The 288,358-nt window shown below is 48.5% G+C and overlaps 4 protein-coding genes and 2 long non-coding RNA genes across 8 annotated transcripts in view; 3 read left to right on the top strand and 3 right to left on the bottom strand.

Annotated features, from left to right (window-relative positions):
* Positions 1-464: 464 nt before the first annotated feature.
* Positions 465-67,302, top strand: LOC144140920 (uncharacterized). 3 transcript variants are annotated; one of them, XM_077672417.1, is made up of 11 exons: positions 465-1,158; positions 11,639-11,876; positions 15,655-15,717; positions 19,561-19,621; positions 27,882-28,002; positions 28,284-28,434; positions 29,751-29,807; positions 46,829-46,898; positions 52,761-53,003; positions 54,276-54,550; positions 60,180-67,302. In XM_077672417.1, exons 2-11 carry the CDS (start codon positions 11,667-11,669, stop codon positions 60,573-60,575), a joined length of 1,647 nt encoding a protein of 548 aa, XP_077528543.1. In that variant the 5' UTR covers positions 465-1,158; positions 11,639-11,666; the 3' UTR covers positions 60,576-67,302. The 3 variants fall into 3 exon arrangements, with proteins under 3 accessions (XP_077528543.1, XP_077528545.1, XP_077528544.1); XM_077672419.1 differs by having other exon boundaries at positions 52,788-53,003; XM_077672418.1 differs by lacking the exon at positions 465-1,158 and adding an exon at positions 1,194-1,443.
* Positions 67,303-75,993: 8,691 nt separating this feature from the next.
* On the bottom strand, positions 75,994-221,262 carry LOC144140921 (dnaJ homolog subfamily C member 13-like). Its single transcript, XM_077672421.1, has 42 exons — positions 220,494-221,262; positions 209,785-210,007; positions 208,686-208,727; positions 207,547-207,741; positions 204,606-204,748; positions 203,539-203,602; positions 203,388-203,483; positions 193,925-194,016; positions 188,190-188,368; positions 187,079-187,161; positions 181,760-181,917; positions 181,595-181,694; positions 180,749-180,856; positions 179,360-179,515; positions 174,088-174,144; positions 170,704-170,997; positions 166,449-166,688; positions 161,021-161,238; positions 152,540-152,699; positions 150,441-150,503; positions 143,308-143,514; positions 142,857-143,150; positions 137,334-137,674; positions 132,760-133,074; positions 130,700-130,778; positions 130,293-130,613; positions 128,846-129,217; positions 127,491-127,763; positions 126,402-126,518; positions 120,085-120,262; positions 117,198-117,289; positions 110,896-111,001; positions 103,380-103,454; positions 101,052-101,252; positions 97,437-97,518; positions 95,146-95,188; positions 89,472-89,633; positions 89,170-89,379; positions 87,326-87,460; positions 80,613-80,741; positions 78,688-78,787; positions 75,994-76,495 (listed from the first exon to the last, which is right to left on the bottom strand). Exons 1-42 carry the CDS (start codon positions 220,565-220,567, stop codon positions 76,410-76,412), a joined length of 6,663 nt encoding a protein of 2,220 aa, XP_077528547.1. The 5' UTR covers positions 220,568-221,262; the 3' UTR covers positions 75,994-76,409.
* Positions 221,263-227,906: 6,644 nt separating this feature from the next.
* On the bottom strand, positions 227,907-228,577 carry LOC144140927 (uncharacterized). The gene is made up of 3 exons (XR_013316390.1): positions 228,491-228,577; positions 228,193-228,414; positions 227,907-228,123 (listed from the first exon to the last, which is right to left on the bottom strand). It is a non-coding gene; the product is annotated as an uncharacterized LOC144140927 (long non-coding RNA).
* A 33,127-nt stretch (positions 228,578-261,704) lies between these two features.
* On the top strand, positions 261,705-263,789 carry LOC144140928 (uncharacterized). Its single transcript, XM_077672425.1, has one exon. The coding sequence runs from the start codon at positions 261,783-261,785 to the stop codon at positions 263,784-263,786; it is 2,004 nt and encodes a 667-aa protein (XP_077528551.1). The 5' UTR covers positions 261,705-261,782; the 3' UTR covers positions 263,787-263,789.
* Positions 263,790-276,864: 13,075 nt separating this feature from the next.
* Positions 276,865-277,952, top strand: LOC144140929 (uncharacterized). The gene is made up of 2 exons (XR_013316391.1): positions 276,865-276,908; positions 277,732-277,952. It is a non-coding gene; the product is annotated as an uncharacterized LOC144140929 (long non-coding RNA).
* Positions 277,953-287,145: 9,193 nt separating this feature from the next.
* The window catches only part of LOC144140922 (uncharacterized), a 1,537-nt gene continuing 324 nt past the window's right edge, over positions 287,146-288,358 (bottom strand). The window contains exon 1 of the mRNA XM_077672422.1: positions 287,146-288,358. This exon is cut by the window's right edge and continues 324 nt beyond it. Coding sequence (XP_077528548.1) covers positions 287,345-288,358 — 1,014 coding nt within the window. The 3' untranslated portion in view covers positions 287,146-287,344.

The following is a 288,358-nucleotide window of genomic DNA, read 5'->3' on the forward strand; positions in this document are numbered from 1 at the left end:
TCAGTATGTATATAACGAGGCAACCTTTCGAGTGAACCAAACCTGCGTTTCTGCATAATGCACCCTTTAAGATTCCCGCTGATCCATGTCGCTGCCCGTGCAAGCATCGAGCCGCCGAATGCGCCAGCATGAAGGGCGTTGGCACAGAGAACACCCTGCACTGGACCACACCTCATTCGCGCATTTACCATGTACTACGCCGTCACCGCAATCACAAGCCGAATGTGGCAGTACGTCGAGCTCTACGCCCCGATGCACACAGTCATCTTCACCTCACTGTATTCGCCATATCACAGCACGGCATTAGTTCGTGTGGTGATCTCTGGCACATTGTTGCATGTTATTGCTGATGGCAACGCGACTTGTAGGAGAGGAAGTGCAGAACGAGCGATGGCAAACTTCGTCCTCGATTCTTCAGGAGATGGATCGGTGTCGTCGTGGTCGCCGTTTCTCGTCGTCCGACGAGGGCTTGGCACGCCGGCTTCACCCGTGAGCTGGCTCAGGACAGCACGCAGCGTGAAGCCGAGCGTTAGCAGACCGACGCTGCACTTGGGTTAAGTAACCGGCCACAACAACGTAACACGCGGATAGCATCCAAGTTGAGAGCGGAAGAAACATAATAACTCAAAGAAACTTGGCACACGGCACTGCATTCGGGCTCGAGGCGTGCGGACAATTTTAAAAGTTATCCGCGCGAGGCGTGCGGACAGTTTTGAAAATTATCCGCGCGAGGCGTGCGGACAGTTTTAAAAATTATCCGCGCGAGGCGTGCGGACAGTTTTAAAAATAATCCGCGCGAGGCGTGCGGATAGGGACAGCCGGCGCGAGACCGGTCGCTCTCGTCGCGCGACGAAAGCGATGCGAAGCGACGGAAGCGACAGAAATTTCCGTCGCTTTCGTCGTTTATAAGTGTGGTGGATCTTTACATGTGCCTTCCTATGTGTGTAGGGCATTGCAAGTGCCACTTGCATGCCTGTGAGCGCAAAACGGTCCGACGGAGCCGTGGATTCGTCCGTTGATTGCCGACAGTGTCGGCAACAGACAACGCGGTGTAGCTTTTATCAGAGGATGGGGAATAGACGCGGTCTCTCGAACTGGCCACAGCAGAGGACGTGAGCTGACGGAAACAAGATAAGCAGAGGACTGCGCGGAACTGCGGTACGTCAACCGGGAAGTCGACAGTTTTTTTTTTCTCCCGCTCGTTCGCCTTGCGAAACCTGAGCCCCGAGCTGTTTTACTTCCCCGCGGTAAGAGCTGCGCGCGCTCTAATGTTTTTCCTCGCGCGCGTTCTGTTCCCACTTGGTTTTCAGGCTTCGACTGCAACCTTGCTTTAAACACAAATCGCGTGTTGTTAGTGAGCGGACTGTTTGATGTGTAGGATCTCTACGCAAGTCCAGTGTCGTCGATAAGAGTACGATTGCGCATACAGTACAGCGCAACAATGTGAGTGCCTTTTCTCTCTCAAAATTGTCCGTGACATTTCACACTAAGTGGTGCTCGGATTATCCGATGTGCCCAAAATGCTACCGTTATTCCGTAGTCGTTCTGTAGGTGACGGTTTTGGAGCTCGATTCTGCTAAATTCCGTCTGCAGCAGTCATAGCCGCGGAGGTATCTAGGTTCATGCTTAATTCTTTGCATGCTGTTTGAGCATACGACAGGAATAGGGTGGGGAGAGGAAGAAATGAGCGTTGTTGTGGATATTCAAAATAGAGGGAACTCGCAACGCTTTCATTTAAAACCTTAGCGCTGAGCCTATGTTCTGACAGACTTGTACTTCCAATGACTCCCCTCTTCCCAAAATGCTCGGCTGAATTTGGGCGAGGGGGAAACGTACTCTCGCACTCAGCGGTCGCGGCGCGCGGGCCGCCTTTCCCCCAGCCGATCACGGCAGGCCTTGCGCAGCTGCTACGCATTATTTTAATTAAATGTTGCTAATAAATGAGCCAGACTAGTAGCTCGTGAGTTACGCACTTTAAAGCACACATGATTTTTGGCAAGTTTGTTTTGCTGAGCTCTTTCTGTACACTTACTTTGGATTAGTGGCAGAAAATTCTACCTCCTTTCCAAACTAAAATGGGTCACTGAAACTTGCCTGTGCCGCAGATGGTATTAGTTTCATCTACACTGTTGTTGCGGTCACATTGCGGCATACCCAGCTCCAAGTGTTACGTGGGCTGGCCTTGGCGATTTTTACAGTGACTACTAGCTCCCTAGGTTGTCCTTTTCCCCAGCCAATCTGAGGGGGGCGGGGGGAGGGGGCTGCTGAAGGGGACTTCACCTTACTTCTTCCCCCATCCCCGTCTTCGGCAAAACAAAGTTGTTCACTCACTCACTCCAGCCAAGAGTTCAGTCTATTACCCAAATGTGATGTCTCTATGTCGGCAACATCAAACTAAGCAACGCAAAAGCAAACGCTTGACTGGTAGCCTAACGGCGGATGCTTAATAAGTCCTTATATGACGTTCTGCAGGAGCTGTGTTGTTTATTTTTTATGTCATACATTGCTTGCAAGGCTAAATTGTGTTGCAGAGCAGCTTGACATTTTAGAGAGGAAGTTTTGTTTATAGTTGGCAGCAGTGGTGGCTGAGGATGAGTTGTTGATATATCGCTAAGATTTAATACCAACTATGTAATATGCCAAATACTTACTAAGTTCACCCAAAACTACCTGTATTCAACCCTGCAGGGATATCAAGCCAGAAGTCTGTTACACTGACACACTTCTGCTTGTTGCCGATGGGCGCCGAGTGTATCACGGTTAGATCGTTTTAACAAATATCAGTTTTTGCAGCAAAGCCCGCTATACGCGATCCCGTACACACGCAAGCAAACAAAACAAATTGTGACGAAGTATTGCAAACATATGTTGGACACGGCATTGTTTCCCCACCACGGCCTAAATAGCCGCCAGTTTAAGCCAGAACGCGTAAACTGGTCCCTATGCAACAACTTTCCCATTTAAAGTATATTACGGAAAAGAATGTACAACGCGCTAGAATGAAAAATTCACCGAGCCGCCGCTGGCGCCCATGCGCCGCGGAACAAACGCCCACGCCAGCAAATCGGCCAGCTACCAGAGGGCGCTGCGCATGCAAGATGGCGGCACCCTCGTTGGTACGGTCTATAGGGGGAAGTGTGACAAGCGCCGTATTCGCGCCGTGGGAGAGGAGTGCGCGAACTGCCATGAAAATTTTTGCGCCACTAGGGGCGCTGCAGTGGACAGAGGTGCCGACACTCGCCTCTCTGAAAACTGTGTGCGCCATCGCAACGCGTGCTCTGGTTGCTTCGTTGTCATCCGTCAGCCACCTAGTCCGCCGAACGAGAGCGTTTATAGAGGATGTAGTCACACAATACCGTCTTCGAGATCAAGTACATGCTTTGTACCCGGCTGCAAAAGCAGCTGTAGGTAATGCGCAGATAAGCTGTCTGTGTTTAGAGCTCCAAAGAACGCTTCAAGAAAGGAGCAACGGGCCCGAAATATCAAACGGGCTGACAAAAAGTTAACGCGCGACTGTGTGGTTTGTGAACGTCATATTAATGAAAGATTCATCGAGAAGACGGATTGTCACGTAATCAATGGTGAAGTCGTAGAAACAATGCGGGATCGGCCGCAGTTGAGAGAGGATCCGCAGTGACACAGCCCCAAAAGTATTGCCCAACAAGACCAGATAGCATTCCAGTATTCAGACACACAAGACGACAGTGTACAACAGTATTCGAAACCAAGACAAGCCAGCTCAGAGGGAGGGATTGATTAATTGATTGGGGGGTTTAACGTGGCGACGCTACACAGGCGATGAGGCGCACCGGTAGTGGAGGGCTCCACTGGATTAATTTTGACCACCTGGGGATCTTTAATGTGTTCCAAAATCTCGAACACACGGGCGTTTTTGCTTTTCACCTCCATCAGAAACTCGGAGGGACCGACAGAAACATTTAAAACGGAGAAAATGCCAGTAAGTTGTCATGATTGTGAAGAAAAGTCAAAACAAATGTCCGACACTGGGTCTCATGGGTCTCAAAATGGTTGCGTGGCGTGTTTATGCCAAGGCACGCAATTGCACGTTTAAGGTTTAAGTGTGGCAAACTGCTCACGGTCAATTTTGAATTGAAAGGGATACACCTGCATGCATGCACGCACAATGATACTGAAGAAAATAAACCAAACGCAAAATAGCTGGACTCCCGTAACTATTGCATTGTATCATGCATTCGCGCAAATCTCCTTAAAAGAGCGAAGTGAAATGTTCGGGATTTGCTTCTCATAAAGCAGCCGCGAGGATCCCCTGAACATAAACCATCGCGCGGTTCTCATTCCTTTTTTTTTTTCTCTGACTGTGACTTCCATGAGTCGTGTGTCGCAAACCAAAAAGGAAAAATTCCACAGGCACATGCGTTGGCAAAATGTGCTCGGGGGAAGGGGGCAGCGCGTACATGTATACACAATGGGAAGCAATAATAACGAGGCATTAGATATCAGAGTAAAAAAAAACCACTCTTTTCAGACAAAGGAAGTCCCTTTTCCCCCCGGTAAACATGAAAATGAACTGACAGCTGCCCGTAGGCAGACGGGAGTTCAGTTTAGCAAACTCGCATTTCTAAGACATCTTAGAAAGCAAGGAGCTCGCGAAACGAAGAGGGAAAGCCAACGTAGAACACTTCTCGTACATTTTGTCTACTGTCCTGTTTCATGCCTCACCGGCAACATTACTGCATGCATTGCAGTGTAATACCAGGAAAAAGGATTCATAACTGCATGTCAGTGTATTGCGCAAACGAGTTTAGCAGTTCAAATAATCTGCCGCTCCACAGCACGCTACTGTAAAACTTGCACGGTTTGGCTTCGGTCAGTGACAAGGCGATGGCACTTCTGAGGGAGGCAGTGCCATCTGGAATGCCAGGTGTCTTTCATTACAGTTTTGTGCGCTCCTCCACTCCTGCCCGTCACACTTCCTCTTCTAGCCGCCATACCTATAGTATAGCGAACTAGAATAGGGACAGTGCTCAGAGGCCCGGCCGAAGTGAAGCCGCCGCTGTCGACAAGGGCGGCCGCTTGCGGTGGCGCCGCTGTCGTAACAGCGGTAGGAGCGCCACAAACGAGCTTGCGTGTACGTAGTTGCATAGGCTTGCAGGGAACCCCGCATGTATTACCGCAAACGGCTGGATCGGCTTATAATGCTGTGTGCTTTAATATCGTGTGTAAAAAGTGCGGATGTGCATTCGGTAGAAGAAGCGAATGCGGGGTAAAGAGTGCAGCGCTTGATCCGCAAGCGCAGTGCATGTCGCTCTCTTGCGTGCTTCTTGATGAATTCGTATGTAATTGCAAACCTAACCTCCACTCTTGCCGTTCTAAAAAATTGATTTTAGTATGTGTTCTCGATTTCGAACAATTGCAAAATGCTTTTTATAGATGCTTACCCGCCAGAAGGGAAGATAACCACCGGCTGTTGCGCGCTGCAGAATAATTTGGTCGTAGAAAGCGTTACAAAATCTTATTTCTTGTTTAGCTCATGTTCTACTAGCCTAACTAACCCAGCACGCAAAATTATTTGGCACGCGTTCCATCGTAATAGAATAAGTTTTATTTCCTTCTAGAAAAAAATTTTCTTCCTTCGTTCGTTGTTTTTGCGAGCGGCCAGGTGTTGCGGATAACTTGTAAGAGCACATACTCGTTAAGCATATGTGCGCTATCTTCTCGTACCGAAGAAAAATTCAGCAGATTACAAAAGCTCAAGCCCTTTCTGCCCAATGGAGCAGAGCTGAACATTTGTTTTGTGGAAGCCAGGCTGAGCATAAACGCAAAGCAACCGCCTTATTTGCTCAGTTAGAGCTCATCTTAAGGTGCTTGGCTCATTCCCGTCGGCCAGACTTGTCCATGTTAACTCCTTTGACAAAGATGTGAAGCCGTACGGCGATAAAAACTTCACAATCTTAATTGCATGAGAGCCACAATCAACTTCCTTGGACGGCCTGATGCGAATGAACATCACTATCTTCTCGTATACTTGTTCCACGTTAGAGTTCCACCTAGATGTTAAAACGTTGTGTCGTTTTCTTCGTCCAGAACACAAAAAAATCATTTGGCTTAAGGGATTCTGTTGTAGAAGACTGGGCCTCGGGTCACGCAGCGCAGCAAGTGAAAGTATCCGACTCTTGGAAAGGCTCACTTAGCGCAATCTCGTTTTCACTGCTACCACCTTCGGTACTTTCGAAACGTCCTTTACGCCTTGCAAGGGGGGAAGCTCTTGCTTCTTCCCCCGCTGATCGTTTCCTTTCTCAACGGCCTCTCCCGCGGTACTTTTTAGGTAAGATGGTCGGCACAGCATCTGGTGCTAAGCGTGGTGTTCCGTGAGGAATACAGGCTTCTTGTGCCTGCACGACATGGACGTAATCGCGGATGATGAAGCGCCGCTCGAAGTGTAAGCCCTCATTCACATAGCCGTCACCTTCTCCGTCACGGCACCATCACGTCAAAAAATCGTGATTGAGACGTGTCGGAGTAGCGTTCGTACTGGAGCTCTCCGTCAGAGTACAAGGTCGGCTGCCTGGTGATCAGTTTTGCCTAGAATTGAGCGTGCTTAATCTGAACAGTAAAGAAAATGGCTTAGATTTTTACGTGTGCTCACTTTTTGCTAAATTTAGCCGTAGAAATTTATTTTCTGATTGGCTGGTTTACCACTGGGTGTGGTCTTGTTGCGTTGATGGAACGGAAACATAGAGCTCGGTTTCCCGTCACCGTCACACCATTTTCGGCGAGAAATCGCCCGAGAAACTGTCGTCCATGACGGAAGACGGTGACGTGACGGGGTAAAAAACGGCTGTGTGAATGATGGCTTACGCGCACACAGCGCAGTTGTTGGCTAGCAGTTTATTTGCGCGATGGAGGTTCCTGTCCCACTGTTCTCTTTGAGAAGCCTCTTTTGGCACACGGCAAAGGGCCACCTTAGGGCCACATTTCTTGTTAATGTGGCCGGTATTGCAGCCCGGCGTGCAGCAGTGGTTCTGCCTACTACCGGGCTTATTTGTTCCCTTTGTGAAGGAGACTCACAGTTTAATAATACGCGCCGCACCCTACATTGGTGATTTTCCAGTTCAATGAACACAAAAAAACTAAACGCGCACCAGCAACGGATTCATAAGAGCAGACTGAACTCGCCACGACCACCAAACCCCCACGAAACTATCAAAAGTCGACGCCGCCGGCCTCAGCGCGCCTCTTTCGGGCGCTCCGCAGTGAGCACACTACCCCTATTCTAGTTCACTGTACTTATAGGAACCGTTGATCATGATGATGTTGATCGCTATTGGTACCCCTTTGTAACGGGGTAATGACATGTCATTTTACCAAAAAAAAAAAACAAAACTAATGTATCCAAGTTTTATACTCTTCGTTTAATATTAGCGCTGTTCTTAGGGCAGGCACAAAATACTTTTTTTTCTGTTACAGGTAGTAGCTGACCTAGGCAATATTCCCCTGCCTGCTTTTCGTCCACCAGCATTCTAATCTTCTTTCCGTCGCCTCGACAGCCTTAAAGTTAACTCTCTCTGCGTTACCCTTAAATCCTGGGGCTTCTTCTGGAAGCCGAATATTTCCCTATGTGGACTTGGATCGATACACTTGCATTCCAACACTATGTGCTGCATAGTTTCTGTTTCTTTACCGCAGACCACACATACCCCATCATTTTATGTATACTTCCCCAGAAAGCTCTTAGTTCGCAAGCAACCTGCTCAAGCCTCAAAAAGCAAAGCGCTGCGCTTGAAGTTATCGTAGAAATTTTTGTTTGTGATGTCCAATTTCTCTGCCCTGTACATCTCTAACGACGTTTAGCTTCCAGTTTTTCTCTCCATTCATTCGTTTCTATCTGCCTTGCTCCTTTTTTGGTTGCCTTGGCTGTCTTTGAATCTCCACTGTTCTTTCCGTATTTCATCATTAGCCTTCTAGTCTTCCTTAGCCACTGCGTGTGCATGCTTTTCATGTATAGGTACCGAAAAACTGTAGCTGTCCACCTATGTTGATCATTGGTCTCAGCCTGCTCTCAAAACGTATTTTACTCTGAGCGTCTCGAACTTCAAACGACGCCTAGCCCATATCTCCCTGCACTGCTTGTTAGTTGTTTTACCATGCGCCCGTAAGGCCAAATGGCCTACCATGCTCTAGTTCACTTCAAGGAATCCTAGAGCGTCTGATTTTTTAAGCACAGTACGGCATCCGCAAAAGTGAGGCCCAGAACCGTAACTCCTTTCCACATTCCTCTCAATGCTTCATATTTGTTATACCCTCACAGAGCTCTATGCCTTATTAAAGCAGCGTTTTGCTTTCCTGTATTCGTATGCTGCTCCTCATGAGTTCTTCAGTAGTGGTCTTCGTTTATCCACACTCCTAAATATTTATACTTATTGACTATGGGTAATTCGCCATGCTTGATTGACACAGCGTCAGTGCTAGTGTCATTGGAAAGCCAGCAGTCCTTACTTCTCAGTGCTAAAATTTAACCTGGGGTCTGTGGCTTCCTGGCCACGAATGTTTATGAGCTGTTGCATATCGCTCTGGTTATCAGCTGAAAGAACAATCTCAACTGCATATAACATTTCTGGAATATGCTGTTGTACCGCTCTGCCTTGCGAAATATGCAACAGGACAGGGGCGCCGTTCAGTGGGCATTTCCTGAACAACACGGCAGGATGTCGAGCAGAGAATGCTGCTGCAGTTTACCCAAAGACAGATTGATTGTGGGGCATGGGCGGAAAGTTTTTATTTCCCTGGTGGAGTGCTAAAGAAAATTAGATATAGAGACCATGATGCTAGCATCTAGAATACCGCACTGGTGAGGGGTGATATGTAGTTTAAAAATATGTGGTCAGTTAAAATGCCTGCATAGCCAGCAACTAATCTGGAGGGGAGAGTGATTAACGATTTGTAGCTATATCCAAGAAAGCAGTTACTGTGGACAATGCATGTGTGATTGTTGGCGTCTAAGATGACACATGGCAAACAACAACATCAGTTACTTGAGATGAAACGGTGCTGGGGAGTGCGAGGCCGTGTCTTTTAAAGTAATGGACAAGCGAGAAGCTCCGAGAGAACTAATATTACAGCGTTTTTTATTAAAAAATGCTCCATGCGTGGCCCTCCTTTTGCCAGCACTGGGACATTGAGCGAAAATAGCAGTATTTTTATGGCCGAAGTGTATGGTATTGTAGTTGCAGTGAATCCATTGCACAAGACAAAGTACAAGAATTCATCATCGTTACGCACTCTCTTAATATGGTTACGTTGTCCTAAAAACGTTATCTACACCTTATTATAGCTGTAATTTCTGTTTATAACGCACAATTAAAAATGATTGTTTTATGCTATGGGCTCATGGACTTAGTGACATTTTGGGCAGTGAAATCGCTGACCATAATGTGGCTAAGCCAGCCTTCTGTAGTAGCACAACTAGCGCAGGCATACCATGGGTACCTATGTCGACATGAAATCGCTGACATGAAGGGGACTCTGTAAATACTGGAAGCTAACACGAGACACACAAACAAGGAACAAACTGCACACGGTAAAACCGCAAACGATACGCAACAAAATATTTCCGCAGGTTGCGCTAGTTGTGCAAGGCTGGAGAAACAGCAGAGCTGGCCGCCCCTCTCCCTTCGTGGGAGACTCGGCTTTTGCACCTCACGTGGATTTCCCAACTTGCCGCTGAAAGTTCTCCGTGATTGGCAGACCCGTATCGTTTTGTCCGCAGCCTTGCACACCTCTCCCAAAGTGGACTGCGTTAGCACGCACTAGAACCCGCGGCAACCGGATTCCAGTGCTCGCCCTCTGTGCTCCCCAGTTCAGGCGCAAACGCACGGGAACTGGCGCGTAGAAGAGTACGTGAGAGAGCATGCCAGGTACGCTGGGCAGAGTGTACTCGAAGTTTGAGCTGGCGGGCCCCGGGCGCTCTTCACGAGGCACACGCTCACGTGCACTCGGTATTTTTTCTTGGTACTGTTACTGCGAGCTCGTCACGTTGTGCAAGCCCACGCGCAAGCCTGGACGTCACCGGAGACTCTTCACAAGGCAATACCACAATATTTTTTTGTGGTAACACTATAGGGTGGAGCTGTAAGCAAAACAGCTCTTCTGTTTGAAGACAACATATCCGTTGAGGTATCCATTTTCAGACTTAAAATAGGCCACACACTCTTGCTTTCTAAATGGCGCACATACATCAACATGTGATAGGTGCTGCGAACGACTGAACAACACTTTAGTGCAGTGTAATGCTTAGAACATGCAAGATGACGACACTTTTCTGTACTATCCAGGCATCAGATTCCGTTGAACCCCCCATTGTGTTCATGTGATGAACCAATGTTTTGAACTGAACGTGTTTTGTCATACCTTTAATTCAGAATTTCTAACACTTGTCTTGTACTGAACAAAACGTCCGACCCCCTTAGAAACGAGGCCACACTGAGGGCCCCCTTGTGTGAGCCAGACCCTCCCAGCTCTTGTTCGAGCAAGGGGTGTGTATTGGGGCTTCTGGGGCTCTTCACACCTTGACATTGTCTCTTTCATTCATCGTTATGATCAATGTAATGTTTAGAATTAAGGGCCCTTGGCAGCTGCAGAAGCAGCATTTTCATTACCGCAATACTCATTCCATGCCGAGTTTAGCCACAAAGAACACACGCAATGACCACACAACATGAATCTGGCGCTCCTTGGCCACAGACGCCCTTGTACATTAAACACCCACACACGGTTACTTGTTTCACAGATCTGGTTCATTTGCAGGCCATATTATGTTGCGGTGCTCTGGTATCTGAGATAATTGCGCAGTAATGTGATACTGTCATTGCGTGAATAATGATTTTGGGTACGTAAAAGCTTCGCAAAGTGGCAGCTTTTGGCACAAACAGCCTGGGGGGCATTCAGTAGCCTCCCTACTGGCAGGGTTCATGGCCTTTGAGAATAGAGCTCCATGGTCGAGCGCAACTTAAATCTAATGCATCAGATAACAGTGCCCCAGAAGGGCCTTCCCAGTGTGGAAGCAAGTTGGACCTTGTGGGGACAGTACTCACCCCTCCCTACGTGGGAGCTTGTGATGGGCGTCTGAAAAGCGCCGTATAAACCACAAGCTCCCTAGCTTGGAGGGGCATCGCGCCTTTCCCTTCTCTCGCCGTCTCGCAGCTGTGCCTGCTTCCAGGAACCTCCCTCCTTGCCCGATTGGTCAAAAGGGAGTTTGTACTGCCGATAGACTCTGTGGGGCTGCGGGAAGAGCCTCGGGGTCTTTCGTTTCTATAGGCTTGATGAGCTCGACCCCGTGGGCCGCCAGGACTTTCGCATCAGCCACCGTGCATATCGATCTAGTTCCCAGACCTAAACATGGCAAACTGACGTGGTGTTTGAGGTGTGCTGCATATCCCAGCCTCTCCACACATGTTGTTCTCTAACACAATTGCAGACAGAATCACCTCCTCTGCTTTGACTTTGTCTTGTGCTGTGTACGGTTGTCTTTGCTACCTGTTCAGGGTCCCATTTCATTTGGAGCACTCGTGCCTGTCCCTTGCAGCATGATCTCATTGTCAGAGCCACTATGCCCGAGTGGCTCTGTGTGAGTGTGAGTGTCCCCCGTTCCGTGACGCAGTGTGTGGCCCACCCTGTGTGAGGGAGGCATGCTGCGGGTGGCGGTGCTCACCCTGGCCCTGGTGGCCGGAGTCCCATTGCTTTCCCCGAGCATCGACTACACGGACGGGGGCCTGGAGGTGGACGTCGGGGATGCGCAACCCGGCTGGGACCTGCTGCTGGTGCGGGCCATTGAAGGGGAGGAGGAGGGCCTCCCCTGTGCGGGCCCCTCCACCCTGGTGAAGCACCAGGCCATCCAGGTGAGCGGGGAACACCGCCTGGAGCCGGAAATGCCCTCTTGAGCAGCTGCAGTAAGAGACACGGCCGCACACCCAAACTCGGCCACCTTTAACGCCCTGTCATACGTATTACACCATCAAACTGTGGATTGCTGACACGTCGAATAAGAGCGCTTGCCCATTTCGAAACCAAATTAAGCACCCAAACAACCACCTGCACAGTATGCAGCCCAATGTGAGCGACGGCTGCTGTTCCTGCAGGCCCCCAGGGTTAATGCCCGCATGGCAGGGCACCAATGTGAACCTACGCACCTAATTGCATTGGTTTATAGGCCTATTCTATAAACCAAAGCACCTACTGAGCAATACCCGAAAGCTATTGGTGTCAGTAAACCAATAAGCAATTGTTTTTGTCTATTGAAGTGTTTCAATATCTCAGCATGCATGCACGTTGAGATATTTAGGTGTTTTTTTTTTTTGTGTGTGACCGGTAAAAATGCCAAAAAACTAGGGGTGCACAAATAGCAATTTTTGCTTTTGAAGTGAATACAAAATTAAGTGAACAATGATTTTGTTCAAATAGGTGTAAATAAAAGCACATGTTGAACGACTTTCAATTGGAACACTGAAATTTGTAATTTTGTATGAAACATGCTTCAGTAACTGTTGCCTAAAGAAAAATGGCAGGCTTGCGTAAAAGATTTTTCGAACCTTTTACGTGGCATAAAAGAAGCGCAAAGAAGCTATCCTGCTGCTCTTAGGTTTGTCGATATATTGCATGAGGGCAGCTTCCGCCTCGTGTGGTGACTTCAACCACAAGCGCTTTATTGTACAGTGTAATTAGGGTAGTGTAACTATATTTGGACAAACTGCATGATTAGCCCAATATATTTTGTTATAAAAAAGACACGTAAATGAAATTTTCATGTGTCGTTATGTCAGCTATCAAAAAAGGAAGAACTCTATATGAGGCAACGTAAGGCATGAAAGATTAGCTTTGTTCATAAACCCTGCTCTGCTCTGCATGCCTTCATCGCGTGACGATATCATCCCTGCATTGCCCTTGCTCGCGGCTCCCTTTCCAAGTCCTAACAACACATTTAAACGTGCACTGCAAACCACCTTTGTGAGTGAGTGCCCCTCAAGACAGCTTCATCTCAGTGTCTGTCAGCATGAAGCAAGACAAGCTCACGTCACTGTTAAAAGAAGAGAAACATTACAGGCTTAAAAAAAATCTGTGCCCCTCCACTCAGCGAAGAAGGATGACCAGTGAAGATGGCCACAGTGCAACGAGTATGCGAAACAAAACACGATTGTTTGTAATTTGTCACTGAGCGTACTTCATAGTCAATTAGCTGAATGAAACTTGCAAGCACTAAGGTTCTATTCTAGCACACAAACATGGGGCTGTCGGTTTCCTTACTGTAAACGCCCGTGTATTGATGGCAGACGGGAATTCCGCAATATCTACACCTTCTCTGTGAACTTCGTAATTACGAAATGTAAATGAAATTTTGTGTAACTTTAGAGTCGTTTTAGCGGCTAATTGTCATATGATTTGTTTTGGGGTAATTCCGATTAATCAAGATGTACAGTCACGTTCTGTAACAGTATACTCTGTCTTAGGGCACCATGTGCCCTAAGACAGAGTATTGACAGAGTATTGACAGCAGACAGGACAGCCAACTTTTCTATGATCTAATTATCACAAATACAGTGGACTCCAGTTAAGACAAACTCGGTTAAGACGAACACTATGGTTAAGACGAACAACATTTTTGCTCTCTTGTAATGCCCACAATCAAAAACCTCCACTTAGAATGGATTGCTGATAATACCGAACTTATCTTTACGATCCCTCAGGGTTCGTCTTAACGGGAATCTACTGTAGGCTAAACACTCGACGTAATAGTAATTGAGTTTTGCTAGTAGCCAATTTTGGTATGCTTTTTTTCTTCAATGTACCTGCATTAGATTGGAGAGCTACCGAGCATTCAGCAGAAAGTTGGCTTTGCATGCCGCAAGATTCAGAATTCCTTGTCTACGCGACTCGGTCCACGGATGCAAAAATTTTCAGAAAGGAGTCATAGACAGCTTCGCTGGGAAAAAGGATTAATTAGTGCAGCATTTGATCAGAAAATGAGGTGTAAGTTGGCAGGGACTATGGCAATACGAGGCTGGATTTTCCTTTCTACAGAGTGATGCCAAGGAGAAAACAGACACTGCCGAAAAGCGCCTCTTTTTTGCCGTTAGCCGCACGTCACCACAGAAGTACGGGGAAGCCCCTCGTCAACAGCAAAGAGCACAGCAGCAAAGAACACTAGTGGATGTTTTTGAACTTCGAAGTACTTCGGCAATTTACTTGAAATTTTCAAGTATTGCTATTTCATTCGAAGCCAAATAAAATAGGAAAGTTTTGATTATTTGCACATCCCTGCTAATAAATAGTTCCACGGTTTCAGCGTAACCTAACTATGTGGGGAGAATCTGGATCAGGCAGTAAATTGGATGTTTTTACAAATTCCGCATTATCTACGGTCGCCTTGAATACATCGAATTTGTTTTTTTCTGACAAATGTTCTTGCAAATGCAAAAAAGAAAAAAACAAATTTAAGAATTTTGCTTTAAGGTGCCGCTAAAAAACTACAGTGTAGACCTTCTATAACGTAACCGCTTACATCACGGGTCCAGACATAACGCAGGTTTTTCTATCCACTGGTAGGCCTCGCATAGAACTGAATGCATAAGCGCACTGCTTACAATGAAATTGCCCGAAGCACAATACCGTTCATGGTGCAGCTTTTTGGCAGGTCCGCAGATAGAGCGGTGCAGCTGAGGCATTGTTTTAGGGTCCAAAGGAAGAAAGAGAAAAAATTCAGCCATCCGACGCAGCCCTCTAACTTAGACAGAGAAAATTAAAAAAAAAAAATAGGCACCCATCAGTTCGCGTGTTCCGTTTGCACATGCGTGATAACCACAACTGCCCTTCGTTTTGGCACACCTCTGAAGGTAGTGAGCCACAAACCCGACTTCTTCCTTGGGCAGAGTAAGCTGTTGCGATTACAATTTCATGCAGGTAGGCAGTTATCTACCCTTTTCCTTTTTGAACACCTGGAGATAGAGAACCAAGCCACGGTACGGGAGGTTCCCACTAACTGTACGTTGGCCTGAAGCAGCCGCCTTTGGCATCTCGACCGCAAGACGCGGATGAAAAAAAATATCCCGCTTGCATTCTTATCACGATGTCTCACCGGCGTAAGCTGGGCTGCTTCCCTCCCTGCGGCATCCGTTCTTCTGGTCGCTGAGAAACGCAGAGCTCTCAAAACATAAACACAAAGTTAAAGCCACACTCACAATTTGTTAGACCGTACAGCCGTAGTGTCTGACGCGGGAAAAAGAAAGACGAAATCAGGACTGTACCTGGGTTTTTAAGTGGCGTTCTTTTGAGTGACGATAAACAATGATTGAAAGGTAGCTTGTGATATATTTCGATTCGCGCATGTTTTGTTTATAGTGGGGCACCGCTAATAGTGCACATACGTTATAAGCGGTCTACACTGTGAAAGCATTTTTAACGAGCATTACATCTGTTCTTTACCAACATACTGATTTATGTCCTTAGCTGCTACATGGTAACAGGTACGAAGAAAGCACATGCTAACGTGATTTGCAACACATGCATTCTGTAGAAAGTGAAACCACTCGAGAAACGGAGCTTGTGAAGAAATATGCACGAGCTCCCCTTCTTCACCGTGTGGATGTGCGCAACACCGTGGCTCTCCTTCTCTCCATGTCGCAGGCTGGCCAGCAGAAGATCCTCTTCTCAGCCGATGGACTGGAACCTGGCCTCTACTGCGCAGTGGTGAGCTGGGCTGGCCTGGGGCTTACACGCACGGGTAGCTTCCGCGCCAGCAATTGTGTACCCTGTTTTCTGAGACCAGTGACGAAAGGCAGTTTTAACAACAATTGTTGCGGAGCTCGTCGGTGAGTGACTCAAAGACAAAACCTGCGAGGCTACACAGACGAGGACCAACAAAGGCCAGAAACGACACATAGAGGCGCCTTACCTGTCGTTTCTTGATTGCTTCTTTGTTCTTGTTTAGCGTCGCAGGTGTGTGTGTGTGTGTGTGTGTGTGTGTGTGTGTGTGTGTGTGTGTGTGTGTGTGTGTGTGTGTGTGTGTTTGTTTTAATGGGGTTAAAGTCAAGGCAGAAGTGCTGCTACATGTTGCACCAGTGCCGCTTCATACGACGGCTCATGCACTTGGCAAGGCCTATGGCTGGTGTCAGACCAGCGTCCTTCTCATTTTATTGCTCTTTTGTTCCACATTTGTTTTTCTACAGCAATGCAGCACCTACTCTCTGCTCTAGCAATTGCGCTGGCTCTCGTCCCCTCTCTTTTCTTTCCTGCCTCAGCCTGTTTCAGGCAGCTCACCACATCATCCCATTCTTTGTTTTTGTTTTTTACCCCGCCTTTTTCTTCAACACCACCCCGTACCGTCGTTTGTTTCCATTCCCCGTCCAGCCAGTTTGCTTCATTGCCAGCTCCCCGTTAGCTCCTCCCCCACATCTTTGTCCCTCGGCACATCTCGGGGAATCTCCCAACGGCACCTGCCTGCGTTTGTTGTATTCGGTGGCTCGTGATCGGTGAAAGGCACCCATGGATGTGATTTTTGATCTTTCCTAGCTGCGCGCGATGCTTGCAAACAAATGCCTCTGATACCTCGTGATAAGACTGAAATAACCATACAGGTCGAAAAAGACGCGGAGCAGCTGCCAGCTCTTGAATCTGCCATCTTATGGTTACTTGAAAAAAAAAACTTGAAGGGATATATTCACACAATGTTCACTGTGCATCACAATGGGCTGCCGTGAAGCTCAGGCTTTCTCGCAGTGCTATCAGCAGTGTCCCTGCACAATATGCTGTGTGATATAGAGTCTTTGTCAAAAATTTCTAGGCCAAGCTGAAAGTGTGCAGGCCGCAAAAAATTCAATGTTCAAGCTTACATTCTGAGCGACGCTGAAATGTTTTATGCTGGAAATCTAGAGAAAACACCTTTCTTTCTTAATGTCATAAAATAATTTTGTCATATTTAACCGTAAAGCTTTTTCTTGGAATTCTTTGTCGTTGGCTTGGGTTTGGGTGAGAAAATTTTGACAAAGGGTGTAGGTCACACGTTTTTATATGCCAAATAATTTGAGACGCTAAGTAACGGGGACTGGGAGAAACGCGTAGACACAGACAAGGCGCCTTGTTTGTGTCCACGTGTTTCTTCTGGTCCCCGTCGTTTAGTGCCTCAAATTATTCAGTACGTTCAACCAACCAGCCCTCGTCAGGCTTTTGTTTCTTATATGCCCTTTTGACCACGCGCTGTGGCTGCAGAGACGCAAAGTTAAGCAAGAACATTCGTAAAATATTCGAACTCGCAGTAATGTTTTTGTGTTTCGCAGTATCAGATTTGCAGCCCATGACACGCGGATATCAGAATGATTTCCCGCCCACCTTTGGTGTGCTTTCAGTTCGCACCTTTTTGGCCACCAAATCACTAAAAGGAAGTGGTTCTGAGGCCAAATGACGGCTTCTGTCAGGACTCCTTCGGGTCGGCATGGCAGGCATGCGCTTATCCGTAAGGGCAAAAGTCACAGATAGGCAGAGCTGAGCCATGCCGGTGGCTTCGGTGTTTGGGCCAATCGCCGAGTTGTCATTGCGTGATGCGCACATCTCTGCTGCACTTTTGCTTCTTCCTGAGTCTGTGTCCAGGCTGGCCCTTGCAAATATTGAGTCGGTGTTGCTTGCAGATTTTGCGCTCAAGTGAAATGCATGTCCAAAGTGTTTCAGAGATAACTAGTGATGGTATTCCTGAGTGGTTACTTCTAGCGCACGCTGTAGTGCTTCGCTGGGATCACGAAGGATGTGTTTATGCACAGGAGAAATGGAGGGTAGCGTCTCGCTTTTTTGGAGCGGAAAATATTGTTAGGTCGCAGCAGAAGTGATGAGGCGATTTGTGATTGATGGGAAGTGATCTTGTTACAAGCAGATGGGATGGACGTATTTACAGAATGCACATGGCGGCCATAAGACAGCATGCGCGGGGACACAGCCACTTCTTGGTCATCTTCATCGTCTTCTGTCTTGAACCATGGCAGCGTGGGACATTGTTCAGCTATGTCTCTCATGACAATGTTGTGCTTGTTGCAGCATTAGCACAACAAGACGTACCCTTGAAAAAGTCTGGAAAGATTCCGGTGCGTATGTTATCATGTCCACTGTGGGACGAAGGCCTCTCCCACTGACTTGCATCTTGTCCTGCCCTATGCTGTCCACTCCTTGCCACCAGACTTCCCCCATCTCGTCCCTTCATTGAGTTCACGATCTTTCCCTTTTTGTTGTCACGGCCCTTGGTAGCCACCCCATTATCCTGGTGGTTGCCAGTTTTCTGCATTGCATGAGCAGCCCAACCCCTTTCCTTTGCGTAATTTAAGATAGGCTGTCTTTGAATCGAGTTTGCTGCCTTATCTAAGGTGCTCGTTTTTTTGTCTCTAATTGTTGCTCCTATCAGTATTCCTATCAGAACAAGTAGAACCACCGGAAGAGGAGGTAGGACAGGAGCAGGCCCACACACACTGGTTGTGTCTGGGCCTTCCCCTCCTTTTCTGCATCATTTTCACTGGTTCCACTTTAAGTACATTGTGAACCAACTATCCCAGCAATTTATTCTCGTGAACATAAGTTTTCTTCCAAGGTTCTTAGTCCCCAAATGTCTGTGCCGTAAGTACCTGATATAAAATGAATAATTTATGGGATGAATGATTATATAAGTACACATCGATTATCTACACCAATAACCATCCTTTTCAGTGACAGATATAGCTTAACGCTCATTAGTTGAGAGTACTGTTCTCATTTTAATTTTTTTCTCAGAAGGAAGCGACAACACAATAAATGGGATGGGAAGATAAGTAGACATAAGTAGACAAACGCCTGTGCTTCTTCCAAAGTTATGTACGAAGCAGCCCAAGTTTGAACCCTTCTCAGGTTTTTCTCAAAGCTGGGATCGGCACTGACCAAAGGTAGTTACATTCGTCAAACTCTTCAAGCATTTCAGTATCTAGGCTAAAGGTGGTCCACGTGTGTCTATCATTACTTTCTTAGAAGTTAGAACCTAGAAGGCAGGTTTTATGTGGCAAGTTGCCAATGCCCTGCCCAATTACTTCGCAGCTTTTTCCAGAGATGGGTAGTTATGCTGACCACTGTAATGGAGGTTTCTTAGTGTTCGGGCTAAGCAATAGCTTTAATTTTGCGTACCCTGTCGGCGAGTGTTGACCCTGAAAAGAGTGAAAGAAAAAAAAACAACATCAGAGGACGTTGCCTGAAATCAACGAAGGAACAGTACAGGAAAGGTAGAAAGGTTAACCAGGGTACTGTCCAGTTGGCTATCCTGCACTTGGGGATGGGGTGGGATACAGGAATTACCTCACACTCTAAAAGGCTCGATTGCAGGGACAGAAATCACATGGCTGCATTTTTAGGACATCTTCTACCGTAGTGGGGTGTGGAACGCTGCTTCGACATCTTGCAAAGCCTTGCAGCGTTCGAGTTGACTGCACCAAGCCCTTAAATTTCGTGCCGAGAAGGGCTGGTAGACAGGTCAAGTTCCTATGGGCCGAGCACCTGAGTGGCCCTGAAACGTTCTCCCTCTGTGTGCAGGTGGTGTCGCCTGCAGGGAACCTGACGTCGCTGCGGCCAGCTGAAATCAAGGCTACACTAGGTGGGAACCCATTTGCACAGCCCTCGTGCGAGCAGGCGCTCACGGGTACGGGTTGGGGTGTGAAGATTTGAGGTCGATTCATTCCATGTGCCACGAAGATGGAAGGTTGGACATGAGCCTTCCATGTGTGAATTCCACTGCAGAAGCGCACAGGGTGGGGTGAGGGTCAAGTGTACGCAGTGGACAGGGCACACATTCCCAATCGTTAGAGGGGACGTGCCTTGTGTTAGCGTTTGAACGAGCCAGCAGCTCTGCCCACTACACCACAGCGCTTCTTCAACGCAAACAGGTTGTGGTGCCTCATCACAACGAGGAAACGCCATGCGACAGTTGCATCCACACTTGAAGACTATTTATTCTCACCTTCCAGAATAGCCCCACACGTGGCTACCCGAACAAATGAGATGGTGAAACGCTAGCACAAAGACGCAGTTGAAGCAGTCCTTTTCCTGTTGGTTCTGATCTGGGAAACAGGATGGCTGCCCAAATCATGGGAACGTGCGGGCATGAGTCCTGAGCTAAGGTGAGGAAGGGGCCAGTGCTTAGCTGGAAACTTCGGCCCAGTAGCCTGTGCAAGCTGCTTGCGTAACCTGGGACTTTTCTTTCTTTTCTGGAACTTTTCTTGAGTTTTCTGGGATGTTTCCGGGACTTTTCTTGAATGGGTCTTGCGTGGCCTTTTGCTGCATATCGAAGTTGCATGCACAGCCAAACAAACCACTGACAGAGCTGCGTGCCGGTGGCAGACTGGGCGTGCGTTGGCACCTTGCAGAGGTGGCTATCACCTATCAGGGTGCAGGGGCAAAGCTGTGGCATGCTGCCAACTCCCCCGCGCTTTCTCTCCTTCGATTCGCTGCTGTTTCTGAATATCACAATGGTTTTCGCGAGAGCTGATTCGAAGCGAAGGTCACAGTTCAGCACGGTGCGAGTGATCTTCGTGCCGACTGGAGGCCGTGAAACCGTGGCAGATGTCATCGAGGGCTTCTGCTGCCCTTCTCCTGATGCAGAGCAGTGTTCGTGCTTTCTCCCAATGAAAGAATTCCCATGGAAGGACAATTTTTTTTCACGTCTTTTTTTCGTCGTCTTTCGTTTTTTTTATTTCTGAGTGGAGTTTCCAAGGTAGGCGATGTGCGCCAAAAGCAAATGTGTGTGGCTTGAGAAAGGCCAGAGGCTGGGGAGCCCCGACAAAAGAAGGCAGTGGGATAGGCAGTGCAGGGATGGCCAGGAGTGGGGTGAATGCAGCTGGCAGCAGGCAGAGAGAGGAAGGTAGCGAGGAGAGCGACCTCTTGTGATGAATGGGTAAACATTGCACTTGCATCAGCGACTGTGTGCATTATCAGGGGCCTCCGGTGTCGACGTGGCCGCTCCAGAAAGTGCTAGCAACGACTTTGCCTCAAACACGGAGTTGTAAAGAGGATATTCTCCCTCTGAGTAAATTTATCTTAATTTCATATTGAAATGACGGGGGATTTGGTATGCTGAAGCGGAATACATATGCAGGGCTTGGTAGGTGCAAATCTTGTCACTTGGTTTGGCATTGCAGGTTACAACGGGGAAATTTACCGAATTTACTTGCGTAACGAACCCACTTTTTTTCCGCAAAATTCGGCATGAATTTGGGGGAGTGTTCATTGTGCGGGAAAAAATTGCAACAGATTTTTTAAAAGTTGAAATTCCACACAATAAAGTTGCTAAAATAAGCTTGTGAGAGCCTTACCATTTTCGCAAAAACACCTGGGAATTTCTTTTTTATTCCCAACATGCTAGTGGCCCCCTACTCGCCACGGAGCTGTCCTCCTGACAGCAGTCGCTTGCGGCTTCACATTCGTCGTCGGCCCACAGTGCACCGTCTTCCGTGCCGTCAAGGCACTCCAAAACTTCTTTTCTCACACCCGGAAACTTCCCTTTTTTGGGCCCACGAAACACACAGCGATCCTTGTTCACCGACCAAAAACCTTGTTTTCCCCCGTAGCGTACACGCAGTGGGTCAAGTGCCGTTCAGCTGCGCGGTTTCCATGCGCATCAACGCATGTTTCACCACCTTCAGTTTAAAACCGTCTGTGCAGCTCATGTATTGGACAATCGTACGGCGTGCACCAGGAGCACAAAAAAAGTTCGGAACACAGCTGAACAACAACACCACGGAGCGTCATGGCGAAGTCGTGGAACAGCGAGAGCAGGGGAGTGGAGTACGTTTAGTGCTTTGTTTGCACACCGCCAAAACCAGCTGGAACGGCAAAGAGCAGGGAAGGAGTGTGGAGTGTGCTTTGCACTTTCTTCGCACGCCGCAATGTTTTTATGGTGCAAGGTTTGTTTTGTGTTCAGCAGGTGGTGCACTGCAAGCGCGTAATTTTTAAATTGTCATTGTAAGGTTTAACGTGCCGACGCGACGCAGGCGATGAGCAGGCGATTTTGACCACCTGCGGATCTTGATCGTGCACCGAAATCTTGAACACACGGGCATTTTTGCTTTTCGCCTCCATCAGAAAAGCGGCTGCCGCGGCCGGGAATCGAACCCGCGACCTCATGCTCAGCAGCGCAACGCCTTAGCCAGTGAGCCACCGCGGCAAATTTTTAAATTGTGAGCTACAGCATTCCAGCTCACGTCTCCGGCTAGTGTTGAGATTTCTTTTTGTTGGAATGCGTTTTTAGCATTTCTGCGCGTACTGTGGTGTGATATCAAGTTACTGCGATCATCTACGGTATCAGAAACCATGCTGAGATAAAAACATACCCCCGCTGCATTTTTTATTCAAAGTGACAAAAAAGTAAATTCTCAAGAAGAAAAGTGAGGGGAGGATTCATTACACGAGTGGGTTCATTATGTGAGTAAATATGGTAATACCCGTGCCACACGTACACGAAAAATGACATTAAGTACTTTATGCCTTAAGTTTTAATGCCATTAATTCGCTGCTACATGCAAAAATATAATGCCATTAGCTCTAATGTCATTTTTGGTTTAAGGAGTTGCGCCCAACTCATTCGCCTTCTCGAACACTTTAAATCTACCTACTCAGACGCAATGAGCAATGAAACCAACAATACTCGCAGCACCAGAGTGTTGGCGCGGAAGCGTAGCTGAACTTCGAGATGAGACGATTTTTTGTGCCCTCTTGGCGGCGAAGTTCTGAAGACAAAGTTCACTAAAACAGCAGCAAAAGGCAGAACGTCATGTTACTTGTTGCTTAGAACATTTCGGATTTGGCTACCACTGGCAGGCGACAGCAGCTGCTGAAGCCACTTTTAGACACAGCTCACACCACTTGTTTTGAAACACACTCGTTTTCCTTCACAAAAACATTTTTAACCCTTCTAAAAAGGTTTTTTTCCGCTTTAAAGACTTCTAAAATATGAGTGCATTTCTCTTTTTGGTTATTATCACCATCATGCCTAACACATTTATGCCTGTGCATTTTGGCGTGTAGCACGGACCGCCCAAATAATGTAATCCGGTTTCTTCAGGCTTTAAGCACTTAAAGGCCAACTGCACTCAAATTTTTCTCGGTCCAAATTTGATCCATATAAGCAGTCTAAGGTCTTAAAATCACCTTGGCGAAATCGTAAGTCTCATAAGCAACCAGCACACTAGGTACCGTCATTCACAGTAGCTCCGTGCAGACGACGTTTGCACCTGGCGGAGGGTCGCCGAAACAAGTTCCGAGCGGCCTGTGACGGAGGTAGGGAAACCTGTCCCGTGGAGCTCGCGCTTTTCTGGCGACTTGCACGGTGCTCCGCCGGGCACAGGGACGCGTTTGCCCGAGGTTTCTCTGCTACACCACTGCGCTGTACCGCTGTCGCCATCACATTCTTCAAAATAACCGTACCGGTAGCAATATCCGCCTTTTTTTTTTTCAGTGAAATAAAAGATTATATAAGCCTACAAACTGTATGTGCGTTTGCAAACGTTCTGGAGCTAGCTTAACTCTTTTTACTTGGAAACAATAGTTCTAGTAAAAAAAAATAGCGCGACACGCATACTTGCCTTACATTTGTCATTCCTATTGCATCTAGCACAGAAAAAAAAGATCTTTTATAAATTCTTGACCACTTGCACTCCCGCGTCCAACGCCATTCCCATCCCTTGGACCTGTCCAAAGTTTTGCGGCCTAACTACAGTTGTTGCACACGCGGGTATAAACATTTGTGCGAATTTTGACTCGCTCTCTAGTGAACCAAAATAAGCCTTGCTCGTCGTAACAATTACACCCGCACAAATATCGGCCGTCGTCTTCGCGAAGTGCGAAAGCTAACAAAACTGCTCTTCTCGTAAACAATACACTTATTCCCAAATGAAGTATTTACTTTTGTGGAGCGCTGTTTTTTTATAATTCCCAAATGAAGTATTTAGTTTTGTAGAGTGCTGGATTTAGTTTACTTGAAAGTGACATGTTTTCAACAGCACATGTCTCTGGTGAAAGTAGAAAACAGCGGTAGATAGGTAATTTTTTTCGTGTTTTAGTGGAACATTTAGCTGTGGAAGCTGTCCTACAGTTTTAGATCCCTTTTATAATTCGATTCTCTGTGTGCGCACAGAGGAAAAATACTGGGCCGATATTCACAAAGCTGTTTTCACGTAATGTATAGTAAAAATGGTGATTGATCTCCGCCCGCCTCTGGTTTATTCCCTTCAAAGAAAGCGATGTGACAGCCGAGGCGCCAGCTAACCAAAGCTGCTTTTCGATTTTTTACGAGCAACTAGCTTTGTAAAACAGGGCCCGCCTTTTCACCCGCAATGCCAAGGATTGCCACAACGGCAGTTATTCCGATGTAAAAAGAACTGTCGTACGGCCTACTTCATTTCGATTGATAGCAACGTGATGTCGGAATGGCGCCTAACTCCATTATCCTGGGCAAACGCTAGTGGGAGTTCTTCTGTGAAAATAACATTGCGAAACGCGACGCTACCACGCGCATTTGAAGGCGGCTCTGAGTGGCCGCCGGTTCTAGCGCGGCCGCTTCCGTTTCATCACGTACGTGACGTCCGGCCGCCGGTAACGGCCGCCTTTTCTATTCAGTTTCGGTTGCGAAAACGCCAATGTTGCGAGCCGTTTGTGTCGCTCTCTTTCATGTTTGTAACGTAGTGTTTTGCATTTCGCACTGTTTTATGTGTACCATTAAGTTACATTAGTTTTACGTTGTCGAAAATTTGAGTGCAGTTGGCCTTTAAAGTCATTTAGTCATTTTTTGTGTACGTGGCCACCTGTGGTCCACCGACGGATGGGCTGTTCCGTTGTCCGACCCTGCTCCACCACAAGGGTCGCAGGGGGCGAAACCTGCGCGTCACGAGGAGCTCTGAAGGGACCATGAAGACAAAATGCGTACAACTGTGCTTAATTTGGAAGAACCGCCCTGGCCTTTGGTAATGCACAGTGCCAGCCACGAAAGGTGTTTAATTAGCCGATGAAACGAAAGAAATATTGAACAACTTTCAAAGTTTGCGCTACATTGACATATTACAGGCAGGAGTGATGGTATGGGGCAGCACTAAAAGCATGGTTATCAGTGGGTTTAGTGCCCGTTAGCCTTCAAACACAACACGATGGCCCAGTGACACGATGGCCCCACTGCAATAGTCCAGTCACGTATCATGGCAGTGGATTGGGTCAGCGGCCACTTAGAATTAAACACAAACAAGATTCTGCGACATTCTAGAGGAATGGCCAGAAAGTGGCTGGAGAGCTGGCTCTGCTTCATATGTTCTCTTTAATATCTCTGCTATTGACTCAAAGTTGGCAATAAAATTGCGTCATTGTTACGAGCCTGTCTTACCTTTATGGCCCCTTTAAGTGAGCTTAACATGGCACATCCTTTACTAGGGCATCTGCCGGCAGTGCAGTGTGCGCACTTCACAAAGGCTATAAAAGCTGCTGGGCTGCTTTGCAAAAGCAGATCCCATGTGGTGCACTTCGTGCACGCTTTTTCCCACTGCTTCAGGGGGCCACCGCAACAGTGCAGAGGAAAGTGGGCTCCTACCGGTGAATGGTATCGGCTTGCACGATATGCCACCTGCAACGGCAGAAGTTTTGCTTATTAATGCGAAAAATTACAAAAGCCTAGAAACAAGTCTCATCACCCCTAACACTTTCTCTGGCTACAATTTGTGACATCCAAAATTATGGATCGCAAGGCAGGATTGGTGGGGGCTCGTCTCAGTGTTTTCGTTTTAATTTTTTTACAGAAAAGAGTTGCAGGTACTTCCGCTGACTCCATGGTTTTTGCAAAAGCTGCGACCAACTGTTTTTGAACATAATTTAGTTTTCATTTTTGAACATTTAGTTTTCACTAATGATTTGTTTTCCATAACAGGCCGGGGTGCCATTGTCAATTTCATTTTTCTAGATTTTCAAAAAGCGTTCGATTCAGTTTCCCATCAACTTCTTTTGTTAGAACTTAGTGTTCTTAACATAGGAAGCAGTTTACAGTTTACTCAAGTGGATAGAGTGTTTTTTGTCTAACCGAATACAATATGTAAGTGCTAACAATTGTAACTCACCGTTGCAACACGTAACATCTGGAGTATCGCAGGGTTCTGTGTTAGGTCCCTTACTCTTCCTAATTTATATTAAGGACCTTCCTAACAGCATTTTTTCTACAATTAAACTTTTTGCTGATGATTGCGTGATTTATCGGGAAATAACTAACCCGGAAGATTCCGTCTCTCTCCAATGCGACATTAATACCGTATCTTCTTGGTGCAATAATTGGCTGATGCAACTTAACGTTAAGAAATGTAAAATAATGAGAGTTTCTTCTGGCGTCAAGCAGTACCTATTTCCGTACGAACTTAACAATGTACATTTATCTTCTGTCTCTTCTTATAAGTACCCTGGCGTCCACATTAGCACTAATCTGCAATGGCATGAACATATTAATTATGTTAGTACTAATAATGCTAATCGCATTCTTGGCTTCTTACGCCGTAACTTTGCTTTTGCTCCAGTGTCTTTAAAGCTCTTATTATATAAAACCCTTGTTAGATTAAAATTACAGTATGCATAATTGGTTTCGGACCCTCGTATGGTGGTGTTGTCTTCATCCTTGGAAGCCATTCAGAACCGGGCTGCTCGATTCATTGTCACAAACTACTCACGAACCGCTAGCATCGCGTCAATTAAATCTTCTCTTAAACTCAGTGAAATTGCTGCTAGAAGGAAAATTGCGCGCTTGTGCCTTTTTCATAAGATTTACTTTACTAACCCCATTCTAAAACAGGCTCTCATTTCTGCTCCATCCTACAACACCGCACATAACGATCACAGGTTCAAGGTAGGGGTTCCTACCTGTCGCGCAAACCCCTACTTTCACTCGTTCATACCCAAGACCTGCGACGGCTGGAACCACCTCCCCGCCTCCATCGCCAGCATTCCGGATCCTACATCATTCAAAACGGCTGTAACTAATATTGTATGAAATGTTAACCACTCCTCTCTGTAACGCCTTCGGGCTTTGAGAGTATTTTAATAAATAAAATAAACAAATAAGTAAATAATTGTGAGTACTTTCAGTGAAGGGCTTTGCATTGTCATACAGGTACCGTAAAGTTCCGAGAAAACGCCCTCCCCGAAACACTGCCCGCTCCCCTATACAGATGAAATATTCAATTTAGTGAAAGACGCCAAAAAGATCGACGGCTTTAGTGCCGATGAGTGCGCAAAATAAACGCGAATCATCTTTACATGTGTTCATGCGGTCACGTGCTTGTGCTTTCCGATTGGCCCGAAAGTTCGCCCATCCAATATTTTTCACTTGATATTTCTGTACTTTGGGTGGCTGTTCTTCTGGCACGTTATGGTACAACTGCAAGATTTGAGTAGAGGAATGTGAGACCTGTTACCCTGTGCTACTGCCAGTGCCTATTTTTATATCACAAGCAATCGCAAAGGTCTGAGGTTACTAAGTGCAATCGGGCCTGCAACCTCCCTGGCCGTCGACTGCCATGGTGGAGAATCACACCATCATTCCCTACTCGTTCCCCGACGCGGCAGCACTCTGTCGCGCTTGAAAAGAAATTTAAAGAAAAATTGGAGGGAAATGAGAAAAAAGCTGACGGCATTTGTTGTTCATTTCTAGACAAACGAGGCAATCGTTTGGCACCACAAAAGAGTCGGGACAACTTTGAAAGATGTGACGTTTTAGGTTAAAGCGCGAACTCACTGGGACTGTGGTGTTTCTTTAGTAACGAGGGCAGCCTTCACTGCATTTTTGGCAGAAAAAGAAGGTGTGGAAGGGTGTGGAAGGGTCTTGTTGGTTGTGTTCACAGACACGGGCCCCAACCTGGTGAAGGAACCCACTCGGGCGAAGCGGTCACTTGCGAAGCGGTCACTTGAGGAGCCGTGCCGCAATTGGTCTGCCATGGTCATCCCCAAAGGAGATTACTACCGGTGAGTTCTTGCCTTCGCGCCTGTTCACTGCCGCAGCTGTCACTGTGGGCGAGGTTTCAGCCATTGGCCGTGGAAGCTTGTTTCGTGGGGAAGCTTTAATTGGCAACCTTCATAGGCAGCGTGTGCCTGACATTGGGGCTCTTCGGTTAGACTCAGCGCGGGTAATCCTCCATAGGGATATAGTGTGTGGGAAAGGAGCGCCAGATTGCTTCTCGTATAGTGTGCGGTGAGTCCCAGGCTGTTGATGTGAGCTCCCTCCCCTGCCCTTGCCTGCTGTGCAGACGCGCCATTGAGGTCTACGTGGAGTTAGACGTTCACCCTCGCTGCGAGAAATTGCGAGTGACCCTGTTTCGTCTCCGCGATGAGGATGCGTCTAAAGGGGACTGTAAGAGCGTCACCAACGATGTGGACAACCAAACGCACCCACTGCGGGTGAGTACAAGAGCTTTTCACACGAGTTGCCTGGGGTGGAGACCAGCAATACTCCTCGGGATGGCTTCCTTCTGTGGATCTTAGTGCATACCTGTGAGGGGGGGGGGGGGGGGTTCGCGGTTGCGTTTTGTGCGCATTAATCGCGTGGTTTGAGAACTTCAGCCTGCGAGCAAGGATACGCTGTCTCTGTTTGGCCTGCAGATGGGTGCAGGGGACGTGTGGCCCTGTCGAATGTGTCGAAACTTTTCCTCTCAGTGGGCACGTAATTTCTGCATTTAAAGACAGCGAGGACGCGAGCTTCTTAGGTGGAGTGTTTGAAGCAGTGGGATCTCTGAGTAACAGTAGCCAGCTTTTCGCAGCGGCAATGTCTGGATGGTGGGAAAAAAAAGACATGATAAAAGTAGAGCAAAAAGGCTATCGAGTAACCGCTCCTGGAGTTGCCCCATTGAAGCGACAAGTCCTTGTACAGAGCCCTAGGGCAACTGATTCGACTGTGCCTACGTGCCTACACCCACCATCCCTTCAGGCCTCCGGCTCGCGCTTCTCTGCCGTGGTTTTTCTCCTGGCCGTCTTTGATCTGCCACCTACACTCGATCACGTTAGAGTTTTACAATTCTGGGTTTGAAAGGCGCAGCCAGGGTGGGGCGCGACCATCCTCTCAATGCCAGAACAGAGCTGCCCTCCATCTGTGCCAGGAGCTGAGTCTTGCGGCCTCTCACAGGTTCCAAGATCGCACGCTGTCATGCAGCCACTGGATACCTGCCGCTCTGGCAGATAAGGAGGCAAATGGGGAGCAGCTAGGCAAGGTGCAACAACCACGCCTTGCGCTTCTTGCACAGTGCTTTATCCCGTCTACGAGACGGGTGCGATTTTGGCGATGTGTGGGCAGCATTGCGTGGTGTGCGTGGGAAGCAATCTGCGACCTTCCTCTGTGTCATGTGCCCCCTTTGACGAGGCAGCGTGACGTGAGGGGGCACATGACAGGGAGGAAGGTCGCGGATTGCTTCCCAGCTGCTGTGCTCTGCTTTCTTGGCATGCTGGCCACGAACTTTCCACTGAAGGAAGTGTCGATACTGTGTGAACGGCTTGGCCAAACCGCGGTTCTACTGTGCTGGTTCTTTCCCTGCTTGTGGGGAGAGAAGCTTCCTCTGGGGTCCTGTGGCATCCACCCTTGGCTGTGGGGTTTGTTCACTTGGTGTGTCAGTCAGCTTGGTGGGGGCAGGAAGTTGTTGAGGGCCCGCGAAAGGGCTCTGGCCGCCAGCCGTGAAGCGGCCTTGAATGTGTGCACCACGATGACTGCTGTGCCTATGATGCAGGGGCACTCCCTGGATGTGCGCTTCGAGAACGTGTCTTCTGGAAACTACTGCGTCCATGTGAGTGCCTCCTGGTGGGAGACTCTTCTCTAAAGATACTTCCTAGTCAGCGCAGCCTAGTGACGCATGGCGCCATCTAGGGGCACGTTTGGTACAGTGGAACCTCGCTGATATGTGCCCTGCACTTACGATGACCCGCTTCTTAGAGCAGATCACCACGGTCCTGGCAAACTCCCCATAGTAACGATGCATTAAAAACCCCGATGGTATGGCACTGGGGTGCACACGGTCCACTTCATACGACGGGCCCTGGCGCGGAGAAACCGGCGTTTTTCCAATCTTTTACACTGCTTCGACCCCTCGTCTCGACCGTTTTTATTCTGAACCCCCGACGCTGCTTGATGTGCAGAGGTCCGCATACGGGCCGCACCACTTGCTGAAGGGGCGCCAGCAAGCAGATGGGCACTCGCGAGTGGGAGTCAACCTTAGACGGCCCCACACGGCAGCAGTGCGCCAACGCGCCAACCGCGAGAACCTGAAGTTCAGGTGGCTGGCGGACCGTTAATATGAAGCTCACGTCGAGCCGCCGCCGAACTTGAAAACACATACGACGCGACCTTACGGCTATGAACGAATACCCGCTTGCCTCGCCCGCTCAATCCGAGTTTCTTCCTTTCACGATACTCTCTCTCCCACCCTTTCCCCTCTGCATATCAGTGTCTTTCAAAGCAGCGTTGTCGCTCCACTGCTTTCTTTTCCGCTTTTTTTTTTATCGCTGCCTAGTATTATCGTTCGTTTCGTTTCATGGGCCACTGTGGAAAGGAGGGGGCACAAAATAGGTTTTTTTTTTTTTTTGACACGAAAGTGTTTTTTATGCCGGGGTCGACCAAGATCTAACTGACGTCATATCCGCCACGGAAATGACATCGCCAGAAAACTTGACGCAGCGGCGCCAGGATTCAATCCTCGAACTCTTCCGTCGCGACGGGAGGTACGAAACGCGATCCCGACTACGCTACGAGCAGACGCGTGAGTAGGGCGACAAACGCGCCTTATTTAGGAGAGGCGCCGAGGTGCCAACAGTTGGCGCCTCGATGACAGCGCCTACGTGTACGGGAGACACGCAGCGTAAGCTGCGTAGAAGCCGACTTGCTGGTGTCACGCTGGTGTCGTGACGTGACACGGTCCGCTGCAGTGTGTGTTCACCAAACGATTCGCTGATGACTCGTTTAGTTTCGTTGACACGGACGGTTTGCGAGCGCCTGTGGTTCCAGTCGGATTTACACAATGCTCCGACGCGTGCAATCCAGTGTCTAACGTTGATGCATCTGACGGTGCCATACCGATGCACAATAAGCATTGAACTGCTCCTGTGAATGCTCATTTAACTTTCGTGTTTTACCGGTTCCCATGGAAGAGGGAACAACCAAATTTTAACGAGACCAGATTTAAACAGCCAGAACAACCAGAACAGATTTAAACAACCAGATTTTTGCTAAAGGTTCGCAAGTCACTTGAGAACGCGCTAACTATAGTAGTAGTTTTAAGGGGGCAGACTGGTTTTAGAGCTATATTTCTTATTTACCAACCAATTGTAATGAAACTGCACTGCGTTATGGAGTTTTTTGTGCTGATTTCAAATCTCCTATTAGATTTTTTGTAAGCTGATTATATTTTGAGTTAATTAATGATTAATTGCCATTATTTTGGGACACAGTTACAAAATAACCACTCCATGCAGAATGGCAATTACCACGTGGCTAGGCAGACAAATGACTAAAGAATACAACATAGGAAGAACTTTTTTGATTTAGCTATTTTTGGTCGTTTTACAACACAGGGAACTTCGCTTCTCCCGCGCTCTGCCAGAAATGGCTCACAGGTGGTGCCAATTGAACACAATAATAGTTTTCCAAAGCCTCCATTTAAAAAATTTGTTTCCTATATTGTATTCTCCACATATTTCGATATCAGAAGCAAAAAAAATTTAAGTTGTACCTGCTCTGGGTGCCAAGATATCTGAGGATGAAATGCTAGCTTTGCATTGCAAGAAAAGTGCCGTTTCACCAACGAATTCTGCGCTAACTGAGCTGTAGAGTGCACTTTAAAATGCTAGTATAATATAATAACAACAAAATATGATGCCTTTTGATGAGGAAATTTACAGACTGTTAGAAAAATGGCCGTAGAGGCCCAAAATTCCATTTTTGAGAAAACGCTTTTTTTGACCGTTTTTCGGCCCCAAAGACCCAACTGCCCCCTTAATAAGTTCTTAGCCCACCTGTCGTGTGAGACCATCTACGAGGCCGGCATTTACCCGCACGCTTGTCATATGACATCCTGTTCATACAACACTTTCGCACTGTTCCTTCAAAGCCGTATTATCAGGGTTCCACTGTACTTTATCCACGTGCTTGTGGCACTCCATTAATTCGTTCAGAACAATTTGGTCTCATGACGTAGTGGTACCACTCCTGTGGTACCACTTAAATTCTAATGTTGGAACCGCGGTTTCTTTTCTTTTTTTTTTCATTTTTCAAACGTTTGTCATACTTGGAGATTATATTTTTATAACGCACATAATCTATTTACGACACCTGTATGCACTATAAATGGGATTTCAGGTAGTTTCATTACCTTTAGGTCAGTTTCAGCTACTGTTTTTTGTATGTTTTTTGTGGTTTTGCCTCTTTTAGGTCAGTTTCCGCTATTTTGGTGGAATTTTTTTTAGACACCATGGTTGTTTCCTGTTGGGTCTGTTCACTGTTCTTTTCAATTTTGGGGATGTTGCCTGCTTTAGGTTAGTTTCACTTCCCCATATAGGTCAGCAAAGGGCTGGCTGAGCTGGCTGCGGTGAGGATTTAGTACATCGTTCGTTCTTTGTCCCCGTCATTTTAGCTGTTGGAAGTGTGCAACCTTACCAACTAGTTCAACTTTCGTTACTGCAGTATAAAATGGACAGTGGCACACTGGCTGAGTTGCATAAAGTCTCCCCGCCTGCATTTTTGGCCCTTTTACCATGGTCGCACTGTATCCACCTCTGTACTACGAGGACTGGCAGTGCACTGTAGTTGCACTCCTAGGCCAGCCCCCCTCACAAAAGACAGACAGAGGTTGTGGTAACTGGCGCCACCTGGGAGCAGTACACGGAGGAACTTCCATGTACATCCACGAGATGCCGCGACGAGAGTGCCAATAAAGGTAGAGCGCGTGAGCTGTGGGTGAGAGTGGCTACGCCCCCGACAGCGGCTGTGTGTCCTAACTGCCGCGCGCTATGTTCGCGGGACCGGTCACCACAACTGCCGACGAGGAAAAATGAGTCAAGTGAACGACGACGCACGAGCAGCCATGCCGTTCATCGGGAAGATAGACGAGTTCAACGCGGACACCATGGATTGGACGGAATACCGGGAGCGGGTGGAGCTTTACATCACGGTGAACGACGTCCCCGACGGTAAGAAGACGGCTGTATTTCTGACCTGTTGCGGAGCCGCGACGTATTCTTTGCTACGAAGTTTACTGGCCCCGGGAAAACCTGCAGAGACGAACTTAGCGACAATTTTGGAAGCTCTCAACAACCACTTCTCGCCAAGGGTGTCGGAGGTGGTAGGAAGTTTCGAGTTCTTTTCAAGACACAGGCGGGAAGGGGAGGCGGTGGGGGACTACATAGCATCTTTAAAGCGACTGGCCGAGGACTGCAAGTTTGAGTCATTCCGGAACCGCATGCTACGAGACCAAATCATCAGTGGTATTAACGACGTCCCGATGCAAACGCGGTTATTAGAAACAGCTGATCTAAACTTAGAAACCGTGATAAGTACGGTGAGGGCCATCGAAGCTGCTCGTGAGGATTCCCGTACGCTGAGCGCTCAACCAACACCACAGTCCGTGCCAGCCCAATTGACAGTCGAAACGGCCACGGTGTCGGCAAACATCGTGCAAACGAGGCACCGTGAACGCGGGTGTTTCCGCTGCGGTGGTACCCATCAAGCACACCAGTGCCAACACGTGAACTCAGTCTGCTACAAATGCGGGCGGCAAGGGCATCTGGCAAGGGTGTGCAAGGCTGATCAAGGGCTAACAGATAAAAAGATTCGCCGCGCAGATTCGAGGCGCGTGAATACTGTGGATGAAGCGCGCGAGGCGGAAGACAAGGGGGAAGTGTATGACCTTTAACCACTACAGACGGCCGGACCGGCGCCGATGCGCATTGCAGTTATCGTTAACAGCGTGCCGTTAGAAATGGAACGAGATACGGGCGCCAGTGTGTCAACGATAAGTGAAAAGAAGTTCACGCAGCTGTTTCCTTCTGCCGTTTTGGAACCATCCGACGTGTAACTTCGGAGTTTTTGTGGAGACACACGACCAGTCGCTGGGAAGTACGCGGCAGCTGTGAAGCTCGGAGAAGAAGAGAGACAGCTGCCACTGTTTGTGGTAAAAGGACCTTGCCCCACAATGTTTGGTAGGAGCTGGATGAGAGAATTTCAATTAGGGATCAGCAAGCCGGAATCCATTTGTTCCGTGTCGTCTGCGGAAGAAGCGGTGGCTCGGTTCCAGGAGGTGTTTTCTGAAGGGTTAGGCACGTTCCGAGGGGTTAAGGCTCGCATCATGGTGCCACAGGACGCTACACCCAGATTCTTCAAACCCCGGCGGATGCCTTTTGCTCTGGAGGATAAGTTTGAGGAGTCGTTGCAGAGACTGGTCCGTCAAGGGGTGGTCCGACCAGTGAAGTCTGCCAAGTGGGCAGCGCCTGTTGTTCCGGTGCTGAAGCAAGACGGGCAGTTGCGCATATGTGGCGATTTCAAGATAACGGTCAATCCCGTAGCACTTGCGGAAACGTATCCCGGGCCGCACATCGATGACTTGTTCACAAAACTCCAAGGAGGAGTAAAGTTCACAAAGCTAGATTTGAAAGACGCCTACCAGCAGATCGAGCTAGATGAGGAATCCCAGGAGTTTGTCACCATCAATACCCCAAAAGGGTTGTTTCAATACACGAGACTGCCATTCGGGGTCACCTCAGCGCCTGCAATATTTCAACGAGAAATGGAAAACCTGCTGAGGGGACTTGATCATGTCGCAGTATACTTCGACGACATCTTAGTAACTGGCGACAGTGACAAAACACACTGGGAAAATGTCTGCAAGGTACTGGAACGCTTGGAAGAAGTGGGCCTAAAGCTGAAACTCTCGAAATGCAAATTTTTGTTACCCGAGGTCAGGTACTTGGGTCACATAATAAGTGCTTCCGGGCTACGTCCAAATCCCGCAAAGACTGAAGCGGTTGAGAAAGCTCCCAAACCACAGGATGTCAAAGAGCTGCAAAGCTATTTGGGTTTGGTGAATTTTTACAGAAAGTTCCTCCCGATTCTTTCAGATGTGCTACAGCCGTTGAACCGCTTGCTAACTGCTGGGACCAAGTGGCGCTGGACTGCAGTCGAACAGGGAGCATTCAGTCGTAGCAAAGAAATGCTCGCTTCCGCCCATGTCTTGGCCCACTACGACCCCTCCAGACCAACTGTGTTGGTCACTGATGCTTCCCCTCATGGCCTGGGGGTGGTTCTGGCACAACGAGAGGTTTCGGGAGAGGAGTGGCCGGTAGCCTTCGCGTCACGAAGCCTTACCGCCGCAGAAAAGAACTACAGTCAGCTGGATAAAGAGGCACTTGGACTCGTTTTTGGGGTCACAAAGTTTAGGCAGTATCTGTGGGGACGGGAATTCGAAGCGGTTGCCGACCACAAACCTTTTCTGGCTCTGTTAGGCGCTGGTAAATGAATTCCTGAAACTTGCTCGCCGAGGGTTCTTCGTTGGGCGTTGCTGCTGGCAGGGTACAACTACAGCCTGAGCTATCGGCCCGGTGGCCTGATAGCCCCTGCAGATGGGTTGAGTCGGTTGCCTTTGCCAACAACAGGATGTTCTGCAGGGGCCCCGGCAGAAGTGTTCATGCTGGAAGGCGTATATCCCCGTGTGCTGTCACCCAAAGTGGTTGCTGAAGCCACTGCAAGAGACCCGGTGCTTTCAAGGGTACTACAGGGTTTGTGGTCTGGTCAAGTTCAAGACGTGAGACCAGAGGGGGGGCCCTACGAGTCCCGGTTCAATGAGATGAGTGTGCATCAGAACTGTGTGCTGTGGGGCAACCGTGTTGTGGTACCCGCCTGCCTCCAAGGGGAAGTCCTCAAGTTACTGCACGAGAGCCACCCTGGGGTCTCCAAAATGAAGGCTGTCGCACGAAGCCATGTGTGGTGGCCATCGTTGGACAGCGACATCGTGGCCACAGTACAAGGGTGCGGTGCGTGCCAACAGCAACAGTGACCATCTAGACCAGTGCCCCTGATGCCATGGCCGTTCCCAGACAGGGCATGGTCAAGAATTCACGTGGACTATGCAGGACCGTACAGGAACTCTTACTTTTTTATTGCAATAGATGCTTTCTCCAAATGGATTGAGGTGTTCCCAGTTTCATCGCCATCAGCGGGAAGCACAATTGTATTCATGCGAGTCATGTTTGCGAATCACGGCCTGCCAGAAATGGTGGTATCGGATAATGGCCCCACGTTTGTGAGTGAAGCATACGAGATATTCCTGAAGAAGAACGGCGTGAAGAGGATGCTTGTGCCTCCCTATCATCCTGCCTCTAACGGTGCTGCAGAGAGAGCTGTGCAGACAATGAAAGTGAAGCTACAGAAAGTTGGCACAGGGGACCTACACGCACAAATTGCCCGAATACTGTTAACCTATCGGTCTACTCCCCACAAAGTTACCCGGTGTTGCCCGTTCGAACTTCTAATGGGACGGAAGCTCAGGACTGCGTTGGATCTTCTGCGGCCGGATCTGCAAACAACAGTCCTCCAGAAACAAATCGCTTAGAAGAGGGATTATGATCAACGAGCCAAGCCGAGGGCGCAAGCACAACCAGGAGACAGGGTATTCGCCAGGAATTTTCGTCCAGGTCCGAGCTGGATGCCTGCCACAGTCACCAGGCAACACAATTCCCAGACGGAGATGCAGTTGGATGATGGGCGACAATGGACCCGCCACCTGGATCACGTAAGGCAACCCCAGCCGATACCAGGCCGGCACAGCCTTTGTGGCTCTGGCACTGAAGGCACCGAGCTACAAGTACCGCCGCCGTCAACTCCAGGGAACACCGAGGACAGTGTCTATCCCAACGCGGTGCCAAGTTTGGCTGAACAAGTGCATCCCTCCGGTGCGTCCTTCCCATGGGAGGCCAGGGACATAAGTGCACCGCGCACAGAGTGCGCCTCGTCTCCTCCCACACCACGGCTTCGTCGGAGCACCAGGGAACGCCGTCCTGTGCTTCGGTATTCTCCGTGACTAACTGTTCCTGTGCGTGGGGGTTCTCCTTAAACCTAAACTTCTGTTAAAACTGTTAAGGGGGAAACTGTGGTAACTGGCGCCACCTGGGAGCAATACACGGAGGAACTTCCCTGTACATCCACGAGATGCCGCGCCGAGAGTGCCAGTAAAGGTAGAGCGCGTGACCTGTGGGTGAGAGTGCCTACGCCCCCGACAGCGGCTGTGTGTCCTGACTGCAGCGCGCTATGTTCGCGGGACCGGTCACCACAGAGGTGTGGAAACTTTTGCTCATGACTTTCTTTTTGTTTTTTTTTAGTGACGAAATTCTGCTTTTAAGGGGGGACACTGCTCTTAAAACAGCTTCCTTTAATTGTTAAGTAAATTCTGTGAAACTTGTCAGTCTTGCTGCTTTTTTCCCCCACTGATTTCAAATATGCCATTATTTTTTGAGTCAGTCAATTAGTTCAAGATAAGTAGAGGTAATTAGCCATTTTTGGAGGAACAATAGACAAGACAGTGTTGGTCATAAAACTGTAATCTTTAAATTTTCCAATACTATGTACCTTGGTGGGTGCAACAAGAGATTCGGTTTTTTGATGCACTGCTTGGAACTAATTTTACAGCTCATTTAAACTTTGGTGTTTGAAATGGGCACTCAGAATGGTTCCTCACCACTGGTGCCACCGAACTTTAATGAGCTGCAAAATTATTTCCAAGCGGTCTGGAGGCGAGCAATGGCGCGTTTTTGCTCGCGATTCGTGCACGGCGGCGTTGCGCTTGCGATTTGTTTCACGCCCGCGTCGACGAGTACGCATTCCTGGGCGAGTTGGTGTTGCATTGCAGACAAACTACAGAACGATTTCGCATGCGCGGTAGCTTCTCCCTTGCTCAAAAAATGACGCGCACCGCGTGCGACAGTGGTAGGAGCCTGACGACTTGCGCCGGGTGCCTCAGGGCAGCAGTTTCGAAGCGCTCGAAACAGCCGGCTGGCTCCACCGGAGATGTTTAGGCTTAGCACCCCGGCAGATATTTCATGGGCGCTTTCACTGGCGGCGCGGATGTTGTTTTATAACCGTTTTCGGCCACATGATTAGCTCACCTACCGCACGAGAAATTTCGTGTGGGCTTTGAGAGGCATTTTAAAGAGCAGTTAGAAGCGGTCGCTCGAGCGCCCTGCACCACATCGCGATCGAAGCCGCCACCATGTTGCCGCGGCCGTAGGGTTGCCACCTTTTCATGAAAAAAAAAAAAAAAAAGGCCCTTCGGGAAGAGGGGGGGGGGGGGGGCGGCATGGCATAAAGAATGTTTAATTTGTGGTGAAAAAAAGCCACCGTGTTTTTGACATGCAGTGCAATTTATTGTAGCATTTTCTTAGAGAGTAATGAACATAAAGTTTGTAGTGAAACTGATTGAGAGCTTGGTTATTGCTCTTCACTGGTTATTACTTGACTGAAAAGTAACCACAAAACTGACCGTGGCGGCAGCGTTTCGTTGTTTTGTTCCTCCCTTAGGTCCCCCTCCACCTGTGGCAGCGCGCTCGGCCGCGTATAATCTCCTGTCGCGTGTCTTTTGCGCAGCTTGTCGACACATATTTATCGTCTTAGTTGTTGAATTGACGCTTATAAAATGCCAAAACGGACATAATAACGGCACAAGGGCCAAAAAAACTGGCCGATGCCAGCCGGTTTTAAGTATGGACCGGCAACCGGCCCGCTGTGTAAAAAACCGGTCAGGCCGGTCCAAAACCAGGAAGGTGGCAACCCTATGCGGCTGGCCGCACCCCGCACAGCTTGCGGGTGGTTTCACGGCGGCGTCAGCGCGCCTGTGGAGTGCGCGGCGCGTTTTCGCGAGCAGAAAACAGCAGCCCGGCCGTTCCTGGAGAAAGAGCGACAAAGAGGTGAGAGAGGCCGTACGTTGCTGTCACTTGCTCGCTCGGCGGTCGGGCGCATCGCCGGCTCGTTCGTATCATCCGCCGAGCCGCGCAGGTCCGTTGGTAAGAGGCGAAATGTTTCCCATTGCAAACAATGCAATTTCGCTGGGACTATCAGAAATTTGTATCATCCTGAAATTCGTATCACCCAAAAACGTATCATCAAGATTCCACTGTATAGTAATTTTTTATTAAGGTCCCGCCAGGCCCGGAAGCTCAGTGACACCTGACAGCTATTCGAATTCGCTTCGAAAGTATTCGACCACAAGGACTATTCGCTTCGAATTCGCTTCGAACAAAAAAAATTTCTATTCTCACAAGCCTCGGAAATGCTAGGAGAAGTAAAAAAATATGACTACTTCGGACAGATGGTTAGTGCTGACCCCAACCATGAGAGAGAAATCCGGCGCCGAATAGGTATGGGTTGGTGTGCACTCAGCAAGCACTCCCAAATAATAGAAAGTAAGCTACCTCTGTCACTCAATAAAAGAAAAATCTACAACCGGTGCATACTGCCGGGTACGTACGGAGCTAAAACTTGCTTCCGTACTAAACAACTTGAAAGCAAAATTTGGTCGGCTCAAGGGGCCATGGAACGGATAATGTTAGGAGTAACATTTAGGGACAGGAAATGAGCTTTCTGGATCAGTGAACAAACTAGAGTGGAAGATATAATAGTGCAAGTGGAGAAAAAGAAATGGCCATGTAGTTAGACGAACAGACAACCAGTGGACAATTACGGTATCAGAGTGGATACCAAGACATGGGTCTAGAAGAAAGGGAAGGCCATTAATCCGATGGAGGCATGAAATGAGGGAATTCGGGAGTAAACTTTGCACTCGAGCGGCACAGTACAGGAACTGTTCGAAGTCAATGGGAGAGGCCTTCGCCCTGCCGTGGGCCTAGTAGGCTGTTGTGGTTGATGATGATGAAGGCACTGCTTGGCCTGAAGGAAAAGCTAAAATAGCTTTGAAAGGTGCGATCGTTCAGCTTGAAATAAAAACTCATTCAGTTAGGAAATCCGGTCGGCTTGTACAGTTTATCCTTGATAATTCAAACATGCTCGATTCACTCTGTGGCCCCATCTTCGCTATGTGTGTTCAGTGAGCTTTGTTGGATTGGAACAAATCTTCCCCCATAAGATCCGACAATATAATAGACACGGCATACCATCCTGTAAAAAAGTTATTAGGACAGCCATGTCAGAACCAGAAGGACTGTTGCCCTCCAAGTGAACAACTGGAAATGGTCTTTTGCCACAGCTGGAGTTGTTGCCTAGACAACAGTCAAAAGGCACTTTAAAGGGGCCACGAAGAAAAAACACAAGTTTGGTTCATTCGAAGGGTTGCTTCATAAGAATCATACTGACACCACTTTTAATGCACACTTCGCTCAAAAAAGCTGTATACAGTTGAACCTCGTTATAAGAGACATGGATGTAAGAGACAAATGGGTATAAGAGACACTATTCACCCACATGGTTGGCTGCCCTATCTTTCCCATTAAGTTGACCTCTTTTATAGCAGACATCGGATGTAGAAGACAGTTGGTTATAAGGGACAAGTCATCCTTGAACTGTAATCAATAATCTCACTTGTAACAGACATTTTAACTTCAGATGCAGTGCCACCAGTTACTAATTGCAGTTTCTTCCATTGTGGAAACACAGGTGGACGACAGATGCCTGCAGTCACTATTTATTATAACTTCAGCAAACACACAGTGGTTCAGTCAGCTATGAAATGACGATGAGAAGCCCTGCCAATGGAAATGCAACTTACAGAAGTGGAAGTGGTTGAAGCTTACTGCCATCCATTGGATGGAGCACGATCGCACATGCGGGCTCTCCTACTCGCGTAGCTCCCAATCAAGAAGCATCGCAGATGTTGAGTCCTGCAAGCGTAATGAATAGCCTGAGCACACAGCGGAAGAAGCTGTGCGCTCTGGCTATTCATCAGGCTCGTGAACTCAACATCTACGATTTATCTTCCCCAAACAAGGAAAGGAAAAAAAGCTTGTAGAATCGGTTGTAAAAAACAGTGTAAATACAGTCATGAAGCAAACAAAGATTCAGAACTGTTTCATAAATTCTGGGGGCCAGACATAAATTAGAATAAATCTTTTGCAACATGCTGTAGTGTTATTTTGAGCTTATTTTAGTCATACGGTGCCCACATTGAACTAGGGTCTGATTAGTAAGTGAAAACATGGTTCCCTGCTTATAAGAGACATCTCATATAAGAGACAGAAACTGCTCCCCGGTGCGTGTCTCTTATAAAGGGTTTCAACTGTAATCAGGAAAAAAGGGAATGGCCATGCGACCCACTAGCTCAATTCCGGCAACAGAACCTATGACGTCATATGTGCCCAGCTGTGCGATTGGCTGAGGCCGGCAAAAGCAAACACAAGTTAGGCAGGGCTTATAAGCTTGCCGAACGAGTATTTGCGACTTAATGTAATGCATGTTCATTTTGCAGCAGTTGGAATGGTGCGGTAAACATTGAAAGTTATGAAAATACACGTAAACATAGAGGTACCGATGCGAACTGCTGTGGGTACTGGGCACACTATGTTTGTTTTAGCTGCACAGCAGTCCATCGCTTTGGAGTTGTTTAACACGACACTGGCCGATTGTCTTTTAAGCGATGTTCTCTTACGTGAACCTGTTTGTCGAGCATACCCCATGTTTCACAAAACGATTACTTTCTACCGTAACAAAAACCAGCCAGGTGTAAATACGGTCAAAAACAAAGCAACTGCGGCCAATGGTTCGTGGCTGAGTATGGTAGCGCCATCTGGGAGGACTGACGGCAAGCAAGGCTGTAGAGCCGATTGACGCATTGGAGGTTATTACTTCATCATAGACGTCACGCAAACACACGATTTGGCGGGAGAATAAAAATTTTAACCTAAATCGATTAATGTCTCGGTGATTGCAACGTCGTTTTCTGTCGGACAGGCGCTGGGGGCACTATAACACACGAAATCTTTGGAATAAAACAAACTTGTATTTTGTCTGCATGGCCGCTTTAAGCCAATGGCAATGCCCATCCAAAGCTGAGTTGTTTTATCATTCACAGCGATGTTCTCTATAATGCCTACCAACTGGGAAAAACAAGAACCATAATTTGGAGTGTCTGGAAGACTCAGGGAATATGCGCTTCTATTGGTCATGCTTCCACAGTGTTGCACGCGATTATTAAGTTTTATTGAACAGTTTGAAAATCGTCCGTTTTGGTTTCCCACACCTCCAGCCTGGAGGGTGCGTATGACAGAACCACGATATGACTTCACCGTTTTGTGCGGACGTCAAAACACTGCGGAGGCCAGCGGGGGCGTTGTTCCAACCACGCCACCGCTGGAGCCGAGTGGCTGAGCTGCCAGAAGGCGTTTAGGCCTACCATTGCGGCAGAAATTTGTTGACCGCTTTCAATGAAAGTCTTGATGGCAACTTCTGTTGTGATTCTGGGCTACATTACCGCTCTTTTCCCACATGTGGAACTTTATTTCTGGCAAAAGTGCTTTTCTGCGCAGCAGTTATGCCTGTAGCTCTCGCACGTGCATCAAAGTTTGCGAACGCACCCACACCCAGCCGTCGCTCGCCGAGCTGCACGTGCGAAGTGACGTCACGAGTTCCTGATGGGTGTTGGAGGCACATGGCTGCATCACTTCTTTTCCCTACCACGGAGGGATGTCACGCTGACGTCCATTTGCTGTGTGCCGCTCCACATGCTGTTCCCGCGGCGCTATGAATGAGTTCGAGTTGAAGCATGTTCTATGTGTATCAGGCCACTCAGATTTCAGCCAGGGCATTCTGTTCAGTAAAATAAGCGAACTGTGTAATAACATTAACACCGAAAATTTCCGTCAGTGCCCCTTCAAAGAAAATTGGATGCCACGCACACTGGGTGTCGCGTGTGTGTCCTAGGGTATTCAGTTTGCTGTGGATTCGACTCACACCTACCGTGCGTTCTCCTTTCCAGTAAAGTTGAGCTTACTCACAATGGGAACTTGAGCTTGGTGGGCAGCATGCTTAAAGGGCCCCTGAGACGGGGTTTTTTGGGTGGTCGATGGTATTGGAGCGCGCAACGGCTATTTATTGAACTACTCTGTGACGTACCAGTCCGACCTTGATATAAGCAATTTTTTATGAGCGTTAAAACACCAGAAAGCTGCAAAAAACCCCTTTCATGTGTGGGTGCGTTGATACAGTGGCACGTATTTCTGTTACACCGGAGTGTAAAGCAATCCGCCTCTTTCATTGCGGTGTGCTGCCACCTAGCGTGCCTAGCAGAAGTTGAGGCGGTAGGGTTTGCCGGCATTTCCTCCGGCTGCGTTCTCGTTGTATGCACGGCAATCCCACATTACGGCGAGGAGCAGCCGAAGTTTTTCTTCTGTGTTGGTGTTATAACACCTTAAGATGACAGCCCCTGGTCATCACATAATACCATGCGGCTTCTTATCACTGAATGAGGGCTGGCAGAGAAATCTCGGACAGATCCGTGTGCCGTCCGAGTAGCAGAGCGAGCAGTACTTGGAGTCATCTGGCACGAAGTGCGATCGCCAGCTCAACAAAGGCCGGCAGTTCGCAAAATGCCTTTAAGCGCTGGACACATGTACGATTGGTACACGCGATTCGCATGCGACTGATCGTTACGACTGTCGCCACGACTAGTCGTAAGCGTGAATTTGAGACGGCCCGATGCGCACATGAGATGCGTCGTCAAAGTCGCTCCGCCCACTGTTTTTGCTCCATGGTCAACTACGATGATCGCTGAGCTGAATTTGTAGATTCTGCGCATTTGTTTGCACGAAATGGATAAAGCAAGCAATCGTGAAGCGTTTTCTGCCTTCGGAAACAGTCCGCGCACACGCTGGCCGCGCCTGCCAGCTCGGCACACTCAGCGGCTCGAACCGGCGCAGACCACGGTAGCAACTGCGCTTGTCACTGCTCTTCTGAATCAATCTGATCGCTAAAAAGAAGTTCCACATGCGAGAAAGTAGGTGTTAGTGTGGTGAAAAATTGTGCTAGGGATTGTTGTCAGGGCTTATTTTAAAAGCGGCGATCAGATATCTGCCGCGATGCAAGCCTACGCTGACCGGTCGCCGCGGCGCGCGGTGCGCCGAGCGGCCGAGAGATGGCGATACCTGCGCGAAAGCATCGAAACAGGCTACGCAGATGTCTTGGTCACCGATCGCTCAAACGGCACTTATAGCTTAAATAGAGTTCCACATGCGAGAAAGGGGATGATAGTGTAGTGAAAAGTTGTGTTGCGGATTGTCATTCGCAGTTGCACAGATAGCGGCGATCAAATATCCGCCAGGATGCTAAGCCTAAAGTTCCCATCACCCGAGCCGACGTGAGCGACGCAAGCCGCCGTAGCCGATCGCGTGCGGCCGACGGAAAGCGATAGAAGCCGACACCGTTCCCTTTTCGGCACTCCGAGTTACAGCGGAACGCAGCACAAGTTGTGGGCATTGTTCCACGCACAACGAGCACACACAAAAAATCAAACAATGTAAATACAACCACGACCCCTTCCCGCTTGTGCGGGAGCTGTGAGGAATGTCGTCTGCTGCCCCTACCGGACTGCTTAGGGACTTGGCTGCTAGGGTATTGCGCATGCGCAGTGGGGTTGTGAAAGAGGCGGATTACACACTGGGATCAAGGCACACCTGTTCTTTCTTGGTGAAAGGATACGGTGAGCGCCGGAGAAACGGCCCACACGGCGCGAGCGATCAGCGCTCCGTTTCTGGCACAAGAGTGTCATTGGTTTCATTTCTGTTTTCTTTGCGACTGTACCCGAAATGATTATTTGCACTCTCTTCGGTGATTCACTTTTTCTAGCGTACGAATGTTGTTTCTGTTATGAAATAAAGAGCATGCGCAGCCCACGGTAGTGGCAACTACAGCTCCTGCCAGGGAGTTTCATTTCGTTGCTTCCCGCCAAGTCACGATCGTAGGAGAATGTGGTTGGATGTGCTCGGCCTTCTGAGTGAACCGCATTGCCTAGTGTCTTCTGCGCACCTTTCTGTTTACCGTGTTACTTGAGACAAGAGCTTCCGTTTGCCGCTGAAAACGAAAGGACATGTTTGGGAACTTCATTTGCAGTTTCCACATTTCGAGATTGCGGCTGGCGTAATGCAAGTTGCGACATCTGTCGAATTGGTATCAAAGCAAACGACACAGAAGTTTGTTGCCCAGAACTGTTCGCTTACGCTTGTAATAGCTGGAATCGTGGACGCTTTAGATTACTCCACAATACAATAATATTCTTTTAAAATAGTTGTAGGCATTTCCGTAGAGCTTTATAAAAAAAAAGAAAGCATGATGTATCAACATCATGTAGCGGCATCAGCCGCTATCTAGCGGGAAAAATTACCACCAAATACTAATCCGTTAACCAGAACTCACGCCTTCGCTAAATATTTCGTCAGGAAATGAGTAAAATATGCTGTAATAATTGCGCAGTAACCTATATTACCTTGCCCAGGACAAGTTTTAAGGACAATTGTTAAGAGAACTTTGCAAGTTCATAAACGCATCTAAACCGTTTGAGGTGGGCAAGGCTCAGCACGAGTAGGGGCGGAAATTTTGCTCGCCTGTGTGAAAAAAGTTTTCATCTGTGGTGCTCCTGAGCGCCATTCAGCTTGAATAACGTATTAAGCATCAACTAAGATTGCTCTTATCGGTAGTACCGAGCATTAAGAGCCAAACGCAGTGCATTTGCTGTAATCAAGACGTGATGGTACACTTCGCTGGTGCAGGGAGCTATGTGTCAATGGTAAAGGGCAGCGACGGCGACGTGAAAACCATAACTCAAGGGCGCAACAAACAAGTAGTATGGGCGACAGCGAAAAGGGAAAAAGTTAATACACTGCCGCCAATGCCTCCTGTTGTCGCTCGCTTGTGGGCTGCTTTTGGCCAGCAAAAGGCGAGCGGCAGCGATGGCCCATTGCTGTCGGGCTGTCTCTCACCGCCCCCGGTGTCTTGTGTAAAAATATTTTCGCTCGTCCCTGCCACCCATGCTAACGGTTTGCTGTACCCATTGGGTTGCCTTTTTTGTGTCGCTCGTCACCGTCGCTGTGTGTGGTTACTTGTTTAAACCTATACGGGTAAGTTGCCGTTTATGGTAACTCTCGTGCATGCACAGTCAATTGACTCCCGACCTCCTCCTCAAGGTCTGTAAGGTCTGAAAAGCCAGCTTAAAAAAAAAAAAAAAAAAACTAACAAAAAAGCGTTGTCGTCTCATGTGCGACCCACTTGCTTAAGTAATAATGGTAACGATGGTGCTGTACACAAGTGCAGGTGAAACCACTGCCGTCAAAAATCGCGGACGTAGAAGCGAATTCAGGCGGGCAACCATGAAATGCAAGCTTCGCCTCGGACGAGGTCGGACTTCTACGCTATCGCAAGTCCTGCGTCATCAGAGTAATAACTATTTTTTGGACTTGCCTCAACAAGAAATAGTGAGCGGATGTCTGACACAAACAAACCCACTTTGATATCCATCTCAGGGGCCCTTTAAGGGCCAGCCAGAAGGGAAGGCCTGTGTATTCCTCAGTTGGCTGACTGGAGTGACGGGAGAGAGGGGGGGGGGGGGGGGGGGGGCACCCTTGGTGGGTGCAGATGTGAATTACGAGGGGCTGCCAGGGAGTGGTGCTGAGTCACGGAGACTGTGGATGGGGAGACCGGCAGGCAGTGTGGCTGCGTGTTGGTACCGGAGGGCAGTATGAGGTCCCCCTCCCCCTCCTCTTCGCCTCTGCTTCCCCAGGTGAGGCCCATGTGGTGCAACAACTCAGACAATGTGTCCCCCTCCATCCTGCTGCCCAGGTGAAACCTGTGTGCGAGAGGACCCGGGACTGCCGTAGAGTCTCCTCCAAAGTGCTGGAGCTGCCCCCAGGTGAGCGCACCTACCTTGGCCGGGCTTTGTGTGTGCAGGCAGGAGCTGCGGGCCACCCCACCACCTCTGGCACCCTGGTGTTTTGACGGCATTTCAGCGGCCGTCACGCACCTTGTCCTCACACTTGGCACGGGGTTTTCATCTCGCCGTATTTTCTCTTCCTCTGAGGAGAGCAGTGTGCCACTCTTGGGGACGTTTACGTGCCCTTGCTCTTTCCCCACAGGAGCCTGTGGCCTTGAGCACACTGGCATGCACTGGTGCTCACCAGGCAGAAAAACGCGCGACACCAGCCGTCCGAGGCGACTAATTGCATTGCAGTTTTTTTTTTCTTCTCTTTCCGCAAATACTGTTGCCTCTGCTGCGGCCGCCATTTCAGAAAAGATACGGAGCGGCTTTCCATTAGCTCCCATTGTTGTTCCCATGTGGTGTGTGACACACTTTCAGTGTTTCTTTCTAAACCTTTTTTGAGAACATGCCTCACTGCTGGTCATTGGAGACGCTCACAACAGGCAACAGACGAGCCAGTGTTGCGTGACTGCACATTTAGAGTAATAGAAGCGACAAAGGGGCATTTCTACCTGCGCAAATGCCAGAAGCAGTAACAGTATTCAAGCGTGCTTAATTAAACAAGCTTGCAAAAATTCTTACTACTACCGACTGCATTCTCTTCTTGGAGGCATTCTTCGTAAATTCGTTGTCTTTACAAAATGTAGGGGTGTGCGAATATTCGAAAAATTCGAATATTCGAAAAATTCGAATATTCCTCGAATATTAAATATGTGATATTCGTATTCGCTTTGAAAACTATGTATTCGAAACATTTCAAATACCGAAAGGATTCAAATAATTGGCTATTATCAAATATTTGGATCGATTAGTTTAATGGGGGGACGAACTTCGGAAAAAATGACCAAAACATCGTTTTTTTTTAAAGCAATATATTCGGTGTGCAAGTTTTCTATCCTGTGCGTTTGCAGAGTTTTTCCGCCGAAAACCATCGCGAAGGGGCATAAAACATACTTTTGCTAGCCACAGTTTTCAGAATGTCAGTTCAAAAGGACGAAACTACAGCAATTTTCGGAGCGCTGTATCTCTGCAACGGTGCCACCGGGCGCGACCATTTTGCTGCCATTGAATTGGCCAAGCGATCCTATTTCCAGTACCGGCCATCTCTTTTATCTTCTTTCATTCACAGATGCACCAACGACAGAAAAAGAAAGACGCACAAACAAAGTTGTCCAGTGCAATACAGGCAGCCAGCTAACTTACTTTGCATTGAAAGCTACCTCCCATCGTTTGGTTCGCAAACTGGGCTATGTACTCTTCACAGGGGAGCTGGAAATGTTTTGTGGAAAGAAAAAGGCTGCAAAAGGCACTCCAATTTCAAGTCAAGGCATCCTAGAAGCCCCGTGTTTAGAAGGACACGAAAGGCCACAACCCTAGCGAATTTTCATGAATGATATCTATGTTGCAACCTCGGAAGCTGTTTTCTCAAAACGTTTGTTTTTTTTGCCACGTACGTCGTTTGTTCCAGTGATTTCTTTGTGACCGCTAGGTGTATTTTGATTCCGTTCTTTGCGTTACATTCCTTGATGAACAGCTGCGGTCATGACACTTGGTTTTTCAGGTTTAATTTTCGTGAAATTTTTTATCAAAGTAGTTGTTCATGGTCTATATGCCTTTTGTACATTTGCCTCTACAAAACGAAGAACTAAAAAAATTGTGCTTTAATAAAAATCTGACTTTCACGACCTCGCTCATTCATGTGGCAATGCAGGGCACTTCGAACAAGTTTTCTATCATGTTTTATAGGCCGCTCAAGCTCGGTACAAGGTGAACGGAAAGAAAATTTTATAAATAAAAAGATGCAAAATATTACTTCGAAATTTGTGTGGTGCTATCACACAAGCATTCCCAGTTGCTGTTCCAATTATCAACAAAGTACACAAAGAAATAAAAAAGTTGATTTTGAGAGCCACGTACCCCCTTAGTTATTCGATATTCGATTCGATATTCGAAAAATATGATATTCACACACCCCTAGCAAAAAGTATTCTCTGACTGCCACTCAATGAGGTCATACCTTGCATGTACAAAAGGTAGCATTGATTTGAAGCCTCCAAGCAGCAGGGAGACTGGACTGCCCTTCTAATGCAAGATCCGTTGTGGGTTTTTCAAAAGGCAGGCACACACTCGATTGTTGCTGCCAGGAAAATTTGTTTCAAGGATCGCTCACTATGAGGGTGGTGTCGCCATCCTTGGCATTACATTTGAAGCTGCAATATTTACACTGTGGGCGCATGGCAGGATGTATTCTGGATAGAGCCAGAAGGCATCCTGTGGTTCCTGTCGTCGTCACCATCGTGCCTGAAAGTCCCACTGGGATGATTTGTTCCAAATTAGCAAAATTACCCCTCTATGTGCACAAATTAGCCTTCATTTAACCAACAAATGTGTGGAGCTAAGGGTTCCACCCGTAACATTGCTGCGAGGGTAGTGAATTGTCGACAGTTGTCAATGGCTTGAGTTCTGTAAGTAGGGTTTAACATTTATCATAGCAAAAACAGTTGGCTTGCAGAAACTTTCTCAGTGATTCCTCAGTTCTTGGAAATGTTTCCCACCAGGTGGCTCGTTTGTAGTTGAATTTGTAGTTACTTTGATTTTCTCAAAAATATCCTGGGAACTTCAATTTTTCTGTAATATGTTCTAGCACTTTCGTGTCTTTTATAGTGCTCCAAATGGTTTTCTTGTCTTTCGAAGCTCTTTTAAAAGTGAGGCTACTGTTCGTATGTACTGTCTTGCAAATTGCTCTTTGTACTACAGGTAAACTGGAAGTAACGAAAGTCTATGTAACGAATTCCGGGGTTTAATGAAGTTTTTTAATTCTGTGTAACGAAGGCGTTGCGACGGTTAACCTTGATGTAACGAACTTGCTATGCTGACAAACCTTTGTGTTCTGCACTTTTTCTGAAAAAAATGGCTGGAGAAATGCAGTAATTTAGCGAACTTCCTCCGCACCGCAAACTACCATGAGTGTCCAGTGTGAGTGCGGTGTTGGTTGAGTGCTAGGCCCGCGTCTCGGCGTGTAGTCGCGTGTCTCAACTTATATCTGTGGTGACGGTTCATGGGTGATGAGTTTTGTTGCCACAAAACGGAAAGTTGTGTCTTTTCAAGACAAGCTCGCAATTCTAAATCCCGTCGCCGCCCCGTACAGTATCTGAGCTAGCACCGTCTCAACAATTTTGAGCGCAAAAAAGAGCATCAAGTTCGGCAGAAGGCGCCCTTTCAGCAAAAGTTTTTTCCTGGAAACAGGTTGGGGCACCAAAAAGTGTCAAAAGTGATACTTAAGTCACGACCTTGCTTCTGTGCAGTGCCGTGTAGTGACTAAACTCGTGGGAAAGCAGTAGGCGCAAATCACGCACTTTTCTTACCGTGAAATAAATCCTTGAGCGGTGAGTTCACAATCACTGGTGTCTAGCGTTTTGGTTTCGCTTCTCCTTCATTTACGCGAGCCTTAACTCAAAACCTGCATGTAACGAAAACCTGCACGTAACGAAAAATTTAGAAATTTTCTCAACCCTGTTATATCCAGGTTTAACAGTATCAAACGATGAAATGCGTCCAGGAAGTCGGTGCATTATTACTGCCAACAAGCTTGGGGTGTAATGCTCACTTGACAGTGCGGGCAAAGATGACAATGTAGTGTTCCCTCGCGCTATCTCCTGTAAATTCAACTGGAAAGTCCTGTAAAGTCAACTCCAATGATGCTGAATGGCTCACATTTAATTGCTCTGTTTCTTGGTTGAGGGGATCGCTCACGGGCTTTGCGGCAAACCTCTTGCAGTTTAACCCCTCCCTTTTCTTATCACTTGACAATGTCCAGTAATTCCTTATCGTTCTCACAGCCGCACCAAACTGTCCTGAATGCTTGCATAGAAAAGCAGTTGGTGAGCGCTTTCAATGATACTGTTATGAATTCGTGGCCTGGAAAAAGTACGGTGGGGTTCCGCTCGCTGGTTGTGACATTGCAGTCTTGTGGCTGTCCTTCTGCTCCAGTCGGGTTACCCTCGTCTCTATTGGGCGGAAATTTGCGTATCACTGGATGGGTTGAATATTGAGGATGCGGCGACTCTCCGTGGATTTATATACAGTCTAATCCTGCTAGAACGAAGTCCGCTTCGACGAAATTTCCGCTTCAGCGAAATATTTCCAATTCCCCGTGAGCTCGCCATAGAAGTCAATGCAACAAAGTCTTCGCCACAACGAACCATGTGTCTGGCTTGCTTTCGCTCAAACGAAATTTTTGATGATTTGGGCTGGGTTTGAACAATTATTTTACAATAAAATAAGCATAGCGCCAGCTATCTGTAACTTTTTATACATTCACGGCGCTTAGTTTCACCGAAAACATGCGCGTTGCGCCCACACTGCGGTGGCCACCATACCCACACTGCCACCCAAAACAAAAACAAACTCATAGGTGGACGCCATTGTTTGATAGTGATAATGATGTGGCGGGCCTGCCTTTACATGAGGTGCAAGCCAGGTTCGCCAAGCTGGAGCTATAGCCAATCTGTATCCAGTTGAAATCGCACGAATGTGCTCTGCTGCTGGCGCAGCGCCGCCATGTATGTGTTGTGAGCAGCTGTCCTTGCAGTTTTCCTTCTACAATTCTTCAAAGTCACTAGCAAAAATAATGTTTTCATGTTTAGTCTTGAACCCGTGTCATCCTATCTTAGTCGCGAGTGGGTGGTCGCTTTAAATGCAAGCACGCGCGGCTTGCCTGCATAGGTCAGTTGCTGCCATGCCTAGTCAGAGGATAAGATAATGGCGCTGTTCCTGCCACAAGCGAGAGCAACCGCCTAGCAGCTATCTGCAAGTCATCAGCTCGGTGGAAGTGCCTTGTTGTACAGCAATGCGCTTTGCGCCTGCATTTCTTCACCTCTCCCCTCTTTGCGTGCTGGTAAAGAAACAGATAACCATTGCTATGTTTGTTATCTGAATAAACACGACGTTACTGCGCTTCACTCCTTTTTCTAAACATTGTATTATGCTGCCAATGATGTGGAAATATCCGGGGCTATTTTTCTTGCCCTTCGTGCTGTGTTGGGGAAGATTTCACCTCAACAAATTTTCAACTAAATTTTTTGCACGTCCCGTCAATTTCGTTGTAGCGGGATCCGGCTGTATACCGAATGCCTCCGCCTTTTCATTTGTGCACGTGTGTAGGGTTTTCCTTCAAGGTTATGGGAATTGTGGGCAGACAGCATTACCCAAGCTGTGATGTTGAGAGTCCTTGTCATGCTGTTGATCCGTGCAAGGTAAAAGAAAAAAAAAATGAAGGAAGCTCACACTAACGTGCAAGACTTGGAAGGTAGCGAAGCAGTACGCAACCTTCATTTCTAACCATTATGATGGTTTAAGTCCACAATCGCAACCGATTTGCTTCTCCTTTGCTGCCGCAATGCCCTTTGCATTGTTGCCATAAGTCTGAGCGCTCTTCATTGTTTTGGAAGTGATAATTATGAGATGTTACCTTGGAGGGGCGGACGCTATGACGTGTCGTTCTCGTTCCGAGAAAGTGTTGCCACGATTACATCGAACGCTGGAGTTTTTCTCGTTTTTGGGGGGAGGGGGTGTGGCAATCTTGGCCATCTCCCTAAGTGGGTATGCTGGGCTTGACAAGCATGTGCCAGGGATACTGGGCAGTCATCCATTTTCTTGGGTTTTTTAACTGCCGGGCAGTCGCCGCAAGGCCTGCTCTCGCGTGCCCACGCTCGGCATTTGCCAAGCAGCTTCCTGTTGAAAGGCGGGAACCTTGGAAGTTGGTCATGCTGCGTATCCTGGTCTGTTTGTCCTCAGTTTCAGCACGAATGCCCGTTGGTGCAGTGCCTGAAGTCCTGCAGCAGTCTGGCCGCCCCTCCGGAGGGGGAGCCCCCGAGGGCCAACTCCTGTGGCTGCTGCTGGTGCCCCTGCTGGTGGCCTTGGCCCTGCTGATGGTCGGGGCCGTCTGGTTGGCTCGGCGCCGGGCCCGGCTGGCTGCGAGCTCCAAGAAGGCCACCCTGCCGGTCCCCCCGGGCACCGTTCCACCCCGACAGCAACCAGGTCTGTGGGCTGCCTTGCTTGCACAGGGGGCAGACTTCGCCACAGGCAGGGGTGGTCAACTGCCCTCACGTAGAACACGAAGCGGGGTGCATTGCGCGTGGCTAACCTATGCCGGCAGTGAAAATGCGCGAAGGAAGACGGCATGCGAGCCATTAAGGCCCGCCATCGGTACAGTGGGATTGGCCACATGCACAGTTACAAGGGTGTGTAGTTGCAAGTGTTTTGTTCGTTTTATTCGTATGGAAATTCTGCTGGCGCTTTTTGAGCTTATGCTGGAATCATAATGCTGGAACAGAAAGAGAGAATTACAATTGTGTATAATTGGGAGAAAAGGCATGGGATGCGTTGAATACAAATGCACACATAATTTTTGAAGTATTTCGAAGTTCTAAAACACAAAGACAGTTGTTTCAGTGAACCTGAATGCATGAAATTGCCCAGTGTTGAAAATGACAAAATCCATCCTGAAAGACATGCAAAATATATTCTGTGAAATGAGTATGAACTAATTGGGCAGCGGGTGCTTACGATCATTTTGTTTGCTCTTATATTGCTCTTGTCCTGTGACCCACACTGTATTTTTCACAGGGCTTACCGGTGTTGCGCTCTTTCGCGCATCTTTGGTGTTACGCAAGAAAACCAACCCAAAGCAGCATGCCGTGCAGTGAAGCTTCAAAGCTTCTAAGCTTGCAAGTGACGTGGCGGAGCCGACTTTTATTGCCCTGTCCATTGACTCCAAATATTCTCAAAGTTTGAACACTTTGAATGGTAACACTGCACTGTGAATTGAATGGGGTAGCAAGTGGTACTTGCAAAGTATTCAAAGTTTTGAATATTCGCACACGACTGCCTTTGGGTTATGCTCTCAAGAAACGAGGCTGCTCTGCTCTTTGAGTACCTTGGCCATTTCCTTTTTAGGATGCCCAAGCCGTCGAGCAGGCAGCACAGCACCCTATGAATGTGCTGACTGACAATGCTTGTCACAGAGCCATTTTTAAGAATCCAGTTGCTGTTTGGATAGCTTGTTCTTGCCTAGGTCTCCGCTTTGGTACTTTTTCTAACGTGAATACGTTTTTCTGTGCATTTTTAAAGTGTCAATGGGGGTGCGAATGCCACAGCGTTTGCACTACCATCGACAGCTCTTGGCAGCTGTTATCACCAGGCTGTGAGAGAGAGGGCAAGTGGGGAGGTTTGAGTGGAAGGTTTGTCCCCCTCGGGGGTGTCCTCACCCCCGACCACTGCCCCCTTCTTCTCCCTCCCCGTTGCCCGCAGTGGAGGTGCGCGTGGTGTACTCGCGCGACAGCGAGGCCCACGTGGCAGCCGTGGGGCAGCTGTGTGCGCTGCTGCAGTCGGAGCTGGGCGTGCGGGTGGAGTACGACGAGGCGGCCACGGGCCCCGCCCACGTGACCCACGACTGGGCGCTGGCCATGGCGCACCTGCCCTGCCCCCGCTTCAACGAGGCCCCCCAGGGGGGACGAAGGGTCAAGTTGCTCGTGCTCGAGTCGGACGGCGCACTGCTCAAGCACCGGGCATACCGCCTGCACAAGGTGAGTCCCGCTCGAGGACTCCGCTGGGGGACGCGGAAACGGCAGTTCGAACCACGGAGCAAGAACAGGACAGGAGGGGAAACGTCGCTTCCTAGGGCGGCCAGATAACGGCACAAGCACTCGGCCTAGGTTAGCGAAGCTAGCGGTGTCTCTTGCGGGACAAAAACAACCTGCACGGCCACTATGATTGGCAGCCAACTGTGCATTCCCGGAGTGAATCGTGGCCGCTGTCCATCGGGCATCGCTGCCCCCTTTTTCCCCGTCGCAACTCGGAAAGCTTTGTAGTTTGTGTTTGTTTTCACTGTGGCATTATCCCGCACTCGCCGCAATGGGCCTTTTCACCTACTATATATGGTATTTTTGCTCGCTGGTTCAAACAGACCAAACACAGTGGAGCCCCAGCCATGCAACCTTCTCCCACTTACTCCTTACAAGTTTCTCAGCCTGCACGTTCTGTGAGACTGTCCACGTTACGCGCATCCTGGAGAACAATTAGCCAGACCATTGGCCCATTAGGGCTGTCGTGCTGTGTCTAAGGAAGTACTGCTGGGTCCTTGTCCAGGCATGCCCTGTTCTAACAAGGCATTCAAAGCAGTGCTGACATCTCTGCATATGGTGGCGTGGCAGTGATATTGTAGTTGACGCCCGTCTCGGACTATAACGCATGAACTTTATAAGTGCAGTTGAACCTCATCGTAAGAGGTGTGTATGTAAGAGACAATTGGGTGTAAGCGACAATATCCACCCACATGGTTGGCCGCCCTATCCTTCTCCTTACGTTGACCTCTTTTATAGCAGACATCCGATGTAGAAGATAGTTGGATATAAAGGACAAGCTATCCTTGAATTTTGATCAACAAACTCACTTGTAACAGAGATTTTCAGTTTCACCTCAGATGCGGTGCCACCGGTTGCAAACTGCAGTTTTGTTCATTGCGGAAACACAGGGGACGACAGACATGCACAGTTGCTATTTATTAAGTTTACTAAATGCACGGTGGTTCAGTCAGCTATAAAACAACGACGATGAGCCCCCTCAATGGAAATGCAATGTACGGAAGTGGTTAAAGCTTCCCGCCAAGTGTACAAGCACGACCGCAAATGTGGGCTTCTGTGCAAGCCAAGAATACCTGGAGCGCAAGGTGGGCTCTCCCGATCTCATGACTCCCAGTCAAGAAGCATCGCAGCTGTTGAGTCATGCAAGCGCGAAGAATGACCAGAGTGCACAGCAGAAGAAGCTTTGTGCTCAGGCTATTGTCCTCAGGCTATTCATCAAACTCGTGAACTTGACATCTGCAATTATTCTTCAGGCAGGCCTTCAACCACCCCAGTGTCCATTGGTTGAAGACCTGCTGTGGTGTTTGGAGGTAGGAAGATTAGCTCCTCTGAAGACAACTTGGGGCTGACATTGTGTGCACTCCAGTTTTCAACAAGCAGGATGACTTTTCTCCCCTGCCTCTCCATTTCCCCGTCGAATTCAATAGGCCACTCTTCAAAGCGCTTCCTTGTCATCCAAGCCTTTTTGTTGGGCCGATATCGCACTGGTATGTGCTGGTTCCTGAAGCACCTTGGCTTCTTGGGATTCCCAACCCCATAATACTTCGCCCTGTTTCTCCCATCCGTGTTCGCACACAGAAAGAAGCACTGTCACTTGGACCTTAGAATGCTTTCCACCGACACACGCGTCTCCTTTTAAAAGTGGTGGTAGAAAAGCGCAGTTTCTTCAGCATTGTAAATCTCCTTTTTCTCAAAGCACGTTATTACATCGGGTAGCGTCTCGTCCAGCCACTTCTCCTTGGCCGCAGTGCCAAGTGACGCAGCCTCACCCGTAACGGTTTTGAAAATAATGCCGTGGCACTCCTTGAAGCGCTGAATGCGCCCTCCTCCCAGCAAAAAGTCAGCGTTTCTGAGCAGAAAAGCAAATTTCCGTGCCCTTGCAGCCAACAGTGGCCCACTAATGGGCAGATTTTTCGAGGGTGCTGATAAAAACCACTGGTAAAGCGCTTCCTCAAAGTCATTGCAGAAGGGCTCCCTAGCCCATTTCCTCTCGTTGTTGTGGCCGCTGGTGCCAGCCTTTTTCATCACTGAGCCTCCACTCTTGGAGATCGTCGATATCGTAGACTGCAAGAGCTTGTACTTCTCGACCAGGCTCACCACTTTCATCCCTTGTCGAGCATCTTTCAAAATTTGTTTCTGCATTTCGAGCGATATAGCCTTGCGCTGCGTAGGCACCAGTGCGAATAACGAACTGACCTCGCCGACTTCGCCAACTTCGCCGCCTACGCAGCAGGAAGAACCAAAAAAGCCGGATTGGATTGGCTCAGACCAGATCGGCCCAGTATGCTGTGTTGATGATGATAGTGTCTAACAGGCGCAATGCAGGAATTCCTTCTTGCGAGGCTTTTTAAATGAGTTCATGCGCAATGATCCCGATCGTGTTTCCACCACTTGTTCGGTATCTCAGCTTTATTTTACAATTTTCTTGCCGAATTTGGCACAATCCACGTCCGAGGGAGCCAGGATTTGATGGTTATGAGCTGTATACAAACGAAAATCGCATCGTTATATGTGTTCTTTTTTTTTTACACGGCTTCTATGGTAAAATTGACAATCCCGGTAGAACTGATCATTGTTAGCAGTGTACTATCATTATATGCGGGACCGTTGTAAGTGGATTGCACTGTAGTTTTTACTGCAATGCAGTATATGCCTAAACCCCCCAGTTTTCATTCCGGTGAAGCCGATTTACTCAGCACTGCTCCGGGGCTTCTCCTCGCCCCTGCCGACCCCTCTTTCGCAGCGTTTATTCCTCTCACCACCACCGATGCCTCTTTCACAAGTTGTGCAATCAGCTGACAACGACGGTAGCGCCGTTATCAGGTGATTGCGGAGAATCAACGGAAGCACGCATGGGTGTATAAACAATCGAAAGCCGCCGCTGCCGAGTATGCAGCCGCTGCTGTTGCTGCCTCAGATTCCACATCGCCGAGCAACTCGAATCCCACCTGGTCGAAGAGCCACTTGGCCGTTTGAAATGCCTGCGGGAGCGCATAGTTTTTCTTCAGCTTGAAAGGCTTTCCGAGTGACATCTTCACCTATGTATATCACGCCTAACTACGCGCCCATCACCGGTTGATCCTTTATGTGTGCACAGGTTGGGAGATGAAGGAGGGCGGCGTGCGCGCACAGCTGGGATTCATGCCACTACCAGTGACATGCCCATTGTGCTGGTGGGAGATTTGAAAGAGGAAGTCCCATGGCTCAAAGCGCCCTGTCCACTGTCGTCTGTAATCGAGCGGTTTGGGTCTGGTTTGGTCTGTAGACAGACAGTAATATGCCTACAATGGCAGAGGGAAACAGAAAGCAACAGGTTTGTTTGCTAGAATTAAGCTTAAGGCCTTCGAGGTTTTAACTCTCTATGGACCGGACGCATGTTGTTTGCTTGTAGAAGGAAAAGAGGGAATTGAAGAAGGCTCGGCCTGAACAGAACCATGAACGGGCACGAGGACTACTCAAAACAGTTGCCGCCGCAGGTTCCAGCTCGTCGAGTAACTGCGAATCCCTCCCGGATGAAGAGCAGCTTGCCCGCTTGTAACGCCATGATCCAATATTACTTGTTCAGCGTAGAGATCTTTCAGAGCAACGTTTTCGACGGTGCCTTTCACTCCCAAGCACGTGTACATAACCGGTTGCGGGTTTATGCGTGTACGGGTTGGGAGTAGAAGGAGGAGTGGAGGCGTGCAGGCGCAGCTATAGGTTTCATGTCCTTTTTATGACATGTCTGGTGTGCTGGCAGGAAATTTAAATGTGGACGTCAGATGGTTCAATCTGACCTATCCGGTGTCCTCAGTGGTCCGGGCGCATTTGGCTGGTGTGTTACGCAAATGACCCAGGAGGGAAACAGACAGCTCCATGATTGTCCGCTAGAATAAAGCTCGGGTCATTCCAATTTTTATTCAGTTAATTAGTTAGGAAGTATGCTCAATCACAAATTACAAAGTTGCTTTGTTTCGTGCACACCGTGGGCTGCTTCACAGGTCATCCTTATTCACAGAGTGGAAGGGCACTAATTTTTTCTTGTTTGAGTAGTTTGGGATGATGAGGAGGCAGGAGGGTTTGTCCAAGGGTGCAGTTATGCTGGGTGATGACTTGGAGTGGGACCAGGGGTGGAGTGTCCAAAGTGTCCTCGGTAGCATGGGGAAAAAAGGGGGCAGAGTTGCTGACATGCATAGTTGTTGCTCTTCAGCAAGGATTGAGGTGGAGTTGAAACAAGGTTGTTGTTCCGAGTGGGGTGGTGATGGCTGCTGTGTTGTCGGCGGGTTGTCAGGGCCAGCTTACCTGTCAAGGAGCTGCGATAGACTTGAGGAGCTACGACAGGCTGACGACAGACCCCTATCATATTTGTCTGCGAGTCGGCAGGTATGGTAGAGGTGTAGCTACAGTGAGGAGAGGGTGTTGATGGAGGCACAGGTTGTGACCTTATCTTAATTAAGCAAGAAGGAGTAAGGGCTTCCATCTGTATGTGAGACCTTGGGGACTTTGCCATATGCTCGTTAGTGAGCTTGGCTACGAGCGAGACGTCGGCCTGGGTGGACTGCGGGATGCTTATTGTAAGGTGTTGGTCGTCAGGGGTGGCTTGAGCGGCTACAGTTTGAGGAATGGTGATGCAAAGATCTTTGGGAGGGGCAAGCCCTGTGGAGGGTTGGGCGAGTCAGGGACTCTGGCTGGAGAGATGTCCTTCTATCGGCTTGGTGACAGTGTCACCAAGTCTAATGCTCTGTGGATGTGAACAGGGGAAGTTAAGAGCTTGGTCGATTGCCTGAGAGCATCCAGATCCTCTTTAGGGAGTGTAAGATAGGGGGTGACACAGGTGATTTGTGGTATGAATGAACTGGGTGAACGAGTCAGATGAGGTCCTGTTCCTTCATTCTTTGGAGTTGGTTAGAGATGGACAGAAGAGCATGCGGAAATCTTGGCTGACTGATTTGGTTACTGGAGCGTGAGTCGAGGGTGATTTGGATAGTTTCATAAACGGAGGATCGAGGACTGGGAGCGATGATGACCCTTTGCTATACATAGGTCGCTTAACACTTTGCTGGGTGTATCGGCTTGTCAGCTCTTTTTTTATTCCCGCTTGCGAGATGGTTGATGGAGGGTGAACAATAAACAGGAGTCCTAATATCTTGTTGTGAGGCAGCAGTACCACTACTCCCCGTACCACTACCCCCACTAATCCTTCTGAGACCCATGCCCTACTGTCTTTGAACCACCAAGGTACTACAAGCGTTGACCCAACCATCATTTCTGCTGCCAAGGGAATTGGCCAGTGGAATTTGCAGGCTAGCGCTAAGGGTTAGTTGTGGAGGCTCTCGCATCTATTTAGTGCCATTATCCTTCCTGTTGTTGTTCATAGCCACGTTAATTTGCGTTTGTCTCCCATTTGTTATACGTAGCAGCAGGCACGTTCAGGCATTTGTGTCGAACCTCGATCGTACTTTGGCACGTGTAAAAGACCAAATTGTCCTGTGAAGTGTTATTGGCGAAGGACCCAGCAGGCGGCCGCCACACACTGCAGGGGCTGGAGAGAGGGGTGCAGTTTCAGTGTCACCCTTGCCCTCCCCCGGTGCAGGACGTGGGCGTGGCGAGCGAGAGCAGCGTGGACGAGCTGTACCACACGACGTATGCGGCGCTGCTGAGCCAGCAGGCGCAGGCCCTGGGCGACTACTGCCACCTGCTGGTGGCCCGGCTGCCCTACACGACGCTGCCCGACCGGCTGGACCTGGTTCCCGAGAAGCGCTTCCTGCTGCCTGACCACCTGCCCCACCTGCTCGAGGCCCTGCTGCACGACCCGGCCAAGGGCCCGGGCGGCCAGCAGCAGCAGCGCATTGCGGCCGCCCTGCGCTCCGAGGCCCGGGCCCGCCTCGACCGGGCCCTGGCCCTGGCTGGCAGCGCGCACCAGGGGGACGGGCAGGGGGGACTGGCACACCTGCGGGACGTGCTGCTGGGTTCGGAGGAGCAGGTGTGATGACCCCCGCTCTCACTACCGCAGGTAGAGTGAACTAGAACACGGAGTGGTCCAAACGAGCTACCAAAGATGAAGCAAGAACGGCGTAACAAAATAGGAATCCCCCGAAGTGTTGCGATCATCAGGCCGCCACTTGGTGGTCAGTTGCAACTTGAGCCTTTCAGGGTTCGCACAGGTTCTTGAAAACCTTGAAAACCCTTGAATTCAGAAGTGTCAATTTCAAGGCCTGGAAAGTCCTGGAATTTTTAAATGGTCCTTGAAAACCCTTGATTTTTCCTGAGAGAATCAATGGCCCTGTTTTGTCACAAGAATTTAAAGTGTTTGTCATGGATTTTAGGTGTTAACAAATGTGGAGAAACATTGTAACAATCAAGTTCCAGTGTATTGCGTGAAATTAGAAGTTTGGTGGATTTTCGTTATTACAAGGCAACATTGGGAGCAGGCACTTGTCAATCCAATCCATATCACGACACAATCCAGTGAAATCCAGCTTCTGTTCTCTATCTTGCACTCTAGTCTGTGGACGCTTGCTCATTGCATGTTTGCAGTGCCTCATACTATATTCTAGTTCACTATACTCATACGCTCCATCTACGTTTGCTTTTACGTGCAAATGGTGGACGTGTACATAGTTCATCCTGCCTTGAAGCAACACTTGTTCGATTTAATTTCAGCTGGTACTCTTGCTGACAAAGCAGGACATGCAGGCAACATTAACTAAGTTTAGAAATCAAACAGCCTCAGCAAAACACAAAGAAAAACCTCTAAATACCAGCCATGAAATAAAAAAATAAAGCTGGGGGAGCATATACGAACCCGTTAGCACCTATCTAAATGTGCACTAATGTGCTTATGTATTGTGCAATAAAAAACTTTTGCATTGTGTTGGAAAAGTTATAAATAATACCAGATAAAACATTAAATGGGGACCTTGAAAATGTGTTTTCTGGTCCTTGAAAGTCCTTGAAAACCCTTGAATTTTTGCTTTTGAAGCCTGTACGAACCCTGGCCTTTGCGTGGATAATTTAAAAACAAACTAACAAACAAATGAATAATTATAAAATTAGATAAAATATAAACATGGCCATATAATTATTTACGTAAACACACTTTATTATTACTACTGTGAATGTGAAGAGAAATTGTTTGTATTCTTGCGATGGCGGCCAGCAAAAACTCTCACGTCATCTGTTACATGAACTTCTGCGACGCGCAGCCGTTGCATGGAAGATAATGCACCCTAGGCTTGAAGACAGCGTATAACTTAAAAACCAGGTGTGAAGCGAGTATATAGTCCTCTGGGCTAAAATATGCACCGGTGGCGCACTAGTTCGCCAGATATACGCTTCTTCTCCTAATCTACCCTCGATTTTTAGTATTTGGTGGAAAGTGCTGCCGAGCTCAGACTAGCACCTCGTTGCATGAACACGCACTTATCAGTTGAAGATTCAGCAAATGTGACGTTGCATAAAACAAAAGCATGTATAAGCATAGGGTTTCATACAGTAATATTTGTATGAAATTTTATGTGTACAGGTAGGCGTAAATATTCATGACGTATTTGTTGCTAAGAAAATTTGCGGTGCTGTTTTTTCTAATGATCGCAAACTACAAATTCGCTTGTGATTGCCTGTTCTAAGGAAGCACGAATATTGATTTCACTGTCAGAGTATGACTATAGCATGTCGTAACGAACAGAAAATAAAGACTGAAGGTCAATAAAGCAACCCTTAAGCGTAGTTCTCTAAGGTTTCAGGGACATAAAAAGGAAAAACCAAAAAAAAGATATAACAGTGTGGCACTGGTGGGAATCGAACCTCGGCCTTTTGCGAGTGAAGCGAGTATTCTACCACTACGCCACATTTTGAAGTCTTACGATTGCAGTGCCACTAATGAATTTTACCAGTTTTTGGCTTCAGTTTTGATGTCTTAAAAGTATAGGCGTTTGGACCACTCTGCTCTAGTTCACTCTACCGCAGGGGAAGTGGCAAGCCACGCTCGCACTAGAGTGCACATTCCCAAGGGTCCCTGGACATAGTGAAAGTGTGGTAGCACGGACACAGACAAGGACAGACCAACACTCTCTTGGGCTGGAGATGCTAATGATGGCAGGGCACTTTCATCGGGAACGTGTGGAAAAAGGAAAAATTAGGGCCGGTCCTCCTCTCGAAGAAGTCGGTTAGAACACAGAATGCCCGGTTACGGTCAAAGCGTAGCATTTACCATTGCATACATTCTGGCACCGATAAAGGTGATGCTGACTTTGAAAGTTGGCGTTCCGGATCTGTGCCCTTTGTCCACCGTACTTACAGTGACTAACCTCTCACCATCGCGTTCAGAAGTCTACTGAACAATGTGATACGATTGTGGCTCCGTTAGTGCCGTGCATTGAATCCAGGGATTTGCTAATACTCATTTTGTTTATTAGAGGCGAACAAAAAAAACGCTTCTTGAATGCGAGTAACATACTTGCGAATAAAAGGAAACAGCATGCGGCCGCTTCTGTCAGCTGCCATGTTGTTTGTTTTGGTATCGCGCGGTAGTGGCCGCTGCCGGTTGCTTCGATGGTTGTCATCTCGTAGCGAATGTGTTCTCATAATTGGGAATAAATTTGCTTATACAAAAGCTTTTCTTTTTTAACATCTACTACCCGCACCACGAGCGCACGGCTCTTGGGGGAGCATCGATCATTGATGGAAGAGCCGCCCTATGGAGGGTATTGGTAGTCAATGGAAGAGCTTCTCTTTGTGGTACGATTTTCTAGGCAGCGCTTGCATTTTTTCCTTCTTTCTTTCTTTCTTTTTTTTGTTGTTGAGATAGATGCATTTTCTGGAAGGTCAACCTACCGTATTTACACGATTGTAGGTCGACTCGAATGTAGGTCGACCCCAAAAAATTGCATCTCTCTCAAAAAAAAAAAAAAAAAGCGAGCGCTGCCTAGAAAATTGTATCACAAAGAGAAGCGCTTCCGTCAATTCACACGGCGGCTCTACGCTCTACAATGATCGATGCTCCCACAAGAGCCGTGCGCTCGCGGTATGAGCGGTAGATGTTAAAAAAGAGCAGCTTTTCTCTAAGCACAGGGAATAACCATGCGCCGTGGGTTGAGCGGGAAGAACACATTCGCTGCGAGATGTCAACCATCAAAGCAATCGGCAGCGGCCACTGCCGCGCGATACCAAAACAAACAACATGGCGGCTGACGGAAGTGGCCGCGCGCGAAAGCAACCATCGCGTTCGGAAGTGTACTGAACAATGTGATATGATTTGGGCTACATTAGTACCGCACATTGAATCAAGGGATTCGCTAATACTCATTTTGCGTATTAGAAACGAATAAAACGCTTCTTGAGCGTTTTTGCACGCGATTCGTGCGCATCGGCGCTGCGCGGGCGACTTTTGCTTCTACTACTTTTAAGCGTTTTAAGTTCTACCTCGGTATGACGCGTGACGAGCGCGGCAGTGGGAAGAGCCTGACGACTTGCCCTAATGGGAAGGCGCGCTCTTTGTGGCGAAAGCGCTCGGGGCAACCGGCTGGCGCCGCCGGAGATGTTTAGGCTTACCGCAGTGGCGGATATATGATTGGCGCGTTCCCTAGCGGCGCGGATGATGCTTTATAGTGTCGTTTTTGACCACATTATCAGCTCCTTTGCTGCACAAATGTCTTCGTTTGTGAATTCAGTGATATCTTAAAGAGCGGTTAGAAGCGCGCTCGCTGGAGCTACGCGCACCTCTTCGCGGCTGGTGACCCCGCCGTGTTGCCGCCGCCGATCGCGTAGCACGCAGCATGCGGGTGGTATTCGCGGCAGCGACAGCGCGGCACATTTTTGCGAGCAGAAAACGCCACGTGCGGTTCACACTTTAGACCATAACCATAGGAACGAGGATGCAAAGCTGTCCCCACTTCATAGCACCCCGCTTCCGTTGCCGTTACTAGAGGTAGACGGTTTGATTTCAATTCTAAGTCGACCCCCCAACATTGGATTGTCAAATTTGAAAAAAAGGGTCGACCTAGAATCGTGTAAATACGGCACATTCGAGTCGACTAGCAATCGTGTAAATATGGTAGGGCCCATACAAAAACAATCACACAGACGCTTCGAAAGCGTTGCTAGGAGCGCAGGAGGAGGCAATCGACGCTTCTCCATTTTCCTGCTTTTCCTACAGCACTGCGTGCCACAGCTTTTACAGCCACTCATTATGATCCCTTTTCCTGTTTCATCGGATGAGAAGTGCTCTTACCACAAAAGTGAATAGCAGTGATTAAGAGGAACAAGCCAGAATAGGCGTCATGTGTTGACTCTGTGAGGAACACATCCTGAAAGAAGGGAAGGGGGGTTTCTGGCAGTTAGAAGCCAAGACATTGATGATCAATACGGGTCCATAACGAAAGTTTACTGCATTGCAAACAGATCAAAGACAAGGCCCCAAAGAGGACACAACGTGTTACACCTGACAAATCGTTCGCACAGATTGAGTCCTTACATTGAGTCCTTATTTTGCTTTGAGCATTCCACCTAGATGACCATCGCGAAAAACAATCACTGCACCAGGTTTAAAAATAAATGAACAAACTTGTCCCCTGATGCAAATATCTAGGCCCAACTGTACCATCTAATTTATTTTGGAATGCCTTGTAACCAGCATCGTATACATAGCATTTTTTAGGTTTCAGTTTAATATTGCAATAGACATTTTTACAGAGTACATAACTTTAGTAGGTCCCGTAGTCAAAGACTAAGGAGGTATCACCTAGAAACTGTGGTTCTTGAAACAATGCTTTGAACAGCGCACAAGGAAGGCAAAATGCACAGCACGCACACGCATCTGGTACCATATAAACAGGACCATACATCATCTATACATCATCCATCAAGAATAGGGACTCGTGACCTCTTATTCTGGTTAATGCGGTGTGTTGCTCACTGCACTTAGGCTCGAATGCCTGCTTTGCTGGGCACTCCAAAGAACAAACCGTTGACAGCTTGCGCCTGTGTTGTTTCCTTGTCTCCGTCTGCGTTTTGTACTGCTCTAAGCAGCGCAAGTATTCCAGTCTGAGTTTACTATTTATGAACTCGCCCTAAGGGATGTTTTGCTGAGTCATTTGCTGGAATATGCACGTGGCATCACCCCAGACTCACACGCAAAAAAGACACTGCATGCGTAGAGGGCATTCAAACAGAAGGGCTAAGGTGCATGTGTCATTTCCATCAGCGGGTCCAATCCGTGAACACCAGCCTCACGGGGAAAAAAAATTCATCTGAGAACATTAGAGCGGATCACAATAGGCTCAGTTTTTCTAGCTAAAAGCAGCAAAACTGCCAAAGGAGGGTAGGTTTGGTTTGATTGATTGAATGTAGGGTTTAACATGTTGACGTTATGTAGGCGATGAGGTGTGATGTAGGGGAGGGCTCCAGAATAATTTTGACCACCTGGGGATCTTTAACGGGCGCTGAAATTTCGTACACACGGGAGGAGAGGTTTGGAGCCCGCATTCGTATCACGTGGTCAGCGCTTCATTCTTGACTTATCTGTTCTGCAGTTGCTTCAAATTCCTGAACTGAAAGTGCCTTTTCTCTTGTCGGGTGATCTATAACAAGTTGTGTGCACCCTCATGTGCCTGCTGCCACTCCAGGTATCAGTTGACTGTCCCCCATCTTCTAGTCCCGATTGTTATGATTTTGGATGACAGAGTGCCATTCTAGAAACCGTGTGCCATGTCTAATATTGAGTGCTATTGACCTCGCTCTTCCTTCTTTCATACGTTAATCTTTTTATCTTTTCATCCACAGCTTTGTTTTCTCTCTCCTAATTTGCCCGTACAGTTGTAGGTGGTAAAAAACATTTTTTATTGAGCAGCCAAGGGAGCTGGAAAGGGACGTGGTCAGCCTCCTACCGTGAGCCTGCGCCGAATCCAGGGCTCGTTGCACCAGGGCGATTTGATGCTCCGGCGCCGAGCTGGTCAACGCAGACTCCCACTGCTCAAGGGAGGGGGAGTGAATGGGGTGGGGGTGGTGGGGACATGGATACACAAGGTGGTAGGTTGTGAGAGGGTGTCGCATTGTGGGCAGTTGTGGTGGAAAATGGACGGAGATATGTGGGAGAGGATAGTGTGGTTGTAGAAGGTTTCTGTTTGTAGACGCCGATATATGCGAGCTTGGTGGTTGGAGAGACTGTGGTGTGGAGGAGGGCATGTTCTTCTGATGTGTGTGCAGTGTAGGTACTGTTGTAAACAAACTATTTTTGTGTGTAAACAACTTTTTTTGTAAACAACGTATTTATGTAAACAATATGTAAACAACATATTTATGTAAACAACTATTGTAAACAACTATTTAGGGCATTTGATACTGCCATGATTTTTTACAGGTTTTTATTGTAATCTGTGCTAGCTGGCACAATTGTAGTTGTGCCTGCTGTTTCGTCTTTTTTTTTTTCTTTCTCTTTTATATCCAATCACAAGGGTCCAATCACAAAGTCGTAATTGTGTTGATGATTCTATGTGATCAAACTTACACTTGTTTTGTTTGTTCTGAATGCGATCTTGAGAGAGAATTGTATGCTTGCGCTTAGAATAGTACTCATTTAATGCTTTTTTTGTTGTTTTTGTTCCACGTGTGCGTGATGTTTTTGCGCGCAAATGTTATGAACCCTCCTGCCTTGGCAATCAACAGGCTGCTGGCAGCATCGAACAGATGGATGAATAAATGTTATTTTTCTTGCACAATGCGGGACTCTCCACTTTCTCGTTTAGCTGGTTGGGCCACTTGCGAGGCCAAGTTGTGACCCCGGATCCCAACTATGAGGCAGAGATGATTAGAAGGATAAGAGTGGGCTGAAATCCATTTGGCAGGCATTCTCAGATAATGAATGGCAGCCTACCACTGTCCCTGAAGAAGAAAGTGTACGACAGCTGCATCTCACCGGTACTAACCTATGGGGCAGAAACTTGGAGGCTCACTAAGAGGGTTCAACTTTTTATTTATTTATTTGTGTATTTATCTATTTCCTATACCCTCATCGCCCAAAAGGGCATTGGAGAGGGGCGTGGTACAGGTTACATTTTTAGCTGAGAACAGTGTTTAGCAAGTTTTGTTGCAGACATGAATTAAATGCAAAAAATATAGCGGCATTATTCAATACCATACAAGGACAGAAAAAAAAAAGGAACAACTTTTGATTACAAGCAATGCAACAATCGGGCACTTCAACCGTACAAAAACCTAAAAAGATGTTCACAATGACAGCAGTGCTAAGCAGGCAACTACCTGCTTGTACTTGGCAGCCTGTACTCCAAAGTGCGCGTGCAGCCGCTTTTTGAACTCTTCTAAATTGTTAGTATCAGCGACCGCTGCTGGAACGTGGTTCCACTCTGGAAGGTGGAAGGAGCAATGGAATGGAAGTGATAAGTGTAACATTAATTAAGGGACAAGAAGAGAGCGGAGTGTGTTAGGGAACAGACGCGTGCTAAGGACATGTTAGTTGAAATTAAGAAGAAGGAATGGACGTGTGCAGGGCATGTAATGCGAAGGCAAGATAACCGTTGCTCATTAAGGGTAACAGAGTGGATCCCTAGAGAAGGCAAGCGTGGCAGGGGGCGGCAGAAAGTTGGATGGGCAGATGAGATCAAGAAGTTTGCGGGGATAAATTGGTCGCAGTTAGCACAGGACCGGAATAATTGGAGACATATGGGAAAGGCCTTCGCCCTGCAGTGGGTGTAGATAGGCTGGTGATGAGGCCGAGGATTAGGGAGGAGGTCCTCTGCCAAAAGTGTCATGCCCTCAACGCGGGCCCCAGCGACTTCAACCACAGTTAGGAGGGGCCTGCCCAGGGCCCTCGAGCACTTCAGCTCTGCACCAGTGAAGACACATTGGAGGGAAGACACACGACAGCGTTGCAGCTACACACCACCAGAAGCGACCGTAAGTAACGCCTGCAACTGGGCACGCGTTCAGCATAAATACAGCAGAACCTCGTTGCAAGAGACACCCAGCCGAAAAAAACCATTGGCCGACCTACTGGAATTCCAATGGGTCGAACAATTGGTCGGCCTATTGGTCGGCCAATGATGTATTCGGCACCCATTGGCGTTCCCATTGGCCGGCCATTTGGGTGACCTTTTGGACAACCCATTGGAATGCCAGTAGGTTTTCCCGTTGGAGGCCCCATTGGACTTCCGATTGGCCGCCAACTTGTTGCACTTTTTGTTGCAGCCACTACATCTGAGTTGCCACTGCAGTGCGTTGATTTCCTGTATCACAAATAGAAGAACTCTTGGAATGGATGAATACCTTTACTGCTCTGTTCGTATACACGGCATGTAGACAGTTCGTCGTTTAAGCGATTTTTCACAGGCCATTGTCCATGCCGTGCTCCGCTTGCCGCAGGCTGGCTGGACCTTCACAAAGTGAGTGGCAAAAGCGAACAATAGGTTAAGTTTATAATAAACAGCAGTTTCACGCATTAAAACAACAAGACACTGAAATGTTGAGTGGCATACGTGAGCTCACCTCTTCAACAACGTCCCATGCATGGCGAACTGCGCTGCGCGGCGATGTCGTGAACCCATCAGTCGTAACATGAACAGCCCTGAAATATATTTAGGCAGACAAATTAATTCTTAATAATACCACTCAAGCTACGAGGAGTGAAAATGGCAAGGAAAACTGAACCAGCTAGGTTACTCAGATAAACAGGGACTCTCTTCCTTCGGTGCGAGGCTTTGCGGCGTTCAGTGTTAAGATGCGTCTTGATGCGTCTTGAAACACACTGCTATGGGTGTATGACATCATCATCGCCACTTCTCACACTCTTGCAGACCACCTTACATTTCCAATGCAATGTACAGTGAGAGGAGAGGGCCCAGGGATGCCAGGTTGGGCTATAATTAAGCCAGACTGGGCTACATTTTCTTGAGGTTGGCGGGAAAGTTTTTTTGATTGGCTATTTAGCTATTCTTGGGCTATTGGGAGAGCCGACTGTGAAAGCAGTTTTTAATGCATGTTCGAGCCTGCCAACTATAAAGCGTTTTCAGTGACTCCTTGAAAAAGTCTTCCCCTAGTGAGGACAAGAAGACCATTATTCCTCAGCTGCGCTGTTCATTTGTGATTGCATGTGTGAAAAGCACCTTCCATGGCGACCTCCACATCAATTACTGGACGATACCGGTCAATTTTCGGTGTTGAGAGATGCTTTGGGCACATCTGGCAGTTGATGTTTAGTTGCTCCAAGGTGCTCCAAAACTGGCACTTAGGTGCTCCAAATTGCTCCAAAATTAATAATTTGCCGATACAGAAATTGCTCCAAATCACCGTTCATCAGTGGCAGCACTGAGAGTCACAGGGGCAGCATGGCACAGAGCCGCCATGTACGCCCGATCGGCGAGAGCAACTGCAACTGCGCAACCAAGAACGGTTTCATTATCGGTGTCAACGCTGGTGGCAGATTGCAGACAGCACGGGAGATGGTTTCCCCCCATTTCAGTGTTTCATAATGCAGTACAGAGGGCGCTACACGCAAAGAGCTAAGTGGCAAAACTTGCTGGGCTTTTTATACCCTTTTTTCTTAGAAGTGCAGCATATACAGTGTACATCTGGGACCAACCATAAAAATGCGCTTGTTAATGTAGTATCACCTTTGTGAGCAATTGGCACCTTCTGGCGAGTGGACCAAACCCTTGGTGTTGCGATGCCGTGAGGTAGAATGGCTGCTTTCATTCTTCGTACTAACTTGCTAGCAGTGTAAAACAGTCTCGTTATGGTTGCAATGACCACGCACGTTCTGGTGGTGCCCAAGAAGGTTCTGGCAATGGCTCATCAATGATTACAATTGTTGCCACCAAGGAATCACCAGCAGATTCCCTGGAGGTTGCCATACAGCGGCCACACTGCTTCACAAAGGCCCCACAGTCTGTGAAACACTGGTGACTCGGTGAACGCTCCCACAATGTTGACGCGCAAATGTACGTTTCACCGCATGTCAATGGGCAGCCAATCTCGTGTCGCATGGAGGATCCCCAGAACTTTGTCAGACCTGAGTACTCTTAAAGCGTAAGTTATCCTCAACGTGCCCACGTCAGTGAAGTCCGGTCAGTTTTATTTGCATCACTGTGATGCAGGCAGGCTCGGGTGAAAAGCGGACAACTTTCTCTAGAGGAAGCCAGAGCACCCCAGTTGCCCACTCTCTGATCGGAGCGTCCCATCTCCAATCAGGCAGCCTTGATTGACCCCCAACCTTGCCTCGTGCGCAGGAAACGCTCGCAGTGGCAACGCTGACCCAAGCCTCAAAGGAAACACTGCACGCTTAAAGGGTCCATGAAGAGAAAATACAACTTGGTTTAACTTTAAAGAGTTAGGCTTTAGTACCTCACTCAGCTTCATTCCGTCCACGAAAGGTGTTTTTTAACCAATGAAAACGCAAGAAATACTTAAGGACTTTCAAATTTCGCGCCACAGTGACGTGTTATCGGCGCGAGTGATGTCATATGGGCCAGCACTGAAAACGTAATTTTCAGTGGGTTAGGTGCACGTTAGCATTCAAGTGATTCGATAAAACGGAACTAGCGGCCTGACTACAATCGTCCATTCATGTGTCCTGGCGATCGATTAGTTCGACCGCCGTCAATCGCCCAAACAAGATTCTGTGACGTCATAGAAAAGTTGCCGAAAACTGGCTATCGAGTCGCCACCGCTCCACACGTTTTCTTTAAGGGGGGACGCGGCTTTCAACTTCGGAAAAATGACCAAAACATCGTTTTTTTGAAACCCGCATATTCGGCTTCTATGTTTCCTATTCTGTGCGTCTGCAAAGTTTTTACGCTGAAAAGCGTCGCAAAGTGGCATAAAAAAATACTTTTGTCAGGCGCGGTGACAAACTATCAGCGCAAAAGGGCGAAAAAACGGCAATTTTCGGAGCGCTCTATCTCCGCAACGGTGCCACCGGGCGCGGCCATTTTGATATGGTTAGATCGGCCGAGCGATCGTTTTTCCGGTTCCGCTCGTCTCTTTTATCTTCGTTCATTCACAAACGCACAAACGGCAGAAAAGAAACGACGCACAAACGAAGCTAGAAATAAATGCTGAAGCGCTATTGGTCCTCCGGTCGGGGCGCAGAACGTCGACCCTCCTGATTGGATGTCGCGGGCGCAACGCAAGATGGCGGCCGCCTGAGCTGCGTAGCGAGCGGATTGAGTTCATTTTCGCCGCTTCGCTCGGCCGAGTTTCTGTTCAATCTGTGGTATTCAACACGGACGTTATTGCGATGGGAATGCCAGAGATAACGAGCCAGATTACGGGAAGTTGTGTGGCTCGAAAGGCGGAGGTCATCGAACGCTTCGTGGTGCGCGTGACTCTACCGTCGCCAGACCCCGGAGGGTGACGCGGTGTGCGCGCTTGCGATAGCGGTTCGTGAAGTGAACTTTTAGTCGGATTTGCGATGTTTACACGCTTAGTTAGTGCTGTGTTTTGACTGTGGGCTCGCTAGCCTTGAGAAAGAAACGGTCGACGCGTCAAACGCTGCGGCGCGCACGGCATAGCCGACGCGCATTGGAGCATCACATGACTGGGCAACCGGTTACGATTGAACGCCAGTAGTTGTAATTAATGCCTGCGACGTTAGTTTTAATCTTAAAAGCGACCTGACCAGCCATATCAGGTATAATCAAAGCTCGATATGTCGCGGTAAGCGTGCGCTGCGATGCGCGCGAGCCATATCGCCTTTCTTGCGCAATGTTTCCCGTGCACTTGTAATTTTCATGCAAACAGGTTTGAGTTAGTAATATAGGAATAAAATATGCTCTCTGCGTTAAAAATGTACGTTACTGTGGCAGCATTTAACAGTGATTTTTTTAGGGAAATTATTGATACCATTGCTCAGGGCATACTGGCTGTGCTGCGAGGAATATTGGATGCCTTGAATGTCAAAAGTGGTAAAAAAAAATATGCTCTTGCATTGAAGTTGGGAGTTATGCAGAATACTCTACCAAGCTTCAAAGTAGCTCATTTTCAACCTTGTGGTATGCAAACTTTTGGCAATGAACACCTGCACTATGAGTACTAAGTTGCTGTGCCAGGCAAGATAAAACATGAAAAAAAGCCAAAAATGTTCAAATTTAAGTTAAAAAAATGCTTAACTTGTTGCCATGGTGACAACACTGCAAAAGGAGGTTGTCCAGTGCGATACAGCCAACCAACTAACCTACTTTGCATTGAAAGCCCATTGAAACCCATCTCCCCTCCGTTTGGTTTGCAAAGGGGGGTATGTACTCTTCACGGAGGAGCTGAAAATGATGTTTTCTGGAAAGAGAAAGGCTGAAAAGGCACTCCAATTTCAAGGCAAGGCCTTCCAGAAGCCCCATGTTCAAAAGGACATGAAAGGCTACAACCGTGACGACTTTTGATATGTGAAACCTATGTTGCAACTTTGGAAGCCGTTTTCTCAAAACATTTTTTTTTGCCACCTGTGTCGCTTGTCCCAGGGATTTCTTCGTGACTGCTGGGTCTATTTTGATTCCGTTTCTTGCATTACATTCCTTGATGAACTGTTCAGGTCGTGACACTTTTAGTTTTCCAGATTTGTTTTTTGTGATTTTTTTATTCAAATAATCGTTCACAGTTGACATGCCTGTTGCACATTAACCTCTAAAAAAATGAAAACTAAAAAACATTGTGTTGTAAAAAAAAAATTCTAAAACTGTCACGACCTCGTCCATTCATTTGAGAATGCAAAGCACTTCGAACAAGTTTTCTATCGTGTGTTATAAGCCGCTCAAGCTCGGTACAAGCGGAACAGAAAGAAAATTTCATACATAAAAAAGTTATCAAAATATTAACTTCAAATTTTTATGGTGTTATCACAGAAGCATTTCCAGTTGCTGTGCCAATTTTCATCAAAATCCACAAAGAAATAAAAAAGTTGATTTTGAAAGCCACGTCCCCCCTTAATATTTCCGTTATTTTTTGGTAGTTTGCGATAAAATCGGTATCATTTTTATCAGGACAAAGCAGCCTTTCAATGAACCAAACTTGTATTTTGTCTTCATGGCTCCTTAAAGTCTAGGCCCCTCCTAGGAACTCTCCAAGACCTAGTTTGCAGGGAAACTCTGGGGTTCTTCCGTACACTGGCACACTGGCCATACAAGCACTGCTGCACGATGCCTTGAGATTCTGAAATGTGTTCTACGCAAGCCAACAAGGCTGCGTTAGTAGGGGAGGTGGACAACAAAGCACTCGGCTGGCTCAAGTCCTTGTGCGAACCTTCGGCTGGCTTCGCGCACCCAAGCTTCACATCAGGGTAGCACAGAGGCGGTGAGAAGCCCCTGCTCCTGATAAATGAGCACACGATGGAATCTGTCGCCCTAGGCTCAAAACTGATGCATTCCAAGCAAAAGTGTATACTTGGTGGAGCCCATTTCGTCTACCAGTACTATCACGTCCAGGAGAATGACCCATTTTGTCAGCGAACCATTGGCTGGTTCAGGAAAGGGTCAAGCAGCTGGAATTGCTGTCAGTGCCGGGTGCAACACAGCCCAGTATTGCCGCAGGCACATAAAGTTTGTAACTACACTTCTCTAAGTATGCAGACCCTTTCCTTAAAGGAGCCATGAAGAGAAAATACAACTTCGTGTAATTTGAAAGAACTAGGATTCAGTATCTCACTCAGCTCCATTACAGCCCCAAAAGATGTTTTTTTAAAGAAAAAAAGCAAGAAGTATTTAAAAACTTTCAAATTTTGTGCCACAGTGACGTGTTATGAGCAAGAGTGACGTCGTACGGGCCAACAATAAAATACAATTTTCAGCGCGTTAACTGCACGTTAGCATTCAAGTGATGCGGTCAAATGGAACTAGAGGCCCAATTACAGACGTCCAGTCATGTGTCGTCGCGACAGGTCAGTTAGGCGGCCGCCAATCACACAAGTTTCCGTGACGTCGTAGAAAAGTTGCGGGAAATTGGCTAGGGGGTCGCGACTGCTTCACACGTTTTCTTTAATATCTCCGTTATTTGTTCGAAGATTGCGAGGATATTGGTATCATTGTTATCGGGACTAAGCAGTCCTTCCAATAAACCCAATTTGTATTTTGTCTTCATGGCTCCTTTAAGGGGGGACATCAGTAAACTCTGTGAAACTTGTCAGCCTTGATGCTCTATTTCCCACTGATTGCAAATATGCCATATTTTTTTTATTTAGTCAATTAGTTACCAAGATAATTAGAGATAATTAGTCATTTTTGGAGGAACAATAGCCAAGCAGTGTTAGCCATGAAACTGTAATCTTAATATTTTCCAATACCACGAAACGTGGTGAGTGCAATGAGAGAATCGGTTTTTTGATGCACCGCTTGGAGGTAATTTTACAGCTCAATAAACTTTCTTCGTGTTTGAAATGGGCATTCGAAACGGTTCATTGCCACTGGTGCCACCAAGGTTGAATAGAAATTAGTTTCATGACTAACACTGTTTTGTCTATTGTTCCTCCAAAAATGACTAATCTAACTACTGCAGTAACTAATCGATTTACTAAAAAAATAATGGCATATTTGAAATCAGTGAAGAAAAAAGCAGCAAGACTGACAAGTTTCAAAGAGTTAAGTTAAAAATTAAATTGTTTTAAGATCAGTGTACCCCCTTCAGCGGAAACTCGCAGAAGTATTGGACAAGTTGACTGCAGAAGCTACCTGTTTTCACTTTCTGGCGGAATTGATTACCGATAACGCACCCTCTCTCACAGCCAAGATGTTTGTAAAAGAAACGTGAAAGTGATGCGAGAATTGTGCGATTTTTCCCAGAGTTTCCAAACTCCCTCACAATTCTTGTTTTCAGAGCTTTCCCACTTAGCAGACACCCCTGACTCCATAGAGTTTCATACTAATATATACTAGAGGGAAATCTGTCGCTGCAGTCACGGGCCACCGTGGGTGGCGCCATTGCAGCTAGCGACGTTCCTTGCCTCCTTGGCTTGGTTAGCCACATGGCTTCTTTTTCGTCTTGAAACCAAAATCAATAAAAAGAAGTAACATTGTTTTTTCGTTTATCTTCCATAAAAATTCTAAATAATCCCTGACAAATACATCTTCCTAGCGCTTTGATTTTATAATAACAGAACAAATTCTATTATTCTTCTGCAGTAATATTGTTGCATTTTTGCAGCCAGAGCCAACTTTTCAGCCTGTTCACGAGCCATGCCAAGGACAAGTGGAACGTACCTGCCGGGTCCATGACGAAACGCTCGCTGAAGTGCGGCTCCCCTAGACAGTGGCGCCAGATTTCCCTCTAGTATATATTAGTATGAAACTCTATGCCTGACCCACATGCGCTCTGGTCGATAGTGTTTCACAACACCAAAGTGTGGGTGTGTCCCTGACGCGAGCAGGCAGGCAGGTGCAAAGAAAAGAGCCGGCGTCTAGAAGAGGAATGTCTTTATTGTAAGCTGGTTGAACCACTCTGCGTCAGCACCGCAACTTCCAATAGCAAAACAGCATGCACGCACTACCCCCCCTTCTTCGCCCCCCTTCTGCTGTAAATCTATAACAACACTCTTTCGCGCATCGCTCATCAACACATATATTCACATAGTATGCAGCAGCGGCAGAAACGAATATCAACACATAGGGAAAGAATGGCTCGAACAACGAGGCCATCCCCAGCGGCGGCGGTGGTGGTGGTTAAGTGGTGACCGCGACATCTCTCCAGCAAGCGCAGGGTCCCGGGGCCGCAACACCACCACCACTCCGAGTGCAGGACGGGCCCCGCGACAGAGAGTCCATCCTGTTGTAGGGACGGGACGCTGCAGTTCCCGCAAGGCACATTTGGTTTGCTTCTTAGGCCACCCCAACCATCAGCTCTCGCCCAGCGGGGGTGGGGTTTGCGGCATGTGCTGGCTCGAGCCCTGGGTCAGGTAGCCGGCAACCGCTGTTCCCGCACCTGCAAACGAGACGCCGGCCGCAGTCAGCCACAGCCGCTTGCACGTAACCCACATTCTCTGAAACCCCGCAAGGTGGCCTTCTAAGCCCAACTATAGTTGGTAGCATAAGCAGGCCGTCACAGATTCCAGTGGTTGTGACTTCTGTTGGCTGCCCGACACCGCAAAGTGGGGACCACATCAGATCTACTGCGGGGATCCTATAGATCACCTTTGCCCCTTTCCGCAAGTGGGGCTCTCAGCGCGCATGAGGCCCGCGCAATTGTCTCGGGAACTTTGTCGTGCGGGTTGATGTGGGGGCACGAAAAACCGAATCTCCTGCCAGCCACGCCTGTCCTCACTCAGGTGTTTTGTGGGGAGAGGTGCTGCTCATCTTATATGTTGGTGCCATTTTGTTCCGTGGAGCTGTTAGCCCCGAGATCGGACGCCGGTGTTATAGGCCCCTTGGGCCTAACCTCGGCCTCGCGTATACCACCCCGGCACTTCTAGCCACCCATCACAAAGGCGCATGTCAGTATATGGTATTTACTTTGCCTCGTTCACGCAGTCACCATGTACTTGTACTACTCGGCTAACAATGCCTCTTGTCCATCTCACCCCTTTGGAGCCTGTCATTGTCCTGCCAGTGGGTTGAACCCATTGTAACGTTCGCACAACGCTCTTAACTCTTAGTGAATGTTGGGAGTGCTGTTGCCAACCACAGCTAAGCTAGCTGAGGTTCCAGCACCCACTGGCTGAAAATCCAGCAGGTGTAGTAGACCCCCGCATCTCCACAGTGTTTTACTTGCCAGAAAACGTTTCAGCCCTGGCTCTTCCCTTCTTGTTTCTTTAGCGACCTAATTTCAAGGCATCCTGTACTTCACCTTTCAAAAATTCTTATGCAACCGCCATTGGGCATCATTCCCATTATGACGGCATTTCAGGACAGCATTCACATTTGCGCAGTAAGTGATACAGTCTCTTTGTTATTAGGCATCGAGTACACAGAATAAAATCACACCGCCAACAGCTCTTGATGGCGTGATGCAGACACTTTTGATTTTGTTACGATTCAGCACTGCGCTACCATGCACGCGTGTAGCTTAGTGTAGTGAGGGGAAGCACCCCGTGCTTGGCGGCAAAGCCCACCTTCCTCGAACATGCTACGACAGGCCGGAGTGTGTTTGCTGCACGGCCGCCTCGTCGGTGGTGACTCAAGCCGCGGCAGCTGCAAAATACAAAATAAGCTGCTCTAGCGGAGACATGCAGAGACTTGAAACTACCAGTGGACGCCGCTCGCCGAGATCTCCCCTCACCCTCTTTCAGGTTCAACGTGTGCCACTACCGCCAGCTCTCCCGAACCTGGAGAGAGTTCTTGTGCGTCTTACTGTGTTCAATCCGTGGCGCAAAGGTGTTTGACCATTAGCATTTAGGTTTAGAAATCTGTGTTTCCGAGGAGCGCTTGGTTGAAAAATGTTGCCAGCGCTGTTGGCACTGTTAGCAAAAATACTGGAAAATAGTAACCTATTGCGAGTCGTAATTTTAGCCAAAAATTTTCACCTGCTAAAACTCCGCAGAACATTCCATGATAGCAAACAAAAACACTTCATATTGAAGCCTTTACTATATTTATTTTTCATATCTGCTTTTCTGAATAATGTAGCATCACACTGCAAACATAACATTATGAGGTCGTAATTTTTTCCTGCAAAAAGAGAAAAAGAAAGGCTGAGTCGTCTCGGCCCGAATTTTCTTCTAAGTATTAGGGCACATGTATTCGTTGGAACAGTGGAAGAAATACATGTAAGGAACATGTATTAGAGCAGTACAAGTTTGTATGGGAATGCTAGTACACTTTATAGACAAACAGCTCCATTTGTATTAGGCCAATGCATTCCCGTAGAAAAGTAATAAAAATAATAGCAGAGGCGATTGCCAAACTGATGCTTGAATACGTATTGCGCATTGTGCTGCAGTATGTCGAAGGGTTTCGTGTTAAACAGACCAGCTCCGGGTGAAAGCAAGTGGCCAAGGGCCCCTTCTAGGTTCAGATTCCCAGAGTTCACTGCACGCATTAAGATTGCTTACTGTTATGAAAGGTTCTTAATTTAGGGGCTCTAGTTCCAGGCTCGATAGGCAGTGATTCGGAGGAATGAGTCAGGAGCAAATGGCAGTTATTAACCGCGCTAGCCGAGAGAAATGGTGCAACACTCACTGGGCAGGTACCCTGCGGCGGACGGAGGTGCCATGAACAGGTCGTGCTTCTGGTCCTTGTAGTCCGACCACACGCTCGACTGGCCCAGCACGCTGCTCACCTGCGCATTGGGACGGAGGACACGTGGTACAACTGCACACAGCACTGCTCTTCACGCCTGCTTAGGCCTGCAGCGCTACCACTTCTCCAGAACATGGTTTCTCAAAGTGGGTTCCGCGGAACCTACGTGTTCCGCAGGCCCCTCCTTGGGGTTCCGCGAGCCATTGATAAATTTTCACTTGTTGCGCACTCGCCGAGTAAGTTAGATGGCGAACCCGAGATGCGATTAATCTAAGGAACCTCCATTACTCAGGCCCGAGTGTCAGTAAGCACATCTCAGTGCATAACACAAAAGCGCGAACTACGCAATAAATCCCGCCGGCAGCTTGTAGCCAGCCAGACTGTGAAAACGGGTCGCGTGGTTAAACTACTGCACTCGAATCTCGCCCCCATTGCATTTCTCCTGTTTGGAGATAGGTGTCGCTAGCGTACGCACTCGCAGAAAGTCGATATTCACATGCAATAAATTCGAAAGCAAACAAGCTTGCTTCCTTTTGAATTTATTGCACGTGAATGTAGCATGAATGGAATGAAAAATGGCAAGGGGGGGGGGGGAGGGGGGGGGTTCCTTGGCACTTCACGGAGCCTAGCAGGGTTCCCTGGGACCAACATGCCTGAGAACCCCTGCTCTAGAACGAAGCGTCAACAGTGCAAACTTGCTGTTTGCATGGCCTGGGCTGCAACGCTGCCTACAACCGGGTGAGGAAGCTGGAGGGGAGTGGAGTTGTGCCATTCGGGCTCCGGTAATTTGTACTTTAAAGTCGAGCCAGCAATCGGAGGTTGCTTTAGACCATTGTTCAGAAATCTCTGAAACGGAATCTCCACTTTCTATCCGCTTTATCCGCTATTTGTTACAGAGGGAGGTTTTCGTGATAAGAAATTATACGGGGGACGCTACTGTTGAAACATCCACAACAAGTGAAGAATACGACGACACTGGCAAAAGGAAGCAAACAAAGAACACTCACAGCAAGGTTAATACTTGAAAAGGGCATGAGCAAAACTTGCCTTTCACAAGGGAAAAAAAACATTGCACAAGAAAATATTTATACCGGGGAGACAAAAAACCAGCAAATGAAAGTGAGCGTGAAATATTCAGACTGCAAAAAAACATGCCAGAGTTGCACAAAAACAATGCAGAAAATTACACAGGACTTGTGACACATCTGAACGCGATGCCACGGGACACTGTTCACAAATGACTGTTTACGTCAACACGTAGCTACAGTGCACAAGAAGAGGGAGGTGCGTCATTCAGGGCCGATTAGGGGGGTCCTTTTTGAGATAAAATTTTCCACCCAGGAACTCCTGTTGTTAGCAGCGCCCCTAGTGGCCGCTGCTCTCCAGTTGGTTTCAGAAGCTTTGTTTGTTAAATTAATCCTTATTTGTTGCCATAAATAGCCTCATTTCTTTATTTCACAATGTCAAGTTTTATAAAAACTGCCAAATAACTGTTGAGTTTGATTTAAAAACTTATAAGTAGCGCTGGCTGCAACAGGAGTTCTCTGGGGGAATGCCTGCGCTCGATACACTTTTTTCATTGGTTTTCCCCCCCCCAGGACACACATCTACCCTCTAGTACACAGTAACGTAGCTGACTTCACAGCATAGTTCTCTCGAAACAGACTGACAACTTTCCAAAATAATTATCATGCATAGCTGCAACATCTTTGTGATTGGGCAGTGCTCACTCAGAGATGATTTTTACAAACAGCAAGTGTTTCTGGCATGTCATCCCTTTTATGTTTCCACATCTCTCCTTCAGAATTTCTTCCCCAGCATCTTTCAACAGGGCAAGTGCGCTGCGTTGAGGCTGTGTTCCCCACCTGTTCCCCGCTGGCGGTGTCGGCCGCCATGGCCTTGAGCACCTGGACGGCGTGGGCCTTGGTGGTGGCCGTGGTCGACGGCTGGCCCAGCAGGCTCAGCAGCCGCTCCACCAGGCCCCCTCGCACCGCCTGCACCGAGTGGGGGCGGCACAATCATCGCACCGGAAGCGGACCTCGCTCTGCAGCGGTCCTCCCGAAGAACAGGCACACAGACACTCACCGCCTCCTGCCCCCCTCCCTCTTGGGCCTTACCAGCTGGTGATGGCACATGAGAGGTCCAGCCCCCACACCCCCGTGCCTCCCTCCCATGCGTGTGCATCTATATTTTTTTCTCCACGAATGGGTAGTACAGGGGTGGAAGCGGGCTTAGGCCTTCTGGAGTAGTTTCAGACCGCAAGTTTTGAAGCAGTGCAGCCTGCCTGGAAGCAAATTTCCAGAGCCAAACTATTTCCAGTTCTTACTTCTGGTAAACAAGAGGTTTACTTAATTAAAGGGACACTGAATGCAACCAGCAACTTGGTTTCAAACGAAAGTCTGACCTTCCTATAACTGTTTTAGCGTTGATTCGGTGCCAAAAGGTGCCTTAATTGCTCAGAAATGGCTAATCACACACTGATCAAACGTGGCACAAACAGTGACTGCAGTCGTCGTTTGCGTCACAATAAACCGGAAGCAACCGAGTACAACGCTACCAACACACCGAGCAGTTCGGTCAATTTCGGTCAAATCAGTCGTGCCTTCCTGAACTCCTATGTGTTTTGCAGCTTCGGAACACTAAGCAAAACATTCCTTTATACGGGACCTGTGATCAGTATTGACGACTTGTTGAAAAAAAAAAAAACCTTATTGTCCTTTTGAGGACCCGCGAATGTTGCCATCGACTAGCAATAGCTTAATGTGGGCCAGTTGGTTCGACATGATCACAGGGTTTAAAGGCGCAAGAAAAAATGCGGACACTAGAAGAGAAAAAACAATTAAGACAAACGAAGTGCCTTCGCTTCGTTTGTCTTGGTTGTTTTTTCTCTTCTAGTGTCCGCGTTTTTTCTTGCGCCTTTAAACCCTGTGATCATGTTGCCATTGAACCAACTGCTCGCACGTAGCTCGCACGCTTGGGAGGTACAGTCGCCCAAGTATGGAGGAGTAGCGCCATTCAGCAACAGCCAGGAAAGACATTGCACACGCCAGATGGTGCAAATGGGTCTTTGGGCCCGAAAAACGCTAAAAAAATTGTTTTCTGGGAGATGGCATTTGCGGCATCCACGGCCATTTTTTCTATGAGTCCGCAAACTTCCTCATCAAAGGCACCATATTTTACCTACTGTAAACGGCATTTTAAAGTGCACTCTACAGCTCAGTTCGTGCAGAATTCGATGGTGAAACGGCATTTTTCTTGCAACGCCAAGCGAGCATTTCGTCCTCGGATATCTCGGCACCCAGAGCAGGTACACTTGTAATTTTTTTTTTGCTTTTGATACCTAAATGTGTGGAGAATACAATGTTGGAAACAAATTTTTCAAATGGTGTCTTCGGAAAATTATTATCGTGTTCAATCGACACTACCTGTGAGCCATTTCTGGCAGAGCGCGGTAGGAGTGAAGTTCAGAGTGTTGTAAAATGACCCAAAAAAGGTAAATCAAAAATGTTCTTCCGACCTTGTATTCTTTAGTCATTTGTCTGCTTGCAACAGGGTAATCACCACTCTGTATGGCGTGGTTATTTTGTAATTGTGACCCAAAATAAAAGCAATTAATCATTAATTATCTAAAAAATGATGAACTTGCAAAAAATCTAATTGCAGATTTGAAATCAGCACAAAGAACTCCATAATGCTGTGCAGTTTCATTAAAATTTGTTCGTAAAAAAATTACGCCCATCTTCCCGCGAGGGAACCCTGATGTGATGCGATGCATCGGGGGGGTTCAATTGGCGTTTCCATTGGTTTGATACTCTAAATCGCGTGAAACGTGTTGTGAACGTGTATGATGCATCCCATCACATGCGGGTGTTCTCATACGCGGGAAGATGGGCGTAATTTTACTTTTCATGCACATGCATACGCGACATGAGAGAGTTGCCATCAGCGTTTGGATTGACGCCGGTACTCGATTGTGTCAAACCACTCGCTGACGGGACTGTTGCTTCCATCGCACTACATCGGAAGAAGCAACGGAGTCGTCGTCGTCAAGCGAAGCACAAGCAAAGTCAAGCGCAGTCAAGCGAACGCACTTTACTGAACCGGCGCAGCGCGCTCACCGCTTTATATTCAGCACTTGAAGGAGAGGAGACGAACGGAGAAGAGTTGTGCATGCGCAGCGAGAGAAAATGCGAGAGAGAAGCGTCAGCGAAGCGCGCGCAGCTGTTATGATAACGAGACAGAGAGAGCGCGTTGCACACAGCTGTTGGCGAGAAGAACGGAGGAGAGTTTGCGCATGTGCAGTGAGCGTGCGGACAACGGCGAGACAACGACAATGGAGGGACATACCCTTGAGCAAGAGATGCGTCGCATCTAATAAAAAAAAAAATACCTGTAAGACCAGTCTGCCCCCTTAAGCATTTCTGGTGCAAGTACAGTGTAGACCATTTATAACGTAACCGCTTATAGTGCGGGACCGGATATAACGCGGGTTTTCGTGACCACCGGTTTGGCTCCCATAGAACTCAATGCATAAGCATACCGCTTAAGATGCGGTTGGCCGAAGCACCATACCGTTTATAGTGCGGTTTTTCGGCGGGTCTGCTCATCGATCGGCGCAGGGGGCATCGTTTTGGGGTAGCAAAAGAAAAAAAGAAATGATGAAATTGGCCATCTGACGCAGCGCGCACCCCTTGCTCTCTAACTTCGACACAGAAGCAAAAAATAGGCACCCTTTAGTTCGCGCGTACGTGATAACCACAGCTGTCCTTGCTTGATGCACCTCGGAAGATAGCGACCGGCTCCCCGTCCGCGCGTGGCAAGTTATTTCTATTAATCGTGAACCGCATGGCCCGTTTTCGCACATCGGCGTTGCGCGTGCGTTTTTTTCATGCTCGCGTCTACGATTCCGCGCTCGCGGTGGCTTCTTCGCGTGGCAGTGGGAGGAGCCTGACGACTTGCACCAATGGAAAGACGCGCACCTAATGGCGGGAGATTCGAAGCGCTCCGAGCCGGCTAGCCGCGCCAAAGGTGTTTAGGCTAAAGGCTAAAGTCCCTCGATCAGATGAAGGGACTTTAGTTTAGGCTTACCGCCGCGGTATTTTTTGATGGGCGCTTTCACAAGCAGCGTGGATGGCAGTCTATATTCCACTTTGCGGTCACATTAGCAGCTCTTTTTTTGCATGAGTATCTTCGCTTGCGCCTCGTGCGGCATTTCAGCGAGCGGTTAGAAGTGCTCGCTGGAGCTGCCTGCACCGCTTCACGGCCAGTGCCGACGCCATGTTGCAGCCTCTTACCGCGCCGCACACATTACGTCAGTTTACGCGCCGGCGTCGCCGCGCTTGCGGCGTGCGCTGCACGTTTTCGCGAGAAATCGCTCCATGCGGTTCACGCTTTAGAACGTTGTGCAGATAAGCCACCGCTCTTCCCGATCAAGCGAGCCGCGCGAAGATTTCCACCACCAGTACGTTGCGCTGATAAGCAGCCGCCTTCGGCATCGTGAACGCAAGGTGGGGTAAAAAAAAAAAATCCCGCTGGCCTTTCTTATCATGTCCTGCGGCATCTTCATAGACGCAAAAAACGCAGCCATGGTCTTTCAAAACACAAACACAACGGAAGTTAAAGCCGCACTCCCCGTTTGTAAGACCGCGCTTTTGCAATGTGTGAGACCCGGCAGCAGCGGCTGATGTTAAAAATAATACGAAATAAAGACCCTTCCTTCGTTTTTAGGCGCTGTGCGTTTGGGTGATAAAAAATTTAGGATGACTTGAGAGGTAGGTGGCGATTTGGTTGAATTCGCGCACGTTTTGGTTATAGTGCGGTACCGCTTATAGTGCGGATTTTTGCGGCTCCCGCGACATACGTTATAAGCGGTCTACACTGTAGTGTGTGTGTGTGTGGCATAGCCAGTGGCAGTAGCCCCCATCTTCACGTTTCCGCTATTTTCTACCTTATTTTCAAAGAAAGCTATGCGTGAGAGTGGTATATTTGTGTTCTTGGTGAGCTAATCTATACATCTAGAACAGCTTGCGTTTTGACTTCAGTGTCCCTTCATTTACTACTGAACCGACCCTACTTTTGATGCATTAAAAAATGCCCCCATCATTAAAACATCACAGCTGACAGAGCAACTAAGAGAAAAAATCCCAGGCCATCTATACTAATGTGAAACCTGGGAGGGGCGAACCATGCAGCGCATTATTGTATCCGCGGTGGGTTGGCGTTTTTGCCCATGGAGACGAAACCGTTGGGGGGTATAGGTACACAGCTTTGCTGTAAAAGTTTTTGAAGTACGAATCGTTCTAGCGCGAGGCATTGGAAAATGAGAGTACCGGTATTTTAGTACCGTGACTACATGGAACGACAACAACGACAGGAGACGCCAACAGACCGAGCCCCTGGAGGCTTCGCCCCTAAAACAAGAGACGAGCAATGTTTTGAATAGTTACATGTGACAAGATATAGGCACACGAAGAATATACGCATGTTATTACAACTGACATGAGCAACAATCGAGATAAGGCTGGAGATATCCGAAATGTTCCCTTCTGCACCTATCAAAAAATTTTCAGCAAAATCTACGCAAAAAAACGCATATTGCTTCTGCCAATAAATTTAGAGTCACTGACATGAGGAACTAAGAAAGAACTAGAGACAAGTGATGCATTGCATAGGTAAACCAGGCTACACTTCAGATAAATTAAATACAGACGACAATACAAAAAACAAAACAGAAACAAATGCAAAAAACAAAATGCAGCATTAGAAAAAAATAATTGGGAGGGGTGGGAACAAAAATCGTATGAACTGGGAACGTATCAACAGGGTTCTACTGTATTTACTGATTTCCTAGACAAAAACTGAAGTCTTCGATTTCTCACGTGTTTAAAACGTGGCCTGTAGGAAAATAAAAGACTGATTTAAAAGAATTAGCAACAAGCACGAAAAAGCTTTCCTGCAACTTTCAGCTTCGTTTATTTTACATGGGGCAACTTTCCACAACAAAAGCTATATAGTCTATTACATGGAATTGTGATGAACCAGTGCCGACCAAAACATTGAGCACCAAAATGTTTTCATTTATTTGTTTTCTTGCTTCAGTTTGAAGAAATCCATGAAGCTTTTCTGCTTTTTCTTAACCTCCATGTCGCTGAGCAGTCCTCTCTGGAGCGCACAAAACTTGCACTCATCTTCTTACTCATGGTGCCCCAGCTCACAGCATGCCGCAACACGTCAAGGGCATGCAGGGTTCCACTCCTTGCCTCATCCATGCGAAATATGTCTCGTGCTTCATACTCCGATAACAGCGCCGGCAGTGTGTTGGCCGTCGAACTGCTCACCACTGAGTCGTCCACCTTCTTTCCATCCTTGCACACAGTTTTTGTATAGACGACCTTTCCGTTTTTTGAAATAGTGAATCCACCTGCGGGAGGCCTGAAAGTTCTCAATTTCAAGCAAAAGGGTGACGTCGTCAGCTTTCTCCCGGTACACTTTTCCTTCGACGTTCACTCCAGCCACAGTCGCTTCCTTGAACCATGTCGGGAGGTTGTCTTCAAGCTTGACACGCTGGGCTGTCTTGGCCTGCTTGACCTTCATGCTGAAGGCTGCAATTTTGCGAAATGACGTTGCGTTGCCCAACAATGACGCACAATGTCGACGGCAGCAGGCCGAGCTCTTTTGCCAAGCCGCTGCACTTCCTTTTCGGTTTGCTGCTGACTTTATTCAGAATCTCCAGCTTCTTGAAGGAATCGGCTTTCGTTCTATGCAACATGGCTGGTAGGCTCGTTGATTTGGTTGGGAGAAGTCCGTTCATAGCAAAAACCTCGCACACGCATCTCAGCAACCGAACGTTCACCATGAGCAGACGGTGGCAACGGCGAGGAGCGGGTTGAAAGTCCCCACATTCCGAAGGCGCGGCCCCGGATCCAAGGCCAATGAGACGCCAGCACCTGAGTGATGTCGAGTCGCTAGTTGACTGCATGGTGAGCGCCTGCCTGCCCAAGGCCATCGAGGCGTTCTCCCCAGAGTGTTGTTGCCCACAGCCTGATAGCACAGCCGCGATTAGACTTGGCGTGCTGCAGATGACAAGGTATGGGAGCAAGGTGATTCTTGATTCCACTGCCACCCCGCAGCAGGCCCCCAGGTAGTGACGACAAGTGTTGCCACAGAAAAGCTTCCCAACTTTGCGACAAAACCAGCTGCGACCCGAATCCACGCGAAAAAAGATGCCGGCTTTTTTTGGCGTGGACTTGGTGCAGACCGTCGGTAGACTACCCCCAAGGAGGGGTGGGGCTTAAAACTGGTCACGTGGACTAGAAAGACAGGTTTTCTCCGCTGTCTGAATCAGCCTGAAGCACTGAAAGTGCGATACATCCGGTGCCCGACTAGCTCTAACTCGTTGCAAATAACGTGTTTTTCGTGCGTTTTAGCAGGGCACTCGATGTTGCCAGCGAGGCACAATTTCACGCATTTGAGTGTACCGAAACAACCGTCCGTCCATTGGACGTTGGCCGGCCCCCCCTCCCCAAAGCCTCCTCCCGTCCCTGAGCAGCAGGCAGGGGCAGGATGCAGGAAGACTGACCTGGTGCACGAGCCCTGGCACGGCGGCCTGGCAGAGTCCAAGCAGGGTCTGGCAGGCCAGCTGCGCCGACTCAGGGTGGCTCAGCGACAGGCCCAGGGCCTCCAGGCACGAGACGCCCAGCGCCTGGGCACACGCCTGCGACGACAGCATAGCCAGAGTGAGAGGGAGGTCAGAGCGAGGGTCAGAGGAGGAAAGGACGACTGCCACTCTAGACTGACCCACTGAGAACCGGAAGGAACACCCACGCCATTCTGCAAGACTGGCACCGGAAGGGTTAAAAACAAATCTTACAACATGTGTCCCCCCACAAGTTCACAAAAAAGTGCACATTTTGACAGCGCCAACAAGCAAAAGAAAGCCAAGAACAAAAGCGGAGCACTGTGGCTCCGCCTCTCAACAAAAGCGGAGCACTGTGTACATTCGCCTCTCTGCCCCAGCTTGATTGATTGATTGATTGTAGGGTTTAACGCGCCGACGCAACGCAGGCGATGAGGCGCGCCGTAGTGGAGGGCTCCGGATTAATTTTGACCGCCTGGGGATCTTTAACGTGCGCCGAAATCTCGTACACACGGGCGTTTTTGCTTTTCGCCTCCATCAGAAAAGCGGCCGCCGCGGCCGGGAATCGAACCCGCGACCTTGTGCTCAGCAGCGCAACACTCCGCCCCAGCTTGACCGGTCAAAGTGTGACGTTTCACCAAACCTTCCAGAACAGCACTCTCCACCATCGTTTCACCACTCACTCTCCCTTGCACAATACCGCCACAAAAATGATGAGCAGGGGACAACTGCCTGATGATGCGAGCCCAGCCAGTAGGCTACACAGCAGATGGTTCCCATGTTCGCCTCACTTTCGGTGCAATGCCCGATTGATCATAGCATATGCTCTTTTATGCAGTGCTTTTATGCATCTTTTTCCATGACCCTGTATGTATGCATTTGCTGTGACAGAAGCCTTGCGTGTATGCTAGTTTGGCCAGCTTCAGTCTTGGGGCCATGACCTTTGCCTGAGCGGTGCCATACCAAGATGGCGCCCCCTCCGAAATGCCTTAGAGACCAGCCAGAAGAGGATTCTGGGAAGGTGGCATTGCCGAGGCAAGGTCGAGAATAGGGCTAATTCTGCACAAGAGTTTAGAAGGGCGGACATTTGTGCTATTTGTTGTGTGGCTGGCTCGGCTGTTCCGGACATTGGCAGAGGCCCCGATCAAGAGTGAGAGGACGAAGGGAGCATGAGGGTCATTGAGGAAACATGCCGTGCCGCTTTGGGCACTGAAAGCACGTGAGCATGAATGTGTGACGAGCGGATGAGAGTATGCTACAAATGGAGAGAACAGGAAGGCTACAGTAGATCCTGCACCAAAAGGTGCCCATCACCTATGTGCCTTTTCCCGTTTCCCCATTGACAGCTTGTTGTTATGTAACCATGCTGTTCTTGTCAATCTGCACATCCGCGGGCACCGAGTTGCCATCGTGAATTTTGCTGCAGCGCTGATTACCCTATGATTTTGTTTACTTTGGCCCATTGTCTCGCTTGTTCTGCCCATGGCCTCTTCAGCCTAGGCTGGCAGCAGTACCCTTTGAACACACACACACACATACACAAGTAGGACATGTCAAGATGTGCGTGGTGCACTGCTGATAGATTTTAATGGCACGACGGCAGCTTGGCTGAAAAACACTGCGAATGACATTAAATGCAATGCTATCCAAAAATTGCATATGGCCATAGCAAAAAAATAAAAAAGGCTTAAGAGTGTGGAGTGCATAGGGTCGAAGAAGAATGTTTGGAAATGAGTTGGACTGGACACGACAGCCTGAGCGAAAGGCAGCCGGCGCAGACCACCCACCTGGCTGGTGCTGGCCTGGTGCAGCAGGCGTAGGCAGCCCGGCCGGCTGGGCTGGCGGGCCAGGGCGGAGCACAGCTGGGGCAGGTGGCCCAGCACGGGCAGCCGCTCCCGCAGCGAGGGCTGGCTCTGCAGCACCGCACAGGCCGCGCTGCACAGCAGCCCCAGGGGGCTCTCCCCGTCCTCTTCCTCCGCCGCCCTCTCCCCCTGCACCTGCACCACCAGGCGGTGACCGAACCCTCCAGTCAAGTCAAGGAAAGAGGAAAGGGAGGGAGGGAGGAGGAGAGAGGAGAGTCCCGCCCCACCTCCTTGGCCAGGAGGCTGCAGATGCGGTCGAGGCACTCGGTGAGGAAGTCCAGGGGCCGCCGCAGGGACCAGCCCGGGTTCTGCACAAACAGCCGCACGTACACCCCGGCCACCACCAGCTCCGAGGGGTCCTCCTCCACCAGGCTGAACTCGGCAGGCAGCTGAGGCAAAGGAGCAAAGGAGGGGGCATCAGGCATGCACAGAGACAACCTTCCTTCCTTCTTCCCGTAGCACGGTCAGCACAGGCACAATGAGTCCTGCCCCACGATTGTACCAGATACCAACAGAACTTGGGCCCCAATTTCATACAGCGACACATTACTCGGGGGTGGGGACTGATGATGAAGCATTTCTCAGCACGCCACAGCCCTCTTCTGTGTTCTCTATCCTGGCACACTGTATCATCACTCTCTCACCAACCATCCTTTTAATCCTGTCATTAACGACACATCAAAGTTCCACCTTTTTCTAAACAGGCCGTCTATTTTCTTACCTCTCTCTCTCTCTCAGAGTGAGGGAAGGAGGAGGCTTCTGAAATCAAGGTCCCCCTTTCAGACATGCACAAGACACCCATCCATAATTTCATCCCACCACGGTGTCTACGTCCTGTATCATGCCACCTGTCATTCATTCAAGTAGAAAAAAAAAAGGGTACCCAGGAGTGCGGTTCTGCAGCACTTCCTGTTTCTGCAGGACAAGCACAGCTGCGCCAAATTCTATAGCGATTCTCCGAAAACTGCTTTCACTGTCTCTTGTGCGGTGCATGGACCAAACTTTAGTGTCACTAAAACAATGAATTTTCACAACAGTATTCACACGGCAGAAGTACGCAACGCATTACTGGTTTCAAATCACATCATCCTAAGTTCATCGTGTACACAGATTCCCTGAACGTTGTGCAGGATCTTTCATCAAGAAAGCCTTCTAAAAACTACGTGATCAATCTTCTTTTAAAGGTTATAATGACTGCATATGCCTCAAATCTTGAAATAACTATATATGCTAGGTTCCAGGGCACTGTGGAACCGCTGGCAATGAGGCCGCCGATCAAATGGCTGCTGCAGCTGCTCTTGTGAATACAGTCGACGTAACAATGGTACCTTACACAGACCTCAAAACACACATCAGAACACAGCTTCGAATCACATGGAAACCACACTAGGGTCAACAAACAGACAACAAACTATATACACATAATAAAACCATACCTTGGACAATACACCACTGACTCACACAACAGACACACTCAAGGCGTCCTGGCTAGGCTACGGATAGGCCACACACATGTGACGCACTCCCATCTGCTCACTGGAACTTTAAGACCCCTGTGTAGAGGGTGTAGGAAGGGCCTATCTGTAGTCCCCCTACTAATCACATGCAAGGCACTAGACACAACACGACAGAAACATTTTCTGAAACTCAACAGACGACACACCCCACTGCACCCATCAATGTTTTCTGTCCATCGTGTTTTTAAGTTTTTAGCGGAGATAAAATTACTGCAGCTCTTCTCGCATCACGCAGGATCACCCTGGTCCTATACACCAGCCATTTTCATTGTCTTTTGTTACATCACTCACTAAATAGCTCATTCTTTGGTGCTCTTTCCCTTATTGGCCTTGCGCTATTAAACATCCACCACCATCATCATCAGAATATATCATCACTGTGTTACAGCCACGCATTTATGCTGTGTAACTAGGGTCATTGCTGCCATTTCTTCCCAGCCACTTTTATCTTTCCTACTTCACGAGGCTGCAGGTGAAAGGTTGCACAGGAACCCCAAGTATATTCCTACGAGATGAGCACAAAACCATTCCTTTCATCTAATTGGTACATGACCGACAAAGAAAATGTTGCGCAAGGGGAGACAGGACTGCGCTCGTCCTGCCTTTTTCTTGTCTCTGTCCTCGTTTTTCACACAGTTTTGTTTTTTTGCCAGTCCCGTGCCAACTAGCCAGCAACGAAGTCCTTTCACTTTTGCCTAAGTTTGCTGATGACTTTCCTGTCAATGCCGACTATAGACAACAAGCTGAACAGCAGACCCCTCACACATGCTTTCCTTCGCATTTTATTTTCTCTGATGTGCATGCTATGAGACACGTCACAGCCAATGGGAATCGAGCATGTGCAGAGTATTTATTCGGCTTTCATTTTTTCTGATGCACGCTCTAGAACAATGCACACCAAGTATTGTACGGCATTACACGTTTCCTGATGCCCACACTACTATGGAACATGTTACCGGCAATAGCCATTTAGCAGACCCTTGTTTTATCATGACCATCGAAAGCTCTCATTTCTGCGCCCCCCCTGTGTAATGCCCAAGACAGGGCCTTTAAGGGTAATTAAATGATGATGATTTGTAAACATTGTGTGATTGCTTGTGCAGACTAAGGTCTGGAGCCCATAGGCCATGTTTCAACGATTTTGGGTGTGTTTATGCAAATTTAATAGAAAAATTAATTCAGAAATAAAATTTCCCTTTCACCATCCTCCTGGCCAATTTGGTGGTGTCATTTCCAGTGACGCACACCGCATTTTTGGATAGGCTTTACTGCATCTACTGTGTGGCTCGCCAATGCAACCACTCAAGCTAGGACTTCACTTTTTATCAATATATTGATAATGCTTGTAAAACTTTGTACATTCTAAAATGGTTTTAAAATACTTTTCTTCTGAGGTACAAGCATATAAAAAAGAATATCCAAAGTTTGCCGGAAACGTGTCTTTGACAAATTTGATTTTTCATTCTAGCCCCTTTTTATTTTATTTTTTAAACTATGTATATGATTCAAACGCCCATATTTTAAGCTCCATTTTCGTGTGCCTTGTACATTTTTGAGAGCAACAGTTATGCATTAAAAAAAATTTACTGGAACTCACAAAAAAGGGCACTTTTCTCATGGTACGGAAAGCGCTGTAATTGGCTTCCAATCTTTGCAGTGAAAGCCACTGAGGAAGATGACTCCACTAAGGAAGATGACGAAGATAAAATAAGATTGAGAGTACGACTCCGGCCTCCTCCGAGAAGTTTGTGATGTGCTCTTTAACGACACCAAAAATGTAAGAAAAACGGGATAGAAGTGCCAGCATTAATTATTTCTAAGCAAACAAGGGATCAATGGTCAACTGCCGTTTGTTTTCTCTCTTTCTTTTCTTTCTTTTTTTTTTTGCTTTTTGCCTTTTCGTGTCTATGGAGTCTTTGTATAGAAATATTTCGATTTTTACGACTGTTTTTCTTTTTTTTTTTTTTGCTCCTGTGTCACTGCAATTGCTATGCTTCGTTGTTCATCTGCGCATGACAGTGTATATATTGTTCCCAGCCTACTCTTGAAGTCGAACAACTCTGTATAATGGAGACAACAAGGGAAACAGAACACTGTAACTGTCTACATTGCGAGTGCAGGCCCTCAGGCACCTTTCAAGTGGTCTTTACGGCCACTTCTTGCCTGGGGGACCCCCAACTTCTTGTTGGAAATATAAGTTGAATTGAATTTAATTGAACGAACAAATGCAGAAAGAGCTACAAAACATACTATAATTTTACAGTTAAAACGGAGTGTCCCTTTAAGGATCCAATGCCTTCATGGTCCTGCGAACACTTCATGGTCCTGCGAACATGGTCCTGCGAAAACTTTCCTTCCCGTTGCAAGACAACAGACCTCCCTTTCAGAATTTGTTGTTGCAAAGTCCCTTTAGAATGAAGCGAGTTCCTAGCTACCCATATCCTCAGCTGATACGATGCAACAGCTTGTTTCTCTTTTACAGTGAAGACCATTCATAACGTAACAGGATAGAGGGATAGAGGGGGGGGTTTCCTGGCCACCAGTAGGCCTCCCATAGAACTCAATGCATAAAAACGTGGTTGCCTGCTGCAGCGCACTACCGTTTATAGTGTGGTTTTTTGACGGGTCTGTTGATCGACTGGCGCAGCTGGGGCGGCGTTTTAGGGTCACGAGAAAGGAAAATAGAGAGAGAGAGAGAGAGAGAGAGAGAGAGAGAGAGAGAGAGAGAGAGAGAGAGAGAGAGAGAGAGAGAGAGAGAGAGAGAGAGAGAGAGAGAGAGAGAGAGAGAGAGAGAGAGAGAGAGAGAGAGAGAGAGAGAGAATCAGTCATCCCATGCAGTGTGTGCTCCCTGCTCTCCTCTAACTGACATAGGAGGAAAAAAAAAATTTCTCTCCTCTAACTTCGATGCAGGAGGGGAAAAAAAAGAATTGCTCTCCTCTAACTTTGACATAAGAGAGAAAAAAAAAAAAAAAAAGCACCATCTAGTTTGCGTGTTTTGTTTGCACGCGCATGATAACCGCAACTGTGCTTGCTCGATGCACTTCGGAAAATAGCGAGTTGTTTCTATTACAATGTTGTGCAGATAAGCAACCGCCCTTTTCCCTTTCGAGCGTCTGGAGATATTGAGCCGTGATGCCAAAGGTTTCCGATACCTGTATGTTGTGCTGACAAGCAACCGCCTTCGGCATGGCAAACGCGCGCTGGGGTTCCGAGAGAGAGAAAAAAAAAGTCCCGCTTGCGTTCTCATTGCATTGTCTTCCGGCATCTGTTCACAAGCGACATCACAAGTGACATCTGTTCACTTTTAAGGGAATACCAAGTGAAATGATTATGAGAGGAGCTCCAGTGGGCTCCATTCCCAGTGTCATCAAAAGTGCATGCCGGGGCTGCTGCATACACCAGTCCACCCTATGAAGCTGGGCAAGTACCGTATTTGCGCGATTCTAACGTGCACCCAATTGTAACGCGCGGCTAAGTTTGCACAGAAAAATTCGAAAAAAAAAATAATAACTGACATTGACTGTACTGCGCAGATGAAAAAGACATGCCAACACGTACCTGGAAGAAGGAGATTTTATTTGGCGTATGCAGCTGTGGAAGCCAAAAATAATTGTGCGTCATAAGATTTCTTATCCAGCTGCTGCTGGAAATAATGTTATAGAGACGAACATTGGATCTGCTTGCGATTTCAAGTGCCTTGATCTTGGTAATTCTAGGCGTGACGGGCTAATTCCAGCAGCACAAAGAAATGTCCGACTAACGTATGCAGCACGCCATTAAGGAATTAGTGAGCCGAAATTCACTCACAAGGTGTTGATGAATTTTTTTTATTAAATGCAGAGCATTTCAGTAACTCACGATGTCACCCGCGTTGACGTCCGTAGTCGTAGTCCGCACCCCTCCCCCTACACTATATAAAAAAAAATACTATCTGGCGCCTGATTTCAATCCCTCGACCCTGCGGGCGGAACGCAATGTACATGGTGCTCTACCCACTGCGCCACAAAGCCGACACAGAATGGGAGGCTACGAACGCGCCTTATATCCTTGACTCATTCAAACTACGTCAAGAAGCTGCTGATACAACGCATTCACTACCACCAACTCCCCAAACACTAAACGTTAACGCAATACACCCACCCCCCATGCGACGCATTTACTCGAGTCCCCCTTGTGGGGAGATGGGCCCAATTTCTGGATTGAGTTGGATTTGGGGTGACTTCACATCCATTCCGTATGGCAATGCTGTTGGCTGCTTTAAGCCTATTTCAATCTGAGCCCGATTGTAATGCGCACACAAATATTATGGCGACCTTTTAGCAAAAAGGGTGTGCGTTTGCATTAGAATCGTGAAAATACGGTAAGTATGGCGGATGGGGCTCACCTTGCAGTCAGCCTTGGGGTCTTGCTTCTGGAGGTTCCACTGCCTGCGGTGGGAGGAGCGCCACTGTTAAAACCTCCTCTGCAATAAATATGCCCAAAGGCATATAAAAACCACTTGGGGAAGCCCAAAGACCTTGAAGAACTAAGCCTGGTCTCAGACCCACATTAAGTACAGGCCTCCCGGTCACACTCCCCACTCTTGTCATCCGAAATGGGATCCCCCCCCCCTTGCATACTGATAATGCTCCAAATACTCAGCTGAGTGGCTACAGCTACGTAAGTGGCAACAGCAGTGATAGCCTCAAAGGAGTTCCATTTCACTGCGGTTTCCCGGTGGGGCACTACTCCGCTGCCTTCAGGGCACGAGCTGCTGGACATGTCTTGAGCAGGTACTTTGAAATCGACACATCTACAGCTCTGAAAACGCCAGCCCCTGGAAAGCTACAAACTAGGGGAGTGTAAATAGTAGAGATTTTTTTTTCATTTGGAAGCAAAACTGAAGCAAATAATGATTTTGTTGGAGTACAGTAGAACCTCGTTAACACGTTAAAAAAAAAAAAAGAAGAAGAAAAACGCGAGGGAGAAACGTACTATCCCGGAAAACGTACTATCCGGGAAGAACCGTACTATTTAGTGTTCACAATTGTGAGTGTAGTAACCAGGAAATTGTATGAACCGGGAACGTGTCAACGAGGTTATACTGCAGTTACAAATTGAAGTGAATGTTTTCAAATCAAAATGAATATTTAACGATTTCCACACTGAAACTGAAATTTACAATTGCTCAAGCTAAACTGTAAAAAAAAAAAAAAAAAAAAAAAAATTACCCACCCCTTCGTCTAACGACGACTATGGTTGAACAGAGAGCTTACTCGTGAGGGATTCATTGCTTGCCATCTCAGTATGGACTTTGAGACGCAGCAGCTGACTCACATGCAGCTAGGACTTGTGATCACAGCGGTTTTGACTTTGACCTTTTCCCATTCGATTTCGCCCGAAGAAAGCTTCACTTTCAACTATCTTCGTTGTTACATGGAAGGGTGCATAATCCTTCTGTCTAATTTTGCACGTCCATGCACCCCTCTTTAAATCCGAACTGCTTCAACGATGTCGGAATGGTGCAATGGATAGAAGCCGGCTTTATAACGCGGGGGAAGGTTTGGTTCCATGGGAACCGTTTTCCCTTTCGCTTCACCCATGATCATCACGCATCATCACAGAGAAAGCTGGCTTTCCTGCAGTGCACTCTGTGGTGCACACGGACGCCATCAGTGAGATATAGAAAGCTTCGCTTCAATGAAAGGCTCATTAATGAAAGGGTTTTAATGAAAGGGAGGGGGGGTGCATAGCATGTTCCAGCATCGGTGCTAAGTGTGCCGCACTACAGCCAAATCTCGTTACTACAAACCCCACATTAATGAATTTCTCAAATTTAGGAAGATTTTCAATATCCCCACCAGGTTGCCTATATTTTCAATGTAAAAATATTTCAGAACTACGAATTTCAGTATAGCGCATATTTCAGAATAATGTGTGTAATCTATTTTCTCCTTTATAGTACTAGATGAACATCAGTATTACAAATTCGGGGAAAGCAACAGCCCCGCAACCCTCGCGTGGAGCAGAAACCGCCGTTTGTGTGTGTGTGTTCCCCCAAGTGCAGTAGCTATCATCATGAAAACGTTGAGGGCAAATTGCTAGCGCCTAGCCAGATTTGCCCCTTTTCTCTCTCATTGCTTTGGCTGTCAGTCTGGTCGGTTATTGTTTGAACTATTCACGTGTGCGGGCAGATATTCTTTTGTTGTTGTGAGTGATCTTGCTGCGAAGTCTGTGCGATATTCAATGATGAATGCAGCTGGCGGTGCAGGCAAGAAGAAGCAAAAAGAATCATCACCCCATGCGAACGAAGACGTCTGCGGGTCCCAGAACACAGATGAAGGTGAGATGGTGTCAAAAATTGATGTTTTAGTGCACATAAACGGTCCCCACTGCCATCGCTTGGTGCAATGATGTACCTGATGAGGTGTTGCACAGAGTGGAATCTGTCGTATGTGCTGCACTCGCAAGAAGAAAACTGATTTCTTTGAATAAAGCTGCTTCGAAGGGAGTGCAACATTTTGATTAGGGAGTTTGCTTGTCTGCACATGCGTATACTGCCAAGGTACGGCATTCTCACTCCTAGGTATCAGCACTGGCTTATAACCACACGTTTTTCATTACAACGATATTTCAAAATAACGAACGATTTTGGGCTGTCCCGTGTGACAGGCTGCCCATATGCGGGGTACTCACTCGAGTGCCATACGACGCACGGCCTGGCACAATCGCTGCCGCGTCTCCTCCTTCCACACCAGCTCTGGGTTCTCCTGCTGGGCTGCAACGAGAGAGGGATGGTGAGGGGGATGGGGAGGGAGAAGAGAGCTTCCATCACCACATTCCACACCTGACAGGGTTCAAGCACAGTAAAACACAGCACGCACGCCTCTGCATAGGGACTGCTGTGCTGACATACACCAGCACCAGGTGCCGCCACTTACACTTATTGTTATCTGTGGATGTCAAGAGGTGGCGCCACACTTGTTACCTGAACATATATGAGCAGACATCCTTCAACAGAGAGTTCGGGTTCCCCTGGGTTTGTGACAGGTGCTGTGGTGTGCCCGTTCGGCTGCCTGGTACAGTCGGTATAAACATCCTGACTTCAAACTTGGTCACACACAGTGGGTTCACCAGGACGACGCGCCAATTACGCAATTTTATGTGCACAACTTGCATCATTTCCACACACCAAGCTTTTGAAGGGAGATAAAAAAGTTACTTGCACACTCTGCACACCCCATTATTAGCCTGCCAGCTGTAAGCCATGCTTGCGCAAGATGAGAATTGGAGGGTTGGTGGAGCCGGAAGGATATGTCGTAAGATCATCAGGCGACGACAGAGTTTGTTGTTAATGACCTGAGGCAATGAAGGATCCAGCCAGCTGCGGAGCTGGGAAAACCAAGCACTAGAGCTTCGTGCACTGCTCTTCAATAGCAGGTCAAAACAATAAGCAACAAAAAGGGCATGGGGGAAAGGGGGAGGGAGTCCGAGGGACAGCACAGGCAAGTGCTGGCAGCAAATTTTTACGAGGTAAGCAAGGAGAAAAAACAGACAAAAGAAAAACAGCGAGAGAAGATACTGAAGAGGCACCCAACTGGTGGAAGCAAAGGAAGCACAACTACTATGTGACAGAGGAAGCAAAGCTGCTGAGAATGTGAAAGAATGAGAATGAGAAAGCTGCTGGAGAATGAGGCTGCTGAGAGCACAGCAAAAGGCGGGGAAGTGAAACGTTGGAAGATGCAGCATCGCCGACAAGAAAAAAACGGATCCCTGGCTTCTCCTCCAACTACCATAGGTATTTATTTCCCTGAGAGCCATCGTACGAAGTGAACCCTGTGCACACTTTTATCATAGAATTGGGAGTTTAACCCTTCGGTGCCCAATGCTGTTCGGCAGCAAAAACAATATCAAAACAATAGTATTTTTTTTTTCCCTCGCACTTTGTGTTTTTTTTTTCGACATTTAACAACACTGTTGACAGACAAAGGTTCCCGGACCTTCAAAAATAAAAAAAATAAAACAGGGGGCTGCTTGTACTTCCATGTGTTTAAAAATAAAGACGTGTTTATGCATGTCAATCCGCATCAAGCCTGGGGGCTCAATGGGCTAGTGACAAGTAAGTGAAATTTTGCGTTTACATTGTTACTACAAATGACAGCAATACAAACTTCACGTTATCTTGTCTTCACTTGAACCATGCTGACCAAGGTAGCTTTCTCGTTCAATTGATATATGGGCAGCCAGTGTGCCCAGTGTACGTACTAAGGAGTGACATTTTTTTTCTTGCTTCATATTTGTGATGTTGGAAGTTGTTTTAGATCATAAAAATGTTTTCACAATCCTAAGCAAAAAAATTAAAGTTTTGGGCATCAAAGGGCTGAAAGGGGTGTGGGAATATGAATTGTTGCTTCCGAAAAAGACACGAAGTAAACAATGATTATGTTCGGATAGTTGCAAACCAAAGTGAATATTTAATGCTTTCCAATCGGAAAACTGAAACTCGCAGTTTCCCATGGCTGCCTCTCGCAACGGTCTCCTGCTGACTCGTGTACCACCAGTGTACACCAGCATTCGCAGTGCGCTGCTTCTTCCTCTCCCACTGGTCGAAGATGGTTGAAACAGGCAACACGAGGGCAGGATGCAGACGCCCCCTTTGCATGGAGAGAACGCACGGTGTTCAATGCACCAGTGGAGGGTTGAGGTCACCTCCTGGGGAACCTCGTGCTCACAACCTGAAACATGCTGTTGTTGCCTAGCGCTCCTCCACCAGCCTTCCCATCAAGGCCCCTACCGGCCACAACCACCCATCCAAAGTTGGCTGGAAAAATAGGGGGAAGTATCTGAGTAATGCAAGTCTGAGGGGGAAGCCACAGAGTGTGGATGCGGGTAACTTTACAAAGCGGGAGGATGCCCCCCTCTCTTATTGCCTGCGCTGTCAGTGGCCCATTCTACGGAGCAAGAGTATATACAGTAGAACCTCGTCGACACGTTTAAAAAACAAATGAGAGCGAGAAACATACCATCCGGGAAAACGTATGACCCACCACAGTACAAAAAAAAAATAAGGCAAGAGACAAACATGAGCATTTAATGGCTTTTTTCACCGCTACATGTGTGTCAACGTCTGCTGGCACATGCTGCAGCCCTTTCAGAGCAGGAGCTCCTTTTCTAAAGATTGCAGTCGTTTGTCCACACTGGGATGGTCCTTTGCACAAAAGTAACTCTGCACCGCCTCCAAGCCAACTACGGCCTGAGCATATGTGGCCGCTGGAAATGCCACCTCTTTTTTCTGCATCGTCGCCACCATCTTTCTCAGAGGCTTCGTCCAGCGGCGGCGCTGCTTCATGGCACAATTAGTTTGTTATAGAATACAAATTCAAATTTTGGCGCTCTCTGAGTGCTTCCAGACAGCTAACGACTTCATCAGTTTCACTTTCAAGTTTCTTTCCTCTTCAGTGGGGGTGGGGGTGGGGGTGGGGGTGGGGGGGATTTTTAAAGGTCTTTTACAGTCGGGCTCACTGGTTTCGGGTATGGCGCCGATGCCGCTTGCTGGTGCTCCACAGGAACGGCGAATTTTGATGGATTCCAATGAATCTGAGCTGTAATCTCTCAATGATGGCAGCAGCACAGACACGCAAGACGACTTCGATTCGACAGACTTCAGTACGGACAGCGAAAGTGCATCAAACAACCCCGGAACATCAGGAGGTGTCCGCCGGTAAGTTTCGTTTTCTCCTCAGGCTGTTCTATCACTGCAGCGTGTTGATGTAAACATATTTGGCCTTTTCTAAAGGTCACAACTCTTATCTGAAGCGTGTTGACTACGTTTGGGCGGGACCACTTGGCACCGGCTGCACAGTGGAGTCAACCTTGTTTCACCACATTGAGAAACTGCTTCGTGCGGTGGCATGATAGGCACTAGTGCTTATATTTTTGTATGCATGTAGATAACTTTTGTCCTTAATTACAGTGCTCATATTTGCAGTATTATTCTATAAGGGCCTTGTATTAAAAATTAATATTTCAATTTTTTTTGTTTACCTGTGCAAAGTGACATTGATATTTGTATTAGTTTTTTGTAACTTTTTTCTTTTGATAATTGTTTGATAATATTCAAAATAAACCTGTTTGAAATTAATACTTGTTGGAAAGCCCTGTCCTCTATCTATCATTTCATACCCTACACTCTAGCATCAATCATTTTCTGTGACCACGAAATTGTTAACCCAGGTTGAGTGCTTGTAACGTCGTCTGACCACACCTCAAGAAGCAAGCAAAACTCCTCCTCCCCCGAGAGCCACCACCCACCCTGGAAGAGGTGCAGGGCCTCCTTGGGGCCCTGGCGCATGGTGTCCAGGAAGACGGTGGGCAGGAAGCGCCCCACGGTGGCGCGCACCGCGGGGCCGTGCAGCTTGTCCGCCGCCATCTTGGCCAGCAGCTCCCCCGCCCGCTCGCGCAGGGTCTGTTCCGACCCGTTGCACCACTGGTCCAGCAGGTACACCACCGCTCCTGCATCAGCAAAAAGAGAGAAAGTTCCACTCAATGTGAAAGCTGTAGCAAGTGCAGAGCAGTGATTCGCCATAGTGGGCTGTGGCGCCGTTATCCTCTCACTGCTACCACCCAATGAAAGTCAAATTTCCGGCCTTCGCAAATTTCCTGCTGAAATTGTCAAATTCCTGCCTGAAAGTCAAATTTCCTGCCTGAAATTGCACCAGCGGGAGTTCCGTTCTTTTTGCGCTTGCTTTAATTTTGTACGCCGGAGCTGTTTTGCATCATTTCGAACACGTCATTTTTTTTCTTGCACGGCTGCAGCCTTTCCGTGTCATTTTGAACGCGCCATTTTTTTCTTGCGGGGCCGCTTTTTTCGCTTATAGTATTCGTAAAAACCAACCCAATGTGCGTTTCTAACTAAACGAACGCGTGGCTGCCTTTTATATACACAGATTTTGCCTTAAATGTACCTATAGTTTTCTTAGCGCTGAACAACAGGGAGATGTAGGTCAAGCGCCAGTGGTTCACGCGTTTAGAACGCTTATGACTATATAAACCGCTTGGCTTTCTAAAGAAGCCTCTGGGTTATGCCATGATGATAGCTGCTACAACGGAACGCCGTGTGGCTCTACTTGGGTTCAGCGAGTGAGCTGCGACGACAAGGCGAGCCCCTAAAGTGCTCTGCACTTAAAACAGAAACACCACCACAAGGGCACGCAGCCTCATCAACTCTTTGAGAAGGAGACAGCCCCGAAACTTTTGGCGATTTTATAGTATTTTCTATTGGGACCTATTAATCTAACACAGACGAAGCCATTAGTCTACAAGCACTAATAGGGAACAGAATAGCACCAAAAGCAGTGCACTGGTTTTTAACACAAACTAACACAAATGGAGCCACAAAGTGCTAGCATTTCCAGTGTTTTTATATTCTTAGGAAAATCAGAAGTCATAAAAAATCAAAAATAAGGAGTTTATAAACAATTTAGTATAATATTTGACATTTTAATTCAGTATAATATTATTAGGTTTTTGTGTGCTTTCAGCAGTTAAATTTCAGGCCAAAATTACAATGTGGATAAGGTCAGTATTCTTTCTATTTTGGCACCTAAAAACAGCGCTGCCCTCAAAGGCTGAAAAAAAAAAACAGAGGGTTGGTAGCATTGATAACGGTGGTGGAAACTTGCACCCATGCAGCTTTGGCTGAAAAAAAAAAAAAAAAAAGAAAGAAAGAAAAACTAAACATTTTCAGCGAGAGGCTGCCACGGAGCAGCAGTCCTCTATAGAAGGGTGTGCACTACATGCCACTAGGAACGTGCACTCACTGCTCTTTCTCCTTCACGAGAAAAAATGGAAGAGCATGGGCTTGCTGTCTTGAGCCTGCTATCTAAGAAGGGGCACCTGCTTCTTTTTCATTTTCACCGGCCCAACAAGCACTCGCAAGGCCATGCGAATCCCCTCAAAACGGGTGCACAAGACCTTCGGGCCTCGCAGATAAGACGCCTGCACCCACCACCCACCAAGAGGGTACACCTGTCTGCTGAGGAGTGCATACCGCCTTCGTTCTGCGTTAAGAGATAAACATCGACTGGATTTTTTTGTTACTTTTGTGTTGCCATGGGCCGGGCAATCGTTAAAGCTTTGCTTGCGCAAACCTGTGATTATGGTTGCCCCGATACTAGTCAATAATGATAAGAAACTGCTACACCTTTTTCGTCTGGTACTCGATTCTAACGCGTATGCGATTTTGTGACGTATCTTCCAGGAAAAAAAGTGCGCGTTAGAATCGGGTAAATATGGCCTGTTGAGTGCATGAGTACCTCATAACAAGGAGAAGCCACTCACATCGCATTCTGCACACAAATTAATGCAATGTTGAAGTAGCCTCAAAACGAGAGTGAAGCTTAAAATTGGCCATTTCTGCACTAGATGCCTGCCTATGGCTAGACGATGAGGGCTTGCCTCGAGCTTTTTTTTGACTGCAGCTGTTTTGTGGATTCACAATCCCGTTTAATCCTGCATTGTTTTTTTGCGAGATCACAATGTTTTGCAAATTGGTTTCGTAGAGAAGGGTCTCTCGGGGGAGGGGGGGAGAGAAGGGTACTGGCAGCAGTCCAGGAGGAGGAGGAGGAGGAGGAGGAATACCCTTGCTGACGGCCTCCCTGACCAGGCGGCTGTTCGAGGCCAGGGGGAGTAGCGTGTCCAGGACCACCAGGCGCTCTGCAAGAGGAGGCAAATGGCAGTACTCAGCCTGGGCCCATCCAGCACCACACGCACTCATGCGGGGATACCTTGTAGGCAAACGGCGACTCTGCTTGTGAATTCAAAGTGAACAGTGAACTTGTTCAAACCGTTTCAAATCAAACAGTACATTTTCAAAGGAAAGCCTCGTCAAATTCCTCAAGCTTCACCACACGGTATGCCGCCCTTTTGGGTTGGTTGTGCCGCACGATGCCGTCGGAGTTGTGCAAAAAAGCTACCATGGCTAAGCGTAGTGCAGAACAAAGGGCATCTCTCTGGTGTATGTTGGCTGAAGTAGAACGCAACTTAAGCAAGAAAATTCATGAGCTGCCAAGAAGTGCATATGGCGGCATGAGCAAACAATCAAGAGTTGCCAGGTGATGGCAATGCTTGCAGTAACGTACCGGCAATGCTAGCCATCAACATGCCCAGACTCTTTCCAAAGATTGGAGGGCGTAGTCACATACACTTTGTGCATCCACAGCATGCTCAAGAACCCACATTCCTTCATGGCAATTTTAACATTCTTATGGGACTTATGCTTCATGACCCATGGATTTAAGGGACCATGCAGACAAAGTACAAGTTTGTTTTATTTGTAAGATTTGGTGTTTCATAGTGCCCCCAGCGCTTGTACAGCAGCAAATGATGCTTTATTCACTGATAAATTATCAATTTATGTTAAAATTTTGATTCTCCCACCAACTGTGTGTTTCTTGAGGTCGTTTGCGATGATGTCACAAATCTGGGTTTTCAAGCGAACCTGAATGCGGCACTAGGCTTTCAGAGGACTACAAAGCCTCGTTTACCGTCAATCCTCCCAGATGGCGCCACCAGACCGTAACTGGGCTTTGTCTGTCTTTGTTTTGTTTTTGACTGTATTTGCACCCGGCTTGTTTTTGTTATGGTAGAAAGTACTCGTTTTGTGAAACATGGGGTATACTCGACAAACACGGTCGCGTAAGACGATGTCACTTACACCAATCGGCCGGTGTCGTGTCAGACAACCAGAAAGCGCCATACTGCTGTGCAGCTACAGTGTAGACCGCTTATAACGTATGTCGCGGGAGCCGCAAAAACCCACACTATAAGCGGTACTGCACTATAACCAAAACACGCGCGAATTCAACCACATCGCCACCTATCTCTCAAGTCAACCTATATTTATCATCACTCAAACGCACAGCACTTAAAAACAAAGGCACGGTCTATATTTCGTATTATTTTTAACATCAGCCGCTGCTGCAGGGCAAAAGCGCAGTCTCACAAACGGCGAGCGCGGCTTTAACTTCCGTTGTGTTTGTTTTGAAAGACCATGGCTGCGTTTTTAGAGTCTATAAACAGATGCCGCAAGACGTGATAAGAACGCCAGCGGGATTTTTTTTTTTTTTTATCCCACCTTGTGTTCACTATGCCGAAGGCAGCTGCTTATCAGCGCAACGTACTGGTGGTGGGAATCTTCGGCTTTGCGCGGCTCGAAAGTTCGGAAAGGGAAAGAGCAGTGGCTTATCTGCAACAACGTTCTAAAGCGTGAACCGAGTGGTAGATTTGGTATCGCGAAAACGTGCAGTGCACGCCAGCGCGGATACAACTGGCGTGGTGTGGGCGGCGCGGCTAGAGGCGGCAACATGGCGTCGGCACTGGCCGTGAAGCGGTGCAGGCAGTTCCAGTAAGTTCCAGCGACCGCTTCTAACCGCTCGCTGAAATGCCGCACGGGGCGCAAGCGAAGATGCTCATGCAAGAAAAGAGCTAATAATCTGGGCGAAAAGTGGAATATAAACTGCCATCCACGCTGCTTGTGAAAGCGCCCATCAAAAAATACCGCGGTGGTAAGCCTAAACATCTCTGGCGCGGCTCGCGCGTCTAGCCGGCTCGGAGCGCTTCGAATCTCCCTCCATTAGGTACGCGTCTCCCCATTGGTGCAAGTCGTCAGGCTCCTCCCACTCCCACGCGAAGAAGCCACCGCGAGCGCGGAATCGTCGATACGAGCACGAAAAAAAAAAAAAAAAAAATTCACGCACAACGCCGATGTGCACGATTCGTGCTCGAAAACGGCCCATGCGGTTCACGATTAATAAAATCAACTTGCCGTGCGCGGATGGGGAGTCTCGCTATCTCCCGAGATGCATCAAGCAAGGTCAGTTGTGGTTATCAGGTACGCACGAACTAAAGGGTGCCTTTTTTTTTTCTTTGGGTGTCTACGTTAGAGCAGGGCAAGGGGTGCATGCTGCATCAGGCCGGTCAATTTCATCGTTTCTTTTTTCTTTTGCTACCCTATAACGATGCCTCAGCTGCGCCGGTCGATCAGCAGACCCGCCGAAAAACCGCACTATAAACGGTATTGTGCTTCGGCCAACCGCATCTTAAGCAGTATGCTTATGCATTGAGTTCTATGGGAGGCAAACCGGTGGTCGCAAAAACCCGCGTTATATCCGGTCCCGCACTACAGCTGAACCTCGTTATAAGAGACACTGATGTAAGAGACAAATGGGTATAAGAGACACTATTCACCCACATGGTTGGCTGCCCTATCTTTCCCATTAAATCGACCTCTTTTATAACAGACATTGGATGTAGAAGATTGGTTATAAGGGACAAGTCATCCTTGAAGTTTAATCAATAATCTCGCTTGTAACAGACATTTTAACTTCAGATGCAGTGCCATCAGTCACAAATTGCAGTTGCTTCCATTGTGGAAACACAGGTGGACGACAGACAGGTGCAGTCGCTATTTATTATAACTTCAGCAAACACAAAGTGGTTCAGTCAGCTATGAAATGACAATGAGAAGCCCTGCCAATGGAAATGCAACTGACAGAAGTAGTTGAACCTTACTGCAATTCTTTGGATGGAGCGCGATCACACATGCGGGCTCTCCTACTCGTGTAGCTCCCAATCAAGAAGCACTGCAGACATTGAGTCCGGCAAGCGTAATGAATAGCCGGAGCACACAGCGGAAGAAGCTGTGCGCTCTGGCTATTCATCAGGCCTGTGAACTCAACATCTACGATTCATCTTCCACCAACAAGGAAAGGAAAAAAAGCTTGTAGAATCGGTTGTAAAAAACAGTGTAAATACAGTCATGAAGCAAACCAAGTTTCATAAATTCTGGGACCAAACAATAATTAGAATGAATCTTTCGAAACATGCTGTAGCGTTCTTTTGAGCTTATTTTAGTTATACGGTGCCCACATTGAACTAGGGTCTGATTAGTCAGTGAAAACATGGTACCCTGCTTATAAGAGACATCTCGTATAAGAGACAGAAACTGCTCCCCGGTACGTGTCTCTTATAAAGGGGTTCAACTGTATAAGCGGTTACGTTATAAATGGTCTACACTGTATAACAAGCCTGGTGTGCGCAGTACCAACAGCAGTGCGCATCGGTATTTCTATCTTTACATGTACTTTCGTAACTTCTGTTTACCCCACCATTCATACTTCTTTAAAATGAATGTATGCATTACATGTAAGAGAAAAGAGCTCTTGCTGCAAGATTATAACCCCTGCACAACTTGCGTTTGCTTTTGTCCGCCTCAGCCAATCGCAGAGCTGGCTGGTATGACATCATAGCTTGTGTTGTGGGAAATGAGCTAGCGGGTCACATGGCCATTCCCTTTTTCCTATTTATATAGCTTATTTAAGGGGGCACACGGGTCCTTGGGACCGAAAAAGTGCCAAAAAATGCACTTTTCATAAGCATCATTTTTGAAATGTTCAGGTCTTTTTCTCCCGGTTTGCGAAGTTTTTCCTCCGAAAAGTCGGTACTTGAGCAGTAACAGCAACTTATAAAAGCCCTACAAGGCCGATTCTTCGAGATTCCGACGCCAAAATAACTATTTTTCTATAATTCCTCACTGCTGTGCAACGAGCGGTATCGCAGCGATCTTGGTCTTGTTTGAAAGAGCGAACTTCGGTCTTCAATTTCCCGCCACTGCGGTTCCTGCCCGCTCAGTCGTAGAGTGGGAAACACGCGCCAAAAAAAGCAAAAATGCGCGTTCCTATTCGCCGGCGAGCGCACGTGACTAGACAGCGCGATGCGATTGGCCGAAGGCGGCGTCTGTCGTCTGCTCCATGCCGTTGTCGGCACAATCAGGCGCCATATTGCTCGGGCTCTGACTACGACGTTTGCGATGTGGAAGGCCGGAAGAAAATCCCGCACGAAGAACCCGTATGGCAAAAAGAGAAAGAAATCCAACCTCGAGAATCTCAGAGGCCGCTCCACACCAGCGAGGAGCGATGAAGGAGATAGCGACCGACCTTCCGTGGTTGGCGACGACGCGCTTGTCAACGTAGGCCTAGCGCCTCCGCCGACCGCTCATAACGCCTCTGGCAGTGGCCGCATCCGTCTCGATACAGCAATGTTGCACCCGTCACAAGTGGCAGAGGTGCGTCAAAACGCGGAAAACAAGCTGAACGAGCTTTCTTCAACTGGAGCTACACAACGGAAGTGCAGCCTGTTGGGCGACCCTGACAACGCCGCAGCCACGCCGCTGGACGAAACAAGGTTCGTGATCGTCAGTTTGACCCAGCTGAACGAACTAATGCGCGCAGTGAAATTCAAGTTGTGCTCCGGTGATGTGGAAATCGGCAAGGAGGACAGGGAGTACGGCCTCGCCGTAAAGCTAGTGCTCAAGTGCGCGAACTGCGGCGACGTGTCGACGGCGTGGAGCTCGCCACGCGTTGACGGCGAGAGCAAGGCGAAGCCGTTTGCCATCAATGTTTTGGGCGCGCGCGCCATGCAGTCGACTGGAAAGCAGCAAACGGCGTTCAACGACGTGTTTTCGTCGATGAACATTTCTTCGCGCGGCCTGCACAACAAAACGTGGCAGAGCTACGTGAAGACTAAACTGACGCCCGCAGCTGTTCGCGCATCGCGGAAGGTGACTCCAGATTGCGCACGATCAGTTCGGCAACTGTACGCTGAGCTCGACCTTGCAAACCCGAGCAACATCGCCGTGTCGTACGACGGCTCCTGGATGACGAGGGGACACTCGTCACACATCGGAGTCGGCACGGTCATCGAGTTATTCACGGGGCTCGTGCTCGATTATGTCATGCTCTCCAATTTTTGCGCCGGCTGCGAGCGGGCGCCCAAAGAGAGTGACCCTGCCTACGAAGAGTGGAAGGCAAAGCACCTCTGCCAGAGAAACACCACCAAAAAAGCTGGGGAAATGGAAGTGGAGGCTGCCCTCATTCTCTTTCAGAGGTCGTGGGAGCGTCATAAGCTCAGGTACACCACAGTGGTTTCAGATGGTGACTGCCGCACCTACCTCGCTTTTTTGAGGGATGCAGATGTTTATGGTTTCATTAAGATCCTCAAAGAGGAGTGCGTGAACCACATGCAGAAGAGAATGGGCACTCAACTGCGCAACCTCCCAAAGCAGAGGCCAGCTGGCTCAGAGAGCCTCAGTGGTAGGGGGCGGCTGACTGGCGACCTGATCAACAAGCTGACGTCCTACTATGGCTGGGCTATCAAGTCCCACAAAGGGGACGTGCCAGCCATGCACAAGGCTGTGATGGCCACGTACTATCACGTGACATCCAATGATGCAGTGTCGAACCACAGCCTCTGCCCCACTGGTCCTGACTAGTGGTGCTGCCAGAACGCTGCCAAGGCCAAAGGGGAGCCAGCCCCCAAGCACCGCTACAACCTGCCCCCCCACGTCTGCGAGGCCTTGCTTCCTGTGTATGAACGGATGGCGGACCACAAGCTGCTTGAGCGGTGCCAGCGCGGCAAGACGCAAAACAGCAATGAGAGTCTTCACTCAGTGATATGGTCGCTGGCTCCCAAGGAGCGCCACGCATCGCTTCACAGTGTGGAAGCTGCGGTCGCAGAGGCTGTGATGCGATTCAATGCCGGAAGCCAGTTGGCATCATCAAAGATCCTGCAGGAGCTCAACATGACCGTTGGCGCACTAAGCAGCCCACGCATGGCCGAAAAGGACCGCCGGCGAACCAAGGACTCTTCCCGCAGGCGGACATCCGCAGAAAATGTGCAGCGGACCCTCAAGAAGAGGCACCTGGGTGGTGCCAGCAGTCAAGATGACTATGCTGCAGGGGCCTACTAGTTGTTTCGTGCAAAAAAAGTACTCCACCTTCTATTGTTTGCATTAAACATAGCACCGCTACGTTTTTTGCCATTTTCTCAAAATGCATATTTTTGACGTATAGGAACTTCTCGAGAGGCATACCTCAGCACGTAGTGCAGCTAGAATGATAATTTTTCTTTTAGCAGGAAGCTGAATGTTTAAACCATGTGGTATGGGAAGCAGATTTTGCATTTTGTGTTTCAGTAATTGTTTAATTAGCATTATTTTTAATTGGTTAGCAGCAGTACTTCCAACCTAAAAGTCAGAATTGATGGAAACTTGTATGTGATTGTAAAACAAAAAAACTGCTTCCCATACAACCTTCTACACAACTTCTAGTATCTATTCATGCCTTGCTTGTAATTTTTTATTGATTAGTTTTTTTTCCATTGTTCTCAAGAACAATCAAGAAAGATTTCTAATTATCTCGAAAACTAAATGTGTTACATTAAAACTAATTGGATATTTGAAATCAGCTAAAAAATCTGAACAAGCCCATAAAGTTTCATGAAAATTGGTTGGAAAACAAAAAAAAAAAAAGTTTCAAAGACCAGTGTGCTTAAGTGAAGTGTGTGTTAAAAGTGGTGTCAGTATGATTCTGACGAAGCAATCGTTTGAACGAACCAAACATGTGTTTTGTCTTCATGGCCCGTTTGAAGATAAAGACACTGTAGCCCCAATACGAAAAGCTTTACAAACACGCACAAATATTCACAACGGAATAGCTTGCTTATTTTAGAGATACGCCACTTCTGTACTGAAATAAACAAATAAAACTTGCTTGCCAGAAAGCTAGTGCCATCTAGTTAATTAAAACCGGATAAACCAAAATGCGTTTCTTGTTTCTTTTGTGTCTCTGTAAAGAAGCCATTAATTTCTAAAGCAAGCAAACTAGGCTGTTAGGAACATGTCCATGCATTTGCAAAACTCTTCGTATTGATACACAGTGCTGTTTAAGTCCGTATCACAAGTGATCAGGCGACTCCCCCTCAATCTTACTTTTTGTACCATTTTCTCGCTCACTCAGATGCACCAAATCCTGACTTCCAAGTCATTGTTTTCTTTTTTTTGTAGCAGCCATGTTTTTGAACACCTACACACACTAAAGCAAGAAATCTGCAGCCCCAAATTTGGCATTGGTGCACAGCTCTACTTGAGGGCAGACACACGATGTCGCTAACGAACCACAGACACTGTCAGTGTTGATAACAGTATACAATCCGGGTGCACCTGTGGTGCTGTGGGGGCAAAAAAAGCTTTGGGGAAAGGAGAGAGAGGCTCGAGTGGGAGACGTTGGAAGCGGAGCACCGGCGGGGCAGCAGCACTCACGCTGGGCGCTCTTGAAGGTGACCAGTACGAGGAGCAGGTAGACGAGCACCTCCGAGTGGGCAATGTCGTTCACGCACTCCTGGCTCCCCGTCAGCGCCTGGATCACCTGCACGGCACCCGCGGACCCTCAGCAGGGCACAGACCAGAACTCGGATGCAGTGCATTGACACCTTTCACTGCTGCATTGTGTACCCTGCTTATAGCTTGACAGTTCCTCGGGTCTACTTCACACAACTCGGAGCACGGCCAGGGTGTCGGGAAAAACAGCATCGCTCCAAAGCACGGGGTGGGGGGGAAGTCAGAGAAACCTGACTGCGAGCGTCCCCTGTGCAGCTACATGACAAACCACATGGCATTTAAGGGGAAGACACTGCTCTTAAAAAAACTTCAACTCTGTGAAACTTGTCAGTCTCGCTGCTTTTCCCCCACTGATATCAAATATGGCCTTATTTTTTAGCTGGTCAATTAGTTCCCGAGATGATTAGAGGTAGTTAGCCATTTTTGGAGGAACAATAGACAAGACAGTGTTGGTCATAACACATTCAAGTCATTGCTTTTCCATTTTCCAACACTAGTACATTTTCCGACACTATGAACCCTGGGGAGTGCAATAAGACAATCTGTTTCTCGATGCATCGCTTGGAACTAATTTTACAGCTCATATTAAACACCAGTGGCAAGGAACCATTTTGAGTGCCCACTTCAAGCACTGAAGTTTAAAAAGCTGTAAAATTAGTTCCAAGCGGTGCATCAAGAAACCGCTTCTCTTATTGCATTCACCACTCTTCATAGTATTAGAAAATGTAAAGATTACAGTTTCATGACTAACACTGTTTTGTCTAATGTCCCTCCAAAAATGGCTAATTACCTCTAATTATCTCGGGAACTAATTGACCAACTAAAAAACTCCCACCTCCCCTCACGGGAACCCCTGTGTAGATGCGACGCATAGGCGGAGCGGCGAAGGGACCGCATTTTACAACGCGCATAACGTTGAGGGGACTGCGTAAGCCGGACCCAGTCGATGACGACGTTGGCGTACTTGTAAAGCGGCGTGGACTCTAGGTGTTTGAGCCAAGCGTGGATGTTGCTTCGCCGGAGAACGGCACACGGGTTATATGCGCAGCGTGCCCGAAGGAGAGGAAACCGCGGAAGAGAGAGTACTGCACATGCGCCAGCTTCAGCGCGTCTGCCGCGGCTATGACGCAACGTGCTGTGGCTATGACGCAACACAATCCAATACAATCCACTTTAATCCAATCCAATCCAATCCAATGCCCATGCCCCTCGCGAGAGAGTGTTCGCTATCGGAGAGGAGAGGGGGTGAGCGGCGGAGAGCGCAGCTGGCGCGACGAGGAGAATGGCGGAGGGGCGGACAACGCCGACGAAGCCGGAGGGACAAGGCGAGTGAATGAGATGCTCTGCATCTAAAAAATAATGCCATATTTGATATCAGTGGGGGAAAAGCAGTGAGACTGACAAGTTTCACAGAGTTTACTTACTATAATTACTCGCGTAATTTGCGCACTTTTTTTCGCGAATTTAGGGCCTCAAAAAGGGGGTGCGCAAATTACGCGGGTATACTGCGAAAAGTCCAAAATAACGTGTAAGCGGTCCTAACGCGGACTATACAAATAAGAGAAAATCGAGTATGATAGCAAAAGCGAACGATACTCGTTTATTTAAACGCGTACACAGTCAAAAGTACACAGAAAAGTAGTTGAAAGTACACAGTCAAAAGTACCTACAAAAGTCCAGTCTGGTTGTGGTCTAGTCAGAATCGCTCGTCGCGAAATCCGACTCCGAGTCGTCGTCACGGCCGCCATCACTGCCCTCCCAAAGCGCATCGTCCTCAGTTCCGTCGAGTGCATTCGACAGCCCCGTCTTTTTGAAGCTGTGCTCCACGATGCTGGGTGAGACCATGTCCCACGCTGCCACGATCCACTTGCAGACCGTCTCCAGTGGCGGTCGCTTTACCCTCCCAGTGGGAGTGAGCCCGTGCTCTCTGCTGGCCATCCACTCGACGTACATCTTGCGCACGTAGTCCTTGAAGGGTTTGTTGACCGACACATCCAAGGGCTGCAGGACAGATGTTAGGCCACCCGGAATAACGGCCAGGTGGGTCCGCATGTCACCCAACTTCTCCTTCACACTGTCCACAAGATGCCCTTTGAAGCTGTCGACCACCAACAGCGATGGCAGTCGCAGCAAAGCCCCCGGTCTCTTGCCCCAGACAGTGTCGATCCAGTCCTGCATCAGCTCCTCGTTCATCCACCCGTTTTCTTGAGCACGGATGTGAATGCGGGCCCCCAGCTTCATTTTGGGCAATGTCTTCCTCTTGAAGATGACGAAGGGCGGCAGTTTGCGGCCATCCGCTGTCACGGCAAGCATCACCAAGCAGCATTGTTTTTCGCAGCCAGTGGTCTTGATGGGCACAGACGAGACGCCTTTCTCACTCACTGTGGTGTTGGGCGGCATGTCGAACGTCAGTGGCGTTTCGTCAGCGTTCCCAATCTGGGACATGAAGTTCCCCGTTCGGCGTAATCCAATCACGAAGCGGTGAAACAACACAATTTTCTCCTCGTAGTCCTGCGGTAACCGCTGGCAAAGGGTCGTTCTCCGTCTGAGAGACAGTTGGTGGCGTCTCATGAAGCGCGTCACCCAGCCTCTGCTCGCCCTGAATGCCGCAGCAGGGATCCCTTTCTCGTGCGCAATCTTCCTTGCTTCAAACTGTAGCATCTCGCACGACATGGCAAGACAGGACGACCTCATCTGTCGAACATACTACAACAGCTCTTCTTCCATGGCAGGAAACTTTCCTTGCTTTGGTCCCCGAAACGCCCTCCTTCCAGGTTTGGTATTTTGGAGGGAACTCTTCTGCTTCTTCCAATACCACACGTAGCTCTCGTTCACGTTGTGAAGTGCTTTGCGGCGGCACGGTTCCCTTTTTTCTCAGCAAACTCAATGACACCGAGTTTGAATTTCGTTGTATAGTTATTGTAGCCCATCGCTACTGTAGCAAAAGGTGACTGACTGACGGCGACGGCAAAACGTGAACACAAAGGGAGGATTCCGTCGCAGTGCGCACGCATGAAAGGGGCAGAGGATTCTCTCGCAGCACGAACGCAGGAAAGAAGAGGCGGCAAGGCGACACCGCGGCAGGGCTGATACGCCCTCTCACACCTCCGATGTAGAAATTAGTGCTTCCGACTCCGCGTCTGCCTTTGTGTGTGTTGTGTGCGAGTTCTAACGGCGCAAAAGAAAGGAAAGGAGGAGGAAGGCACACACTCGAGCAGTTTCGACTCCCAGCGGAAGGACGAGAGGAAGGGTGTGCATGTGTCGGGAAGGGCAGAGCAGGGGAATGTAACCGGGTAGGGCGCATGGATGTTCCTCCTTGCCTGCGCTCCGTCACGGAGGGGCGGAGTGGAGGCGCACGCAGACACGGAGAAGGGAAGAAGTGAGAAAAGAATGAAGGGACTATTGGCGCACAGCATCGTGTATCACTACTCCCCCATGCGCCATGCCGCCGTCCAAAGCGTGCTTGTTTGTGCGCACGTGCCAATGGGTTCTCTTGGGCGAGACAGGGAGCGCAAAATATGTGAGTGAAATTTTTTTCTCTAAACTTGGAAAAAAACTTACGGGTGCGCAAATTATGCGAGTAAATACGGTAAACATTAAAAGAAATAGTTTTCAGAGCCATGTCCCCCCTTACCGGGGACACGGGGATTGGGTTGCGGAAATCGCCGAAAAAAAGAAAAAAAAATTCATTTTTGGAAACTGCCCGCCTTGGCTTTGAAAACTCTTATTCTATGCTGTATAAAAATATCGTGCCGAAAAACGACGTCGAAAGGCGCTAAAAAATGATTTATTCAATGGAGGAGGAAACAAAACCGATCGCTATGACCGAAAAACACCCATTTTTGTGGCGTCACATCCGATCAAGGGGCAAAAGCCCAATGGTCATTCTCTAGCAAGGACAGTAAGGACTATGCATCCGGTGCCTTTTAAAGGACATCAAGTGCTCCGTAAACTTTGAGAGCCATTTCTCAAAAGTGCATTGCAGGCATTCCCTGTTGCTCATGGAGAGGATACCACCACAACCACTAGACATATTTTGTTCATGTTTTTTTTTTTTTTTTTTGAATCCTTGAAGTGTTCCGCAGGGTGTCACATTTCCTGATTTTCAATATAGGGCCTTGTTATTTTTTTATTTAGTATTTATGCCAATGCTAGTTGTGTCCAATGGTTACAGGAGAAAATAACGCTATTAAAAAAAAAAAACAGTGTTTCACTCTTTCGTGACCGTGCCCATTCAGAATCGTTCATTGTGAATGATACCTTGGCAGCTCCTTTTCGTAGCGTTCCAGGCATTCCTGGAACAAGTAAAGCTATTTAGAGTCAGCTCAGAAAATGCCCGTTCAAAATCAGTTTTGTTTTTATTTTTGCAACAAAAACGTGAATAATGACACCCGTTTGAGTCACCTGGGTGTGGAAAAGGGGCGTGGTCACCGTGCGTCACTCCTACCACAGAAGAATGTGTGCCACTCGTAATTATTCTGCATCAGCGTTTGTTTTTTGTTATCAGGGCATGAATGATGAACCAGCAAACGATTTTCGACCGTCAGATTTGCACTCTGACAATAATAATCCCAGAAATCGGCTGAAAACGTCAAGCAGTGCCTGTTTGCAAAGCTACTTTATAATTTTAGGCAGTTTTATTGCCTTTGCGCACATTGTTCTAAGTTGTGTGGTAGTTCTACTTACCCCAGGACCACTCGCTAACAGTTTACTACAGTTTCGGTTTCGTTTCTTCATAGCAAAATTCATATTTAGCGCTACTACGCTGTTACCCAACTTCAAGGCTACCTGCCATGGCGCCTTGAGCGTCTGCGACTGATCCCCGAACAAAGCACGCTGCTCCTGATTTCCCCCCACCCTAACCCGATTTCTGCGATAAGAACTTCAGATGCAAGTCAAAAGATCACACCCAGTCACCAGATATCTGTTCCGACGAGGATAGCGCTTCAAATCGGCCTTACACTGCCAGCTGTTCGCCTTCCAGTTTCGTTTCCATACGAGGGTATCTCCGGGGGTCTAGTGTTGCTGCTTAGTTGAACTGTCTATTGGTCTATTCGGACGGAGTCTTCGATAAGTTTTTGTACCCTTTCATTTCAAAAGTGTCAGGTGGCGCTGCAATGGAGGAGGCTCGTTGTGCTGATCTTTTTTATCGCGCAACAGCTACTCGGCCAAAGTTTGCAGGGCACGATTCTAGCGCATTGCACCTCATTCCAGCAAGCTAGGCTACAATTGCGAGTCAGAATATGATAATAAAGCTGAACTTTATGTTTTGAGAGATAACTGACCGTGAACGTCAACAAGCATCAACCACAGAGTTCTGTTTTCAACTTCACGCATGTTTTTCCGCATCGCGTGCTTGTCCCAAATATTGTGCTTGCTGTAAATGCAAACCCAGTGATTGACAAGATGCTTTTACATTATGTGGGTGCCTCTGATAATGTCAAACTTCCAGATTTCTTCCAGGGAACCACCCAAAATTGCACATTTTAAAATGGAGGTTGGGCTTCACCGCATGGCATAGGCACCACGCATGCTAACATTTTTTCTAATATCTGACAAATGGTTCCGCGCAAGTCGTCATTTTTCTAAGGCGTGTTTTCGAAATGTTTCCCTACAAAATGTATACTGTAATTTTTTTCTACTATCGGTGGTTTGTTAAAACAACTCCATTCTTATCATTTTCTTCGACAACTTGACAAAAATTTCGATTTTGATATTTTTTTCTCAATTATGATGTATGAAAAAATTTTGAAAAACTGGTGTTACTAGAGCGAGGGCAAGAGTGAGGGCAAGAATAATCTGCATTTTGTGTACCAGTAATTAACGCCTAACCAATTCTTTTAGCAGAAAAAAAAAATGTTTTCTTAGACCCCTCAAAATCGGTCGATTTTCCTGCGGTCACGAAAGAGTTAAAAAGAATTCAAAGAATGTCATACCCTGTAGTGTTCTTTCAACTACAATTTAAAAGCCTTCAGAACTTCCTACCATGTTTCGTCACTTCACTAGGCTTTCCACGAGCACGCTACCTGCAAATCTCCGTAACACAAAAAACACTGAAGGTGTCATTATGAAACTTTTCATATAACCATTTGGAGTGCTTTCGAAGGTGCTTACCAAATTTCATTACACTGCGCCAAGAAATGAGAACTTTGTTCCGATCCCCACCTCCCCCCTTATCCGCCATGAAACGCGCACACACACACTCGGCAGCGGCAGCAGCTCACCTGCACTGTGACCGCCTGCAAGCCCCGGCAGCCGTCCAGGCTGAGCAGGCAGAACAGCAGCCGGAAGTGGCCCACGCACAGGCTCTCCAGGCCTGCATGCACACAGAAAAGGAGAGGGGAGAAGGGGAGGGGTGAGAGCGAGAGTGAGGAGTGGCTGCACAGAGCAGATGTGCAGCTTCCAGCTTGCTCCTTTGTTTTCCAATAGGCGGCTCAAACAAGGTGCCCCACGTTGGGCTCTGTGCCAGCCACTCCTGCTGGGGAAGACCCTAACCAGCGTGCTCACCTGGTTGCAGCACAGAGGGGGCGTCTGAGCTGCAACGATGGTCGCTTTCATTTTGAGGACGAGGGAGAGGAAACGCGGCACAACTTCGTCCACCCACTTTTCAAAAAACAACTTGCAGAAGTGTGCGGTTCAAACAGCCATTCTTACGACAGTGGCAGGAACTAACCAGTGCCATGGTGCTCTTGCATCAGGGTGGCTTTCGCCGAGGGTGGCAAAAAATCGAGCATTTTCTCGCCTCTTGCTTGCACCTCTCGTGCCCTGCCTGGTTTTGATATACAGACCATGCTCAATGCAGTGGATCTGGCAACAACGGACTTCCGGTTACAGCAGACCATTCCTGCTGGTTTGTTTGGTCCCCAGGCATTTTTAAGTGTATAGGTAGTTCTTCCAAATGTCCTAAATACAAAGCAAAAAGATTGCTACCAAAGTATTGCAAAGCCTGCAAGTACGCAAAGCAGCGCAGCAGCCTTCTCATCCAGCAGGTGCTTCGTCATCCTGTGATTAGCCACACCATGAATGTGTGTTGTCGGCTGGAAGTGAGGATACGCAGGGTGTCTAGCAAATTGCCCAATTCAATTTCCCTGACTTTTCCAGGTTTTCCATGACCATTTTAGTTGAAATTCCCTGACCAATACAACACGCGCCATTTTGTGGAAACGGTCCGTGAAGCATATAAAAAGCGTAGAGAAAACACATTCTATCATATGGAAAAACACATTTGTTGCAAGTGCCCTAATTCTCAAAATCCACTTTGATTAATTGCAGTTTGTTGTTTGAGGTTTGCTTGCCTTCAGTTACGGCTTTAGATAGTTTATTTCATCTTGCGGGATAGAAGCTTCAAGTTGCGCTTCAGCAAGCACCTTTTGCTTTTTTTCTTGATTGTCCTGGCTTGACATGCGACGTGAACAGCATGGTGCGTTGTGCGTGCGATTTTTTGACGCCCGCGTCGACGATTCGCGCGCGCGGCAGCTTCTGCCTCGCTCAGAAAATGACGCGCGTCGCGCGCGGCAGTGGGAGGAGCCTGACGACTTGCGCCAATGGGGAGCCGCGCGCCTCATGGCGGCAGTTTCGAAGCTCTCGAGGCAGCCGGCTGGCTCCGCCAGAGATGTTAAGGCTTACCACGCCGGCAGGTATTGCATGGGCCCTTTCAGTAGCGGCGCGGATGATGTTTTATTGTACCATTTTCTCCCACATTATAAGCTCTTTTACCTCACAAGCAACTCCGTGCGTGCCTTGTGCGGCATTATAGAGAGCGCTTAGAAGCGGTCGCTCGAACTCCCGTCACCACTTCGCGGTCGAAGCCACCGCCATGTTGCCGCCGCCGGCAGCACCCCGCGCAGCGTGCGGGCAGTTCCGCGCAGAGTTCCTCTATATAGCTGTATATATAAGCTATATATATAGCTATATATAAAGGAACTCTAGTTCCGCGGCAGCGTCAGCGCGCCTGTGACGGTCGCGGCGCGTTTTCGCGAGCAGAAAACACCCCATGCGGTTCACTGGGTTCGCGCTAAACCATGTTCCTTTTTGATTATGTAATTCTGGCTCCTGATGTCATAAGGAAGTTCTTTCAAGATTAGCTCCCAAAAAGCACTGCCTTTTAAAATTCGCTAAAAAAAAGCCCGTTTTGCGTGCGATTTGGGCACCACCTAGACGTCCCTCTGCCGCAAATGCACCCAGCAACCTAAGCCAGCTGCGTGAACCGCACGGCGAGTTTCTGCACGCGATTCGTGCGAGGTATTTTCACGGCCGCGTCGACGATTTCGTGCCTGCGGTGGCTCCTTTCCTGCACAAGCAAGTGCGTTTGTGCCTTGAGTAGCATTTTAAAGAGCGGTTAGAAGCGGCCGTTGGAGCTACCGAACGACTCCGCGGCCGGTGCTGCCGCCATGTTGCCAACGCCTACCGCTCGGCACGCACCGTGCGGGTGGTTTGCGCGGCGGCATCAGCGCGCCTCGGGCGTACGCGCCGCGTTTTCCCTTGCAGAAAAACCAAAAAGCATTTCATGCGGTTTACGATTTCGTCGCGCGCGAACGTGTTGTGTTCGGTAACTTCTTGGGGGCCTCCAACACTGGTTTTCCCTATTCTAAAACTGTGTGGGCTGGCCCCAAAGTGGTTTTCCCTGACTGGTACTACTTGATTCAAAAATTCCCTGACAATTTCCTGACTTTTACCGGTGGCTCAAAATTCCCTGACTTTTCCCGGTTTTCCCGGTCGCTAGACACCCTGATACGGGACCTCCCCGAAGGCTCTTGGACGAGCCGTCCTGCTGGCAGAAGCACCGCACAAAGCTGCTGATGACCTTTCCCTGCAGGCACAGGTGCACTGCGGGGAAGCCAGCCACTGCTACCGAAGGTAGGCGGCCAACTTTGTATGGTGCTTCACTGCGCACCATGTCCAGTTTGCTGCAGGGGATGCATTTTGCGCTTGTTTTTAGCGCGAGTTGCTCCACCTTGCAGAACAGCGTCTGTCACGTGTGAAGCCCAACGATCACGGTCCCAATGTAAAAGAATGCTGTGCGAGCCAGAGAATGAGTTGCCAGGCAACAGCTGGGAGCGTTGCCTGTGGGCCTAGAGACGCACGGGGGGGGGGGGGGGGGGGGCGGCGTACCGGGGTGGTTGCGCAGCACGTTGTGCAGGGCCTCCAGGGCCTGCTGGGTCTGGGCCACGCGGGGGGCGTTGTTGCTGTCGTCGCCCCCCTTGACGTCCTCCAGGGAGCGGGCCGAGTGCAGGTACTGCGCCTGGGAGCCCACAAAGTCCAGCAGGTCCAGCGCAAACTGCCGCGGGTTCTGCACACAGCGAGAAGAAACAGATGGGGTGAGGAGGAGAAACAACAATGCACAGTGCGCATCTTCTTTTCTCTCTGTTTACTGCTCAGGCAATGCAAACAGAAGGGCATGCAGGGTGCTGCAACAATACAAGAGCATCTCTAAACCTCCTTCCTCAGCAAGCCGCTATTCCTGCTGTCCTCAAGCTATTCACATCTCTCCAGCTGGGTTCGCTCAAATGGCCTTTCCAATCAGGTGACACTATGGCAACAAAAACGTGGCTGCCACCCGAACCGGCTGCTACTGCGTAGCATGTGTGCAGTTCAGGTACTCTGTGTGTTTTGCCGATGTTTTCTCCCTGGATTAGGTTCTGCAATCGGTTGGGTTTCCGTTTAGCCGTTCGATCTGTTGTAGTGAACAGTGATGCTATCACAGTGATACGCTTGAGAACAGGGGCCAGATTATGGGATGTTGCGTGGGTCCAAAGATGGACTTCATCAAAAACAACATACCGTATTTACTCACGTAATGAACCCACTTTTTTTCCAGAAAATTCGGCATGAATGTGCGAGTAATAATAACCAATGTCTGTGAAGTGAAATTTTTATTGCCAATAGTGAGGTGGCTAAACACAGCAATGCTACTCCAATTACGCTTGAGGTGAATGTGTGCCTCGAGGATTTTAAGGGGAGGGCTAATGCAATCTGCCCTCACCTCACTTTGAGCGACCTTTGCCGGGGGTTATACACTCGTTCACACAACACAGTCTGGGATTACAAATACTGCTTTCGTTCATACAATGTCATCTGGGATTACAAATATTTTCATCGTTAAAATGATAAGAAACATGGCAAGGCTGCAACATTTTCAATTTTACATTTTTAATGGCACTTTACATCGCCTATTTTGGCGGTGCTGTAAGAAAGCTTTTTTCTAGGGGTGTGCGAATATTCGAAACTTCGAATATTCGATTCGAATTTTTTGGTATTCGATTCGATTCGAATGACACTTTTATGGTTCGAAATATTCGAACCACCCAAAACTAAAAACAAAAAAAAAATTCAGAGCGTGTCTCAGCAGCAAAGTGGCGAAGCATATACACAGCGAACGGTACGTGCTTTCGCAGACTGTATCGGTGTTGTTGTTTTCTGCTCGCGAAAACGCTCTGCGCAAGTCCAACGCGCGCTGACACCGCCGGGAAACCACCCCCACGCTGCGCGCGGCGCGGCCGGCGGCGTCAACATGGCGTCGGCTCCAGCCGCGAAGTGGCGCGGGCGCTCGAGCGACCGTTTCTAATCGCTCTTTAAAATGCGGCTCAAGGGAGACATGAAGTTGCTTGTGCGGTAAAAGAGCTGATAATGCACGCGAAAACGGCACTATAAAACATCATCCGCGCCGCTAGAAAGCGCCCGTAAAATATTTGCCGGGGTGCTAAGCCTAACGATCTCCGGCGGAGCCAAGCCGGCTGTCTCGATCTCATCGCAAGTAGTCAGGCTCCTCCATTCTGCCGCGCGCGTCGTGCGTCATTTTCTGACCGAGGTAGGCGCTACCGCGGGCGCGAAATCGTCGATGCGGGCGTGAAAATACAGCACTCGCAGAGCCGAGGAGAGCGAATCGCGTGCAAAAACGCACCATGCGGTTCACGCTTGACAGTTGCGGCGTGTAGCGAGCTTGGGCACAGCGAGTGAGGAGACTAGCGCGAAGCTTTACGTGCTCCAGAAAGGACTGCTTTGCAACATGGGGGTTAAAAAAAGCAGAAAAAATCACGAATTTTTCACGTGAAAGTAAGGAAAGAAATAAACGAAAACTTTTTTCAGCGCTCAATTTTTTGTTCTGTGTTAGTTCATACGAATTTCGGATGATACGAATATTTTTCACGGTCCCGCGAGATTGGTATCATCGAGATTTTACTGTATCAGCGCGCGGCAATGTGCACGGGCTCGGGTATGCCAGCCACTAGTGTCTCAACTGAGCAGCTGTTTTCGGTATCTGGTGGAGTCGTGACGAGCAGGAGGTTGTCACTGCTCCGCGAACATGTCGAGCAGTTAACCTTTCTCCATGTTAACATTTAAGTGAGTGCAGACCTTAACCTGTTGAGTGCAATGGTATTGTGTAATTTCTAATTTTACTTTGTATGATTTGTTGTGCAATAAAGTTGCAGTTATTGTGTCTCTAGATGGTGAAAACTTTAATTTTACAAAAAACAATAAGTATTCGTATTCGAAAAATATTCGAAAAATATTCGATTCGATTCGAACTTTGTTTTTATTATTCGAATTCGCTTCGAACTTAAAAAATTGATATTCGCACACCCCTACTTTTTTCACCTCAAGTTGAACAGCATCGTACACTAATATTAATGTACTGTACTTGTATAGTACTTGTACTTGTACTTGTAAAATGGTACTTGTACCGTCTAAAGGCCTGCACATAAAAACCTCCAATGAGCCAGGAAGGCATCCCAGATGCACCAAAGCAAATGGCAGAGGTCTGTGAGGTTGTCCCCAAGCAAGGACAGCAAGGACTATGCTGGTAGTGCAGTTTGAATGTCTCTGCTAACTGACCTGTTCTGTCAACTGTGGAAAGGATAGCATGGCAACCACTGGGAAAATTTTGACCCCGTCTGTTTTATTTCAATCCTTGTAGAGTTCTGCCGGGTATGACATTCTTGCATTTTCCTTCTAGAGCCTTGTAATTTTTTGTGATATTTATGGCCAAGTCAGTTGTGTACTACTGGGTATGAGTGAAAATGTATGTAAACAAAAATGAAGGGTTTAAAAAAAAGGTGAAGCTGTCATACCATGCAGTTTCTTTTGACTACAAGTGAAAAGTATTCACAACTTCCCACAGACTTTAAAAACCACACTAGGCTTTTCATGAGCGGGCAACATGTAAATCTGTTAAAATAAATAACTGGAGGTATCACCATGAAATTTTAAATTTCCCCCTTTGGAGTGTTTTCCAGTGTGCCTACCAAATTTCATTACTCTAGGCCAAAAACGAAGAAATTGCCTTCAATCCCCATCTCGCCGCTTAACTCTTTCGCTACTGCGCCTATCAAAATCGATCAATTTGATCGATACTTTTGGGAGCGCCTTTTCATAGCGTTCCAGGCGTTTCTCGAACAAGTAAAGCTGTTCGGAGTTAGATCAGAAAATGGCCTTTCAAAATCAGTTTTGTTTTCATTTTTGCAACGGAAACGTGATTTTTGACACGCTTTTGAATCACCTGGGTGTGGAAAAGGGGCGTGGTCATCGCGCGTCACGGCTACCAACGAAGAATGCGTGCAACTCGTAATTAGTCTGCACCAGCGCTTGTTTTTTGCTATCAGGGCGTGAATGGGGAACTAGCAAACGATTTTCAATCGTCAGGTTTGTGGTCTGACAGCAATAATCCCAGAAATCGGCTGAAAATGTCAAGCAGTGCCTGGTTGCAAAGCTACTTTACGATTTTAGGCAGTTTTATTGCCTTTGCGCACGTTGTTCTAAGTACTGTGGTAGTTCTACTTACCCCAATACCATTCACAAGCAGTTTACAACAGTTTCGGTCTCGTTTCTGTATCGCGAAATTCATATTTAGCGCTACTACGCAGTTACCCAACTTCATCCGCGACTGATCCTCGAACAAAGCACGGCGCTCCTGATTTCTCCCCACCCTAACCCGCTTTCTGCGATAAGAACTTCAGATGCAAGTCAAAAGGTCACACCCAGTCGCCAGATATCTGTTCCGCCGAGGACAGCGCTTCAAACCGGCCTTACACTGCCAGCTGTTCGCCTTCCAGTTTCGTTTCCACGCGAGGGTATATCCGGATGTCGAATGTTGCTGCTTAGTTGAACTGTCTATTCGGACGGAGTCTCTGATAAGTTTTTGTACTGTTTCATTTGAAAAATGTTAGGTGGCGCTGCAATAGAGGAGGCTCGTTGTGCTGATCTTTTTCAGCGCGCAACTGCTACTCGGGCAAAGATCGCAGGGCCCGATTCTAGCTCATCGTACCTCATTTTTGCGAGCAAGGCTACAATTGCGAGTAAGAAGATGATAATAAAGCTCAGCTTTATGTTTTGAGAGATAACTGACGGTGAACGACAACAAGCGTCAGCCACGGCGTTCCGTTTTCAACTTCATGCATGTTTTTTTCCGCATCGCGTGCTTGTCCCAAATATTGTGGTCGCTGTAAATGCAAAGTCAGCCATTAACAAGATGTTTTTACGTTATGTGGGGGCAAATTGGTGCCTCTGATAATGACAAACCGCCAGATTTATTCCAGGAAACCACCCGAAATTGCACATTTTGAATTGGAGGTTGGGCTTCACCGCATGACACGAGCACCGTGCATGCTAACGTTTTTTTTTTATATCTGACAAACTGTTCCGCGCAAGTCGACATTTTTTCTAGGGCGTGTTTTTGAAATGTTTTCCTACAAAATGTATATTCTCATTTTTTTCTACTACCGGTGGTTTGATATAAACAACTCCTTTTTTATCATTTTTTTTCGACAACTTGACAAAAATTTTGGTTTTGATATATTTTTTACAACTATGATATATAAAAACCTTTAAAAAACTGGTATTATTGGAAATGCCGTTAAATAATCTGCATTTTGTGCTCCTGACATTAGTGCCTAACCAATTTTTGAGCAGGAAAAAAAATGTTTTCTTGGACCCCTAAAATTAGTCAATTTTCCGGCGGTAGCGAAAGAGTTAAAAGGAAGGTTTTGTCGCCACGAAATTTTCGCTTTAACGAAATTTCTTGTGCATTGCATCAGTTTTGTTACGCTGTGATTTGACTGTAAATGCAAAGTAGTCTCTTCTTTCACTAGTGCTCGAATTCTCACGGTTTGTTTCTGTAGAAGGGGAGCGCATTAGTAAAAGATTTCTACCCAAGAAAAACCTTCCCTTAAGGGAAAAAAAAAAGAAAGAAAGAAAAGAAAAATGAGAAATGCTGCTGCTGACACATGCTCCTGTGCAGTTCTTATTCTGAGTACATATATTTTCTGGAGCTGCACTGAGTGGTGTTAACCCTTTCAGCCCTGGTGGTGTCGATGGATGCCATCACATAAAAGTTCCTCTAGCACAGTGGTTCTCAGCCATGACTGCCCCGGGGACCCCTTCCGGTCTTCCGAAAGTGATGGGGGACCCTACGATGGAGCATACGTTGATCGGTGTGATAATGTCAAACAATTTGCGCTTGCAGCTCACGTCGCCCACAGACTTATCCAATGCCCGCCTTTTCTGCTTGACTTTAATCACTAAGCGGGCCATAATGTCAAACAACTTCCTCTTGAATTTAAATTCTTCTAAATACCTATACGCTGCCTTTTCTCGGTCTGTATTTTTTTCCTTCTCATAGCTAGTGAGTTGTGCAAAAATGAGATGTTCAAATATGTGCTACGTGGAGAAACTAAACGTACATGTAATGCGACGAAGCCACCTTTTTGAATTGCAAGCCGGTGCTGGCAAAATCGAGAAAAGAATAGCGGGGGGAAAGTTTCGAGGGAGGCTTCGCGGACCCCTCAAATGCTCTTACGGACCCCCTGAAGTCCGCGGACCCCCATTTGAGAATTACTGCTCTAGCACATAGAGAACGAAGCCAAAACTGCTACTTTTTTGGTGAATTGTTCTTCGTTGATGCCTATTGCGATAGATATCACTGTTAATTTTAGTGAAGCTCTGCGCTACCAAGAAGAAGAAGCTGCGGTGATGACGAAATTACGACATGGAGGCTGAAAAAAATGGCGGTCCGAGTTTTATTGCCAAGCTTGTAAATGTATAAATACGTGCATTAGCAAGCTGATTTTTGTTTGCAGGTTCATGTAGTCATAAAGTTTAGGAAAATATGCAAAAGTGATGTCTCTGCTTGACATAACATTTTTCATTGTAATTAATTGCCTCATTAATAAGTCTGTCATTTTTTGAACGTCCAGCTCTATTTCTTGTTTGGGGGCTTATGGGACCCTGAAATTTAGGAAAACACACAGAAAACGTTGTTTTGCTTTAAATAAAAGAATCAGGGCTGAAAGGGTTAAAATTCTGTTGCCATGCCCCAATGGAAAAAGCCAGTGGCGAAGAGTGCCCTGGCCCAACCAGAAGAAGAACACGAGGAGGAGGAGGAGGAGGAGGAGGAGGAGGAGGAGGAGGAGGAGGAGGAGGGGGAGGAGACGCACCTCGAGGGGAAAGCCAGGCTGCTCGTTGTAGACGCGCACGAAGATCTCGCCCACCACCAGCTCCTCCTTGTGGGCGCTGTACACAAAGCCGGCTCCGTACAATTCGTCACACTCGCCCTGCGCAAAGAAGAAGAGCAAGAGGCCCCCACGTGGCCATCAGGTACCGGGCTCTACTAAACGCACGCTCGGGTTATTCCAAAGCACTGTGGGATACTACTCGAGCAGATGGGAGTCTGGAGTGCCTAGGCCATGTTTTAAGCACTCGGGGTGTGTCAACATGAATGTGTGTAGTAGAAAAATCAATTTAAAAGTGCTGTTTTCACTTCTTCAATCTCCTTGATAATTTGGTCATGTTACCTGTGATGCACAAAGCATGTCTGAAATGGCCTGACTGCACCAACTGCGCACCTTACTGAATTAGTGAGAAGATCGGTTGGCCCATGAGTCATGTGAAATCAAAAGCCTAGTGAAAGTTAAGCCTGGAGAAGTTTTGCGTCCAGAAGAATGAGGATGTTTTGTTAGTCTGTGGAGTGTAGTAAGCTTAGTGAAGCCCGTGAAGTCAAAACAACCCTTCATAGTTGCAGAGCTGACTTATTACGCAGAAAAATGGTGCCTTTCAGAGCAAATGAAAAGAAAAGTCATGGAATGAAGCTCCTCTGTGCTAATAAAGGGGCGTCTATCCCTCGCTCCTTGTGCAGCTTATGGCCAAAACAGCGCAGAGAAGACGAAGACAGTGGCAGACGAGACAGGCGCTACTAACAGGTTGTTAGTAGCGCCTGTCTCGCCTGCCACCGTCCCAGTCTTCAGTATGTACCAACTAATCTGACAGCACGTTTTATTGAGCCAAAAGTGAACCGAGTGAGGAACCGAGCGAGCGAGGAACCGGGTGGCTCATGCCTGACAGCTCACTGGGCTGATGGCTGAGCACGAGGGGAAAAAGGGTTGGTCCCCACAAGAAGTGTCACTTCCCTTAAAACCAAGAACCAGCTGTGGAGAGCTTGCTTTCCCTGACCTGTGGCTGACCCCCATCGCTCCCCCCCATGGAAGGAAGGAAGGCGAGCCTTTCCGGCCAAGAGAGGGGGGCCTCACCGAGCGCACGACCGAGCGCTGCTGCTCGAGCAGGTAGTCCTTGAGCTGGGCGCGGGTGCCGTTGTCCCAGATGAGGTACGGGTTCTCCGTGTTGGCCGTCAGGATGCGCAGCAGCTCAGGCGCGGGCAGCACGCCCAGCTTGCGTGCCAGGTACGGCGTCAGCAGCGCCGACAGGGCCTTGCGCGCCCCGTCGTGCGGCGGGCACGCCCCGTCCAGGCCGGCCAGCCGCGCACACGCCTCCACGCTCTCCTCGGCCAGACGGTTGGCCACCTCCTGCACGCACGGAAAGGGCAGGGGGGACTGATGACTGACTGCGGGGGCCCATGGGCCAATCCCAGTATGCACCAACTGGCCTGGCTTTCTTGCAGTGGCTGTTGCAGCACGCCATGGAAAAGAACCCGTGCTCAGACATCCTCTGCCTTTACAATCTCACACACTCAAACCTTGATGTAACCATTAACGTGCAGAATTGCAAAATTGGACGTGTTGGTACTTGATTCAAAGACCGCAGGGAAAAAAAGGACAAGGACACTCAGAAGACAATAAGAACTGCTCCGAGTTGTTCTCATCTTGTATCTGCCCTTGTTTTCTTTCTTCTTTCCTTTTTTTTGTTCAATGCTATCTTTGAATAGACATAACCAAGAAATAAAAAACAATGCTTTATAGTGTGTTTGAAGGAAAGAGTGACCACATTGGTTTGGGTAATTTGTTAAAGCAGTTGTACTTGTTCTGGAAAAGGACCAAGACAAGTTAAATAACGAGTTTTTACTATACACAAAATGAAACTGCATACCCTAAACTCCCAACCAGCTAGGGCAATGTGCCTAAACACGCCGTGGGAAGCTTTGAAATTGTCCGGAAAGCTGCTTATGACTGAGCTTTTCAAATGGAGAGCCTGGGCCATTCTTGACATGTATTCACCCCTCTGAACAAGGCGGGGTCATCTGCAAGTTTCAAGTCATTCACATCACCTGCATGACAACACTGCCACGGATGCATGCTTTCCGAGGTTAAAACAATAGCACTTCATCCAAGCCACTGTAACTGTAACAGAACACTACATTCCTTGCACATTATCCACAGCTGGTTTGTGTGGGTGATGTGCATTACATTTATTTGTGCAGGAGAGGAATTCAGAGTTGTGTCCATTTCAAAAATGTCCATTGCGCGTCCACTTCAATCGTACGTAGTTGCACTTGCATGAAAACCAATGCCTTGCTTTTACGGCTTGCTCACTTTGAAGTGGACATGAAATGGACACAACTGAGAGTTCCGCTTCAGATGTCACTGGCAAGCCGGTGTGACCAACTATTACAGTCGAACGTGCCATTCGGGCCGAACAACAGGGTTCTTGCCTGCTGGTTGGTCTCGATGGAGGCCTCGACGCCGCCCTCGCGCAGCGTGTAGTCGTACTGGAAGGCCGTGAGCAGCAGGTGGAAGAGGGCGCCCGCCCCCAGCAGGGAGCCCTGCAGGGCCCCCTCGGCCGCCAGGGCGCCCACGCACCGCACCAGGGACAGCCCCAGCTCAGGCAGGTGGCCGTAGTACAGGCCCCGGCAGAGGTCCCGCGCCAGGCCGTCGATGGCGCACAGCGCCTGCCGGCATGCCGCCGAGCCCCCGGCCACGGCCAGGCAGCGGCCCGCGTGCGTCAGCACCTCCACCTCCAGGGAGCCCCGCTCCGAGCTGTGGCTCAGCATTTCCACGCTCCGAGAGATGCACCGCCCCAGCAACTGCGCGTCGTGCAAGTGCAATTGCAAATTTAGGTTTTCTTATTGAAGATCATTAGATATTTGCTTCGATTTGCAACTATTCGAACAAAATCATTATTCACTACACACTTGCTTTGAAAACCAAAAATCGCTATTCGCACACCCTTAAAAAATATGGTACGCACAAATTTTTCCTTGGAACCAAGTGCACATAATATCCCAAAATTAAACCTCCGTGCTCAGATACGCAAATGCGCCCAAGAAACTTCCTCCACAACCTGCAAAGCTGTATATGGCAGGATGCTGAGTTTCTCTTTCAGAGGCGACAATTTAGTCGGCACCAGTTCTACACTCCTCCTCGCCACTGCCGCCGCCTTTTTGACAAGTTTTGCACTCCTTGCCACCATCGATGCCTCTTCCACAATTTGCACAATCGGCTGGTAACGGCGATAGCAACTCTTATCAGCAGTTGCACTTTTAACTCTCCATGGGACGGATGCGTCATTCACTTAGAGGAAGAACAGCAGCAATTGAAGGAGTGTCAACATGCACAGAAGCGTGAATGGGCGCGAAAGCGATGAAACTCCGCTGCCATTGAACGTGCAGCCGCCGCCGTTGCCACCTCAAGTTCCAGCTCGTCGAGTAGCTGCGAATCCCTCCCGGACCAAGAGCAACTTGCCAGCTTAGAACACCAACATGACCCAATAACGATAGTATGTAAATCCTCTACAGCAAAACCCACCATATCTACAGCTTTGCAGAGTGTGTGTGTGTGTGTATATATATATATATACAGAGAGAGAGAGAGAGAGAGAGAGAGAGAGAGAACTTTTGTTGAGCCCATTTCAGGTGATGCGTGCAGGCGTCAGATGGGGTGGAACCCTATTTACAAGTCCCATACGAGTCTAATAGCTCCTGGCCCCTGGACGCGAGCTCTTGCTTCGTCGACAGGTCGGGGCTGGACATCAAGATCTCCCATCGCTCGTGCAGAGTGGAAAGGCTCTGAATTTTCGTTCCACAACTGCTGCCCGAGCACACATGTACGCAAGCACGGGGGACGAACAAACCCGCAGCTGCCGCCTCACGTCACACGCACCTGGAGGCCGCCCTCGCGGCGCAGCTCCTCGACATTGAGCGGGGAGCAGCGCAGCGTGTGCCAGGCGGTCTCGGTGGCCACGCCCAGCAGCGGGGTGGCCTTGCTGCGCAGCTGGGGGTCATCCAGCTCGGCCTCCATGAGGCGCAGCAGCAGGCCGTAGCCCGCGTACTTGTACGGCTCCAGGTCAGCCCCATGCCGGCTGAACAGGATGGCCTGCGTCTTGAGCAGCAGCTGCAGGTTCACCGGGTCCGGCCCGTCCAGGCAGCGCTGGCTCTTGTCCGACAGCAGCTCGTACGCCTTGTTCACCTTCTCAAACTGGTCCTGCGTGTTTAATCAATCAGGGGCAGGGGGCCAGCCACTGCATCAGCGTCTTCTGCCCACAGGAGGGGCAGCAGCAGCCGGCTCACCCTGCCCTCGGGGTTCTTGTCCGGGTGGTACTTCTGCGCCAGCCGGAAGTAGGCCCTCCGGATCACCGAGTCGTCCGACCTGCCCGAGGAAAGGTGAGCACCGGCCTCAACAACACACGGGACTCAACGGGGCTCAAAAGTTGTACTGTACCGACAGAACAGCGTGCCCAGCCCCAGATAGCGACAGGCGCTACTGCCAGGCACATTTTCCCTTCGATGGTGTCTAATCCGAAGCATCATGTGAACAAAGGCCTACCTATTCGTACAACAGTCTGGCTTGGAGCCAGGAAAGGAGGAGAGGGTCAAAAGCAACGGATTCGAATGCAGCCCCTCACCCACTTGGCACCGAGACAAGTCAGCAGATGCCTGTCCCTCATGGTCCTGACGGCAGGTGAGCGTGTGTTTCAATTGGTTGGTTCTGCTTATCGGTCTTTCAAAGTGGCGTCGCTCCGCTCAATTCTTTGACACCTTTTTTCCATCGCCATCTCGTACTATCGTTCGTTTCGCCTGGCCTTGGCAGTTTCACACTCGCCTTTCCCACCTTCAATTTGCTCGACCACATCGGCCTTATCTCTCCCGCGCAAGGCTGGCGGGCTATAAATAGCATGGGACTGCACGGGGGTCGCGTAGCGCGCAGTGCTTGGCTGGCGAGCTAGCTCGGATGCCATGGAGGGGGAGGGCGGGGGGGGGGGAGGCACAAAATAGTTTTAACTTGCAATTTCAGCAGAAGGTTCGCAAATCACGCGAAAACATGTTAACATGTTCTTCGCCCACCCGTCGCGTGAGAGAGTCTACTAGGCTGGCATTTACTCGCACACCGGTCACACGGCCCCCTGGTCATACACCGCTTTCGCGCGGTCCCTTAAAAGTCGTATCATCAGGGTTTAGCTGTTTTCTGGCATGTGTAACTTTGTTTGGCCCAGGAGTTCACGACTGACGCATGAGAGGCAAACTTGCCTGCGTAGCTTCACTGCTGCAGCTAACGCCCTAACTGGCCGGCTGGCCGTACCACGTGTTGTGCAGGTAATGTTTGCGACCGCAACAGTGTGCTAGTCACATGCTTGCTGCATCGCATGCACAAAGCGCTATTACACTCATTACGAACTGAGGACGTACAGAACGAATTCAGGGCGACAATGGAGTTTGTTACAGTAAGTGGGCTGGATTGTAATTACTGTAGAAACCACGTCCCCACCTTAAAAGGACCCTGCAACACTTTTCACAACATCTAAAACACTTTGAGGTTATGGTCAATCTGCATGTCCCCAAAGTAAGTATAGCCACGATCTACTACTGTTTAGATATTACCATTCTGCAGACATCTTAGGAACTCTGCGAAAGATCTCTTTCCGGTGTTTTGAAAGTTCGGACATTCTTGTGTGTGCGCGTGCTGTCACACAAGCAATGCCGCCGCTGTTCGCTGGCTTCCTTTCAGCTGCTGCAGTGAAAGGATTTGATAGGTGCTTTTTACTAAGCCGTTCCACTCAACGTGAAAGCTGTCGGAAGTGCAGCGCAGTGATTCCCCATAACGGGCTGTGGCACCGTTATCCGCTCACTGCTACCACCCAATGCAACTCAAATTTCCTGCCTTCGCAGCAGTCGCATGCCCACTGCCTGAAACTGCGCCAGCGGAGTTCTGTCTTTCTGTGCTTGCTTTTCCTCCCACACATGCCGGCGTTGCACTGCCACTTTTTTTTTTGCTTACTATCACAAAAACCAACCAACAAGCATTCCTAACTAAATGAACGCGGGCATTCCCGGTTAATTACGTATATCTTGCCTCAAATGTAGCTGCAGTTTTCTTTGCGCTAAACAACAGGGAGATGTATGACAAGTGCCAGCGGTTTACGAGTTTCAAACGCTTATGACTATGTAAACCGCTTGGCTATCGAGGCCTCTGGCTTACGCCGCTACGACGGAACGCCGTGTGGCTCTACTTGGGTCCAGCAAGCGAGCTACGACGACAAGACGAGCCCCTAAAGTGCTGCACTTAAAATCACAATGGGGAGACTGACATGGGTCGTGGCCTCCCCTCTTACTGTAGGCAGCGCGAGACTGACCTCTGCTCGGGGGTGACGCCCAGGGTGGCGCAGGCCTCCTCGAGGGTGAGGGGCGGCGGCTTGCGGTCCAGCTCCTGTCGCCAGCGCTCGAGCACGTCACGCAGCAGGGCCACGGGGTCGGCGATGGGCCAGTCCGGGAAGCGGGCTGTGTCGCACAGGTGCCGCAGGTAGTAGATGTTGCAGAAGAGCTCGTGCTGCAGCTGAGGGTAGCGCACCGCCGGGATCGGGCAGTACTCGTACTGGGCGCGCGTGTTCGACTTGAGCCGCGGCGTGAAGTCCCCGATGTGGCTCGCTATCTTGCCCATCATGAAGCGCCTGCGTGCAGTTTGAGCGCCCATTACTTCTCGGGGCATTGACAGGTTGAAGAAGAAAATCTTCAGACGAGACTATGTTTTTACGTAATACCCGAAACCCAAATAAATACACACGACAGACACGGATACACAGATGCAAGACTAAGAACAGGTAAGCACAGCTAAGCCTCGGTAAAAAAGGTCATTAGTCCAAACAAGCTGAAGAATGTCACAGTCCAAACATGCGCTCGGTGATGATGATGGTGCTCTTGGGGTGTTTTTGGGTCGTCGTCTTCTTTTTTCCCTTCACTTCACGCCAGGCATGCCTGCGGCACACCCCCTTCCCATACCTGTGTTGTGCCCATCTGACACGATGCAAGTTGCTTTACGCGCACAAATTATCAAGCCCACAGAACACTGTCTGCACCCACCGCAGCAGAAACGTTGAAACTAGGCTCTGAAAAAGGCCCCCCAGGGCGATTCCACGAGAGAACGAACATGCGTGTACACGACCATTTTTTGTTCATTCTGGTTTTTTTATTATATATGCGCGCAATATGGAAACCCCCGAAAATCAAGTTTGTTTTCTCCTGAGGTGCGTAGTTCGGGAGAAAAAAATGTTTGAATGTGCCCGGAGCGCAGCGGTGGTTTCGGCAACTGCAGATTTTTCCAAGTTTGCGTCTCTGTGTACGTCAAGGAGTACAAGGGGTGTGTATAAAATGTTTTGGGCCATAAACTAGACCAGAATGCTAATCTGTATAACGCAAAATCAGCATCCTGCAGCGAACAAAAAATTTAAAAAAAAATCGTGAAATCGGCCCAGACGATAATTTGTTAGTGTTTTTGACGCCGCCTATCTACATTTCTTCTTTTCTGAAAAACTTGTAAGTCGGCCATTTTATTGGTCATACGTATCTGAACGCAAAAACAAAAGATGGTGTTTGTAGAAAATTTAGAAGTACTAAGAAAAATTGAATAACTTCGGCTCTTTTTCAGAAATTGCGCAAATTCAAAACTCAATATAAAAAAAACCCCATACTTGATTTTCTTCAAAATTGCGAAAATAAGACTCCTTTACTTGGACAACAAAACTGTGGAAAAACATGTTGCATCATTTTGTTGAGAACAAAGTTATAAGGGGCCAAACTTCGTGCTCGCGCGACGCGTCTTGGCGCGCCGCGGTAAGTTGCGGCCGCTGTTGCCGGACGTTGCGCGGGTGTACACGGGCGGTAATTCATATTCCACTGCCACATGCCGGCACGGTCAATCTCTCTCCAGTATTCCCAGACGAAAAAAACTATTCTGGAAATTCTTCTGTTTTTTTTTTTTTTTTTGCCCGCCTCTGTTTCCCTAATTTGTTCTTTAACGAGCTAACTTTCTGGCCGATACCAGCTCGAAAGCGCTCCTTTGCGGCGCCAGTATTTTGCGGGATGCAAAACAAAAACAACAAAGGTTCCTCCGATGCGCAGGCAACCGAAACAGATGGCGCTCGGGCAGTTACAAGGGAGGGAATGGATTGACCTTCAGACCCTAATCAGTTCCCCACCACGACGGGCGCATTTCCGCTGGTGGTGCATGGTGCGCTGGCGTCAGTACAGGATATCCCACCTCATTCTTTGAGGTAAACATGAGAGAACGACCTTAAAAATAACTAACCAGGAAACAAACACCTGCACCACGGCTTACGAGGCCGTAGGAGGCTTTTCGGAGACGCCACGTGCACGCGAACCTATTTTACTGGAATGAGAATCAGGTGCGGTCGGGTACCTGGCTTCTTGACGTATTATTAAATTCCGGTCTGTTGTCATATTATTGCCGTATATTTATTGTTTAGTCACATATCACAAAGGCGAAGCGTACATTACAGTATTACTAACTATTTTGATACGCTTGCGTACGAAAATTGCAGTAAGGGGAGGCTAGTGCCCCGTCCTTTTCTGTCCTTCAACTCACTGGTTGATGGGCTCTCAACGGATGCTTCCCTTTGCTTTACTCTTGCCATATTTTTGTTTGCTTTTGACTCCTCCCCTTAAAAGTTTTTTTTTTTTTTTTTTTCACGGGTGGATGCTTTAGTTTGTGCCTAAGTGTTTGCACGTGGATTTGTGCGCGTGTTTGCTTGCTCGACTATCCGCACACTCTTATCCTGATAGATGTGGCAGGGGAAGCCTAGCGGATGTTCTGAAAAAAAAAAAATGTGTGACCCGTTCACCCACCCACAGTTCATTCCCGCCCAAGTCTTGCACTCACCCCAGCATGAAGTCTGCGTCTGCGTTTATTGTGCAAATGCCGACCTGTCTGCTTTGGCCCTGCAAATTGTTACAGGGGTTGACCGAAGAATGAGCAACTTAAAGGAGCTTTGTCTTTGCACCTCACCATCGACGCAGTGTTTCTTGGGCGCGTGCCGGCAATTCCCAATGTCCGACAACCTTACCATGTCCGCTTTGGGCGTTTCGGACGAAGAAGACGTCACATACGCTGTATGGGAAATTGGTTCTCTGATAAAAAAGAGTCTACCGCCAGCTGCATTCGTGAAGGAGCTAGGCAAATGGGTCACCAAGTGGATTTCCCATGACTCTATTAGGCGGACCCAGGCCATTGCCATAAACGAAGCGAAAAGATGCGAACGGCGATCAAGCATTGTACTGCACTTCGACTTCTCTGAAAATTTGACAGTTATTCTGCCAAATGAAGTCCAGTCGTACCACTGGCACAAAACACAGGTTTCACTGTTTACGTGCGTTGTAACTACAAGAAAATCAGTTCAGAGCTTCGCAGTAGTTAGCGATCACATGCAACACGATACCGCACATGCATGCTATGCGCTCGCTCCACAAGGTGCACGAATGCCTGGAAGAAAGTGCCCCTGTGTACAGCTACGTTGTTTACGTTAGTGACGGTGCAGCCAGCCATTTCAAGAAGAAATATCAGCTGTACGAACGTTCCAGAGCAAACTACACGTCTGCGAAGTGGCTGTGCTTGACTGTATGAGCGCCCGAGGAAGCTGTGGTGCAGATATTATAAATATTTTACTTGAGTTGTATTCCCACACGTATGCCTTTTGCTGTGTTCCTGACTGTAAATAATTAATCACGATAGTCTGACAGCCAATTTCCAAACTTGTGTCTTTTTGCTTGAATAAATATTCTTGAGAAAAAACTGAAATACCTTCAGTAATTTACTCATGCTGTGACCCAAGCGCCATAATAATAGAAAATTTCGACCACTCCTACCACTTCTACCCGATATAACCACCGGAAAAACTTTTCCTGTTGTTTCGAATCCTTCTTTCCTTTCCCTATAAGAAGAGTGGCGTTCGCAAAGGAGCGCTTTCGAGCTGGTATCGGCCAGAAAGTTAGCTCGTTAAAGAACAAATTAGGGAAACAGAGGCGGGCAAAAAAAAAAAAAAAAAAACAGAAGAATCTCCAGAATAGTTTTTTTCGTCTGGGAATACTGGAGAGAGATTGACCGTGCCGGCATGTGGCAGTGGAATATGAATTACCGCCCGTGTACACCCGCGCAACGTCCGGCAACAGCGGCCGCAACTTACCGCGGCGCGCCAAGACGCGTCGCGCGAGCACGAAGTTTGGCCCCTTATAACTTTGTTCTCAACAAAATGATGCAACATGTTTTTCCACAGTTTTGTTGTCCAAGTAAAGGAGTCTTATTTTCGCAATTTTGAAGAAAATCGAGTATGGGGTTTTTTTTATATTGAGTTTTGAATTTGCGCAATTTCTGAAAAAGAGCCGAAGTTATTCAATTTTTTTTAGTACTTCTAAATTTTCTCCAAACACCATCTTTTGTTTTTGCGTTCAGATACGTATGGCCAATAAAATGGCCGACTTACAAGTTTTTCAGAAAAGAAGAAATGTAGATAGGGGGCGTCAAAAACACTAACAAATTATCGTCTGGGCCGATTTCACGATTTTTTTTAAAATTTTCTGTTCGCTGCAGGACGCTGATTTTGATTTATACAGATTAGCATTCTGGTCTAGTTTATGGCCCAAAACATTTTATACACACCCCTTGTACTCCTTGACGTACACAGAGACGCAAACTTGGAAAAATCTGCAGTTGCCGAAACCACCGCTGCGCTCCGGGCACATTCAAACATTTTTTTCTCCCGAACTACGCACCTCAGGAGAAAACAAACTTGATTTTCGGGGGTTTCCATATTGCGCGCATATATAATAAAAAAACCAGAATGAAAAAAAAATGGTCGTGTACACGCATGTTCGTTCTCTCGTGGAATCGCCCCCCAGTCGTGCCCTCCTCCCTGCCTACCGCATGTCGGCGTTCCAGATGGCCTCGGGCGTGTCGAAGTCCCCGAGGAAGATCTCGGCGAACTTGGCCGGCCCGTGGTTCTCCAGGAAGCAGACCATGGCCTCGGGCAGCAGGGGCCCCAGGATGCTGCGCTGGGTGCCCTCGTCGTAGCGGTGCGCCTGGCAGCCGTGCGAGCGGAACAGCAGCTCCCCAATGGCCAGCAGGTTGGAGCCCGTGTAGAGCAGCACAAAGTAGAAGAAGCCCGTCGCGTACAGCCGCTGCACGGCGGGGTTCTCCTCCATCACCTGCAGCAGCAGCTGGCACGTCTGCTCCACCAGCTGCGGGTCAAAGGTCAGCAGCACCTGCAATCGGAAGGAGACCGCCCCCTTCAAAATGGCCGCCCCCGTGGGAGGACGCTTCCAGTGATACCTACTACCTGCTGCATTTCAGCTCCACATTTGCTCGTGCATGTACACTGCAAGAGTAAAACCGTGGTCCATGATTGCGTTTATGCTGTGTTTTTCGCGTCATACTGTACATGCTTGCAAAGTGCTTGCTTTGGAGTTGGAAGGCGCTGTCGTCTAGTCGTTGCCAGTGATTACAGTACATCAACTCAAGCACAAATCATTAGGGGTGCGCGAATAGTGAAATTTGATCTCGAATCGAATTCGAATCGAATAGTGTCGAATAGTGGACAAAAATATCGAATATCGAATACCAAAGCTTTTATTTGGAAGAAAAAGTAGGTTGGACACTAACAAACACATGCTCATGACCTTGAGCTCTAAATAGCAAATACACTAAAAGGAATTAAAGAAATCACAAACTGTCATGTTAAAGGTATTACAAATTGTCATGAAGAAACACAATCTGCTCCACGTGAGCTGGCTTCAGGCTCTCTCGGCGCGATGTCACAGTGTTACCCGCAGTAGAAAACATGCGTTCACTAGGCACCTCTGTAGCAGGGATAGGAAGGTACCGCAAGGCAATTTTGGCAATACCAGGGTAGAGTGCAGCGCCGTGCTCTCTCCAGTATAGCAAAGGGTCATTCTTCCTGGGGATCAGGGGCTCATTCAGGTACTTCTGGACCTCCTGACTGTGGGGTCTCGGGTTATTTCTTGGGCTTTTTTGCGACGCCAGCACTTTAACAGTTTCCCAGACTGTTTGCAGTAGGGGTGTGCGAATATTCGAAACTTCGAATATTCGATTCGAATTTTTTGGTATTCGATTCGATTCGAATGACACTTTTATGGTTCGAAATATTCGAACCACTCAAAACTAAAAAAAAATAAATAAATTCAGAGCGTGTCTCAGCAGCAAAGTGGCGAAGCGTATACACGGCAAACGGTGCGTGCTTTCGCAGACTGTATCGGTGTTGTTGCTTTCTGCTCGCGAAAACGCTGTGCGCACGCCAAACGCGCGCTGACACCGCCGGGAAACCACCCCCACGCTGCGCGCGGCGCGGACGGCGGCGTCAACATGGCGTCGGCTCCAGCCAACGTTGGCTCCAGCCGCGAAGTGGCGCGGGCGCTCGAGCGACCGTTTCTAACCGCTCTTTAAAATGCGGCTCAAGGGAGTCACGAAGTTGCTTGTGCGGTAAAGGAGCTGATAATGCATGCGCAAATGGTACTATAAAACATCATCCGCGCCCCTAGAAAGCGCCCGTAAAATATTTGCCGGGGTGCTAAACCTAACCATCTCCGGCGGAGCCAAGCCGGCTGTCTCGATCTCAACGCAAGTAGTCAGGCTCCTCCATTCTGCCGCGCGCGTCGTGCGTCATTTTGTGACCGAGGTAGGCGCTACCGCAGGCGCGAAATCGTCGATGCGGGCGTGAAAATACAGCGCTCGCAGAGCCGAGGCGAGCGAATCACGTGCAAAAACGCACCATGCAGTTCACGCTTGACTGTTGCGGCGTGTAGCGAGCTTGGGCACAGCGAGTGAGGAGACGAGCGCGGAGCTTTACGTGCTCCAGAAAGGACTACTTTGCGACATGGGGGTTAAAAAAAGCAGAAGAAATCACGAATTTCTTCACGCGAAAGTAAGAGAAGAAATAAACGAAAACTTTTTTCAGCTCTCAATTTTTTGGTCTGTGTTGGTTCATACGAATTTCGGATGATACGAATATTTTTCGCAGTCCCGCAAGATTAGTATCATCGAGATTTTACTGTATCAGCGCGCGGCAATGTGCACGGGCTCGGGCATGCCATCCACTAGTGTCTCAAGTGAGCGGCTACTTTCGGTATCTGGAGGAGTCGTGACGAGCAGGAGGTTGTCACTGCTCCCCGAATATGTGGAGCAGTTACCCTTTCTCCATGTTAACATTTAAGTGAGTACAGACCTTAACCTGTTGAGTGCAACGGTATTGTGTAATTTCTAATTTTACTTTGTATGATTTGTTGTGCAATAAAGTTGCAGTTTTTGTGAGTCTAGATGGTGAAAACTTTAATTTTACAAAAAATAATAAGTATTCGTATTCGAAAAATATTCGAGAAATATTCGATTCGATTCGAACTTTGTTTTTATTATTCGAATTCGCTTCGAAATTAAAAAATTGATATTCGCACACCCCTAGTTTGCAGGCTTTTTTTAGGACTGGTTGGTGCATTGGACAGTTCCTGCCTTTCGAACTGCTCTGAAGAAGAGTCCAACCGAGCACATCGGACACCAACTTCTGCTGCAAGCAGCTCGACAGCCCGTGTCTGGTCAAAAGACTTGGTGCAGAAAATAGACTTAAACTTCGGGTCACACAGCGTTGCGAGCATCAGTTCCTTTTGCTCCATAAAAAGACGGAACCGGGACTTCAAGCTCTTTAGCAAGTTTTTGCTAGACAGACCTGCTTCATTTTCAATGTCACAGTGCCCCTTTAGAATTTGCTCTGTTCCATGGAGAAAAGGAACAACAGTTGAAATGATACCATACTTCTGGCCACTCAAATCTGCAGTCGCGTCTACAATGGGCTGCAGGACCTGCACCAGGCTGCTGCAACATTCCATTCGCTTGGTGACAGGAAGCTCACACTGGTTTCAGATGTGGCCATTTCAAGGGACACGGCATCTTTCAAATCTACCAAACGGCTCAACATGGCATGTTCGCTGTTCCAACGTGTTTCTACATCTTGAATGAGACTTGCATCTGGCAGCTCAGTGCGCTTCTGGCAATCTTTCAGCCTCCGAGTTGCCTGAGCACTATGCTTGTAGTGCCCCACTATGGCTCGTGCCTTCTTGCACAGCAGAGACACGGCAGGCGTCTCTTCTTTGGCATGTCAAAGCGATGAAACTTTGATTGGCCCTGGAGGTCCACATGTCAGTGGTGAATGTGATCGACTCCACTGAGTTCGCCATGTCCGAAGCGATTTCAACCTTGAGTGAGTCAACAGTGCTTTGGTACAGGTCTTGGATTACTGTTCTTGAAAACGTAGTCCTGTGCGGGACCTTGTACTGGGGCTGCAGGTGATGCATCAAGTCTTGAAATCCTTCGTTCTCGACGAACTGGTACGGCTGCAGGTCCTTCGCGATCATGCGTGCGATGAACATGGTGGTCTGTTTTTTAGCACTCTCTGACAAGAGGCCTTGGTCATGCCTAGCAAGGTTTGTTGGTCTGCGCCTTTAGGCCGCTGGTTTGCCTTGGCTGAATCTTCAATCTCCAAGTAGTGATCGTGGTGTTTGCTCTTCAAGTGATTCAAGAGCGGGCTTGTCGTGCCTGCCAGCATCTTGAGCGTGGAGCCGCATTTCTAGCAGATGGCAGAGGACGGACTTGCCTTCTCGAAAAACTTCCAAATTACGCTTCTTTTTTCACCGTGGCTATTCATGCTGAATAGCACTGCACGCAGACGTTACACAGGAGAAGAATCATGGGCGTGCGACGACCATGGCGACGACCGTCAGATTGGCTATGGATAGGCATCGGGAAAGGGTCTAGGACGGGTGATGATAGTGTGTTACAGCAAGGCCAGAATCACAGAAATTTAACAAGACCATAATTATACACTATTTTGTGGCTGCACAGTTGTGTGATAAAATTAATTAACAAAAGAAAAACGATATTTTATGGCCGACTATCAGGGGGGAAGAGTCAGTGTCATCGCCATCACAAAATGGCGTCGCCGTAGTAATTTGTTTTGTCCTGAGTGGGACGCATCATATTTGTTTCCAGTGACGTGAAAACGGCAACCCACCTTATTATTACAAAAACCCGTATGTGAGGAACGTTTTCTGCACGCTAAAGACTGCTGTGTTGCTCCTTCTTTCTATGTATGCCAGTGACGCAAAAAAATCGAGGAACTATTCAATTACATGTTGGCAATGAAGTCTCTGCGGGCGAAACCTCTAAGACAACTTTCCTGGCCGAAAATGGGTCGCTGGCAATTGTTTGACCAAAAACTTTCGACGTTAGGGTCAGTAAGGGCCACACTAATCTAGCCGCAACTTTGGCAGCGTTCGGAATATTCGTCACGTCGAATTATTCGAAAGTCGAATCGAATTATTCGGGCAAGAAATATTCGATTCGAATTCGAAAATCGAATATTCGCACACCCCTACAAATCATTCTTTGACGCGTACTGGGCCAGCTCTAGATTTTTGAAGTACGGTCTCATAGTGGTTCAGGGACATATGCAAGCTGTTATTCCGCCACATACCACGAACTGCTACTAATGAGAGTTAAAAAGTATTTCTCAACTTCTGAATGTCATGACTCCCTAACATGTACAGTAGCTTCTCTTTTTGCACAAAAATCTAGCAAAAATCGGAACCTGTAACAAAATTTTTTATATGTATTCGATTCAATTCGATATTTGGCTTTTCTTTTTAATTTGATTAGATACAAACCCCACTACAATGAACGAAATTTTCACTCAGTGGAAGTGGGTTTGAACATTTATTCCACAATAAAATAAGCATAACACCCGTCATCTGTACATCTGTAGCTTGTTAAACCTTCAGGGCACTTAGTTTCACCAAAAACAAGCGTGGTGCACCCACACCACCATCAATTAACAAAAACAAACGCATGATGGACGCCATTTCTTGCTGGCAATAACAATGTGGCTGGCCGTCTTTACAGAAGGTGCAGGTCCAGTTCGCCAAGCCGGAGCTATAGCCAATCCGTATCCAGTTGAAATGGTGCGAATGTTTCGTGGTGGGCCTGGCTGGCGCTGTGCCGTCATGTATGCGTTGTGAGCACCAGTCATTGCTGTTTTCCTAATGCCATTCTTCAAACATACATACATACATACATATATACATACATTAATTGATTGATTGATTGATTGATTGATTGATTGATTGATTGATTGTAGGGTTTAATCTTCACAGGCACTTCACAGGCAATGAGGCGCGCCGTAGTGGAGGGCTCCGGATTAATTGTGACCACCTGGGGATCTTTAACAAATGCCGATATCTCATAAGCCCGGGTCTTTTTGCTTTTCGCCTCCATCAAAAAAGCTGCCGCCGCGGCCGGGAATCAAAACTGGGTCCGCTAGGGCAAGAACACTTGCAATGTTGCCACCCCCGATTTTCAGCGGTGCCCCGAGTGCCCGTGGCTCACCTGGACGATATGCACAAGGGAGGCATGCTGAGAGAGCAGGCGTTTGGCACGGGGGATGGGGCGCACGACGGCGCCGTCGGCGTCGCGGGACGGGTAGAAGGCGCACACGGCCGACAGGGCCGACAGCACGGTGGCCGCCAGCTGTCCGTCGTTGAGCAGGGCCTGTCCCGAGGCCAGCAGGCCCCAGCGCAGCTGGGCCACCCGGGCAAGGGGCAGCCAGCCGGCCATGCCCTGCGCCCAGCACAGGGTGCGCCCGCTCAGGCCGCCCTCCCCCGACGACCACAGCTCCTTCAGCTGCACAGGAGACAGGGAGGAGGGGGGAGGAGGAGGAGAAGGGGTTGAGGTTCAAGGCCCAATTTCCAAGAGCTTCAAGAACATCCCACGGCTTCAAGATACACTGCCCTTCAACCTGATTCAAAGCGGGGTGAAGCGTCGTGGCAGTCTGTCGTACCTGGTCGTAGCTGTAGGGCCCCTGGCGGTCCTTGTCCTCCCCGCCCACGTGCCACTCCTTCTCGAGGCCCAGCTTGGTGTCGGGGGAAGCCTCAATCACGTTCACCTGGGCGGGCACCAGGGCCCGGCTCACGTGCAGGTGGGCCAGGGTCACCAGCTCCACCAGGGTGGACAGGCCCCCGGCGTCCAGCAGCTCCTTCACGTTGCGCTGCACGACCACCACAGCTTGACTTCAACGCACACACACAGAATTCACATCAACAAATGGGTTGACTGCCTCCACAGGAGTGTCACCTCATGGACCCAAATCAGGTACAGCAGCAAACATGACACCGACCCCCGCACAAAACCTACGAACTCAAGTAGGCTATAGGTGGTATTCATTGAAAAGTTTAGCTGTCAATTTCGTCGCTTAGCAACACTGGAAACGGCCATGGACTTGGCCGAAACGCCACAGACATGGCGCAGCTTGTGCCACTGCGGCCGCACGCCGAAGATTATAACACCGGCGTGCGTCCTCTGCTCCGTTTCAACCCGATTCTCAATGGTGGTGTCAACAGAGTTGTTATTAATCGCACTCACATTGGAGTCGAGGCATTACTTTGCGTTCCGCGGGCTAGAGCTTGGAATGTCCAACCCATATCATGTGCTTAGCACGGACCAACACCATCATCCCGCAGAGCCCGACGTAACCAGCGAGGGCACACTCACACGGTTGCCTGCATGTGTGCCTCGCTATTGAATACAGGCTATACGCCTCGAGCTTCGCGATCGCTGCGCCGCCTGCCGCCGCTTCTCCACGGCGCTTACAGGAGCAGCACTGTGTGGCTGATTGGGGCTCATGCAGTGTTTTGGTTCTCTTTCGCTCTAGATTTTTGAAGTACGATCTCATAGTGGTTCAGGGACATATGCAAGCTGTTATTCCGCCACATACCACGAACTGCTACTAATGAGAGTTAAAAAGTGTATTCTCAACTTCTGAATATCATGACTCCCTAACATGTACAGTAGCTTCTCTTTTTGCACAAAAATCTAGCAAAAATCGGACCAGGGCATCCCGGACTAGCGGACGCCCCCCACCGGTGATGCTCTCACTATCCTGCACCATTAAGCTCCAAATTAAAGATGTTTATACTCTCTCTCTCTTTCGCTCCTTTTTGCCTTTCCGCGACCTAAACAACTTGTTATGGCATTGTCGGTAAGCAAATGGTACGTTCACGGCACTTCAAAAACAGCTGCGTCTTGGTAGAGTGCTGGAACGCCAACAAGAGCTATCCGGGGAGGTGGTTCTGCAGGCTTCTAGGCCACTCTTAGAGACGTCGGCGACAGCAACAGCTTATCATCGCAGTCACCTTCTAATACACCAGGCACATGTGAAATCTATTGTCGCGTCGTTTAGACCTCGTATTGGTCCAGTGCGAGGTTGGTTTTGTTTCGCAGCATGGACAAGGAATTCGGCTTTGTTTTGATATATATACGCCGTAGAAAAGTACGTTTCGGGGATGCGATTACCCCATCCCTGACAATAACTTGTACCTTTAATGGGAATATAAGCCACGCGAAAATGTTAAGTATATTCCATGGCTGTACTTCGTTAAATGTGTGCCCACTAATGCCTTATAGCAAGGCCCAAGTAAAGTTAATAAAACCACGGACAAATAAATGGTTTGCCAAGTCCGGAAGACACAGAATAGCTCCTACGGGAAAGGAGAAACCCAGAGGAGCTTCGGAAATGCTAATTGGTCTAAACATAAACAAGGTAGGACTTACCAGATCAACTAGATTCGCAAGAAATACAAGGACGCAGGTTCGATTCCCGGCCGCGGCGGCTGCTTTTCTGATGGAGGCGAAAAGCAAAAACTCCCGTGTGTTCGAGATTTCGGTGCACGTTAAAGGAGCCATGCAGACAGAATACAAGTTTGTTTTATTCGAAAGATTTCGCGTTTTATAGTGCCCCCAGCGCTTGTCCGACAGCAAATGACGCCGTATTCACTGAGAAATTGCTCAATTTAGGTTAAAATTTTGATTCTCCCGCCAAATCGTGGGTTTTCGTAATGTCAGCAATGACGTCAGAAGCGCGTCTATTCAAGCGAACTTCCACTGTGTCATTCGGGTTTGCGGCCTTGCTGTCCGTCAGCCCTCCCAGATGGCGCTGCTATAGTCATCCACGAACCGTTGTCCGCCGTTGCTTTGTTTTTGGGCGTATTTGCACCTGGCTTATTTCTGTTACTGTAAAAAGTGATTGTCTCATGAAACCTGGGGTATCCTCGACAAACATGTTCACGTACGACAACGCTGCTTACGCCAATCGGCCAGTGTCCTGTAAAACAATTTCAAAGCGGCGGAGTGCTGTGCACCTAAAACAAGCATAGTGCGCCCAGTACCAACAGCAGTGCGCATCGGTACTTCTATGCTTACGTGCGTGTTCGTAACTTTCATTGTTTACCGCACCATTCTTACTGCTGTAAAATGAATATGCGTTACACTTTTAAGCGCAAATAGTTTGTTTGGAAAGCCTTTAAGCCGTGCCTAATTTGCGTTTGCTTTTTCCATCCTAAGCCAATCGCACAGCTAAGCTCACGACATCATAGGTTCTGTTGCGGGAAATGAGCTAGTGGGTCGCATGGCCATTCCGTTTTTTTCTATTTATGTAGCTTATTTGAGCGAAGTGTGCGTTAACAGTGGTGTCAGTATGATTCTATCGAGGCAATCTTTCGAATGAACCAAACTTGTGTTTTGTCTTCATGGCTCCTTTAAAGATCCCCAGGTGGTCAAAATTAATCTGGAGCCCTCCACTACGGAACGCCTCATCGCCTGCGTTGCATCGGCGCGTTAAACCCCACAATCAATCAAATTTATTTCACAAGAAATGAGAGGTGGAGGAGGGAGAGGTGGACGCCTAATTATTGTTGTGTACAAATGCGGAGCGAAATCAAGGAATGAAAGTTTTAGTAATCACATACAAGCTGTGCGTTCACTCTCCTTTTGTTTATAAACTTCAACGAACAGCTGATCACTCAGCGGACGCATTTTTTTAGATATACGGGGTAGGCAGTTCACAAGCGAGAAAAGGTGTAGTTGGAAGAGTGTGGTGTCTCGTAAGGCCCTCTGATTTCCGTTTGTGCTAGATTCTGCAGGCTCCCTTAGCATATGACGATGTTTCGATGAAGCGTTTAGTCGCGGATGCGAATTACTCTGTAAGCCCGTCTCCGCTCTGCTCGTGGAGGAGATATGTAGCAGACGAATATTTGGAAGCGCTCACCTTGCGACAAGACGACCCAGCATAAAATCTTTTGTGGAGTGCTGATTCCCGAGTATAATTTTGCATTATCCATCGTACTTCTTTTGTAGAATGTTTGTAAAATTTATGCCACGTTGCCTTGCCCACGGTAGGGATGAATATCTGAGGCAAGCGTAACTGGCCGGCTGTGAGGCATGATTGCTCCTCCAGATTATGTAAGCGCACAAAACCGATTTACATAGTAGTGTATGGCCATAGCATGACCCCCTGAGGAAACGCTGTCCACGGAGACACTGTTAGTAAATTTCAGGACAGTGGAATTACAATCAGCTCCATTCATGTGCCGGTTTCGCGAAGTCGGCCTGTGACCCACACCTGGTACTTATGCAGACCACACTAATATCACGTCAGAAATGTTTACAAACTCGTAAATGCACCACATTTGCGAACAGAGTGACTGCTCCACATTAATTGTACAGCGCTCGAGGCGTATTGGGGTAGCCTGCAGTGATACTTGGAAAAACAAGTAGCAGTCTTCTCTTTAGCATGGAGTGGAGGCAGGGGGGGACAGTCTTGTCCTCGACCATCCTTGTGATGGTGAAATCGATCCCTCCGGATCATTTTTTTCAACATCGAGAGACCTTGTTTTGAAATTACAGCAACAGTTGCTTCGTTATGTCAAGAATAAATATACATGCTTTCCAATAGGCTATGGGCCCCTTATTCTTTGCAACTTCGCTTACCAGGGATTTCATCAAATTGAACTTTGTTACATTACGCTTTACTGCATACTTACAACAGTACAACTCTACAAAACAAAACGAATAGCAAACACTGCTACCAAACTATTCAATGTGTCAAATATTCACACACCTCTAGTGAGCACACTAATCTTAATTAAGCTACACGAAAAAAAGAGTTCTTCCACCACGGGGAGAGAGGAGAGAGAGAGAGAGAAAAGGAACTTCATCTAAGCCCATGCTGGTTGACTGAAGCAGGCGAGAGGGAGGAGGTCACCTGGCCTTCCCCGTTATATGACAGCCATGAGCCTGTGGGCCCTAGCGGCATCTTCCACCAGTTGAACGAATAGTTGCTGTGAGTTGGGGTGCGGGTTGAGCTAGGTGGCCTCCCATTGCTCTTGAGTACTGATGTTTAATGATCCATTACGTCAGTGAGGTTTCTGTGGGCATGCCAATATGATATGCTGCAGGGTAGTTTTCCCTGCACCTGTCTGAACACAAGAATGGGGGTTGGAGAAGGTGTGACAACCCTCATGCACACATCACTCGGCATTGCGCGACCCGCACAGATCAGAACCAAGTGCAATGTTGTCCACTATCTGAGAACACCAGCGTGTTGGGGTGGCACAATCACCAATTGATGCGAGAGATAATTGAAGCTTTCTACATAAGAACCATGAAACGTGGGCCAGCCACGCGTTGGTGGCATTTCATATCAAATGCATTAACTTAGGTGTTTTGTACATTGTTTGTTGAATGTGAACATTGTAATCTTGTGTTTATTGAACCGCAATCCTGTAAACATTGTAATCTTGTGTTCATCAAACTGCACTATAGAGGGGTTGACCTGGGCACGTGTTCATTCTGAGTACAGTTAAACCTCGATATAATGAAGTCGTACTTGCGGGCGGAAATTTCGTTAAATCGAGAATTTCGTAAAATCGAGGTTTCGATTTTACAGTTCATTTAACCAGCTATTCAGGTTTCAAAACCTTGCCCATCGCCCAGAAGCAACTACTATGTACTTACCCCTCCAGTTAAAGCGAAATTTGTACTAAACCTGGCCGCGAAAACCGTGTGAATTAAGAGTTTCAACACTTAGGCAATGGAATTCAGATAGCCGACGGTAGTTCATGTGTCGTCGTAAAACCGGTGCTTTTCCGCAACGCCTCATTAAATGTGATAGCAGACCGGGTTTCCATTTTTTATTTTTTTCATTTCGGTCAATACTAAACGCCGCTGTTAGTCAATTGAACCTGCGTCCATGCCCCGTGAACTTCACCCCAGCGAGCTGCTGGTTCGAAGTTACGCCTCTTATCATCCGTTCAGTGGTAGGCTTAGGCGCAGCGTTGAGGGGTGCGGCGGGCCAACAGCGGAAGGCTGCTATGAAACTTCCGAAAGACTTTTCATGTACAAAAACTCTGCAATATGGGCGCGTGAAGGAACCACTACACTAGAGATAGCCACGATTGTGAGTAGAGTGGAGTTGCGGAGTACACGCGGACCGGCTGTGTAGCAGCGCTTACGTGCTCCCGCTAAAGCGGAAAGCTTACATTAAATATCGTCTGGCCAAATTCGATTAAGCAATTACTTTTATGCCCACTAAGCCCTAAAGAAACCGATTTCTCTGCATCGCAGCTGTCTAATGAACACGGGTGAAACGAAGATGACCATGTTCAAAGACAGCAATTTATTGCCACCAGCACTCGATGTTTAAGCCGTAGTGAAGAAGTCCGTAAGCAGTGCTTAGCGTTTCTTGACCTCGTATGCTGACAGAGCTAACAGGGCTTGCTCTTAAACATTCGCGTGCACCTGCGTGCCTCCACAGAACGTCGATGGCATCCATCACTTCGGTGGCCGTCGGTCTAGCCTCAGGCTCTTGTTCGGAAGACTTTTCTTTCCCTTGGAGGGCTCACACTGCTTACAAGACTCAGCTAATGATGCACGAACAAAATATTAATGTGGTTATCAGCACGCACAACCTAGAGCAGCAGCACCGTGAGGAAGGACGCGTAGAAAAAAAGGTTGAAGTAGGCTTCCGGCAGTCTCAGCATAGAGGGCGCTGGCGTAGGCAACAATGGAGACGTTAAAATGGTGGCCGCACTATGCAACCGTCTATGACCGCTAGCGGTTTGAGCAGCTTCTTTCATCGCTTTTAATTGTTGCCAACAGCAGATTTCACTGCTTTTCTTTCATTTTAGCCATTTAAGAGTCAATGCGAGTACTGAATGTTTTCAATGTCGTCTCTGAGAGGCAAAACAAAACGTGCCTCGAGCGGAATTTCGTTCTTTCTTTCTTGCCGTGACTTCGTTAAATCGGAAGCGCCGCACGAAATTACTTCGTGAAATAAAGATAAAAATACATGCATTTAGCAAAATTTTGATAGAAAACTTTAAAAAATTCGTTATATCGAGAATTTCGTTAAATTGAGGTCCGTTATATCAAGGTTCAACTGTATATGTAATTGCGAGATATCGTCAGATGTTATTGCGAGATATGTACCTTTCATTTGATGATGTTTGTGTGCTCTGAACATTGTAGTACTTTTTGCGTTATTTCCCTGCAATGTAATTATCCGTTTTCTTCCTCTTGTTTTCCTCTGATTTTGCCATGTGTGTACTGAAGTTTTTAGTTCTTAACAATCTTTTCTGCCGAGTGTTGGCTGCTTGCACCTTCTGTAATTTTCATGAACCCCCCTTACTCAATGCCCCCGGGCCTGTAAGGTATTTTAAATAAATAAATTAATTAAAAATAAATAAATATATTTGTGTTTATGCGTAATAAAAACAGTTGAGACTTAGCGCTGCCATGTGTGTCTCCTCTGCTGTCGTCCTGTTCCAAGCAAGCACTGCTTAACGATGTTTCAACACTGAGGAAGTTGCTCAGCACAGACACTCTACAGGCCCCGATCATTGGAGTCAACATGCGATGCAAAAAACCTAGGAAGGGGGCACCCACAAGTCTTGCCCCCCTGCGTGGTGGTCAAAGATCTCAAGGGGGCCAACGTTTGTGGTTTCCCCCGCCCACACTCCCTAGGGCTCAAAAATGCTGGGCTTCGTTAGATACAACTGCTGCACGAGGTGTGTACGGGGGGGACCATGGTGCCCCCTGTACTACTGCTCTAACCACTACCGCAGACGGCTGGCCCCTCACCTTGTGTAGAATCAACTTGCTGAGGAAGAGCAGCAGGCGATCCCTCTCCATCCTGTCCGTGCACTGCATAGGCCGGGAGAAGGAGGAGGAAATCAATTGCACCGTTCCTGTTGTTTCTTTTTTACAAGCAAATAAACAGAGACGGCAAGAGAGAAAGCAGTTATTACAGACGGCATAACGAGCCTCGCCTCCTCTACCAAGCTCCCAGTTGGCCCAGCTTTCTCTTCAGGCAAGCAGCTCCCTACAGAATGCGAGTTGCCGAGAACGCGCTTTACGGAAATTTTGCACGGAGATTCGAGTCTTCCATGGCACCGAAGCCACTGGTATTATTACTGGCAAACTGACTGGCAAAAATTGTTACTGGTAAACCAACCAGCAAGAATGCTGCTTCTAGAGTAGAGATGGAAGTTTTCATAGAATTCTGAAGGGCGCAAAATAAACACAATTTTTTTTTTTTTTTCAGAAAAATAGGAAAAATTGAGAAAAGACCATTCCGCACAGATCTATAAAAAACTCAACATACTTCTTAATTAAGGTGAAAGCCTTAGATGTCTCATCAAACGCGAAAAGTGACCATAGTTGCTGGCGACTACACGAATGAAAACAAATCAAGGCCACTCTAAAAAGAAAATAGGCAAGCAAAATATACATTGGAACTTATTTGGGTTCGAATAGTATTTTTGCCCTGGACCTGAGGGCTGCAGTCAAGTGTGGCAGCTACAGCTTTAACCCGGTACCGTGCCAGGATCGAACAAGAATTATCCGGAAGCATGACTGGTGAACGTGACAGCACCATAAATACAATGAAGCAGTGAGGAAGTCTTCGTTAATCGCTGCCTTTCGCCTTCAAATCACTTTTAAAAGACTTGTAAGTGCCCAATTAATTTTTTTTAACCTTTTTAACCTTTCCCCCCACTAATTTCGAATGTGCCATTATTTTTTCACCTGATCAATTAGTTCCCAAGATAATTAGAGATAATTAGCTATTTTTGGAGGAACAATAGACAAAACAGTGTTGGTCATAATACTGTAATTTTTGTATTTTTCAACACTCTGAACCCTGGTGAGTGCACAAATCGAAGCAGTTTTTTTGGTGGCACCAGTGGCAAGGAACCATTTCAAATTCCCATTTAAAACACCAAGAGAGAGAAAAGACTTTATTGAATAGAAACGGTCCAGTGGCGCCGATGGCGTCGTCCGGGCCAGCCCTAGGGGCTTCAGGTCGGGCGTCCGGCGCTCAGCCCCAAGGGGCTCGCGCCGCCTACCCGCTGCCTTTCCAGGGCCTCCCGGACGCACTGGACGACTAATTTCTGGGTGTTGTAGTCTGACGAGGTGATGGCTCTTCGCACTGTTACTGGTAGCTGTCGGATGCTTGAGGGTGCGGGGTCTTGGGGTGCGCACTGTAGTATGTGGGCCAGCATGCTGCGAGTGGCGTGGCAGATGGTGCACTTGGATGTCTCGTAGATTGCGGGGGCTATGTGGCGGCCCAGTACTGGTGTGAGCACAGAGTCTGTATTTGGCGATAGAGGGTCCCCTCGCTTCGAGTGAGGTTGGGGTGTGGGGCCGGGAACCGTCTCCTGGCGTCTCGGTACCACCGTAGTATGGTGCCGTAGTCTTCTAGTGGTGTAGGTAGCGAGTAGGGCGCATCTTCATGTGATCTCCGTCCGGGATTCAAGGGCGTGGGGGGAGACCTCTCCTGGGGGGCCGCCCGACTGGTGAGTTCGAGGTTTAATGAGCTATAACATTAGTTCCAAGCGGTGCATCAAAAAAAAAAAAAAAAAAGAAAAGAACGATTCTCTTATTGCAAGCACCAGTATTGGAAAATACAAAGATTACAGTTTTATGACCAACACTGCCTTGTCTATTGTTCGTCCAAGAATGGCTAATTACCTCTAATTATCCTGGGGACTAATTGACCATCCTAAAAAATAATGGCATATTCGATATCAGTGGGAGAAAAGGGCAGCTTGACTAGCAGGTTTCCCAAAGTTTGCTTGAAAATCAAAAGAAATTGTCTTAAGACCTGCGTCTCCCCTTAACGGCCCCACAGTGTTGCTGCCACCAGCAGTGGGGCTCCCACTCCCGCTGCCTGTCCTTGCCTTGTCCAGCTTGAGCAGGATGTGGCGAGTGTCGTTGAAGGGCCCGATGTCATTGTAGTGGCGGCCGTACACCAGCGCCATGGCCTGCAGGCACTGGCACCGCCGCGCCGGGTCCGGGGCCAGCAGGAACGCGTGGTACAGGTCGCTGAAGAACTCGGACCTGCAAGAGGGGAGGGTTGGCAGCAGAACACGCCACCACTCATTATGGGGGGCACAGTCAGCACTTGAACGAGAGTTCTAAACAGGGCACGAGGAAGGCTGCGTCCCGTGACTGGGCACTGCAACTTGGCACACTGCCTGACAAAAAGGCAAAGTGCACAGAAACGCCAAACTTCATCTTGAAATGCCTAACAGCCACCTAAGATTTTGGACTACAGTGGAACAACAATACGACTTTCAAAGGACCATGGGAAGGCGTCGTATGATCAGGGTGCGGGTAAATGCCAGCCTCGTAGACAGTGTCACGCGACACGTGGGCTAAGAACTTACTTTAACTAGTACCGCTATATTTAGCGCACTCTCGTGTGATTTGCGAACCCCTAACTGAAACCTAACATTTCTAAAAATAAAGTGCATGTTCTGTGCCCCCCTCTCCTCCACAGTGCCTGCAGCTAGCCCACCAGCCATGCACTGTGTGCTACGCGATTCCCCGTGCCATCCAGCACTATTTATAGCCCACAAGCCCTGCACCTCGTGACATAGTCGAGCAAACGGAGAGAGGAAAAGGTGGGTGTGTGAAACTGCCAAGGCCAAGCAAAACAAACTATAGTACAAGGCGGCGATAGAAAAAAGGCGGCAACGAAAGGAGCAGAGCGCCAATGTGGCTTCGAAAGAGCCACACATACGACGCAACCCAATGGCCATGACTGAACGTCTACCGTATTTTCCGGTCTATAAGTCGCACCTTTGTATAAGTCGCACCCCCCTCAAAATGACAGTTTTTCCAACAAAAAAAACCGTATACAAGTCGCACCGTTGTATAAGACGCACCGGTATATAAGACGCACTTGTTAATTAGGTAAACTCATAGTGAATCAGATCGTTAGAAAGTGCGGCGAAAGTACATGGTTGTGGCGGCCGCTGCCTAGTAACGCATCCCCCTGTAAGCAGGGCTAGACAGGGGCATATAACATCCAAAGTCTGGACATAACTAACTTCTCAAAAATGGTTTATGGATACACACAGATGGCATGTACTTACGGACGGCATTTATGCAAAACCATCGAAATCTTTTTCCTCAGACTCGCTAACAAATAATTCAGTATCTTCAGTGGGAGTTCCACCGGTGCATCACTGTCGTCCTCCGACTCTCTGATGTCTTCTTCGCCAACATCGTTACCACTCGCGGACCGGATTACTCCGGCCTTTATCAACCCGGCTACAACTGTTTTTGTAGAAATGGAGTCCCAAGAGTCGGAGACCCATTTGGCCACCTCTCCAAACGTCGCGCATCTCTTGTATGCTGTCGTAAATCAGCGCAATAAAGGTGTCATGGCAGACGGAACTGACGCGACGGGAAGCGGCATGAAAATCAAAACTTATCTCCAAGCTGTCATTTTAAAAATTAGCAGCACGTTTACCTCCTTCAGAGTAACTGTCTGTAATAATTCATGAGCTGCATTTTGTTTTTGCAACCCAGTTTGATGTTACTTTGAATTTATTCTGAACTGTAGTTACTGCGCATGGCCTAAAGTGGCACGTGGTTGTCACAGGCCATTATCATTCTTTTTGACTAGGAAAAGCTGAAAATTCTTTGGTGCAATGTCCCGAAGCGACATATGGGCTATGAGAAATGTCGTACCGGTGGACTTGGGATTGCTTTACACCATAGAGCTGTGTCTCAACGTGCGCTGGCCACGCGCGGCCGCCGCGAATCAGATTTATTCCATACATAAGTCGCACCGGTGGATAAGACTCACCAACAAAAATTTCAGAGAAAAACCGCGACTTATACACCGGAATATACGGTACTTTGTTTGTCCGCTCAATTCGTTTTTTCCTTTCATGACGCTCTCTCTCCCTCTATCTCTGCTATCTGCATGGGGTGGAGCAGGTCCCCACAGCACCACAGTGCACATGCTGGTCGTGATTCTGGTGCGTGCAAGCTGTCTCAGCAGCCAGTTGAAAGGAATTGGGCACCGTAATTCTACACCAGCCCATGCAATCCCCGCGCCTTGAGTGCCCCATAATGCAAAGGTCCAAGCTGCAGTGGAATCTCCGTGATACTGATATGAATTCGGTTGGTACAAATTTTGTTGATACAAATTTTCAGAATTCCCCAACCAAAATGCATTGTACGTATATAGAATGTAGACCACTTATAACGTAAAATTTGCACTATAAGTAGCAGTGCAGCATAAACAAAAGATTCACAAATCCAACCACATCGCAACCTACCCTTCAGCAATTCCTTAATTATCATCGCTCAAACAAACACCACTTAAAAACAGAGAAACCGTTTTTATTTTGTGATTTCTTTCCCGCATTCGGACACTGCCACACACTTTTACTAACCACGAGCGTGAGGGAGCACGTTTTTGTTTCTTCGCGTCTAAAATGAATGCGGCAGGGGAATGATGGGGGAGGGGGTAAGAGGGTTTACTCCGGCGAGATAACATGATAAGAACACAAGCCAGATTTTTTTTTCTGTTTCACCCCACTTAGTGCTCACAACTCCGATTGTGTTTGCTTATCAGCACAACCTATAGGTGGCGAAAACCTGCCGTGTTGCTCGTGTCTCAGCCGGCTATCTTTGGATGTTGGCAAAGAGAAAGGGAGGGTTGCTAATGTGCGCAATGTTTTAATAGAAACAAGTTACCGTGTGCACGCAGGCTTGCTATCTTCTGAGGTGCACCAAACGCAAGGGGAGTTGTGGTTATCACGTGAGTGCTAACTGAATACGCAATCTAAAGGTTGCCTCTTTCTATTTTTTTTTCTTTTCCTCGACTAAGTTAGAGAGGAGGGAGCAGCGCTGCATGGGATGGCTGATTCCATCTCTTTTTTCTTTTTTGCGACCATAAAACGACGCCCCCGCTGCACCGGTCAATCAGCAGACCCCGCAAAAAAACGCAATATAAACGGTATTGTGCTTCAGACAACTGTATTTTAAGTGGTATGCTTATGCAAAGACTTCTATGGGAGACCTAGCAGTGGTCACACAAGCCTGCGTTATATCCGGTCCTGCACTGTAAGCGGTTACATTATAAATGGTTTACACTGTAATGTAAAAGAATTCGGATGATCCGCACACATTTATCACTTCGGAGCGGGAGATACGAACCCGCCAGCCGTGAGCAGCCGACCATGACGTGGACGGGAGGTGGAAGTTTTGGTGCGACCATGTGGTGTTGGTTGTGTGCGGGCACAAAAGCATTAGACCTCCCCCGCCAGCGGCATTCCTCCTCATGGGGCGTTTACAGTAGTGGAGGGAGGAGAGGCGCTGCTCTGAAGGAACACAATGTTTCACCCTCTCTACTCGGTTCTTTATCCGTCTCCTCTTCCCTCTTTTATCTCCCACTACATTCTCCTCCCGCTGCCCCTTTCATTTCCACTGCCTGCAGCTCGGGTGCGTCCAGCTTCCTTTTTGTATATACTTTTTGAATAAACCACGGCTGGCGCGGCAATCAGGCATTCCCTGTTTCTGACGGTGAGTACTTTCCCCATTTTGCCTTCTCTACATTCCTCGCTTCCCTCTATGCCCTGAGTTCTAGCTGTCCTGTCGTCGCCCTACTGTGTTGCCAACGCCGCTTGTGCGTCGATTACGTGTACAAGTTCTTGTGTGTGCATCGCATCTGTGACGGGAATGCGTTCTTTTGACGCCCGCAGTGACGATTTGGCCCGGAACTCCGGTGGCAGCCTCCTCCTCAGCTGCTGTGCATTGCTGTGGGAGGAGCCTTATGGCGAGCACCAATGGGGAGACACGTGCCTCATGGCAGCAAATTCAAAGCACTCGCAGCAGCTGGCTGGGCCACTTACACAGCGGATATTTGGTGTCGATGACATTTTATTGATTCATTGATTGAGGGGCTTAAGGGGGGACGTGGCTTTCAAAATCAACTTTTTTATTTCCGAGTGGATTTTGATGAAAATTGGCACAGCAACTGGAAATGCTTCTGTGATAACACCATAAAAATTTGAAGATAATATTTTGATAACTTTTTTATTTATTAAATTTTCTTTCTGTTCCGCTTGTACCGAGCTTGAGCGACTTATAAAACACGATAGAAAACTTGTTCGAAGTGCTTTGCATTCCCAAATGAATGGGCGAGGTCGTGACAGTTTTAGAATTTTTTTTTAAAAACAATATTTTTTAGTTTTCATTTTTTTAGAGGTTAATGTGCAACAGGCATGTCGACTGTGAACGACTATTTGAATAAAAAAGTCACAAAAAACAAATCTGGAAATCCAAAAGTGTCACGACCTGAACTGTTCATCAAGGAATATAATGCAAGAAACGGAATCAAAATAGACCCAGTGGTCACGAAGAAATCCCTGGTACAAACGACATAGGTGGCAAAAAAAACTGTTTCGAGAAAACGGCTTCCGAAGTTGCAACATACCGTATAATGCGGAATATAGGTCGAGGCGGAATATAGGTCGACCCCCTTACCTTGTAGACGAAAAATGCAAAAAAATAGTTAGGTACCAACCATTGTTTTATTGAGACAATAACTTGTTTCGTCTTAGATTACTCATTTAAAACTGTCTGAAGTATCGTCGGACGACTGCTTCTGCTTCGCTGTCGCCCACACAGCAGGTCGTCCTTGGTGCAGTCCAGGGAATCGCTTATGCAGCACTTCTTAAACACTCGCAAGACGATGTCATCGTGAAGCGAGCGCAAAGCATGGGACACTCGTGTGCAGACCGGAGCGACAGCCAGTCTGTGCAGGTGGTCAGCAAACATCTTGGGGTATCCATTCGTAGAGACATCGCACGACGCTAGCGGACAAAATTTGCCCCTTTGTACAGCAGCACAGGTGCAAAGAGCAGTGCCCATGAAACGAGGCCTTCCGAGCGTTGCATACCAAGAGCTGCCCCTTCAGCTAACGCCGCTAGCAACACTTCTTTTGGTGATTCCGAACTGGCGCAAGGCGGACACGTTATTGGCCTTGGAAAACCCCAACTTTTCTTTTAAATGCTGCCGTAAACTGGCACCAAGTGCCTAAACTCATTTTGAGCAATAAGAAAATTGCACGCACACATTCGCCGACAGCGAGAGAAGCAACAAAACAAAGATGGCGTCGCGTCCGATTGATGGTGGTGGCGATGGTGCCTTTGGGGTTTGGATGGGCTCGATGGGCTGCCCGGTCGCCAGATGACAACTGCCAATGACTGCAATATAGGTCGAGGGGTGACTTTTCGGCAATTTTTTCTGTAAAAAATCTCGACCTATATTCCGCATTATACGGTAGGTTTCACTTATCAAAAGTCGCCACGGTTGCAGCCTTTCATGTCCTTTTGAACATGGGGCTTCTGGAAGGCCTTGCCTTGAAATTGGAGTGCCTTTTACAGCCTTTCTCTTTCCAGAAAACATCATTTTCAGCTCCTCCGTGAAGAGTACATACCCCCTTTGCAAACCAAACGGAGGGGAAGATGGGTTTCAATGGGCTTTCAATGCAAGGTAGGTTAGCTGGTTGGCTGTATCGCAGTGGACAACCTCCTTTTGCAGTGTTGTCACCATGGCAACAAGTTAAGCATTTTTTTTTACATAAATTTGAACATTTTTGGCTTTTTTTTATGTTTTATCTTGCCTGGCACAGCAACTTAGTACTCATACGTGCAGGTGTTCATTGCCAAAAGTTTGCATACCACAATGATGAAAATGAGCTACTTTGAAGCTTGGTAGAGTATTCTCCATAACTCCCAACTTCAATGCAAGAGCATATTTTTTTACTACTTTTGACATTCAAGGCATCCAATATTTCTCGCAGCACAGCCAGTATGCCCTATATAAGCAATGGTATCAATCATTTCCCTAAAAAAATCACTGTTAAATTCTGCCACAGTAACGTACATTTTTAACGCAGAGAGCATATTTTTATTCCTATATTACTAACTCAAACCTGTTTGCATGAAAATTACAAGTGCACAGGAAAAAAAAAAACGTAGCGCAAGAAAGGCGATATGGCTCGCGCGCATCGCAGCGCACGCTTACCGCGACATATCGTACTTTGATTATCCCTGATATGGCTTGTCAGGTCGCTTTTAAGATTAAATCTAACGTCGCAGGCATTAATTACAACTACTGGCATTCAATCGTGACCGGTTGCCCAGTCATGTCATGCTCCAATGCGCGTCGGCTATGCCGTGCGCGCCGCAGCGTTTGACGCGTCGACCGTTTCTTTCTCAAGGCTAGCGAGCCCACAGTCAAAACACAGCAATAACTAAGCGTGTAAACATCGCAAATCCGACTAAAAGTTCACTTCACGAACCGCTATCGCAAGAGCGCACACCGCGTCACCCTCCAAGGTCTGGCGACGGTAGAGTCACGCGCACCACGAAGCGTTCGATGACCTCCACCTTTCGAGCCACACAACTTCCCGTAATCTGGCTCGTTATCTCTGGCATTCCCATCGCGATAACATGCGTGTTGAATACCACAGATTGAACAGAAACTCGGCCGAGCGAAGCGGCGAAAATGAACTCCATCCGCTCGCTACGCAGCTCAGGCGGCCGCCATCTTGCGTTGCGCCCGCGACATCCAGTCAGGAGGATCCTAGTTCGGCGCCCCGACCGGAGGACCAATAACGCTTCAGCATCTTTTTCTAGTTTCGTTTGTGCGTCGTTTCTTTTCTGCCGTTTGTGCGTTTGTGAATGAACGAAGATACAAGAGACGAGCGGAACCGGAAAGACGATCGCTCGGCCGATCTAACCATATCAAAATGGCCGCGCCCGGTGGCACCGTTGCGGAGATAGGGCGCTCCGAAAATTGCCGTTTTTTCGCCCTTTTGCGCTGATAAGTTTGTCACCGCGCCTGACAAAAATATTTTTTTATGCCACTTTGCGACGCTTTTCAGCGTAAAAACTTTGCAGGCGCACAGAATAGGAAACATAGAAGCCGAATATGTGGGTTTCAAAAAAACAATGTTTTGGTCATTTTTCCGAAGTTGAAAGCCGCGTCCCCCCTTAATGCTATTCGGTGCTTTTCTTTTTTGTGTCATCCGTTTAGTAACTTCTCATGCACTCTCCCCTTCAGATCGGTCAAAGCTTTGTTCGTTGTTACAACAGGAGGAAAGGTATGCGCACCAATGTGGCAATGGCATGCTCTTGCTGGTAGTGCGAACAGTAGGCGAAGGTCAGCAAACGAAAGGTCGACCTCTCGGAAGCCTGCAGGCGATATGAAACATCGTCTTTGCCCTTCCCTCTCTGCGACTGTGTAAGGGCAATGGGGCGGATTGATTGATGGTAGGTAGGGTTGAATGCACTGACGCTTCGCAGGCGATGAGGCGCGCCGTAGTGGAGGGCCCTGGATTAATTTTGAACCCCTGGGGATCTCTAACGTGCACCGAAATCTCGAACACACGGGGGGCGTTTTTGCTTTTCGCATGGATGACACTTTATAGTGCAGCTTTCGCCGAAATTATCCGATTCTTTCCTGCATAAGCAATTTAGTTCACGCCTTGAGCTGCGCTCTAACGAAAGGCCAGAGGCGGTCAAAGCCAACAGGGAAAAAGCCAACGCCTTGTTGCTGCCATTTATTACATGCACAGCGTGTGTCCAAGTGCAGGGAACTCGTTTTTTATAGTTTTCTGGTGATACGAATTTTTGGGTGATACGAATATTTTCGCCACTCCTTCAGATTCTCATCACCGAGACTCCACTGTAGTTGGTATTCCATGACCCGCCACTCTTAAGAGCAGAAATTTTCCGACAAAGGACGTGACAGATGGGCACAGACAAGGATGGTGCCTGTCCCCATCCGTCAAGTCCTTTGTCTGAAAATTTTCTGCGCTTAACCTTTTGATGCCCAAAACTTTATTATTTCGCTTTTTTTTATGTCCTAAAAGGACTTCCGACACCACAAATATGAAGTGAGAAAAATTTGGTTCATTAAGATGGACACTGCGACACACTGGGCACTGGCTGCCCATATATCACTTGAACACGAGAACTACCTCGACCAACATGATTTATGGTTCAAGTGAAGACAGTAACGGAAAGTTTGAATTGCTATCATTTGTATTAACAATGAAATTGCACAATTTCAGCTACCTGTCACTAGCCCATTGAGCCTCCCGGGCTCAATGCGAGTTGACACGTGGAAACCATATTTTTTTAGCACACGGAAGTATGTGCTGCCCTCTCTCCTTTTGTTTTTTAAGGACCGGTACCCTTTGTCTGTCAATAGATGGTGTTAAGTGTAAAAAAAAAAAGCAGAGTGTTTCAGTTGTTGCTCCTGAGCCACACTGGGCATCAAGGAGTTAACTGTGGTTGGTCAAGTGCCCCGTTCTGCGCGGCGTCCTCCACCCCCCGCTGACTCACGAGCGGCGGATGTAGGCAGCGGGCGTGTCCTCCTGGTCCTCCTCGAGCAGCAGGCGCAGGAAGTAGTCGCCCACGCGCACCTCCTCCTGCAGGCTCGGGTAGAAGACCTCGAACTCCCAGTGGTTCCACGCCACCGCCTGGGTGGCACCGCACACCGACCGGTCCTGGCTGAAGCTGCGCAGCTCCGCCTCCAGCGCGTCCCGCAGCTCCTCCCGCGTCTGCAACAGGGAGGGGGCAGGGCAAAGACTCGTCACTCGCCACTGAGGTTACCGTATTTACTAACGCACACCTTTTTTCCGGAAAAATAGGTCCCAAAATCACATGCGCGTTACAGTCGAGTACGACTCAAGACTGCGGTGCCGTATCGCCATAAACGTTTCAAGATGGCTGCATGACTACTGAACGCGTAGCTAGCGCTTCACAGTCAGCGCATGTTTGCCTTTGTTGTCTGCGTAGCCTTTTTTTGCGTTCCTCTGTTCTTTCCATTAAGAAATTTCCCACTGCGAAGACACGGCGGGTTCACCCCAATGCTGCATGTAAGAAGAAAGTAATCTTGTAAATATGGTAGTGCTGCTGCATGGCTGTAAATAAATAAACAAAAAACCCACTACCATCACTACCATTACCAAATGATGAAAGTAGATAAATACTCATACCCTTGTCTAACACTATGAAGTGCTGAATGTGAACATGTTCTGCAGAACTCTGTCTGCTTGGGTTAAACTTGAAGTGGCAAATAAACCAACCAAGGGCGATTATTGAAAGCCTGCTTTCAATAAACACCCTTGGTTGGTGTATTTGTATGATGTGTGAGTGATTTTGGATTGTATTGGATTGGATTGGATTGGTAAAACTTTTATTTGAGCCTGCAGTGAAATGCACGCTGGCATGCGCTTTGGCTCTCTTTGTGATGAGAAATTTGTAGTTACTATTACACTACGTGCACCCGGTGAATGGAAGAATACAAGTAGGACTTGGACCTCGGTCCCTTGGACAATAAAGCTTGTTTCTCTCTCTGTGTAGCCACTAGGACAATTCCGCTCACAGTTAAACATCAACTTTACAAAAACTGGTTTTAGGCACTTTGCAATTCAAACAGCAAATTCAGCTCCCCATCCCAGTTGCATACAGTACACTCGATGCTTTCTCAATTCTAGCAAGCTCCTGATTCACGATGATAACTTGTAGGTTCAGTGTCTTAAACTGAGGGTCAACTGCAATACAAACTTTAAATACAACGAAGTAATTCAGTTTGATGAAACAATGGCCAACAACAAAAAAACTAAACCTAGTTCCGCCCAGTGTGAAGTCTGCAGAAACAGGGGAGCCCTAGTGTCGGCTCGAACATTAATGGACGCTCGCCCAAGAAGGGCAGCGCCATTGGTGGGAGCGGGAGGGAGAGGAACTCCCCCCTGCAAGACCACTGCGCCCTCTATCGGTGGGCCTGGCAACCTGGTCCTACCCCTGTGTGACGCATGACCTTCAGCAGACGGACGAAAAGGCTCAACCCACAACTGCTCCACTGTTAATATAAAAAAAGACCCTTAGCACACTTCAGATAGCATAGAAAAAAGTAGAAGACATACCAACTTTGCTAAAAACGAATGTCCGATTTGTAACTGAAATGGCAGAGTGGGTAGACCTAATGATGGCCTGGTGCAGCTGTTCAAAGCACCAAAGAGGCAACAAATCCCACCAGTTATCTCTGCACTGATATGCCCTAAGTACCAACATGTTGCAGATAAGGTTCCTATGTATATTTTCTGCAACTGAAGCAGTGGTCTAGTGTTGCAAAAGGGTGCAGGCTGTTTGAATTTGTTGCTAGCAGGAAAGAAATTATTGATCAAAGGGGGTCAATGTGAAATGGGGTGGAATTTACAATCACACTGTGTTGATCGTATGCTTTATGCAGTTTAACTCTTTCGTGACCACGCCACAGGCCATCGTTCACGGGTGAACGATGATTTTCAAACCTCCTGCAAAAACTAAAAACGGCGCTATTCGGACAACTGACACCACCTGGCGTATTCATTGGCAACCCTTTTTTCAGTTTCGAAGCCGCTTGTTTACATTTTGTGTGGGTAGACAGCATCGCGAGTGAAATTTGAACCCAAGGTAGCGATGAGCTGGGCGAAAATGGCATCCTGTTTCACTGCGCGCTCCGCAAAGGCAGACAACAGTTTTAGCCACTTTGGACACTGCTGCTGGTGATTTTTTTTTTACCTTAGCAGCAGCGATGACTCCAGCAATGACGTGGATTCTTCAAATTTGAGTTCCGATGAAGGCTCTCCCATTCAATGGCCTCAGACTTAGGCAGGTGCTGCCACGGAAGGTTCGTTTTTGACTCCGCGCTGTATTTATAAACAAAACGTATTTAATATCTGACGACTGCAGTATTACTTTCATGTGAAGGGTCTGAACAATGTGTGGCGGGGATATTTTGCCAAATGCATACCGCTGTATCGTGTTTACACCTTCAAGATAGCCTGCCGCTCGTGCAAAATTGGCGCTGCAGAGCGATGCGCGCTGCTCCTCAAAAGCACTAATTCTTTTTTGTTTTTTACCGCTGCAGTGATAAGGATTTTGTGCGAGAACACAAACAAGTATGCTTAGATGCGTATTTTAGAGACCGAATTACTCTCGAGTGGCTTCGCGGAGTGGCACAACCGTCAGGACCGTTAGGTTGGCGGGCCCGCAAAAAACCAGGACTTGGTGTGCAGCGTTGATGTACATATTGAACCATAGCTTAGGAATGTAGAAACATTTCGTGTATCTTAGAATTCCTAAAATAATTTTCGGGCCCAGTAAAACCGCCTATTTGTGTTTTGTGTATACATTTCTTGATCATTTTTTTGTTTTGTTGACTAATAAACTGTTAATAATTACACCTTTCCCAAAACTGCTGTTATGTATTTGAAAGGGAAGTCTATAAGCTACAATTTCAAACATAGCAATGCTAAATGTGTTCAGTAGCTCAAGAGAAAAAAAAAAGTTTTCTAGAAACTCTCGAAATTGGCCATTTTGCCGCGGTCGCAAAAGAGTTGAAAGGGCCATGAAGGCAAAATACAAGTTTGATTCATTAAAAAGACTGCTTCGTCTCAATTTCAATGATGCCCATTTTTTGCCAAAAGTTTGTCACTACAGTCACACTCAACCTATCCGTGAAAGGTCGTCGTCGTAACAGTATCTCGTTATACAGTAGAATCTCGATGATACGATTCTTAGTGATACGAATTTCGGGATGATACGAATTTCTGAAAAGTCCCGGCAAAATTGCATTGTTTGCAATGGGAAAAATTTCGGCTGTTACGAACGGACCTGCGCGGCCCGGCGGATGATTCGAACGAGCTGGCGAGGCGCCCGACTGCCGAACAAGCAAGTGACGGCTCTCTCTCCCCATTTGTCACTCTTCTTTCTCCAGAAACGGCCAGGCTGTTGTTTTCTGCTCGCGAAAACGCGCCCCACACGCCCCATGCGCGCCGCGAAACCTCTCGCACGCTACGAGCGCCGTGGCCGGCGGCGGCAACATGGCGGTGACTTCGGCCTAGAAGTGGCACGGCCGCTTGAGTGACTGCTTCTAGCTGCTCTTTAAAATGCCGCTCAAGGCAGACACGAAGTTTCTTGTGCAGTAAAGGAGCTGATAACGTTGGCGAAAACGGTACTATAAAACACCATCCGCGCCCATAAAATATCTGCCGGAGTGCTAAGCCTAAACATCTCGGGCGGAGCCAGCGGGCTGTCTCGAGCGTTTCGCAAGTCGTCAGCGTCTTTTTGTGACTGAGGTAGGAGATACCGCGGGCCCGAAATCGTCAATGCGGCCTTGAAAATACAGCGCGCGCAAAGCCGAGGTGTGCGAATCGCGTGCAAAAACGCACCATGCGGTTCACGCTTGACTGTTGCGGCGTGTAGCAAGCTTGGACACCGGGAGTGAGGAGACAAGCGCGAAGCTAGGCGAAGCGTTACGTGCTCCAGAAAGGACTGCTTTGTGACGTGGGGGTTTAAAAAAAGCAGAAAAAATCATGGATTTGTTCACGCGAAAGTAAGAAAAGAAATAAACGAAAACTTTTTTCAGTGCCCAATTTTTTGGTCTGTGTTGGTTCATACGAATTTCGGATGATACGAATATTTTTCGCGGTCCCGCGAGATTCGTATCATCGAGATTCTACTGTATCTGGACATGCCTTTAAAAATAAGGAAAAAGTCAAATAATGAGGTGTGCTACCTTTTTATTGTGGGGATGAAGAGATGGCTGCTTGCTTTTGCACTGTAGTGTGCACGACAGTCTTTCGCAGGCTGTCCAAGTGGTCGGCATGCACCGCGGATAGTCCCTTCGCAAAAACAAGCTAGTCGAGAGCCGCAGTGTAGTCCAGCGCCTTGGCAGTGCTTATAGGCTGCAGGGCAGGAATGTCTACGTCGCAGTCGGATGAGGCCAACTCGTGACCAGCTGCAGCGCGCACTTGGCATATTACAGTAGCCGACCACTTTTTCGGACTCCCAAAATTCGGACTTGCTGGAAATTTCGGACTTTCCCAAGGAACCGCCAGTTGTCCCATAGGAGTATTGACTTACGGGTTTTTCGAAGTGCTTTTTTATTCGTACTATTTTTCATTCCCCTGCGGATCCGAAAAATCGGTCAGCTGCTGTATTGACGTCCGGAAACCAGATGTACAGGGCGCCTTGTACCTCCTTGTACGTCGCCTCAAGTAAAAACTTCCGTTTATTCTCAGCGCTGTTGAGGTTTGCCAATTCCATGATCTTCTTTCCACCTTTCACGACAGTTGATACTGTAGACGTCGACAGCCCCTACTTCTTGGAGACTTCGGCATTTCTCGCCCCTGAGCGTATCTCGCGAATGTTGTCCACCTTGGTGGTGACATCAGTGGCTTTTCGTTGCATGGCCTTTGTGTGCAGCCATTACGCTCTGCTGGTAGTTGCCGAGCCGAGTAATTCAACATTGAAGCATGAAAGAAGAGTGCAGACGCCCCAGAAAGAATACAAACATTGCACCACAGGCCAGCAGCACAACGTAGCCTCATGCAGCCTCACGAGCCTGCTGGAAAAGAGGTGTAGCAGTATGGTAGCGAGGCTACGAGCTCTGTGCTGGCTTGTGCCACCATGTGTGCATGATTCGGGCAGGCCTGTGAGCCAAAGCCGTTGCCAAATAACACGACTGGACGATTGTACTGCATCCTCTAGTTCTGTTTGACCGCACCACTTTGATGCTAACATGCAGATAACACACTGACAACTCTGTTTTAGTGCTGGTCCTATCCCTCCTACCCATATTACTTCTCACCAGTGCTGAATTTGACAGGGGGTTTTTTTTTTCATTTTGCTTGAATTTTTTAACGCCTTTCGAGGCCCGAATAGAGCTGAGAGAGTTGTACAAGGCTAGTTGCTTCAAATTCAACGAGGTCCCCCCCCTCACCCGGAAGTTCCAGATGAGGTCCGGCCGGGCGTGGTCCAGGTAGAAGTGGTGGTAGAAGCGTGCCCAGTTGGCCTCGGCCCGCACCCGCTGCCGCCGCTTGCGCAGCACCACGGGCCGCATGGGCTCCACGGGGGCCGACCGCTGCCGCCAGTGCTGCAGGAACCGCTCCACCCCGCGCACTGCCTTCAGCTGCTGCGCCCAGGCCGGCCCCTTGCCGGACTGCTGCTGCTGGTGCAGGTCCTGCAGGCGGGGGGGGATTGGTGCTTGATTCCTCTCTCCTCCTCCTCCTCCTCACACAGCTCAAGCAGGTGCTAGGTTACAAAGCTAGACTCCGTAGTTTTAAGCAATGCCATCCGCACAATACCTACTGATGACTGATTGTGGGGTCTAACGCACCGAAGCTACACCTGCGCTATAAGGCACACCGTATTCAAGGGCTCCGGATTGATTTCCACCACCTGGGGGGATCTTTAACGTGCAACAAAATCTCGTACACACGGGCGTTTTCGCTTCTTGCCTCCATCTGAAAAGCACACACCACGGAGGGGATCCAACCCGTGTCCTTGGGCTTGGCAGCACAACGTTTTAGCCACTGAGCCACCGCAGCGGGTCTTGGTACCTACATCTCCTCCCCAAGTTTCTTTGCACATTTTCTGCACACGCTTGGCTCATTTTGCCTAGCCTGAATGTCGTACAAGGAAGCAGGGGCCTTACGACGGAGCCAACATTTTTTTCCAATACTGCCCACTGCTTCCTCAATATGGGTACGACTCCGAGATCACTGTACAAGCAGTGCGCCACGGCATAGCAGTCTGCGTGTACAAACACGGCACAAATGACCCGAGTCCACCCCCGATCACAACAACCCGGCTTGAAATGTGGGAGCACACGAGTGAGGCACTGTGTCGGTGGGCAGTGCCTCCCTTCCATGGCTGCAACTGGTCAGTGTTGGGACCACATTTTATATGCAGGAGAACCTCGGTTCTGAGCAGCTGACGATGTGGGCACCTGAGAGCAGCGACTTTTTGCCTCCAAAGCAAATAAAACAAAAAGTTACACACGGCAGTGGGGCCCCTCACAGCTGGCCATTTATGTTCATGCGACACTAGATGCAACTGTCGAAGAACGTCGACAAATGTGAGGCAACATCTGCTACAACCAAAAAGGAGATCCAAAGTATCACCCGACACGAGTTCAAATAGGACACAACCCGATTCCAGAGGTCTCTACCCTTAAAATCCTGGGGATGCTTGTCCAAAATAATCGCACTAACACACTATTCCCCCGGAAATTAGAACAATATGTTATTCAAACTATAGGACTCATCAGATGAATCTCCAACCACCGCAGGGGTCTCAAGGAAGAGGAGAGGATCCGGCCAATCCAAGCTTTTATTATCAGCAGGATCACGCACTCCCTGCCCTACCTGAACCCGACTGCTACTGAATTAGATAAGGTCAATCGGCTCATCAGAAGGGCATACAAAACTGCCCTCCACCATCCCCTTAACATGCCCACTGCCAGATTTGAAGGTCTTGGTGTGCACAATACGGCAGAGGAGCTTACTGAAGCCCACCTTTCCAATCAGGTCGTCCGCTTGTCTAAAACTCCCACTGGAACCCGTACTCTCACGCTGCTAGGTATAGGTCACATTGACTGCCCTGAGGCCAAAATTCCCCTCCCTTCTGAAACCCATGCAATGCTTGTAATTAAGCCAATACCGTGCAACATGCATCCCATACACCACGCGAGCCCGCAAGGAACAGAGAGCATGTGCTCTCCAAAAACGACTCCCTGCTCGATCCGACGCGGTCTATGTGGATGCTGCAGAATACAGACACCGCGCCGCACTCGCCATTGCAGTTATATAGACGGCCCGGATAATTGCCCTCTTGACTCTCTAACCTTAAGTACTCCCCAGCCCGCCACGGTGGAAGAGGCGGCAATAGCTTTAGCCCTCTCCCAAAGGCCGACCCCCTCAATAATAATCTCCGATTCCAAAGCGGCCATTTAAAATTTTGCCAACGGCCATGCTTTGCCACAGGCATCCAAAATTCTCCAACGCCACCTTACCCGACTCCAGGGTAGAAATTGTCTGAACTCCGGCGCACATGGGCCTCGCTGGTAATGAGGTTGCCCACAATACGGCTCGAGGGCTCACAATCCAATCAAGGGCAAGCCTCAAACCCTATCACGGGGCTACATCTGCCAGAGATAGACTCCTTACGTACAAAGAAATAACCATTCATTACCGCCTCGACTGCCGTAGGTACCCCCCGGCTCATGTCAACCTTACCAATTCCGAAGAACACACGTGGCGTCTCCTTCAGACGAACACGTTCCCAAATCCTGCTACACTCCCCCGAATCCACCCTTCATTTATAACCTTCCCCAAAATGCCTTGCATGTGGCTCCCTCGCCACCCTTCCCCACATCTTCTGGGGGTGCCCTAAAGATCCCTTTCATTTCCTCTGATGAGCAGTGGGAGGAGGCGCTGGGGAGCTCAGACCTAGAGGTACAAACCTCCTTGGTCACCAGAGCTGCCGGTGTCGCCGCCCGGCACAAGCCAGCGGCCACAACCGCCCCCTGAGACACATAAAGCTCAATAAAAATGCGCCTAATCAACCACAGGGAAACTACTCTTCTCTACTTTTTCCTCGCCTTTCTAATCTTTACTTTTCTCTATTCTATCCTAGCCTCACTTCAAAACGTTGCTGCTATTATTCATACCTGTTGACGCCACGGCCGAGACTTCGGATGCGGAGGGCTCGAGGGCAAGTGGAGCGCCACCACATAATGCGAGTGCAGCTAATAATATATCTGTTGATGCCACAGCCGAGAATCCGATAGAAACGTGGCAGACGATGCACGCTGGTTTTTTTTTTTTTCAGCAAAATTCGGACACAAAGCACATGCGAGGAACAGCAGCCACGGTCATGGCAGTTTTCAGTGTTGCCAAGCGAAGAAATCACCCGCTAAACTTTTCAGTGAATACCACCTATACACCTCATACTTCGCCCCTCCTCAGGGTTCACGTTAGTGGAGATGGCTTGGGATAATTTCTTTCCCTAAGTTAGACCGTAAGCTTGCTGAGTTGGCCAGATCGATGCAGGTCTGCACAAGCGCATTTATCAACTCCAAAGTGGGTTGTACACCGTACCTGTCCTCACTGCACTGCTACCACCAATAAGCTTCATTATTACAAAAAAGAAGGTTGTGTCAAGGAGTGCACCTCCTTGAAGTTGCTGGCTCTACGAAAGTATCCTGAAAGCTCACCGATAAGGGACTTGCAATTCTGAACTCCATCAGCGATGGGTAGTGTGGTGAGATGTGCAAGGAGTATACAGTAACAAAGGAATCGCATTTGTAGTGGCCACTTCAAGGCTCCTGAGTAACTTTAGGGTCTGGCACAAGATACACTTGGGTGCAAATAGTGCCTCACCACCAAAGAAGTGAACATCGTCATACCAAACACTGCCGGAAGGTATTTCTTTGTGCAGAGTCAGGTGCACCTCATGCAGGCAGAAAGAAGGTGCTGATTGACACAAGGTCAGAATTTGATTGATTGTAGGGTTTAACGCGCCAACGCAACACAGGCTATGAGGCGCGCTGTAGCGGAGGGCTCCGGATTAATTTTGACCACCTGGGGATCTTTAACGTGCGCTGAACTCTCGTACACACGGGCGTTCTTCCTTTTTGCCTCCATCAGAGAAGCGGCCGCCGCGGCCGAGAATCAAACCCGCGACCTCGTGCTCAGCAGCGCAACGCCTTAGCCACTGAGCCACCGCGGCGGGTCACAAGGTCAAAATTTGTGACCGAGCCCCAACAGCTCCACTGCACTATACACTCTCTGCAGCCACTATGCTTTAGGGGTAGATTATGGCACATGCATGCATGTCGACTTTTGCGAGGAAGTTGGCTTCAGAGTGGTGGCTCGAGACAGTGGTCAGTGTGCGAGAGCGAGAGCAAGAGAGAGCGAGCGAGAGAGAGAGAGAGAGAGAGAGAGATAGAGAGAGAGAGAGAGAGAGAGAGAGGGGGTGCAGTATGACTGTTGTCAGATGATAATGATGATGGTCAGTTTCTCACTGGCGCAAGGCCATCAAAGGCAAGGAGAGCAAAAAAAAAAGAGCTACTAATAAACAAACGCGGTGTAGAACTAAATGAGGTGGTCAGAGTGACAGAGTGTTTGACATACAAGCGCTGGTGCACAGGGCCAGGTGAGAGAGTAAGACTTCTTAATAAAAGATCGACTGACGTTGGCGAGTCGCAGGTTGTCCCGGGGCTCGTGGAAGCCCGGCCCGTCCCCCTTGGGGCCAGGGGGCTCCTCGAGGCAGGCGAGCAGCCCCGGGGGCAGCATGCGCTTGAGGGCCCCCATGGCCGCCTCGTGGCCGGACACCCACAGGCCCACCAGGTGCCGGCACAGCTGCCGCAGGGCCACCAGCCGGGACTCCTGGCCGCCCCCGTACAGAGCCCCCAGCAGGTGCCGGGGCAGGGCCGCCTCCGCCAGCGCCAGCGACTGCATGCGCCCAGACGTCTCCGCATCCCCCTCCTGCGACGACGAGGGTGGAACAAGGGTTGAGGAAGGGGGCTGTGCCTTACCTTCCTCACCTCCTTCACATACTCCTCCTGCTGCCAACATCAGAAATCCCCCAGCGACATGACAACATGCAGTGCAAGCACGCTCTGATTAAGGGGGACACGGCTGTCAACACAGCTTCCTTTAATTGCAAAGTAAACTCTGTGAAACTTGTCAGTCTTGTTGCTTTTGTCCCACTGATTTCAAATATGCCATTATTTTTTGAGGCGGTCAATTAAGTCCTGGGTTCAATCCCTGGCCTGGGACTTTCCTAACCACTATTTTTTTTTTTTTTTGCTCCATCCGCTTCTTTCTTTCGTTCCTTTTTTTTATTTTGTTCTTTCATTTTCCCTCTCCCCCTTTCCTTCTTTCCATCTGTTGGGTTCTCCTCTCCGCTGCCCTCTCCAACTTGCGGCGCGATTTCACGCCCACAGTGCAATTAGCAACATGGCCGCCTGGCTGCTTTAGTTCCCAAAATATTTAGAGATAACTAGCCATTCTCGGAGGAACAATAGACAACAGTGTCATTCATAAAACTCTAGTCCTTATATTTCCGAATACAATGAACCCTGGTGAATGCAATAAGAGAATCGGTTTTTTGACGCGCCGCTTGGAACTAATTTCACAGGTCATTAAACTTGGTTGTTTTAAATGGGCACTCAAAGTGGTTCCTTCCTGGGCTCGCGCCTCCCTTCCCCGAGCTGACAGCCCCCAAGCAGAGCTTCCTGTTCCTGTTATGCCCACATATTCCGAAATTCTAAGCTACTACAAAGCAACCCGAATTAAATTCCCACATCCTCATCCCAAGTTGCAAAGACAGGATCAAACAGCACTCCGCTCAATCCAAACGAACACCTTCCCTCACCTCTCCCGTCTACACAAACTGTACCCAACCCAATACCCGAAGCTGTGCCCCAAGTGCAACCAAGTAGCCACCCTCTACCATACGGCAGCAGGGTGCCACAAAATTCACAAACACCCTCTAACAGAGGAGCAGTGGAATGAGGCACTGTCTAGCGCCGACTTCGACGAGCAGTGCCGAACGATCGCCAGAGCAGCCACCGGCGCCCTGGAGACTGGAGCCCTGGACTAGGGGCACCCACCCCGTCCAACTACCCAACAAACATAATAAAGTTATTGCTCTCTCTCTCTCTCTTGCCACCGGTGCCACCAAGGTTTAATGAGCTGTAAAATTAGTTCCAAGCAGCGTGTCAAAAAACCGATTCTCTTATTGCATTCACCAGTGTTCATCGTATTCGAAAATATAAAGATTACAGTTTTATGAACAACACGATTTGGCGGGACAATCAAAATTTTAACTTAAATTGATTAATTTCTCAGTGAACAAAGCATCGTTTGCTTTCAGACAAGTGCTGGGGACACTATAAAACACGAAATCTTTCGAACAAAACAAACTTGCATTTTGTCTGCATGGCCCTTTTGAGGAAACCAACTTGTAATTAAGTCTTCATGGCTCCTTTAACTTCCACCTCAGCTTTTTCTTGGCAAATGCTGCGCTCCCGCCCCTATTACTTGAGTTGCCCTGACAAACTTGCAGGAGGAGCTGCAGGTTAATCCCTTAGACCACCAAACCCGAGCTAAAAGGAGCTCCAATCAGCAAAGAAGGCAACGCACGAGAGAGCAAAAATTCATTGCCACTCCAGCTGTTCACCGGTGCCATCAGGCTCGAGAAACGCTCAATGGAACGCACTCCTAGCTAGCATCGTGTACTCCAACCATTTAATTCGCTACTTTCACAAGGATCTTACCGGGACTGTCCTAATGCATCGCAAAATCTAGGGCACCACACAATCGGAGAGTTAATCTTGAAGGCTTCAGTGCAGCTTAGGTATTAAAGGGACCCAGAAAAGCCTTCTGTAAAAGTTACAAAAGGCCTGTGTTGTCGCGCCGCACCAATATAGCGATGCAATGCCATTGGAATTATTGATCTACATTCAGTATTAGCTGTGCCAGAAGCAATTAAATGCACCTCTCCCCACTTGCCGATCGACTGCTCCTCCCTCTCTGCTTCCTTCAAAGCAGCTGGAAACACTGGGAATAGCCATGCGACATCGCGACGCTCGACTTCCGTTTTGCGCTAGCTACATTCCTGCGCCTATAGCACGCGTCAATCGCTGCGGACCCGCCTTTGCCGCCTTTGACTCGGGATCGCGCAGGAAGGAGGAAGAGCAGCCGGAAGCCAATGGCAGTGACGCCGCCTGTGGCCGACCTCGCCGGCGATTGGGCGAACCAGGGGGCGCCTTCGCCGTTGCGTCAGCCGCGGTTGGCTCGCTGCGGCAGCGCGCTCATCGGCTGAGAAAGGCGATCTTCAAAAATTGTTTGCAAATTATCCGTACAACGTATGGGGCTCACACTTGGCTCAAAAAACCCCCGTTATGTGTTCTACCACCTGAATGCGTTTGATTGCCACCTTCACAAAGCTTTTCTGTGTCCCTTCAGGATACCGGAGTCTCGACCCGTCTTGCAAGAAGGAGGCACAAACACTTTGAGGCCCCAGTAGCCCGGGGGGTTCCCTGCCTCCCTCAGCCATCCTTCCCGTGCGATGCGATGCGATGAGGCTTTGAGGGGGGGGGGAGGTAGGAGGAAAAGGCCCGAAACTGTCTGGCGAAGGGCGCCGACACCTTATCAGGCCTTTCATGTCCTTCCCGTGCCCAGAGGACCAATACACAGCGCATCGAGGGGGCTTGCAGTGTGGCTACGCTCGCACCTACCTGGTTGCAACGGCCATTAACACGTCTGTCCTTATTCTCTCCCCTGCTGCACTCAGAAGCTGCAACCGCCCCAGCGCAGGCAGTGTGCCCTCTTTTTGGAGGGCCTTGCTACCCACTCACTTAGCTGTGAGGAAACAAATGCATGCAGAAACTGCCCTTGCCTAATGGCTGTACAGAAGGAACACTTTCAGCCACGCGCACTCTCCGATCAGAAAGCAGGCCAGTCTGGTTCAACACGCAGTCCGAACGTGCGATGCGCCCACCGTGCAGTGAAGCACCCAACCATCGCCCACCTCAGGTGAAGGAACCAAGGCCGACGTGGCCTGCTCACCTCGATGATGGCGCGCATCACCAGGCCTGCTCCTTTCACAATGGCCACCGACGGGTGCTGCAGAGGGAGAAAGAAGCACTCCATTTAAGGCCGCGCCCGCACCCAAGTCACCACGGCTTGCCAACAGCACACAGGGGGGGGCAAGGGACATAGAAGCAAGAGGAAGACTCACCTCACCATGGAGCATTTTCAGTGAAGGAATACGTGTATGCACACTGAACAGGCTGCTACGTCGGAACGAAAGCACCCCAATAATAAACTAGAAAGAGACAGCGAGCTAGGCACCGTACTTTAACTTAGCACGAGTAGAATCATGGACAAAAAACCAACTAGTATGCACTGAAAAATGGCCGTAGGACTTGGTGTGCTATCTAGTCATGCAATTTCTTTACACCCCCCCCCCCCCCCCCCCCCCCCCGAGTACAGTTGGGGGATAGCTTACACACGTCTGACCTAACTTAGCAATATAACATGCCTCCATCACCTCAGGCATAAACAACACTTTCACTTCTCTAACACTTTTGTGACCGCACCTATTCCCATCGATAGTACAGTGGAATCTCAGTGATACGAATTTCGTTGTGATACGAATTTTCAAAATTCCCCGGCCAAAATGCCTTGCCCGATATGTAAAAAATTTCAGATGATCCATACGCATTTATCACTCCGGTGCGGGTGATACGAACACGCGAGCCGCGAGCAGACGACTGCGGCGTGGACGGGAGGCGGGAGTGTTTGTGCAGCCGTGTGGCCTTGGTTGCGCGTGGGCACAAAAGCATTAATTAAACGTGAACCGCATGGAGCGTTTTCTGCTCACGAAAACGTGCCGTGCACGCCACAGGCACGCCATGGCACGCTGACGCTGCCGCGAATACCACCCGCATGCTACGCGCGGCGCGGTAAGTGACGACAACATGGCGGCGTCAACGGCCGCGAAGTAGGGCGGGTAGCGCGACCGACCGCTTCGGACCGCGCTTTAGGATGGTACTTAAGGAACAAGTAAAGTTGCTTGTACAGTAAGAGAGCTGATAATGTATGTGAAAACGACACTATAAAGCATCATCTGTGCGGCTAGGGAAAGCGCCTATCAAATATCCGCCACCGTGCACATGGTAAGCCTAAACATCTCCGGCGGGGCCAGCTGGCTGTCCGGAGCGCTTTCAAACTGCCGCCATGAACAGTGCGCCTCCCCATCGGCGCAAGTCGGCAGGCTCCTCCTACTGCCACGCGCTTCGCGCATCATTTTCCGAGTACCCCAGCGTGGGGGCGAAATCGTCAACGCGGGCGTCAAAAGAACGCGCGCGCAACGCCGACACACCCGAATCGCATGTGGTGTGCGCGCGTCGCGTCGGAGATGAGCGCACGTTCTTTTGACGCTCACGTCTACGATTCAGCCCGGCGCCAGCCTCTGCCTCGGTAGCCGCGAACAGCAGTGGGAGGAGCCTCAGGACTTGCGCCAATGGGGAGACGCGTGCCTCATGGCAGCAATTTCGAAGCGCTCGCAGCAGCTGGCTGGGCCACCTCCGCGGCGGATATTTGGCGCGGATGCCTTTTTATAGTGCTTCTCCCACACTGTTAGCTCGTTTCCCGCATCAGCAATTTAGTTTACACCTTGAGCTGCGTTTTAACAAAAGATTAGAAGTGGTCGCTGAAGCTACCTGCACCTCTTCACGGCAAGAGCCGACGCCATGTTGCCGCCGCCTGTCGCGTGCGCGGCACATTTCCATTTTTTCTCGTTTTCTGATGATACGAATTTTCGGGTGATACGAATATTTTTGCCGCCCCTTGAGATTCGTATGACCGAGATTCCACTGTAGTATGCTATTGATGAAAACAAATTCAAATTTTGGCGCTCTCCGAGCGCTTCTGGACAGCCACCGCCATATCCAAAGGGTAAAGGAGGAAGTATTTCATCACTTTCGTTTTCGTGTTTCTTTTCTCCACTGCAGGGGGATTTTTAAATGTCCTCCGCCGGCGGGAAGATGAGCTCACGTGGTTTCGGTTATGGCGTTGATGCCGTTCACCAATGCTTCACGCGAACGGCAAATATTGGCCTACTCCAATAGATCTGAGCTGGAATCTGTGGATGATGCCGGCAGCACAGACACGGAAGACGACTTTGATACGTCAGACTTTAGCACTTATGGCAAAAATGCGCTAAAGTGCCCCGGAACATCAACAGGTGTTCGCCGGTGAGTTTCACTTTCTCTTTCGGCCGTTTTATCGCAGACGTGCGTTGATGCAAACGGATCCTTCCTCTTCTAAAAGTCACAGCTCTTATCTGCAGAGTGTCGGCTTTGTTCGGGCAAGACCACTTGGCACCGGCTGCACAAAGAGTCGGGTTCTCTCCGCAAAGGTGGCCCGTAGTTAACCTTGGCGTTGCGCTCCAGGGTAACGCGCGGTGCTTCGTCAGAGCCGTCGGTTTCGTCGGCAGCATCCAGAAGTTGGGGAGCTGTCATGGAGCTTGCATTTTGATCAGTTCGCTTTTCGACTTGAGCTCATTGAACAATGTTCCAATTATTTATTTTAAATTTTTTTTTGTGTCCCCTGTGCAAAGTAGCATTGATGTTTTCATTTTTTTCTTTTTGTTACTTCTTTTGTTTTGATAATTTTTTTGACAGAATTTGTAATAAATCTGTTGTTTGACATTACTACTGTTGGAAAGTCCTATCCTTCCTCTATCATTTCATACCTTACCCTTTGGCATCAATCACTTTCAGCAATGAGAAAAAAATATTTCCTGGACTAGCCAAAAACAACCGATTTTTCCACGGTCACAAAAGGGTTCAAACCAAGATTGCACCAGCATTTTTGGTAATGTAGCGCAAGGCCTCTCCCTCGCAGTCTACTCCGTGAGGAGCATGTGTTGCACATAGAGGGTATACTAAAGCCGTCGTGCACTGCACAAAACCAGGGTGTTTGCTTCCCGAAGGAACTTGTTTCCGCAGCCAGACAAGCAGCCCTTGGCTGAAGAGGTGCCTATTCTATGGAAGTGTTGCTAATGCGCAAAGATAGGAAGCCGTGCCTATGGGGAGAGGCGATAGCACAAGGACCCCTCGTATTTTAGCAAATTAGTCTCATTCTATGGTACAGGGTCCCAAAAGGAAGTGAGGGGACCACAAGGGGGACCCATTATGCAAAGAAAATCTACCAGGAGGAACTCCTTCAGTGAGCAGTGGCTGCCAGGGGCGCTGCTCGCTGGTCACAAGTTTTGTCGGCTGCAACCTATCTTCCTTTATTGCCGTCAATCGTATCACTTCTCAATTCTGTGTATCTTATAAAATACAGTCGAGTCCACTTATAACAATATTGAGGTGCCATGAAAATATCATTGTTATAACCGATTATTGTTATAAGCGGGTTATGCCGAAAATAACAAAGAAAACGTGACAAACAAGAGCATTGTTGTGCGCGCAATGATGTCCGCGCGTGCGGGGACAGGAGGATCGAGGCGACAGTGACCACAGAACAGGAACAGTGACAACAGGCAAGGAAAACGACGCTGGTAAGCACCAGACTCGGAACACGTGCAAACGGCGGAGCTGGAGACGTGGCCAAATTAGCGAAGAATAGGGGAGGTCGGCACAGTGCACACAGCGCTGCTGCTGCGGCGGCTTAGGCGCCCCGGTGCTTTTCCTACAGGCGGCGCACCCTCAGAATGGACTGCCCCACTACCCGTTGAGGCGCCCATCCGGTCCTCCTCCCCCTCCTCCGCGTCGCCGCGGCAGGCGAAAGCAGCGGTGGCATGCGAGCCTCTTCGACGCGAGCCTCTTTGGCCGCGTGCGAGGCCAAGTGCGCTATCGCCTGGCCGCCGCGCGTATGCTCTCATGCCCTTTTGCGTAATAGGCGGGGTTGGGGTGGCATTGTCGCAGCGTTTTTGCATTTTTGTTTCGTTCAGGGTTGGTTCCAGTGCCCACATTTAATTGTTATAACCGATATTGCATCATGACAGCATTGTTATAAGCGGTTTATTTTGCCATAGAATACAATGAAAAGCTGACGGTGCCGCGGCTGTCCATTGTTATATCCGATATATTGTTAAAACCGGTATTGTTATAAGTGGACTCGACTGTACTCTAAGAAACTCCAGGGTTTAAAACCCCATGGTTAAAAAACTGGCTCCAATCCACGCTGTGAAGGTGGTTGGAAAGCAAAGCTTTAAACGACACCCACAACAATCGCCCATGCGACGTCACTTGAATTCGCACACGTGGCTCTACAAAGAGTGAAACCAGAGATTCTGCCAGCCGTTACTTAGAATTCGCAGAGGTGGCGTCCCAAACACAGAAGCGTCGGCCACGGCCAGGCTAGACGGCGGACGCCGCCGCTGTAGCATGAATGTGCGTCCGCAGAAAGAAAACGGCGAGGAGCATCATTCGATGGGTCAGACAGCGGAACCTAGCCATCCTGATGTGCTACCTCGGGGCTCCACCACCGCACGACACAAGCGCGGACACCGAAACAATTCGGCATGTGAGCTTAGGGATTCCCATTTGTACCGATTTAAACTAGTTAGTTTAGTTAGGTTTGATATTTACGAGAAAGCTGCGGGAACTTTTATAATTGGCATTTATCAGGACCAGTTGCTCCTTTCACCTTTTGTAATACCTCTTAAAACACAACTGAATTGGTATTCCCCAATTTATGAAACGGAGTCCCATTCGTGGCAAGCGGTGTGCCAAAGGTAGTGCTTTTCTAGCGGCCAGATGTCTGTACATGGTCTGTACGTGGTCTCTACATTTTGTTTTTCCGCTCTGAAAACCAATCCTTAGCGTATCTTTGCTGTACGAGCACTTAATAATTCCGTGTGATGCGGGTTACCCTGGAGGTGCCGTCGAACAAGTCAACAAAGCCGTGCAAAGGCAGCGTGCAGCGGAGACGAACGCCGCCGGCGAGCATGCACTTCCACGCGGTAACGCTGGGTAAATTTGCCGCGCCATCCACAGTGTGCTCCATGAGTAAACCCCCCCCCAACCTCGTCCTCTCCGCCGCCACCTCCGCCGTGTTGGGAGTTTGTTGTCCCGCATGCCACAAAAGAACCATTGGCTGGTAGAGCTAGAAAGCTTTGCTTTAACAGCTTGTAGCTAGCACTCTCTGCATAGGGGTGTGCCGGGGAGCTCCGTACAATTTCTTCACTGTTCCCTGCACAACACGCCTCTCTCAATACAAGTACACATAACCCTAAGGGGCAACGGGACGGCCGTTTCCTCTTGGCGTGAGGGCACCCTTCCAAAGGGCCCCGTTCACCGAGCCATGCCAGGGAGGGCCTCACCTGGAAGAGCTGGAAGACCACGCGCCCATGCGAGGCCACCAGCTCGAGGAGTGCGTCGAACTGAGCCCCGTCCGTCGTCTCGCTGTACGGCGGGCACATGGCAAACGTCAGCAGGTCCAGCAGGGCACTCACCACCAGGGCACCCGTGCCCCGCTCCTGCATCGCCACCCAGCAAGGAGTCGCTCATGAGTCAGGCTCTCTCTTGAAGCACCAGCTAGCTGCACTACCTGTCCCCTGTGGCTAGGAAAAAAGTGCCACATTCCAAATTTATTCTGCAGTTGGTGGCTTCACTCTTCGCTTACTTGCAGTTGCTTCACCAGCATCTACAATGGGGGAAAAAGCCGCCGCTGCAGTGTTTGTGTCCTTTCTAGCATTAAGAGCTCTACTGGAACTGACAAAAAAAAACCAGGGTTTGAAAGGGCTGCAAGTTATTTCTCGTAGCTGACAAACCACCCAACCTAGGACTTCAATTTTTGCTAATGCAAATAAAAAATACATTGCATGTTCCAAAATGTTTTTAAATTCTTTTTATTCTAACATGTAAGCTCATTTTTGAAAAAAAAATTTCCACCCTTTGGCAAGAATCTGTGCATGACAAATTTAATTTTCCATTTGACCCTCCCTTCCATCTCTATAACCATACCATTAAAAAGCATATATATTTGGCTTCATGTTCATAAGCCTCTAATATTTTTGAACCTAACATTTCTTGCACAAGAAAAACCTTACTGGAACCCACAAAAAAGGGTACTTTTCCCCTGGTATGGATACAGTTAAAAGTAGGCATGCAATCAGAACAGCAGCAGCGAGAGCACGGTGCATTGCTTTGGAATATGTTGCCCAAATGCCAATGCAAGTTTAGCTGTTTATACTTGACTGCAAACATATATGCAAAACATAACACACGTTCTCCCGCAGTTTTATTGTCAGCATAATAAGCCTCATTTGTCAGCACAAATTGTCAGCACAATAAGCCTCATAATTAGCCTCAATCTAAAAAAAAAAAATCGAAACGGACGTTTCTCATTATTTTTTACTTACACTTGTTGCACAAAATCACGGTAGCAAACTAATTTTTTGATATAGTAGCTCTACGTTTGCTAGAAGAGGAGCCATACTTTGCAGGTGTGTTTAAGAATGCCTGGCCAATACCAAGTCCCTCGCAGGTGTTGAGATAGAGGCTGAGAAAGCGGCCATCCAGCGTCTACCGATTCCTGGACACTCTTTTTTTCTTTTCTGCCCGTTGCAGGGCGTACAAACACCCCGGAGCAAAGTGCAGCAAAGTGGAGCAAAGTGCAGCAGCCACACTTAAAAAAAAAAATAGAGAAAGAGAAACCGAGTGCATTCACAGGTACCCTCGCCCAGAAAGGAGGGGGAGGGGTGACCCACCACGTGGTGCACAAAGATGGCGAGCAGGTTCTCGAGGAAGGCCTTGTTGGACAGCAGGGCCCACTTGTTTTGCTGCTCGTGGTACAGGTCGCCCCCCTCGTGCATCGGCTGCAGTGCAAGGAAGGGCACACGCGGTCACTGCCACCACCTCTGACACCACTCCCACCCTCCCCCCATCCCAGCTTCAACCGTGCCTGCAAACACTACACGTGGGGCAGACACATCAATAGGAGGGCATGGAGACAGGTTCGAGAGAGCGGCTTCCAGGCTGGAAACTTGGCAAAGGGCTTTCACGGCACAGGGACATCCGATGCTAAGGAGAGGAAAAACTGCCACAATGTTATGGGTCATTGCTGCCCCTATTACCCCCTCCCCCCAATGACTTGAGATATTCCAGTACCTTTGGCGGCCATCTAGAAAGACATGTTTGTCGATGAAATATGTATGGCGCGAGTGCAACATCACTAAAAGTGCTTTATGCGTGGATTTATGCTCTTTATGTCAACATGCTTTACCTGTTTATTCTAAAATATGAAATGGTTTCCATTTCAACGTTCATTTCTCTCTAGTCTGCAACCTCTTGCACAATATCTTGGGGGCGTAAGACTACAAAGGCTTCACAGCTGAAAAGTGTGCTAGAGCAGTGTCCACCACCCATGCAGGCCCACTGGGAGAGACCTCAAGGGAGGCGAGACCTGTCAGGGGCGCCAGTCCGTGCCTCACAGCGGGTTTGCGATAAACGTTCATGCAAGAGCCCAACAACGCAAGGACTAAGCGTGGGGACTGCTGCGCGGTAATCAAAGTTCTCTCCCCCCCACCGATAGAAAGGGAGGGACGTGCACGTGCCTGCATGAGGGCGCAGAGCATGTCAATGGTGGCGTGGGCCACGCCGGCGTCGTCCATCTTGAGCGCCTTGACCACAAGCATGCCGACGCGCTCGCGCACCCTGCGAGGAGCCAAAAGTGCCCAGTCCTCCTCTCTTCCGTCTCTCCCATAGCAGTCCTACAGTACCTGGAGATCTGGTTGAAGGCGGCGAACCCCGGCCGGGAGGCAAACAGGCGGCGCAGGGCATGCAGCTGGGCCTCCACCAGGTCCTCGGGCAGCTCCTGGTCCAGCACCGACAGCAGCGCCTGCTGCACCTGACGCTCCTTGTTGTCCCCAAAGAAGCCCTGTTAAGGTGCAAGATCAGGGTGGGTACAGGGGTAGGCGGACCCCGAACGATACACTGTAATGCTCCGGTATGCGACAACTTGCGTGTAACCTGCCCTTGCCATTCCCTCCCTCATATACTACCTAATGACTGGGAGCTATGTGCAGCTGAGCTTTCATGTCACATATTGGGCGCATCGACAAAGGGCGCCTAATGCTGGATGTTCGCGCGTATAACCCGCACCAAAAATGTGAAAATTTCAGTAGCAAAGTAGGGGTGCGGATAATACGCGGTGTTTTCCCTTTAGTGCAGCTTCACGGCGATTCGCATTCTGCCGTGAAGCTCCTATGTAGTAACACTGACTAAGCCTTCTGTGGCAGCAACTGCGCAAAACATACCGGGACAAGGAAGAAAAAAACAAGGACGAGCGCACTCTAACAATTGAATTTTATTGGTGAATTGTGACTTTCGCCTTGCAGTCAGTCTACTTGCTAAATATACGCTTTTTTCTATCTACATATACAGCCATGTCTCGTTAATATGGACGCCTCCGTTCCCCAGAAAAATCATCCATAATGTGAGTCGTCCATATTAGCGAATCAAGGCCAAAAACCCAAACAGCAAGGAATAATCGTTGAACAAGGCTAATGCTTCTACACGTTTTCTTTTGCACCGAGCAGCAGCTCCCTCCCTTCGGATTTCCCTCTTCCATAGCATAGCTTTCACGTACCGAACAGATGCTGAAGGCGCCTCACTTTTCAATTGGCACATTTCCTTTTTTTTCATCTGAGCGGAAACCTCAGTCTGTTCACGCTTACCACCAGCCATTGCGTCCGCCGAACTGACCAGAGATATAGAGAAAGAAAGCCAGGGAAGCGTACAGCATTGCCTATTCTGCGCAGCGAATATTGGCATGAACTACTGTCGTTCTGTTATCTTGTTCTGAGCTACAAGACTGGCTCTTTCCGGCATATGCCACGCCGAAAAATCTTCTTTGATAGGGAACGGGTGACACCCTGCATACCCTAGAGTGGTGCTCGCTGAGTACGAATGTTCTCTATCTAATTCAACGGTACTTGAGGGAAGAGCACTCCGAGATAAATGCATGCTTCAAGCTTTGTATGCTTCGGCCAACAGTGAATTCTGGTACGCGCTGGGGCCTCTGGTGGTCACGACTCACGAGTCATTTTTTATAATTTTTGCTTTGTGGACGGGTGTCCATAACAACGAGACAAAAATGCATTTATTTGCCCGATTCATCCCCCAAATAGCCGTCTATAGTCCGGACTGCGGATTTCTATATTAACGGGGCAGAATTGCATGGCGAGAGACCGGTTGCCGAAAATTTTGTCCATATTGCGGTGTGCCCATATTAACGGGATCCATATTAACGAGACATGACTGTAGTATGTGATGTGTTGCTTGAGCAGTAGCTTTGCTATCAAATGTGCAGGCAATACGCGAGGATGTTTTTTCTTTTGCGGCGGTCTGAAATTGGGGGTGCGGATTATATGCAGGGGTGGTTTATACGCGCGAAAATACGGTATTGTGTCCCTGGTCAGCTCCTAATGGGGTTCTACCTTCCATCTTCCTTACAGGCCTGAAATGCTGCCCGGTCTGTCTAGGTTTATATAACATTGCCAGACACCAGGGAGGCTGCACCTGATGAGCAACCATACTACAAAGAGCTCCCCAGGACACAAATCCTCACCAATGAAAGGAATGGGGTTCCTTGGTGTAGTGTTTGGCCAAAGACCCCCCAAAATGAACTGGCAAACAACTTCCCAGCCTTCAGTCCCCGTTATGTACAGTTCAGCGCAAAAATAGACAGGGACTAGCAAAGACAACACAAGAACGCCGTATCCCCGTCTATTCTTGCGCTGAACTGTACATAATGGAATACCAACTAGGCCAGTCAGTTACGCTACTAAATCATATTTCAGTCCCCAGTTGCTGTTGAGCACCTGCCCAAGGCAGCAGGCACAACAGCAGTGTAGCTGAAAGTGCTAACACTCCCTGGGTCCAGACAGGCTGCCGATGGGAACTACTGCATTTTCGCGCATATAACCCGCACCAAAAATGCGAAAATTTCAGTGGCAAAGTACGAGTGCAGATTATACACTGGGTGTTTTCTTTAGTGCAGCTTCACGGCAATGCGCATTATGCCATGAAGCTCCTACGCAATAACAGTGACTCAGCCTTCCATAGCTCTAGCGAGAGCAGTGACACTGAGTGAATTGTGACCTTCGCCTTGCAGTCAGTGTATTCTACTTGCTAAATGTATGCTTTTTCTGTATACATGGTATGGGAAGTCTTGCTCGAGCAGCAGCTTTGGTGCACCCTTTCCTGTATCAAATGTGCGGGCAATACGAGAGGATTTTTTTTTTCTTTTCCGGTGGGCTGAAAGTGGGGGTGCGGATTATATGCAGGGGCGTTTTATACGTGTGAAAATACGGTACATGTCACCATATTTGACAGTCAAACTGCTGCTAGCAAAGATGGCTTCTCTGCAGTGCTGCACGAACTCTCCGAAACTAAACGGGACACCTCAGCACTGAGCCAAACCAGAGGACACGAGAAGAGTTTACGGTGCCGACAAGCAGGCATATTCTGAGCTACCATGGGCAACCCTGAGGAAAAATGAATCAGGGGGTTGGCTTCTTGACAAATACAGTAGCCGACCGTTTTTTCAGACTCCGAAAATTCGGACTTGCTGGATATTTCAGACTTTCCTGAACTTGCGGATTTTTCGGGGTGCTCTTTTATTCGGACTATTTTTCATTCCCCTCCAGGACAGAAAAATCGGTTGGCTACAGTATGGAAATAACAAGTACCGTGGGTGAGTTTCCATCATTATTGTCACCAAGCGAACTAAGAGATGCAGGTTCAAAGTAATCAAGTTTACAGCCCACATCTGCCTACACAGATGAAGTTGGCAGCAGTTTCTACGAGAATATATTGCATTGGTGGGAAGATAAAAAGTTCACTACTCTATCATCACCTTCAACACAAAAATAAGAGGGAAAAATGTTATGGTAAACGTAAGGTCCAATCCACAGCTGCAGTTTATAAATGCAAACGTTTTTTCGCTGCTTTTCCACGCTTTGTGTGATCTGCCTGTAGCAATGAGCGTGCTACATTGAGTCTACGGGGGGAACCAAACCTGTCGGGAGACAATGCTTGAATCACGAGTGGTGACGGCGCGCCGAGACTTTGGCATATTTCTGTGCATTACAGCGCTTCCACAAATGTTCTGCTTCGCATTCTGACGACCAACACGAGCTCCGAACGAGTTGACAACATTTCCCCGAGCCTTCCTTATTTTGCTAACATCGCACTTTTCAGCCCATCATGGCAGTCTACAGTAAAATCCGAAACTGTCACATGCTCAAAAGTCACTAATGTGGAGTGTGGCACTAGTTTTAGACAAGCCTAACTGCTTGTTGTAAATGGTCGATAAACCTGGTGCAGCCTCCAAATGTGCTCACTACAGTGGTATTCCAGAAAGCGGCTCAAAACTATCCGAGTCTAACATCAACACTACAACGTCCTACATGTAGCCAAAAAGTTTGTTCGATCGCGAACTTTGTCACGTCGAGGTCTGCCCAATTCAGTAATCCAAATAAGGCTAGAGAAGGTAAGAGCAATCGTCACAGCTGCCAGCAGCCCATTAACAAAACTGCAGCAATAATGTGAAAAGCACCAGCTGTTCTTATGTATATCACAAGCAAATGTAGGATACATAACTTTGGCTAATATTTGATAGCAAGCCAGTGCCTACAGTGTTCATACAGCCCAGCTAGAAACTTTTCACAATGCTTCGAAACCAGTTTGGGTGTGCCCCTTACAATCTGTGCAAGTATAAAGCCCCACCTAAAGGCGGCCATGATTTGCGCGCCGCTTTCAATGGATGTGCTTCGTGTTTGGCAGACACTGATGGCGGCTATGCTCGTTGTCTTTTGTCCTCGCCCAAGTGGTCCGGAGTCCACCTCCACTTGGCGCTTCTTTCCAGAGTGTCTGAATTCCCCCCAAGTTTTTGTTGACAAAAGCACCCAGCACGATTGTTTTTTTTTTAATTGCGATAGATTGCCCTACGGCATGACAGGAAGTGTTAAAGGTACAACACTGCACCTGTTTCACGGAAAAATTCAACAAGAGACCAGGGCTGGGGTTCCCATATCCAACGCTCGAGATCTGGGGTTCTCCCAGGATGGAGCCCTGTGCGTCCCAGGTGTTGCATTCGGGCGTCTCTAAGACCTGAGCAAGCCCACAACAGGTGTTCAACGTTGGCTTCTGACGCAGGAGTAACACAGAAGGGGCAGGTATCCGCAAACGGAGCGCGATATCGGGCAGGCCAAGCGTGGGTAACAGCTGGGGATAACGCCACCCCAACCCGAAGCCTCCGCAGAAGGACCTCCTCCCAGCAAGCGAGCCCACTGGGGAGGTCAGTTCCACGCGGTGGAAGTAAAGCACGCGTGGCGCGGCGGAGGTTCTCGTCTTCCACCAACAGTTCTACGGAAGATACTGGAAGAACTGGTAGCGGCCCTGGGAGGTCTCTTCGGTGGCAGGCACGATCTGCCAGTGTGGGCAGGAAGCGTGTCCCGGCGAATCCACAACACACGGACAGGGCTTGGGCAGGCGAGCAATTGTCGCTTGCATGTGTCTGGAGACAGCTCAGCGGTACGGTCTGCTTTTCTGCTTGACGAGTGCCATTTGCCGGCTACGTTTTCATACTCAAGGACGCCCGGAAATGATTGGCTTCTTGGGCTTAAAATTCCATTTACTTATCAAAAGGAAGCCCTGGTACATACAAGCAATGCGCGCCAACTTCATTAAGCTGAAAGTGTAGTGATAAGTTCATCCGTTAAATCGCCAAAAAGAAAACACGCGTTTTTATTAGGAGCAAAGATTGGGAAATTTAAAAAATAACTGCATCGTCTGGTTGTCCTTCTTTGTCACTTCCATTGCGCTGTTTCCGCTGTCTGCAAAAGATGTACCAACCAGCCCAAACTTCTAACATGCTGAAAAATCTGCACACCAAGGTTTGAGTAGTGCATGGACCGAGCAGCAACAAGCATGACAGCTGGGCCCCTGTCACAAACATCATGCTTCCCGCCGCTAACGTCCCCTTCCCCACCCAAGCTTCCCTGCCCCTGAAAGAGAGCCCCCAGGCCACTTGCCTCCTTGTTGGTTGTGTTGAGGAGCCCACTGTAAGGCACGTTGCTGTTGAAGCGCAGCAGCAGCTCAGCAAAGCTCCAGTTCCCTGCACACACACACACGCCCAGGGACAGCTGCACCCACTGCCTCCCAAGACGGAAAAGAGAAAGCACTGCCAACTTCGCTTGGGAAGAAATCACACACACACACATGCAGTGAACCCGTGTCATCACGAATCTCGAATGTCCCCAGCTAGGGAAAGAATTACATAAAACAGAAACCCACCACAAAAACTACATAATCACCGGGCACATGCAATAACCTTCGAAAGCAATCACAATCTAGGAAGACATCCGAATGAACAGCTGACTGACACCGCTGTTTTCTCCCTCTTTAAGATGCTCCAACAACCTCTCTCCTGTACCTGTCAGTAATAAAAAAAAAAAAAAACCCTATCGCCAAATTCAGCTATGCAGGGGCAATCTCAGTACGAGGCTTTTTAAGCTCTGATGTTTGCAAAGGTGAATGTATGTGCCAATTTGTTTTGCGCATTTCTTTCTACACGGAAAACAGACACTGTAGATACTCCTTCAGCATGTTAAGTCTAAGAATGAGTCATTTTTCCAACTGGTGCCAGTCTAGGACATTAAGCCTAGGAACGTTTAATGGCGCTTAACAACGTTAGGCTTAACGTTCAATGTTTAGGCTTAACAATGGGCAACCTTCTGGTCAAGCCTTATGACATGCAAAATGATGTCATGACACGTCATACAACATGCCAAGGTTGTCATACAACATACGACAAGACATACGACATACGACAAGACATAAGACATACCGTACGTTCAGCTGAGGGCACCGATGTCAAAGCATGATGTTAGGCCTAGAATCTAGCGGTCGCATACCCACATCACTAGAGGGCACTAACTTTTCCACAAGCGAGTTATGAACTGTAAATGACGGGGAGCCAAGAACGGCAATGCTTTTTTATTCTCACCCCCGTGTTGGTGCTCCCTGCACGCGCTGTGGCCAGCTGCAGCAGTTGCCATGCTCGAGAGCGGCTTCAGACACTGTCTCGCCCATTTCACAGACTCACGTGGACAACGACCCCGTGCCCCTGACCAGTACACGCACCCATGGCTGGGGGCGTGTGCAGCATGCGCAGGTAGCTGGCCTCGACGTCCTCGTCGGGCGGGCATCCCAGGGGCCCCACCCGGCGGCCCCGCCCCCACTGGCCCGGCCAGCCGGACACCAGCACACCCTCGTTGCCCGACGCACGCACCCCGTCCACCAGTGTCGCCAGCAGCGCGTCCCTGCCAAAGGGGAGAAGGTGGGGGCAACCAAAGGATGACACAACTATTGCGCAGAAACACTTCACAAATTGAACAACTCAAAAGTACAAGCAGCACCAAAGAGAACTAATGGCGAATTCCATTGGGCGAACAGGAGCAAGTGCAGCGAGCAGCCAGAGCAGCACATGGGAGTAACGGGGACGTGTGTTTTCGTTCCGCAAATGAAACATTCGCGCTGCTCCGGGAGCAGAGAAAAGAGAGGGAGGACGTGATGTTAAGGGTCATGTGACCAAACTTTCCCCGCGCTTGCTTCCCGGAGCATTTCGCGCGCTCGTGTTGTCCGCACGCAGTTATTCCGCGCCAGTTTTGCCAGATACGTGTCAATGGTTTTGTGTCTGCCTTCCTCACGGCGACGAATGATAAAGTAGGCGACGAGTGTTAAAGTAGCAGCAATTCCTCGTTCAGACGGCGGAGCTTAGCTGCTGCCATACGCACTGAACGACTATCGTGGCTGCTGGATTCCGCCATTTTTCCTCCGCCACCCCGGGGATAAAACCAGAAGTGATGTAAAAGAGGTCATGTGACTTCCTCAGCGACCCCTGTTACTCCGCCACTGGCGAGGGAGTATCGAGAACTGCTCTCGGCTGTTCTCGGCGCCAAAAAAGTGCTCCTCCTCGACCAATGAAACACAACGCCCCTGCTCCTGCCCGACCACTGGAAGACGCCAGACCTTGCGAGAGCACTTTGAGTGCAGTTAGAAGTGCTCCTGTTCGCCCAATGGAAAGCGCTATAAGAGTGCCAGAAAAGCATCTCCGGAATGTTGGGAGCAAACTGGCAATTTGCACGGCAGAGTGCTGATGATGATTGTAGAGTTCAACACGCCGAATCTACACCTGGTCTATGAAGTGTACCATAGTGGAGGGCTCCGGCTTTAATTTCAACCACCTGCCGGGGATCTTTAATGTGCACTAAAATCTCCACACACAGGCGTTTTCACTTTTTGCCTTCATGAGAAGAGCAGCCACAGGACCAAGCAAAAATATGCAGTTCTTATTTTTTTACCCTTGAATATGTGAAACAGAGAGCATTACTTTTTAGATTTCTAGCTTTTTTCGGTTGCAGCGTTCGCCACTGGCATCACTTAGGTTCTCCTTAGGAAAAAAACATGCCGTCCTACTCGACGGATGCCTCCTTTCCCTACAGTAGGTCACCAATTCACTCGCGCGTAAGATTTTCAAGAAGCTTGAGAACGCCGAAACAAATGACGCAAGTTGGCTGCAACGTAGGTATATGAGAATGGCGCAACCGGGACTCTCCATCACTTCCACATTTCGTTCAGTTAGCCAGCTTGCCGGCGTAAGCGAGTGTTGCCCCATCCTGTACCCTGAGTGATACCCTGAAGTCCCCAAAGGGTAAAACGGCTTCGTTTGGCGACTGCAAAACCACCTCGAGTTACGGAAAGACAAGAGTGCAACAGTACAATAGTACCACCCCCCAACACACAATGCGATCCAAATGGGATCCGACTTCACACCGTAGCGCGTGCATGCTGATCTTTCGTTATTCCGTGCCTGCACTATTTAAGCATGCTACACACGTCCGCGGTGCGGGCCAGTTTCAGCCCAAGAAAAATGTACGTGTCAGTGCATGCCCTCAAAACTGCAGCGCTCACAAAATTCACGTCATTTCTGAATAATACAGAGTTGGACGGTATCATCCATGCTGTAATTTATTAAGTCGGTCCGAATTCTCCAGCAAAAGCGTTGGCTTGTGTTGAGAAACAATTGAAACGTAGGGAAGGACGCGCCAATATGCCTGAATGCTCGGTGATTGTAGTTCAGCGCACTCAACCACGGAGCTTATACAATGAGATGAACCGTAGCAAAGGCGTATTTGTCACGCCGAAACTGAAACCAAAATCAGTTTATTGGGAACTACAGTGGAACCCTGATAATACGACTTTCAAAGGACCACGCGAAAGAGCCGATGACCGGGGTTTGGGTAAATGCCGGCCTAGTAGACGGTCTCACACAATAGGTGGGTTAAGAACGTATTTAAACTACAGTGGAATCTCGGTCCTACGAATCTCAAGGGGCGGCAAAAATATTCGTATCACCCGAAAATTCGTATCATCAGAAAACAAGAAAAAATGGAATAGTGCCGTGCATGTGACAGGCGGCGGTTCCTGCTGTGAAGAGGTGCAGATAGCTTCAGCGACCGCTTGTATCCTTTTGTTAAAACGCAGCTCAATGTGTAAACTAAATTGCTCATGCGAGAAAGGAGCTCACAGTGTGGGAGAAAACCTCGCTATAAAATGCCGTCCGCGCTAAATATCTGCCGCGGAGGTGGCTCAGCCAGCTGCTGCGAACGCTTCAATATCGCCGCCATGAGGCACACGTCTCTCCATTGGCGGAAGTCGTGAGGCTCTTCCCACTGCCGTTCGCGGCAACCGAGGTAGAGGCTGGTGCCGGGGTGCCGGCCCGAATCGTCAACGTGGGAGTCAAAAGAACGCGTGCTCATCGTCGACGCGATGTGCGCACATGAACCGCATGCGATTTGTGTGCGTTGGCGTTGCGCGCGCGTTATTTTCACGCCCGTGTTGACGATTTCGCTACCGCGACAGATTCTACCTCGCTCAGAAAAGTGGGAGGAGCCTGCCGACTTGCGTCAATGCATCGAGGCGAGGCGCGCTCTTCATGGCGGCAGTTTGAAAATGCTCCGGACAGCCCGTTGGCCCCGCGGGAGATGTTTAGGCTTACCGCGGTTGCGGATATTTCATTGGCGCTTTTCCTACCCACGCAGACGATGCTTTATAGTGTCGTTTTCACCCACATTATCAGCTCCTTTACTGTACAAGCAGAAGCGGTCGGTCGAGCTACCCGCACCACTTCGCGGCCGGTGATGCCGCCATGTTGCCGCCGCTTGCCGCGCCGTGCGCAGAATGCAGGTGGTATTTCGTGGCGGCGCGTTTTCGTGAGCAGAAAACGCCCCACGCGGTTCACACTTCAACATAATCAACGAGCAAGTGGCGCAGGCAACACGGCAAGGCGACAACAGGGTAACTAGAGTGCGGGGCAAGACCTCGGAAGCGAGGGTTGTGGAGAAGGCAAAATGGCGAAGGTATTCACCGTCAGAAATGAGGGAACGCTTGATTGCCGTGGTTTATTAAAAAAAGTGTAATACAAAAATGGACGCTAGAGGCACCCGAGCTGCAGCCAGCGGAAACGAAAGGTATAGAGAGAAGAGATTGTAGCGGGATATAAAAGAAGCGAGGGAGAAAGACCAGGCGTCGAGAGGGCGAAACGTTCTGTTCGGAACAACCACGAGGAGGATTACCGTCAGCGGGGGAGGACTAATGCTTTTGTGCCCGCATGCAACCAAGGCCACACGGCTGCACCAACACTCCCGCCTCCCGTCCACGCCGCAGTCGTCTGCTCGCGGCTCGCGTGTTCGTATCTCCCGCACAGGAGTGATAAATGCGTACGGATCATCCGAATTTTTTTACATTGCATACAATGCATTTTCGCCGGGGAATTTTGAAAATTCGTATCAACCGAATTCGTATCACCGAGATTCCACTGTACTGTATTCAGTGCGTTCTCACATAATGTGTAAACCTTTAGCTAAAATCCCAAGTTTCTAAAACAAAAAAAACGCCTATTTTGTGCCCCCTTCCCTTCATGGCTTCTTTGCTAGCCCGCCAGCCATGCACCGCACGCCACGCAAACCCCACGCTGTCAGGCGCTGGTCCACCAAGCCCCACCTCGCGCGCGCGTGAGATAGAAGGTTGACCCATGTTGGACTGACGCAGCCAAGCGAATTGAGAGGGAAAAAGGCGAGACTGCGAAACTGCCAAGCCCAATGAAATGAAGGATAGTATCAGGCAGCAGAAAGAAAGCAACCAAGCGATAATGCAGCTTTCAAAGACACTGAAAAGCAAGAGGGGAAGAGAGCGCTGCGAAAGGAAGAAACTTCAGCGGGCGAGGAAAACGGGTGTTCGGTCATCGCCGTAAGGTTGCGTTGTACGATGTGTTTCCACGTTCGTCAACCCGATGGTAGCTTCAAATCTGCGGTCTACCGGCCACTTGGACTTTGACTTCTCGCGATTGGTGTGTTGGTGTTCTGCTGCCACGTGGGGCCGTCGACGGTTAACTCCCGCCCACCAATACACGCCTGCTTGCTTGCGTCTGTTCAGCAGATCGTTTGTGGACCTTTGCACATCAAGCAGCGTGGATGGGGATTAAGAATTATTGAAGGTTGGGATGAGGTGACGAAGCAGTGTAAAAGATGAGAGAAACGCTGGTTTATCCCCGCCAGAGTCCGTCGTATGAAGCAGACCGCGTGCACCCAAGAGTTTTAGTATTGGGGTTTTTAATGCATGGTTCCTATGTGGAGTTCGCCAAGACCACAGTTTATGTCATAAGAAGTGGGTTGCTGTAAAACCAGGGGACGTATCATCGGAGTTCCACTGTAATTTGGCGCAGTAACACAAAGCAGAAAGCTCGCCCCCCTTCTTCCCCCAAGACCGCCCTTCTAGCTTTCACTCCATTGCCACGGAAAGTTGTCCCCGAGTATAGAGAATTCAGGCCAGCAAGTTTGTTGTCAGGCAACTGTTTGGCCCACCACATTACCAGCCTCATATCTTTGCCCCTCAGCCCTAGGGCAAACCCTCGGTTGGACTCAGCTGATGCGAAGCTTTCTAATCAACCTCTGGTTGAGAAGAAAACTCATGGTTGACCTCCACACAATAGGCAAGGCACAGTCGTAAATAGCCTCCACAAAGTGGGCTCTGTGGTGGCTATAGGGGAGAAATGTTTGCACACCAAAGATGGATACCAGGGAGCGCGTCAACCGAGAATTAGCGAAGCTGCCGCATTCGTGGACACCTTTCCAGCTGCCCATGATGTCCGTGGTGGCAATCGGGTGCAAAGAGTGGTGGATTGCAATGGAGCAGAGACTGTGGGTCCGATATCACCAGTGCCAAGAAAGCGCCCCGGCTCCATTCTGCAACTGAACACTAGTGCTTGCACATTTGCTCCAAATTTCAAAGGAGTGGTCCAAATTACACCTCGAATTACCTATGCGCCCACATTACATGCAAGTTTTCCTGGCAGTACCCTGTCTCTCGACTCACAAAAACAAAGTTTACCGAGTGTCATCAAGTATACACTTGTATTTTTGAAATCTGAAATACTCTGAAAGTAATCAGAGCTTCTAAACACTGCAACTCAAACTGAACATCCCATTGAACGCTTCGTGTCTGAAAGTTCTCAGTACCTTCACACCATTAGTGAGACGTCTATTGATACTTGAATGTGAACTGTCAAGCTACCATCAAGCCCCTCATCAAGTTACTCCTCAGCAGTATCCCGCCTGCCTGGAAGCACCTGAATTCCCATATCGTAAAAACTGGGAAATCTCTCTTGGAAAGATGTGTGAGAGTTGTTCAGGTGTGAATTCCCGTGACTGCTTTGCTCCAGTGTGGCAGTCCCCATTTCGGGTGGAGAAGGCATTTTAGGCAGTCCCGCAAGAACACCCCAAGGCTTGGGCGGCAGCCGAGGAGGCACCACCACTGACCGGTTGCTGGAGCTGTAGCGTCGGGCGTCTCCCTGGGCGTACTCGATGGAGAACTGCTGCACCTGGTCCCGGAACCGCACCAGGCGGCACACCTGCGCAACCCACAAGGCACGCACCCTTTTTCACACCACGTGCCACCAAGCACTCGCATCTTTTTGCTTACAAAGGCTGGCCATTCTCAGTCATTCATTTCCCCTAAAGGGGGCGTGAAGACAGTATTCGGTTTGCTTCATTAAAAAGAGTGCTCTGTCCTGATAACAGTAATTACTGGGTGCGGTATGAACAACCTGACACAATTTACTGTGCGGCACATGAAGGGTTTCAATTTTAAAAGGGTGATCGCGGCACAGACAGGTGGCAGGGAGTGGCGTAAAGACGTCCTCAAGAAGAGATGCGTGATGGTAGAGCTTGAGAAGTAGCAAATAAACAAGCGATCTTGCGGTGACATGAGAACTCTTGCAGTTCGGCACAATTCTTCAATGAAGTTACACTGGTGCGACGTGCATAATCGGAAAAAATAAAATGCACAGTACGTTTATTTTTCCCTATTGCCCACATCCATCACACCAGCATAGTATTGTTGAAGAACTTCAGCATAACTTCATTGGCAGCCCACCCAACTTCACGGCTGGCTGGAGGGCGGGGAATATCTAGTGTATTTCCCACAAAAGGAACATGGAGTAAAAAATGAGAGTTATGCTGGAATGCCATGGTAAACTACAGTTAACACTTTCCTGCACACGCTTATTCAAATCGATAGTATCCTATTGGCGCTTTCAAGTTTAAATTTTGATGTTTTTCCATTCGAATCTGGCACTTCCCGAATGTGTTCCGAGAGCTGGCACCACCTAATGAGTGATAAAGACACTTACATCCTCTCTTGTTTGTTCTTATGTGCGCCGCAAGGTTTTAAAGCGTGGCCAGTGTCACGTGACAGGCGCTCGGATGATACGGAGGTGGCATCAACACCACACGCTGCGGTGCCGTGGGAACGCCACATTTTTAGCAATTCGGAGGATTTTACTTGCGACTTTTTGGATGACATTAGCACCGCTGACTCAGAGCACATAGCTTCGTCATCGGTTTCATGGGATTTCAGCAGTGAAAGCTCCAGTGCGCCAAACCGGCCCAGAATCTGGCACCCCTGTTCAACAAAAGCCCCAGAAAATGCAAAAGTATCGAAACTGTGAATTGTGCTACAAATAAAAAAGGAATGGAGCAGAAAACCAATGTTTCCTGCGATTCATGTGCGGCCAACCTATGTTTCGAGGAACTGCTTTGCACAGTGGCACGAAACCCACTAGTGCTAACATTTTTTTGTAAGCCAATAAATTTTACAGTTAGGTGTTCCGATACTTGCAGGAGCTTTACACTGATAGCATATGTACAAATTGTATATATTGAATTTTTTTGTTATTTCTGCGTAGAACAACACAGACGTTGTTGCTTTTTTTTTTGTCTTTGTCCCAAAACTTTTCCGTACAGCTTTTTTTTCTTTTTGTTTTTCAAATGAAAATTCTTGTTTGAAACAATTACCACTGCAAAGTAAATTTACTTTTCTTTAATTTGATACCATACACTTACATGTTACATACTTTTTGCGAATGGGAAAAATTGCTCGCTAGACTGCCTAAAATCACTGCTTTTTTTGTGGGCAGGAAAGTATTAAGAGGAACGAATACAGCAAATAGGAGACCCAGATAAGAGAGTAACCTGCACAATTGACAATATAATTTGTGGAGGAAAATTCTGATCATTAACAAAACTTTTACAGCACAGCGCGAACTTATTTCTTAAAAAGAAAAAAATCTACTACAGTAGAATCTCGATAAACGGAAATCGCTTAAACGGAATTGCCGCTTAAACGGAACAGTAGCCGGTCAGTTGGTTGGTTTTGTATTCAGATAACGTAAAAAAACTCCCGGTAATCGGAACTAAAATTTCTGCATCACCGTGTAAACGGAACTAGAATCGGAACTTCTTGTGATAGCCCTCGGCATGAGAATCAGGTTTTTACGGTTCCGGCTGTTTCGGTTTTGTTTTTTCTTCCTCCTTGTTTTTTTTTTTTAGCCTCGTTGGCCTCGTAAGCCTCGTCTCGTAAGTGGTTAGCCGTGTTAGCGCAACGAATGCAACATCGCAGTTCTTGTTCCAGTCGTTCGGTCTCGATTCTAGACGCCGAGGCTACAGGGCTCACCTCCTGTCGCCTCGTTCGTGCCATCGTTGTGCTATTCGTCCTTCATTACCACGTTGCAGTCTTCTAAATTCGGTGGCTCGTAAGCACTCGCGAAGTTGAGGCCTCTAGCCTCCGTGAAGATGCAGTTGCAAGGACTCAAACAAAAATAATTGACGCATTTTGTAGTGCACAGCGACTCATTGTTGCGAAATCAACTTTGTGAATACTGTGCCTACGCTTCTTGTAGTTTTCTTGCTTTCTGAAAACTATCAGCTACAGTCACTTTCTAGTGGTTAGAGTTCCATGAAATGCCCTTAGCAGTCTGTACGCACATAAATTTGCACCTTAGGACATCTCTCTCAGTAAACGGAACTCCTGTTAAACGGAACTAATTTTTCCAGTCCCTTGAAGTTCCGTTTATCGAGAGTCTACAGTAACTAAAAAATTCATTGCCCTTGCAGGTTGTGAAGAAGGATGACCAGCAAAGCTGGCTACAGTCCAAAGAGTTCACAAAACAAAACACGTTTCTAATTTGAAATGGACCTTACTTATTAGCCAATTACCTGAACGAAACTTCGAAGGGCTGGAACTTCATTCTAGAGGAAAAACATTTGGCTGTCCGTTTCCCTCCTGCATCGTAGGCATCTTACTGTCGGTGTAACACACCACCCCAAAATAAGGCCCCTAAAATTACTAAGGTAGCGCCATTCTATGATCTCGCCGCCTTTCGCCCTCACCCGCACTCCTTTCCGTCCTCCGTGTTTTGCTATTTTCTTTTTCTCCGGCCAGCGCCGCCCGCCATCGGCCAACAGAAAAGTCACGTGGTATTTCTCTTCTGCCTCCGCCGCCGGGTCGCCTCACCGATGCCTCACCGGCTGGGACATTGCGCAACGCCGCCGCTGTGGCGCCATTTCTGGCTGCCGAGCCACAAAGCTTCAGTGCCGGCTTTATCGTAGGTGCCAGCTAATAGCAAAGTAAAAATTAGCTGCTCGTTCCGAAAAAATGTCGCATCGGTGTCGCTTTATGTTGCTTCTCGGTGCCGATGTGTTGTGCCTTAGGCAGCGCGAATATCGTCAGGGAGGGCAAAAGACTTCGTTATTCCGTCTGGGAAACGCATCGCAGAAAGGAGAAAAATTTGGTCGCATAGATTTGAACGGGCATACTTCAGGCCGACGCTGCCATCACTCTTTTGCGAGGTAAGTTTCTGAATGCTTGTTCTTGCTCTGTTAAATTCTGCGCAAGCTTGAGCGGTCACTTATGAAGAAATGCATATTTTCTCCGCGACCGTCATCCACCCTTTGTTCTGAGTAGGCATTGCGCGCAGCGGCGAGTTCGTCCCGTCGTAAGCTTTGGTTTGGATAAGAGGCCGTGTATTTGTCATGTGCGCGCTTAACTTCCAGCATAATTATCAGGGGCGTAGCATGTCGGTTGTCGTAAGGTTTTCGTGACGAGAGAATTGTTCACCTGAATTTGCGCTTGTTTTGGCCGACGGCAGCTTGCGTCTGACCATGTAGTGTGTGTGTTCCGAGTGCGTGTATGCTCTTTGTGGCGTGAAGTCATGTCTTGTGTGTTAGTGACCCGGGTGGTATTATAATCCCGTTGTTAAGACATTGGAGTGATTTGCTGCGTAATATGTGCTTGGTCGGTGCGGCGCAAATTGAGGCAGGTACGAGAAAAAAAAAATTGCGGCTAGGTAAAACAATTTAAGGCCAGCTAATCTAGTGACCGCGCCGTTGCCATACGTTTGATTCGCAATTTCTGTTATCGCTTTGTTAAATTTGCGCACGTTTGAATGGGCACTTGAAATGCATATTCGCACAGCAATGGATGTACGCACTTTCTTCCGTGTATGCACAGAGGACCGTTAATTATATCTTACGTTTGCATTACACGTGGTGCCGTACATTTGCAGTGTGCGCGCTACTTCATCGTAGTAGTCAACGGCGCAGCGTATCCAGTCATTGCAATTTGAACCAAAACACACTGGGCGACTATATTATTTTCAGCAGACCTATTTTTGTCCAGCAAAGCGCTTGTTAAACGGGTCTAGTGTAAGCGAGTTGAGCGTAGACGCGGCACTGAGCAGATGCGTGAGCACGAATTTGACCATGCTACGGTTGAACGGTCACTAACTCCCTTCTGCAATGCATTATTGCCTATATTTGCGGAGTGTTTGTGGCGGATCTCAAACTCGGTGGTGACATTTTCTTCCCTTCTCAATAGGATTATTTCACGGATCAATTTGAGCAACGGATATTGGAGAAGCTTGGCGTTAAAAAACTAAACCCAAATGCCACTCCCAGCATTTTTTCTCACAGGAAGCCACGACAGCAGCACAAGCCACCTGCACAACGTCATTACGGATGTTTGTTTCAATAAAATATCTATTTGGTGGCACCAATTCATTTTTGTGATATACCTTATTGTTTTCTCTCGATAGTCATCGTGACATTGGTTCTCTTTCGAATTTCTTTCGGGTGTATTCCTGTGTTAGTGCAATGTACAAATATGCCAGAATATATCCCAGCACAAAACAATTCTTTCCAGGCACCTCCATTAATAACGGCTGTAAACGACCGCGCCCAGTAAAAAAAAATGTATTGCAGGATTAATTAACTGCAGTAATTAGTTGCGTGATTCGTACCTAGAGGGACTCGATCTCTGGTTCGTATGAGAAATAAGAGGCCACAAATCTGTAATTTCAGTTTACCCGATCGATTGATCGCAGCCTTCTCTGGCACCTATTCCCAGAATTACAAGTCTGCGTTTTTCACTCGGTTCGCACATGAACGTACGGCCGCGAGTGCAGTTTAGTGTATCCGGCTGCGAAGTCGGGGAAGCAGGGACTTTTCACGTCGCTATACCCGCGCACACGCACAACAGCATGTGTATATTTTTTAATCTACTCACAGCAGCCCATAACGACATGAAGGTGAAAGAAACATTTCTACAAAAACGGCAAAGCACTCTATAAACTACGCAGAATTAAGCTAGGATGTAGGTCGTTAGTAAAAGCGGCCGCAGAGTGAACGCCGCTAATGATTCACAACCATCACAAGTTATGCGAATGCAAGGACGCCAGCGCAGCGTTCGAACGATGGCATTTGCGAATGAAGCGCGCTGTATACTGCCGCGAACCGTGCGCAAGCCCTCTGTGCAGTGATTGCACGACCAGAGTCACGCGAATGCAAGAACGGAACTACCGTAACAGAGCAGTTTGAAATGTTTACGCTCGATCCTTTCGCATTCACGAGCTATCCTGAGATGTTACAGCATGCCGCACCTGTAAACAAAAACCGCGCTATGCGTATGTGCCAGTGGCATCCATCCCGCAAATATCCCCTTGTAGACAAATATATAAAACGAAACACCCTCACTCAGTTCGTGTTGGTAAAACGGGGCTCTAGAAATCCTATAAATGCTACCAAAGAGCGACTGCAGCGCGAAAACAAGAGCAAACTGCACGAAAAACTGCAGCGGGCGGCCAGAAGCGTTGCGAGGGCGACTGCTCTGGAGCAGCCAACAAAAATGGCGGCACTGCCACGGAGTTAAAGGGACCGCGGTGCCGCGGGTCAGGGAAAAGAAAAAGGAGGAGGGCGGCGGAGAAGGAGGGAGCAGTTGGCGCTACCTTAGTAATTTTAGGGACCTTACCCCAAACCACTCAAACACAGAGGACAGCAGACAGGTCGCATCGGGCCATGAGTTGTTCACATTTAACCCTTTCGCTATCACTGATGTACCGGTACGTTTTCGCATTTCTCCCCTGCAGTGTCACTGACGTACCAGTACGTTCTCCATTGTGCGTTCAAAAACTCGCACCATAGCGCAAAGCGGGCACGCCTGGACTGTTCGCGCCATCTGTCAAATCTTTCTAGTAGCTCGTATTTTCACTCGCTAGCTCTCTTCGACAGTATATTGAAGAGTACGGAACAACTGCGCCCACCCTTCGTTGCTGGGGGGCTTGGTCGCTCTGTGCGCTGCACTCTGTCGGGATGAGTGACCATGTGGCACGGCACGCGTGTGACTACGAGTGCGAGGGTTGTTGGGCCATCTGCAACGGGTTTCTAGGTTTCTTTTTTATTATTCTGCTTCCGCATCTGCTACGGCGGGCCAGGTTAGCCCAGCACACCATTGCCTCTCCAACAGACTGAAACATGACTCAATTGCAGCTTTCGCTCACTCATTCCTTTGTGTTGCGTTGGGTGCTGAAAGTGCTCCCTCCATGCGTGCGGTTACTTTCGGATGGCTGACCGCGCAGGGCCTTCGACTGCGGACAGGAGCGATGGTTCTTCGATTCCGATTCGGATACGAGCCGAGCTCGGATTTACATTCGAGAGTTTCCCATCCAAGGAAGGGGTGCGAGTTCCACAGCGCCAGATTCTGATGTTGAAATAGTGGGGTCATCGTACTGGAAGCGTGCACAGCAAACTGAAAATATCTGGAAGAAAGGCGATTTCTCACCCAGGCTTTTTCCTTTCGACGCGTTACATTCCGGATGCCATCATAGTCAAATAAATCCCTACGTTCCTTCCCTGATATTTCGGAAACCAAGCCGACACTGGGGGTGCGTCATGGTCAGAAACACCCGACAGTGAAAGGGAAAAATCTTCCAGCGGCACAACAGACACGTCATCGGTAAGGGCACGAAGCCTGGCTGTGTATGCATGCCCTCCTCCTGTACATGCATAAACTGGCACAACCGGTGATGTGCACTTGCTTAGACGCGAAAGACACCACGGAAAATGTCGCCCCAAAAGCCTTTCAAGCGGAACAAGAATTACTGGCTCATGCATGTAGGTGTTCCAGAAAAGTTGCTCTTTATGCGGGAGGAATTCGAGCTACTTGACAAGGTGGAACCCAAGGTGGTAACGGCGGCGCTGCACGTCCTGTGACAGCGGCTTTCCGTTGTTTTCACGCCAATTCGTGTTTCTATGTGTGCCGCCTCTCCTTCAATTCTTGTTCTTGTCTATCCTAGCGGACAACATGCATCTTTCCCATAAAGAGTTAGAAGTGCAGCTGCTGATTACCATGCTAGCACTAGTGTTGGCAAGGGATATAGAACGTGTGAAAAATTGATTGATTGTAGGGTTTAACGTGCCGACGCAACGCAGGCGATGAGGCGTGCCGTAGTGGAGGGCTGCGGATTAATTTTGACCACCTGGGGATCTTTAATGTGCGCCGAAATCTCGTACACACGGGCGGCGCTTTTGCTTTTCGCCTCCACCAGAAAAGCGGCCGCCGCGGCTGGGAATCGAACACGCGACCTCGTGCTCAGCAGCGCAACGCCTTAGCCACTGAGCCACTGCGGCGGGTGCGTGTGAAAGAGGTGTCAGTAGTGGTGGAAAGGGGTGGAGCAGCAATGCTGAGTAAAGTGGCCTTCACCGGAATGAAAACCAAAGAGGGAGTGGGAGACAAGAGACATGCTTTGCCGTAAGAGCCCTGGTGAAGTGCTTCCGATGAAATGGTTCAATTAAATGACATTCTACAAGACAGTGTTCCATAACCTGTTTGGAGCCCCTCCCCAAAGCTTAGTTTGGCCAGCAAAATTGTGGTTCCCCAGTACAGGCGCATGCTTGCTTCATAAGTGCTGCAAATTATTTAGACATCTCGCGGGGCATTGAATGCAAGTTCAACTTTTGCATGAACAAGTTGGGTTTGTAGTGGGGATGGACCACATGGCACTCAGCTGGCTCAAGCCAGTACGCAAATTTGGCATGCTGGCCACTGAAGCAGCACTGCGTCAACCTCACAGTTGCATGTAGGAGAGGTGGCCGAGCAGATATGCTGTCACGAGCCCCCGCTGCCTGCCGTGATATTCCCAATGTGTGCAGTACATGATGGGACCTGTAGCCCTACTCTCAAACGGACCCATGAGTGCGCACCTTGTTACGATCGGGCTCCGAGCGTGGCAAATCGCACAAGGCAAATCCCCTCCCTCTGGCCCTGGGTTTGCTGTGCACAGTTTCAATTGTGCTGATGATAAAGTTGAGGTTTTGTGGCACAGCAACGTTCTGGTTATAATGCGACAAACACATGGTAAGAAGATACCAATGTAGGTTAAAAAATTTTGCTCAAGGTACCATAGATATAGAAATTAATATTTTTAAAGACCCGCCGCGGTGGCTCAGTGGCTAAGGCGTTGCGCTGCTGAGCACGAGGTCGCGGGTTCGATTCCCGGCCGCGGCGGCCGCTTTTCTGATGGAGGCGAAAAGCAAAAACGCCCGTGTGTACGAGATTTCGGCGCACGATAAAGATCCCCAGGTGGTCAAAATTAATCCGGAGCCCTCCACTACGGCGCGCCTCATCGCCTGCGTTGCGTCGGCGCGTTAAACCCCACAATCAATCGATTATTTTTAAAACCGTTCTGTGAGATTAAGTAGCTAAAACCGGCGTAGAAAGCTAGTGTCTTCAAAAAATTCAGGAGCTTTAGTCAAAGTTATTATTGGTTCATCACTAAGTAAAAGCATTGGGTGTAAAGGTATGCAAAAGGTGTATGAAGCTCTAAAATGTCTAATACGTGCCGCTTCTAGGTATGGACACCTTGTTAGGATATGTTGTACAGTAAGAGGTTCTCCGTAGTGCTCGCAAATGGGTTCCTGCTCCTTTTTCACCAGGAAGCCATGTGTCAGCACAGTGTGACCTATACGCAGCCAACACAAAATAACTTTGAAGAAACGATTTCGGTGCCTACAACTTTTCCATTCATATACTACATACGGTTTGACTAGATGTAATTTATTTCAGGTTAGTTTATCCCATTCAGACTGCCAGTACAACTTCATTGACTTTCGTATGGTGCTTCGAAGGTCCTGGTAGGGCAGCTTTAACTAAGTTATTTCAAGATGCTTGGTCTCGTATGCTGCTCTATCAAGTTTCATTTTCTGGGATGCCGATATGACTTGGTACCCAACAAAGGACAACACTGACCCCTGCTAATGCAGGGCAGCACAGTCGGTTTTTTAGCTCATCTACAGCTGCATTCTTTCAAGGGACACGGAAGGCTAGAGCATGTATGGCACTTAAAGAATCTGTAGAAATGGCCACTTTTAATACTCCCTTTGCCACTACATCTTCAATAGCTGAGGTTATACCAAGGATTTCCGCAGTGAAAACACTACTCTCATCAGCCATCCTCTTCGCTACGGTTGTGCCCCCCCCCCTCCCCCCCCCCTCCCCCGGGTCGCTGGGGGCCGCCAATAGAGAGGAAGATGCTGGTACAGTGCCAAGCAACCCCTCGTTGCCTCAGCCAAGGCCCCCCCTGTCACCCCCAAAGACAGAGGGGCCACTCACGTCAGCCAGGGGCCTGAGCGTCACCACGGTGTAGGTGGCCGGGTCCCGCTCCAGCAGGCAGCTCTCCGTGAGGCACAGCAGGCGCCGCACGGGCTCCTACGAGGGGGAGGGGGTCAGCAAGGGGGCCCCGCAACACGGTGGGCAGCCTCACCTCGTGGCGCGGCGATATCTTGTGCACCACAAACTCACACAGGGAGGTCAGCGCCTCGTCCGTGCTGCAAGCAAGGGAGAACGGGGGATCAGAGGCACCACTGCCTCACCCTACACAGGCAAGAAGTGTCCAGTGGCAGCTGGCATCAGAGCACTCGCTCGTGGCAGCGCCACTTGCCACCTCAAGGCATCAAAGCACGTGAACAGTAAGCAACAATTTGCAGGCAGAGGAAACAAATGTGCATTCAAAAGGAAGCACAGCTCCTGTAAAAGGAAGAGAAGAGCACAATGCCCTCCTGCAAACAAAACTAGAACAGCACGAAGCCAGGCTAGCACCACACAGACAGTTCAGCCAACAATGCCCACATCAAGGGACTGGCACAAACTCCACATGGCTTAACCAGAAATCCACTCCTGTGCCCCCGAAGATGCTGACGGAGGCTTGCCATCAGATTCCCACCAGCAGAAATGCTCCCAGACTTAGAGCAGCCCAGTTGGCCCGCAGGGCGGCTCAATTGTTGCAAAAGCAAAACAAAAACTACGTCGAAAGGATGCTGCAATACAGCCCTATGGCTGGAGCATCGATGTCAAGTGTCCTGAATACCTTTAGCAGATATGCTGTACACAATTTTGGTGAGATGGTGTCTCCTTGTATCATGCAACATTAACTCAACTGCAATCAATCACTGTCACTTTAAGCTGGCAAGGGAAGACAATACTGAACCACAGAGCAAAAAAGCCCATTTCTGCTTTCATTGTTTATTATCATGATCTGTTTTCAACGTGTTTTGCCCTTTTTGACTCCAAAATAAGCTCAGTGTGAAGTAGAGTACGTGCAGTGAAAAATAAAGTTCATTTTCCAGGTGTTATTTACAAGCAAGAATTGTTTGATTTGTCATACATTTACAATTCCCAATTCTTGCAGCCTGAATACATCAAGCGGCAGCATGCCCCGCCCATTGAGAAAATCATACCGGCCTGCACACGCTTCACTGCGGCTGATGTGCAACCCGCAATCAGGGACAAAGCGTCCTCCGTCTCCTCTCCCCATCCCTCCCCTGCACTGACCTGTAGCGTGCCCCCAGGCGGGCCTCGTGGGCGGCTGCCCGGCTCAGGGGCTCCCGGAAGGCCAGCTGCACGCCTACGTGCTGGCTGGCCCAGTCCACGGCCCGCTTCATCAGCTCCTCCCGCCGCTCCACCAGGAACACGTGCTGGGCAGGGGAAGGAGAAGGAGAGGCCGCTGCTGCTTCAAAAAAGGTCACTCTCTCCCACCCACCCCTCTCACCCAATCGAGGTCCACTCAAGGACACCGCTTCTACACGTGTTTCCTTTTCCCTCGCCCCCACAAGAGCCCAGCCGGCATGTACTGTACTTACCCGATTCTAACGCGCACTTTTTTTCCAGAAAAATAGGCCAAAAAATCACATGCGCGTTACAATCGGATACGAAACCGAAACTGCTGAAAGAGCAGAAATTTCGTCCCACCCATCGCCATCGCCATCTCAAGATGGCGCCAAAGCTTAACAACGATGTTTCGGACGGAGGAAGCCTAGGCGCCTAGGCTTTTCTATTGGCGTTCACACAAATCGTCAAATCATTCCACTTGCACGCTTGATAACAGCTATGGCAGCAGCGGCAACAATGGTGCGCCACTTCCACGAGTGGCTTACAAGCGGCACTCACGCATTCAAAACGAGCGGTCGGCTGAAGCGTGCGCCTCTGGAGAAGCTCACGGGATGGGCGTGCGAGGCGTGAGCCCCAATCCCATTGACCATGGTTGAACGTTCGTTCAGAAGTGTGGCGTCGCGAATGCGCTTGACGGCACCGAGGACGAGATGTTGTGGTCAGTGGAAAGCGACAAGGAGCTCTCAGAGAGCGACGAGGAGTGAGATGAGTGAGATTACTTCGGGAAATAAATCAGCCGTTTCTCTCGCATTCGTTTTTCTGGGTAACAAAGTTCCATGCGTGTTGCAATCAGAGGTGCAAGGTTTTTCAGTTTTTTTTAACCAGGAAAATTGGGTGCGCGTTAGAATCAGGGGCACGTTAGAATTGGGTAAGTACGGTATCCCCAGTTAAAAGTACTTGCAGCACAGTGCCCCAGAGGCCATTGCCATTAATCCTTTCACTGTAACTGACATGCCGGTACGTTTTCGCATTTCCCCTCCATAGCGTCATTGACGTACCGGTACATTCTCTATTGTGCGTTCAAACATTTGCGCCGTAGTGCAAAGCTGGCGCGCCTGGACTGTTCGCACCATTTGTCGAATCTTTCTAGTAGCTCGTATTTTCACTCACTAGCTCTCTCTCAGTATATTGAAGAGTATGCAGCGACCGTGCACACCTTTCGTTGCTGGGGGGCTTGGTCACTCCGCACGCTGTACTCTATCGGGACGAGTGGCCATGCGGCACGCGTGCGATTACGGGTGCAAGGGTTGTTGTGTCATCTGCAACGGGTTTCTAAATTTTTTTTTTATTTATTCTGTTCCCGTGTCTGCTATGGCGCACCAGGTTAGCCCAGCATGCCATTGCCTCTCCAATAGAGCAAAACATGACTCAATCACAGCTTTCGCTCACTCGCCGTGCCCTCACTTGTTGCTGTTAGCGGCAAACGAGGTGGTTGTATCAATGTTGTAACCCCTTTTTATCTCTATCTGCCATCATGATTTCGCATTACGTCCTTTCTGTGCATTGTGCAAACTACTGAAAGTGCTTGCCCCATGCGCGTGGTTACTTTCGGATGGCTGACCGTGCAGGGCGTTCGACTGCGCACAGGAGTGATCATTCTCCTGCACAGCAAACTGAAAATATCTGGAAGAAAGGCGATTTGTCACCCGTGCACTCTTCTTTAGACATGCTACGTTCTGGACGCTATCATAGTTAAATAAATCACTATGCTGCTTTCTTGATATTCTGCAAATCAAGCCGACACTGGGGGTGCGTCAGGGCCAGAAACACCAGACAGTGAAAGGGCTAAGGTATAACTGCCGTGTTAATTCGTCCATACTGTGCTCCTCATCTTGACCTACCAGGAATTCTGTTGCTGGTAACTTCAACCTACCTCCCACCAATAATGTATTGCCGCGAACCTTGTACGGGTTTGTTTATTTATTGTTTGTTTTTACTGCCCGGCCGCGCCCGGCTCGGTTATTTTTGTCCCAAGCGAAGCGCGTCTTCCATTCTTTATTTTCATGCCGCACAGGCTATCTCATTCAGATAAGCAGACTGTTTCGCCCCAACGTCGCTAGCCCAAAATAACCTTCTCTGATCTACAATGTTCTGGATGTAAATCGACGGTTCCAGAAACACTCGCGTCGAAAGATAAAAGCCTGCAGAGCAGACGCCGCGGCATTTGACTCTCGACGCTCGCTTGCGTATACGTCACTTTACTGACTGCTGCTTCGCCGCCTGTGTATTCTTTGAGTTGTTAGGGGAGCACAAGTTCGCTCCAATAAACTCGTTTTCTTTGAAGACAACTGCATCGTCTTTGACTTCGTGACAGTATACAGCGAACGACGACTACAGTTCATCGGAACCAAAATCTGGAACAGTTTGCCCCAGGACATAAAATCGGCTATTAACTTTCCCCTTAAAATAAACAAACATTTCCTCGCCCTCTGTAATTAATTATCCGTGACTAGCAGTCACTCCCGAAATAGTGACAAAATCATTTAACTCTACTCTACCAATATCACTACGTCCACCGAAAGTATACAGCGTAGTTGTTATCATTCATTGCCTTTCTTTTGTCGGTGTATAAACATTGCATATTTCTGCTATCCTGCCTACGTTTGAGTGTGTGAACACATGTGTTTGTACAATGCCCTAATCTTCTTTTCTGTATTCACAATGTTTTCACATTTTGTATCCTGTATGTATCCAGTTACAATGCATTGTATTGCAACATTGGACGCTATACTACCAGCCTTTGGCTATGGGTCCGAGCAGTTTTTTTGAACTATTATGATGGAATGGGAAATAAAGTGAAATGAAATGAGATGAATGTGCTCACCAGGCGGTCGTTTCCCGTGACCAGCACGAGGCCTGGGGCATCCACGAGTGCAGCCATGCCCCGCAGGTCCCGGTAAGGGTACACGCCCAAGAGGCGCCCCGTGCGCGCGTCCTGGGCACTGATCCCCTGGCAACCCAGCTCCAGCTCCACGGGAACCTCCTCCTGGCCCCAGCGCAGCTTGCGCGCAGGGTACCGCTGCACGCACCAGCACCACCACCAAGTCATGAGGGGGGAAGAGGAAAGAACGCACGTGCCATGGCAGCAATGAATCGAGGTTATACCCGTGCCACACGTACACAAAAAAGGACATTAAGTGCTTAATGTCGTAAGTTTTAATGCCATTAATTCGCTGCTACACGCAAAAATGTAATGCCATTCGCTCTAATGTCATTTTTTGTTTAAGGAGTTGCGCCCAACTCATTCGCCTTCACGAACGCCTTAAGCCTTCTCTCGAACGCAATGGGCACCTAATGAAACCAACGAAACTCTCAGCACCGGAGTGTTGGTGCGGAAACATAGCTGAACTTCGAAATAAGACGATTTTTTGTGCACACTTGGTGGCGAAGTTTTGAAGAAGACAAAGTTCACTAAAACAACAGCAAAAGGCAAAACATCATGTTACCTACTCGTCATGTTAAATTTTTCAGATTTGGCTACTGCCGGCAGGCGTAGGCAGCTGCTGAAGCCACTTTTTGAAACGGCTCGCACCATTTTTAAAACACTCTTTCTCATAGCATTATCTATCACAAGAAACATTTTTAACCCTTGTAATATGTTTTTCTCTATGTTAAAGACTTCTAAAATACGATTGAATTTTTCTTTTTCGTGATGGTCTCCATCATACCTAACACATTTAGTGCCTTTGCGTTTTTGCGTGTAGCATGGCCCACCCAATTAAAAGTTATTCGGCATTTTAAGGCCTTAAACACTTAATGTCATTTTTTGTGTACGTGTGGCACGAGTAATAGACTGCACGGGCAGGCGACAGAGTGCAGTACCAAAGACCCTTGGCTACAGCCATTGTCAGCCAGGTCACTAGCTGTTGTTGCCCAGCTGGCCACTCTCTCTCTCTCTCTCTCAATCAACCCAGGAGAATCGGTGGGGCTGATGGGGGGGCTCCACTAAAGGAGCACACTCACCGCGGTCTCCTTGCACGGCTCGGCAAACAGGTGCTTGAAGTCCTGCACGGAAGAAAGAGGAAGAGGAGCGGGTCTCAGGTTGTCCCCAGATTTGGCCCACGTGTGATGAGGACATTGCGCTGCCATCTGTAGGCAAGATTTTCAACCAACACACGGTGCACTGCAATGTGTTTGCCACATTCCCTGCACCGCCCAGTGTTTTTCCAATAGCCAGAACAGTGTGCCCCTTTTTGTTAGTGATAAATTACTTGCGGTTCCCAAAATTTCGGCGAGAATTTCACTGCATCGGCGGTAAACACTGCGCCTGCACACAGCGGCCAACAATCACTGCCCAAGGGGGAGCAGCACACTTGTGCGAGGGTGTTCCCCCCTCGGGGGCCAGAGCTTCACAGCTGGTGTAGCTAGCCCCCCCCTGTGACCCCCCCCACACACTTGCCCCAAGCACGCATATGACCCCTGAATAAAACAATAGAGAAAATGAGCCAATCCCTTAATTTCCACAAAAGAGCATAACTGGCAGAAGTAGCCCTCTTCATCGTTATAATAGCATGAATAAAGATAATCAGTGGAACAGAATTCTGCAAAACAAAAAAAAATACAAGAAATAGAAAAATTAAACGTTTACCCAAACAAACCGACAAAATAAAAAATAACCATCTGATACATAAAGTAAAAATGCTTGATTGCTATAATAATGTAAATTTACATCATCTGCAAAAAAGAAACACAAGAAAGCTTCGAACGATAAAATATCTTAGCGTATTCAGCTACGCATCGCCAAATCTGACTGTAAAGGACTCACAATGTCGACAAGCGGAATAAGAATGCTATGCATTAGTAGGCAATTCTCTGAGTTTCTGCAAATTTCAGAATTTCAGAGGAAAGAAGCCACCTCCCTGCCAGCCGTGGTCAATAAATGGGAATGAATAACTTTTGCCTCGATACAAAGCGATCGCAGGGCCTTTCTGGCTGTGCAACAGGTTTTAATCGACCAATACTTATCGAGATTCACTTCCCCCTGCCCTGTGAGCACAAGTGGTCGGGCCCAGCCCTGCTGGCCAGCTTCCAAGAGAATACACCAGAGGGCGTGCATACTCACGAGGGCGCGGGTGATGATGTCGGCACGGTGCTCGGAGAGGAAGCGCATGCTGTTCTCGCCCTTGCGGCCCTTACGGAAGGTGATGGTGAACTCGAGGCAGGAGGCCCCCGCTGCGGGCTGGATGCGCAGGAAGTCGCCGTACGCCCACTGGTTGGTCACCTCCATGTGGGGCAGCGAGTAGGTGCGGATGCCCAGTGTGCCCACCGAGAACACCCGCGGGTACCTGCGCAGCCACAGAAACAACAGGGCACCACTGCAGCCGCCGAAGCACTTGACGTGCTCCACGATGCCATTCTGGGTGCTCATGGCATTGGAGACCAGCTACACTTGTGGATAGCAAGTTAGTATCTCCCAGGCCGGGTGGTTTTCAGGATCACACTTGACGGTGAAACACCAGGCCATCCTGAAACTTGTGGTGTGCCACAAGGAGGAGTCCTCAGCCCTACGCTATTTACCATGGGTCTTATAGGTCTAAAGTGCTCCCCAAAACAGTTTCAGCCTCTGCCTAGGCAGATGATATTTGCTGCGTAAATTAAGTGCAACATGACTTAATGCGCAGGCATGACTTTAAAGAGCAGTTTCAGCCACCTCAACACATCTCTGCTACCGGTAACTTAAGATTTAAACACCTAAGAGTAATGTTAGCATTCACACAAAAGCCGAAGGTGCTGTTATTCAGAATGTCTGTCACCACAAGCTTCCTAATGTGACTATATTACTGATTGAGCCCTATTATGGTAGCAACATGTCTGAAAAAAAAAAAAAAAAGAAAGTAGACCGTTTGCATCATTCCCTGTGAAATCATGCGCTCCATCAGTTTCAGCGCCCTTACATTTATATCAGGCACTCTTTGTTGGTTACTCACAAAACAGTGCCCATATACTCCCCTCTATTGCGCTCTCTATGTGAGAGTTGAGGAACCAAATTATCTTGAAAACATGCATTTTCAGTTTTCCTCTGGTCGAAAACATTGTTTTCCTTTTGTTTCACTTCCACAGTTTTCCTCTTGCATTGTTGAGCACATGTAATAGTATTTACATGTCCCCCAGACCTACAGTGCTACCTGGTCCGGTAGAGGCTAAACCAGATCGATGTAACCATACACGGAAGGCTTTCCAAGGCAAAACCAGGACAATAACCTGGCCAACCTGGCATATTTGGCAAGAAAATCAATCATTCGAATTTATGAATGATTCAAGCTCGGCGACTTGGAGCAGCTAAGCTTCATAGAAGCTTGTGTACAAAAATGCCTGTTAATTTGAACACCTTTGGGTTCTGCCAAGGATAATTTGAACTACGCGCCAGCACTTTGATGGCTTGGCGCCTCGCACGCAGTTAGAGAAATGCGCCAGCTGCAGACATGACTCCTCTGGAATGAGAGAAGAACTGAAGGAGAAGCTAAAATCAGGTCAAAACAATCTCAAAACCCCCAAGTACGGTTTGGAAAACTTATTCTGTGTGGACTACGTCAGCGTGGATGCGAGTGCAGTGGTGTGTGGTGTGGTATTTCTCAGGTCACACTCACAGAACCTGTCGACTGCTGAGATGATGATGATGATGACGAGGAGGAGGAGGAGGAGGAGGAGGAGGACAATACACCAGTGTGGATACCCGCTCGGAAGCAAAGACAGAATGTAATGCCGCCAGTCTATTCACCTGATTTGGAGAAGGTATAAGGGGGGCCTTTTGATACATTCGCTCATTAGCAAAAAGTGGTGGCCTTCTACAACAAAAGGCAGACTGCAATTCCACACTTGTTCACGCATAAAATTGTTAACATGCCTTGCCACTTGTTAACCACAGTGTACTGCTGTTATTATTCCCTTTCATTAGTTCGAACTTTCGTTTATTGCAACTGAATCTTTCCCTTCTGGCTCAAATTAAAGAGCTTTTACTGTATATAGCGTACAATAATAACACTAGCAGAAGAGTAACGAACACAACCGCACAGTGTACAATGGTTCCTGATCCACGTAGGTCCTGGCCGCCCCCAAGAAGGCCAGCTCATTTGCAGTCAAAGGTACGGAGGTCATGCTGACAATACAATTGTGGCCCTGGGGCTTCATTTAAGCTGCTTCAGCCATCTCCCGTCTGCACTGATTGGGGTCGCAGAACACAGCACTGCATTCGTCATACGACTTCATTCTTGGGCAGTAACCAGTTATTAGTAACGCGTTACCGGTAACCAGTTACATTTTTAAGTAACTTGTAACTGTAACTAGTTACTTTTAGGTTAAAGGAACTTGTAACTGTGACAATGTTAATTTTTTGCACAGTGGGGCTCTTCGATTTACAGTCTCGGACTCACCGCGGACTCCCCGAGAAGCAGACCGGTATTTGATTTTCCCATGTATCCCTACGACTTCGAGAATCCTAAGACTACCCGCAAACTCCCCACGGCGAGTCCGAGACTGTAAATCGAAGAGCCCCAGTAACTGCAACTGAAAATACTGTTAAAGTTACTTCCTGTTTTATAACAACATTATCCAACAGCAACTATCCTTAAATGCCGACATACAGTTCGCGCGTTTTACTTTTTCCAACTTTCTTCTTTTCAATATCCTCCCCATTTTTCCCGTTTCCACAACATGGCTACCCTCGCAATTTAAGGGAAGTCATTGAGAGGTAGGATTATCTTCCCTGCCGAAGACCAAGGTCAAAGGTCGGCCTTTAGGACGGTTTCTTAAAACCTTTCCTTTGTCTTGAGTTGATCGGAAACAAGAATAAACAAAAAAGAAAGAACTGGCAATTACACCTCTGAAAAGGGGAAAGCTCTCGGATGCCAATTTGAGAAACTCCTCCTAAGTCACAATTTTCGCATATAAATCCCCCAACAACCGGGGTGCATCAACGAAAATTTGGCCGCATATCGGTTCACTTCGGCGCAAATGTCATCAAAAGACCATGGGCTTCTGCCGTGCCTGCCATATAAATGACACTTCTCTTTCCCCCCACCTCTCATGCTCTTTCTCTCCCACGATAATAAACACGGTGGCGGTATGCTCAAGTCAATTTTCAATTTCGCCACTGCTCGCACGCCATCTACTGAAGCATTTTGTTACTGTTGGGCTTGTTGGAATGCCTCCACAAGGGGGGAAAAGGGCTGCTCTGAGTGCTCTGAATTTTTGGGTCAAAAAATTTTTAATGGTGTATTTATTTCTTATCACAATAATCAAGCAGGCATGTATTTTTAAGTAAAATGACAGTGCAAATATTTATGTATTGATGTTTTGTTTCAAATATGCCTGAAGTTTTCTTTTTGCCCAACAACATTGACAAGTATGGACATTGCCACCCAGATTTAGTACTTTGGGAGTGTTTCGCTCATGCAAATGTCTCGTTAAAGAATTCTTTTAGGTTTTGTCCAGCCCGCCTAATCGAGGCGTTGAATTCTTTTGAGTTTTGTCCAGGTCGCTTAATCGAGGGACAGAAAGGCAGACAGATAGGCTGTCCAAAATTTTCGCACTTAAGTATCCCAAGAAAGACTGACTAAAATGAAAGATTAGGTGTTTTCTTACATCATTGACAGAAAACAAACAATGCAAAACAGGAAACAGAAACAGAAAACAAACAACGCAAAACGATGAAACACAAGAAGAAGGTAACAAACAGTATCAGTGCTGTGTCTGTTTGTTGCCTTCTTGTGTGTCATGATTTTGCGCGGGTTTTCCCTTACTTCAAGTAAGACTACAGTCTTTAAGAGGTGATGCAACAAAATGAGACGTACACAATGATTGTTGGTGTGGCAATGGGCTTGAGTGTGCCACCTTTTACGTTCTTTTCGTCTGGGGTTTTACCACTTGCAATTTTGACTAACCGCATTCCTTCGTACATTTCTATAAACTTATTGATTGATTGGCTGATTGGTTGATCGATTGATTGAGTAATCGATTGATTGAGAGGTTTAAAGGAGCCATGAAGAGAAAACACAAGTTTGGTTCATTCAAAAGATTGTCTCGTTAGAATCATACTGACACCACTTTTAACGTAAACTTCGCTCAAATAAGCTACATAATTAGGAAAAACGGGAATGGTCATGCGACCCACCAGCTCATTCCCCGCAACAGAACCTATGATGTCACATGAGCTAAGCTCTGCGATTGGCGGAGGTGGCAGAAGCAGACGCAAATTAGGTAGAGCTTACAAACTAGACGAACGAGCGATTTGCGCTTAAATTTAGGGCACATTCTTTACAAAGCAGTAAGAATGATGGGACAAACAGTGGAAGTTACGAAAGCATATGTAAACATAGAAGTACTGATGCGTTCTGCTGTTCGTACTGCACACAGCATGCTTGATTTAGCTGCACAGCACTACGGGGCTTGGGGTTGTCTCAGACGACACTGGCCGATTGACGCAAGCAACGCTGTCTTACGTGACCCCATTTGTCGAGCGAGCACTGTTTCAGGGAACGAATATTTTCTCCCAGAACAAAAACAAGCCAAGTTTAAATGCGGGCAAAAACAAACCAAACGCTTGCCACGGTATGGTGGCGCCATCTAGGTTCGGGTAACGTAAAGAAACGCAGGAACAAACCAACACCGCTGTACAGGGTGGAGACAACCTTTGAACGGTCCCGTGCCGCTGCAATTGGACCAACGGGCTCAACGCGTTATTCTTTTCGTTTCCCACGAGACCTAGCAACGCGAAACAGACAATATGATTCAAACGTCTTCAGTAAATCACGTTGCGGCGATAATTTTAGCGCGTTTTTGACACAATGACTTGCTTCGGCGGCGAGCGAGCAACCTAAAATGGCGGCACCAGCGTATACGTGTCTCTACCCTGTACGGCGGATGCATGAATGAAGGGATTCTAGGCTGCAGGGCAGTCGGTTCCTGCGATGTCATTGCAGACCCCGAAGACAAACGATTTAGCGGGAAAATCAAAATTTTAACTTAGATTGTTTAATTTCTCAGTGAATAAAGCATCGTTTGTATCCGGACAAGCGCTGGGGGCACTATAAAACACGAAATCTTTCGAATAAAACCAACTTGCATTTTCTCTTCATGGCTCCTTTAACGCACCGATACTGAACAAAGGATAAGGCGGGTTGTAGTGGAAGGCTCAGGATTAATTTTGGCCACCCAGGGATCTTTAACGCGTGCTTAAATTTCGAACACATGGACATCTTTGCTTCTCGCCTCCATTATAAAAACGGCCGGGAATCGAACCTGCATCAGAAGCAAAACGCCTTAGCCTCTGCGCCACCGTGGCGGGGCCTATAAATAAACTCATTTGGTTGGTGATCAATTACTTGAATTTATACAGTAACAGAAAAGCAACAACCATACTTTTTCATGGTAACCAAAACTAAGTTACTTTTGGAAACTCTGTAACTGAGTTACTTTTTACTGGTAACATGCCCATGACTGAACAACGTGCACTCGCAATTGTTGCAATAGATGGCCAATTTCCGATCTGTGCCACTTTCTACTCCACTTGCATGTTCATGAAGGCATTGATTAGGTCATTAATTTGTTTGGCCACGTGACAGCTGCAGCTCATACATGATTTCTTCAATGTAGTCTGCATACTAATTTTCATGTTAAACACCTTACTTTTTTCTGTTATCTTGAAACTGTACATGTATCAGCAATTACCCTGAACAGTTTTCACACACAGATATGACTAACATCAGCACCTTGCAGCAGTTTCTTGTAAGACTGTGTGAAATGCAGCGAATGTAGGAAACAGCCGCCACCACCCTAGGTTGGTGGGTCCCCTGATAATGTTTGTTATTTGGTCCAACACCAACCTTTCTTTGCTTTATCCAAATCATGTCGACCACCGCCACAATCAAGTTCGGAAAATAACCTGCAAACTTTAGGGGTCGCACTTGCAGCTTGCAACTGCGATCCATGAGGTGCTTGCATGTTTTCTTTGGTGCACCGTTCAGACAGGTGCTGGCAATGGCTGGCTTAGCTAATTTGGTGTGGGCGGACTTAAATGGAAGAAGCGGTATTCGACAGCACAGGTCGTACACCCAACAGATGTGATTCAGGGAGAACTAAAGGTTCCAGTCCAAAAACTTGAGACTGCATGGCTGAGGCACTTAGAGGGCTAAGACACTTTTGGAATATTGCCGATGTTTGTGCCACATCAAGGAAAAAAAACTTCTTGGCATGGCAAAGCAACACCAAGAAGTTATCAGCATACCAAAAAAACTTATAAACACTCTTGCGTGGGTGTCCACAGAACTTTTTTCTATGAGGGGGCAACTTTTTAGCAGCCTGGCCAAACTAAACAGTCCAAAATTGCATGGGGAAGGGGGGAGGGGGAGCATTTGCCCCCCTTCCCTCCAGATGCCCATGCTTTCGTGTCTTTTGGCTTGTCAGCAAGTGACCTATTGAAGTGTGCCATGACAAGGTTGCGCAATACAGGGGCAATGCATGAACCTGTACATACTCTCCTCGTTTTTTTTTATGTACGTTCCATTATCCCTGTTGAATCCCCTCCGTGGGGTATGTGCTGTCAGCATCCCTATCGTCATCATCGTGTACATAATCCTGTCATTAAAGGTCAGAACCCCGTTTTTCGGTCAGCCATGACACCGAACCCTGCTGCCCGTCTTCTCTTGCCTTAACATTTTGGTGCCAACCAACCCGGGAAGAAGACCAGGGACCGAAGTGGAGAGCAGCAGGGATGCCAGTGGCTGCAGGCATGTGAGACCCAGAACTGTTTACCGTCGACTCACCCTGAGCTAACTGTAACCACGGCTGACAGCGACCGCATTTGACCACCGACTCCCCTCGAAGGCACCGACGCCAACACTGGCGTTCCTACCGCCAGCCTCGAGGGACCTGTGACCAACCAGACTTGACCGACACCGGGCGCGGCAATTCCCGGTGCACCGACGAAAACCGACCGCAACTCTCCTACCGACGCAGACAAGCCCCGTCCCGTCCAGTTCACCATGCTTGGCACCAAGAGCACCGCTACCGAAGAGCAAGCTGGTGAGCTGGATGCTCTGCGTTCGTTGCGGAACCATATCCGTACTGACTTTAAGGGAATTTTGACCAGTAGCGACCGGCTCTTGATTTCAGAATCTTGCGACGTGACGAAGCTGATGGCTAACTTGGAGAACCTGCAACAAATCAGAAGTGATCTAATCGAATTGGATTCTGATATATTTAACCTAGTTGAAGAGGAAATTGAGTAGGAGGTAGAGGAGGTGGATAGATACACCCTCTGCTTCTTCAGAGCAAATGCTTACCTCCAACATTGGTTACACTGCCTAAAAAACAAGCAGCCTTTAGACATCAAATCTACATCGTTTTCCGAAATGACCGTCTTCCTCAACACCCCGAGAGAGTTCTTATACTCGTTCGTCGAAAACATGCCCAGTCACCACAACGGGGATGGCGACAACTTGCCATCAAGCATGGAGCTTGGGGAAACAGAAACGCCTCCTATCGAACCGAACGTAGCACAAGCTCCTGGAGAAACATGCATTGAGCAGCCTTCTCTGGACTTTGAGTACATCTGTGTTCCAGACTTCATGAAGGGCGAATCCTTCCCGCAACTTCCTGAAACCTCGCTAGATGCAATCGACGAAGTGTGGGAGGTCGCACCAGTGCGTCAGCATGAGGCTTTGCATCAAATTAGAGTTGAAAAGCCTGAGCAACCACAGCTCATCGCTGCTGATCAACATGAGGCAATAGCGACGCCTGATCGAGAAAAGGCAGCATCGCTTTTTCCGTTGACGTTCATCGTGGAAATAACGTCGTCCGAATCGGAGACAACCGACAAGAAAACAGGGGCAGCTATTGGCATGCGTGAGACCGATGGGCAAGCGTCATCCAACTCAGGCCACAAGAATTATTCCCAAACCGCCAACCCATTGAAAGTGGTCCGAGGCCGTATCTGGAATTCGTTCACGACAGACACTGGACACGCGGTGTGGTTCTGCGGCACATCACGTTGGCGACGGTCGGCGCTTCTGAGATTGAGACGCCGGCTTCAGCACCGCTGGAAGCGGAAGAGGTGCCCCGACTTGACGACGGCATGAAAGGATCTACATTACGGACTGAAAACCACAAGCTAGGACAGAGGATTCATTACTTGTCTATTGGTGATCTCGCGGGCGGGAGAAAAAGAAGCCGTTGTGAGCCGTTTCGACCTGAGGAAGAATTTAGCTACCTCTCCTCTACAACGCAGAGTATCAGCAGAGCCACGTGTGCTGGTTTACCGACACCAGTCCCATTCGTTGCTTGCAAGGGGTTTGATCGAGCCGCGGGGCACCTGAGAAAAGTGCGAACTAGCGGCAGGTTCAGTGGCATCGTGTGGTTGGTGCCTCAACTCTCCAGCGGCAGACGTGTGAACTGCGGCGGCGGGAGGATGTTGAATCCCCTCCGTGGGGTATGTGCTGTCAGCATCCCTATCGTCATCATCGTGTACATAATCCTGTCATTAAAGGTCAGAACCCCGTTTTTCGGTCAGCCATGACACCGAACCCTGCTGCCCGTCTTCTCTTGCCTTAACAATCCCATTGGACGTATGTTTACTCCGGGTAAAGACCCAACAAATCCCCCCCAAAGAAAAAAAAGAACATGAACAGAAGCCGCACCGGACCGAAACACAAAAAATGTAATCCTCAACCCAGGTTAACATCAAGTCATGCGGCAGGGAATAGTACAAGTCTAACATCAACTGAGAAGGCACTAGGTCCACCGTTGGATGCTGCATCAAAAAACCAGAGTACTTTTTGTTGACTTCTGACTTTTCCGCCTTTTGAAAGAGATGGTGGAGAGCAGTGACAAAATTGGCTCTACGCAGAAGCTAAGTGGCAGGAGCTCCGCAAAAAACCCCACCCGCTAGGACCACAGTCAACCAGACGACACCCAGAAAGTGGATCCCCACACTGCCACGTCGAGTTGTGTCTAGCGGGCCTTCATAGCAAATTAGAGGGAATAACAAACCGCAGATCCATGGAAAACCCAGAGGCCACACTGACCAACAAAGACAGCTCAGCTGCTTCATCTTTGGTAATGATTTCCGTCCCTGACAGGAACCCTAAAGTTGTCAACAACTCAGATGCTCGAGGGTACGTCTCAAGCTCCCTGGCTAACCAATGGCAGACCACAGGCTCCTTCCCTGCTCTACGTCCACGACAATAAAGCATCTCCTCTCCATAAAGTGCAATGCTTGCCACAGGAGCTGCACTTGCCCACCGTTCAGCATAGTTGCTATAACAAACAACAGTTGACTACAACAAACACCAACTGTGCACCATAATGGTTGGTTTGGCTTAACCACCTTTTCACCCGCCATTGTCACTGTACTCACCTAAAACCGGGCACACAAAGATTGATTAATTGATTGTCGGGTTTAACGCGCTGACGCTACACAGGCAATGAGGCGCGCCGTAGTGGAGGGCTCTGGATTAATCTTGACCACCTGGGGATCTTTAACGTGCGCCGAAATCTCGTACACACAGGTGTTTTTGCTTTTCGTCTCCGTCAGAAAAGTGGCTGCGGCGGCCGGGAATTGAACCCACATCTTCGTGCTCCGGGCACACAAAGAGGTGGGTGCAATGCATGACCATTACGCCAAACCACCTCACTTCCAACAGATGCACGCACGCCAAAGTTGGGATTCTCTTACACCGCTGGAACGCACTAGACATGCGCACGATTCCATGCCCCATTTCATGCCACAACAGCTGAAAGTTATGCATTCCAACGACTTGGTGCAATGTTTTGAAGATACGGCACTTCTGTGAGAATGCATGCATGTAATGGTGTGCAGTTTTCCCGCTACGAGTTCAGCCGCTTCGCCAGGCTGTGCCACTCTTGCACCCCCTAAAACAGCCTGACAGCAGCCAGAAAAAGGGCTTTCAAGGGGTCAAAACCAAGTCTACAGAAAAAACACAACCAGTGGTCCTGTACTCCACTTTGATCAGCCCAGCAAGCCGTGGAGTGAAGAATGGTAAGTAGCAACATTTAGGGACAGGTTATGGATGTCCTAGATTGAGGGACGAGCGGAAGACTCAAATTGAGGGAAAGAAAAGGACTTGGCTGGCATACAATGCGGGCAAAACAATAATAAAATGGCTACTAAGGGACAAATCAACAGAATGGCCACTAAGGAGGAGACTGGAGGGAGGAGATCAGGAATTTTTGGAGCCAAAGAATAGATTCGGAGCGGCCGGAAGTCTGCATCCTGCAGTGGGCAGAAATAGGACGACGACAGTGAAACGCACATTGCCCGCTCTTTCAGACGACCCACACGACATGGTCACCCGCGACAGTTCGCCGGTTGAGCAGCACACTGAGCCACCGCGGCGTATGTGTGCACCCTTCCGCTGCTCGGAAAGTGCAATCGGCCACACGCGCTGATAACTGTACCGTGCTGACGCAGGTGACGTCTGTGCGGACATCACCAGCCTTGTGACACCAACCAGAAGGTTACTGGAGCACGGTAACTTTCAGCAATGCGGCTCCCAGTCGCACACGCTCTGAACTTTTGGCCGAGGAGATCGCAGTGCTTTACTCTACTCTGCGCACCATTCCGTGGAAATTTATCAACAACAGAGTCCCCGGCCATTTCAGGTGTCAAGTGTCAGCTGCTACGCCAGCTACCCCGGAGCGTGACATTACTCGATTGTCTGTGGCGACGTACGCACTGCAGGCAACGCTCTTGTCAACAAACACCTCGGAGCGACCAGCCGCGACAGTGGTGCGGCGGACAGAGCGAGCGGTACTCACTTTCCCTTCCAGGACGACTTGGTGACCAGGTAGCAGGCCACGTCCTGGTTCTGAGCCATAGCGTCGGCCGTCATGGTTCGAGACGAGCCCAGCAGTTAGGCACGTGCTCGCATCGACGCCCCCGAACCGTTCCAGCCGGGACGGCTGCGCATGTGCGCCCAACACCGCCCCCTCGTCGGCCGCCTCGGCTGCGGGACGTTCAGGACCTCTTCATGGGGCCGCTCTTGGGCTGATCTCCGAGGGCCCGCTTGAGGCAGCAAACTGGCATTCGGGATCGGTCGTGCACGGCGACGGAAGCATTCGCGGCGTAACTGAGGCGCGCGCCGAGCAGGAGCCGCCTTATCGGGACGAGTGTGTAAACAGGTGAGACAGTCACGACAGCCCCATCAATACACCCTGCTTGAATACACAGACACACACACACAGTTGCACGGAAGTACGGTGACGCAAGCGACGAAAGTCTGAGGCTAGGAACCGATGTACAGAAATGAAACACTGACACGGCCGAGATGTGGAACAGCAGGCCCCGTAATACAACCGCACTAATAGCGCGGCTAATGGCGATGATGATATTGGGGCGCTTATTCCGCAACTTTACGTAAAGCGAACACTGGCGCTACAATCTGGTGCCTCTGTAGAAATTATGGGCTCCGTTCCCTTCAACTGTACCAACATCAGAGAGATTTCGGTGCACAGATGCCAAGTAACGCAACTACAGCCACTGTACCGCAACCTTTCTCACTTCACCGGTGCCTAGAGCTTCATCTGTGGCTTGTTACGGACTTGTGACGTCAATGCGCGCGTGTTTTGAAAGGAGTCGCGCTGAATGCGTGGCATCTGCTCTTCTCGCCTAGTCTATTTGTCGTCGGTGCAATTTATGAGCACATGAAGCTAGAAAAATCACGGAAACGACTCGCGTCACACCTTATCATTGTGTGCGTGCACTGGCTCTGATTATTACAGGTTGTTTATGTCAATGTAGAAATCGATTGCCCGCACCTCACCCCATAGTACCGTCAACGGTACCATGCGCAAAATAGAAAAAAGAAAAATAAGGAATTGGCTTGTGCTCTACTCAGCATCAGTTTCTTTTACTTTTTGCTGCATGTGCACTGTCTAAGAACTGCTTGAATGCGCTGCAGCCGCAGTTGTCATTTAAAGATACGCTTGCTCGGTTACGTTGTAACGTTTCTTTTTTTCTTTCACGCGATCCAGGTCAGTCAATTTATAGGAAGCTATCATGACGTACCTACACGTGAAAATCATGTCTCGCAGCATTACACTTTATTTTTAAAAAATGCTTTCAGTCTGTGATCGTCTCGGCTGTCGACGTAAAGCAATCTTTATCGGGACTCTGCATGCACTCACGAAAAGTGTTCCTTCGCTGATGCTGAGGCGAGAACTAATGATGGGAAGTTCACTACCATATTTGCTGGCGTATCAAGCTGAAATTCCTTGCCCCATGGCATTACAATATCCCCTAGTCAACGCATATTCCATCAAAGTGATAAAAACCATTTTGTTCAATGTTTAAATGATCTACCTTTCAAAGACTTACTTTGACTTGATCTTGTACTTTATCCGTAGCACCTTGTATTATTCATGTTTTCCTTTCGTCTCTTTCTGTTTATATATTTTACGCATTTTCTTTATTGTGCAGTTTGTCGCATATATTTTGAAAACCCACATATATATTCTGTAACATGTATACATATTTTCCCTTTATTGTATACATGCTTTGTTACCATGTCTGGAAACCCACATGTATATTCTGCAACCTGTTATCTTCATGTGACAATTGTTATGATGAATATTGGTTTGCTTGTTTTTATACTGATGTTGTTTTCACTCATTTTGTACTGCTCTAAACCACTGAACCTTTATCGCACCGTTACCCCACCTATCAGATATAGGATGTCCCCCCGACAGTCGCTGACTTTGGGATCTCCTCCTGTAATGTTTTCATCGTGTATTTTTTTTCTTTATTCCCGAATAAATTCAATTCAACACCAATATGTTATGAAAAAAGCTCATAGTTGGATCGGGGGGTCCGGGGGGGGGGGGGGGGGCAATTGGGTGATCGCCGCCCCCCAAAGGCACTATATCACTAATCTACCTCCCCCCCCCCCCCCCCCCCCTTCCCACACACACACACCAACGCCGCCTGTATAAACAATGCCTAACGCGTGAGCGAAAAATGGCCAAACAGCCACTCTCCTGTTGCTCTCTCCTCCCCTTCCCCGCTCCGTAGCCTTCCAGCGTGCTTTCGTGTCCGCCAGCCAGCGCCGCTTCTCGGAAACTATGCAAAATAGTGGAAAATTTGTTTAGCGTTCCCGAGGCGGCGCTCCTACGCCTTCTTGTTTTTCACCATGCCTGTCTGTCTTGGTCTCCCTACCCAGGTAGCACAAAAGAGCTTAAATACTTCTACTACCGCGATTTTTCAGGACGAAAGAAACGGCTTGCAAACATCCCAGACAATCCGATCACGCATTCGCGACGTTTTCGAAAGGTCTTAAATCGCGTCTAATGTCCAGCGGGTATTACTATTTCTAGACGATTTATTTAACATCCTCAAAAATCGGTTTAGAAGTTGGATTTTACAAGAGCTGTATAAGTCTGTCAATGCGACTTTTCAATCCGCATTTTAGATGGTTAGAAGACGTTCTGATAATTCTGGTCTAGCAAAGGGCTTTAGAAAGATGCTAAGAATCCCTTTCTTGGGATATTTAGAGCCGCTTTTTAGACGTATGAAATACGGCTTTATGAAGCCCCCTGCCATACCCCCCTCCCCCGGAGGTGATGCTGGGGGCGAATGCAGCGGCTTTGCTGCATGCATTCGCCATTAAAAGTCATTTGGCTCGAGCAAACATTTTATTGAGACCAAGCAATGGGGGTAATGTATTGAGGAGAAAAATACCGTTACAATTCAGAAAACATTGCGGTGAAAGCGTCCTTTCCACCTGCCAGAAGCATCTTATATAAAAACGTCCAAATAAAACACTTAACAAGATAAGAGCAATGCAACAAACTTGTATCAACAAGTCCAGAACTCTACACTTTCTTATTTTTAAACAAAGGATGGAGGGCAAACAGAACTCTGGAAACCAAAAACAAAATAAATCAATGCAAGAAACTTGTAAAATCAGGTCCATAACTCTGTGAACTTGCTTATGGATATTGGAAGGTACGAATGCAGCACAAATAAAACACTACAAAAAAGGCACACGCAAGAAACTCTCACCATCACGTCCACAACTTGTACAGTTGTGTATGATTATTTGAAAGCAAGTATGCAGCACAAATAAAACTTTCACGAAAAAATATAAATAGAAGAAAATTGTACCATCAGGTCCACAACTTTGTTTTTAAACTTAAACAATAAGATGCAAGGACAACTTGTTGTACAAAAATGATAGTCACTTCGGAAAGTGAAACAATTGAACTGCGTTTATCTGAAAGATCACATTGTAAAAATGCACCACAAAATGTGTTAAATACTTTCTTCCAAATAAAAAGCCACGTGCAGCATGACTAACAGAGCATCACCAGCGGGAGTGAACATATCTTAAATGCAAAGCTTTTCTTCAATACACATGGTTCATACATGGTTGAAAAAAAAAAGAAAACAATGCACAATTTTTCTAAACAAATAAAAAGCCATGTGCGGCACGACTAGCAAATATCACCAGTAGTAGTAAACCCATCCTAAATGCCAAAACGTTTCATCAATAGTCATGGTTCATACATGCTTGAAAAAAAAAATACCCTCAGCAACCACAACAGATAATGGGGTCCTCTTGTCTGCACTGATGAGGGGCAAATCCTCTGTGACCTTTCTGTCGACGACGCCTTTCCCATTTCTTGCACTTTCCTTAATTAGCTGTGCTGTACTGGTCGTACCTCCAGCTGTTCAGGTTGTCTGGATGAACTGCAGAAAAAAAGCCAATAAAAACCCTAGGTGTGTAATCCGTTTAAAATACCCTGTTATGTGTTAGTCAATGTGGGTCTTACGTTCGCGCCTTTGCATTCTTGAGCTGGATCATGATGACTGTCTTCATTTCTGCGTCCGTGGCTCCTCGTGTTTGCATATTCGCTCTCACAGCCCCTTAAAAAGAGTTGTACACGCACGCATATTTCAGAGAACATCCCTTTTTTACGGCCTATTGTACGTACCACATAAATTTAACTAAACTGAGCAGTTGCAATAAGATAATAAAAAGTTGAACCAGGGCAAGCTGAAGCAGCAAGCATGGTGCTATTCCAATTAACACTGCAGGCTTCACAGCCCAAAAAGGAGTTGACTACCTATTGACTAACCTCTGACGAGGTGGCACAAGCTTGTTTTTCTGGCCCGAGTTTTCTGTCGCGAGCTGCCTAATTATTTGCCAGCTGCTTCGCTGAGCCACGGCACAGCGATCGATCTTCCGTCAGGTGAAGGGTGCAGGCCTTTTGGGCTAGGAAATTATTTGCCGGCAGCTTGGTTTAAGTAGAGGTCCTATTGTAGGTCCATTTTAAAAGCGCTGTGATGGCGCAAACGACCGAAATAACCCACGTGGTCGTACTGTCACGGAAGTTGTCCTTCGCGAGCAAGGAGTGCCGGCATTTCGTGTCAGAATAATTATTTGCCGTGAGAGCACGGCCGGGTGGCTTATTTCGGTTATTTGCGCCGCCACAGTGCGTTAAAATCGGGCCTAGAATATGACCTTTAGTTAAACCAAGCTGCCGGCAAATAATTATCCTAGCGCAAAAGGCATGCACCCTTCACCTAACGGATCATCGATGTGTCGCGGCTAAGGCAAGGAGCCGGCAAATAATTAGGCAGCTCCGACAGAAAACTGCCAAGAAAGCTGCCGGCTAATAACAGCTTACAGCGCGGAAGACCGGCACTCTTCGCTTCACGGCAGCTTGCGAAAGAAAACTCTCCAGCTGTCTGCCGGCAAAGCGCGTTCTCATACAGCATGCCGGCACTAATCATGTGACCGCAGCAAGCCAATAAGGGGAGACTGCCGGCAAACTTCCGCTCGCGCGGGTAGGCCGGCTGCCGGCCGAATATCCACTCCCAAGAATTGATGTTTCAAGCTGATATATTTTAAAATTTGCTTAAAATATGCAAAACTAACCATCGCGCGACATTTTTGCACTACTTTAATTTAACATTGCCGAAAGAGCCTTATCTCTAACCAGGATTTAACATCTTGCGACGCTTACCACGTCTATCATCTGGTTGGGGCGGCATGTTGCGATGGCAACAGTCGGGTCGGTTCCGAAACAGATCGCGATTTGAACCTACGTAGATTTTAATTGCGGCAATACGTTGATATTAATTGCTGCGAAAAAAAATAAACAGGCGCCAGTAAAATCACAGTGCCGCTTCGAGCAGAGGCACCCGTGTTGGAGGCGGTTTGCAGAGCTTTATCGGCATCAAAACACGGATATCTCAGGCGCTGCGGCTGGCTAAACGTTCACCCACGACGCCCTGTCAGGCAGGCACTGCGTCATGGCATGGGACGACAGAATTCTCCCATAAAGAGTGAAACAAACCCACTTGTTCGCTTACGGCCCTCCTGGGTTAGTGCAAAAAAGATGCCGCAAAATTTTGACGCCGGCTTTCTTAAAAATTACGGTGAAAACGCAGCTCAGCGTTTCCGACCAAGGATGCCAAGATGCAGCACAAGTTGTCGCGCAAGTAAACCAAAATATTTAATAAATGTTACAATGCCAACAATATATTCCTGCAGGAGCAGCTGCTTAACCAAATACTTCTCGCTTAAAACTAACCACGGTATTACGTATACAACACTCGTGTTTGACAACATCGCGAAACTGCACACATCAAGACAACTTAACGGGCGTTTGTGGCTGGAAATAAAGCTTTTTTCAGAATCACTGTCACAAATACATCAGAATCATGTCACAGCGCGGCGGTATCAACGGGCGGAACAATTATGTGACCAATGAAAACGGCACAAATAGCAAATACTTACAAAAATGAGGGCTACACAAAGAAGCTCGAAGATCGGCGCCCAGCCGCAAACTGACCGTTGGGGTTGGCGCCAAAATGATTACTCTTCAACCCAGCGCGCGCCCAAGCTCATGCGAACGCTGTAGGGGGGTAGAGGCAGAGAGGAAAGCCATTTCCCAGTCCATGGAGTCACATCAGGCCATACCGTTGGCGTCAAACCTGATTACTCTCAAACCAGCGCGTGCCCAAGCGCGGGACTGTACGGCCGGCTACAAGAAGGCTAGAGGAAGAACTGCTAACAGCAGTTATCAGAAATACGTTTTAAAGACGTCATTGTCTGAGGGATATTATCCTTGCAATGATTGACTTCTAGAAGCCATCTTTTCCTGTCTGAAATCCCTTTCTGACGTTTCCTCCATAAATACGACGTTTTCTAGACATTCTGTGCTACCTGGGTAGTAGCACAGAATGTTGCCCGAACATTTCCACAACGTTTCCCCTTAACGTTGCCAAAACGTGGCTAATGTCCGCTTTTTTTAACATTAGTGCAATGTTTCCCAGAAACATTGCGTCAACATGGTTTTAGCATTGCTCCAACATGGGGGCAACGTTTTAAGGGTGTTGTTTTAATGTTTGGATAACGTTGTTTCTGATGTTCGTCAACGTTGCTACACTCTTGGAGCAACCTTCCAGCCACGTGCGGGACACATTTGAACAACGTTATGAGACGTTTTCTGATGACATTGCAGCAACTTTTCAGCTACATTTTCGCAACGTGCATACCACATTTAAGCATATCCCTGTACCATTCGGACATTGTGATAACATTGCTACAATCTTGCAGCAACTTTAGATCCACACTTTTAACATGAAGTTAGCATACAAAGAACGTTGCTGCAACGTTCAAGCAATGTTTTTATGAAGTTGCAATAACATTCCTACAATTTTGCGGTAACTTGCCAGCTATATTTTTCCAACGTGCGGGTAACATTTAGAAAACGTCGCTATCATGTTCGAGCGATGCTTCCTACAACGTTACCGCGACTTTACAGATACGTTTTTTCCCCACGAGGGCCGCATCCGCGCACTGTTGATATGACGTTCAAGCAATATGTTTCTCTTACGAAGCGATGATATTGCAGCAATGTACAGGTAACTTACAGTTACATGTATCTAATATACATGCAACAATAACTAGATGAACATATTATAAGTTAACTTTTTCCTAGACAGACGATTGTTGACTGCATGATAAGCGAGCACTTCAAACGTCGTCCTCATAAACTCCTGAAAGGTATAAACTGGCATTTTAGACTGCATGTTTATACATTTGGTCCCTACACTGACCAACACACACAATTAAGGCAGTCCGGCAAAATAACAAACTAAGAAATGGCGGAATTTTAAAGCAAGGAACATGCCAGCTAGCGTAAATAACAACACTGACACTCTTTAAGATGAAAGAACATGTGCGTTTTATTTTACCATTAACAATCGATCCGAATACGTATTGTGTTAAAGCAATTGAATTTCGCAAGTACGCTGTTTCAGCCGTTGTCTTCGTTTTTCTCCTCCTGGGCTTGCTTGTTCTTCTGCCTTGACAAGTCAGTTTGATGACATACTTGACGGCCATGAACCCAGTAACATGGGGTTGTTACTGCCACGCTTCTGCGAAATGAAAAAAAGCTGTAGTTTAGGAGAAGTTGCAAAGTTGTTACAGCATAGACTATGTCTCACCTCTCAGAACACCAGGACTTTTGGAATACAATATGGCCTCATCAATTTTCTTGTACTGGCACTTCAAATGAGGTTTGACTGCCATTCCTGGAAAACAAACAAAATGGCATTGCTCTAACACACAGGGTGCTCAGAAGCTCACCTGCAGTTTGGATGACGCTTGCTGCCAGATGAGCTTATTCGTGTGTCAATGTTGTGGTGCTGGTAAATCATAAGGTATTTCTGAAACAAAACAGTGTATAGAAGTGGTTCAGAAAACTGAAGTGAAGCAAATTTTAGCTAATAGAGAAAACCTTACCTTTAGGAAGGAATATTATAGCAAAACAGGCCTCTTCACTTTTCACTTTGTCTTGCTTGTTTAACTTTTTCTAATGCCCGTGTCAACTTTATGACGCACATCGCTTGAGTTGGTTTCTCAAGCATCCCTGGAAAACAGAAAAGGACAAAATACTGAATTATATAAAATACCTTACAGCTTTCTTTCCAGGCCATTGAGTAATTAAGTGAAAAGACTTCGATCAGACAGCTTGCCAGATAATTTTCAATTAAAAAGAGGACGTGGTACGTCGGCAATCCTTGAAAGAGGACGATAATTACCTCAATGGCCATAAACATAAAAACGCAACGAACAAAAATTAGTAAACAGGCAAATGTAAAGAAGGGAAACATTACATGTACAACTAGATGAAATTACAACCGTGTATTTTCTTGGTTGCCTAATTTTACCTTTTGCTCTCGAAAAATGTGCTAAAAACTGGCTTGAGCTGTTTTATTTTCTTATTTTTATTTATTTTTGATCATTTTATTTATTTATTTTTATTTGTCATTTATTTTCTTTATAGTTATAAGCATCGGACGTAGACCAGCCTTTCACATGGAAAATATGTGAATACTACAAAGACGTCAGGCGTTGTTTTACATCGTAAGATGGTTCGCATAAGCAGCTGATAACATATGGCTTAACTGCAACGCTAAATTGTGTTCCGTTACAGCATGCCGCCGAAACTCGCGTGAAATTAAACATAACAAAGTTATATTTATTAGTTGTATTTTTCGCGTTCGTGAGCAGCTGCGGCGAGAAGTAAATTAAAAGCCAATCGTACATATCAAGGTTCTTGCAGAACATATTTACACTCGATTTCAGCATCATAACAAAAAATCTACTACTGAGCGCCCACCTGATTTCTCATTATACTCTTTCCATAAAATTTAAGTGAATACGTGTTCCCCTTTTACAACCGTACGCATTCACAAAAGCAAGGATATGCTTAGAAGTTAGAAACGGGAGGGCAATCCTGTTCCCGCTCTTTTACGGAGTAAACTGCATTCGAAAGAACGAGGCGAGCTCAGAAAATCGAGCGCTTACCTTCACTGGTCGGTTGCTATGAACTTTCCGGCCCGCAAATATTCGCCGTAACATGCGGCCACACAACAATATTTCGTATGACGTGGTTCCTTCTCCATTCCGTTTGATTGTCACTATGGCTGCTCCTTTCTGAAAAAAGCGCGCGCATTTCGTCTGCTCTTCCCAACCCACCGCCGGCTGCCAGTCGCAAAGGAGCATGAGGGGAGGACCCCTCTGCGAGGGTCGCGCACGTGTGCGCGTGTGAGAGGAGGGTAAGACGCTGGCCAAGGGCGAAAGCATTTTCTTTCTGTCTTTTTTTTTTTTTTTTTTCGGCCATCCCCAACTCGCGCTCGGCTGCTGAAACTTCCTTCGCGACACACAGAAGGGACGGGACGGGACGGGACGGAGCGTCGACGAAAACAAAAAAAATAAGGCATGCAGGAAGAAAGGAATGCGCGAGACAGCGTGCCTGATTCCCAGCTGAAGTCTCGGAAAAAGGCGGGGTTCCGAGAACGCCTGGCGCCCTGCTGTATTTCGTTTCGCGCCAAGCAGAACGCGACAAGTGTTCGATGCATTGGAACCTCTTACGAATAAAAATTACACCAGGAAAAATCTTAAGATAGTGTGTGCAATGCTAATGGAAGGGAACAAAAGCAAAAATTTTCAGGTTACTTGGAAGGTTCGTTTGTATAATGAGAAAAGATCCTTGAAATAGGCCAATGAGCTTTCGTACAGGCAGTATCTCCTGGAAAATGGGTGTCACACCAGGGTTAGGTCTTTGTTTTGTTTTATTGTTTCATATATGTTACAATATCATGGTGCTCTGACTTTGGCGCTCGAGGTAGGTGAAATGTCTATGGGGAAGTTGAAATATAAAACAGCCCACTTCATGTTGTCTATTTCAAACAAAGGTGCAAGGTGTGGACTAGTTGGAACGTTCGCTGATCAGAGGGGCTATAACAGTGACTAAATGTCACAAGAAGGGGGCAATTTAAAGTACATGAACTTTGGGCTTGAATCTATTTCATAAATCAACCGTAATTACTGCGGCAATGTATATATGAAGGGAAAACACACGATTGTAATTAGCTGGCGACATGTATACGGCTCGCACACCCATATGATGCACAGAAATTTATATAGCTTGCATATAAAATTTCTCCAGTAAATTAATTTTTTCGAGCAATTATGAGGATCCAGCAACAAGGCAATGTTTGAGCCTTCTATCTAGATTATTTTTGTTTAAGGATATACTGGCGGCAACATAAAACAACCCGGCCATGCATGCTTTAAAGGGGCCATAAATAGGCTTCCGAAGGTCGCCATTGTAATCGCGCAATCGCTAGAATACCCATTCACGGCAACATTTACCAAATATTACACCTATTACACCTAACGAATAAAAACATGAAGCAAAAATTTGGTGTCAGTACTCCTTTAAGAGAGAAAGTTAACAGTGCGAGTCGCTTGTGAAAACTTAGCAAAATGGAACTGGAAATTTTCCTTGTCGATGCACGATTACCTTTTTATAATGCAACCGTTTACTACCAAAGGAAGGCACGCAATGTTTTAACAATAGGAAAGGAAAGTTGGGAAGTCATTTCTGGATGCTGTTTTCAGGCAGTTATGAAAGAAATGTGCGCGAACTTCTTAAAGATACGGCCAACACGTCGAATGAAAAACACGGCGTATACCCGATCACTTTGTCTTTCCATATGGTGCACGTTTCCCAAAAGAACACATCTTCATTGTAAAGAGGCCGCGTTAAATTTCGGTATGATGTAATGGTGAAGTGAGCGGCTATGGAACGTAAATGAAGCCAAGTCGGAGTAGATACCATTTGACGATGGCATAAAAAGCTATTTTCTTGTTGAAATTCCAGTTTGTTTATTTATTCAGCAAATAATGATTGCAAGATAACACACGGCAATTAAACCCAAGTTCTCATTCGTGCCTCACGACGTCGAAATGCTGCGCCGTCCGTTTCACGCGCGCGTTGGGTTAATTAGCAGGCGCTGTGCATTTGGTCAGTTTCCTGGATATATGCGGCATGCACATGGACAAAAACGCACCCGAGTGGCATTTGTAAAAGACTCACGAAAACAGCCCGATAGTTGGCCATACGTGACAACGCACAGTTGAGGGTGAAAGCTGCGCGGCTTTATCGGTGCTCAGCAGCTGTGTTTTGCTCTTTAAGTTTAATGATGTGTTAAAATCGCCCTAAAATATCTGATTTGTCTGATTATGAGGTTTCATGCGCCGACGCTACACAGGCGATGAGGCGCACCGTAGTAGAGGGCTCCGGATTAATTTTGACTACCTGGGGATCTAATTACGTGCACCGAAATCCCGAACACACGGGCATTTCCGCTTCTCGCCTCCACACACATTGGCTGCCGCGGCCTGCAATCGAGCCCGCGTCCTCGGGCTCAATCCTTGGACTCAGCGCTAGCACAACAGCCACTGTGGTGGGTTTCTAGAATAACTAAATCACACTATAAGATGAGACAATCGGTATACCAATTGCATGAGCGACACGGCCTGCAGGGGCTGGTGCGAACCGTTGAGCGCACGGATGTTCCAATAAGAGCGCATTCGCAAAATGGAAAAGTTGGTTTCGTACATCAGTGAAATTCTGCTTAAAACACGTCATTATTTGGGTGTCATTTACACGGATCTAAGTTGATTTACACTGCAGGTATTGATTTTTCAGAGCGTGACTGTCGTGCCTAATTGATTGGCTTTTTACTAGGTGTGGCACAGCGACGCTTCATTGCACACGTTCACAAATTTCGCGGGGACTGGACTTCACGGAAACGCGTCCATAGCCAACAAAAGCGGCCGCTTAGAGTTATTGTAAGTCCAATCTGTCCTCAAGAAACTCATGTGTCAGATGCACGCCGCCAAGAAATTTTTGCGTGTATACGTCGTATGCGTATATACCTTTAGGAAAAGTGAATGAAAAAAAAAAACGGGTATAGAAATAAGGTGCTTCGTTGTTGAGTCATATCTTCAAATTATTGTGGGCACCTCACCGTAAAAAAGTAAAAATTTGTTCATCAACTCCATAAGAAAAGTGCGACTAGCACGACGAGTATAGAAAAGTCATGATTGCTTTTGAAAGTGACTGTTTTTGAGCGATATTACGAAGGCTGAAGTTCAAATGGGACATATAAATGGAGCAGGGATAAGCAACAAGTAGGGGGCGAGGGGGAACACAAACTTCTTGTTATTGCATGTTTACTGATGAAAACAAATAACGCGCTGCAAAGATTGGCTTAAACTGAGCTTGCTATTCCGTAAAACTAAGAGGAAACATGTAGAATACAGATACAGTAATCCCTCGTTATAGCGAAGTCAGCAAGACGGCGAAAAATTTCGTTATAAGCGGTATATTGATATAAGCAACCACTCGAGAAAAGCTAAACCAGTTTAGCTTATTATACGCCACAGCTGCGAGGAATCAAACCATAATGTATTCACTGAAGCAAAACGTTATTCAGAATAAGCTGTGGTGGCTGTTTCATGTTCTTGCCGGGCGAGAGCAACCCCTGCTACAATTTGACCATTTGACCAAGCAATGCAGGAGGCTATGGTCGCCGCCCACAAAAATTGGCAGCGGCAGTGCCCCTTTTATAGGGAGGCGTGCGGGCGTCACGAAACGCTATACGAGAGTTTTGCGCTGAAAAGCGCCGCAGATGCCGTGGCTCGAGACGGAGGTTGTTTGTTGAGCTCAAAAAAAAAAAGTAATAATAAAAAGATTAACCGCTAATTGGGCGTACAAAGCACAATCATGAAAACTGATCGGTTTCGCATTAGGGGCATTGCATGATCACTGGGAATTGTTTTCCCGAGTTGTGCAGCCGTGAAGTTTGCAACACAAGAGTTCTTCGGCGCCTCGTTGTCGGCGACACTGCCAATTCTACGGTTCGATTGCCAGTGTTCGCGCACCGTCGTGTCCACGCCCTTGACCAATGTGTTGCGACGAAGTTCGATGACCCTACCACGCATTTGGACCGTTTTGCCCAAAATGGGGATCACCTGAATCGAGCATGACCGGCTCGAGAAAACCGCCGGCGAAGTACCAGCTTGTGTTGACCTGCCATGTTGACAGCCTGACTCGCCACTGGGTCACCGCGGCACGGCGACGCCTCCGCTCGCCACTTAACCCACACCCGCCATGTTGGAATTAGCTCTTCTGGCGCTTCGAGTAATGCGGCCTAAAATGCATCCGTTTGGGTTGGGACCAGAATAAATTTCGAATGAAGTGATATTTCGAATAAAGCGATTTCGTTATAACGAGTGACTACTGTATTTATATTTATTGGACGTAGTTTTTCGATGATTATAATAATTACGCCTGCGTGACTAATAATAGAAGTTCGATTTCTTACACGTGGAGGAAATCGCCGCGGGCCCATGTGCAACACAAAGAAATGCCACTGCCAACACGATCATTGCGGGGGAATTTGCGGATGACGCGAGCTCACGCACGACACTGATAACTTAGTGAGGCTAGAAAGTATTGGCTATGATCGGGAATCTGCCTGCCTGACCTGTTAAAATTCTGTTCTCCAACGTAAACGAAGCCTGTTAGTGTATTTTTTTAGCTTTACAAAATGATACAGCAATAAATGAGTGTTTTTGTAAGTTTTTCCTGAACAAAAAAATATTTTGTTCGCGCTCAACCTTCAATCGAAGGTGCCATATTTGTGGTATATTTTTATTAACACCAAGAACGGCGATGAGATTTTACCCGCTTACTAAAAAAAATGAAATAAAAACGAATTTCATTCATGGAACAGCCGGCGGCCATCTTGAAAAAAATGACCGTCTTAGAACGGTGCAGCCCCTGGCTTGTAACGCACGATGCGCGGAATGGCGGTATTATTTTATTCGAGGCTGCATCCACTCTAAGATAATATTGTGTGATCATCCAACAAATGAGGGATAAAATAAACGGATCTGCCGCCGAGTTTGGCTACGCCATCCGTCGGACCGGCACCACGCGTTTCTTTCGTTTTGAGAAACGTTCAAACGTTCACGGTTCCTTTAAGATTTCATGGGGGAATCTACACGCTCAGCGTGACACTTCTCCACATGCATTTCTGCAGTTTTTCGAGAGCTGTGTTTCTAAATGATCACACATCGATGTAGGGTTTTTGCGGTCTGCCTCTGAACCCAGCAAACCACGAAAGTCCATAGGATATCCACAAATGGTCACAATATCCAATGTCATTTCAGGACATTCATGTGATGTCCATACAATATGTTTCACCCAAGATCATCTGCTTGTGGACATCCATGCGATATCACTACAAGTGTGTTATAACATCATTACGCGATATCACTAGGACGTCCACAAATTTACATTTTTCATTACACTGAGAATTCGCATTCACAGCGTGGTGTACATATAGGGGCCCCAGCCACACAAAGTGTGTCTTAGTTCAAATCTCCCCTCATCCCCGTCTTTCCAGCTCCAAAATATTTTCTGGCCTGTTTCTAACTCATATTTTAAACGAAGAGCGGGTAGTTATTTGATTTGGAATTTGAGCGAAATCTGGTTTGCCTTTGTTTGATTCGCGAATTGGATTCTATATTTTAGGCTGCTTGATTTATGTGGATGAAGAACAAGTGGGACTGTTGATTTTCTCATTCAGTTGTAGGTGAGCACTGGTACGGAGGCTGCAGTACGGAGCCAGTTACGGAGCCTGCTGAGTAGGCAGGATTCTTGTCACCCAAATTTGATGCTTGGGATGCGAGCGGGTGCATTGCATGATGCAACCCACGCGTATGGGTATTGCTTGTTTGGTTCTTGCGCGATGGAGTGGCGGGCCTCGTCCAGTCTTGTAACGTCGGGGGAGATGAGGGTGACGGCCGAGTAATTTTGCAGCGTTTTACTGCATCGTGAATAGCCTCGTGGCGTAAGCGGTCGAAGGCTTTGCGAATGTTCAAAAGGACGAGAAAGGCCACGGTTTTTGGTAGCCTTCGCGTTTTCTAGTGCAGAGACAAGGTCGGCAATTGAATCCAATGGCACTGCGCTGGCGAGGAAAACCCGTCTGTGGCCCAGGGTTCAAGTTGCAGATTCGTGCATACTTGTAATTCGAGGCGTGCGAGCGCCATGGATTCGAGAATTTTGGAGGCAACGCTCGTGAATGAAATAGGACGAAAAGAGGAGAAAAGTTTGGGAGATTTGTTCTTTTTTAGGATGGGAGGGACAAGTTGGAGGCCAAATTGAGCAGGGAGGGTGCCGGAAGACAAGTGGAAGTTGCAAAGTCAAGAAGGCGCGAGTGCTGCCTCTCGGCTACGGGCGCACTTTTCCTTTTTGCATTTTGAATGACCCGCACCAGCTCGGCCGCCATGAAAGGAGCTTCAAAAGCCGTGCTCAGGGCGAAGGAGGGAGCCGGCGCGGGGGCGTCAGATTCTTCGTTTTGGGCTGCGGCAGGGTTTGCGCGAGACGAGAAAGCTCGGCCACGTTTTTTCCCCTTGCGATGGAGCGGGCGAGGAGGGAGGGGGGGGGGGGGGGGTTGTATGTCGGGGCAGGTCGGGGCTTTGGTCGGGGTCGCGGAGATGGCGCGAAGCAAGTGCCGTGCAAGGAGGAAAGAATACTTTTCTTTCCTGCATGGGTGAGGCCCTCGTCCTGCAGTAGACAGGCTGACGATGGGGATTTCATTTATGTGCGTGCGTGTGCGTGTAAGTGCCGTATTATATGCAGCTAAAGTACAGTAATTAAAGTACACGAGGCGATGGTACAGTGAACCAACATTTTCTAAACCAACCTAATCTAAAAACGTTGCAGTGAACTGTGGCTAAGACGTCCATTGGGCATAACCATTTGAACTTTTATAGGCGACGTAATTTCTCCAAAACATGGGTTAGTGTGGTGTTTCACATAATAAATAAATGGAAAGCTGCTATAGATTCAACATTCCTCAATATTGCGGCAACCTAGATAAACATGTACACAGACAGTGTTAATTTGAAGGTTTTTCGTGAGCATTGCTAAATATGTAGAAACTCTACGCACGCGTTGATCACTTTTAACCACACTCCCGAAATTAACGTATCCTGTAACTATATCGCAAACATTCAAGTGTGCTGTACGGGATCATTTGAATTTTTAGGCAGCTTATGTAACTCCACGTGAAATCGTTTATCATCATAAATATGACATTTGCCGACATTCGGCAACATTGCTGCAACGCGAAAAAAGCGTGTAAATGGCAGTTTCTCATGCGTTGTTTTTAAACGTTACATGAATGTATCCAACGTTGGCCCACATTTGGCAACATTGCTGCAACGCAAGAAAATGTGCATGTGGGCAACATTGCCTATGCGTTAAACGTTGCGTGAATGTTGTTGGATGCGTCCAACACTGATTTTACGTTGGCCCACATTTGGCAACATTGCTGGAACGTGAAAACACGTGCATACGGGCAACGTTGCCCATCCGTTGTTTGTAAACGTTGCATGAATGTTTTTGAATGGGTCCAACGTTGGCCCACATTTGGCAACATTGCTGAAACGTGAAAAAATGTGCATACGGGCAACGTTGCGCATCCGTTGTTTGTAAACGTTACGTGCATGTTGTTGAATGTCTCCAAAGTTGGCCCACATTTGGCAACATTGCTGTAACGTGAAAAAACGTGCATACGGGCAACATTGTTTATACGTTGTTTGTAAACGTTGCGTGCATGTTGTTGAATGTCTCCAACGTTGGCCCACATTTGGCAACATTGCTGCAACGTGAAAAATGTGCATACGGGCAACGTTGCCTATACGTTGTTTGTAAACGTTGCGGGAATGTTGCTGAATGTGATCAATGTTGGCCCACATTCGGCAACATTGTCACCACGTTGTGTAACGTTGCCTAACGTTACACAACATTGGCAACACGGCAGAAACGTTGCGGCAACAATTTGTGCTACTAGGGCTGTCACTGATAAAACTTCCTTTGTCACGAAGCAAAATCCCTTGCGCTGCCGCAGGCTGATGCCGGCTTTGCGCGCTTATCTACTCGGATCACAGGCCCTGAAATTTTCTGAGTGGGGCATCCTACCTCTATCCCCTCCGCATTTAGGTATTGTTTTGGCCCCGCTGTTCGCACTCCGCATCAGTACGCACTTCTAAAATTTAGGACGTACTGTAGAAGCGCCAGGACAGCGTGGCGGGATCCCAGCTGCTTATCCTTTTGTTTCCTATAATTTTCTGAAGTTTACAAGCACGTGATATTATTGGAAAGTAATCGTAGAAGTGAGCACCTGAACAAAAAACGTGCACGCAATTTTTTCTTATCTAAATACTCCAGAAATAAAAATATCAGTAAAATAATGGCTGCCCCATCCGAAAATATCCTTTTTCTGTTAGCTATATGTCTACCCGACAATCAGTATGTTCTTACACTATTTCAGTCCGCCTCCGTCTTTATCTTTGGAAAAATGCAGCAAGTATGAAGCGAGCGACACGTTAAACGAGATCCCCAGTGCGCCACAGAACTACCCAGACAACACCAAACATCCTAAGGACATCCCAAAAAAGGCCCTAAATCCCATGTCCCAAACAGCACAGCCTATGGGCATCCCTGGGACTTCCGCACTGGGAGTGTCCTAAAAATGTCCACGAATGGCTGTGATTGGGATGTATGCGGAAGCGCATGCGTGCTTTTTGTTGATTCGGTCAGCCCAATGTTTTGTTTTTGTGCATATACACCATTTTCCTTGCTAGAGGTGGGCGCCGCCATTTGCTTTTTCTGACCAGACGCTAGCGCCGTCTATGAAGCGACCGCCGAAACCTCACCGCTGGGCTGTTAAGTGCGCCGTTCTTTGCGTGCGTCTGCTCGGTATCCGTGCATTACCGATTGAACCGTAGTGGTTTGGCGTTAAGTTAGCGGTTGCAGTGCTTGTGGTGTGTGTTCTGTTTTGTTTTCATCATCTGCGGACGGATTTTAGGTCCTAATTTGCTGCTAGAGCGGGAAATTCCGACCCCGGCTGTTGCGAGCAGCAGTAGCAGTGTGGTGGTGGTGCCGGTGGTGCTCCGCAGTTCCGCGATGCAAAGGTACCGGTATGGCACCGACTGACATAGAAATCGATATCGGGGAGTAAATGCGTGTTTTCAATGCAACCGTGCTTGTTATGTTCACCGATTAGTCATGTTTACGGAAGCGCGGACGTCGAATGCGGAGCGCGCACAGCATATGTGGGTCACGGTGATCCGTGCTCGCGATGGACTTTCGACGAGGCGATTGCTACGCTGTTGACATTGCAATGCAATATAATCTTTCTTAACTAGACTTATGACGGTTACTGACGAAACGAAATTACCCTCGCGGAAAAATAACACGACCGCACAACCAGTCAAATTACTATTCGAAGGTTGAGCAAAAGGGTTGACGTTCGGGAGAGTTAATATTGGTTGATCATGATCGTGATCATGATTGACCTAACTCTGCGCAGCGCATGTGGCCTGTCGCTCGGAGCCCACCTTTGTGAAACCGCTGCTTGCACCACAAATGCTTTACGCGACCAGCAGTAACTGTTTTGTAATTGTAATACTTTAGATTCCGTGGCAGCGCAAAAGGATTAGAAGCTTTTCCTTTGACCGCGTTGTGAAAAGGTTGAGCTATTTTCCAAATGCAGCGTTCACGCGTATCTCGAGCTGCGTTTCCACATTTGGCTGCCTGCTTATTCTGATATCGTCCAGCAGTAGGCGATGGAGAAAGTTATCCTTTCATATCGGTTGGGAGTGTAATGCGTTGGCCTGAAAAAAAGTAAACAAAACGCCGTGATTTTAAAGGTTAGATTAGATGAAAAGGGGATTGCTTAATGCAAATCGGCTGTAATGACCGAACAATATATGGTATTTTAAATTGACTTCAAGGAACCAGAAGTTATTGTAGTGTTGTATTGTATCGGCGCTCGTGAAAGATTCCCAAGTGGTCAAAATTAACCCGCAGCCCTCCACTACGGCGCACCTCATCACCCATGAAGCGTCGGGGCGTTAAACACCATAATGAATGAATCAATCAATCAAGCAACGAATCAATATTGCTGTATTGTAAAGGATAAAGTTTCTTCTAACATTTCAGGGGGTTCCGTTGCCTGTCGCAGCTTTGCGTGTGATAAATGGATTTTGCTCCGTCTGCTTGCCGTCCAAGTGCACCCAACAAACCCTGGAGTTGGTCGTTGGTACAAAGTCGTTGCGATTTATCAACGGAATCCACCGATATCTCAACTCGGTGTGCGTCGGGAAGCGATGCCGCAAAAACACGCCGCAACTGCACTGCATTTTCTCCAGGCAGTGTCGTGCACATGCGTGCTGTCAGCGACTGTTTCTCGCTTTCTCTGGCTGTTCAATAACCCACCACCGCGCAGTGCTGACCAAGCGACGTTTGCGCCTTGAACGGCATCGCAGCATTGGCTAAAACAGTTGAAAGTTCCGCAAAAACTAAGCACACGGTGCGAAATACTCCTGAACTCCGCAGCGGAGCACACCGCGCCGAGAGATGTTAGCAGCCCAGCGCGCTCAGGCAACGCTGGTCGGCCGCCGAGAGAACTGGTTTGAGAGTATTTTCCTCCTTTCCCGGCCGCTTATGGAAAATGGTGTATATGAATAAAACGCATAGGCGCGTGTAATGCGCGTGAAGGAGGCATATGGAAGAAAAACTTTTCTTTCCTCCATGAGCAAATGCCTCGCGTACCCGCAGGTAGCGAGTGATTGTTACAGGAAGTGCTCCAGAGAAAGGCTAGTACACCACTGAGTACACTGATTAAACCAACTGAAAACGCTGCTTTTGAGCACGGCAACTTTCTAAAGGAGGAAAGAACCGTCCCGCTCAGATGGCCTGCTGCTTGGTTCTGGGTCTGCCTTGTTGACATTTTATTTCGTATTTATGTACAATATTTCAAACTATAAGTTAAAAACTAAAATTTCTATTTTATTTTAATTATATCTCAATACATTTTTTAAAGCTTCGTTGTTATTCTACAACATTAGAGACGTCTGTGAGCTTTTTACGAAACTGATTCAGCCGATTCAGCCATCGCAGTTTTGTAAACATGGCCGCCCGCGGATGGAAATGTGCGCCGCGCTCCCGTGCTGCTGGAACGTCATTTCACAAGGTAACTATTGCAAGTCGTTTATATGCACCACTCAGTGTTTAAACCCTTCCAATGCCCCTCTTGTGTTTTATGCATGATTTCTTGCTCTGTGGTCGAAGGTGGGTGCTCAGTGCGGAAACGGTCGAAAGGCTTCTCCCGGGGTGGCGGGAGAAGTTGCAACGCTTGCTGCACTGTTTCGCGTCGCTCAACTTGTTTTGTACCTCTAGCCGTTGATTATTTTACATGAATTTATTATACAACTAGTGTAGATGGGCATCACTGCAACAGATAAAAAAAAAACGCCGCAGATGCCGGAAAGCCGAGCGAGAACAACTCTAGACAAAGAGACATTATTGGGCCTCAATAGTTTGACTAACTAAAACTTTTCGCGTAGCTTAGTTACCGGTTCTAGGCCTCAATCATCAGTCCCGGGCTACCAGGAACGAAATCACTCATTTCTCGCATGTATTTAGATAAAACCACGTCTCGGGTTTTGTCAACGCGTGAGACAGTCCAGTGACAGCCCTCGGTACTGACTGCGTTTTCTTCTTTTTCTTTTTTTTCAGAAATGATAGAGCGGCATAGCGCAGGCGTTATGCGTTATAATTTACGTGTTTAACATTTTTCACTGAATAGCATGTCAGTGTGTGGTGTGCTCAATTTACTCAGCTCGCGTGATCGCCTGCCCTTGTATGTGCTAACGACTGTGCTGCAATGTAAATGTGGCTTGCTGCTGTAACTTTGCGGCCGTTTGTAGATGGGCATGTTGGCGACTACACAACCTCCACAGCAAAGAGAATTCCGGCAAACTATGCAACAAATGGCAGCGTGATCTGGGCCGCTTTGACGACTGTTTTAAAAAAGGGCACTGTGGGGGTAGTTGTGCATCATGTTTAAAGGTCTGCGAAGACTGACTTCACAGTGCGGTTACTCTTAAGAAGGCCTTAACAATTTTTCATGAGCGGTAAACACAACCTTTCACTCATTTTGTTTGTAATCTTTCTCAAATTGCACGATATGCTCTGAATATAGGTATTTCAGTCAGTCTTTAACTGCCAAGCAGCTATATTTCTTTTTGCCACTTTCCTGTAGTCTCTTGTCGGCAAGCAGACACTCAGAGATGCAGTTAGCAGTTTTTACAGGCAGCTTTAAACCTGGTGGGCATTACCAGAAAACTGCGACTCCCGTGTCTAGTGTCGTCCTTGTTATTGTTAATCTGTTATATTTCATTGTGCTTTGCACCATTGGATCCCAGGGAAGACTAATGTAATGGCGCATTTGACAAACGTTTAATGGTAAATGGCTGCAGTAGCTTGCATGTGTGTGAGGCATTGTACCAACAAGCATGATTGTAAGAGCCAGTTCAAAATCTCTTGACTGAAAATGATTTAGAAACACTGTTTCATTTACATCTGAAGCAGGTGAAATGTTTGGGCAATCATGGAATGTAAAGGTCATGTCCATGAAACAGCACTAAATAGCAAAATTTCTATCACACATCAAATTTCTGCGCAAAACAACCCGCAAGCTCCTCAAGGTTTCGCGTGGCGGCGGGCTGCTTTAGTGTTGTGAGTTCTGGCCGCGAGGTTTATTTTGACTGTAGCGCAATCACGAGAGCATGTATCAGGAAGGGCATTGTGAAAGATCAGCGAAGCTCAGCTTGTACTCGTACGCATGCAGTTTTACCCATGGTGTGAAATTGCCATGGGTAAATGTTTGTGTACACTTCGGTAATGCTCGACTTGTGTTTCCTTACTGGCAGTGTTCAAGCTAGCCGGTGTCTGCACTGTTCATTGAATTCATTACAAGTTGTTTTCTAAATTATGTGCAGGCAGCTTCATGGGCCATGGAAAGCCTCCCCAGCCACAAGGAACTCCAAAGGTCAAGAAGACAGCAACAGCAACACAGTTCTGACGTGCTGCAGAAAGAGCTGCGGCACACTAGAAAATCCTTGGAGCTCCAATGCAGTGACTGCCAAGGAATGATATGAAAGTCGTTTAATCTGATTTTCTTTTTCTTGATTGCTGATGTATATTTTCCTGACACTAATCTAAACTGTTTTTTTTTTGTGTGTGTGTGTGTGGTAAGCTACTACGTGGTAAAAAAAAACTACGGATTTCAGGGCATCATGCCAGAATAAGGTGCATGGCACCAGTACTCCCTCAGGGTGTGGTTGTCCATTTGGACGTTTGTATGGTCTCTGCTGTGAGTCAACTAACACCACATACATGGCTAATGTACTATTACAAAGTGCAGCCTGTCTAGTTTTGAGTGATATCAATATTATTTATCTTAGTATATGAGATACAGATTCAAATTTAAAACTCGAGAAATCTTATTTTGCTTCACTTGCCTCTGTATTTTCGAAGTTAGAAAACAAGTCAACAGAAATTGGATAGATTGCTGTGCATTCATAATACATACCAATTAGTGGCTGCATGATAGAATTCAATTGGTTTCAAAATTTCTTCATATTTCTGCTAAAAAAGTCTAAAAAGGGAAATTCTCTACTTGATATTTACATGACTCAGTGCAGAGCAGTGATAGTTTTTGTACATGTTGGCTGTAGACTGATTTTTTTGCCGTCAAAATTTGGCTGCATTTATTTGGAATTTTTTAATTTCCAAGGTTAAAATGTTGCAATATACATCCTTACACGGTCCCACATTTTCAACGCTAACTCATAAGTATGCATGCACATGTATTTCCACATTTAGACCTCAGTGCGTAAAATGGTAACAAAATGCAGCCAAATTTTAAAGGTAGGAAAATATGCATACAGCCAACACATGCAAAGTATTATTCTTCTGCTCTAAGCCGTGTAATGTTACCTGTTCATCAATTTTCTTCTGTTAGCTTTTATTTGCCTGTTAGCAGACAGGTGAAAACCTATTTGGCTGAGAACAAATTTGTCATCATGTGGCCAATTGGCATGTCTTCTAAGCACACAGCAAATGTCCTCCCTTTACGTTGAATAGTTCTACATAATTCTTTTCGAATGTAGGTACACGTGATCCAAAATTTTATTCTATAAGTTTTTTTTATTATTTGCAGTAGGTTTTAGAACTAGTATTTTATATCAATCAGAACTAGATCAGCTGGCCTTTCGAATGATTTCTGTGTGTGTGTGGTGCAAAGCGATGCCTTACGGTAGCCCTGTATTGATCAAAAGTGGCCGCGCGGCCTGAGGGAGTGTGACTGCCGCATTAAAGGGCCATGCAGACAAAATACAAGCTTGTTTTCTTCGAAAGATTTGGGGTTTTGTAGTGCCCTTTGCACGTGTCGGGCAGCAAATTGCTTTATTCGCCAAGAAATTAATCAGTTCAAGTTAAAATTTTGATTCTCCCGCCAAATCGTGTGTTTTGTGACGTCTGCCATGACATCACAAGGAAGGGTCTTCAAGCTAATTTCAAGTGCGCCGTCCTGCCTGCAGTGGACTGCGGAGCCTTGTTTACCATCAATCCTCTTAAATATCGCCACCATGCTGCCTTCACATTTGCTTTGTTTTTGACTGTATTTGCACCTGGCTTGGTTTTGTTACGGTAGGTACTAATTGCTTTGTGAAACATGGGGTACGTCTACAATTAGGGTCACGTCAGACAATGTCGCTTACACCGCTCGGCCAGTGTCGTGTGAGACAACCCCAAAGCACCACAGTGCTGTGCTGCTATAACAAGCATAGTGTGCGCAGTAAACAGCAATACGCACTGGTTCTTCTTTTGTAACTTCCATTGTTTCACCCCACCATTCTTACTGCTATAAAATGAATATGCATTACACTTAAGCGAAAATAGCTTATTCTGCAAGCTTATAAGCCCTGCCTAACTTGCGTTTGCTTTTGCTGGCCTCAGCCAATCGCACGGCTGTGCGTATGGTGTCATGTGTCCTAGTGTGGGAAGTGAGCTAGTGGGTCGCATCGCAATTCCCTTTTTTTCCTAATTATGTAGCTTATTTGAGCAACGTTTACATTTAAAGGGGCCATGGAGACAGGTCAAGTTTAGTTCCTTCAAAAGATTGCCTCGGTAGAATCAGGTTGACACCACTTTTAACGTAAACTTCACTCAAATAAGCTACATAATTAGGAAAAAAAGGGAATGGCGATGCGACCCACTAGCTCACTTCCCACACTAGGACACATGACGCCATACGCACAGCCGTGCGATTGGCTGAGGCCAGCAAAAGCAAACGCAAGTTAGGCAGGGCTTATAAGCTTGCAGAATAAGCTATTTTATAAGCTATAAGCTATTTACCGCAGCAGAACCTATGATGTCATATGCCGAGCTGTGCGATTGGCTGAGGCCGGCAAATGCAAATTAGGCAGAGTTCATAAGCATGCCCAAAGAGCTATTTTCATTTAAATTTAGGGCACATTCTTTTTATATCGGTAAGAATGGTGGGACAAACAGTGGAAGTTAGGAAAGCACACGTAAACATTGAAGTACCTCTGCGTACTGCTGTTGGTACTGCACGCACTATGCTTCGTTTAGATGCATAGCACTGCGGGGCTTTGGAATTGTCTCAGACAACACTGGCCAACTGACGCAAGCGACGGTGTCTTACGTGACCATATTTGTCGAGCGAGCACCAGGTTTCACAAAATGATTATTTTCTCCATGAATAAAAACAAGCCATGTTTAAATACGGTCACAAAGAAACCAAAAACATAAGACTGCTTTCCGTGGTGTGGTGGCGCCATCTAGGTCAACTAACAGTAAACAAGTCCACTCCGCACCAACTTTAGCTGAAAGACCTGCTCTTATATCACTGCAAACGTCATTCAAACACACGTTTTGGCGCGAAAGTCAAAATTTTAGCTTAAATTGATTAATTTCGCTGTGAACAAAGCATCGTTTGTTTCTGGACAAGCACTGGGGGCACTATAGAACACGAAATCTTTCGAATAAAACAAACTTGTATTTTGTCTTCATGGCCCTTTTTAAAGTCGTGTCAAGATGATTCTATCGAGGCAATCTTTCTAATTAACCAAACTTGTGTTTTGTCTGCATGGCCCTTTTAATGGTTTTCAGTAACTTTCTGTGCACTAATGTGCTTTTCCTGTGTCGTGTAACATGTTTCACCTTTCGGTATTTCATAAAGTACAGCACTTTCAGACCTTATTCGTGATGCCATAAATTGCTTCGAAATTAGGCTCACTCTTTTTTGTAAATGAGTTATTCAGGTGCATGGCACATTTCTGATGTAAAAGAGAAGAGACGACTCTTATCTTTCTGTACATAACTCGTGCTACCTTTGGAAATTTTTCATGTGAAATTTCACTTCTGCTTCAGCTAGTCGAATTTATTGTCAGAAACAGAAGTAAAGTCATGCATCAAGTTATAAAGAACTTTTGTTTGTGGTATTAAAAGTGTATGGTGTACCTTTAAGACTTAAGTGCTGCTTGATTTTGCCACTGATCTCTGTTATGTACGAAATTTGTCCAATAAAATGGTTTTGCAAGGTTTTGCAGAGTTCTAATTGTGCATTTGAGTGGAGGAAAAGCTCCATTGCAATGGAATGTTGAGCTATAACCACAAGCATTAATCAAACGTCCTGAAAAGGACCTACGAGCACCTTTTTGGAACATCCCAAAAATTTCCTTTCTTTGTTCTACATGGGATGTCAGACCTCCCAGCAAAGTCCTAGTCTGGGACATCCCAGCGAGGTCTTTTTTTGTATCACTTGGGATGTTTTTGGAACTTAAGTGGGATGTCCCTGGGAGTTCCCGAACTCCCAGGTGGGACATCCCTGGCACTTACCTAGGATGTACGTGCGTTGTCTGGGTAGCGCCCCGTCGTGGCTAAGATGTAAGCGAAACGGCCATTGAAGCCCAACAGGCAATCTGACAGACACACGTCGTAGAAGTGGGTGCAGCGTTCGCGACTCGCGAGCAGTGACGTAAGGCGAGGTGTCCGCCGGCACGCGCCACATAGCGGATCAGTGCCTGATCTAAGCGTTCCTACCCTTCCCATTGAAAAGCGCGCGACGCGTCAGGCAATGTTAATACAGGCGGCGTTGCACACACACACACACACACACACACACACACACACACACACACACACACACACACACACACACACGCACGCACGCACGCACGCACGCACGCACGCACGCACGCACGCACGCACGCACGCACGCACGCACGCACACTCGCGCCGACCTCCCGGCAGTTCGCTACCTGGCAAGGCCGATTCCCCCTTCGCACCCTCGTTTTGGGAGTGAAATTGTGGGTGCTTGGTTCTCGGTATACAATTGATGATTTAGGATTTGGACATACGGTCAAACGCTTGTATAACGAAGCGTGTGGGACTGCGATACCTGTTCGTTATACACGTCACTTCGTTATATGCGTCGCGCGCTTCACTGACAACCTGTAAAACAGGTAAGCATACTGAGAGAAATAATCATCAGATTAAAACTCTAATAGGCAAAAAAGTCATCAATTTTCTTCTGCACAGTAGTATGACGTGCGGAATGCGAAACCACCGTAGAGCTGATGCTGTCGAGGTTCACGGTGTACTGCAGTGCGAAGTAAGGCAGTGGCAAGATATATATCTGCAGCGCGTCTACTGCTTCGCGGGTAGTCATAAAGCTTGGCTCCTCTGCAAGCTCTTCATCACACTCGCCTGATCATTTGTGGCGCCCCTTTAACCTATGGTAGCCTCCATGATTTCTTCAGTTGTCAGGACGGAGCAAACCAGGACCTGGTCTTGCACGTAGACATAATAGCCGGCCGTCACACCGGATGTTGCGTCGCAACACACGCTGCATTCATGCAGCTCCATGATCAAACTGGATGACTCCCGGTCGTCAGCACACCTATCAGCTGTGTTGTCAGCTTCACTGAAGCCAGCTCTGAGCCAGCACTGTGTTGTCGAACAACACTTCGGCAATCGGGAACACACGAATTTATTCGTTCAACAGGCAAATTCGCTGTAGTGTTCAGTAATTGGAGCACGCGTGATCTGTGACCGAACAATTTTAGGGGTCTTAAAGGAGCCATGAAGACAAAACACAAGTTTGGTTCATTCAAAAGACGGCCTCGTTAGAATCATACTGACACCAGTTTTAACGTAAACTTCGCTCAAATGAGCTATATAATCAGAGAAAAGGGAATGGCCATGCGACCCACTCGTTCATTTCCCGCAACAGAACCAATGATGCCATACCAAAGTGCTCTGCGATTGGCGGAGGCCGGCAAAAGCAAACGCAAATTAGGCTGAGCTTGCAACTTGCGGAACGAGCTATTTGTGCTTAAACTTAGGGCACATTCTTTTTAAAGCCGGTGGGACAAACAGTGGGAATTACGAAAGCACACGTAAACACAGAAGTACTGATGCGTACTCCTGTTGGTGCTGCGCGCACTATGCTTGGTTTAGCTGCACATCACTGCGGGGCTTCGGGGTTGTCTCAGACGACACTGGCCGATTGACGCAAGCAACAGTGTCTTACGTGACCATATTTGTCGAGCGGGCACTATGTTCCACGAAACGATTATTTTCTCCCAGGACAAAAACAAGCCAGGTTTGAATACAGTTAAAAACAAACCAAAGGCAGAAAACGGCTTGCCATGGTATGGTGGCGCCATCTAGGTTCAGTAACGCAAACAAACGCACGAAAGCCGCCGCTATTGCCCGGCCGTGCGCAATCGGCTGCAGTAGAATGCCTCGATGCCAGCGCCGCCGCACAGGGTGGAGACACCCACTGATCTCCACTAGAGTTGCTGGATGGCGCTTCGAGCTCTCCGGCGCTAAGGTCCCTGAAATTACTAAGGTAGCGCCATCTTTAGATCTCGCCGCCTTTCACCCTCGCCCGCGCTCCTTTCCTCCTTCGTTTTTTGCCATTTTCTTTTTCGCCGGCGAACGCCGCGCGCCATTGGCCAACGGCCAGTGACGTAGTACCTCGTCCCCGCGTCGTTTGTTTTTTTCTTCTCTTCGCCGCCACTGTCCATTTAAATTCGCCATTTTAGGCTCAGCTGCCTCGGAGCCGGCCTTATCGAAGCCGCCAGCGTATAACAACCGATAACAACCGAAGAGTCAGCTGCTCGTTTGAAACAAGTGTTGCGTCGGCGTCACTTTATGTAGCTTCGCGATGCCGAGTTGTTGTGCCTTCGGCTGCTCGAATAAGGTCAGTGCAGTGACGGCCAGCTCGGCTGTAGCAAGCTGTAATTTATCAAAGCCCACACATGAATCAACGTTAGCTGTACAGCATAAAAAGGATTCACAATTGCGCTTGTTAGCGCGCTGCTGGCCTTGGAATACGGTAGTTATTATAGAACTGGGCACTACAGCTAATTGTAAGCTGTGCGCATTCTTTAACTGCGCGTTCTTTGTGCCAGCCTTTTCCAGATATACCCGACAGGGCCTTACTCGAAGTAATTGTGAACGCCAATCGCACGAACATTGCTATGCCACGGACGCACTTACAAAAGTACAGCCGTCATGGGCGAGGTCAACGAGGAGACGCGAGAACTTTGACCCTGACAGCAGCCTATAACGACGTGAAGGTGACATATTTTGCAACAGCGTCAAAGCACCGGAAAAGTGCACGGAATAAAGGTGGCATGAATGTGAGTAGCTAATGCGGAACGCATACTGAGCGCTGCCTAATGATCTACAACTAACGCAAAAAACGCGAACGCAAAAAAGCCAGCGCAGCGCTCGACATGCTGCGAACCAAGGTCACCGCGAACCATGCGCAAGCCCTCTGTGCAGCGCTTGCACGACCACAACTTAATCACGCAAATGCAAGAACGGAATTACTGTAACAGAGCAATTTCAAACGTCCACGTTCGATCCTTTCGTGTTCACGAACTATTCTGAGCATGCCGCACACGTAAACAAACACCGCGCTGTCCGTATGCGCCCGCGGCATATCCATCCCGCAAATATCCCCTTCTACACAAAAATATACAACAAAACAGCCTCACTTAGGGCGTGTTGGTAATACGGGGCTCTAGAAGTACTATGTAACGGAGCAGTTTGAAACGTCCACGTTCGATCCTTTCGCGTTCACGAACTATCCTGAGCATGCCGCACACGTAAACAAACACCGGGCTGTCCGTATGCGCCCGCGGCATCCACCCCGCAAATATCCCCTTCTAGACAAAAATATACAATAAAACAGCCTCACTTAATGCGTGTTGGTAAAACGGGGCTCTAGAAATACTATTAATGCTACCAAAGAGCGATTGCGGCGCGAAAACAAGAGCAAACTGCACGAAAAACTGCAGCGAGCGGCCAGAAGCGTTGCGAGGGCGTCTGCTCTGAGGAAGCCAACAAAAATGGCGGCCCCGCCGCGGAGTTAAAGGGACCGCGGCGCCGCGCGTGATGAGAGAGAAAAAAGAGGAGGGCAGCGGAGAAGGAGGGAGCAGTTGGCGCTACCTTAGTAATTTTAGGGACCTTATCCGGCGCTAGAGTTCCTGTATATAGCTCTATATACAGGAACTCTATCCGGCGCACGGCCGCCGGAAGTTCGAGCGCTCGTCCCGGAAGTCGGGCCATTCCAGCATAGCGCATGCTACGCATGGGCTGGTTTCGCACGCATTCCGCCAAAAATGCCTGCTTGTTGCGCCGTCAACTGCACAAGCAGACCAGAGTAGTCGTCTGGGAAGAAGTTCCCTTTGGAAGTATTACAATATTCTATACGACGTGCGTGATACGCAGCAAAACGCAAATGTCAAATCAGTGTCGTTTTTAAGCTGTGGTTCTTGTTACGCAGATTCCCTCGCTCTAAGTCGGATTTATACCGGCGTTGGGTGGCAAACTTATACCCTAGTTACACGGCGAAAGTAACTGAAGTTAAGTTTAACCGTAATTACTAAACTTTAACCGCGGTTATCGCAAACTGCGGTTTTGGATGTTACACGCGAAATTGCAAGTTTGGTGACCGCAGTCACTTGATTATGATCGCAACAAAAATAAATTACCACACTTTTAACTTCGCGATAAAAAACAAAAGAGAAGCAGTGTAGACAAAAAGAAATATCGTTAAAGCATTCGCTTCTGACACAAACGCAACGCACTCGTGCGCGGCGAGAAGAGGGGCTTCCCCAACAACTCGCAACCGGCTTGGTTTGCTTAGGTCTGTACGGTGTTGGGAACTTTCAGCGTACCTTAGCATCGCGGCAGATATTTGACCACCGCTATCTCTACAACTGCGAATTACAATTCATAGCACAATTTTTCACCGCACTAACATCCATTTTCTCACATGCGGAAGTTCTTTTCCGCGATCAGATTGATTTCGAAGAGCGGCGATGCGATAAGCTGTTGCTGCCGTGGTCTGGGCCGGTTCGGGCCGCAAGCAGTGCCGTGCGGGCAGGCGCACCGGCGTGTTTGCAGGCACGGCCGACGCGCGCGCCGATCGCTTCCAAGTGCTGAAAATGCTTCAAGATTGCCTGCTATATGCATTTTTGGCAGACGATGCGCGGAATTTACAAATTTAGCACGGCTTTTGTCGTAGTTGATCGGGCGGATCGGGAAACGAGCCGCTGCTGACGGGCAGTCGCGCTGATTGCGAGAGCGATGCAAAGAACGCAAGCGCGTCTTGGGGACAGCTTTGGGGCGCCCGCTATTTGAGAACCTTCGTCTCTTCCGAACGCCAGGTGATTTTTTTTTCGCCTCCGCTGATGCGCCGCCACTGGCGTCCGAACTGAATTGTGCGATTTTGAGCACTGCGGCTGCGGAAATTGCGGTTAGCATGACCGAACTGAGGTGGCGAAGCTCAGTTTGCGTTAACCATGGTTAGCGACGTAACCGCAGTTTCGTGTGTCGTGTAACGCAGCAAACTGCGGTTTTGTCTAACCGCGGTTTGCTTAACCGTGGTTAACTGTACCCATGTAATTATAGTTATATAGCTATATAGCTCTCCATCCCCAGGCAGCAGGCTCTGCAGTGACCACTTTACTGACAACTGTTTTGACAGAACGGGCGCACAAACTCGGCTGCAGCCTGACGCCGTGCCCACGTTGTTTTCTTTCTAGCATAAATCCCTAGTATAAATTTTTAGCATAAATCCCGTTGGAGCTGCGTCGTCTCCTCTCAAACCACGACCCCAGTGACATTTTCGTTCTCCTTTGCAATTAAATTCTGCTTCATATTAACGTCGCATATCATATTTCGGTATAGCATAAGTTGCGATCTGAACGCGATGTGTATAGCCAAAATGCAGTAAAGTGAGAACAAAATGCCAAAATGCGCCAATTGGGATGCATCAGCGGTTGAAAAGCGTAGCAGACGCCTGACTTCCGGGACGAGCCGTTGAACTTCCGGTGGCCGTGCGCGCGCCCGGCCGCGACAGCGGCGAAGCGCATAAGTGGAGATCAGTGGAGACACCCTTTGAACGGTCCCGTGCGGCCGCAATTTGGTCGACCTCCTCAATGCGTCATTTTCGTTTACCACGAGACCCAGCAACGTGAAACAGATAAGATTATTCAAACTTCGCCAGTAAACCGCGTTGCAGCGATAATTTTAGCGCGGTTTCGATACAATTACTTCGGCGGCGAGTGAGTGACCCAAAATGGTGGCGCCAGCGCATACGTGTTTCCACCATGTACGGCGGACGCGTGCCCAGAGCATTCGGTTCCTGTGATGTCATTGCAGACCACGACAACACACGATTTAGCGGGAAAATCAAAATTTTAACTTAAACTGATTATTTTCACAGCGAATAAAACATCGTTTGTGTCCGGACAAGCGCTGGGGGAACTATAAAACACAAAATCTTTCGAATAAAACAAACTCGTATTGTGTCTTTATGGCTCCTTTTTTAAACCGAACCGCATAGGAACGCCGCGTACGCCGGCGGTAAAGGAACAGAACACGCATGGCAGCCTGCCGACGGCGATAGCCCATCTCTCAAACCTGATCTAGTGGCTCTATAGTTCGTACCACAAGCTGCATGCAGCACTGTGGAAGCTACATTGTTGTTAATAAAGCGCGTGCACTGAGGGGGCCTAACTCACCACGAAGGAAAGCTAGAATAGGCGCCGAGGCCTTGCGGTTCCTCCTGCCCAGAGGGGAGACTGAAAGGTCCTTTCAAAACCCCCATCGCGGTGAGTTAGGCACCCTCAGTGGACGCTCAACTGACAACAATGTAGCCTCCACAGTGCTGCATGCAGCTTGTGGTATGAACTATAGTTGTTCTTATACGCCGGCTGCGTCAGCCGGCTTGCGCGCACTCGAAGTGGTAAAGGGGACAAGGCGCGAGTGTGTTCCCCACATCCCCCTCCTTAAGAATCCTCTCCACCAGCGACGACGAAGCAGTAAACTTTATTTACCTTTATAAAAATGGAGTCTTTTTTTTACTCTTCCAAGAGTAATTCGAGAAGGTCCACCTCGCTCGCCGACAGCCCCTGAATCAGCTCGGCCTCGCGGTTGGCCGGTTCCCAAGGGCTGCAGGCAGCAGGGAGCCTGGGCCCCAAGCAGCTCGACTCCGTCGGCATCCGCGGGAGGTAAGCGGGATTCACACGACGGAGAAACCCTCTCGTTTTGATCCGCGGGACCCGCTCACGTGACCGGTTTTAGGCTCCGCCCCTCGGTGGGGCTAGCCCGCGGTGGCTACGCGAAAGAAAATGCCTCCGCATGTTTTCGCTCGACGGCGGTGGCCTTCGGCGGGGAATGGAACCTGTTCCTCGTCGCTGTCGCCTGCTAGTCACTCCGCGTAGCTCCGCACGTGTGGACGCGCCGCCAGGCCGGATAATCCGGTCACGTGCTGTTGACGTCACATATCCGTCCGCCTCCGTGAGAGGGTTTTTCCGTCGTGTGAATCCCGCTGTACGGGGGGCTGCGGCTGGAGAATCGCAACCGGGGCGTCCGCCGGCCCGTTCGGGGCAGCGGCGACGGGCGGCATGACCGGCACGACGGCCAGAGGTCACGGGCACGCAGCCGGGTCCGCCGCCGCGGGGCCCTGGGACGAGGCCTGGGCGGTGGTCACCTGCAGGAGCCAGTTTGCAAACTCCGGCTCCTGCGCCGCCCTCCGGCCCATCAGCTCAGCAGCGGCCCCGCTTGGCCCTGGTGGTGGAGGTGGTGGTAGTAGTGCAGCGGCCGAAGAGGAGGCGCCCGACGCCTTCTTCCGGGCCTAGAGGCCCCGCACGACACGGGTGCAGCAGCACCGCGCCGCACCCGCACAGCCGTGTGTCCGGTGGAAGGGGCGGGAACCGCCCCTTCCGCAGACCGGTCGGCATCCGCAACCGTCCGCCCCTGGAAGTGCAGGAACATCCGCTCCGGCGGCATCCCGACCCGAACCCGCTCCTGGCGCCGCCACTGCCTCGAAGAGGCGTACGTCACCGTCGCCCCAGTTCCGGCATGAAAGCTCCAAATCGCCGCATCCGACGACGAAGGCCGCTGAGGAGCCGGGCCAGCCGAACGCTGTGAGCCACGCTGTCGGGCCGGGAATGGAACGGGACGGCGAGGCGAATCGGTGGAGTCCATGCGAAATCTCCTAAGCTGCGAACAACATCCCCATAAGAAGCATAGATGACGCAAACTGTGGCAGCACGTGCTGCCTCGTCGTGCATGTATTCCGATCGAAATCGATCAGGGATCAACGCAAGAAGTCCTGCGTACAAATAAACGCCACCTTACTAGCAAAGAAATCACATATGCGTGCAAAAAAAAAAAAAAAAACTTTCAGTAAGGCGTGCACTCTTGCAGGATCGGTTAGTGTTTCCGCCTGCTGCGCAAGTCGTAGCGCTCTACCGGGCTCGCTGGCCGACTGTCAGGTTCGGGGACAATAATAAAAAATAGAATAAACTGTGGAAACGAGACTTTCTGTTTATGTAACCCGAAACCCAAGCAAATACACACAACAAACAGAGAAAAACTAAGGAACAGCGGGGAACTAATAAACACTGAAGAACAGTGAAAGACTGGTATAGAACACGTTCAAGAGTTCAAGCAAATGGGGAGTGTCCGAAGTCAGAGAATGAAGGGCAAGGACTAAGCACGGTGATGAAAAAATCCACAATAAGTGTTTCCTGCCGGAACGGGGTTGCCCTACCTCACGTTCCAGAGGCGCAGTCGTGATGGTTCGGTGTTCAAAGGTCCAGCTGGCGTGTTCAGGCCGCAGGGGTAGGGCGCGCTCCGAGCTCCCCTTCGTGTAGCAGAGGACGCAGCTCTCTTGGGCGTCGTGTTCCTCTACCGCTGCCTGACGACCTGACTTGTTTGTGGAGAAGGTGTCTTTGAGGTTGTGGCTGTGGAGGACCTCTTGGGGCACGGCACGGGTCCGGTCGCCCGACCGCCGCGCATCCCGGTCTCGCTCCACACCGCGGAGTTCTTCTTTCGTTCCTCTCTGCCCGCCGGCCGCTGTCGCTGGCAGCTTCTCATTCGCCGGTGGCCGGCGCGAGCTCGTGCCGTGGTCGCAAGTCGATAAACTTAGCGCCACGTGCATTGCGTCTTCTTCTTTGTCGTCGTTTTTTTTGTTCGTCTTTTCGTATCGTGCTGGTTCTTTTTGCCGATGCGATTTCTTCGCATGACATGTCCCCCCACTTAAGCATTTTTCACAGAAAAATGTCTGCTCACTCATGTCCGACACACCATGCACACAGTCCTTGGGGAGCAGTCATAGAATATCTAGTAATCACGAATGCACTCGAAATTTCCAGAAGAGAAAATACGAGTTCACAAAACACTGATCATAGCACATGAGTCAAAACACCACCCATAGTTACACACGACATTCAAGTGAGATTTCGGACCAGACGTCAACCATAAATGCAAACCGGCAGTGGTTCGTGCCTTTTTCGACAGTGGCTGCGGTGCCATCCCCTGCCTTTTCGATACACGCTACTGCACTGGTCGTGATTGGGTTCCTTCTCGCTCTTACCAGCTGACAAGTTATATAGGCATTCAAGGTAAGTGTGTGAATGCGGTGCGGGCGACCTTGTATTCCCACTGGCCGATTCTTCACGTGAACTAAGTTTTACCTTAGTTCTTTTTCTTTCCCCTCCGGTTTTTCTTTTTGTTCCCTTGTTTCGCAACTTCCGCTGGCCGAAGCATCTCCTTCGGTGCTTATGCGGTCCGTATTTTCTACTCGACCCATGGACACTCTGGATTGAAATATGAGGCGGTGGAAAGTCCCTGTCTGTGATAAGGACTTCTTTTGGTACAGAGCTCCGCTTTTGAGACGGGCTGTGCTGCAAACACGGTTTGTGGTCAACATTAACCTCACCAAACCCCGAAAGAGTCAAGTGCAATGCCGCCACTTGCGGACTAAGTGAAAGTGAAGTTTCTTTATCAGGTGATGAAAGGGCTGCCTGATGTTCCCCAGTTACATCAAGTTCCCTGTGTTCATTGGCATCTCGTGCCACAACAAGAGGGGGCGACAGTTGATCTGCACTAGAGCGCGGGGGTGAGAAAGCCTGCACTTTATCAAAGCTTTCCCCGCCATCCTTAGATAGACGGGCCTCACTTCGCGTAGCCTCAAGCTCCGCGAGTTGTTGCCGCAGCTTCAAAGTTTTCTTTTCAATTTCCGCGCGCTCTTTTCCTATCTCGGCTAGCCTTTTCGCCGCCTCGATATCTAGAGCTATTTCTTCACGCCAGAGTCTTTGCTCCTCGAGTGCCCACTCTGTCAGCTCGTCGCCACCTAATCCCAATCGCTTCCCCAAATCAATTAGCTCTGCAAGGTCCATGTCGGGTGTTTAGGAGTATACACAAACTAGTCTCGTCCTGTCGCGGACGCCAATTATTGTCAGGTTCGGGGACAATAATAAAAAATAGAATAAACTGTGGAAACGAGACTTTCTGTTTATGTAACCCGAAACCCAAGCAAATACACACAACAAACAGAGAAAAACTAAGGAACAGCGGGGAACTAATAAACACTGAAGAACAGTGAAAGACTGGTATAGAACACGTTCAAGAGTTCAAGCAAATGGGGAGTGTCCGAAGTCAGAGAATGAAGGGCAAGGACTAAGCACGGTGATGAAAAAATCCACAATAAGTGTTTCCTGCCGGAACGGGGTTGCCCTACCTCACGTTCCAGAGGCGCAGTCGTGATGGTTCGGTGTTCAAAGGTCCAGCTGGCGTGTTCAGGCCGCAGGGGTAGGGCGCGCTCCGAGCTCCCCTTCGTGTAGCAGAGGACGCAGCTCTCTTGGGCGTCGTGTTCCTCTACCGCTGCCTGACGACCTGACTTGTTTGTGGAGAAGGTGTCTTTGAGGTTGTGGCTGTGGAGGACCTCTTGGGGCACGGCACGGGTCCGGTCGCCCGACCGCCGCGCATCCCGGTCTCGCTCCACACCGCGGAGTTCTTCTTTCGTTCCTCTCTGCCCGCCGGCCGCTGTCGCTGGCAGCTTCTCATTCGCCGGTGGCCGGCGCGAGCTCGTGCCGTGGTCGCAAGTCGATAAACTTAGCGCCACGTGCATTGCGTCTTCTTCTTTGTCGTCGTTTTTTTTGTTCGTCTTTTCGTATCGTGCTGGTTCTTTTTGCCGATGCGATTTCTTCGCATGACACCGACCCCACGTTGGGTGCCAGATGTGGGGTCCTACATTTACTACACTATTTATTGCCCACCTCGCAACCACGTGGCGTCCTACATTTCACACACTACTCATTCCCCGCCTCGCAACCATCCACGGTTAGCAAACATGCCTTGCGAGCGCCGCTGCAGACAGGTCCGATGTTTGCGAATACAAAGGCAGGAAGCGACAAGGGCAAAACACAAATGGCAGCATTTATTGCTGCGTGCAAATCAAATATACTGCATACAGACTAATCGTAGGCCATAACGGTAACATTCGGAACAAGGCATTAAACAACGCTAAAGATCGAGATGGTTCGACTCATTAGCGCACCCAGGATTTTTGTCTGGGGGACTGTTGGAAATTTTGACAACAAATATAAAATATAAAAATATATAAATGTAAAACTATAAAAGAAAAAAATATAAAGACAAATGTAAGTAATACAAATAAATAACCATAAAGCAGAAAATATATAAAACTATAATGAGTATCCTTCCCTATCCTTCCCTCTAATAATTTCCTTCCTGTAGTTATAGTTCGAAGCGACGGCTCGGGTGCCAAACTTGTGCCCACCCGATACAAATGGGATAGCCACATCACCATCGTCGTCGGCGTCGTCAAAAATCGCCCTAAAATAGGTTAGAGCATTCTCCCAGAGAACAGCCACGTAAAAATTCTCGGCGGGGTTCTAGACAAGCGGGTAGCTCCCAACCCATAATCACCAAAAACAGAAACTTTTTAACCAGTTATTGCCCGCAAGCAAAACGTCCAACCAAGAAAGCGCAAGAAAAAAAGAAAAGAAACGATAAGATTCATGCCACCACTGATCACTACCAGAATATTGCAGAGCCTGTCATACCACATATTTACCCGCACAAAAGAAAGAGAAAGAAACACCGTCATATAAGGCAGTTCTAATCCTCTTAATTTTGATCGGGAGACGAACTAACAAAGACTGGACCACACGGGTAACAGAATGAACATGCATAGACGAGTGTAGAAGAAGGAGACGGCCATTTACTCGATGGAGGGATGAAGTAACAGTATTCGGAGCAAAAAGTGGACTCGGGAAGCGCAAGACAGCAGCGAATGAATGTCAGTATGAGAGGCCTTCATGCTGCAGTCATCCTAAACAGGACGTTGGTGATAATGACGATGAATAGGTCCTCCATTTGCGTCTTCCTAACACATTTCAATAAATCGGAGAAATGATGCACTCTCCTAGCACCAAGAAACGGATGTAAAAACAAAATCGGGAGGGGCCATTCTACCCTTTTTGCAAAGAAACAGGCACCCTCAAAAAGCCACCCCAAACAGAAAAAAATGACAGGCACCCCCACCCCTTTCAAAGGAAACAACGGCACGCCCTGATAGACATGGCACCGATCCAGCGACCACACATCAAAACTCTTCTGTACTAAAAATCTGGATACTGTCCTACACAAGAAGGGGTGGTATGGCCGACTCAAGTTCATTCGGGGAAAGTTTCAATATCACGAGACCACAGTATACACCGACTCCGGAATGTACGAAAGCAGAAGGCTGCAATTGTCGCAGTTGACTACTCTGGCAACCTTTGTGAGTGCATAATCCTCCAACGTACATGAACAAATAAGAGGAAGTTGGAGCCACCCTTTTGGCAATCCGAATAGCGGAAGTATCAAATAAAAGCGTAACATCATTTCAGACTCACAAAGGACATTATACAGTTTTCTGGAGCAGAATACCAAACGCTTCGGTAAGATATATTCCCATCCATAATGCAGAAAGTTAACAACGTCACCTGGGCAGCCGGATCCAATGGTCTGAAAGCGAACGACGCCCTATGCAAGAGGCACACGAACTCACATACCCTGCTCCTTGTGACCACGACTACCACACTGCCCTCTAACGAATCACCATCCTGTGCCTAAGAACACAATCTTACCCTTGCTACAACGAGGTCTCAATGCAGAAGAAGCACAAACTCTGTGGATGAAAAACCAACAGTTATCTCTGAAAATCCGTGTGCGTTAAGGCGTTTCGGTGGGAACATCAGACATTAACTTACAACTCTGCTAAAATAGGGGAAACATCCACCCTCTTGCGCGCAACCTAGCCACGTCCAAGGGTATTGCCAGGGGAGAAAAACTCAAACATAACATATTCCACTTCTTCGAAGCATGGGAGGCAGATTTGACCAGCTCGCTACTTCAAGGTCAGCGCGAGCTGATTGGAGAGGGCAAGGGGAGCAATTGCTGCATCCGCTGCCGTAGACTATCTATACATCACGAAATAAGCATTTTGGCCATTACTGGACTACCCCGAATGACCCAATACCGACTCTGCAGGGGGAGGCCCAACTCAATGCGATTGATGAGCTGGTGCACCAACGCCGCTCTGCCCGGGCCTGTAAAATCTCGATGACCGGTGCCGCCGCTGCGCTAGCCCGGTACATGGGGTACGTTGTACCAAGTACCACTGTGAAAGGTTCAAACATTCCTCCGTGGCAGCGAGTACAGTTAAGAGACAGCAAACCAATCGGTCGCCTCCGTCACCCGGTACCTCGCCAGGCCACGGCCCAAGTCTCTCGCCTACATAGCCCAGACGCGGAAACGGCAATTGCATATGTAGACGCCAGCGTAAAAAACGGCATGGTGCTCACTGCACTCATCTGCCCCCAGCTACCAGAGGTGGACCAATGTTGCTCTTATGAAGCTAACCCGATGCCACCAGCGTATCTTGCTGAACTAGCAGCGGTACACGATGGGATGGCCGCAATACTGCCTATTGTCCAGGCAGGGCCATACTGTCGACTAATAATACGCACAGACTCTACGCAAGCCATCCACGACATCCGCCGCGTAACACAAGCTACAGCGTTCGCAGATGGGTCATTTCAGATAAGATCGAACAAAGCATGGCTGGTCGACCTCTTCAATTCGCTTGAAATTTTTTTACCTCATTCCCGCATGTATGTAATGTGCGGATTCACAAATATTTTCGGCGGAAAAAATTTTGGCCGACTGAAAAAAAATTTGGAACCCTCCCGCGTGGACCCCGGCCGCTACCTGCCCCTGCGCCGCGGCCAAGTTTAGCGACGTCTACCAACAAATATGCTAATCAGGCGGGGATGGTAATTTTTATGCGTAATCTACGCCTGGTGTACATTTCGCTCCCAAAATATCGTTGGCTAGAAATACATATATTTTTTGGAATAAATTTCCAAATCTTGCTCAGAGCGCATTTTGTTCTGTACTTTGCGGGTCAGTATTATCGTAAGTAATGGAGCTAGAGCGTTCAAATTTGAGTGAGGGCTGCTCCTGGCAAGCACTAATAAGGGCTGTAAATATAGTGTCTATGCACGCTACAGTTAAAACGTAAATGGCGCACAAGTTTGAAGAAAAAACTAAAACACTCCGAGTTCAGAGGCTTATTAAAAAAAAAACACTTCTTCGATTTTGCTGAAATTCTCCCCAGATGTTAATCTGGGAATGTACTTCAATGATCATTAAAAACATGTTGCATCATTTTCTTCCTGACGCGCCTACAGCGCGAGAAAAAAGCCTGGTCGGCCAGGTCTTCACAAGATCCTGAGAGCAACTTCCAGTGAATGTGCAGACATTTGATAATTTGTTTGTACCAAAGGCAAACGATTACTTATTGATAGTATTACCGAGAATTCAGAAGCGAAACTGAAATTTTTATGTGAATTTTGGAACGAAAATAAACAATGTGCGCACCGCCAAACGTGTACTCTTCGAAGAAAAAACGGAGGAACTCCAGATTCACGCGCAAAAAAAAATGTTTCTTCGAGTTTTATGAAGCTTTCCACAGATATTTTCCTGCTAATTTACTTGCGTGAGCCCTAGAAATATCGTGCGTCATTCTAAGCACAGCGCGGATACAGTCGTGCGGTGGCGAAACCGCTGCAATGTATGGTGGCAAAACGCGCAATTTGAAGGTCTTCGGGTCTATTTTTATAGCTTCCTCTAGATTTCCCCAATCGCGGTCACTCTTTGTCTTACATTATCAATGCCCTTTTTTTGTGCGCACTGCTGCCGTGATGCGCTATATTTGGTTCATAAGATCAGCTATTTGACAAGGTTCACGCAGTCTTGTTTTTTAACTAGCCTGGACGTAACTTTCGTTCGCCTGAAATCAAAGGTTCAACGGAAGCCCGTCCGGTCGGCAGCACACATGGCAAGTATTAAAAACGGACATCGGCCACACACGACCTCGGCGCGGGTAACGTCTCCAGGTAGGGCGCCCCTCTTCGGTCCTTCTCCAGACACACTGGTTCAATTACCGAATTAGCGACCAAACAGGAAGGCAAACGCCCTTGAGCCCGGTGGGGTCCGGGACGACACATGTGGGATCTTCATTTTTTTGTTTGAGTCGAGTATTTTCTGGGCTTATTCAACCGTATGCGGGGGCGGGGACTTGGCTGACAGAAACAGCGAAAGAGGGGACTGGAAGAAGAGGGGCTGCATGTGTTGGAACGGTTACAAGTTTTCAGTTCTGTCACACCGGGAGAGTGCCTTGCGCTGCCTCCCCACTATTTGACTACGGTCGCATTTTAATCTTCATTTTATCACTTCTTATTATTCCTTTTAAGTATTCTGATTTTATTATTCTTTTTGTATATATTTAGCTTGTTACTCGGTCTCTTTTGTGTTTCATCTTGTTCGTTATTTTCCTGCTCAATGGCTGCGAAGACTAGCTTTCATCGAGTGCATTGTGCGGACTATCTCGACAAGCATCGACGGAGGATACCGCAGAAACGAAACTTTCGCAGTGTTAAAGACCTGGACATCAGCGCCCTGAAACGCCTTTTGGGCCCGGACAACTTCAAGAAAGTGAGTGAAGATGATTACTTGTGTCAGCACTGCTTCATGCAGTTCACTAAAGAAATTTCTCTGCAAACGTCTGAGCCTGACGCCGACATTTTTGTGACTGCCGAGGAAGCTGTGGAGCACCTGAACCTTGGCGTACTTCTTCCTGAAGTGTCTCCACTGAAACCGCCAAGTGCAGTGAGAAAACGGGACAGACCAACTTATGCCAAACGAAAGCAAAGGGAATTGGAGCAAGCTGTGACCAAAAAAGTGCGCTCGAGCCTGGACGCCGCATATAACGCGCCGACTGCATCTGGCTCAACAGAGAAAAAGTGCTTCACCTGCGCCGAGTTCAACCACAACTTTCGACAAGCTTTTGTAACTGCTACATCCTCCAGGGAGCGTTGCCAGCTGCTCACGTTGCTGCCGTCATCCCTCAAGAAGAACGAAGTACAAAAGATCATTCCGGAAGCTTCTATGTACCTGATCAACAAGTCCCGGAAGTTGAGGGAAAAGCACGGCGTATGGTATCAGCCGGACCCGTACACGAGGCAAAGGGTGAGTCAGGACTGCATATCCACGGCATGTGAATACTTCACGAAAGATGAGCTGGAGTGTTCGAGACAAAGTCCGAATAAGAAAGACGTCATCTCGGTTGTGCGTGACGGAGAAAAAACTCTTGTAACGAAACGCTTCATGACACGATCAATTCGAGAAGCGTTCCGCATTTACAAGGAACGAAATCCTGACTCGAGCATTGGGCTAACGAAGTTTTACTCGTTGCGGCCTCGTTGGGTCAAATGTAGTCCTCAGCAAGAAGTGTGTGTCTGCGTCTACTGCGCCAACTACGAACTCTATGTTGCCGCTGTGGAAAACGCTAGCAACTCAAAAATAGATGCCAGTGGATTGATCGCTGCATTCCTCTGCACTCCGGCATCAGACAACTGCTTCTTAGGGGAGTGCGACAAGTGCCCTAAAGGAGAGTCCCTGACGCTCGAAACACTAAATATCCCCGAAGAAGAAGACATTGTGGTTGCCACGTGGGAGTCCGGCGACCTTGTGAAGAAGACCCTTGACCCTTCAGCATTCCTGAGGGGACTCCGAGTATCACTGGCCACATGGATCGTGCACAATCACATCCGAAAGACCCAGGGAGCTGCCATCCACAATGAAAAGAAATGCGAACAACGAGGAAGCGTGGTGTTTCACTTTGATTTTGCCGAAAATTGGACTGTCATCCTTCCCGACGAGGTACAAAGCTACCACTGGCATAAAACCCAAGTATCGATATTCACATGTGTGGTGACGACCCGAAAAAACAGTCATAGTTTTGTCGTTGCAAGCGATGACGTCTGCCATGACTCTGCGCATGCCTGCTTGGCTTTAGAAAAAATCAGGTTGTGGGTAGACGACAATCTCCCACTGTACTCCAAGGTGACTTATGTGAGTGACGGAGCTGCCAGTCACTTTAAAAACAGGTACCAGCTTCATGAGTTGGGAAAGAGCGACGTGCCTGAAACGCAATGGATATTCTCCGCAACAGGGCACGGAAAAAATGCCTGCGACGGAGTTGGGGGAATCGTCAAACACCAGGCGACACTTTACAACCTAAGAGAACCACTAAGAAATGCGATTCAGACGGCAAAAGACATGGTAACTGTGTTGTCTGAGAAGATCAAGGGCGTTCACTTCATATACCTCGAAGGGAACGAAGTTTCCAGCTATCGCGAAACAAAAAAGGAAGAATGGCGAACAGTGCGTGCCTTTCCCGGCATACAGTCCTGGCACGTGTGGCGTTTAAGGAAGTCATCAGAAGCAGATATATGCGAACTATACGCAGCGCGGACTGTTTGTGCCCCTTTGAGGAAACTGTGAACATTGATGCAGCAAGCAACGTGTAAATAAACAGCTAGTAGCTGCACGGTATTAATGGAGTGCCGATGGAGCGCTGTGATATCAAACGTTGACTTCGTTAATGTCACTTGGCTATTTCTATACTCCTTATCTCAGAAGATATTCTGCCCTTTCTACCAAATAAATAAAGGAAATCTGCAGAAAGTCACAATCGTCGTTTTATGTCTCAGCTCCTTGTGACGAGCATGCTTGACAAGGCTCTTTGGCTTTTCGGTGGTCAAAATAATGCGAGTTTTTTTAATGGCTCACGCAAGTAAATTAGGAGGAAAATATCTGTGGAAAGCTTCATATAACTCGAGGAAGCGCTTTTTTTTTAATGCGCATGAATCTGGATTGATTTCCTCCGGTTTTTCTTCGAAGAGTACACGTTTGGCGGTGCGCAGATTGCTTATTTTCGTTCCAAAATTCACATACAAATTTCAGTTTCGCTTCTGAATGCTCTGTAATACTATCAATAAGTAATCCTTTGCCTTTAGTACAAACAAATTATCAAATGTCTGCACATTCACTGGAAGTTGCTCTCACTGTTTCGTGTCGCAGGATCTTGTGAAGACCTGGCCGACCAGGCTTTTTTCTCGCGCTGTAGGCGCGTCAGGAACAAAATGATGCAACATGTTTTTAATGATCATTGAAGTACATTCCCAGATTAACATCTGGGGAGAATTTCAGCAAAATCGAAGAAGTGTTTTTTTTTAATAAGCCTCTGAACTCGGAGTGTTTTAGTTTTTTCTTCAAACTTGTGCGCCATTTACGTTTTAACTGTAGTGTGCATAGACACGATATTTACAGCCCTTATTAGTGCTTGCCAGGAGCAGCCCTCACTCAAATTTGAACGCTCTAGCTCCATTACTTACGATAATACTGACCCGCAAAGTACAGAACAAAAAGCGCTCTGAGCAAGATTTGGAAATTTATTCCAAAAAATATATGTATTTCTAGCCAACGATATTTTGGGAGCGAAATGTACACCAGGCGTAGATTACGCATAAAAATTACCATCCCCGCCTGATTAGCATATTTGTTGGTAGACGTCGCTAAACTTGGCCGCGGCGCAGGGGCAGGTAGCGGCCGGGGTCCACGCGGGAGGGTTCCAAATTTTTTTTAAGTCGGCCAAAATTTTTTTCGCCGAAAATATTTGTGAATCCGCACATTACATACATGCGGGAATGAGGTAAAAAAATTTCAAGCGAATTGAAGAGGTCGACCAGCCATGCTTTGTTCGATCTTATCTGAAATGACCCAGATGCCATTCACCACTTAGCACGAAGCACTCTACTGCAGATCCGCATAGAATGGGTACCCCGTTCAGCTGTACCCGGCAGTAGGGAGGCAGACACGGCTAGTCGCCCGCATACCTTGATGCGACCACTGCCACTTTCCCCCGAAGATCCAAGTGGAAACCTGGCGCAACAGAAGGAAATTCTCCGGCGCACCACGCGAGCCCTCATACCCCCGGGTGGTTCAAACCTCTATGGTGACTTAACTCGCCGAGAGGAGGTTGCGCTGCGGAGAATACGCGTTGGGATGGCCCTTACGCCATCTGGGACTGCCTCTTGACCATCGCAGTACCGCGGCCCATACGAATCTACCTGCCCATTCTGCGACTCCGCCGTACAGAATGTGAATGTGCAGCATCTGTTGTAAACCTGCCCCGGACTGCATCAGATCCGATTACGGCACCTTCGTGCAACCGGCCTCCACCCTGGCCGCCCTCCAGACCTGCAGCGCTGGGTTCATGGACCATTTAATCGGCACCTTCTGGACTATATACGAGAAACAAACTTTGTTCGTGTACCTGTGAATTGTGCACCGTTATGCCGCAGGGCAAACTTTCGAATAAAAAAAACTCCCACCTCCCCTCGCGGGAACCCCTGTGTAGATGCGACGCATAGGCGGAGCGGCGAAGGGACCGCGTTTTATTGGCGGTGAGCGCGTCACAGGCGGCGCTGCGAAGCGCGCCTCCGTGACGTCAGCTTAGGGATTCTCGCATTTGTCGTCTGCTTCACTCAGGATCGCTCTCCCTGCTGTTTCTTTGCGCTCGGTTAACGTCTGATGCTTGCCCGCACCAGAATTGGCGTGTGGGTAACTTTTTATCATAATAATAGGCTTAAAATCGCTCATGGTGTCAATTAAAGTATAGTTTTGGATACCGCTACGGGAGTAACATTGCCGGCGCCACCCCATTCCTTGCGAAGCCGGTCCTGTGCGGAGCGCGAAGAGTCGGAGCTAGGCGTCAGCTTCTCATGTAAGCATTCGAACAAAAGGAACAGTCAGCTGCTAATAACCGGCAACAGCGAAAATGGAAGACCAAAACAAATTCTCTTCAGGGCTGTCGGCTTTGGCAGAATGCATCACGATTCCCTGTAATTATATGTAAGGTAAAACAGTTTTTGCAACCTTGCCGAACGCTCGAACGCGTTTTGTCACATCACTTTACGTTGTCAAGGCATGAAAGTTTGCCGACATGGACTATAGACTGCAAAAACTGTAGGTTGAGTTCCAAATAACCCAGTGTGTATTTACGCGCGTGCTGATTCTATACCAGGCATCTAACCAGTATGGAGGTTTATTGAGCAAAACGAGTCACGTCTTCGTTAAATTTATAGTAACACCTATATGTTTGTTAAGACCTGGAGGGATATTTCGGAACATTTTGCACAGCCATATCTTCCCGATATTCGGTTATGCGTTATAGGAAAACTGCACTCAAGAGGAGGAGGAGGAGTAAGGAGAGGAGGTGAAAGCTTTGTTTAACAATTAAATCGATCTGGTTAGTGGGCCGGGTCCTCAGTCCAGGACAAGTTTTCTTCAAATCATAGAACGCCATCCTGAGTAGAATAGGATTTGTTCTTCGCGCCTGGAAGGGTTGAAAAGCAATGAAGAGCTACTTGGAATTCTTCTTCGGTTTCGAGTCTTGTAATATATGCAGGTATACTATTTATTACGTTAGTTAGCGAGCATATCATGCCTTCAACACCGTAATCATGCCATCATTGTTCGAGTTGAGAGTCAGTTCGTTATGATAACGATATAATTACGATAGAAATTCGGAGCACAAAAGCCGCCTTCGAGTACTGTGGACCACGTTGTCTAGGGCACGATCACGGTGGCGTAGCACAAACCTTCTCATTGTATTTGCATGTGAATAAACAAAGCACGCTGCGGATATGCGCCTTCTTGCACGCAGCCGTAATGAAAGCCAATGTATGAAGAAGGGAATGTATGCCATACAAAATGAAGGAAATATCCACACGACCTTTGTGAAACTCCCAAACATCCCGAAACCTCCTAATAAGAAGTTGGTGACGGCGCAGAAAAATTAATGCGTTGGGCAGAAAAAAAAAGCAAGAAACACTAATCCGATACAAGACAACAACGAAAGAAACAGAAGAAAGCCGCTTTATTTCCTGCTGTGCGATGAGCGTGTAGAGGCCGCTGCTTGGTACGTAGTATTAGACTGTTGAGTCTTCATAGGAGCATCTCAAAAATACTGAAGGGAAGCCTACGCATTTTGAATTCTTATCGAGAAGCTCTGATCGCTGATCCTCGCGAATAAGCAAGAAAGGACGAGTTACACACGATCTTCTGACCGATACTCTGAAGAAAGTTGTTCTCTATCTCTTCGTGTGTTGCAAACTTGTGGGGGATACAGCTACAAATTATTCAGATGCGTCAGAAGCTGGCAAAATAACTGAGTCGCTAGAAATACGCTTTTTAACGCACGTCAGCAACGAAGCGGGCGATTTCTAGCCCAGGCACTGTTGCCCCTCACAAGCGGAGTGTAGCAGACGACAGCGGCGCGAATCCCTAAGCCGACGTCAGAGCCAGGGGGCGCCACTCAAAGATCTCACCGACTGCGTAAGCCGGTCCCAGTCGATGACGACTTTGGCGGACTTGTAAAGCGGCGTGGACTTTAGGTGTTTGAGCCAAGCGTGGATGTTGCTTCGCCGGAGAACGGCACACCGGTTATATGCGCAGCGCGCCCGAAAGAGAGAAAACCGCGGAAGAGAGAGTACTGCACATGCGCCGGCCCCAGCGCGTCTGCCGCGGCTATGACGCAACAGAATCCAACACAATCCACTTTAATCCAATCCAATCCAAATCCAAGCCAAGCCAAGCCAAGCCAATCCAATCGAATCCAATCCAATGCCCCAGAGAGAGAAGTGATTTGGTGGAAGAAAGGAAAGGAAAGTGCACTGGGGATATTATTCAGCTGAGTAGGGACAACCCAGTGCGGTGGGGAGGGGAAGAGGAGATAAAAGACTTGGGAGGAGGTTAAGGGTGGAATAGAAAAGGCGTTAAAGAGAAAGACAGGAAGAAAAGAGAGAGAGAGAGAAGAAAAGAAGAAAAAAAAGAGGGGGGGGGGAGCAATTACATGGGCGACAGCGGCACGAGTGTTCGCCGCGAGTGTTTGTTCAGTAGCCTCAGCTACAGGCGCTGGGTTAGTCCAGTGGCCTCGAGGAATGCCAGGAGGTGGCTGAACACTTCACGACGGGAGCTGGCAGGACCCGTCGGGAACAGCGGAACAGCAGGTCCTGCAGGTTGTGTCTGGGTCGTCCGAGACGCTGGAGTGCAGCCTGCAGCACTGCTCTGTGTGCTGCGTGCTCGGGGCAGGACAGGAGCAGGTGCTCCAGCGTCTCGGGTTCGGGGCAGTCGGCACAGGTGGGGGAGGCGCGTCGTCCTTGGTGGTGCAGCAGGGCCGCCACCTCGCAACAGTTGAGGCGCATCCGGAGCAGCAGGCTCCGGACGTCCCTGGTGAGGCGCCCTGGCAAAACAGGCGGGGCCTGGCCAGAAACTACTCGGGGGTCCGGGTGTCTGGTCAGGGCCATTCGGGCCAGGATTTGGCGTGGGGCGTCAAACGCCGTCACGTCCTGGGAGGCGGGGGTACCTGGCTGGTGGGCACCCTTGACTAGAGCGTCGGCCGCCTCATTGCCCGGGATGCCCATGTGGGCCGGCAGCCAGTGTAGCTGCACAGTGCAGCCGCGAGAGGCCACCGCGTGCAGCTTGGCCACCAGCGACCGCTCCACGTGTCCACTGGAGCTGCCCGGTTGGTCAGCCGACTGCAGCCGCAGGAGGGCTGGCCGGGAGTCCGTGAGGACGAGGGCTTTGCGGTCTGGGCCTGCCCGCTCAAGCAGCAGGTCCGCGGCCAGGTGCAGGCCGGCCAGCTCCGCGGTGGTGGACGGGGCGGGGAAGGGCAGGCGGCACACCCGGCTGGCGCCAAGTGCCGGGGCAGTGCAGGCGGCTGCCGCGTTGCCCGTGCGGGGGAGCACCGACCCATCCGTGAAGACGTGGAGGCTGGCGTTTTTCTCCAGCAGGGCAGCCACCTCCTGGTAGATGGCCTGGTGCGGAGTGGCCCTCTTGCTGCGCACCCCAGGCAGCTTGGTGTTGATGTCTAGGGCCTCTCCTGTGCCGGGTGGTGGAGGCTCCAGAGGGGGTCGCTGCGGCACCACGATGTCATCCTCATAGATTTGCATCAGCATGCCCATCTGGGAGTTTGGACGGGCACGGAACCGGTGCAGCAGGGAGGCCCCGTACGGGCTTTTTTGCAGGCGGTCAATATGGCGCAGGCCTGCCTGGAAGGCCCGTAGTTCGATTGGCCAAGTGGCTGCCTCGGTGTATGTGGCCGCCACAGGAGATCGGCGTGGGAGGCCCAGGCAGAGCCGGATGGCCCGGCGTTGGTCGAGCTCAAGCGCCTTCCACCGCAGTTGCTTCAGGTTGGCGAGGGGCAGCGCGTACAGCACAGCCGAGGAGGCCATGCTGTGGAAGGCACGCTGCGCAACCTGGTGGGAGCAGCCGTTGCCTCGTGCCAACAGCCTCCGCACGCCCTGCTGCACCGCCGCAGTGCGCTGCCGCAGTGCCAGCACAGCTGGCAGCCATGACAGCCGGGAGTCAATGAGCAGCCCCAGGTATTTCACCTGGCGCTGCCATGGGATGGGCTGGCCATTGAGGGTGATGGGTGGCATTGCCCTGCAGGCCCCGGCGCCTCTCGGGTGCACCATCATGGCCTGCGTTTTGGCCTCCGAGAACTGCAGGCCACGGCTTGACAGAAAGGCAGCCACTGCTCCCAGCGCCTTATGCAGGCACGCCCTCATGTGCTTGCCCAATCTGGTAGGCCCGTGTGTCCAGGTGGCGACGTCGTCCGCGTAGACTGCTATACCCACTGGATACCGGAGCCCAGCGGGAATGCAGTCAGGGAGGGGAGCCAGCACCAAGTTGAAAAGGAATGGGCTCAGCACACTCCCCTGGGGCACCCCAGAGCAGACGTTCCGTGGGCTGCTTGTCGCCCGGCCGACCTTCACCCGTAGGGTCCGGCCAGATAGGAATGCCTGCACGTAGCTCCTGAGGTGCCCCACGACGCCCATGCTGTCCAGGGCCCCCAGGATGGCGCTGTGGGGGACGGTGTCGAAGGCCGCCTTCATGTCGAGCAGCACCAGGTAGGCCACCTCCCTTGTGTGGCAGGCCTGCTCGAGCATGGAGACGACGTCCCTCAGCGAGTCCCTGGCGAGTCCCTCGCGAGAGAGTGTTCGCTATCGGAGAGGACAGGGGGTGAGCGGCGGAGAGCGCAGCTGGCGCGGCGAGGAGAATGGGGGAGGGGTGGACAACGCCGCCGACGACGACGGCGACGACGACGACGCCGGAGGGACAAGGCGAGTGAATCAGATGCTCCGCATCTAAAAAAAAAAGATACACTGAAACTGACTCCTCGCTCAAACTGAGCAACACCTCGCATGTGCAACCTTACACGCTCACATTTTAAGCCACAGGAGCGCAGAGAGCCTTTGTCTCTCCTGGGAGACGGCGATTAAAACCCTGGTTGCTAGTCTTTCTCTTCTCGATAACGTTTCGTGCTCAGAAATGCAGCAGCTGCGTACGGAAACGCTCCGTGGGAGTCGACGTATCGCTATCGTGTTTTCTATCATAGAATACAAACGTAGATGTATCTGCAACCTTTTTTATTGCATGAAACTTTATGGTCTACATTGCTGCAGCCCCCTGGTGGTGCATAACTCAAAACACTCGGATAGGAAAAGTACAATACTACTTTTGAGCCTTTTCATATGCCTTAAGCCCGTTCTACATGGAGCGAATTTCGCCTGCGAATCCGCTGGAACGAACATTCGCACTTGCGAAGTTCGCAATGCCTGGAGTTGTCGTCTACATGGGGCCTGCGAACGCCGCGATTTTCGCATTTCAGATGCGCCTTGTTTGCAGGCTGAATTAAGTTTGCCACCAGCAAAGGTTGTTGTGATTTTAACAAGGGTGGTTTTATTTTACTTTCTTGGCGAGTTGTTTCTGCCTGGTTTGCGGTAAATATAAGTTTATTTGCGGTTTTATATAAGAATCGCCAATTCTTTATCAATATACGCACACACAACAGAGAAGACAAACGTTTTGGTGTGCCGGCGCTTTTGTCGCGCTCATGCAAGCAACGCCATCTGATTTCCAAGCGTGCAAGTGGTGGCGAGCTGTGCTCCTATTGGCCGCAGGTCCGGCCCCTCTACGCCGTACACGCCGCACGAGCGGCGTTTGCTCGACCACTTCAAATGTTTGGCACTTTGCCGCAGCAACGAAAAAAGGTGGTTTTGCCGCACGAGCGGCGCCGCATCAGCGAATTCGCAGGCGAAATCGCTCCATGTAGTACGGGCTTTATATCGGCCGTTTAGATGCAGAGAATCTGATTCACTCGCCTTGCCCCTCCGTCGTCGTCGTCGTCGGCGGCGGCGGCGTTGTCCACCCCTCCCTCATTCTCCTCGCCGCGCCAGCTGCGCTCTCCGACGCTCACCCCTTCTCTTCTCCGATAGCGAACTGGATTAAAGTGGGTTGTGTTGGATTGAGTTGCGTCATAGCGCGGCAGACGCGCTGGGGCCGGCGCATGTGCAGTACTCTCTCTTCCGCGGTTTCCTCTCCTTCGGGCGCGCTGCGCATATAACCGGTGTGCCGTTCTCCGGCGAAGGCTTGAGTCCACGCCGCTTTACAAGTACGCCAACGTCGTCATCGACTGACCGGCTTACGCAGTCCCCTCAACGTTATGCGCGCTATAAAACGCGGTCCCTTCGCCGCTCCGCCTATGCGTCGCATCTACACAGGGGTTCCCGCGAGGGGAGATGGGAGTATTTTCAAATGCCTCTCCCCGCATTCGCCCCTGGGGCCATGTGTGACTGTAAGCTAGAAGATAACTGGCTGGGAATGTAGCTGATAGAAAGTTTTAGCTGACCGTTTCTGATGGTCCGCTCCGCTCCGATAGCAAACGTGAGCGCCATTGCGCATGCGTGGCGCGCTAGCGCGCTACCAGCGATACCGGAGCGGGGCCCCGCTTCTTTTTTGTTATATCGAAAAATTATACCATGTCAGCGACAACATTATACAAAAGGGTTAAATGAGGGCAAGAAACACGGTATTTTGCTTTGTTCGGGCGACCAAATACAAATTCCTATGTTTCCTATAGGATGAAGTTTTCGTTTACACGCGCACGCGAAACGACCAGTCACGCGAATCATTCCGCGTCGAGGGAGATAAGGTCATCGCTTAGCTAAAGGCCTTTTTGCTGCTGACGCTCCGGTTGTGCTGAGCGGGTCGTCGGGAGCACAGCGGAACGTCAAAAACGATCAGCTAAAACTCTCTAATGTCGCCAGCGGTTGTCCGACCTATCTTGGGAGTTGAATGCACAGCAGAACCATCTTTCCCGCATGCAGTCTCCGTTGTTGTCAACTGTGTCGGCAGGATAAATTATACAGGGATATAAATTAAACAATGTTCATTCTCACTATTTTTGCTTACCCAAGTGTATGGCCTTGATATTACGCCTTGTGCCCCATGTGGATACACCCTGTGGATAGTCTTCGTATACGTTGTCTTTATCGGCACAATAGACCGGCTAAAGAATTAAATACTTCGGTTGCACCCAAGAAGAAGGATTGGCAGCTGTCACAGTTCTTTTTACAACGGCCGATGTATTTAGGCTCACCTTCGGAAACACCGGTTCTAAAAAAAAAAAAAAAAAAAAACAACCGGTTCACGCCGCCGCACCACTGTATTGCACGCTCATGTGAGCTGCGCGTGAACAGAACAAACGCGCTGAGCAAAAGCCGTGGAGAAGTCGCAGGAGCGTTGATCGCAGCCCTTTTCGTACGAAAGCCCCGGTCGATTGTGTGAGGCGTCCCTTACTTTGTAAAAATTTAATACGAATTTTTAAATAGGTCGATGCACTGATGAAAGTGGTTGCGTTTGTGCGCATGATCAAAGAGGGGTGCGTTTTGTTCATCTTCTCAAGAAAATATAGCTGTAATTCTGCGCCCGTAATATGGAGTACAGTGAATTGGGCTAGCTGGTATTGATTCACAATATAACTGCGCCGTAACACGAGGACACAGAACAAGGTACACACAATGAAGGACTCGGCGCGGACTAAAAACTGATGTTTAGTCGGGAAACATGTAATTTATAATAACAGCCAAATCTTCGCGCCTGCGCAGATTCAGCGCGTCGTACACTGAAATTGAAAATAAAGTTTCAAAATAGTTACGCTCAACACAGCTGTCGTGCTTCGACGCGTGAGGAGCCCCTTCTTTTATCTCCCTGCCTTCCCCTCGCCTTAACCAAAATCAAGTGCCATCTTGTTCTCGTGAAGGGCGTACTTATTCGTATTATATTTCTTTATAGTCCCGCCCCTCACGCACAGTTTTTCGTATCAAACTACAACACCAACTAGACCAAGAACGTGCTCCAGAGCAAAAATTACGATCCAGTCACTTAAAGGGGGATTAAAAGAAATACGAACAACGGAGCGCGCAGCCTTCGACGACTGTCGCACCATCTGGCTGCACTGTCAGTAAACTGGGCGCATGCATTGTTCTTTCTGAGCATTTGAGAGTGTGGCCAGGGGCAATGCTCGATAAAGAAGCGACGCCGGGCATTTATTTTGAGGCGTCTTTTTATGCTCTGTCGCCACTGAGCAGCCGGTTATCTACTACATTCGGGAGCCAAGCGCGCATCAGGCTGATTTCAACTAGCATGATGCCCTTCAACGATCATCCTGCTCAGTGGCAGCGCAGCGTGGAAAGGTGCCTCAAAATAAACGACCGGCGTCTCTTCTTGATTAAGCATTTCGTATAAATGTAGGCCACACTCTCAAACGCTCTCGAAGAAGTGCGCATGCGCGCAGTTTAGTGACTTTGCAGCCAGATGGTGCAGCATGCGTCAGAGTTTATGCGCTCTGTTGTTCGCATTTATTTTAATCCCGCACGTAAGTACACCACACCAATGAGTTCGCACAAAACGTATCGTGCCGTAACCTTTGCGCCACTGCTGATTAGTATTCCTTTTATTTTTCAAATCAATTAACTTACAGCCTCAGCTTGCTTGCTAAACGCAGCTTAAGCAAGTACGTGATAGGACATATCTTTTTCTATCAATTGTCCAAAGCCAGAACGACCATCCCATTGGCTCCGTGAATCAATGTGCTCGCGCCCATTCCCGCGATGAACACGTCAGAATACAGAGCGCCGAGCCTTCCAGTATAACCTCGCAGGCTTCTCCGCGAACTTTATATGTGCGGACTTAGCCTGTCCCCCTCTTGGACTGCATAGTGCACCCACGACAGCTAACATGTCATCCGAAAGCCAAGGTGACTTCGAAGAGCCACCTTCCTGCGGCGACCACACCAGAACGCTCGTGCTTTCCACTACAACAAACCAACCGGCAGCGGCTTCGACTGCGCGATCACCAGAGACCGACTGGCTGCCTTTTTTCCAACTCCTCCTGCTGCGCAAAAGCCCCACCAGCACTGTCTTCAAGAGCCATATTTGCCGGGAAAACCTGGCGACATTCCCCTCTGACAACCCGGAGTCTGTAGCCTACACTATGCGTCGAGGAACGGCTCTGGGGCTATACCTGACCTGGTCCAGAAGAAACGCGGACGGGAACAACATGGAGCGCCTCATCGACCTGCTTCTGTCGTGTGCTGCATGCATGAGCGAGCTGTGCATGATCTTTGTAGTCAAGGCCGATGCCCTCACTGAGCACGCCTCCGGCAAGTTTCACACACCAACTAAACCGGGTAGCGTCGAGTCCACGTCTCTCTTGGAAGCGGTGCTGTTCCGTGCAACTACAGCTCATCTTCCATGCTTCTACAATGCGTGCGGTCCGGCGGAGTTCCCCTGCCTCAAGCTGGATGTTTGCCGCTGTCTCATGCGCCCACTCTACGGCGCCATCTACTTCAGCAACGCGGAGATGGTGAGTACCCTGCTCCGCTTCGGGGCAGAAGTGCGACCCGAGGACACGTGCCACTGCGAAGAGCCCATCTGCATGCACCCGTTGGTGAGGGTCTACACATCGCTGACAGACATCTATTGTACCCCTGCTGGTGCAGCGTACTGGCTCAAGAACAGATTGACTTCGGAAAGCGTTTTGCGCTGCCACCAGCTGGCAGCACTCGTAATGCCTTGCCACGACGCGGAACTGCGCGAGGCCTGCTACACTCTCGTCAAGGCGTTGACTCCCCCTGAAGAGTACGAGTCGGTACTACGCGAGAAAGGGAGCTTGAAGCATTTCTGCAGGCTCGCACTTAGAGCGTCGCTGTCCAGGCGCCGAGCCATGCCGAAGGGAGTTGAAGATCTGCCTCTGCCGAAGCGGCTGCAGAGCTACATCCTGTACGAGCACGGTCCTGGATGCGAGTGATGGACGAACGCCGCAGGGAATGGATCCTTAGATCCTTGTGTGTCTCCTCATGCTGATTCAGTCGGTGTTGGTGAACCTTGAAAGCTGAAGAATTGCGTGCTTGCGCCGAAATTCCAACCGCGTAAGTTGCCAAGTTGCCCTTCGACCCGGAGTAATTCGCAGCTACTTAGCTAGGTCGAACTTGAGGCGGCAACCTCGGCGGTTACATTTTCGGCGACACGGCGTTTGGTCGTTTTTACGCCCATTCGCGCATCTGCCGAATCCCCGCAATAATCTGATAATGACGCTACCAACGTTGTCGGCCGATTGCTTTACTAGTGAAGGAGGCATCCCTGGTGGCGAGGGGAATAACAGTTGTGATAGAGGCGTTGTTGTGGCGAGCAGGGGCCCAGTAAGGAGGCTTCACTGGAATGAAAACTGGCACTGCTTCACAGTAAAAAATGAACGTAAGATGGGGAAAAAGACAGAGCAAGGCTTTGTTGTGCAATAAAAAAGAGCAACGTGGTCGGATTCGTCATATCTGTGTGGGGTGTGTCGGGCTAAGCTAGGGAGCCTCCATGCGCCGCGCCTTCGTCATTTAGGGTGGTGCTACTCTTTGACACAGCTCGTGCCGCCTTCCGCCGTCGGGCAGCGTTGCCAGCACACGTTGCCATAGCAACGGGGCCGATACGGCGCCGTGTTGTTCCCCAGTCGGTTCACTGCCGCCGTGTGCGTAGGGCTGCGTCCTTGCTGCCTGTGACTCACGGTGACTTTTGTTGACCACGGGAAGCTTTTCATAACCATGCCATCTCGGTGAACGTGTTAGTGGTTGTCTGAGTACCAAAAATGCTCGGCTGTTGCGTTCCGCAATGTACGAACCATTGCAGAAAAGGCACACGGATGTTCCGCTTCCCGGCCAGCCCGAACCGAAGAAAGCGCTGGCTCGTTCAAGTGAAAAAAATTCCCCCGCATTTCCCCGAGGGGGAGAATGTGAAAGTGCGAATGCACGGTTGTCGGCCCGCTTGCGGCGCTTGCGCTCGGCCCCCGCAGCCCACCGCCTCGCCGCCTTCTCTTCCATCTCTTCCATCGGGTTTGTAGTATCACGTGTACACCACGCAGTTATCAAGCCGCTATAACGCCGCTGAGTCGCCAACGCACGCCGCTGACGACGTAGTTTGAATGCGTTAAAGATATAAGGCGCGTCACGAACGCTGATATCACGTCGCGTCCGTGGCTTGGTCGGTAGAGCGTCGCGCTGCGGCCGCAAAGTCCGCGGATCGAAACCTGGCGCCGTATGCTGTTTCTTTATAGAGGAGCACTGCGGACGCCGCCGCCGCCGACGCCGGCGGTGGATGGTTTGGGGTCGCTTATAAAGTGCATTTTAAAAGGGACCGCTGGGAGCCCACTGCTGCTTTTCGTGTTTGCGCTGTGAGTATTGTAGCTCGCGTCATGTTTTTTGCACGCGTACTTGCAGCTATATTCTATTATTTAAGTGCTCTGCACCTACAACGCTTTCAGCGAGCGTCGTCGTGTCCTCAACGTCTCCTCCGTCGCCGCAGCGCCGTTGCGCGCCGGTAGCGCAGGCCATGGCCTGTTTTGATGGTTTCCAGCGACGGCTGCACGTAGCCGAGCGGCAATTTAGCGTGCAAATGCAGCGTGCGCGCAAGTGGATTGTTTGCGTGGCTCGATTGTGCCGGTTTACGCATGCATGAAACGTGAAGGTTTAAAACCAAGCCTGGTTATAAAACATCCCCGAAAGGCCCGAACCGTTCACGCTTGCGACAGAAAAGGCGCGATTCTCGTCACTGCGATAAAAATTGATTGATACCAAGCGACAAAAGCGATCGCTGGGCGACAGCGCAATCTTCGAACGCGCTGCAATTCAGAGTATTGTCTCATCCCTCAGCTGCGTTCGGCAATCGACTTTGAAGCTGCCGTGTGCTGGATATTCATCGGGTCGCCGAAAAAATTGTCCCCTGCGTTGCTTGTGCTGATATTCCGTACGGGGGGGTGGAATATATGATTGATTCTTTCTTGCAACACTGCCAAATTGCGTATGAGGGGTCACTAAAGTCTGCAAAGATTTCTGTGGCGAACTGCCCCATAAAAATTCCCGTAGTGCATTAGTTAGAGGGCATAAACAATTTCCATTTCAAAAACGCGCGAGAGCAAGCATTCTGCCTCGCGAGTTAGTAATTCAAGTGCAATATGTGGTTTTCAAATATTGTTAAGATTGGCTTTTTTCTTCTAGGCACATTTTGAAGATTCAAGTTTTGAGCAGCACCGACAAGATACCGACAGCGCCGACAAGCAGCACCGACAAGATACGCAGCTGCGATCAATTTTTTTTATGTGAGGACACTTGAACGACTTGAGTGGTACATTCAATCGTAATTCAGGACTGTGCCTTTGTTAAGGACTCTATGCAACGTCATTGCCGTACAGTGGTAATAAAGACAAATTGATGCCTCATTTGTGTATTTTACATTATAGTGTGTTCAAAAAAGCTGTGAAATATTTTCCTGCTAACATTTTCTTTTGCTGCTCCTCAGTACCAGCCTGAAAAAGGCATTCAAAACCAAGAACACTGGTGTGCCTCCATTCACATTGCGCCTTTCTCTCGAGACTTTGCTTTCCATTATGTCAGTTGCTTACGACGTGTTTTTATTCTCGACTAATGTCATGTAATCTGAGATATATTTCCTGCGTGCCACCGAACTGACCTGCGAAAAATAATTGCACCGTAGCACGATTCTGCATGTGAAAAACAGGAGACACCGGCTACGCGCCACATGGAACTCCAGGCACGAAAAATCGCGTAGTCGCGCGCTTCTACGCACATCTAGTGCCTCCAAAGGAGGCACTGGCAAAGGACGTGAATGCCGCATTAAACGAATGATCCCACGATCTCAATTGCGCCCAGCAGCAGTAAGTTTTTGGAAAGCTGCTTGGCCATAACCACTAACCACGCACGATCGTTTCGAAGCAGGTCGTGCTAGAGATAGCCTGTTCCGCGCCTCCGTAGCCGCGGCGCAGGCCGGCTGCCTAGGTCGGGCGGGCACTAGGGGCCCAATATGGCGGCCCGTCAAGTTTGGCGGCCGCCACAGCCGCCGTTAGGAAACCTTGGACTCTGCTGTCGCCACCCTAAACGACGAAGGCGCGACGCATGTAGGCTCCCTAGGCTAAGCGTTAAACTGGCACGTCCGCAGCAGCTTGCACACACCGAGATACAGTATTAAGTGACGAGATACAAAAAAATGGCATAAGCGGGCGTTAAAAAGTTACCCAAAAACAGTAATAAATCAGCGCCCGTCTTGTAAATTTTTTTCCATGTCCCTCGTCGTTTCTTTCGCGCTGCTACACTTCAAAACGCATACCCACCAACTCTCTCTACTTTCAATTCTGTTCTAGTAATAAATAAATAAAATTCCTTGGATACCTAAAACGGGGTTCGATGCGTGCACATGCTTAATGTCGGCGTAAAAATAGCTAAGGAAGGGCTGCTCACGAGAGATGGGCCTTCCTTGAAAATGGCGAACGCTTCGAAGATTTCTTTGAACCTTCTTGTAATAGCGTACTTGCCTAACGCTTTGAATAGCGCGTTGCTTTGTACTGCTAGGTTGCTTCCCGTCAACGGCCGCATGGAATTAACATGCGATCGTTGACCGAGTGCTCCATTTGTCCACTATATCTTTGAGAGCATGAAGACGTTTTCTCGTATACTACTCCTTGAAAGGAGCATTAGGCACCACATGCCACTTCTTTCAGGTTAACGTGAGAGGTCCGTCGCCATTTACTCTCTTACACAGGCTACCTACTTAAAGGGCTGGTGAAGAGCTTTTAAAAAAAAATGGTTGGGGGCATTACATTATGGTTTTCCTGACGCTGAATTCGAAAAAACATGTTTATTTTATGTGTAAATACACCCAAACCATCTTTTTTCGTCAAAACAAACGACCCCTGCCCGAGGGCACGGTGAGAGCCCTGGGTGCCTTTCGCGGTTAGCTGGCGGTATATGACGTCATATTCGGAAGTGCCGGCGCTGCGGGGACCGCACGGCCTGAAGATATCATTCTGTTCCCGTTCAGATACGGGCTAGAAGGTCCTCTGGTGAATGGAGGGCTCACACAATCTTTCGTTAGAATAGGAGAGCCTGAGGGAAGTATGAACAAAACAGGTTCGCTCGCGGCGAGCTTTAGAAAGGGGTTCTCCCCCGACGACTCATGGCCGACTTGTTTCTCGGGTGCAGGGAAGTTGCGCAGATATTGGTTCGCCGCTTTCACTACCAGCGCTAGCCACAATTCCTAGCACGATTTTTCAACCCACCATCGTCCCCATCCTCGAATGTGGAACTTTGTTTTTACATTTGGACAGGCGGCAACAAGCTCTGTGCAGCGGCCTGCGATGCGCACAGGCAGCGCGGCCGCCGCCGCGTCGCGCAGAGGTGCTGGTGCCGGGTCGCTGCTCGGCTGGTCAGCGGAACGTGGCATTGCTGCACATACGCATGTTTTAGAATATGGGAGTTGAACGTTGGTCGCTTCCCAAAAGGTAGAGGAACCCAAGCGCAGCACGCTGGTCCCCGAAGTTCCCCAACAGCTCCAGCCGGCTCAGGTTGCACGGCTCGCCGGTGCTGTTGGGAACTTTAGGTATTTAGGTTTAGCATCAAGGGAGATAGTTGGTCGCCGCTATCTCTACAGTTGCGAATGACTATCCTTAACACGGTTTTTTACCACATTACCATCCCTTTTCTCGCATGTGGAACCTTATTCCTACGTTGATAGTCATTCTAGCGATCGGTGCTGTGCTCATTCTTGCGCGCAGGTAACGCCATCCATCGGCCTCTCGCCGCATCTCTTGCTCGGGCAGGCCCGTCGACGAGCCTCCGCGACCGGTCGGCGCTCCACATCGCGATACAAATTCGATCCCTTCTTTCGAAATCACCTTGGATGACAATCCCTAGCACAATTTTTCACCACACTATCATCCTCTCTTGCACGGTTACCTTGCTTTTCGCGACGGCCTTGTTTCTGGACGGCAGCGAAGAGCGGTCGCTGCCGCGGCATGTGTGGTGCGAGCCGTTTCGTGCGCCGTACGGGCATGCACGACCGGCGAGTGTGCGGAGCGCTTCCGCGCGCAGAAAACGCTTCATGCTTTCAGCTTGCTTGATTTCTTCTTAAAATCTAGCAATTCAGCTACGCTGTCGTCACAGCCAACAACGTTGATCGGGAAAACGAGCAAGAAGTTCGGGAAGCCCAAAGTGCTGTGGTCCCACAAATTTTCTAATTCCCTTATAATAATGGATCAGAAACTTGGGGTACCTCCGTATCTGTTTGAGCCTGTCGCTTAGCGTATGAAGCACAGAGCAGCCGACGACACGGCCGGCCCCGCGACTACTCGTGAAGGTATCTAGGAGTCGCTTTAGGGAATCACACAGTAGCATTACGGTTAAAAAATCGACGCGGAAGCAACTTTAGACAATGATGATTAATAAAGTGCAGATTACACGCCTGCTTAATTCGGAACTTCGCCCAGAAAACTGGGACACAGCGAAGCGGCGGCGCACGTCGCTGGCCGTCTTCCGAATATGACGCTACTTCCGGTCCCTGCCTCTCAGTTTCTCGCTCTTCCGGCGATGCGGCAGGAAGCAGTGGGCGGGGCGTAGGGTCAACTTTAGCGACGAATACTGCTGTCCCCAAGCTAAAAATGACCAAAAAAACTTTACAGGCACGAACTGACCAATGTAGTAATTGTAAAAAGTAGAGTTTTGCCCCGTTTTAAAAGTGCCTCAGTAGCCCTTTAAGAGCTGCACCCCGCACGGGGAACCTTGTGCATTCAACGTGACAGTAGAGTGAACTAGTTCACTCTAGTGACAGTGCTGGCTACACCACGGACTTCGAGCCGCCCAACCTGGAACAGTGGCCGTCGAAGCCCTAGTCAAGCTCCGGCCGATGGGCTCCCTATCTGTCTACCAGACAAAGACCCAAGCAGCAGAAATTGCCAATACCAAGCATGGCAAATCATCAGTGGCCAATGCGTCCGAGCTTGGCAGTACCTCGGCCGCCATCATTGGCTGGCGCTTGGGAAAGGTGACAAGCCAACAATTGGCCAAGCTCTGGAAGGCCAATATTGGACAACGCTTGGCAAAGTATGTTGCCATGATATTGCCTATAGGTGGACCCCAGGCTATTTTCATGCACATTTTTGGCTTTGTGGCCAGTCCTTATGACCTATTTTATGAGTTGCCTCGCGGCCCGACATGCCATTGTACAGGAAATTATTTAACGAGTGCGCATTATTTATTTATAGCGCACTCGTTAAATAATTTTTTGTACAATGACATGTATAAAACAGAAATGGGACTGCGCGACACAATAAAGAAGCTGCATCAACTTTGCGAAGCAATTACGTGACTTGTCAAAAACAATTGAGCAACACAACACGCCGAGTCTCTCTCTGTAGTTTTTTTATTATGCATCTCAAATTTACAAGAAATTTGGCTTAACAGTGGCAAGAATACGAACACAAACACGAAACCAAGCACACAATTGTCGAGAAAAAATTTTAAAAAGCGCTGCTCATGAAGCGCGAACCGATTATGCTTCGTTTAAACTGCTTGAGATGCCTACAAAACAGAAGCATTCAGGTAAATAAAAACAGGACCATTATCCCCGGTAATTCTCCGACCAGCCAAGATCACGATGTGTTGTTCAACAGCACTATTGTAGAATAGGCCAGCTTGGAAAGCTTGTCTCGGCTGCATCCGCCACTTGTCCATGGGAAACACCTTTACGTCGTAGCGCCTGTAATAAGTAAAAAAAAATAGTTCACTACAATGCTAAATGCACGCTGCTTACTAAATACAGCACTTTGCACCATCCTAACACATGTCCGTGTGAAAATATGTCCGTGCCTAAAGTTCTAGCTTGTTAACACTCGCTATGAAACATAAAATGTACTGCACTATTCATTTCTCAATACTGCGGTCTACGGTAGCAGTTGCTTGGCTCGTTTTTGAGGAAACAGTCCGGAATTTCACCGAAAATGGGCTTCACTCTTGTTGCAGTCACGCAAGGTAATTAAAAAAGTCCAATACACAAAGCAACACGGCAGCGGTTCCGCGAAATTTTGTTGTGGCTACTGTACCCCATAAACACGTAATCGCGAATGAAATGTCGTGCCGTCAACGTTTTATTAGCGTAAGTTTTGTTCGCTAACAACGCGGGACCCAGAGACTACAGACTACAAGGCAACGTACACAGAGTTCGGAACCCACGAACGTTCAGTTTTTTTTTTTTTTTTGCAAGGCATCTATGCCAACTTGGAGGTTGAATACAAACCTTGTGACCTTTGAATGCGTTATATTTTGAGGGGTAGCAAAACAAAGCCGCAAATAAAGTATTAAATTGGTATGGTGTTGCAGTCAGGTTTTAGTCGCCTCGACATCTGCCTCGTCAGACGCGCGCCAGATGCGAACGGAACCGACGGAGAAGCCCAGCGGCAGTGTAATTACTTTGTCGCTCGACAATATCTTTACTTTGCTCAAGAAAATAATGAAACGGAAGCTTCATTTACAGCTAGAGTTTAAGTAAGTCAGCTTAGAACATCCGCAACTCTTAAGAGCTGGACACATGTACGATTGGTACACGCGATTCGCATGCGACTGATCGTTACGACTGTCGCCACGACTAGTCGTACGCGTGAATTTGAGACACATGGCCCGATGCGCGTGTGCGATGCGTCGTCGGCGCCGCTCCGCCCACTGTTTTTGCTCCATGGTCAACTACGACGATCGCTGAGCTGAATTTGTAGATTCCGCGGGTTTGTACGCAAGAAATGGATAAAGCAGGCAATCGTGAAGCGTTTTCTGCATCGGAAACAGTCCGCGCACACGCCGGCCGCGACTGCCAGCTCGGCACACTCAGCGGCTCGAACCGGCGCAGACCACGGTAGCAACCGCTTCTCGCTGCTCTTCCGAATCAATCTGATTGCTAAAACGAAGTTCCACATGCGAGAAAGTAGGTGTTAGTGTGGTGAAAAATTGTGCTAGGGATTGTTCTCAGGGCTTATTTTAAAAGCGGTGATCAGATATCTGCCGCGATGCAAGCCTATGCTGACCGGTCGTGGACGTCGCGGCGCGCGGTAAAGTAAAAGTTCCTAGTCCCCTTTGATGCAGGGCAGGCGCTAGGTAGCGCCACAGGAAAGAGTTTCAGTTTACAGTTTGTTTGTCGCATTCAAGTTTTCTTTTTGCCCGGTCGAGTCGGCGGCGGTGTCAATTGGGTCAGCTGACCTTCGTAGTGCGTGTGCATGGAGGAAAGAAAAGCTCCATGTGCGTGTGACTTGCTTTCGCGTACGAGTGTGCCAAAAGTTCCGATGTTCATCGAAGACACTGTCACTGTGTAGTGTGTATCCTCGCTGGTCTAATCGGCACTGCAGTCTCTGGGGCTTGTGGCCGCTCGTTGCTGGCAAGCTGCTGCGTCGCAGAGTTTGTCGGCGTCAGCGTGCCGGCAGTGCTGCTCCCAGAGGCGGAGGCGTTGCTTCGTGAGCACAGCCTCTCTGGGCCCGGTCCTGTGTAGAGTTCCCGCTCAGAGCCAAGCTTTCGGCTAGGACCTTGGCTGCCGAGACGTCTACGGGCATCTTGGGGCATTCGTAGAGGATGTGGTCCACTGTTTCGCTGGGGGCTCCGCACAGCCGGCACCTCGGGTCAGACCCGAACAGTTCGTGTCGGCGCTGTTGTGTAAGGAGCGACCCGGTTCTAGCTTGAAAGAAGAGGCCGCTTTCTCGGTCTCCGCGGTAGAACGGCCGTTGTTGTGGTTCTGTAGTGTGTTTAGCGTACAGGGTGAGGCTTTGCTTTTTTGCTACTGCCGCTCTCCAGGCTTTTGTGTTAGCTTCTGTTATTTCCTTTATCGTTACTTTGTCCCAAGCTGCTGCACTTTTTGTTTCGTGTCTCTTGGAGTCCCGGCCGTATTTCGCTTCCAGTGCTGTGATTCTCCTAATCCAGTGCGTCTTGATGTTTCTGTAGCGCAGGTGGAGGTATATTCGTTTGCTCACGTTTGTTTCTGGCATGAATTTCAGGCGCTCCGCATACAGGATTTTGGATCTTGCTTCGCGAATTTCGTAGGGGGACCAGCCCATCTCCCCTGTGACCGCTGCTGTTGCCGTGGCTGAGTTTCCTCCGAGTAGCCACCGTCCCAGTTCATTTTGGTGGCGGTCAAGGCACTTCATTGCTGGGGTGGAGTAGGCCAGCACGTCCCCTGCGTAGGTTACTGCTGGTACCCCAAGTGCCTTCCAGAGGGTGCGTCCCACTGTGTAGGGGTTGTACGAGTGCCTTGCCAGATTCCAAACACGGCCTTTTAAGCGGTTAGATTTGGCAAGCAGGGACTTTTCTTGTTGTTCCAGGTAGTTTGGTCGGTCGGTTACTGTTACGCCAAGGTACTTATATGTTGAGGTTTGCTCAATTTTTTTACCTTGGAGCAGGAAAGTATGGCTTACGGTGGCATCTATGTTCAAGCCCATCCAATTTGTCTTGGCCTGGTTGAATGTAAGCTTGTCTTCCCTTGCCACTCGGGTACAGATGTCTAAGAGGTGTTGCAGGTCCGCTTCTGATTCTGCCATTAGCACGATGTCATCTGCGAAAGCCAGGCTTGAGATTTTTGTATACACTTCTTTTCCCTCTGTTGTGGTTGTGGATAGTCTCAGTCCTGGGCCCTCTTCATCCAGCGTTTTCAATAAGTTGTTTATGTAGATGTTGAACAGGGTAGATGACAGTGGGCATCCCTGTTTGAGGCCCACGGTCAGCTTTATTTCCTCCGAGTTGAGGTCGTGGAGGTTGTACACGGCTGTGCAGTCTGTGTACAGTCCTGTTATAATAGCAATAAATTTGGCTCCTACTTGTGTCTCACTCAGCTTTCCCCACAGCTTTTGGTGCGGGATTGAATCATACGCTTTTTCCATGTCCAGGAAGGCCAAATAGAGCTGAGATTTGTCTGCGTGCTTCATTTCCATTGCTTGAGTGAGTGTGAAGATGTGGTCACTGGTGCGGCGGTGCGGTCGAAAGCCGTTTTGGGATTCTGTTAAGATGCCGTTGGTTTCACAGTAGCTTTGTAGTCTGCGGTTTAGCACTGAGCTAAGCAGTTTTGACACGTTGCTTAGCACTGTTATTGGCCGGTAGGCGTTAAGGTCATCTTCGTTGCTTTCTTTGCCTTTGAATATTAGTTTGACCCTCCCTGCTTTCCACTTGGGTGGTATTTTCTGCGTATCCAGGATTGTGTTGAAGCAGTGGCGCAGGGTTTCTCTTGCATTCGTTTTCATTGCTTTTATAAACTCGTTGGGGATGTCGTCGATGCCTGTTGCCTTTTGGTTCTTTAAGTCCTGTATGCGTCGTTTGAGTTCTGTGGGTGTGATGGGTCCTACCAGGGAGTCTTCAATGACAGCAGGGGTTGTGCTTTGTTTGGTTTCTGGCCCTAGGGTGATTGTTTCCTGAGGGTGTACGACTTGCAGGGCCCCGAAGTGGGTTGTCATGTGCGCTTCCATCTTTTCTTTTGTGCTTAGTTGAAGGCCGAACTGTGTCTGGAGGGTGAAGGTTGTTCTAACAGGTTGGTTGGGTTCAAGGGAGTGCACGTATCTCCAGAACCTTTCACTGTAGTACTTTCTTTCCTTTGTTATATGTTCTTCTTCTTGTCTGTATGTTGTAGCTATTTTTTCTGCCACAAGTTTACGTACTTGTTCTTTTTTTTCTATGTACTGTTTCCAAGCAGTTTCTTTTGCTGTAGTGTCCTCCTTTGTATGCCGGTGTAGTCTGGACAAGGTACGGCGCTCGGCTATTGCAGCTTTTACTGTTTTGTCAAACCATGGTGTTGATCTTGTTCTTGTTCGTTGTTCGGTTTTGCCGATCGCTTGTTCGGCTACCTTCAGGCAACGTTCTTCGAGCTCGTCGTACGTTGCTACGTCCTCTAATTCAGACTCCAGCTGAAAAGAGAAAGCTTCAAGTCTTTCTTTATCGTTGGTTTTCCAGTGCTGTTTTGCTGGCCTTGTCCTTTTGTCCACTTTATGCTGTGGGCAGAGGTTTAGTTGCAGGCTTATTCGATTGTGGTCACTCCCACAGCTGTTTGCCTTTTCCTCGTCAACGCACATAGAGGTTATGTGTATTGTTTTGAGGAGGGCTTGTTTGTTGTAGAGGACATAGTCGATGGCCGACTTACTTGAACGGCAGGACCATGTGTATCTGCCTTGGCACACTGCTTCAAGGTTCGCTATTTGAAGGTTGCCTTTTTTGACCAAGCGCCGGAGGCCTGATGCATCCTTTTCTCTTCCTTCCAGTTCCATAATGTGGCAGTTAAAATCGCCCAATATTAGAACTGGTTGGTCCTTGAGCGTGTCTTCAATGTCTTTTTCTATGCATTTATAGATGTTGGCATTCCACGTTTTGTCTTTGGGGTTTGTGGCCATGTAGGCAACACAGATGTTTAGTACCTGTGTCCCTATTAGTACCTTTATCCATGCGTGTTCATGACATTGGCTTTCAGGCGGATATTCTTGTGTGTTGGGGAGTTGAGTGATGAAGCCAATTCCTCCTCCTCGTTTTTCTTGTGTGCCCCTGTTCTTTCCAATCCACGTCAGACCATTTCTGAGTTTAGGTTCTTCTTGCCCCCTCAGGTGTGTTTCTGTTAGGGCATAGATATCTATGTTTTCCTTTTGAATTTGGTCCTGCAACTCCGCCCATTTCAATTTGCTGCTTCCCTGCATATTGAGGAGACATATGGTGAGGTTTCTTTTGTTTTTGTTCTTGTTACGCCTGTGTCTCCTCAACTTGTGGGGCTTGCAGTGGTCGTGTCCTATTTCACTGTCCTGGCCTGCTGTGATGCTTGTCAGTAGCGTCTTGTTTGGCACATCTGTGCGAAGGCCGCGGTCATTGCTTGAGCCAGTGTTTCTGCAGCTGTCCGTTGCAGGTCTTGGGAGTGACGCCTTGTGCCTCTGCCTCGTGAGTTCATGCCCTGCTTGTTGTGTCTCCTCTGTAAAAAATCAGCGATCCTTTCTGCCAGCTGGCGGCTGATGTTTTTGGCAGTGGCTGGGGTGTAGCTGAGGCCATCTTCGGCCATCTGGGCTTGGGTGTCAATGAACAGTACCCCAGTACCCATTTGGTCGCACATGCTTCGAGCATCTGCATTCCACTGGCGGCAGGCCTTGGTCACTTCTTGACCCCTAGTTTGAATTTCAGGTACTGCGTATACTTCGTACCTGTGCTGGGGTGCATGTTCGTGCCAGGACGATAGCTTTTGTTTCAGTTGTAGGATGGTGGGGTCTGTGTCCTTCCCCTGCAGGAGCTCTGTGCTGCCAACATGGAGGATGAGCTGTAGAATGGTGTCGGTGGAGTTTGCCCTCGCAATCTCTCCCTCGGCTCGATCAAGGGTCTCCTCCAAGCTTGCCTCTGGCTTCGTGGTTATGCGTAGTCTTCGGTCTTTCACCTGCTGAAGGGTCGCCCTCTTTAAGCAGTGTGCGTTTGAGTCTCCCAAGACTACTGTGCGCCGTCGGGGGGGTCTGGAATCTCTGGGTTTGCTGATTTGGGGGCTTTGGGGTTGCCTTGTTTCACTGTCTGGGGTAGGCGGAGTGTGGTTTACTTCCCTGTCGTTGGTTATTGTTGAGGAAGGGGCAGCTATTTTGGGGTGGCTCTGGGTTGGGCTGGGTGTTCTGTTCCTGGGCTCTTTGTTTTTTGGCTTCTTCAGCGTGCCGCAGCCGTCCTTGTCCTTGGTTGTCTGGTTGGTTTGGAGGGCAGGGGTGGTCTCGTCTGGGGTGTCCCGCTTGAGTTCAGCGTGTTTTTTTGCGACATCCGCCAGTTCCGCCTTGATCGCCGCCATCTCCGTCGCTAGCAGCTCGCGGAGTGC

This window comes from Haemaphysalis longicornis, unplaced genomic scaffold, assembly GCF_048455015.1.
Source record: "Haemaphysalis longicornis isolate Haplotype H1 unplaced genomic scaffold, Haemaphysalis longicornis Haplotype H1 scaffold_56, whole genome shotgun sequence".
Classification (NCBI taxonomy): domain Eukaryota; kingdom Metazoa; phylum Arthropoda; class Arachnida; order Ixodida; family Ixodidae; genus Haemaphysalis; species Haemaphysalis longicornis.

What these genes read in the sequence shown, in the direction of transcription:
- LOC144140921 (XM_077672421.1), bottom strand. Translation starts at nt 220,567, where the DNA reads ATGACGGCCGACGCTATGGCTCAGAACCAGGACGTGGCCTGCTACCTG. An exon ending in ACATCATCACCCGCGCCCTC is followed by an intron (nt 208,728 to 209,784) that starts GTGAGTATGCAC and finishes TCTTCCGTGCAG; the next exon opens with GACTTCAAGCACCTGTTTGC. An exon ending in AGCGCTCGGTCGTGCGCTCG is followed by an intron (nt 126,519 to 127,490) that starts GTGAGGCCCCCC and finishes TTCTTTGCGCAG; the next exon opens with GGCGAGTGTGACGAATTGTA.
- LOC144140920 (XM_077672417.1), top strand. Translation starts at nt 11,667, where the DNA reads ATGCTGCGGGTGGCGGTGCTCACCCTGGCCCTGGTGGCCGGAGTCCCA. An exon ending in TGAAATCAAGGCTACACTAG is followed by an intron (nt 19,622 to 27,881) that starts GTGGGAACCCAT and finishes TTGTGTTCACAG; the next exon opens with ACACGGGCCCCAACCTGGTG. An exon ending in AGTGCTGGAGCTGCCCCCAG is followed by an intron (nt 46,899 to 52,760) that starts GTGAGCGCACCT and finishes GTTTGTCCTCAG; the next exon opens with TTTCAGCACGAATGCCCGTT.
- LOC144140928 (XM_077672425.1), top strand. Translation starts at nt 261,783, where the DNA reads ATGGCTGCGAAGACTAGCTTTCATCGAGTGCATTGTGCGGACTATCTC.